The sequence below is a fragment of the Pristis pectinata genome, chromosome 18, assembly GCF_009764475.1.
Source record: "Pristis pectinata isolate sPriPec2 chromosome 18, sPriPec2.1.pri, whole genome shotgun sequence".
Classification (NCBI taxonomy): Eukaryota; Metazoa; Chordata; class Chondrichthyes; order Rhinopristiformes; family Pristidae; genus Pristis; species Pristis pectinata.
Genome location: NC_067422.1, coordinates 27,325,107 through 27,568,899, shown reverse-complemented (window position 1 = coordinate 27,568,899; position 243,793 = coordinate 27,325,107). Strand labels below are relative to the sequence as shown.

At 40.8% G+C, this 243,793-nt stretch overlaps 2 protein-coding genes and 1 long non-coding RNA gene across 4 annotated transcripts; 2 read left to right on the top strand and 1 right to left on the bottom strand.

Annotated features, from left to right (window-relative positions):
* The first annotated feature begins 493 nt into the window (after positions 1-493).
* On the top strand, positions 494-140,224 carry LOC127579884 (tripartite motif-containing protein 16-like protein). Of its 2 annotated transcripts, none has more exons than XM_052032918.1 (8): positions 494-552; positions 123,772-124,703; positions 128,576-128,671; positions 129,774-130,007; positions 131,569-131,740; positions 133,186-133,281; positions 138,548-139,984; positions 140,081-140,224. In XM_052032918.1, the coding sequence occupies exons 2-7, from the start codon at positions 123,936-123,938 to the stop codon at positions 139,108-139,110; spliced, it is 1,929 nt and encodes a 642-aa protein (XP_051888878.1). In that variant the 5' UTR covers positions 494-552; positions 123,772-123,935; the 3' UTR covers positions 139,111-139,984; positions 140,081-140,224. The 2 variants fall into 2 exon arrangements, with proteins under 2 accessions (XP_051888878.1, XP_051888879.1); XM_052032919.1 differs by lacking the exon at positions 494-552 and adding an exon at positions 105,721-105,752.
* A 7,045-nt stretch (positions 140,225-147,269) lies between these two features.
* Positions 147,270-175,970, top strand: LOC127579862 (E3 ubiquitin/ISG15 ligase TRIM25-like). The gene is made up of 12 exons (XM_052032869.1): positions 147,270-148,062; positions 153,989-154,084; positions 154,193-154,423; positions 156,823-156,994; positions 158,004-158,075; positions 160,623-160,727; positions 161,804-161,905; positions 164,766-164,876; positions 167,571-167,662; positions 169,621-169,708; positions 171,133-171,263; positions 173,384-175,970. Exons 1-12 carry the CDS (start codon positions 147,487-147,489, stop codon positions 173,480-173,482), a joined length of 1,875 nt encoding a protein of 624 aa, XP_051888829.1. The 5' UTR covers positions 147,270-147,486; the 3' UTR covers positions 173,483-175,970.
* Positions 175,971-202,443: 26,473 nt separating this feature from the next.
* On the bottom strand, positions 202,444-232,920 carry LOC127579997 (uncharacterized). The gene is made up of 3 exons (XR_007957761.1): positions 232,833-232,920; positions 226,556-226,635; positions 202,444-202,615 (listed from the first exon to the last, which is right to left on the bottom strand). It is a non-coding gene; the product is annotated as an uncharacterized LOC127579997 (long non-coding RNA).
* Positions 232,921-243,793: the final 10,873 nt, after the last annotated feature.

The following is a 243,793-nucleotide window of genomic DNA, read 5'->3' as shown; positions in this document are numbered from 1 at the left end:
AGAAAACAGCAGGCCTTTACCAACTCCCTGCATGTGTTATATTCACACATGTATCTTAGCATTAATCTTTTTAAATGAAGAGCAACATATGGTTATAAACAACAGAAAAATACATAAATAAAATGAATGAAAAACTTACAATTTGGCAGTTTTGATACTCAAACATAATAAGTTGTTTTTGGATGCAAATTACAGACCCTCTTACTACTTCCTAGACTGAACGGAGGCTGACATTCCATTGGAGTGGAGGCGCTGATGTGTTGTCGGTGGTGTTGCCTCTTGAAAAAAGTGTTTGAATGAGTCTCCGAATGCAAAACACCCAGAGGCAATACTTGAATAAATAATAGGAGAATTTTCCCTAGTGTCCTGGCCAATATTTATCACTCATTCAATATTACTAAAAGACTGAATATTTGGTCATTTGCACATTGCTGCTGGCAGGAGATTGTTGCGTGCAAATTGGCTGCCGCATTACTTGTAGCAGGGATTACACTACAGAAATACTTCATGGTGGTAAAGTGTTTTGGGGATATCCTGAAGAGGACATGAAAGGTGCTCCATCAATGCTTTTATTTTCAAGTGTGCCCTGTAATCAGTACCCTGAAGAAACAATACATTCACCAGTTGATATGAGCTAAAGATTCGCAAGTCACAAGACATCTACATTGGTTTCTTCGAGTCTGGGTGTTGGTGGGACCTGAAAGGGGACGGTAGGAAGGCAAGCGGACCGTGTAGGGTGAACCAGGGACGGGCAAAGCGAAGGGGCATCTAACTCAGGAATGGGCAGCAGTCATCGGCCGCAGGGTGACTGGAAGCGGACCGCGAAATGTGGTGTAGGGTGTCGAGCCGGCGCACCAGGTAGGAGGAAGCATGAACAGGCTGAGAAGGCAGAAGGAAGCGAGGGCGACCCGCGTAGGGCGCAGAGACGGCGGGGAGATGCGCAGATGGGGCAGGATGATTTGGTGTGGATCCGGCAGGGTGGAGCTCCAGCGGACCTGGAAGGAATACGGCAGGGTGGGGCGCGGGCGGACGTGAAAGGGTGAAGGTAGGTGGGACCCAAGCGGACCTGAAAGGAATACGGCAGGGTGGGGCGCGGGCGGGCGGACGTGAAAGGAGATGGGTTAGCGGACCGTGCAGGGTGAATCAGGGATGGACAGAGCGAAGGGGCAACGAGCCCAGGGATGTGCAGCAGTCATCGGCCGCAGGGTGACTGGAAGTGGGCGGACACGGTGGGTGAAGCAGAAACGACGCGAATAAATAGGATTAGTGCGGATTGGTACAAGGCGGGCTGAAGGGCCTGGTTCTGTGCTGTATGGCGCTCTGACTGAGTTACCGAGAGAATCCTAGAATCAAAACCATGTTATTAGATGCTTTGCCATTAGATTTCACTGCATTTTTTTCCTCTGCTGTGTTTCCAGAATGTGTGTTTCTGTTGTATGCAACAGGCTGATGCATTCCATCTAGAGAGTCAAGAGGATCAGGTGCATGAGAACACCCCCTTCTCACCTCCAGTCGAGTTGTTGCACAAGTCAGGCACCAACTTGAGTCGGGTAGACTTCACTGCTCCTTCATCACCTCTGGGAGTAACTCCACCTCATGGATTAAGTAGTTTGAGAAGAAGGCTCAGAATTTTTTGTCAAGGGTAGTTAGGGATGAGATATAGTGCTGGCCTTGTTGGTGACACCTACGTATTGAGTGAATTGTGTCATATTTCTGCAATTATATAACTGTTTTGGATAGCTGACACAGTTGTTTGGAACTTAGAAGTTGAGTTACAAAGTTCACTGAAGACCCCTCCTCCACACCCACAAAGAGAAGTTTATGATCATTCAGTTACAGAACCAAGACAAAGCCCTGATTTGCCTGGGCTGTAGACCTGGAAGTTATGGTGGGATTGTGCCCAACATTATCACTAGTGGAGGATGTGAGGTCAATGAGTGAGGCAGACACCATCAGTGAAGCGACTGCCTGTGACAGGGTGATGGGATCTTAGACATACACCGGTTGGAAGATTCAACACTTCCTGCTGGGAGCTATGGAGCAAAGGCCATTTCCCCTTCTTACACTTCCTGTTGCTTTATGTAAGAGGGCTGAAAATAAGATAAGATTTCTTTATTAGTCACATGTACATCGAAACACACAGTGAAATGTATCTTCTGTGTAGAATTGTTCTGGGGGCCACCTGCAAGTGTCGCCACACTTCTGGCGCCAACATAGCATGCCCACAACTTCCTAACCTGTACATCTTTGGAATGTGGAAGGAAACCGGAGCACCCGGAGAGATGACTAAACGAAGAATCAGCTCTTAGATCATTTAGGCTGTCTCTTTGTATGGAATGTCCCATTTCCATTACTCTGGATCCAAGCTTCAACCTCATGCCTGGTCCTACAGAGGAAGAGGTTCTGAAACTTGGGAATCCCACACTTCTGCTCCTTCATAATTGAGAGGAACCATGTTGGAATAGGTGGGAGTTCCAACTCAACGAGGCTCCACAGAATTTCTCAGCAAGGCCAGGGGCTTACTGTTATAAGGATCTCCACTGTACAGCACTGTACTAGAGTGATAGTGGGAGTATGCAGAGACCATTGAAAATTCAGGGACATAACAGATTTTGAAAATCATTGTTTGAGACCTACGATAGCAGAAAATAAAGTTTGGGGTCGTGGGGATAGGTGAGGATGGGGATATGTTTACTTATAGTGGATTGGAACACCTGTCTGTTCTGAAATGCACTCCAAATTCAGTACCAATAATCTCCTCACGCCAATGCTGGATATCTTCCCAATGGTGCTCCCTCTCCATTACCACACCTGTGGCATTTCTCCTGCACTTATAATGACAAGGCAGTGTGGTATTTGGAGACCTTGCTGCAAACTGATTAACTAAGAGTGTCATATGTTTTTGTGAGGATATGTACTGACTTGATTTGTAGAGTGCTTGGTTCTCAGTGACTATTATGATAAAAATTTCTTGTTGATTATTTCTTTCTCTAAAAGCACGTTGATCTGTAAATATTCACCAGAAAAGTTGCAGAATTATACCGAGGTGGTGGTGCCTTTGGGGGGAGATGGTGTGGAACTGGAATGGGGATTTGTCAGAACGATGATTGTGTATCTGCTGATTTTTGCGGGTTAGACCATCTACGTGATGGCGACCTGTCTCGTTATGATCCAGTGGCCCAAATCTTCCAGTGAAATGCTGGCAGTTCTGCAGAGGAGACTGCTGACATTGCCCTTTGCAACTGTGGCTTCAGGGCTCCATCAGAAATGTACAAGTTGCAAACTGCTGATCATCAGGAGATTCTTGAATATGCATGAAATCCAGCCATGGGTCACACACTTCCACAGCTCTTCCAGCTGGTACACTGGGAATTCTATCTGTTTAACCTGAACCGGGTGATGTCAGGCAGAGGAAGAGTGTGGCCGTTCATTGGAATGGAAAACAGTTGTGAAGGAGAAGGCCAAGTCTAAGTTAATTTACATTTGATAAGATAAGATATTTTTCTTAGTCAGATGTACATTGAAACACACAGTGAAAGGCATCTTTTTGCGTAGAGTGTTCTGGGGGCAGCCCGCAAGTGTTGTCACACTTCTGGTGCCAACATAGCATGCTAACAACTTCCTAACCCGTATGTCTTTGGAATGTGGGAGGAAACCGGAGCACCCGGAGGAAACCCATGCAGTAACGGGGAGAATGTACAGACTTCTTACAGACAGTGGCCGGAATTGAACTCGGGTCGCTGGCGCTGTAATAGCATTATGCTAACCGCTACACTACCGTGCCGTCCCCATTTCTTGATTTACTTGAGTTAATTTTAATGTGTCTAATTAAGTAGGACAAGTACAGCAATGAAAGGTGTGTCCTTATCCTTCAAGAAAGGGAGGACTTCTTCACATTCCTTTTCCTTGCAAAAGCAAAATCCGTGGCTGAGGTTGAGAAGGGAAGGTGCCCTTCACGCCTGCTCGGAGATCAGAAATAGCTGCCACGTGCAGTTCTAAACACTCCCAGAAATGTTTGCTGCATTTGCTGATACCAGGCACTCAAATTTCCCTATGTGGGCAGGGTGGACAGTTTGCCTTCGCCTTGCATTTGTGCACAGGAATAGCTTCCCACTGGCTTGGAACAGCTGTGGGAAATCCCTTGTCCAGCCAGGCCAGTGAAAGAAAGGCTTCAGAACTTAATTTAGCAAAGTCTTCCTTCTTGAAAGTAAACAATTCCTAATGACAAACTAAGCAGCATGAAATATGAATGTTGGCTTTTGACAGCTTTTAATAACATAACATAACTTTGTTAATCCTCTGCAGGTTAGAAGTGCGGGTTACATCCAAACTAAATAAAAATGTAAACAGGGCCCCTTTCAACATGTTGCAGACATTTTCCCCAAGCTCCTTCAATGTCAAGTAGTGTAATCATAAAGTGGAGTGATTATGCATCTTCCCTGCTTGTACAGTGGAATAAGATTTACCAAAGAGACTTGGATGCAAACAAAGAATTATGTGCTTATACAAATTTTCAGCTTAAAAGCCTTCACAGAGTTGCAATCTGTCTCTGACAGAGTGAATTTTGTAATATACAAGTTTGCTTTTCTAATCTCTGTTGGTGATTTATGGAGCTTATTGCAATTCTGACTGATTTTTGATTTGCTCCGTTTGCTGTGGTAATATTGTGGTAAAACAGTGCCTGGATTGTTTCATTAAAGGTATTTTGTTAATGAAGGGAATAGTTTAATTTACACACCTGGGAACTTTGACTGATCCTCACACGACTGATAGTGCAGCCTCCAGCGAGACGTATGCATCGCCATAGCACCGGGTGTGCATCCGCTCCTCTGGGAGTTGGTTGAGTTAGCGGAAGGTGGGGCTCGCAGTGACCCAAAGCCCTGATTAATTTTATAGCTTGGCTGAGATGGAGAAATCTGGAGAAATCCCAGGTCGGGCATCGATGCTCCCTGGGTTATCTTGACCTTAAACAGTGATTATTGGCAATGCAGCTGGCAAACTATTTCTGATTGACCAGTTACAGCCTTCAGTGTGGATTTTCTATAAGGAAAAGGTTGAAGGAATGGTCAGGATATTAAACCAAGAGGTTAGAATTTGGATATCGTGTTGATGGGTTTATCTGCTAAAATTTAACAAAGCAGCTGTCATGCAAATGAGTTTATTTATCTGACATGTAACCTGCATTCCCTTAAAGAAAGAGACACTTTGAATGCCACAAGGAATAGCATGTAAATTTTCATCCAAACATTCTTCAGCTGTTTTTGGAACTCACTTCAAGAATGTGCTGGGTAAAGGTTTGCCTGATAATCTAATCTAATTATCGCCCTTCAATGCAGGCCACAGGCAGTGTGGCAGGCTCCAGCTGTTGGTAACATGCTGGCACAAGATGTAGTTCTGTCAATGTGATTCCCGACCGAACAGCAAGGTCTGAGAATCCCAAGAACCCGTGCAATTTGTGCTGGCTGCTTGCTAATAATATGAGTGTAACTTCATGATCTGGAGTCAGTCAGGGCATGATACTGTGGCTGAGTTGTTTTCTCGTTAAGTTGCCGGCGTAAGTGAGGCAACTGAAGTGTTTTTATCAGAACAGAATTTGACAGCGAAATCCCCAACATTAACACACGTTAAGTAAAAAGCCTGATTTATCGGGCGTGACAATTTGACTTGTGAAGTTAGGATTCTATTTAGATTTTGTAGCTTCCTAAAATAAGGACCATTCTGATTCTGCTGTTGACCATGGCCTTCCACGGGCTGAGGAAATCAGCCCAGGCCCCTGTACCAGCCCCTGGATTGTCAGTCGGCCGGGCACTAATAACGACGGACAAGAAAGAAGTTTGTCGCCTAGAGTGACTGAAGAGTCCAGAATGAAAAAAAGTCAGATTACCATCAAGAGAAGAAGATGTTGGTAATGCCTTACACAGCAGCTCACCTGGCTGTACAGTGCGTGTACACTAACGGGATAACTCTTCATCTACGCAGACCTAACAGATCGCTCTTGGAAAAGGCTGGAACAATAGTAATAACTCTAGAGCTGGGGAAGAAATAAACCACAATCACTCTCATTCCTGATTGCTCCCTAGTGCCATTGAAGACGTGTATTCAGATGTCTGGTTAGATCACACACTGCTTTCAGGAAATAAGTATTAAGTGTCAAACTAATCAAGCTTCTCACATACTCATAGTTATGTTTGATCCAGTCTTACTAGGTAACCTAGATTTATGTCAACCTGTTTCTGTTGTGAATAATTTGCAATGCTGTATCATTCTGTATATAATTACTTCAGAACTAAATACAAGGATCTGTGATTTTGAAAACCATTCTATCTTTGTACAATTTAGATCATTTATGTCTAGCTTGCAGTGAGTTGGGCTTTAATTAAAATGAAGTTTCTTTCCTTCACGTTTCCAATTACTCTTCCATGCAATTAGTGAAAGAGGCCATCTTGATTTTTTTTGTTCAATTCTCCATAATAACAATATGCTGCTTAAGTGATGCTCTGTGCCTGTGATGCTGCTGTAAGTTCTTCATTGCACCTGTGCACACATGTGCTTGTGCATATGACAATAAACTCGACTTTGTACATGGCTAGAGTTCTGTTTGTGCTGAAATCTATCAAGTAGCATTCTTAATAAGTAACTCAAATATACATAAGGGTTACAGTTCGCCCTACAAATAGAGGCTGGAGTACAAAAACAAGGAAGTCATGATGAATGTAATATATGATGAATGTAATAGTACAATTTGTTTAATTTATGTTTTTCGTGTGAATGCAGTTTATCTGATGCCATGTGCCTGTGATGCTGCTGCAAGTAAGTTTTTCATTGCACCTGTGCATACGTGGACGTGCATATGACAATAAATTTGACTTTGAACCTTTATAAAAGATTGTCTTGGCCATAACTGGAATATTGTGTCCAGTTCTGGATACCTCGGTTTAACAAAGATGTAGCGGTTTTGGAGAAGGTGAAGAAAAGTCTTACCAAAATGATTCCAGGAAATGTGACTTCAGTTATGTAGAAGCTGGGGTTGTTCTCCCTGGAACAGAGGAGCTTGTAAGGGGAGTCAGATAAAGATAGGGTACAGACGGACTAGAGAGTGGAAAAACTGTTGGCAGAGGAGTCAAGAACTAGGAGACAGAAAATGAAGGAGATTGACAAGGTGGCCAAAAAGCCATGAGGATGAGTCTTACACACAGTGTGTTGAGGAATGCAATGTTAGTGGTGGGTAGTGGAGGTAGATTCAACTGTAGCATTCAAAAGGGAGCTGAAAACTATCTGAATGTTGAGGAGGAGGTGGAAGAGCAGGACGAACGGGATTGCTCTTACAGTACGATTCAAAGGCTGAAAGGCCTCCTTCCTTGCTATAACCATTCTGCGATCTGGTTTTAAATCTTATTTTGGTCATTAAAAACACTTTCTTTTACTGAGAGATACAATTTTGAGTGATTCTGCAAAAACTATGCTGATAAAACATTCTTGTTGGAGGTAGTTACAAATTTATGTTAAATTTGATCCTATTGGGAATGTTACATAATGTGCTTTAATAGTAAATATTGACATAAGAAGCATGACTCAGAATTGTGACAAAGGAAGAGGACAGGACATGTATACCAAGTATTTTAGTAATGTTTACTCACAGGGCCAGAAATTGTCACAAGCCTGAAAACGTACAGGGAAATCCTGCTGTGTATGGAGGCGGGAGGGTGGGGGTGAGGTGAGGGGAAGGGGAAGGTGAGGCACTGTTTTTATGCCCAGCCCTCTGGGAGCAATATTCTCTCATGGCCAAGACCTGGTGCTGTAGAACCAGGAACAGCCCTGTGTCCTCGTACATTCCTGCAGCTTTGGATGGCAATCATTTGGGCAGTGCATTGTGGGAGGGGGTAGAGGACTGACGGGAGAGGATCATGGGATGGAGATGGTTGTGGATTCAGCCGGGGGGGGGTGGTGGTGGGGGTGGGTAGCTGGATGGGGTGTTCAGGAGCATGGTGACGTGGGGGGTTAGGTGTGGTGAAGGTGATGGATCAGTCAGGAGATGATTGGGTAGGGACGAGAAGATCAGAGAGGGGGATTGATCTAGGTGTTGTTCTGTTAGGAGTGGGCAGTCAAGGAGATAGTTTGAGGGGTTAGTTTCCCTTTAAATAACCTTTGCATTAAGGCCTACTGAAATGTTTTTCCATGTATTCATGAGATATGAATGTTGGTATAATTTGTAGTCCATCCTGAGTTACCCCTGAACTGGAAAGCAGCTTAGAGTCGAACACAATGATGTGGATCTGGTGGTGTCCACAGGCCAGACTGAGTAATAATCCTTCCCTGATTAACAGTAGTGAACCAGATATCTGTCTTCATGGAAGAACACACAGAATCTCCAGGAACTACAAGTGAATGAGAAGCTCCAAGAAATCAGTAATAGCGAAAAAGGTGTTGTAGCAATTAATGAGTCTGAAAGGCAATAAATCCCCAGGACCTGCTGACATGCATCCCAGGCATTTGATGGATGCAGCTCTGCAGAAAGTGGATGCACTGGTTGCATTTCTCAAAATTCCATAGATCCCAGAATGGTTCCCAAAGATCAGAAGGTGGCCAACATAACCTCACTGCCTCAACCTCAACTGCCATAACCTCAACATAACCTCAATTAAAATGGGTAGAAGCAAGAAGATGAGAACCTGCAAATTAGTTAAACTGACATCAGAAGGGAAAATGCTGGAAACTAATTTGAAGGAAGAGGTAACAGAGAAAATAACAATAAGATTAGGCTGGAATCAACTTGGATCTATGAAAGGGAAATCATATTTAACAAATGTATTACTTTTTGAGGTTGTTACTAGAAGAAATGATAAAGGCGAACCAGTTGATGTGTATTTGGACTTTCAGAAGACCTTCAATAAGATGACAGACAAGAAATGGTTAAATGGAATTAGAATATCCTTTATTAGGGCTAATGCACTGAAATAGGTTGAAGACCAGTTAGCGGACAGAAAGCAGAAAATAGGGAAAAAAAATGGGTTTTCAAGTTGGGAGATCGTAATTAGTGAGGTGAGTAGGGATTGGTGCTGAGGGCCCTCTGTTCACAATCCATCTTAATGATTTGGATGGAAGGGATCAAGTGACTAAATCCAGTTTGCCGAGGAGGCAATGCGGGTGGCAGTGAGGGATATGGCAAGGGTGCAGAGAAGCTTCAGAGGAATACAAGCGAGCTAAATGAATTGGTGAAGATACGGCAGATGCACCTCATGTACACTAATGGAAGAAAAATGCAAACGTGAGCTATTTGCACCCAATTGAATTTCACAATAAAGTTTTTGATGTACTTCAGTTGCATGGTGCTCCTCTCCAAAAGTGTTGCACAAAGCAACAGAACGTCGGCCCTTCTATCATCACAGAGCATAACCTGAACTGTGCTGCGAAAGATGAAAAAAATAAAACCTTGAAGTGGCTAGCTACACACTACAAAAAGAAGACACAGAGTAGCTGGTTCGAAATCAGAAGTCGAATGAACGACGGGCGCAGTGCACCTTTAGTATCCCAAAACTTCCCGCGCTACAGTTCCCGCGCTGACGTCACACACGGGCCACCTGACCTTCCTGCGCACGGGCTTTCCTAGCCCGACGATGGGGAAGAAGGAGGGCCCCGCGCCATCTTGGATCGGGGCCTCCGACGACTTTCGCGATGTCGGGAGCCGTTCGATGCTGGTGCGGTGAGTCGCTACAACTAAAGTCTAAACAAATAAGATTATTGTAAATTATTCATCATTGCTTCCATTTCTATAATTCCCTGCCATTTTGTTGACTACACGAGCTAGGAGACAATTTCTTCTCATATTTCCAGTGGAAGGTAGTGAGGAGAAGTTCAGCACAGTGTACCCAGTGGATTTCTTTTTCCTTGGCTACAACAACTGGGGGACTTGAAAGGAATATTCCTCTCCCCTTATACACATACACATATACGATGGTCTAAAGTGGTCGACAGCAGATCCTCAGCCTTATTTTGCATCTCCTTTGATTTTATTTCCACTGAAGTCAATGGAAATAAAAATTGAGTGAGATGCAAAACAGGTTGTCAGTTGAAAGTCAAAACAATGCTCCTTTACATTTGAGTGCTGTATGTCACACTATTCCCTTCCACCCTACAAAGCCTGGAAATCTTCCTATGTTCATCTCTGCTCCTAGGGGAGTGCTGTATGTCACACTATTTGAGTGCTGTATGTCACACTATTCCCTTCCACCCTACAAAGCCTGGAAATCTTCCTATGTTCATCTCTGCTCCTAGGGGAGACTGTTGTTTGCAAACTGTCAAAACAGAGTTTATTGTCATATGAACAAGTACATGTATGCACAAGTGCAATGAAAGACTTACTTGCAGCAGCATTGCAGGCACCTAGCATCATATAAGCAACATTCACAAGAAAAACAAATTAAGTGTAAATTATACACAATTTTTACAAGAAGGAACACAATTAGAACCAAAAAAAAGTCCATTTTGGTGCAAAGTGATCAAAGTGGTCATAGTGTTACTGTATCTGTGTCTCTGAGCACCTGTCAGACCGGATGCACCAATGGGCCTTGGGCAACAGCATGAATCCAGCTTCACTGTGCCACTTACTTGAAAAGGTTGGTGAGTTTGTGCTCGGGGAGAGAATACCAGCTCTCTTTGCATTCAGTCCCAGAACTGTTGAAGGGAATAGAAAATGGATCAGTAGAATTATTAAAAAAAACTATTTGATATGAAATGCTGGAGGTGGCACAAAGATTTCTGAAACCCACTCTGCGTTGACTGCTGGCTACTGTTACCCTGGCAACTGCCTGTGTCATGCTGCCTTACACAACCGAGGACTGTTCTGCAGGACAAACCCTGCCTACCCTTTGAAAGAACTGAGGCGTCCCAGTATGCTCATGGGGTCCTCTGTATTCAGCAGAGGATGTGGAGATGGATCGCAGAACTTGGGTTTGTGTAAGTGACTGAAGAATCAATGGAAAACTGCTGGTGACAGGACCAGGCACAGCGGACATCAAGGTTTTATGGATGAACAATAGCCACAGTGATGGGAGCAAGAGAGATCAGAAATCTATAAGGAAGCTAATTTGGGCTGATGAATGGATGGAAGGAAAAAAGGCAGTCAAAAATGTACAAAAGCTAATAGAAAGAAAACGAGCATGTTTGAGTTCTGGCTTTGGGGAATTTCAAAAGACAGGAAACAGATGATGAATGAATGATTTTCCTTGATTATGATTCTTCCATCTTCAGAATGTGGATGTAAGAAGCTCCAATCTTCCTCTGTGAGCCCACTGTTTGAATGGTGTCTGCTTCCATTTACCTTTAGATAAGCAGAATAATGATATTACTCTGCCTTACCAACCAGGTATTGCAGCTCGTAACAAATAGATCTGTTTGATAAGAGGGTAGCCGCCTTTGGCTTCTAATCAAGCAACAGTTTCACAATATCAAACCATCCCTTATTTTAATTGATCTGTCTTCTCTGAGCAGAAGATACTAATCATTAATTAAAGTACCGCTGTTATTTTGCTTTGCAGGCAATGATCTGAACATTTTTGGAGGAGTCATTTTCGAACAGAAGCTGTGTAGGTAGTAATGCAGTGAAAACAAAAAATCCTGGAGAAAAGTAACACAATGATAAATCTGAAAACAGAAGCAATGATTGTGCATCTTCTACATCAGAGGTAACATTAATGCAGTGGTTAAACGTTTCCTAACCTAATACTTGGATTCTCTGATATTGTGAAGATAAAATAACAACACTCCAACGGAGTCACTACTTTCAGGGAAAGGCAAAACTGGGAATAAACAAAGTAGGAATGCAGCTGAAATTAGATTAATTGCAAGCTCTTGGTAAAGCAATCTTGTTCTTTTGAAAGCCAGAACTAAAATAGTTAATGATAGAATTCGAGTTTAATCCTTACTCATGGAGAGAAACATATCTTTGCCACAAAATACTGCTGGGAAACATTTTATAAAGTGCCTTCATTAAATTTCTGCTGCAGATTTGAAGGAGAAGGATACAGCTCTAAAGGTGGATTTCTTTTAGCTGTGGTGAAACATTAATGACAATGTCTTACAGTGGTTAGTTCAACACCTGGAGCTCTGTGGAGAATAATCGTGTCAACCTGTTAACACACAACTCATCGATATTTTCCCTCACCAATGTATCAAAGTTTAAGGACCGTTGAACAGTGGTGCACAAAATTTCATTAGGGAGAACCAGATTTGCAATGAAAACCACTTCTGAGGGCCACTTATAAAATAACATGTTTTATTTTAACGTATAAAACATATTTTGTTACCTTTAAATTCCATAGTTCTTGGTGCTCCTTGTCATCTCCTCATTGGCTTCTCGTTTCCCCCTCACTGCTTCAGTCACTGCTGCCTCACTGCCTTCCTGTCCCCTCACTGCCCACTTATTATTTCCACTCACTGCACCCTCACTACTTCACGCACCACCTTTTACATCGGTCCACTCATCACATCTCCAGTAATCTTTTTCTCCTTACCACCAGTAATCCAGTATTATGCAGTGACAGATCTGTGCCCACCAGTAAGGTAACCCCATTTTATTGAGTGACAGGCCACCAGTGCTTCACCTCGGTGTTCTGCTGTGATAAATCTGTTCCTACCAGTAGAGTACCCATTTTATATTAACAAGCCCTTGCCCATTTGTACAGTACCACTGGGTCGAGAGCTACTTATGGAACTGAACCTGGACTTGGACCCAGTGACTGGAAGGGCTGATGTGGTCCATGTGTCTGTCAGCTCTGGGTTCCTGTCCTGGAGTCCAGCTGTGACCCTGGAATTCCCTCTGTGCCAAGATCCTGGCCCCAGGTCAAAGGCCCACCATTAGGTGGGTTTAGACAACGGTGAGTGTGGGCAGGATGGTCTGATCCCCCTGGCCAGTTACAGCCCCTGGGTCTTGCAAGGGCACCGTGAACATGGAGTCTATTGAAGTGGCCTGTTTTTAAGATCATTATGTGGTAAACAAGCAATGACCACAGAACATGTAATTTAGTCTGTGCTGAATAATGGTACAAACACACTCTGAAACATGCCATCACTCTTTGTAGAGATACTTCACAAGATCACAAGACAAAGGAGCAGAAGTAGGCCATTCGGCCCATCGAGTCTGCTCCATGAGCTACACTAATACTATTCCTATCTAGTCCCAATTTCCGGCCTTATCCCCATATCCCTTGATACCTTGACTAATTAGATACCTATCAATCTCTTTCTTAAACGCCCCCCAATGATTGGGCCTCCACAGCTGTATGTGGCAAAGAATTCCATAATTTCACTACGCTCTGGCTAAAGAAATTTCTCCTCGTTTCTGTTTTAAACCGGTACCCTCTAATTCTAAGATTATGCCCTCCAGTCCTGGACTCGCCCTCCAGTCCTGGACTCACCCACCAAGGGAGCCACATCTACTCTGTCCAGTCCTTTCAACATTCTAAATGTTTCTATGAGGTCCCCTCTCATTCTTCTGTACTCCAATGAATACAGTCCAAGAGCCGACAAACTCTCATCATAAGGTAAGACCTTTCATTCCGGAATCATCCTTGTAAATCTTTTCTGACCCTCTCCAACATCAGCACATCCTTTCCTAAGATAAGAGGCCCAAACTGCACTCGGAGTACTCCAAATGAGGTCTCACCAGTGCCCCATAGAGCCTCATCAACGCTTCCTTACTTTATATTTTATACGTCGTCGAGATGAATGCCAACATAGCATTCGCTTTCTGTACCGTCAATCCGACCTGGTGGTTAAACCTTTAGGGTATTCTGCATGAGCTACCCAAGTCCCTTTGTACTTCTGTACTTTGAATTTCACTCTCCTTCTAGATACTAATCTGCCCGTTTATTTCTTTTCCAAAGTGTACAACTGCACATTTCTCAACGTTGAATCTCATCTGCAATTTCTTTGCCCATTCTCCTAAACTATCTAAGTCTCTCTGCAACCTTCCTATTTCTTCAATGCTCCCTACTCCTCCACCTATCCTGGTGTCGTCTGCAAACTTAGCCACAAAACCATTACTCCATCATCTAAATCATTAATGTACAAAGTAAAAAGAAGTGGCCCCAACACTGACCCCTGTGGAACACCACTAGTAACCGATAGCCAACCAGAAAAGGATCCCTTTATTCCCACCCTTTGCTTTCTGCCAACCAGCCAATGCTCCCCCACCTATTCCAATATCCTACTGTAATCCCATGAGCGTCTCACCTTATTAATCAGCCTCTTGTGCGGCACCTGTTGAAGGCCTTTTGAAAGCCTAAATACACAACATCCACAGCCTCTCCCTTATCCACCCTACCTGAGATTTCCTCAAAAAACTCCAATAGGTTGGTCAGGCAGGATCTTCCCTTCACAAAACCATGCTGATTTGGGCCTATCTTGCCTTGCACCTCTAGGTATTCCATAACCTCATCCTTGAGGATCGATTCCAATAACCTTCCCACCACCGATGTCAGACTAATAGGTCCGTAATTTCCTTTATGCTGCCTCCCACCCTTCTTATACAGCAGAACTACATTTGCGACCTTCCAGTCCTCCGGAACCATGATGGAATCTATTGATTTCTGGAAAATTATCGCCAATGCCTCCACAGTCTCCAAAGCCACCTCCTTCAGAACCCAGGGATGCATCTCATCCGGTTGGGGAGACTTATCTGCCTTTAGTCCATTTAGCTTCCCGAGCACCTTCTCTCTAGTAATCTTAACTGAATTCAGTTCTATCCCCTGAGACCCCTGACTATCCAGTATATTGCTGATGTCCTCCACAGTGAAGACCGATGCAAAATACTCATTTAGTTCCTCTGCCATCTCTTTATCATCCATTATAATCTCTCCCGCACCATTTTCAATTGGTCCTATATCTACCTGTGTCTCTCTTTTACTTTTCATATATTTAAAAAAACACGGTATCTTTTTGAATGTTATCTACTAACTTCCTTTCATAATTCATCTTTCCTAATAACCTTCTTAGTTTCTTTCTGTAAGTTTTTAAAAGTTTCCCAGTCTTCTGTTTTCCCACTAAGTTTTGCTTCCTTGGATGCCCTCCCTTTTGCTTTTATTTTAGCCTTCACCTCTCGTATCCACATTTGTGCCATTTTTCCATTCATAACCTTTTTTCTTGGAATATATCTATCCTGCATTTTCCTTATTTCTCGTAGAAATTCCATCCATTTCTGCTCTGCCGTCCCTCCAACTAGCTTACTTTTCCAATCAATTTGGGCCAGTTCCTCTCTCATGCCACTGTAATTTCCTTTGTTTCACTGAAATATTGACACATCTGATATCAGCTTCTCCTTTTCAAATTTGAGACTGAACTCAATCATATTGTGATCGCTAGTTCCTAATGGTTCCTTTACCCTTAGTTCCCTAATCACCTCCGGTTCGTTACATAGCACCCAATCCAAAACAGCCGATCCCCTGGTGGGCTCATCAACAAGTTGCTCCAAAAAGCCATCCTGTAGACCTTCCTCAAACTTGCTCTTCTGAGATCCACTGCCTTCCTGGCTTTCCCAATCCACCTTCATGTTAAAATCCCCCATAATTATCTTGACATTGTCTCTCTGACACGTTTTTCCTATTTCTAGCTGTAACTTATAGTCCACATCCTGGCTGCTGTTAGGGGGCCTATATATCACTGCTATTATTGTCCTTTTACCCGTGCCATTTCTTAGCTCCACCCATAAGGATTCCACTTCTTCTGACCCTATGTCCCTTCTCTCTGTTGATTTTATATCATTGCTAACCATCAGGGCCACACCACCCCCTCTGCCTACCTGCCTATCTTTCCTATACACTGTGTACCCTTGGACATCTAGTTCCCACTCACAGCCTTCCTTAAGCCATGACTCGGTGATTGCCATAATGTCATATTTTTTAATCTGTAGCTGTGCCACTAGGTCATCCACCTTATTTCTAATGCTACGTGCGTTTAAATATAGTACATTTAGACCAGTATCTGCTGCCGATTTTGCTGTATTTCTATTGTTCAGCAAATTATCCTGTCTTTTCACCTGCCTGTCCTTCTTTCCATCTTCACTGCACACTGTCTTGGACTTGCTCCTATATACCTCTTCCTCTATCCTAACATTCTGGTTTCCTTCCCCCTGCCAAATCAGTTTTAAACCCTCCCCAATGGCTATATTAAACATTCCCGCCAGGATATTGGACCCCTTGGAGTTCAGGTGTTACCCATCCTTTATGAGTAGGTCATACCTCTCCCAAAAAAGGTCCAAATGATCCAAGAATCTGAAGCCCTGCCCCCTGCACCAGTCTCTCAGCTACGCATTCATCTGCCAGATCTTTCTATTCTTACTGTGATTAGCATGTGGCATAGGTAGTAATCCTGAGATTACTACCCTGGAGGTCCTGCTTCTCAACCTTCTTCCTAGCTCCTTGTAATCTTCCTTCAGGACCTCCTCTCTTTTTCTACCTATGTCATTGGTACCTACATGTACCAAGACTTCTGGCTGATCACCCTTTCCCCTCAGAATATTTCTGGACCCAGTCCGAGACATCCCGTACCCAAGGAGGCAACACACCATCCGGGTATTGTTGTCAGGTTCGCAGAATCTCTTATCTGTTCCCCTCACTATAGAATCCCCAATGACCACTGCATTTCTCCTTTCTGCTGGACCACGGCACCAGGTACAGTGCCAAACTCCTGTTTGCCATAGTCTTCCTCTGTCAGGTCATCCTCTCCAATGGAACCTAAAATGAGATACTGATTTTTGAGGGGGACCGCCACAGAGGTACTCTCTACAAATTCTTTATAGCTTCTGTCTGTCTCCTCCTCACTCTCCCTAATCAGCCGAAGGTCATTGAGCTGCTGCTCCAGACTCTCAACACGTTCCTTGAGGAGCTGCATCTCAATGCACTTTACGCAGATGTAGTCCTCGGGGAGGCTGGCAGTCTCCCAGGGTCCCCACATCTGGCATTCTAAACATAACACTAATCCCAGATGCATACTGCTACTGCTATGGCACTGTCTAATGCAACTACAATAAATAAACTAGTAACTTACCCCCACTCTATAAATCTCGCCTCTTACCCTATTCTCGCCTAAGCCTGTTGAGCCAGAGCCAAAGCCCAACCACTCTGCTCCCTCTCACTCAGCTGCCCGCTGGATATGGCAGTCTTCTGTTTAAACTGTTCGCGCGCTACCGAGTGACGTCATGTGCCTGCGCAGTCACTCCCCGCTATCCTCGAACACGAAGGAAAAAGAAACAATTATTGCTTCGTTAGTCTTCGGCTCTCTCTGCTTCCTCGCCTCTCGCTGCCGATCAGCTTCTTACTTCAGCTTGGTTGAATTTTTTTTCTACAAGCTTTTCTTCCCCAAACTCGCAAACCCAAACACAAATCTTATCCAAAGGGTGTTGGCGCCTTCAGGATGAAGGACATACCAGTGGCAAATAGAAGGAAAAAAGCCCTTTGTTGAGAAAGCTGCCACATGAGGAGGACCACCTTGAAGTACATGAAACATTAACTGAGATGAAAATAGCAAACCTCAAATTTTGGTGCATGGAAGATCAAGAAAGTAAGATCAAATGACACAAATGGAAATGATGAGCAGCACATGGAGAACAGACATCAATAACAAGAAAAATTCAAAGACTTTAATGAATGTTTAATTTGGGAAACATTTGGGGTAAAGCAAAGCATTTAAAATGGTAAAAGAAAATAAAGCTCTTTTATATTGGTCTGTTAATTAAGATTCTGTGAACAGGCTCCTGCAATTTATGCTATTCAATCTGATTTTCATATATTCATTGGGATCTTTATTTTTTCATTTCTTTGGGTCCGGATGTCATTGAGAGTCTAGTATTTCTTGCTCATCCCTAATTATCCTTGAGAAGGTGGTGAGGATTTGCCGCCTTGAATTGCTGCAGTCCATCTGATGAAGATATTCCTGTGGTACTGTTGGGGATGGAGTTCTCTGATTTGGACGCGTTGACGATGAAGAATTGGTGATACATTTCAGATTCGTGTGTGACTTGGTTGGGAACATTGTGATAGTGCTGCTCCCATATGCTTGCTGCCCTTGTCCTTTGTGGTGGTAGGCATCACAGGATATGGAGGTAGTGTTGGAGTATCCTGGGTAGGTAACTGCGTTGAAGTTTGGAGATAGTATATGGTGCTAGAAATAAATATTTAGGATGATTATTAGAGTAGCAATCAAGTGGACTGCTTTGTCTTGGATTGTGTCCAGCTTCTTGGGAACTGTTGGAATTGCCTTCATCCAGGAGAGTATTTCAGGATGTTCCTGTTTGTGGATGGTGGAAAGACTTTGCGGTGTCAGGAAGTGAGTCACTCACTGCACATTACCCAGCCACTGACCTACTGTTATTACCATGGTATTTACATAGCTTGTCTAGTTAAGTTTTTGGTCAGAGGTGAATGCCGGGATATTGATGGTGGAGATGCAGCGATGGTAATGCCACTGAATGTCAAGGGTAGGAGGTTAGACTTTCTCTTGTTGGAAGTGGTCATTGCCTGGCACTGTTGTGCTGTGACTGTTGTCTGCCATGTATCAGCCCATGCCTGAATGTTGTCCAGGTCTCGCTGCGTGCAATCGTGGGCTGCTTTATTTACTGAGGAGTTGGGAATGGCAATGAGTATTCTGCAATCGTCAATTGACATTTCCACTGCTGACCTCGTAATGAGAAAAAGGTCATTGCCGACCCTCTGAGGAACTCTGGTGATGGGATGGTTGACTTCCAACAACCACAATCATCTTCATTTATGCAAGGCATGACTCCAGCCACTGGAGTGTTTACCCTTGATGTCCATTGATTTCAGTTTTATCAGCGTGCTTCATGCTGCACTCTGTCAAATGCTGCCTCAGTGCTCAGTGCAGTCACTCTCAGCTCACCTCTCGAATTTACCCTTGGCCCATGCTTAGACCAGGGCTGTAATGAGATGTGGAGTTGAGGGTCCTGGTGGAGCCTAAACTGGGCTTCAGTGAGTGGGTTATTGGTGCCATTTGAATGCACTGATGATGACAGCTTCCATCACTTTGCTGATGGAAAGATTGGACAGTAATTAGCAAGATTGGATTTACTCCACTTTCTGTCAACAGGATATACCTGGGCAACTTTCCGTATTGGGAGGCTGGTGCTGTAACTGTACTGGAATAGACTGGCCAGAGGTGCAGCCTTTCCTGGAGCACATGTGTCCAGTGCTACAGCTGAGATGATAACTGGTCCCTTTTGTGGATCAGCCATTTCTCACTGTCATGTATAGTGAATCAAGTTGCTCCAGAATTGGCTTCAGTGATGGTGGGGATCTCAAGAGGAAGCTGAGGTGGATCAACTATTCAACTTGTATGGCTGCTTCAGCTTTTCCTTTTGCACAAATGTTTAAATCTAAATCAACTTTAAATCCATTAGTGTAGATTCCCCACCTTAACAGAAGCAGTGTCGTGCATAATTCACAGGTAGCTACCCTGCAGTGGAAACATGTTTGCAGTCAGCTTAATTCCAGTTCCACAGCTGGGCTCCGCTGTGGGGGGAAAATAGTGACCAGGAGCTCATCTGTTAGTGAGAAATCACATATGGCTTAAGGGTGTAAAATTCAGAAGAGTGTGGGCTCCTGTGAGCAGAAATGAGGCATGGAAGAGGTGGATTAAGCATCTGAAATAATGGATCAGCTACAATGAAAGAACTGCATTCAGTTCTGGTTACCACACTTTTGGACAAATTGTAGAGAGTACAGAAAAAGTTTACCTGCATAGTTCCATGAGTGAAGGACATATGTTACAGGAAGAGAGTGGAGAAGCAGGGCTTGCTGTTAAGAGGAGGTGTACCAGAAGAGCTGGGAATAATGAGGTGACCAGACAGAGTAACTGCTCCTGTCAGTGAAGGGATTGAGAATGGTAAGACACATATTTAAGATAGAAACAGAGAATTCTGGAAATGCTCAGCAGCAAGTATCTGTGGAGAGAGAAATGGTTACTGTTTCAGGTCAATGACCTTTCATCAGAATGGAGAAAAAAATCCCTTTATTAGGTAACTGGAGTTTTTCACCGACAAAGAATGATTCATAGTGGGAAAAAAAGTTAGCCAGTAGACATCAAAATATATTTCCAGAACTACTGGTTCACTGGCATTGGTCAAGAACAAGCAAACATTATGTGGCTAAGGAAAAGTTTGGGAATTTCCAGAAAAAAATCTGGATTTTGTTAGGCTTTCAACAGAGGAAAAAGAAGTATGAAATTCTCAACTGATTGCAAAGCTGTCCCTAATTTGCCACTAAAATGGACAACCTGGCAGCTCAAAGCCAGTCACTGGGATTGCTTGGAGAGTTGGCATGGCTCCTTTTATGTCATGAGAAAATATGAGACAATAGTGTTCTGTGCTGTAATACAATAATTACAAAATGCCTTTAACAACATCCAGTTAGCTATGAGTAACAGGCATAGAATATGGAGTTAGAGTCATGGAGTCAAGCAGCATGGAAACAGGACCTTCGGCCCACTGAGTCCAAGCTGGTCATCAACCAGCCATTTACACCAATCCTACACTAATCCCATTTTATTCTCCTCACATTCTCACCAATTCCCTACAGATTCTATCACTGACCTATGCACGAGGGGCTATTTACCTAGCGATCTCCGTGTCTTTGGGATGTGGGAGGAAGCCGGAAGCACCCAGAGGAAGCCCACGTAGTCACAGGGAGAATATGCCAGCTCCACACAGACAGCACCTGAGGTCAGGATTGAACCTGGGTCTCTGATGCTGTGAGGCAGCGGCTCTACCAGCTGTGCTGCTGTGCCAGCGATTTGTTTTTATAAATTATTAGTTGTTTTTCTTTCTGCTACAAACTCATGAGTAAAATGAGTAGTAGCAGTACATAAAACAGAATAATTTTACATGAAAAATTTGCCATTACACAGATTGTTAGTAATTTCTTCCATTTGAATGAAAGTCTGAGTAATTTCCTGATAAAATCTCCGTTTTCCATATCTAATTGTTTATTTTGTTCCCTGAATCAAAATTTAGAATTTAATAAATTTATCTGTTTCAAATTTTAAATAAAAACCTAAAATGATGGAAATACTCAACAGATGAGGCACAATCTTTGGAGAGAGAAAAGCAGAATTAACTTTCCATGTTGAAGATCTGTGTTTGACAAAAGGTAATTGAGCTGAAACATTGGTTCAGTTTCTCTATTCACAGATGCTTCCTAACCTGCTGAATATTTTCCACATCTTTTGTTTTTTTCAGATTTCCAGTATCTGCAGTTTTGTTTTGCTGACAGATGCAGGTGATTGGCTAAAGAATCAAAGGGCACATAAGGAACAATGTTTGTGTTTGGTCAGCATCTGGAGTGTTTTGCTGACAATATGGTGAATGACATTTCAGTCATGACTTTCAAAAGGCAAATGGATCAGCACTTGAAAGAAAATAAAATGTACCGTGTGAGGATTTAAGTGTGTGCGTAGTGCTGATATTTATCAGTGTTGTGTTAGCACGGAGAGGCTGTGAGTAATTTCGGGAGTCTCACACATGAAAATAAAAATAATCTCTACTAACTGATACCAGGCCTGTACCTCTTACAGGTGATGTGATCACTGAAACAAGTCAATGCTGGATGTCATTCAGTCATTTGGAACTGCTTGGAAAAATTGCAAGCCAGCCCTGAGGGTAATGCAAATCTCAATGTCGTGGTAAAGAGGTGGAACAAGGAACAACTGTCCCACCATCCCAAGGGCTGGGCAACCTCTGAGAAGAGTCTCCTGCTTGGAATGATGTTCTAGGGGCTTGGCTTAGGTGCAGGAACAATGTCATGACTTCACATGTCTGGTCAAGGTCAGTGAGCACATCAGCGAAGCCTATCTACCAACAACAGCAAAATAAAAAATGCCCTCAGACACTATTTCATCCCCCACACCTCCAATATTCAGTTAACAACAATCATCGGCAAGTGATGATGCAGTCCCAATGCAGGGTTTCAACTCGAAATGTCGACAGTTCCTTTCCTCCCACAGATGCTGCTTGACCCGCTTGGTTCCTCTAGCAGATTTTGTTGCTCCAGATTCTAGCGTCTGCAGTCTCTTGTGTCTCCAATCACAAGCAAGTGTTACTACTACCTAACAGTCGTATTTCTCAATACGTTGTTGCATATCCATTAACACTACAACACTCAAACACACATCTTACACACACATCCAACTATTTGGTCCTACCATGCACATCATACAGATACAATTTATCACAGATACACTTCCTCTCCTTCTCTGCGGTAGGCAGACATGGCACACAACCCGGCAGAGAGAGACGAGATGGAGGAGCAGTGGTGGAGAATCAGAGACCACTAAAGATAATGATTTCCTCATATTTAACCCTCTTCAAATCCAAATTTTGCCTTCCATCCTGCAACCTCTTCAGTTTTTATACAATTAGGTGGTTGAAACACCATCTCTTACCTGGTGCCTCCTGTCACCACAATAATACTCATGATCTTTCCCCAGGCCAAAACCACATGTCTGGCTTTGGTTGATGAGCTGTAAGATTCCATTTAACACCCCTGTCCATCATGGCCAGAGGTTGTAGTACACATTGGTACTGATGATGCAGGTAGAAAGAGGGATGAGATCCTAAAAAGTGAATTTAGGGATTTAGGCAGTAGGTTAAAAAGCAGGACCTCTAGAGTCATAATCTCAGGATTAATCCCTGTGCCATGTGCTAGTGAGGCTAGAAATGGGAGGATAGGACAGATGAACGTATAGCTAAAGAGCTGGTTCAGGAGGGAGGGCTTTATTAGTATTGGTTTACTATTGTCACTTGTACCGAGGTACAGTGAAAAACTTGTCTTACAAACCAATCTTACAGGTCAATTCATTACATAGTGCAGTTACATCAAGTTAGTACAGAGTGCATTAATGTAGTACAGGTAAAAAAAACAATAACAGTACAGAGTAAAGTGTCGCAGCTACAGAGAAAGTGCAGTGCAATAAGATGCAAGGTTACAACAAGATAGGTTGTGAGGTCATAGGTCATAGTCCATCTCATTGTATAAGGAAACTGTTCAATAGTCTTATCACAGTGGGGTAGAAGCTGTCCTTAAGTCTGGTGGTACGTGCCCTCAGGCTCCTGTATCTTCTACCTGATGGAAGAGGAGAGAGAATGTCCCGGGTGGGTGGGGTCTTTGATTATGCTGGCTGCTACGCCAAGACAATGAGAGGTAAAGACAGAGTCTAAGGAGGGGAGACTGGTGTCCGTAATGCGTTAGGCTGTGTCCACAACTCTCTGCAGCTTCTTGCAGTCTTGGGCAGAGCAGTTGCCATACCAAGCCGTGATACATCCTGATAGGATGCTTTCTATGGTGCATCGGTGAAAGTTGGTGAGAGTCAAAGGGGACAAACCAAATTTCTTTAGCCTCCTGAGGAAGTAGAGGTGCTGGTGAGCTTTCTTGGCCATGGCATCCACGTGGTTTGTCCAGGACAGGTTGTTGGTGATGTTCACTCCCAGGAACTTGAAGCTGTCAACCTTCTCGACCTCAGCACCATTGATGTAGACAGGTGCATGTACACCACCCCTTTTCCTGAAGTCAATGACCAGCTCTTTTGTTGACATTGAGGGCAAGGTTGTCATGACACCATTCCACTAAGCTCTCTATCTCCTTCCTGTACTCTGATTCATCACTGTTTGAGATACGGCCTACAAAGGTGGTATCATCTCAAACTTGTAGATGGAGAATCTGGCCACAGATCTGGCCACACAGTCATGAGTGTATAGGGAGTAGAGTAGAGGGCTGAGGACGCAGCCTTGAGGTGCACCAGTGTTGAGAATAATCGTGCTGGAGGAATTGCTGCCTATCCTCACTGATTGCGGTCTGTTTGTTAGAAAGTCAAGGATCCAGTTACAGAGGGAGGTGTTGATTCATAGGCCTCGGAGTTTGGTGACAAGCTTACTTGTATTATTGTATTGAAGGCAGAGCTGTAGTCAATAAACAATAGTCTAATGTAAGTGTCTTTACTGTCCAGATGCTCCAGAGCTGAGTGTAGGGCCAGGGAGATGGCATCCGCTGTAGACCTGTTTCGGTGATAGGCAAATTGCAATGGGTCCAGGTTGTCTGGTAGGCTGGAGTTGATGTGTGCCATGACCAACCTCTCAAAGCACGTCATGATGGTGGATGTCAGAGCCACTGGTCGGTAGTCATTGAGGCATGTTGCCTTGCTTTTCTTTGGTACCGGGACGATAGTGGTCTTCTTAAAACAGGAGGGAACCTGATCTTGAAGCAGGGAGAGGTTGAATATGTCCGCAAATACTTCTGCCAGCTGATCAGCACAAGATCTGAGCACACGGCCCGGGACACCATCTGGGCCAGGTACTTTCCTCGTGTTCACTTTTCGGAAGACTGATCTTACGTCCTCCACTGTGATCACAGGTTCAGCTGCGTTGGTGGTTGTCAGGGTGGATGGTGACAATCCACTTCCTTTTTGTTCAAAATGTGCATAGAATGCATTAAGTTCATCAGGAAGGGATGTGCTGTTGTTAACTATGCAGCCTGACTTCGTCTTGTAGCCTGTAAGCATGTAAGCCCTGCCATAACTGGCGGCTGGTCAGGGACTCTATTTTGAGTCAGTATTGCCTCTTGGCATCCATTATAGCTTTCTGAAGGTCATCCCTCGCTTTCTTGTACAGATCAGGATTACCAGATTTGTGTGCAGCAGTCCTCTCCTTCAGTAGGGAGTGGATCTCCCGGTTCATCCATGGCTTCCTGTTTGGGAACACCTGTATTTTCCTCTTTGGTACACAGTCCTCCACACACTTGCTGATAAAGTCTGTGATAGTGGTGGCATACCCATCAAGGCTGGCAGCTGAGTCTTTGAACATGGTCCAGTCCACTGTCTCAAAGGTACTTGGATCATTGAGATCACTCCTGGGATAAGTGGGACCTGTACAAGGATGGGTTGTACCTAGAGTGGAGGGGGAACAATATCCTTGCAGGAAGGTTTGCTCACCCTGCTCGCTAGGGTTTAAACTAATTTGGCTCAGAGTGTAGGGACCGCACAGGGACTGTGGTGTTGAACAATGTGGCCTACCCGCTGGAGCCGACAGAGAGTGGTTGAGACAAATGTAATTGATGTACAAATGATTAAATGGACCATGATCCATCCATTTACACACTGAAGTTAATTTAGGCTTGATTGAAGCTGATACTTGCTGGATTCACCTTTACAGAAATACTGTAAATAACCAGGTTAGGTTGTATCTATGGACAAAGAAGGAAGAGTTAACCTTTCAGGTCAATGACCTTCCATCACCATCCAGGACAAGATACACAACCTGAGCCATCACTTAAGCTTTTCGTATGTTAAGTGTTGTGTCCTTTCATCACTGGCACATGTGGGTGCAGAGTGTACCATCTGCAAGATGCACCAGAGCAATTTGCCAAAGCTTTTTCAATAACATCTCCCAATCCCACAATCTCTACCACCTAGACTGACAAGGTCATATACTGCATGGACGTGTCATCACCTCCAAGCCACACACTATCTTGACTTGGAAATGTAAACCTCTTTGTTGCTGGATCCAGATCTTGTACCTCCTAACTGACAGCACTGTGGGAGTATCTTTACCATGGGGACTGCAGCAGTTGGGGAATCAACATTTTTCAAGGGCACTTCAAAAATATCCAGCATTTGGGTGAACATGTAGGTCTTGGCAGCGAGTTAAAAGACAATTGTGCTGATACTTTTCTACTCATAACACTGCTCACTGTTTCTCTGTATTTAATGTAGTTAATTTATAAAGCACCATTGATGTAGAAAACATCTCAAGGCACTTCATTCAGGGGCGTGAAAAGGAAATGATGTTCACAAATACAAAGATTATTGTGTGCTGGCTGACGAAGGAAGTAGGCCAGAGATGAGAAGTGGAGATTGTGTGGGTGAAGGAGGCACAAGAACGAAATGTCAGTTTCATCACATTGCCATCCCTGATAACTAACTGGCACTGTGCTCAACTTTCTCTCTTGTTAATGTCACAAGTCACTCCTGAAAGCAGACCCCACATGGTCTACAACCTGGAATGCACCTCTACAGTCCAACATAGTTAAATTATTTTGTAATTTCGGTCAATAATAGCACAGAACTTTTTTATTTTGCATTTAGTCACACTGTAAAATCATAGGCAATGTCCTTTCTTTGCAGAGAATGATCTAAGGAGTCCTCTACAAGATGAGGCATAATTGAACTAACCTACCTTGCTTTACATGAAGCACATGAAAGAATAAGTTTTCACAGTGTGGTGAAGTTCCATTGCTCCTTGATTATGTTGGGTGCTGATGCGTGTGTGTGTGTGTGTGTGTGTGTGTGTGTGTGCATGCAATGAAATCTATTGCCTTAGCCTTTCAGGTAGTATATACCAGATCATAATATTTTGCATTAAAATATTTCTCCTCATCTCTACTCTAGTTCATATCCAGTTATCTGAAATCTGAATCATTTGATCATAAACCTCTTGTCAAGAGAAACAATTTCTCCGTATCCACATAATCAGTATATTATGTGATTCTGAGCAGCCTTATTGAATTTCTTTGCTCTAAGAACAATCCCGGTTTACATGTTATTAAAAAATATATATAGTTCAGGTAATCTAACAAAACAAAGACATTTTCTATTTCATTGTGATGTCCATCATTTACACTGTGGCAGTATTCATTCCCTTGAGTTATCAGAGTTGGAGGACTGTGGATTGCAGGCAATATTTGTATGTATGAATCATAATTTAATGATGATTTTTTTAAAATTTAGTGTTGGAGTCTGGGTGTCACAGGCAAGGCTAGCATTTATTGTCCATCCCCAGCTGCCTTTGAGAAGGTAGTGATGAGTTGCCTTATTAAACTGCTGCAGTCCTTCTGGTGAAGGTAATCCCACAGTGCTGTTGAGGAGGGAGTTCCAGGATTTTGATCCAGTAATAAGGACAGGTGATATATTTTCTAGTCAGGATGCTGTGTGATTCAGAGGGAAGCTGTGCGTGATGGAATTCCCATGCACCTGCTGCCCCTGCCCTGCTTGGTAATAGAGATCTTGGGTTTGAGAAGTGCAAGTAAATGCAGTGCTTTTTATGTATAGTACTCATTGCAGCTACTGTGCATGTGATCATAAAGGATGTGTTCCAGAAGAAATGGAGGAGGATTATGTGTGAAAAAGACTTTTTGCATTTCTTCAGAACAAGCATCCAAATAACTGTCAACTCCTCCCACTCCTTTGTTAAGGGCCAAACCCTGTACATTGTGGATTTCATTGTTCCATCTTTGCGGTTTTATGTGGGTACTGTTAACAACCATAAAGATATGTGGAGTCAGGGACACCTTGTACTAAGGATGGTTCACTTTTCTTTCCAAATTGCACACAAACGTTGCATTCCTTGATCCATATCTGAAGACATTCTCCACTCACTTAGATGGTAGTCACCAAAGCTACCACAAATAAATCTGATCACCTGTGAAATGGGCTGCCTGGAGTGGCTGAGAATGTTTTGAACTCTGAATGAGACAGAAGGAAAACAAGTGGAAGCTGTGCTTTCTAAATTGTTTGTTCTGAAGCACACACCACCCTGAAGGCTTCACTCATACAGATGAGCAAAGAGCTCTCTGTTTACTGAGAAATGTTATGTGCAGTATGTACTTTTAGATAAAAAGGTTGTCACAATGTTCACATTCAGTTTTCTCAAGTTCAGTGTTTTCATACTGAAATAGATATGACCTGCCTTTAAAATGTTAAAACATTGGTAATATATTCCCACAGTCTGGATGGCTGTTGTTTAATGCTATTATCTGATCCTTGAAATTACATTACTACCTTGAACTGATTCTGTTGTGTCTTTCACTTCTGATAATACATATTGGTAGCTTTTACTCAGGTCTGACTCAACCTAGTTGGGCACACTTTTTTTTATATATGCTTTTGTTGCATTGGGATCGAATAAGAGGCTTTGTTTCAGAGTTATTTTAAATCTTTTTATTAAATTTTCTTCATTTCATGATGGATACTTTTTAAGTGGAATCACTATTTATATATCATACTTCCATCACTCATGATCGTAATATATTATTGCTAAACTGACCTATTGCTCATGGTGAATTCTGCTTGGTAGGTGTGGGTGAAGAGTTAGCCTTCATGCAAGGTCAGATTTTAATTTTTTAATAATTGCAATATTAATGGGTGGAATCTCGCTGAGTTTTATTGGCAGTTCCATCCACAACTCCTGGTATTTTGCTGTGCAAGTCCTATTCAGTTTCAGATCTCTCATGCAAATGTGATAATCCGAGCCATTTCCTGGCTTCAGTCTGCCACTGGACTCCGTACAGGGTGAAATGGTTGTGCAGGATCCGGCTGAGCTTCCCCCGCTAGGGAATTTGCATTCAAATCCTGTTCCAGATTAGTGTAGGTTTTCGAGTCTATTCATCTATACAGGGATTATAGGGCAACAGAAAAATTTTCTTTTATTTACTGTTTTAATTCTTTAAGTGTTTGATAATTGCTTTGAGCAATTTTACTTTTTAATTATTGATTTCATTTTTGAATAGCTTTAACGTGCCTTTGAATGTAGCGATGTTCAGAAATATTGGCAAATCTTGACACCTTTGACATTTGGCAAAGCTGGGGTGAGGATTTGCTGGCTGTCAAAAACTCCCAGGAGTTTGATGGACAGACTTTTTCTAGCCCACCCTCATTCCACTATTATCTATTCTGAGGCTCTTATGCCTCTTGGGTCTGGGACTGTCTGAGCAAGTAGGTTCATCTCTGCTATTTGAGCAGGGGCAAGTTCAGTAGAAATGAGAAATGAAGACTCTGAGCCCATGGTTATATAACCTGTGTTTTTTCTTAATACTATCCACACTTCTCCTAAATTCCTTTTAATTTTTCCTATTGAAAATTAGCATGGTGTTATTACCCATTCCAATTTTCTATGCCCATTGTCACTTTGAAACGTGAAGCTCTGAAATAACATGGCATTGTGGAGCATACCTTTAGAGTCACTCCTTCCAAATCCACCGTAGATTTGCATTTAAACATAAATCGTATTCATCATTTGACTGTGTACGACACCTAGTGCAATACACCAGAATGGAGAGACATTGTTCCAGTTCGTATGGCCTGAACTTTTTCTATTACAAGAATAATTTAAACACAGGTTTTAACTATATTTGAAATTAATCTAGTAGCCTATTTAGCTTTAGTATCAGAATTCACACTTATGGCCAAGATGCTCAGTGAAGTGGCTCTTGGATTGGCAACGCCCTAATATTTTTTTTAAAAATCATCTTTGCTTTCAAGATTCATCATGGTTTTATCCCTTCCTATTGGTGTAATCTCCTCCAGTCCTGTAAATATTGGACCATCTATGACGCTCCTTAAAACCTACCTTTGATCGAGCTTTGGGTCATCTGTCATAATGCTTTGGGTCATTTTACAATGTTAAAGGTGCTATACAGATGACAATTGTTTTTGCAAGTCAATAACATGGCTTAGATCTGTAGACAACATTCAATGGGCAAATTTGAGAAGATGGCCTTCTTTCATGTGAGTCTTGGGCCTACTTTTTCAGGCACAGGTTTTGATCGCTGCTAGTTGTCATTGAATAAACTTTTGCTTCTTCCTCCCTAACTTTCCAAAGTAACCCATATCATTAGCCTGCTCAATTCATCAAAATTTTGGATTACCAGGAAAGAGTAAAACCATAGGAAAATATACGTATTTTGCAGGATGTCTGAATATACGTATGTCTGATTGAAATACAAACTATCTTTCCCATCTCATTTGTAGAAAAAAAGTTTTAATTTCTGTAATGAATGAGGGTTAGATTATTTGTCATTTTGAGATCATGACAGTGTTCTGTATATCACTAGATCCACAACACTCAAGTGTACATGGGATGGAACAAGATTTAAATGCATTGAAAGTAAAGGAGGCCAAACTTTCCCAAAATCCCAAGGACAACTGAGTTCACATTGTTGTTTGGACAAGCTTGAGAGCCCCACAATTAGGAGGCCAGATACATTAGTGATAGTGGTGGGAAAGTAGTACAAAGGTATTAACTTCTATATCTAAAGACAATTAAAAGCCTGAGGTGGCTGGTGGTAGAAGGAGATATTGAAAGGAAAAGCCGAGTATCTAATACTTTGCCAGGTTAGCTGCTGTCAAAGGGTAATGTAATGATTGAAGTACCTAGAAAAAGGACTTCATGTGGGCTTTTGAAAAGTAGACCAGCCTCTACCTCAGAGACATCTAGGGAATGCTATTAAATGCTACTGAAGTGAGTAATAGATATTTAAATTGTTTGTAGGAAAGTGAATGTAGTTGTGAATGTGAAATAATAAAACTCTGGTGTCAGAAGACCTTTAATGACCTTACCAGGGCAGCATAGGAAATAAAACATTCTCAGATGAATAGTGGCACTTAAAACTGAAGCAAATGGATATTCTTTAACAAAACAGCCAAATATTGCTTTTTAATGGAAGACTAGGCATTATGCTCCTTTTGAACAATGAATGGCTGCCTCCCACATTAAAATTGAAGAGAGGGGAATTTCATACAAATGGAATTGACACTCTTTTATTAAAATTACCAACAATAATTTTCATGCTCTTCATTTGTCAAACTGATATTGCCTTGATTACAATGGAGGCCACTCTTGATAAATCAAAGTATACTTGTGGACCAGAAAAACTGAACTATCCAATTAGGTGCCTTTGAATCGAAGAACATTAGTAATTCCAATTCTAAGAGTGTTCAGATACCATGCCCTTTAGAAACACAATATTAATTCCATATCATTCATTGCCAAAAGGGAACATTTTAATTGCTATCAATATTTGTTCTGACTGGAAACTCAGAAATGGTGTCACCTGGTAAATGTTTACTCTTTGCTGATTTGCCTATCACGCCTTTTGACATGCACAAATATTTTCTTTTGCAAGTTGCACATCTTATTGATTGTCTTTCTGTGAGCTTTTCCCATGATACGTTGACAACCACACTGGTCTTCCTCCCATGGCTGGGATCCTTGAAGTGATTATTTGCTGTGAATTTGTGCCATCAGCATCTGTGTAGCATTAATTTGATCTTGATATTTACAAAAGGCCCTGGTTAATACCTTTGTTATTTAGGATATTCTTGGGCTTTGCTAGTGACATACCCCTAATTCTGCTGTCATTAAAGTTTTGCTGCCAGCAGATCACATTCTAGATCAATCTATGCCTTGAAACTAGATTGGAGAATTCTTTGCCAAACAAAAGAAGAGGCCTGTGTGAAGGTGCTGCTAAAATAAAATGGAACTGCTAAACAGTTTTGTTTGTGAAGAAAAGTCTTTGTGACCATTTTCTCTTTGAGCTCTAACCCTGGTAAACGATCCAGAATTAATTTATTCTGTGTGGAATTTGTGAGTATAATATCTCCATATGTTTTTATGTGGATGCATCATGAAAGAGGCTTCAAGTTATGCAAGATATTTTACTTCTTGAGTTCTGGCACTCACTTTAGGTTTAGTAGCTTGATGCTGTTTTCACTGGTTATATAATTAATAATAATACATAACTAGTTTTGAGGCTCAACATTTTCAGCAGCATTCCTAAAGCGACATTGTCAAATATTAGAAGTTACATGCAACCTTTTAAAACAGGATTAGGCACTGTTTACACTATTTTTGCCTGGCGTTAACTGGTTTCAAAATATAGTGAGCAGTCTTATCATTCTATTACTGATCAGTAGCTATTAAACCAGGGCCTTTTGTAAGTATCACGATCAAATTAACGCTACACAGACACTAATGACACAAATTCACAGCAAGTGCTCACTTCAAGGATCCCAGCCATGGGAGGAAGGTCAGTGTGGTTGTCAACTTATCATGGGAAAAGCTCACAGAAAGACCATCAATACTACCATGACTAGCTCCATTTGGAGAAGGCCTACCCCTATTCAACATGCTTCATTGCTTTAGATGATAGGATCCTTTAAGTGCTGAAATTGAGGTCCAACAACTTAAGTAAAAGATGCTCATCCATTTTAGTTGGATCTGATCAGGGTATATGTAGTTCAGCCTCTGAGTGGTACCAATGGTGACAAACTAAAGTTGCCTCCCAAAGGTATTTGCCAAATGATCTTTCAAAGGCTTTGAGGAACAGCAGCTCTCTTCCAGAATTTATAAAAAAATATATCGTGGTCACCGGCATCCTAAAATTATAACTCTCTCGACCAATTTCAGAATTGGATTGAATATACACTGAGCGCCAATATAGAAACTAGTTTTATAAACTGTATGAGATGTTTGTTCATCAGCTGGTGTGAGGTTCTTGCAGATGTGCTCCAGATTGTCTGGGAGTTGCCATGATGCAATTCAACATTCCAGAACTATCTTTTCCAGGAAGCAGATGAACTGGCTGGCTTAAAGGAATCTTCTTACTTGACTGATGACACCTCTGAGAAACCCCAACAAAAACGAGGGTCAGGAGGGGACAGTAGTCACCCTCTGCCAAGTGGTATTACAAAGGAAGGTATTAAAGCACTTAAGGTGCATTTTGGACACTGAGATTAGTCTGGAGGGAACTCTCAGCACTCACAATGAGGGTCCCCAGAAAAGTAGTGGTGTGCCATGTGCTGTACACTCTTTCCTCACAGTATGCAGGTGTGCATACTCCCTTGCCCATCCCCCAGCTTGCTTTACAGCTTGGTGGCACACAACCTGGAAGTCAAAATGAATTGGTTCAATATAATTACAATCGTAGATCTTGACATGCCACAATAGTTAGTAGATTTCCCTCACACAATCTGAACCCACCAACTTTGAAGTTGCCTTTGTTTTAAGTCATCATTTCTTAATGGAGGCTTTGACAATTTGTACTCTAAGTATCCACCGTACTGCCATGCCTGTACTTCTTGCAGCCACTCAATTAGTTTGTCAGTTGTTTCATTTGATTTGTCAAAAAAAAGAATTTGTATTTGTATACTGGTCTTCATAGCTGGATCTCCCAAAGGATTTTGCAACCATTAGCACAGTGTTTGAAGTGTAGCCATTGTGTTGTATGCAAAATAAGCAATAGAATAATAATGTAATACACGTTACAATCTGTTATTCTCTTGTGTAAGACATGATGACATCTCCTCCTCGCTGACTACCAACACATGTGCACCTGAAGGCTGCATGCCTTCTCCACTCTCTGTACACACGTGACTGTGGCTTAGCACAGCTCCAATGCCATATATAAGTTCGCTGATGACACCACTGTTGTTGGACGAATCAAGGTGGTGATGAGTCAGCGTACAGGAGTGAGATAGGACACCTGGGTGAGAGGTGCCGCAACAACAACCTCTCGCTCAACGTCAGTAAAGCTAAAGAGTTGATTGTTGACTTCAGGAAGGGAAGGAAGGTGAATATGTACCAGTCTACATTGGGGAATTGGCAGTGGAGAGACTCAGCAGCTTTAAATTCCTGGGTGTTTATATCCTCTGACCTGTCCTGGGATGTGCACGTAGATGCGATCACAAGGAAAGCACACCAGTGCCTTTACTTAGGAGGTTAAGGAGGTTCGGCTTGTCACTGAGCACTCTAACAAACTTCTACAGATGTACTGTTGAAAGTATCCTGACTGGTTGCATCGTGATCTGGTACGGCAATTGGAATGCACAGGAATGTAAGAAGCTGCAGAAAGTAGTGGACTTAGCCCAATACATCAGGGACACTTTCCTCCCCACCATCAGTAGTATCTTCAGGATGCGCTGTTTCAAGAAGGCAACATCCAAGATCAAAGATCCCCACCATCCAGGCCATGCCATCTTCTCACAGCTACCATTGGGCAGGAAGTACAGAAGCCTGAAGTCCCATACCACCAGGTTCAAGAACAGCTACTTCCCTTCAACCATTCGGTTCTTGAACCAACTGGCACAAACCTAATCACTACAGTTTAGCAACGCTGTGACTACTTTGATCACTTTGCAGTAAAATCGACTATTTTTGTTCTGGTTGTGCTCTTGCAAAAATTGAGTATAATTTATGTTTAATTTATGTTTTTCTTGTGAATGTTGCTTATCTGATGCAATGTGCCTGTGATGCTGCTGCAAGTAAGTTTTTCATTGCACCTGTGCATACATGTACTTGTGTGTATGACAATAAACTTGACTTTGAACTAATTACTACTTCTTGTAAAGTACTCTTTTCGTCTTTTTGTTTGGACTAAAAGTTTCATTTCCAGTGCACACTGTGTCTTACTATTTGATTTGAGTTGACAGAATCTCCTCCAATAACTCAGTAAGTTACAGAGCCATACACACCAGAAAGTTCTGGTCTCAGGGTTCATTTGCATTCTGTTTCCTTGGCTAATCTCATCTGTGACATTACTCAGAGTGCTACCAAAATCCTCAGAGCTCCTACTGTTAGGAAGGAAAAAGTAAGCAAGACTTCCCATTCTGCCCATTTCCCAGTGATCACTTCTGGTGGAAGCAAGATCTGCATTGATGGTAATGTCCTTGTACACACTTAACAGCTTGATGACATGCACATCAACTCACTCAAATGAAAAGTGCAAGGTATCATAGATGATTAAAGTTCATGATACACACTGTGGCAATAAGTCATGGTGGTAGAAATTTGTCCTTGGGTGCATAGTCTAAAATTAGCAGCATTGTGTTCTGCACCTCAAATATGTTTGTATTTAAGCTAACAGGGCTTTATTTCAGATGCAGGCTGCAATGTGAAAAGCTACTATATTTCAAATTTCTTCCCCAAGACTGACAAGAATGAAAAGAAGGGGAGAAACTTGACAGAAAGAAAAGTCAGCTCACAAAACAAGAACTTGCGTGGTGCAATGATCAGTTGGAATGTTGTGCTCTGATCTTTTGTCTCAAGTGGTTTTGGGCTTCCGATGTATTGAACTTTTAGTTTGATGAATCATTCCATCTGGTAAAACTTTGGTCTAGGGGCAGATACTGAACACTCATCCATACTTGTCGTGGGGATTGTGAAGGAATTTATCTCCACCTGCCTGTTGGAGGTTGTGTGTGGAGACAAACTGGAGTGAGATTTGCCACCAGCTTCCAGCCCCAATCCCACTGATGATTATTTTAAATTGCAGACACCATGGAGGCCCACTGTGAAAATGTTTTTATGTACAATGCCACTGAGGCAGCAGCTGCTGAATTCCTGACAAACTGAGATGTGAATGAGCAGGAGAAGCCTCAGTAGGTAAGATTTTTCTATTATAAGACAAAGAGTATGAGGTAGGGAAGTATAGGCCTGCGCTGTTAGCAATTCCATTATCTTTCCCAAACTTTAAGCACCCTTGAACCCAAGACCCCTCTTTGCTGGTCAGCAGTCTCCATCTCTGGGTTCTTACTGATGTGTAGCTGCTTCCTGGCCATTTTGATCAAGATGATGGCCAGCAGTCACATAAACAAGGCCTGGCCATTAAATTTGACTTGGCCTCCCACTGAATCTCCAAGGCAATCTGCCTGCTCGCAATTATTTGGAGATTCCCACACCCCAAGATAGAGGTGTGGAAGAATTGGCTGTGGATCAATGGCAGAGAAACAGGGTATGATACATGTGGGAATGTTTGCCAATGGCGGAGATTCCTTAAAATTACAAACTCTGAAATTTCCTACACACAGAATATGGTGCTGGGAAAGTTTGGATTATGTTGACAGGTTAACTTCTAAACAATTGAATGTAGGATCCCATGGTTATTTAATGTTTGATTATATGTGTAGTTGTTCAGTTTGCATTTGAGATCTGGATTAACATTGTTCTTTGGCAGTGTATAATTGTTTTCTCCTGTGGTTCTGGAAACCTGCCTCATGAAAGGCTAATGAATGACTTGTTCTGGCCTGGTTTGTGTCTCATTTGTTTGACCTGGATTAGCACATTTACTGCTATTGACTGAATGAAATGGAGAGGGGATGTGAAGGGACGCAGAGGTGGGGGCTGTGCAGGTGGTGGAATCTCCTTAATCCACTTCATATAAATCAGTCTCGGATGGAAACTCCTGAACTCTTCTAACATTAAAGCACTGAACTTACCATTCATAGAATCTTTAAATGGTAAACAGTAGTAAATCAGATTGAGGGAAAATATCTCCATTATTTATAGATTTCAGCTCTTCTGGTTCCCCTTTCTCTGCCAGCATTTGTTAAAGTTGATCTATCTCTTACATCTGCTCCATGTTGCATAAATGTGATGTTTCGATCCTTTGAATGCAATTTATTACCAGCGTACGTTGAACTATTATTTGAAAACCTAGAGCTGTATATCAATCTGCCCAACTGTACTGATCAGTTAATTTGATAGGAACCAGTGGATTTCTGGTTATAAAGAAAGGTTTTTAGAAATTGGATATATGAAGAGGGTAAGTAAAGGAGAATGGCACAGGCCACAAATAGGCACAGCAAAGCCAGGAAGAACACTGATTTTTTACTTCTGGTGTCTAGGCTTCTAATCAGAAGGAAGGGATTTAGTCAACATTTAGTCATTGTGAGGGAGAATTCGCAGCACAAAACTCCCTCTAGGGCAAGGAATCAGGAGCACCAAGGCTGCCTCAGACAGGTTGCTTGTTATGTTCTCTATTCCTTCTCCGCTCTTGCTCCTTTTTCCTGTTTAATTTTCTTGGTTCCTTTCCTCTTTTTGATTTTTTTTGTTTCTTTTTGTCCACCCTTGTACCTCTCATTGCTTTATCATTTCTATCCCACTTTCTCAAATTTACACCTTTGCTCTTTTTCTCGATACGCACAGAGTTGACTGATTGCAGATTAAATTTGTTTAACCCAATGGTTGCTCCTGGATTCTGATTGGCTGGTTAGAGAAGTTGAAACTTTGCTTGGAAATGACAGGTCAAAATTCTGTGATTTATGGGTGAGAGGACAGTGGTTGCTGTTTCTGAGAACTGGTTAGTTGAAAGGACGTTGCAGCCTGTGACCTTTGCCATCCAGAAGGACAAGGGCAGCAGGTGCAGGGGGACACCACCATCCGCAGGTTCCTCTCCAAGTCACTCGCAATTCTGACTTGGAAGTATATTTGAATTGGAAGTATAGAACCGTTCCTTCATCAGAGCTAGGTTTAAATCCTGGAATCACCTGCCCAAAAGCGCCATGGAACTGTTTTTACCCGAATGACTGCAGTACTTCAGTGGGGCGGTTCACCACCACCTTCTCAAGGGCAAATAGGAATTGGCAATAAGTGCTGGTGTTATTGGCAATGTTCACATACTGAAACATAAATAACTTACAAGAAATGACAGTAAAGTCAGCCCTGGGCTAATGTAACTTTTTTCCAAGTTCATTAAAATCAGGAAGATAATTGAGAAAGTTGTGAAGCCTATAATGGACCAAAGTGTTAACCTATATGTAGATGCAATGGACATGGATACAGTTCTTAATGAATACCATGTAACTGTCTTCACAGTAGAGGTAGAGGATGTTGATGTTGTAGTTGAGGAGAAACATTGGGAATGCTGGATGGGTTAAGAGAGGGAGGAGTATTTTTGGAAGTGTAAATTGCCAAGACACGATGAAATAAATCCCAGATGTAAGGGAACAAATAAGCAAGGGAAGAAATTGCAAAGGCTCGTGATCCCACACTGTAGGAGTGGTGTCAGATAATTAGCGGACTGCTCACACTGTACATTGCTTATGAAAGGAGGAATGGATAAATTGAGTAAATACAGGTTAACTGGTGGTGGGCTAATTATTTGAATCTATTTCAAGGGACAGAATCAACCTTCATTTAGAAATGCACAGATTAATTAGGGACCGTCAGAATGGAATTTCTAAGGGAGAATCATGTCTGCCCAGCTTGAAAAAAAATCTGAGGAGGTAACAAGGAGGGTTGATAAGGGCAGTGATTTTGATGTAGTCCATATGGAATTTAGGCTTTTGAAAAGGTCCCACAGAACAGGTTGATCAAAAGGGTAAATACCTATGGATCCAAGAGAAAGTAACAGTGGGATCTGTAGTTGGCTCAGCAGCAGGAAAGAGTAATAGTTTTACATGTGCGTTTCTCCCAGATGCTCCGGTTTCCTCCTACAATTCAAAGATATGCTGGTTGGCAAGATAATTGCCATAGTATATTACCCCTAAAGTAGGTGTGCAGAGAATTGATAGGTATGTGAAAGTGAATGGATGACAGGGAAACAAGTGGGGCAGTAGGGTTGATGATATTGCTCTGAGAACCAGCATAGTCTCAATGAACAGAATGGCCTTCTGTGGGAAAGTGAGTGAAAGGTGCTTTGTGGGGTTCCAGAGGCTTCAGTATTCTGTCCTTTACTTTTTGTAGGTTATCTTAATGGTTTAGATTTAGGTGTCAAGAAGTTTACAGGTTTTGCATAAAAATTGGTCATGTAGTTCACAATGAGAAGGAGAGCAAGAATATACAGATGGTCTGGTCAGTTGGTCAGAAAAGTAGCAAATGGAACTTAAGGTGTTGCATTTGGGCAAGTGCAAGAAGGCAAGGGAATGGACAAAAATGGGAGGATACTGAGAGGTCTGTAGGAACAATGGCAGCTTGGAGTTTATGTCCACAGATCCTTAAAAGTAGCAAAACAGTCAATAAAATGGCTAAAAATAAATACAGGATGCTTTCCTTTATTAGTTGAGGTTTGGAAAACAAGAACAGTGAGGCTATGCTAGAACTGCAACACTAGTCAGACCACAGCTTTAGTATTGTGCTCAGGTCTGGTCATATTGTTAAAGGAGGCATGTGATCAGACCAGAGAGATTTACAGGGATGTTGCCGGAACTGGGAATTTTTAGATATGAGTTACGATTGACTAGACTGGGCTTGTTTTCTTTACAATAGAGGAAACTGAAGGGAGATTTAATTGAGTTGTTAAAAATTATTAGGGGCCTAGAAAGAATAAAAGGGAGGATCTATTACATAAAGCACAGGAGCCAATAACCAGGGGACAAAGATTTATACATATTAATAGAAGGATTAGAGGAGAATTCCAGATTATTTTACCTGGGAGAAGTAGGCATCTGGAACTCTGGAAGCAGTGGTAAGGGCAGAAAACCTCTTCACCTTTCGATAATACTTGGATGTGTACATGAAGAGCCTGACTCAGTCTGGAAGGAGCAATTAGTCAGGGTAGCTCTCTTTTGACAGGTGTGGACTCGATGGACCAAAGCCCCCTCCTCTGTGCTATAAATCTTCTATTATTCTAGAATGTAATGACCCCTTGGAAAAATATTTTCATTTATGTATTTCTCATAGGAACCACAATTAGCAAGAAAATTACGTGGTGAACCAGACGTATAAAAGTGGAGAATAAAAGGGCCATTCAATTGTTTCATTCTTGTATTTCTGGATTAGAGACTCTAGACATGACTAATATTTGACATTTATTTATGATTAATGATCTAAGTGCTGCCATTGTGATGTACTTTGGCACAACCTACGCCCACTCCATGCAGCTGCAGTAATGTCGTCATCTGGAATCAGTCCAGGACCATTGCAGTGGGAATAATTACTAATATTACCTTCAGAGTAGTGCATGATGTGACACTTAGAAGGATGAAAACCTGGGTTCATTTATTTGTGGACATATGATCCATCAATCCACTCTAAACTCAACTTTTAAATGTCAATACTACAGCTTCCCATGCTTAGTACTATCTCCTCTATTACTTGCCTTGCCACCAATCACTTACTTTGTATTTTTCTAACAGCTGATGATCCTGAAAGTGGACATTTTTTGTAACTCAGTACTAGCATTAGTCACCACCCGAGCTAAAATTTTAAGGCCAGTGGAAATTGTTCTGCTATGATGAGTGCCAAAAGCAGGTAAGTGGGACTAGCTTAGGTGGGCATCTTGGTTGACATGGACAAATTGGGCCAAAGGGCCTGTTTCTGTGCTGTATTACTTTATGATTTTATGATACTACAATTCAGGTGTAATATAATGCAGAGTTCCAGTGGGTACTGTGCATTGCATTGTAACACTTGTCACCTTTATTTCTGCTAGTTTCTCTCTTTTTGTGCTTTCTTTTGTTCTCTCTGTCCACCTATATAGGTAGGTGTTTCTCTCTCTTGTGTGCGCGCGCGCGCGCGCACACACACACACACACACACACACACACACACACACACACACACACACACACACACACACACACACACACACACACACACACACACACACAATGTGACTTCTATCCAAAAGAAAGTCTTAAAGTCTTGCATACTTCCAGTACTTTTCACAATTCAGGGCAGTACAAAATGTTTTACAGCTAGTATAATAAAACCACTTTCGTAATGGAGGAAACACCACTCAGCAGCCAACTTGCACATTGCAAATGTGATTATGACCAGATAATCTTTACCAACTGATGTTGATTGAGGGATAATTCCCCCAGGCTTTTCTTCAAAAAGGTGTCAAGAAATCTTTTACATCCACCTGAGAGAGCAGATGGGGCCTCAGTTTAAAATCTCAGTCTAAGAGACAGCATATCTAATTGTGTTACATTCCCTCAGCACAGGTTCTCCCCAGGGTATGAATGCCCCTCCCCAGGGTATGAATGCCCGACTTCTGTGCAGCCTATACATACAACTGAGTGTTTTGGGACCAGTGGGGTGGATTTGCTGTTTGCTTTGGGGCTGCAGGCATCTTCTGCTGTGTGGGAACTTGGTTCGTGGCAATACTTGAATGGTTGAGTTAAATGCCCTGGTTTAAATACACGTTGTCCTTGGTGGCCTATGTTTTCATTCAAATATATTGCTGGGTGGCAACCATTCCGTCTTGTGAACTGTTTGGGTTTGGAATGGAACCCTATTGTAACCTGAGGAGAAACTGTAGTGCATTGGAACATCAGCTTAGATTTTTGTGCTTAAATCTTTCAAGTGGAACATGAACACATAACCCTCTCACTAAGAAGCAAAACTGTTGCTAACAATTGACTAGGGTGGTGTTTATGGTAAGAATCAAATAGAAGAAATATTTTGAATTAAACTTCTTTTGCCCAGTTTTTCTGCAGTGGCACTTATGATTAGTAAGCACCACTTTCTGATATAATTTCAGGGATGTTTTAATGAGAACTTCAGGTTCTATGAAAAATTTTCCTGTATATTTTGACTCTTTCTTTCCTGCAGTTGGTTCCATTTAAATACAGATAAAATCTTTTACCAGACCAACTTAACCACTGAGAATTTGTTACAAAATAAGCATATAATGCAAAATTTGACTTGCAAATTTGCATTTGTTGCATGAGTTATTTCTATCCAGAAGAACTTGTCTAACAGCAACGATACTATTTCCATTTCCTACTTTTTAGCTTTTTGAGTGATATTGCTAATTTAGTTTTTAAATCATGTTGAAATTTAGTTTTTAGCTGTGAAGTTAGCTTGGGACTGGAACTGTGCCTTGGATTCAGTCCCTGATGCTAAGATTGAAAGATTCACTGTTATGCTCAACCAATTTTTCGTGGAGTAAAGGAAAAAAAATCCATGTTTTCCTGGAAACCAAAGAGACTGCAGGTGCTGGAATCTGAAGCAACAAACTCCAGCAGATTGTTTGTTTCTTCAGAATCAGAATCAGGTTTATTATCACTGACTTATGTGATGTGAAATTTGTTGTTTTGGAGCAGCAGTACAGTGCAAAGACATAAAAATCACAAAAATAAATAAATAATGCAAAAAAAAAGGAATAATGAGGTAGTGTTCATGGACTGTTCAGAAATCTGATGGCGGAGGGGCAGAAGATGTTCCTGAAACGTTGAGTGTGGGTCTTCAGGCTCCTGTACTTCTTCCTCGATGGTAGTAATGAGAAGAGTACATGTCCTGGTTGTGAGGGTCCTTAATGATGGATGCTGCTTTCTTGAGGCACCACATCTTGAAGATGTCCTCGATGTTGGGAAGGGTTATGCTGATGATGGAGCTGGCTGAGTCTACAACCCTCTGCAGCCTCTTGTGATCCTGTGCATTGGAGCCTCCATACCAGGCTGTGATGCAACCAGTCAGAATGCTCTCCGCCGTACATCTATAGAGATTTGTCAGTGTCTTTGGTGACATACCGAATCTCCTCAAACTCCTAACGAAGTAGAGCCACTGGCATGCTGCCTTTGTCATTGCATTGATGTGTTGGGCCCAGGATAGATCTTCCGAGATGTTGACGCCCAGGAACTTGAAGCTGTTTACCCTTTCCACCGCTGACTCCTCAATGAGGATGTGTGTGTGATCTCCAGACTTCCTGTTCCTGAAGTCCACTATCAATTCCTTGGTCTTGTTGACGTTGAGTGCGAGGTTGTTGTTGCGACACCACTCAACCAGCCGATCTATCTCATTCCTGTACACCTAATCGTCGCCATCTGAGATTTTACCAACAACAGTGGTGTCATCAGCAAATTTATAGATGGCGTTTGATCTGTCATTAGCGACACAGTCATGAGTGTAGGGAGAGTAGAGCAGTGGGCTAAACACGCATTCTTGAGATGTGTTTGTGTTGATTGTCAGTGAGGAGATGTTATTACTGATCCACATTGACTGTGGTCCCCTGATAAGGAAGTCAAGGATCCAGTTGCAGAGGGAGGTACAGAGGCCCAGGTTTTGAAGCTTGGTGATTAATACTGAGGGGATGATGGTGTTGAACACTGAGCTGTAATTTATAAATAGCAGCCTGATGTATGTTTTGCTGTTGTCTAGGTGTTCCAAAGCAGAGGGGAGAGCCAGTGAGATTGTGTCTGCTGTAAACCTGTTGTGGTGGTAGGTGAATTGCAGATGTCCAGGTTCTTGCTCAGGCAGGAGTTAATTTTAGCCATGACCAACCTCTGGAAGCACTTCATCACGGTAGCTGTGAGTGCTACTGGGCGATAGTTGTTGAGGCAACTCACCCTGCTTTTACTGGGGACTGCTATGATTGATGGGGACCTCAGACATCAGCTGTGAGAGGTTGATGATGTCCTTGAACACTCCAGCCAGTTGGCTGGCACAGGTTTACAGTACCCGTCGGGGCCTGATGCCTTATGAGGGTTCACCATCTTGAAGAATGTTCTGATGTCAGCCTCTAAGACAGAGGTCACAAGGTCACCAGATGCTGTGGGGATTTGCACAGGTGTAGTGTTATTCTCCCTTTCAAAGTGTTCATAAAAGGCATTGAGCTCATCGGGGACTGAAGCATTACTGGCATTTATGCTGTTAGGTTTCGCCTTATAGGAAGTAATGGCATGCAAACCCTGCCACAGCTGTCATGCATCCGATTGTGTCTCTAACTTCACATGGAATTGCCTTATGTTCCTCCAGGGTTCCTGTGCTCCTCCTGAGTTCGTCATCGGTGGGCATCTCTTCAATGGCTCAAAGTTCTTCAATTCCCTCCTTAAACCTCTTCACCTCTTGGTTTCTCTCTTTAAGATGTCACTTAAAACTACATCCTTTGGTCATCAAAAGAATTGGACATCTGAAATAAAAACAGAAAATGCTGGAAAAGCTCAGCAGCTCGGGCAGCATCTTTCGAGAAAGGATTAAACTGGTCTGGTGAAGTTCTGATGAAGGGTTGCAGAGCTGAAACGTGAACTGTTTCTCTTTCCATAGACGTTGCCTGCCCTGCTGAGTTTTTCCAGCATTTTCTGCTTTTACTTCTTTTAGTCATGTGCCCTAATACCATTTTGTGTGAGCCTTAGTCAGATTTTGTTTGATCAGATTCCTGAGAAATACCTTGGGATGCTTTATGCTGTTAAAGTTACTTAGCATATGCAAGTTGTTGTTATTTTTAGTACAGTGACCTTCTGTTTTCTCACCATCTTCACTCTGGAAACATAGCAAGACATGAAAATTTCTGTTGGGCCAAGTCATTCTGTATAGTCATGACCTTTAAGGAACAATCCAACCTCAATTGAATAGGTCACTGTGATCATTCAATATGCAGTTTAGCTTGGCTGTCATCCTAAGCACATATAATTGCTAGATAAGTGTGAGAATATAGCAATTATACGTACATAGAATGAGATATGTGCCAAAGAACAGAATAATATCAAACATAATGTGACACATTTTGAGATGAAGAATAAGAAGAGGCAATAATAAAGAAAAGTAATTGGTACAATTTTAAAGAGGTTTCAGAAGCAGACAGAAATGGGGATGTAAACCTTTGATTGAGCAAGCAAATTGGGAAAAAACAATAAAAAGTAAGATCTTGTTAAATAAAAGTATAGAAAACAAAAGCCAGGAGTTAATACCTCTATAAGTTGCTAGTTAGATCTCACCCAGCATAGATATCTTTATTAGTCACATGTACATCGAAACACACAGTGAAATGCATCCTTTTTTGCTTAGGGTGTTCTGAGGGCAACCCCAATTGTCGCCACGCTTCCGGCGCCAACATAGCATGCCCACAACTTCCTAACCCGTACGTCTTTGGAATGTGGGAGGAAACTGGAGCACCTGGAGGAAACCCATGCAGTTACAGGGAGAACGTACAAACTTCTTACAGACAACGGCTGAAGTTGAACCTGGGTGACTGGCACTGTAATAGCGTAATGCTAACCGCTACACTACCGTGCCTACCCCTACGCTACCATGCCTGCTCCATTGTGGGATGGATCTGATTTTGGGTGTAAGACGGCACATTATGAAGCTGCATCCATCTCACATTCTCTCTTGGTTTCTATTTTCAGTGGCTTCATTCTGAATAGAAAGTTTAAAAAGCATGTTAAGATAGTGGGGAGGGTGCAGGGCTTGATATCAGCGGTGGGTCCTCTTTAGATTAGTGAAGGTTTGAAGAGACTTAAGAGAGGTATTGGAAAAGATGAGGGATTTTGAGTTAAGAATGAAAATTGTTTCCACTGTAACCACAGGTCCTGGACTGAAGGAACATGGTTGGAAAGGAATAATTTGCAAGGTTATGGGAAAAGAGCTGGGAAGTTGAACAAATAGAGTAGCTCTTTCAAAGAACATGATGTGTTTCTATGCTGTGAAATCCAGTGATTCTGAAACTCTTTCATCTTTAGCATCATTCATTTTCCTTTGAAGTATTTGCTTTACCAATGTAGATAATCCTTATGATATTTAGAGAGTGGCTGGATGCATATGAAGAAGTTGCATTGGAAAATCGGCATCAGGAGACCCCCTATGATTATGGGGCAGTCTTCAGTCAGACTGGGGAGTGTGGGTGGGGTGGGAGGTTGTCAAATATGATAGGGATTTGAGAGTGGCCATGATCAGAACTAGGGCAGCCAGAGCTATGCTTAAGTGTTGGGGAGGATTCCTTGCAACCTGTTGCTGTTTAAAATCATGTCAATTCCCCTTCAATATATAAAATGTTCTCCAGCCTCAGCCTCATCTCCTCCATGTCTTGGGGAAGGGGATTTATCCCAATGCATCCCATTATCTCAAAAATGCACAAGCCAAGACATATGGAAATTGTATTGTACAAGATATGGGGGAACTATTAATTTTCAGCAAGAGGTTATTCTGTGTTGTTGCTTCCAGAAAAAATGCCAAGACAAGAAAGGTCTGTGTTTTATTGGACCTCAGTGAAAGGGGTGTATGTGATTGTAAGGTGATCGACTGATTTACGTCAAGCTTAGGGGAATGGAAAGGGAAACATAAAAATAGGTAAGAACATTCAAACAGCCATTCCTTTGGTTATAGTTTGTTATTCAGATATTCAGAAAATGACACAGAGCACTTTGTTCATTTCAATGCTCCACATTTTTCCCAGTATTTATTGTCTCTGAGCCGAGACATCTGGATTGAATAATAGGCCTGATACAGCCCATAAACTGAGAAATTCGACCCTTTGGAAAGGACAGAACACCGAAATGAGTCATTCTTTTATAATGCGATTGTTTCAGTTGTATGTCATGTGGATGACTGAAGGGAGCACATTGAAGCTTTCAGCCAGTATTACACATTGCACTCTGCCATGATCACACAGAATTGTAATCCACATATGTAACTGGCTTGCTGCATGAGTCTTAGTAATCTTTCAATAGAAGTTCATAAATAATTCTCACCATTTATCTCAGCAAACTTCAGAAAAACTAAAGATCTCATAATTTAATCCATGTTTCATATATGCAATGTCATTTAACTGAAAGAAATCTTTTTGTTATGTTCCATTGGAACTTGCGATTTAAAAGGCAAATGTGTTCATCTACATGGCAGAGAATGAAAGAAACAAGAAGCCAGTGATGAACCATGCAGGGTATTGCTAAGGCCACAGTGGGAGCTGTGTTGCTCTCTCCATAGTTGGGCACTCCATTAGAGAAAAGTCATTAGAACAGTGGAAAGGGATAAATGTAAATTCCTAGTTATTATACCAGGGAGAAGAAGATATGGCCATACATGTCCGGTAGCTTGACAGGGTAAGAGGGAGGAGTTCAGCCAATCATTTTCCTAATTGATTGTCCCTTGGCTGTATTTTTGGTCATGGGGGAGTGATGGAAGATATGTAGTTACCCAAAACAGCTTTATATGAATGGGTGGATGACTCAAGTGGGATACTTAGTGTCTACTTCAAAAGGGATGCAGATTTCCATCTTGGGGTTAGGGCTATGGTTGTGTGATGGAGGATGTGGGTTTTCATACCTAACTTTATGGCAGCAAAGAATACATAGCACTGGGATACTCAAAAAAGAATAAAAATGCAACAAGACTATAGGATGGCAAATGTGTTTCAATTGATTATTTATCTTTTCAACCCAATTACACATTGGCAAGAGAAGTTTAACTTTTTTAGTAAAATAATTCTCAGTCGTATTTTGCAATTCCAAAGATTTGAGTGTACTTTTTAAAGTTCTGTAAGAGGGGGTCCAGTGCAAAAATATTGTAATACAGAAAGTATGACTATGTTTGGTTTTGCCAAATATTTGAACCACACAAACTTTTGACTTTTCAAGTATTCTTCTGGGACCACCATTTAATTTGGTTCATTTCAGCCCTCGTGAAAGACTCTGTGTGTGATCAGCTTTTCAACTCCAATTTAGGCAAAAATATTCATTCTGAAAAAAAAAGCCTATAAATTGTGTGAAATACTAGAACTTGGACTACATCCCAAGTAAAAGTCCTGGATTCCCTCAAGTGAGGACGTAACATTCATTTTAGTATGGTGTCACCTCTCTGTTTAAGTTGCACAAACAGAGAAGTTGTACTGATTGTCACTTTGCTTCATTGCCAAAAACTTAATTTAAGCACAAATTAAATATTCTCTTTGCAGTTGCATTCTCTCACTGTTGGGACTCCCTCGAGTTATTCCTTCCCAAGCATTCCCCTGGAGTCAGCTAGACAAGGAAGGTTTAGTGCATGTGCTGAATACTGAGCATCACCACAAACCTAAGTGTCTGTCTCTTGGCAAGGCACAGGTTTGAGTATAAAGCAAGAAGGATCTTAATGGTCAACTTTTCTTCTTTCTTCCACATAATCCAGCCAGGAGGATGTGGTTTATTAAGAGGCTGAATTTAAGTGAACATAGATTTTGGATTGAATTACTTAATTCAGAGCTCGAGGTTACTTCAACAGCAGCCTAGGAACTTTTTGCCGAGTGGGACAAACCAAGTAACTTCACAGGATCCCATCACTTCCAGAATCATGCACCACCCCAACACAGACAGATATTACTGTTGCTTTATCTTTGCCATATCAACTCGTCGGAATTGCCTACCTAACACATACAGGGAACAGCATCCTCACAAGGAATCCAGTAGTGCAAAAACGGGCAACTTCATGTCATTGTGCTACAGTTTTAGAAGTTACTATTTGAATTTCTCCCTTTTGGTTTTCGATCCATCTACTCTGAAAACAATGTTGAATGAACAACTGCCCACCTTGAGAATTGCCCATCTGTACTCTCTGCTCACTACCTTCCCACGACGATTAGTTAACTTTGTGACTTGCCCTGTGGGAACTGTACATGCCCATTGATATTAGTCAAAGTCATAGGAGATTCATACAGCATGGAAACAGGCCCTTCGGCCCACTGAGTCTACATTAACCATCACCTCTGTTTAATCCTTTTTTTTCTTCCCACATTTTCATCAATTCCCTTAAATTTTCGCCACTCACCCACACACTTGGTTCAATTTACCATTATCTATTAATCTACCAATCTGCATGCTTTTGGGATGCAGGAGGAAACAGGAGTACCCTAGAGGAAATGGAGGTAGTCACAGGGAGAATATGCAAACTCCACATGGATAGGACCTGAGGGCAGGATTGAACCTGGGTCTCTGGCATTGTGAGGTAGCAGCTCTACTAGCTGCACCACTGTGACGTGCTAAATATTGTGCCACTTCATGCCACAGTTTATGATTGTTTCGGCATACTGTGGCAATACCTCAAGAGATATTTTCCATTTGATATTTCCAAATGTACTTTAGTACTCCCCTCAACCGGAGCTACTCACCTACACATAACTGGTCTCCTTCGCAAGTGGTGAGACTGCACTTGGAGTATTGTGTCCAGTTTTGGTCATCCTGTTATAGGAAAGACGTCATTAAACTGGAAAGTGTGCAGAGAAGATTTACGAGGATGCTGTCAGGACTCGCGGGCCTGAATTATAGGAAGAGGTTGGGCAGGCTAGGACTTTATTCCTTGAAATGTAGGAGATTTGGGGTGACCTTATAGAGGTGTATAAAATCGTGAGGGGTATAGATAGGGTGAATGCAGACAGCTTTTACCCCAGGGAAGGGGAACTGCATAGGTTTAAGGTGAGAGGTGAAAGATTTAAAAGGGACCTGAGTGGTAATTTCTTCACACAGAGGGTGGTGTGTATATGGAATGCTCTGTCAGAGGAAGTGGTTGATCAGGTATGATAACAACATTTGGTATGATAACATATAACAACAAAAGACATTTGGACAGGTACATGGATAGGAGGGATTGGAATTGGTTTATTATTGTCACATGTACAAAGGTACAGTGAAAAACTTGTCTTGCATATTGTTCATACAGATCAATTCATTACATAGTGCATTGAGGTAGTCCAAGGTAAAACAATAACAGAATGTAGAATGAAGTATAACAACTCCAGAGAAAGTGCAGTGCAGGTAGACAATAAGGTGCAAGGTCATAACGAGGGAGATTGTGAGGTCAAGAGTCCATTTTATCACACTAGGGAACCATTCAATAGTCTGAAAACAGTGGGATAGAAGCTAGTGGTATGTGCTTTCAGGCTTTTGTATATTCTGCCTGATGAGAGAGGGGAGAAGAGAGAATGTCCAGGGTGAGTGAGGTCTTTGATTATGCTGGCTGCTTTACCGAGTCAGTGAGAAGTATAGACAAGAATCCATGGAGGAGAGGTTGGTTTCCGTGATGTGCTGAGCTGTGTACACAACTATCTGCAGTTTCTTGCGGTCACGGCAGAGCAGTTGCCATACCAAGCTGTGATGTATCTAGATAGGATGCTTTCTATGATGCATCAATAAAAATTGGTGAGGGTTTATGGGGACATGCCAAATTTCTTTAGCCATCTGAGGAAGTAGAGGCGCTGGTGACCTTTCTTGGCTGTGGTGTCAACGTGGTTGGACCAGGACAGGCTGTTGGTGATATTGGTGATGGTGATTGGTGATGATTGGGTTTAGAGGGATATGGGCCAGACGTGGGCAAATGGGACCAGCTTGTGGGCACCTTGGTCAGCATGGATGAGTTGGGCCAAAGGGCCTGTTTCCATGCTGTATTACTCTGTGACTCTAAAAGTACAAATCCCTACAAGCTCTCTCACTGTTGTTCTAGGATCAACCCTGCAAAGTAAATACCTCAATCTTCAACCATACCAAGTAAATGTTTTAACCCTGGGTGTGACTTGGACAGTCACTTGTTGCTGGTTATCTTGTTGTCTGCTTTGCATGTTAACAAAGGTGTGTTCGAGGCAGGCGGGGGATGTGTGCTTGGCTTCTCCTCACATCCCCACGCCCAACCCCGAGATACAATTCAAAGTTCTTTTTGACTCCCTTGCTATAAGTACTAATACAGGAATTTCTTTAATTTTCTCATCTTCAGAGATCTATGCCCCTTTCTTAGCCTGAATGCTTCCTGGGCATCACCTAAATGGTGGCCACTTATGGATGTCACTTAAAACAGTAGGAGGACTCAGTGTAGAAAGTTCCCCTTCCCAGTTATGTTTTCCCTTTGTCATTGCTAAATAAGGAACAAGCTCCACCCCTTACAAGGTCAAACAGAGAATCCTAATTTGGGTTTGGTTGGAATATATTCTGGCTCTGGATACTTTCCAAGTTATTTTATTGTAGTTATTAAAGGAGGCTTCTGGAACAGCCAGTTACATGCGTGCCCACTATGACCTTATCTGAGTTGTTGTTTTCTTCAGTGAATTTAATTTAAACTGATTTGTGTAAAAAAAAGTTGGATGAAATCTATGCAAAAGTCACAAATGCATTATAAAAACATTAGTCATGAGATCTTAAAATACACTAAAATGATACATTTTAATAAATTAGATCAAAGAAAACTCCTTATAAAGGCTGATCACAACTCCAAATGACTTGCAAGATTCATGTCTGATTGTAAAGGATGCAATAGTAAGGATGCAAGCACAGGACTGTGGATTCCCCTGGTATTTGATGAACCCATGCTTTTTTAGTAGAGATTTATTACAGATTTTCTGTTCTGCATTTGATGTTCCTGAATTATCATGGATTTTTTTAGACATTTTTACATGTTCCTGTCATTTTCATACTGTGCACTTAAAGTGCAGAGCTTTTGTGTAAACAGGTAGTTCTTACTGCCAGCACTTTTATGCCTCCAAATTATACAAAATTCCTTCGTACTTACAGTGGCAGAAATCTGGAATAATCATTTTGGAATTAGAAATATTATTTCCTTATGAAAAAGATCACATGCAAACCACCATTCTCTGCTAGCTCTGCAATGAAAATAAATGTTGCATAATATAATGCCAGCCTGCCATTTACTCCATCCACTTAGATATGATAAGCATAATACTGCCATGAAAATATACATTCTCAGCAAATGTAACATTGTCAAAAGACAAGCTTGGACCTTTTACTCTTCACATAAAGTGTACTGTAGTTGTGATCTGAGGTTTCTCAGGCTGGTGTTAAAAAAGTAATGTTTTATCTTACGTTTAATATTTACAGAGAATGAGACTGATTAATTTCTCTGGGAAAAAATGGAACTATTTTCACATATAAAAATCACAGTGTGGAAGCTGACTTCGTGATGGTGAGTGATAGCTTAATACTAGACTGAGACAGAATTTCCAGGACAATGTGACTTAGTAATTTAAGGGAGGCTCAATGTAATTGGTAATATCAAGTAAATAAATCAAACCAGGCGACATTGCTCACGGGTTGGGCTGAGGTCATTCAACTGATTGAAACCATATCTTTGTGTCTTATAAACAGAGGATAGATTCCAGTTTGAATATTCAGCATGGTTGGATAAGTGTGCTGTACTTGCCTTTTCCAGGCAATTCTTAATTCGTTAAGTGATCATTTGACCATCAGACTTTCTCTTTTTAAATGTTGACAGAAACTATTTCTCCTCTATCTCCTGCTCAAACTGCAGCCAAGAGATTTGGAAAAACCAGAACTTGCATCTAATTAAAACCTTGATCACACCAGTCAAGGAACAATGAGAATTAAGAGGACAAGAGTGAGAAAACTGGAATTAAAAAAAGGGAGCCAAATTAAGACAAATTTTCTTTTATAAAATGTCCAAGAAGCTTAATCATGGAATATTTGTTTTATAAGTGCTTTGTGGTTTCTGATGTATAATAGTACAGCCCCAGCTTTATGATGACCTATAAAATCTTAAATTGGTTGTGAAAGGTTATAAGCAGCACTGGTCATGAATGAGCTGGAATCATCTCACCTTTAGCAGCAGTAGTTGGGCTAACTGGCTGAAGGGAAACAGTGAGGACACTGAGAGTGGCAGTGGTGGGAACGACATTCTGAGATAGGACACTAGATTCTTGCTAAATTGGACCAGCAATCTAAGCACTCCGATAAACAGACGGCTGGATTCCTGTCACATCCTTGAAGCCAACAGTGGAATCCAGCAAGCTGGATGGCAGAAAGCTGAGCTTGGGTTGTAAACGTCCAGGCTTCCTTTGCAGTACTCGTACATTGGGTGGCTCCGTATGTGTTACAATGGAAATGTGGCTTCAACCATGAATATTGGTATTGCTTTATTATTGTCACATGTACCAAGATAAAGTGAAAAGCTTTGGTTTTCTGTGCCTAGCAGACAGATCGTGCCATACATAATTACATTGAGGTAGTAAAAAGAAAACAGAATGCAGAATTTTGCAGTTACAGAGAAGGTGCAGTGCAGGTAGACAAATAAAGTGTAAGGGTCACGACGAGATAGGTTGGGAGATCAGGAGTTCAAGACTTCATCTTTTAGTGTTTGAGAGGCCCATTCAAGTGTCTGATAACAGTGGGATAGGAGCTGTCTTTGAGTCTAGTGGTCAGTGCTCTCAGACTTTTGCATCTTTTGCCTGACGGGAGAGGGGAGAAGATAGAATGACCAGAGTGGGCGAGGTCCTTGATTATATTGGCTGCTTTGCCAAGGCAGCGGGAAGTGTAGATGGAGTCATTAAAGGGGAGGCTGGTTTGCGTGATGTACTGGGCTGCGTTCACAACCCTCTGAAATTTTTTGTGGTCTTGGGCAGAGCAGTTGCCATGCCAAGCTGTGATGCATCCAGATAGGATGCTTTCTATGGTGCATCTATAAAAATTGGTAAGAGTCATTGGGGACATGCGGAATTTCCTGAGCTTTCTGAGTAAGTAGAGGCGTTGGTGTGTTTTGTTGGCCGTAGCCTCCAAGTGGCTGGACCAGGATAAATTGTTGGTGATATTTTCAGCTATGAACTTGAAGCTCTCAACCATCTCTACCTCAGCACCATTGATACAGACAGGGGCGTGTACTCTGCCCTGCACCCAGCTCCTTCATTTTGCTGACATTGAGGGAAGGATTGTTGTCACTAGATTCTCTATCTTCTTCCTGTACTCTCGTCATTGTTTGAGATCTGGCACACTATGGTGATGTCGTCTGCAAACTTATAAATGAAGTTAGAGTGAAATTTGGCCACACAGCCGTGAGTGTATAGGGATTATAGTAAGGGGCTGAGGACGCAGCTTTGCGGCGCACCTGTGTTGAGGGTAATCATGGAGGAGGTGTTGTTGTCTACCTTTACTGATTATGGTCTGTTGGTCAGGAAGTCAAAGATCCAGTTGCAGAGGCGGGTGCAGAGTCATAGGTCTAGGAGTTTGGAGATAACTTTGTTTGGAATTATGAGTTGCTGACATTGTAATTCAAATGCAAGGGACAGGCTGTGGTCAGGGTTTATACTCGGAGGTTCAGCTTGAATCTGTGGGTAGGGCTGGTCCTGCAACATTAGCAGTGATTCTGACAGCTCCTGGATATACCTGACATTGAGCCAGCCTGTCTGTGCTGGAAAGGATAAGCTCCAAGTCCATGCAAGTCCTCTGCAAGGTTGGAATTCAATTTCCCCAGACTCTGACATCTTGTGCAAAATTTCATGTAGGCCACATTATTCTGCAAGGACCTCCGTGTTCATGCACATAAGTCTTTAATTTTTGTATTCCTCGTCTGACATCCTTGGAACAGAACTGTGTAGAGTCACTCTCCAGGGAGTGGCACAGGAACTGTCCTAGTTTGGTTGGTGACAACTTGTGTTGTCCCTAAACTACCACCTACCATGTGCAAAATGTAAATATCTGAGCTGGTGGATGGAGCGACCGATGCAGTAATGTGGCATCTTCTGACTACTACATTTCATCATTAACTAGTGAGTTTCCTTTTAATCTGATCCTTACATTTAACATTGGAAGATTTACCAACGCATTTTGCAGAAGTGCAATAAAGCAACAAAAAATTAAATTGAGCCAATAAAGACGATATTAGGAGGTTTCAAGGAGGGATTTGGTGTTGGAAGGGCAAGGAGTGAGGAGCTTAGGGCCTAGACATCTAAAAGCACAGTAACCAATGGCAGAAGAAAAGAAGTTGTACATGAATATTATTTTGGAAGATTTTGGGCTGGGTCACAGACATGGGCATGGACAAGACCATGGAGGAATGTTGGGGTGTTGGGCTAGAAGCCAAAGTAAGTCAGCTGATAGAGGACTAATGAGTAAGCAGGAGAGGTAGCCTATAATCCAGGCACAGGGACACATCATGATTGTGAGCAACACTGTGAAATTTAGGAGCTATAGGATGTTTATGTTTTTCAGAGACAGCTGGTCTTTGAAAATTTAATGATGCATAATTTCAAATGGCAGCTTATTTATGTTCTGCTAAGTTGAAAAAGCTTCAAATTTTAAAAAAAGAATGAAGTGGTTTTGCTGATTATGTCATTTTGTATTAAGGTAGCACTGCTGCCTCACAGCTCTAGTGACCCAGGTTTGATGCTGACCTCGAACTGTCTGTGTGGAGTTTGCACATTCTCACTGATTATGTGGGTTTTCCTTGGCTGCTCTGGTTTCCTCCCACATCCCAAAGGTGTGCTGATTGATAGGTTGATCGGCCACTGTGGGTGGATGGAGAATCTTTGTGGTAGGACAGACAATCGGTTGTAGGAGACAGATTAGGTAATGAGATTGATGGGATTGCTCTGTGAACTGGCATAACTTCTTGGGCTTAATGGCCTCCATCTATATTATGAATAATTATGAGGGAATATGATAATACAGAACTGTCAATTATTTGTAAAAAGAAGTGTCAACCTGAAATTTCTACTTACGTTATGGGGTTCTTTTTCTGGGGAAATACTAGTCAGCTCTCAATCCAGTCCAAATGCAGACTGAGTAGAAAAGTACTGAGTACCGTGAAGAATGATCCAAGTGCTATAGGATATAGATTAGTTTATTTTTGTCACATGTAGCGAGATACAGTGAAAAGCTTTTGTTTTGCATGCCATCCAGACAGATCATGCCATATAATCAAATGGGATTCCTTAACAGTATTCCGAATCAGTGTTGGCTGATTAACCTCATTGTAGAGGAGGATTAAAATTATGTTACGTGATAGTGGTTGCGACACGCACATATTGTCTTGCATTTTGGTGACTTCATTGTCTAACTTGCTGCAATGTAACAATCCATTCATTAAAGGTGACATAACAGTTATCTACCTCCCTCTTCAACACAGTCTGCAACCCCAGACTACAATTTGTGCCAGTATAAATGATGCCTATATAAATAGCTGAGTGAGGTGAGGTATTAAATACCTTTAGCGCAATGCCTTGCAAAAGTTTATCATTGTTGACTGCTGTGTTTCTCTTTTAACTGCAAGCAGTGCACTTATATTTTGCTACTCATCTCTTGTATATTTCTCAGCATAAACTGCAGGAAACATTTGTAATTAGCAGTTGTTTAAGGCCTTCAAAAAATTTCATAACACCTAATCCAGAGAGACTACCAAGTGACTGAATGCATTCAGCCTACCATAGCTTTAGCAGGATGTCCTTGGAGACTAACTATTAATGACCTTCTCAAAACAGAGCCAGTGATAATTAAATCAGCGAGTGTCCCAGATCCGTTTTGAACTAGGCGATAAGTGCCATACCCAGGAAGACAATGATCTTAGACCAGTGGAGCGCAACTTATTTGACCTTGGGGTCAAAGTTAATCTTCTTTGATTGATGGGCTGAGAGATGAACATAACACATGATACCCTCTGTTTAAGGTCATATTTGTTGCTCCAGAGGACAAAAGTTCTGTTTCAATAACATTGCATTAAATGGCTGACATCACCATGGCAACCAACCAAAAAGGCTGATTTGCTGCATTTATGTACAAATCAAGACCCAGTGGCAAAATCAATAATTGCACAGCTTTGTTGCTATCATTTCTGCTGCTACAAATGTACATTTATAAGAAACTGAAATGCAAAAACCTTTACCACATACAAATGGAGAAACAGTTCTGGTTCCACAAGCAATCTCAAACCATTTCTTTTTCAATTTCTTTCATTCCCTCCTCCAGATAAATTCTTTATGACGGTGCAATTGCAAGGCTGATGGGATAAGCATGTTCACAGGACAGTGCTTTGACAGTGAACATCAGTAGGCTAGTTGACCCCCACAATAGATGTCTGACAATGTTGTTAACATGTTTGTTAAATTTGTGGATGACACCCAAATTGGTGATGTAGTGGACAGTGAAGAAGCTAATCTAAGATTACAACAGGATCTAGATGAACTGGGGAAGTGGGTCAAGGAATGGCAGACAGTATTTAACTCAGACAAGTGCCAGGTGTTGCATTTTGGTCAGTTAAACCAGGGCAGGACTTGCACTGAAAATAGTAGGGCCCTGAAGAGTGTTGTAGAACAGAAATCCCTAGGGGTTTATGTACATAATTCCCTGAAAATGGCAACACAGGTAGACAGGGTGGTGAAGAAGGCACTTAGCACACTTGCCTTCATCAGTCAAGGCAATGAGTACAGGAGTTGGGATGTCATGTTGCAACTGTACAAGACTTTGGTGAGACCACACTTGGAGTATTTTTTTGTGCAATTCTGGTTGCCCAACTGGGTCTATTTTTCCCTGGAGGATAGGAGACTGTGAGATGACCTTACAGAGGTATATAAAATAATCAGTCTCAAACTAGAGGGCATAGGTTTAAGGTGAGAGGGGAGAGATTTAAAAGGGACCTGAGGGGCAACTTTTTCACACACGGTGTGGTAGGTAAATGGAATGAGCTGCTGAAGGAAATACCATTACAATGTTTAGAAGACATTTAGACAGGTACGTGGATAGAAAAAGTTTAGAGGGACATGGGCAAAATGCAGGCAAATGGGACTAGCTCAGATAGGCGTCTTGTTTGGCATGGACGAATTGGGCCAAAGGGTCTGTTTCTGTGCTGTATAACTCTATGTCATGTCTGTGTCCAATGTTGAACTCAACAGCTATTAACATGTGCAACAAGGATTAGTTGTTTAGCATAGAACACTAGTGTTATCTCTGGTAATTTCTCTCACCCAGCAACATTGTGACCATCTGGGAAGATTGGAACAACTAAATACAAAAAGCTTCACCTTTATTATCTTCTCCCATCCTGGTGATACAACAATAATGCAGATTTGATTAAACATGCAACCAATGTTAATAAGTCAAAAACAAACCCAGAGATGATAGGAGGAAAATCTCAAGCCTTGGAGGTTTGTGAACTTGGGGTCACTTTTTCCTTCCAAGTAGGGTATGGCCACAAATCTCAAACTACTCAGAAACTCTCTGTTAAAATGTAATTTTCTGAGTCATTGTTAAATGTAAATTGCAGCATCCCAGTCACTGGCCTGACTGAGACTGCTAATTCAGCACTGAATGGAAATAAAAGGTGGAACTTGCTGGGTTGGATGACTCAGGTTTGATGATTTATCTCTGAGCCTTCAGGGTGGTTCATCTCACATTGTTATAGAGCAAGGGTGTTTACTCTTTCAGGAGAGCTGTGTATTTAACCCATGACTATCTAATGGATGCATGAAAGGAATATTGCTGGTAATGACGATATTATCCTGCTTCTGTGTTCATTAAACCCATTTGGTACACATACAGAAACTTATTTAAATATTTTAATAAAAACAGTAGAATGAACATTTAATTGTGTAGACCAACAAACCGACCAGTAGGTTGAAACAACTAGTCTTTTACCATAAACTGCTAATTAATTACTTTTGACTGTTTTAAATTATTTTTTAAATGTAAGACATGCAAAGATATGCATGCAGAAACTTGCATAAATATTGATGCTTGATTGACTACATTCAATTATTCTTTAGTGATACTGATTGATAGATAACATTGCTGGCACATTGGCAATATTTCCTCTACTCTTCTTCAAAATCATGTCAGAAGATACTTCCCAAATACCAAGAAGGGTGGATGTGGCCTCATCTTAGTCATATCTGAAAGACCAAAATCTTGATAGCTCACTTCTTGTTTATAATTGTTTAAACAAAATAGAGCAGATGCTGGAAGTATGAAATAATAAACAGAAAATGCAGGGATTGGGTGGACTGCATCTATTGCACCTGGGCTTTGAGAAACAGAGTAAACATATCAGGTCAATGGTCTTTCACCAGAATTTCAGATGAAGCTTTTTTCTCCTGAAAAGTTAGCTCTATATCTCTCTCCACTGTTTCTGACTGATTTGCTGAACATTTCCAGCATTTTCTGTTTTTATCTTATGAATGGCAAATTGACCTGAGAAATTCTTTGATACCTACTGCTGAATGTGACATGCTTTGTCAGTGACACATTGTATTGACACAATCCAATTTAATCACTTCTTATGTGTTTGCTCCTTTACAACAATTTTTTCACACCTTCAACAATTTATTAATTATTAATAATAATTTTGATGGAGATGATCAGAATACTGCCAGAGATGATAAAATCAGACAGAATTCCTTGTATTTATTCTCATTTTTCATATTGGAAATTCCAAAAATAGAAACTTGCTGTTGGGAGACTCATGAGTATGAGCCGACCTCATGCCCTTCTGTGGAATACCAATATGTTAAGTTACTGGAGTGCCAGAAGTGTGTAAGGGTTCCCATGCTATTGTGAACTGTTGCAGTGCATCATATAAATGCAATGCACTGCCAGGTTTCACATTCAAAGCAGCAACAGACTGTGATTCTGAATATCAGGCAGATTGATCTACTGAGAACAAAATTATCAAAATAATATTTTCTGATTTTATTGGCTCTGGCAGTATTCTGATCATCTCCATCAAAACTATTATTGATAATTAATGAATTGTTGCAAGTGTGAAAAAAATCATTAGCAAAATAATATTGGCAATAAATAAAGTTATACACTACTCTCATGCTGACATCAACTAACACCATACCATTTAAGCAATTACTTGTGGTGGTACTGGTGCACTGTCCTCCAGGATCTGTCCTATGTTGTTAATCCCCAACCAATCCTGAACTTACAATATCCTTTTCGATAATGTATCATAGTTAAACATTTATAATTTTTAGCCTTTCAACACTTTTCTTGGCTGCAAGCTTACTTCTACACTTTCCGACTGAGGCATTGCAACCAATCCAAAAATATCTAATTCGATAAGTTATGGCATTGTGCTTCCCCAAGACTATTGAATTTAGTTTTATGGGATTACTTGAAATTATTGTTAAGAGACTTAGATATCAATTTGATTTTCAGGAATTTACATTTCCAAAAGGAATATTGTTCAGACCACTTGTAAGCTGACACCGGTTCTACACACCAGTGAAAAGCACCATGGACCATATGTTTTAATGGCCAAGCCAAGGGAGTGAGAGAGATCACTGCGCAGAAATGTAACAGATCAGATAATTTACACTTTGAACTGAATCTATCTGCCTTTGGGGAGTTTGGCTTCTTCTGAGAAGGTCAGAAACACTGAAGTGTATCATATTCTGATTTTCAAGCAAACATTATTAAAGTCTTGAACAGTGACATCTGCATTGTGTTCTGACACTAGTGCCGAGAACTTGATACAGCACATCTTTAACGATTGGACCAGAGACTTAATATGTTGTAAATATGTTATTATACTCATGGTATGCAAAGAATGAGTTGACCTTTAATGGGTGGATTTATGTTCATTCAGAACTACTGCTTAGAAACTTGTTTGCACAACATTAGAATAACTGGCATTGCACAGAGAAAAAAAACATTGATGTGGCTTTAATCAGTTTGAGCATATTTTGGAGAGAGCTAATGTCAGCCATTAACAGCATATGAACTTCTTGATTCATAAAATTCATTATCCTAATGCTTTTTTTAAGCATGCAGCCCACCCAAATGATGTAATGCCCATGGTGGGATCTTGCACCAAATTGTTTTCAGTAATGACTAGTGCTACTTAGAAGAAACAGCCTTTAATAATCCTGATGGCTCAGACTGAGCAGAGTTTAAAGGACAGGCATATCTCTTTGGTCATAGGCAGACTGATGCTCAATTCTCTTTGAGACAGTACTCAAATAGACTGAATCAAATTGGGATCTCTGTCACCATAAGATGGGTTTTAGCAAATGTAATGGCTTGATATAGTAGAAGAAATTCTGCAAAAAGAGAAGTAGATTCATGCTCATAATATGAGAAGTAAATAAGAAACAGGATAAAGATGTCTCACAAAATATGTGGTACAACAAACTTTCTCATCTGGGCTTCACCAAAAGTACTCCACTCATCAACACTATCAATGTGGTCTACCCTTTCCGAAGATTGTCCTTACTGACATCTTTGATCCTGGAAAGCCTCAAGTGCTATTACAGCTGTGCATTATTCTGAAAGTCAGAGTCAGCTCAGCCTCACTCTCAGAAACCTTGCTGCAAGATCCTTGCAGGCAATGTCTGTAGATATATGTCCCATATAATAATTTGCTGCTCACTGGTTCATTGCAGAAGTCAAGACAAAGCTCTAACAACAAAGTGGAGACCCTTCCATTTTTGGTCAATGCACTTTAGAAGGGACATTTGGCTGTGGTAGGGCACTCAAAATGACTGCATTCAAGGAGGGCCACTAATGTCTTTAAGACACCTTCCAGGCTATGTCCTTCCAATGAATGCTCTTTGCACAAGGAACCTCCCCTTTGTTCTCCAGAATTCCTCTGCACACACCCCCACCCCTCCCCCTGGGAGAAACCTGCTAACCCTCTCCTATCATTGCACTCATTCCTTGCCAAAGCTACTTGGTAGCATTTAAGCATCAGTTATATGGTGATATGATCTTTTGAGGGCAGCCTCATGAAGTTGTGAGTAAAGGTCGTAATAACAAAAGGACGTAAATCCCTAATGTGCCAGACACCATGTTCAATATATTTTGTTGAATGAGAATTCCAAATCCTGATTTACTTCACTGAAGTTTAACTAACTAGTACTGTGGAACTGATGAGTGCATGATATGGGGTCAGAATGCTGTTAAAAAGAGTTCTCTTTTATTGTTCTAGTAGAGCCACTGCCTTACAGTACCAGAGACCTGGGTTCAATCCTGACCTCTGGTACTGTCTGTGTGGAATTTGTACATTCTCCCTGTTACCACGTGGGTTTCCTTTGAGTGCTTCTGGTTTTCTCCCACATACCAAAGTCATGCAGTCAGTAGGTTAATTGGCCACTGTATATTGCTGCTAGTATACACATGAGTGGTAGAATCTGGAGGAAGTTGATGAGAATGTTAGAAGAATAAAAAATGGGATTAATATAGGATTATTGTAAATGGGTGGTTGATGGCAGGTGTGAACTTGGTGGGCTGAATGTGCTGTATCTCTAAATGGCTCTATGACTCTATTACTCGCTTTTTCTCAAGCTGAGTAGTCTTACTTGACTGAGCCCACTTTTGCTGATTTGGAAGAGGTGCTGATGAATTTTTAGAGCATTTTAAAACAGCGTTATACAATTAGCAACACTGTTTTAATGCCGTAAAAGGGGTACAATGAATTTTTTGGGCCTATAAATTAAAAAAAAATTCCTTTTTAAACATGAACTTCTTCATTTTGATTAGTTAAATATGCCATTTTTTATGTTTTGTTCCACCTACAGTAAATTTTCTAATTTGTTTAGACTTTGTTTATGGAAAGGTTACAGTTTGTGCTATTGCCAAGTCTGAAACCTAAGCTTAATCTTGGTCTGTAAGACTCAGGTGTGCACTTGCCATTGGGATTCAATATATGCTCAGAGAGTATTGAGATATCCATGGGCCCCAAATCATCCCTGATGGTGACAGCCACTAAATGATCAGAGAATCTGTATTTGAAAACTTGTGGGGCTAATAGCTGTAAAATTTCTTGCTTGCAGTGGTGTTACAGTTAAGAGTAAGTTTACAAAGGTAAGAGCTTAAGGGTTTTTTGATATTCTTTCTCAGAATCTACTTATTTCCCACACTACTTAGCAAAAGAATAAATAAGACACTACTTATTTCCCACCTCCAATTGCTAGTGAGAAGGAGGATGAATTATTATTGTTCTTTCTTAATCTTGGGCCATTGCTCATATGTGGTTGCAGTGAGCAATAATAACAGCAGCGCATAGTAGATAAAGCTGGTGGGATCCAGAGTTCTGCTTCCCAATTAACATTTGCATGTGACAGGCTGGGAAAGTGTGGTTAGTCATGTTTCCAGCAGAGGTGAGATGATGAAAATTGAAGTTGGGGAAGGGAGATGCAAAAACTTTTCTAATCCAATAGTGCACTGCAATGAGGACGATTGCAGAAAGAAAATCAGTTGCCGCTGCCCTTCCTGATTTGAAATACAATTCCCTTGTATTTCAATGGAGCAAAAGAATGCAGTGAAGCCAACTCTACATTAGCAACAGAGTGAGGGACAGCAGATAAAATATGATATGGCATTGATAAAGTAAGTTCTCAGTATTACTTGAAGATAAAGGCCTGTTTTGTAAGGCAGACATAAATCTTTAAAAGCAGAAGTCAGTTTGAAATAACATTCATAGGATGTTTTTTGTTCAGGGCTACTGGTTGTGGTACCAATTGATACTCATCTAGAAAAGTCTGATCCTGTCACATCTCTGAAGTTAAGTCTCAGTCTCAGTCAGTCCACAGGGGGAAGACAGACTATGAGTACCAGGTAGACTTTACTGACAAATGTCAGTGCTGAGTAAAATCTCTGGTGTAGACCAGGTACAGCATCTAGGGTGCCTTAATGGTAACAGTGGCCTTGGGTCTCTAAGTTTTGATTGGTTGTGGTTCTGGACAGTAATCCAGAGGTCACCAAAGGAAGTGGAAAATTAAATTCAATAAAGCTGATAAATCCATGGGTAAACGCTGGGGAATCTCAGCAGGCTCATGCATTTACCAGATTTATTGAATCTATGCAGAATCCAACAGCAGTGCACAATCATGAAAGCACAGGCTTCTGTAAGCCTCTTCTTTTAATCTATGCAATCTTTAAGTTCTTCAATCAGCCACTTTTCCAGTGGAGTTTTTATTCCTCATAGAATTTCTGGATTCTAGGATTACTACTGATAACACTCATGGGAATCAATCTAGTATTTGCTTTCCTGATGACCTGGACTTTAGATCTGATCTATGAAATCTCCCCACTGCCAGAGTTCATGTAATTTACTACCTCTTCAAAGATTATGCATATTGTTGAAAGCATGCTTTAATACGCTTTCCTTACCTTCAAAATCAACAAAATATAAAGTTGGCAGGTTTATACCATCTCATGAAAGCGCTGTCACTCTTTGCTTTGTTGATCTGGAACAACATGGTACAACAGACAAGTTGTTGAAATTATTAGTTATAACCTGTTATCAGCTTCTGCAATAAAATGATCAAATTAGTAAAACTGAAATCACAATACTCATAAATCATGTTGCAGCCTTTACTTGTGCCCAATATTCCTTTCATCGCTGGATGTTGAGACCTCTTTTTACGCAAAAAAGGCAATTTTTATTTACAAAATTGGAGCATGACAAAATTGGAGCATGATAAAAAGCTGGCTTCTCCCACCTCTTTGTTTCAGTATCTTCAGCCATTGGATAAATGATGGCCTAGTCTTTTAAATTTATGAACTCAAGCAAATCCTGCAGAACTGATATATAAAACTGCTTCTCACGTAATCATCATGCACTTGGCTTCTTCATCTATTTACTGACTAAAGAAGAGGTATAATTTCTGCCTCTTTCATCATTGCTTTGGATGAATATCATCCTTCTAACCTGCCGCAAGGTGCTGAGCCATGTGGCACTGAATATCATGCCACTTACAGTCTTTAGTGCTAAAAGAGGTTACACTACTTCTGAGCAAAGAATGCATTCCACTCTATGTAGCTCCTTTTGCTCCTCTGAGCACATCTACATTCTCCTTTGATATTCTTTATTATCACCTTGCCTCATGATCGGGTAGAGTTAAGTAGGATTTTTTTTTGCAAAGGCATTTTATATATATCATAAAGGACCTCATTACCAGGAATGGAATGTGTTTTCTCTTTGAGTACTCAATATTGGCATCATTTATTCCCTGGAGGTATATAGTGATTTCAGTTTCAGGTTAAAACTTCCTTTTCAATGGCCCAGCAGCAACTTAAATGGGCTAGGAGGGTAATTATAAGATAAGATATCTTTATTAGTCACATGTACATTGAAACACAATGAAATGCATCTCTTGCATAGAGTGTTCTGGGGTCAAGTATTAAGTGTGTTAGAAGCCACCCTCACTATAGGCCCATCTCTCCATCAGCCCTGGCACAGTTGGATGCCTTAATATGAAGATGTTATTACTGTTACTTGGGGAAGGGTGCTGTGATTTGCACCATTTACTGTTATTATGTTGGCGCAGGAAGTGTGGTGACACTTGTGGGCCCCCCTCAGAACATTTGACGCAAAAGATGCATTTCACTGTGTGTTTCGATGTACATGTGACTAATAAATATATCTTATCTTAATTGCCCAATGATGAAATGGAACTGAATTCAGAAATTAGAATTCAGAAAAACCTCAAATTCTGTGAAAGAGCCGAGATGACCATATGGATATGATCCATACTGCAAAGAATTTATATGTGGTTTACTGACCCCTGAATTAAATGCTCCAAGCTGTTAATGACTCCCCAACAACCTGTGATTGATAGTCCCTGTAAAAGACACAGGTGCAAATTAATTCCCTGATGGTCAGAACTGCTTTCCTGTGCTTGGAACATTCCAAGTATGACGTACATTTTTGTGAATCAGCTTCACAAGAAATCTCCATCTGAGCACTGCAGGGGGATTGGCATCACGCTTCCGCAGTGTATGCGGTCTGTGTCATTACCCATTTGAAGTGACCAAGAGGTGGCCATGAGCACATTAATTATTTGCATTTGTGAATGACTTTTTGCTACAAATCAATTTCATGGGGGGTAAATTGAATTTTGTGACATAAAGTTGAGGACCTCCTTTGCTTTATAGAAAAATCCTCTGCATAGAATATAGAATAGTACAGCACAAGAACAGGCCCTTTGGCCCATGATGTTGTGCTGAACTAATTAAACTATTAATTAAACGCCTAACTAAACTAATCCCTTCTGCCTACACAATGTCCATATCCCTCCATTCTCTGCACATTCATGTGCCTATCTAAGAACCTTTTAAATGCCTCTATTGTATTTGCCTCCACCACCACCCCTGGCAACACATTACAGGCACCCACCACTCTCTGTGTAAAATAACTTGTCCTGCACATCTCCTTTGAACTTATCCTTCTCACCTTAAATGTGTGCCCTCTAGTATTAGATATTTCAACCCTGGGCAGAAGATACCGGCTGTCTGTCTATGCCTCTCATAATCTTATAAACTTCTATCAGGTCTCCTCTCAGCCTCCGTCTCTCCAGAGAAAACAACCCAGCCTCTCCTTATAGCACATGCCCTGTAATCCAGGCAGCAACCTGGTAAACCTTTTCTGCACCCTCTCCAAAGCTTCCACATCCATCTTGCAGCCAGCTTTCTCAGCAGAAAGTGGTGAAGTTGATTTTCCAGCAAACTGTGAATCAGCTACCCACTTGATATGTCTGTGCACAAGAGACTGAATTGTAATAAGAAACAGAATACTGGAAGAACTCAGCGGATCAAGCAGCATCTGTTGGAGGCAAAATGTGTTGGTTGATGTTTCGGGTTGAGACCTTGCAGCAGGACTGAGAAGGAAGAGGAATGATTGCCAGTATATTAGCAGTATAAGAGAGGGCTGAAACAGAGGGTGGTAGGTGATAGGTAGAACCAGATGGGGAGGGGATGATGGGCAGATAGAACCACGAGAAGGAGATGGGAAAGATGAACAAAGGGAGAAGATAACTAGGTGGAGGTGTGTGTGTGTGTGGGTGGGCGAAGAGCACTGCGGGTGTGGGTTGCCTGGAAGATTGCACTATCTTTGTCAAAGGCTGGAATGACCCTGAGGCACAAACTCCACAGACAGAGTGACCTTTACAGTGTTTGCCTCCCTAATGTGAATATTATCAACAGATTAGCTGACACAGTTTTTCACTGCCTCCCTGCTGACAGGCAACCTTCAGATGCAGTTATTATTGGACTCTTAGGCTATGTGGGTAGGAAAAGAGTCTCCCATCTATGTCTGCTAGTAATGAATTTGATTTGCAGCTCTTCTTTCATCCATTAACTTTAGCAAATAACATAAAAGGAGAAGACCCATTAGATTTCCCATATCCCAAACCATGGAAAATTTCAAGATATTACTGCCAAAAATATGAGTGGGATTCACTTTCAAAAACACAGAAAAATTGAGCATTCATAATTCCAGATAAAGTCTATTCTTCACATTTTGGAAATAAAAACTCAGCCAATCTCCTTCAATATGAACTTCTTGTCAACCTAGATCAAACCTCTTTATCAAGAACGTCTACCAGCCTATTGTGACTGTGCAATAACTTTGAATGAGATCTCTCTGCCCTGGATTGTTATGTCCTGTAAAAACTTCCTTTTTAGATATTCATCAATTGTTTGGAAGTTATTATTGAATCTACTGCTACCAATCTTTCAAGCCGAGCATTTCAAATAGTAACAAGTCTCTGCATGTAATATTTCTCCTATTCTTTCAATTCTTTTGTCAATTCCCTCAAATCTGTGTCCTTTAGTCACTGACTGTCCTGGCAGTGGGAAGAGTTTGGGACTAGAATTCATCCTTTCTTGGGCTGACCCAATCTGGCTTTGGCTGATAGTTCTGAAGGAAATCGAGGTTTGATCATGCTGGGATTCCTTAGAACTGTGCTGCATCATCTGCAGCCCCATCCTACCCCTGTTAAACTTAGACCGGTGTTGTGATTCCAGTCTTTTCTCAATACATGCCAGGGTATTCTGGGGCAGAGCTTCAGCAGAAAGTTTCTGGAGGCCTGGTTACCATTGAGACTCCCATCATCTTGCTGGGCAACTCCTGGGTGCAAGGGTTGACTTACCTGGCTCAGGTGAGTCCAGGTGGACAGGGCCCACCAAACTGACTATGATTGTCTGTTTCTCTGCTATTTCTTTATTTCTCTATTAGATTCCTTTATCATTTTGATCTCCTGTATTACATCTCCCCAATAACTTTTCTGTTCTAAGGAGAACAGTCCCAGAGTCCCTCCCACTTCCCTGGTAAAACCGGACTGAAACCTGACCATTGCCTTATCCTTCCTAAAGTAACATGACACAATACTGTAGCTGCTGGCTGAAGCAGTAATTTATGCAGATTTAGCATAAACAAACTGAAATGAAATGGCTGCATGTCTTGTCTGAGAACATTGCAACTCAGCTGGAAGATATCACGTGATCCAAAGTGTGTGAATGTTCCATCTTCCTATTCCCTGGCTGACAATCGGTTGTGGCTCTCTACCATCACTGCTCCTGATCAGGGTGGCCTGGAGACAAACTTGCTCCAAAACACGTTTCTTTAGTTATTTATTGCACACATTTGTTTTACCAATGGTGGTGTTATTCTGATTATTTTACATCCGACTCATCAAATCATTAAAATGACATTGGTTGGATGGCAGTTCTGAGGACAGCTTTGCTATGTGGAACCTGGACATCATTTACTTGTACCCATCAACAAAGGAGCAACAAACTCTTGCCAAAGCACTTGAGTCTTAATCAGCTCTCCAACAAAATAATGAACTTGCAAACATTTCACAGGATATGAATAGAAAAAAGGAAGGAAAGAAAGGATCCAGTTAGGGCTTCCAGGAATTTAAGAAAACTGCAGTTAGCTAAAACAAGGGAGTATAGAAAATGGTTGCCCCTACCATGAATGAGTAATGAAGCTGTGAATAGAAATCTCTAAGGAGTCAGCGGGAACGGGATTAAAGAAGGAGCCATAAATGTTTCAAACAGAAATAACTGCTTTGTTGGAGTAACTCTTGGAGAGGTTTACATTTCCAGTTTAATTGCACCTACAAAGGAAGCAGTTCTGCTATACAAGATTGTGAAAAAAAGTGTCCTTGGTGATGTTATGCAGGGCCAGGTCTGTTTTCTTTTCATGAAAGGAAGATTGTCATCCAATTTTAAAACTGGTTAGGCAAGATAAAGAGAACCATTCAAGGACTAGAAGTTCTACACAATCAGTTAACCTTGTTTCTTAGCCACTTTCAGTTTAGGTGAGTTATATTGGTTGTTCCTTTCTGATGAATGAAAAAACTAAAGCCGTTAGCAAGAAAATGGGAGATAGCTTGTGTTCTATTGCCCTCTCCAATTCTTTTAACTGCATTGCAAATTCATATTGTGATAATTACCATTCCACATAATAAAAAGGGTTCAGAAAATATTCTATGGTTTCATTATAAAAAAAACTAGATAATAAGCCAAAAAAAATTTAATTTTTATTTCTATTTAGTTTTCAATGCAATTAACATCATTCCATACAGCAACATTATTTTGTGAGATATTTGAAACTTCCTAGTTGGATAGTTAAGGTAAAGTATTCAGGTGATAATTGACACACGAGAAGAAGCAACATTGCAGTTGCATCTTATATTACATGTTGTGTACATTGAAGAGCCGTGAGGATATGCAAGATGAGATGCAACTTGTCAAGCTTTGCTGGGATCAGAGATTTCAGAAAGGTCAATAGACACATAAATGTTTTGAGACTAGCAACTCCAGTGCAGCGTCAGACTTCTAAATATTTGAGGCGTTTATGGAAGACATTCTTTTCTGGCAAGTAAAAATAGCACATGAATTCAGCACATCTTCCAAATGACCAGGATAGCAACAACTTAGTGGAACAAAGTCTGTATTTCTGACAATATTATTTGAATTGATGTCTCCATGGCAAATAAAAACTTAAACCGTTCTGAAGCAATGTCCTGGGAATAAGAAGTTTCAGCATTTCAGTTACATACTTCAAGTGAGAGCAGAAGCCCTGTTATAGTTTTACTAAGTGGTTGTGATGCAAACAGTATGATCTCACATCTGGATGGCTCTGTTGGATTGAAGCACTGTTGAAGTAGATCAAAGAAATTAAAAATGATTTTAAAACAATAATCAGCAAAGCAGTACATAAAATTGTACTTCACCAGAAGGTTGTAACAGGTATGACCTAATCTTAAGCGGTGGTTTCAGCGATTGAATACACCACAATACATAAGGATACAAACAAATTGCAGAGAAGGTTGGCATTAATCAACTCTCACATGAACAGAAAGGGAAGTTGTAATATGTTCACAAATGTATTGGGACACAGGATAAACAGACAAATGTCTACATGTTGAATCTTTAAGCTATTGGTGCAGACTGAATACTCCAGATTGTCCGTGACAATATTTACATTGTTACAAAGCAGGCAAAACATCAGACTTTCCTGTCCAATCAGGTTCAAGGTATGACAACAGGCGATGATATAAATAGAATGGCCCCACAAAAGTTATCAATAAATATCTTGAAGTAGGGAAGTTCGGCATACTCCTGAAAAATTTAAAAATATTTCATTATGCTACTTGCAAATACAAAGATTTTCATTAATGTTTTATTTCTCCCAAAAACAAAAATACATTTGTGCACAAAAACATGGTGATAGGAGATCCAATCTTTAGGCCTGCAACTCCTATTTCGGGATATTCTTTCACTGTCCCTATTATAATAATATATTTTGTTGAACAATCATTAATATTCCAATTAGCATTTTATCTCATTGCTGTGTAACTAACTAGTATTGTAGATGTAGTGAGTACACAGTATTGGGTAAGAACATTGTTGAAAACAGTTTAATGAACTAGTAATGCCGCTGTCTCAGAGTCCCAGAAAACTGGGTTCAGCCCTGACCTTGAATGCTGTCCATGTGCAGTTTGCATATTCTCCCTGTGACCTTGTGAATTTTCTCCAACTGCACTGATTTCCTCCCACTGACGTGTGGGTTGGTAGGTTAATTGGCCACTAATCAACCTATTGTTCCAATTGCATAGGTGAGTGATAGAATCTGGGGGTAATGGATGAGAATTTGGGGAGAATAAAAATCGGATTCATATAGGATTAGTGCAAATGGGTGGTCGATGGTCAACATGGACTCAGTGGGTGGAAGGTCTTGGATCTCTCAATGTCTATGTCTAGGTTTTACCATCAGAGAACAACATCAGAATTTTGAGTAATGTTAATGGTTCAATTTTGATTCATCTTGGTTCCACCTTGCAAAATTTCCTAGTTTATCCCTTATTCCTTCCTCTCTTCAGAACAAATTTACATTATTCAATGTAATGGACTTCTTTGTACTCAGTTTCCTTTGTTTAAAATGCCTTCTCTGTTTTCAGGCTCTTTAAGGGAAGGGACGTAAAAGTGAGAGGTGGAACTCTTCCCATTTCACATACCTAATGTCAGCAGCACAAGCAATGCAGAATAAAGAGCCTGTCCCAGCCTTGAGCTCAGAACATGTCCTTTACTGCATTCGTCTGACAGGTTTCCATTTCTGCACTGGGGATCCATTGATATTTGGATAAGATTGGATAGGAATGTCAGAGGATCAGGCACGACTGATGGAGCAGTGGGAGGCCGTGAAAATGAGTGAACTGACAGGATTGGTTAGGAAAAGTGATAAAGGGACCAAAAGTAAACAGGTAAAGAGGTAAGGAGGCCAGAGAGAATGGAAATGAAATAAGATAACAAGAGATGAGAAGTAGAAAGAGAGCAATGGTACACTCAGTACAGCTTGATCTTCCATCAGATTGTGACCTATATGCCATAACTTGAAGTTTCTATGGAGTTCATTTTATTCTTCTGCCATAATGTTGGTGGAACGTCTTTGGAAACCCAAGGAAACTATAATAACAGGAAATGATTTTACACTTTGTCCCTGATGACTCAATCCGTGATGAATAACAGCAGTTTGTATTTTCATAATCTCCTCATAATCAAAAAGATTTTGCAGTGCTTTACATTAATGGGGAAGACACTGGGCTGGAGGGATTACGTGAAAATAAACAGGGTTAAGATAAAGTGAAGTTAAGGCTGTTGAAGGGACATTTGTGAGAGGGAAGGAGGTGGTAGGACAATGGAGGCCAGAGAGTCTTTGAGGAGAGAAGAATAGGAACTGGATAAGCAGCACGGCGGTACATGGAGAAAGGTGCTTCAGAGGGGCAAAGGGTGTGAATGGAGAGAATGAGGTGGAAAAAACAAGTAAAACAGAGTTAGATGTGACCATTAAATAACATGAAAGACTAAGGCCTGGACTTCTGTTAGGTTTCTATATTTTTCCAACACAATTCTTTCAAAATTTCTCGAATAATTGCAAAAGCCAAAGATTTTTAAGCCTAAATTGTGCCCAATGTAAAGCTAATTTTCTCAATATTTTGGATAGATTAAAATCTAGAAATGTGCTCTTTTGAGTTTTGAGTGAGGTCTATATACTGAATAACAGGGCAATAGGAACATTGAGACTCAAGGTTAATAAGGCATGGTTGGTATTTTGATTGTGTGTAGAGAGGCAGGGTGTACAATATAGAAGATTTGTGATAAAGTGCTGTGGACAATAATGGGGGGGTAGCTGACATTAGCACTGAGCAGTGTGACAAAATCAACAGCTCAAGGTTGTCTGAGATGATGCTGGGAAGATGTGTCATGTCTAGAGACACACAAGTTCTGGAAGGAGCTAAAGTGGATGACTTTAGTTTTGCCTATTCAAGCCGAGGTGTAATTTTGGGCTATTCAGCCTATAGAACAAACATTAGACGTGCCACACAAATGTACTATCAATAGGAGTTTAAACTGCAGCTCAGTGGGTAACATCCTCAGATGAGTTAGAAGGTAAATTTACCACAGTCCACACATTTGTCAGCTAAAATTAGGCTGATATTCCAGTCAAATGTAGAGGGAATACTGCATCATCGGAGGCACTATAATTCCGACAAGGTGTTAAATTGAAGGTCTCTCAGGTGGGTGCAAGAAGTTTGAAGAGCAGGGAAGCTCTCTCTGGTATCCTGGCCAAGGTTTCTCCCTCAACCAATATCAAAATTGAGTTTCTGATCATTATCATATTATTGTTTGTGTGAATTTGCTGCAATATCTTCATTGTAACAATTCTTCACTTCAAGACTACAAATGTGAAGTGTTTTAGGAACATATAACATAGAACACAGAACAATACAGCACAGGAGCAGGTTCTTTGGCCCACAATGTTGTGCTGAACTAATTAAGATAATGGCATCTAATCCCTTCAATTTGCACACGTTCCAAATCCCTTCATTCCCTGCATATTCATGTGCCTATCTAAGAGTTTCCTAAATGCCTCCATCATATTTATCTCCACCACCACCCCTTGCAGCACCTTCCAGGCACCCACCACTCTCTGTGTAAAAAAAAACCTGCCCCACAAGTCTTGCGATTATGAAAGGTGCTATATAAATGCAAGTTTTTAATGCACTTGCTTCTGTCTTTTATTAAATTCTATTAAAATTTATTTCCTTGTTTAACTTAAAAAAAACACAGTAATGATTTTCCATTTATTAGCTTACTGGTTAGGCCAACCCATTGAATTGTTCCATAGAAGATTGCAAGTTGTTCTCAAGGTATTAGTTACGCCATGTACTTCATATAATCAGTCACACAGTGTAATTATTTAGTGATGGCAATTGTGCCTCCCACACTTACTGAACTTATCTAAATATAATGCAGCTGTGGCACATATTGTCAACATTTCTTAGCAATCAACTCCTACTCTGGTCGGTAAGAGAGTTGAAGCTGCCTCGGAATTAAAAAGGCACAATAAGAAAGACAACAAAGTGGTTCATTAATCCCTGTGAATAAAAAAAATCAACTGCTTGTATAAAACCAGTCACCTGGATTTGCAAGGATTTAGGCATGATATTGTAGCGACTGACAGGTAGGGTTAGAATGCCTTGGGCTCTGTCAGCAAAGGTCCCAGGGACTGATAAGGTCAATCAGGACTCTGGCACACACTTGCTAAAGTATGAGATTCTGCCTCACTGATGCCAGAATTTGGGCCTTGTGGAACCCATATCCAGGTACTGAAAGGGCATGAAAAGCACCAATTTTATGATGCTATCTCTCATGCCCCAACAAAAATCATTGGTGATAGTTGGTCATCTTGGAAGTGTTGGGTTCCTCAGAGATGTAAATCTTTGAAGTGTTGGGTTCCTCAGAGGGCAGGCACGGTAGTGTAGCGGTTAGTGTAACACTATTACAGCGCCAGCGACCCGAGTTCAATTCCCACCGTTGTCTGTAAGGAGTTTGTACGTTCTCCCTGTGACTGTGTAGGTTTCCTCTGGGTGCTCTGGCTTCCTCCCACATTCCAAAGATGGAAGTTATGGGCATGCTATGTTGGCGCCGGAAGCATGGTGACGCAGGTTGCCTCCAGAACATTCTACGCAAAGATGCATTTCACTGTGTGTTTTAATGCACATGTGACTGATAAAGATATCTTAACTTATCTAAAATAAGGGGCCCCCCCAATTATTTCATGACCTATCTGGGTAATTGATTCCCAGTGAGCATGACCCAGGCCTGCACTGCTTTGTTTCAAGGATGCTTATGTAGCTTCACCTTAAATTCTTAAGGGGACCACTGAAGGAGAATGTTACTTTTTAAAATTAAGTTTACTGTGAGCTGCGATTAGCACATCCCCCCCCCACCCCGATTCACTATTGGCTTGTGTATACCTTCTCCTGCTCTCCTCTAAATCCACTCCAGCACTTACTACTTATTTCTATTTCCAAAATGTCACTTGTTTCTCTAACTGCCTCAGTTCCTCTGTTGCTGAAACCCTCATCCATGCCTTTTGACTTGACTATTCCGATATGTTCATGTTCCTAGCTGGATTTCCACCCTCCACAAATTTCAGCCCATCAAAAATTCTGCTATCAACATCCTAGATGAAATCAAGTTCTGTTCACACAGGTCATTGACCAGGTGATAATCACTTATCCCAACATCTCCTTGTGTAGCTCAGTGTTGGTAACATTCCTGTGAAGTGACTTAGGACCTCTTATTATGTTAAGATGCTTTATAAGTGTTGTTGTTGCGGGATGCCATGATGAGGGTCCTAAGTTGCAGAGTCTGGTCTGATGACTGATGCCTGTCTCTGAATGTGTGACGGACTCTCGCTGTTTGCTACGATTATTGTGATCAGTGAATTTCAAGCTACTTTTGCTTGTCTGAAACATACCAATTCTTCCTTGCCAAAAAAGGATTGAATCAAGTTTCTACAGGTCTCCATTCATTGCATCAATAGTGGCACCTGTTTGCCAGTAGAACCATTGGAAATCTGGCTCAACGTTGATGGAATATTGCTTTAAATGGATATCAACCAACCCATTGAGACGTAGAGTTAAAGCAGCATGAAAACAGGCCCTTTGGCCCAACTTGTCCATGCTGACCAAGTTGTTTAGCTGAGCTGGTCCCACTTGCCCGTGTTTGGCTCCAAACTTTTCCTATCTATGTACCTGTCCAAATGCCTCATAAACATTTTAATTATACACTCCTCTACCACTTCCTCTGGCAACTGGTTCCACATACCCAACATCCTCTCAGTTGCCCCTCAGGTACCCTTTAAGTTTTTCCTTTCTCACCTTAAATTTATGCCCTTTCATTTTCCCCTATCCTGGGAAAAAGACTGTGACCATTCACTTTATCCATCCACCTTATATTGTATCTCTATATGGTCACCCCTCCTGTGCTCCAGGGAAAAAAGCCCCTCCCTATCCAGTCTCTCCTTATGATCCAAGACCGCCAGTCCTGGTAACATCTTTGTGAATCTTTTCTGCACCCTTTCTGGCTTAATGACATCCTTCCTACAGCTAGGTCACCAGAACTCCACACAATACTCCAAGTGCACTATCACCAATGTCTTGTACTCAGTGCCCTGACTGATGAAGGCAGACACCTTTTTCAGTATCTTGTCTACCTGTGTTGCCACTATCAGGGAACTATGAACTCAGTTCCTCTGTTCTACAACACTCCCCAGGCCTCTGCAATTTACTGTATAAGTCCTGCCATGGTTTAACCTACCAAGATGCAAAACTTCAATCTTTGGCCCACTTTCCCAGTTGTAATCTTAGATAACCTTCTTCACTGTCCACTATACCACCAGTTTTGGTGTCATCCACAAACTTATTGATCATGCCAACTACATTCTCATCCAAGTCATTAATATAGATGGTACACTGCTGATCACAAGCTTACAATATGAAAAACAAACCTCCACTACCATCCTCTGACTCCTACCACCCTGAATCCCATGTCATCTAACCTTTTGGACCAGCCTATTATATGGGACTTTGTCAAAGGCCTTGCTAAAGTCCATGTAGATAACATCTACCACCTTGCCCTTGTCAATCCTCTTGGTCACCTCTTCAAAAAATTCAATTACACTTGTGAGACACGATTTCCCACACACAAAGCTGACTATCCGTAATCAACCCTTGCCTTTCCAGATGCAGGTAAATCTTGTGTTCCAAATCCCTTCCAGTAACTTTCCCACCACAGATGTTCATCTCACTGGCCTGTAGTTCCCTGCTTGTCCTTGCAGCCCTTCTTAAATAAAGGCACATTAGCCACCCTCCAGTCTTCTGGTACCTCACCCATGGCTAATGATGATACAAGTATATCTGCCAGGGCCCCAGCAATTTCTTCCCTGGCTTCCCATAATATCATAAGATATACTTGGTATTGGTATTGGTTTATCATTGTCACTTGTACCAAGGTACAGTGAAAAATTTGTCTTGCATACCAATTGTACAGGTCAATTCATTACACAGTGCAGTTACATTGGGTTAGTACAGAGTGCATTGATGTAGTACAAGTAAAAACAATAACAGTACAGAATAAAGTGTCACAGCTACAGAGAAAGTGCAGTGCAATAAAGTGCAAGGTCACAACAAGGTAGATCGTGAGGTCGTAGTCTCAGGCCCTGGAGATTTATCCATCTTTATGTGCTTTTAAGACTGTCAGCACCTCCTCTTTTGTAATTGGATATGTTTCAAGACATCACTATTCTCTTCCCTGAATTCCCTACCTTCCAAGACTTTCTCCACGGTAAATACAGATGAGAAATATTTATTTAAGACCGCACTCATCTCTTGTGGTTCCACACACAGACAACCACATTGATTCTTTAGGGGACCTATTCTCTCCCTAGTTACCCTTTGACTACTACAAACACTGAAAATGACCAAAAGATGCTACATCTGTGCTAGAACTCATGTCTTTTATTATTAATAGTTGCCTATTTACAAGTTTTAAGACTCTATTGTGTGAAACGTTTAACACAATGGTTGAGATTGAAAGCCCAGTGCATCACAGATAATTAGCGCACACAATCTCTGCATGCCTCTGATACTGTGATGAGGTCTCAGGAAAAATGTGACATAATAATGACTTTCTATCAGTAGAGCAGCTAGTAGAGCCACTGCCTCACAGCTCCAGAGACCCAGGTTCAATTCTGACCTCGGGTGCTGTCTGTGTGAAGTTTGCATTTTCTCACTGTGACTGCATGGGTTTCTTCTAGGTGCTCTGGCTTCCTCCCATATCCCAAAAATGTGCAACTTGGTAGGTTAATTAGCCACAATGTTCCTGGTGTGTCGGTGAGTGGTGGAATCTGGGGGGGAGTTGATGAGATTGTGGGGGGAATAAAAAAGGGATTAATATAGGATTAATGTAAATGGGTGATGGTCAGCACAAACAGTGGGCTGAAGGACCTGTTTCCGTGCTCTATCTCTCCACGACTTTATTACTCTATTTTTCACAGTATAATGTTAGAGAAGGAGTTGGCTTGCAAACTTCCTTGTGAATTGTGTACATGTGTACATTGCACTTGCATCAAGCTTTGCCCAAACACTGTGTTGAGTACGAAAGTAAAAAAAGAGAAAATGGGTCAGACAGCATCAGTGGAAAGAGAAACAGTTAACGTTTAAAGTCCAGGATCATTCCAAGAAAGAGAGAGAAAATAAGTTAGTTTTAGGGAGCAGAGAAGGTGGGAGAAGGGATTGTGTGTGGAACAATATGGAATATCGAGTTCATGTCTGCAAAAGGCTCTAGTGGTTTTGGAGAGAGTTTACTGGGGATCTAAGAATAATACAGGAACTGGGAAAGCAAAATTATGAGAAGAAGTTGTATAAATTTAACCTGCCCTCCTTGAGTACAGAGAGTGATCTGATCAAAGCATTAAGGAGATTGGAAGGATTTATTTTTTCTGTGTTGGCATATGTTGGCGCCAGAAGCGTGGCGATACTTACGGGCTACCCCCAGAACACTCTACGCAAAAAAGGTGCATTTCACTGTGTGTTTCGATGTACATGTGACTAATAAAAATATATTTCATAGAGCAGGTACAGAGAAACCATTTCTGCTGGTGATGGAATAAGAAATAGGAAAAAATCTTAGTATTACAACTAAGTAATTAAAGAATGACATGAAGAAGGAAACATTGACACACAAGGTAGTAGAAATTTGGTACTCAAAATTCTTGTGGGTGCAGGATTTAATGGAGCTTTTAAGACTGTAATTGATGCACTCTATTGGCCAAGGATAAGGAGCTAAAACAGAAAAATGGAAACAATGTGCAGGTCGGCTATGATCTGACTGAATGGTGGATCAAGCTCAAGGAACTGAGTAGCTGACTCATGTTGCCATTGTTACTGTATGATGTAGTGTGCTCAAATGAGAGAAGTAACGTTCACTCTGGAGCTCAGTTCATTTTGATCCTTACTCCTTGGCTTTCTGATGTGACTGACAGTTCTAGTCTGGCTGCAGCAGCCAGCAGTTAGAGCGGAAAAGAAAATGGATCTCATGTGGCTGAATGTAACTGGAGTGCAAGTCAAGGCTAGTATATGGAAAGGGTAGCCTACTGCTGAAGGTAAAAGATGATTCACAACGTGTTCACGGGGTTGTGATCACCTATTAACTGCTTGCCCTTTGTCAGATCTGCCTTCAAGTCAGGGTACTCACTTAACCCATGCACCTAAAGCCTCCCAGTAACTGGGTGAAGAGACAAAGTAAGGAGGTGACTCAATGAGAAATACATGTCTGTATTGTATTCTTCTCATTCCTAATGTTGTGCCATGACGCACAAAAAAAGGTTGATAGTACTTTTTTTATAAGGTAAGGATTGATGTGTCTCATATTTATTCAGAAAAAAGAACAGACTGTCTTGTGCTGTGACCAACAATCCCCTTAGCTCAGTAACATCAACACCACGTGGGTCCTGATGAAGGGTCTTGACCTGAAACGTCAACTGTGGATTTCCCTCCATAGATGCTGCCTGAGCCGCTGAGTTCCTCCAGCATTTTGTGTGTATTGCTCCAGATTCCAGCATCTGCAAAATCTTTTGTGTGACCACATGAGTCTGTTGTGTAACTTGGAGTCCACGATACAGCTAAGGTATGTAAACAACAGTTGCCCTTGTTCTTCCAGGTGGTATGGGTTAAAAGTTCTCCTGGTAATGTGGGGAAACTTAGATGAGTTGCTGCCATCTTTTTGGTGTGTGGTGCAAATGTGGACATTGTGCAAATGTTTGCAGCTAAATCTCAAGGGGCAGTAGGGTGGCAGGGAGGGGGAGGGGTGTGTTGGCTGCTTCATGGTGGAAGAGGTGAAGCATTTGTCAGTGATTTTGGGGTTGTGGGAAACTTCCTCTTCAACCCTAAACTGCTTTACCAGATGGTGGAATGGTTTCTCAGTGTAAGGTGTTGGAACCCTCAATGCAGTCTATCTGACTTTCAATGTGCTCTTGTACCCACAGTAATTAATTGCTGGTGCAAGGAATTTTCTGGTCAGTGGTGATCCCCATGTTGCTGTTGGGGAAATGGCAATAGCGATGCCACTAATGTCAAGAGGGAACATGAGACTTGTGTTACTACTGTGGCATGATGGTCGCTTTCCACCATCATCCTGCACCAAGATACCAAGGCCGAATGTATTCCAGCCCTGAGCTTGTTGAGGGTGAACTTCAGGACTACAAGATACATCCTGATATCATATCCTGAGAGGGCTTCTCTCCAAAATCATCTGCTGCTTCCTTCCCCCTCTTCTTGCTCCTTCTCCTCTTCATGCTACTGCAACAGGAAAGGCCCATGACACCTCTGCCCTCACATTAATACAATTGTATGGCATGGAATAAGTAATGACGAAGTTCGATACCTTCTCTGGAGGATTTTGTAGGGAGCCTCTGAATGGTCCATCTTGGGGAACCTGATTGCAGTCGTGCCTTGTAACTGTAGTTATCACTACACAACCTGGAACCTAGACAGGTAAAAGGAGCACTGGAGGTGGGCTCCCCTCTCCTGGAATGGAGAGCATCCATTGTGTGATGTTTCACATAGAGCATTGTGCAACGAACTGGGAGATGTGGTGCAAGTATCATCTTCCACCTCCTGCAATGATCCAGAGATGAAGAAGTTGAGGGCAACATTGAGCTCCAGCTCTACAGGCAGAGCAGTCCAGGTGTCAGTGTGGGGCTGTAGCTCTGTCTGCAATAGGTGTTAGATCTTTGGCAATGTTGCATTCAAAAATCTTAGCTTGAGACTGCATTGCTCCTCACTCAGGTTGAGGTGCAAGCATTGCTCCCAGAAATCTCGAGAAGGTAGATCCACCTGGTCAGAGCCCTCCCCCGCCCCCCCTTCCTGCTCCTGGGTATTATGAGGCACCAACATGGTCACCACTAAAGCTTTCATATCACATGTTACAAAAGTCACCGCTCACCTCAGTGTTCAACAAATGTCACCTTGAGTCTTTCAGGATGGAATCCCCAGCAAACCCACAAATGATGCACGATCCTCTTACATTGCACAGGTGGAGAGCTTGAGGAAGCTGTTCAGACTTGTTTACCTTTGTCATAGAGTCATACAGCACGGAAACAGGCCCCTCAACCCACCCTGCCCATGCCAACCATCAAGTCCCCATGTACCAGCACTGGTCCGTGGCCTTCAATGTCCTGGCAATTCAAGTGCTCGTCCAGATATTCTTAAATGTTGTGAGAGTACCGTCCACTTAAGCAATGCATTCTAAATTCCATCAGTGAAAATTATTTCCTCAGATTCCCTCCAAACCTAACCTTAAACCCCTAAGCCCTCAAACACCTGTGCTATGGGGAAAATACAGTCTACCCTTATCTATGCCCCTCATAATTTTACACATCTCAATTGGGTAATCCCTCAGCCTACACTGCTCCAAGGAAAGCAAAACCAGCCTATTCAGTTTTTCCTCATAACTGAGACATTCTATCCCAGGCAACATTCTGGTGAATCTCCTTTGCACTCTCTCCAGAGCAATCGCAGCTGCATAAAGGTATGAGCATAATCAATGAAGAAATCATAAATGCACTTAATTTTAGAATGCGTTTATGATTTACTTTTGCAAATACACAAATAATAATCAAAAACATTTTATTGCTCTTATTTCTCTTTTACATGAAAAAAAGAGGGGGGGTTACGCTCTTCCTTTGTAAAACAGTGGGAATAATTCATGCTGAAACATTTTATTGTTGCATGAAAGTATAAACATGTGGTTTGTTTCTTAGTGCATACGTTGTGTGTATGCATGAATGCATGTATGTGACCTTGTGTGCCTGTGTCACTGCACTTGTGTAGGAATGTGTTGAAATACTTGTGTTTATGTGTGCATGTGTGTGAGTGCACGTGTGTGAGTGCACATGTGTATGTGTGTGTACGCATGTGTATACATGTATTAATCTGTATCTGCCTCTATGTGGGTGCATATATCTGTGTATGTGTGTGTACTTGCACACCAAATTGTGTGTGTGCGCATGCGTAAATATGTATGTGTGTTTTAATTTTAATCTGTGTGTGCATTAGCCTGTGTCTGTATCTGTGTGTTTGTGTGTGTGTGTGTTGTTGACACTTTTGTCGCAAATCAGCACGCAGTTGTTCTGCTGTACTGTCTCATCAGTTGTAAAGGCAGCAGCTTTTTGATTTTACATTATTAGTTAGCTGTGTGTGGTGTGAGCTTTGTTTGCATTGTTACTTTGGGCCAGTTTAGCAGCTTCAAGGGTGTTAAACCCTGACAGCTCCAGCAGGGATTAGTGCACCCCAGAACACCTTCTGGGTGCAACTGTGGCACACCAGAGATCGCAGACATCAAGTTGACAGGATGAAACTCCTCTTTGAAATGATTGAGTATTGGAGTTGACCGGGTCAAAAGAAGCCACGGTCTTTAATCTCTGAGAGGCAATTCATGCACAAATCATGGTTTTTGCAGACAGAGAGATTCTCAACAGCATGTGAATGTTTAAGAGATAATAGGAAACAAAATCTGACTCAGGCATGCAAGAGATCACATTTTCCGAATCAAAAATCATTTTCTCGTCGACTGATTAATTTACAGAATGTCCTGAAACTGAGAACTGTCTGAAGCAAATTTTTGAAATTCCAACAAGTTTTTCTTCCTTCTTGGCCTTAGTAAGACGGCAACTTCTTGCTTTTTGTCTGGGTACCGTCATTCGACACCCCATGAAACAATATATAAATGATGAGCCCCCATATTCGTGCTGGAGGTTGGAAAGTCCCCACATGTATGTGAATGTACTCTAACTTTGACATATTACAGGTGGGTCATAGATGGATCAAAAAGTAATTGCATCCTATAACAGGTTTGTACCTGGTTTAACCCTGTTCAGATCCATTTGGATCTGGGTCCGACTCAGCCTGTTGCATCTGTGCTGCTTTCACTCAGCTTTTCTGGATGCTCGTACAACAATCCCACTTTTTATTCTCTCCCCTTTCTTATTAACTCCTCTCAGACTCAACCACTCACTAGGGACAATTTACAGTGGACAATTGACTGAACAATACACCCCAGAGGTGTCTGTGAATCAGGGCCAGCTCCAAGCGGCAACTAGACCTCAAGCACCGCATCACTGTGCCCTGCCTCTGGAGCGCACAGATGGGCTTTGTCAGCTCATCACTGTCAAAGGCTATTGGAGCTGCTTTTAAAAAGTCTCTGACAGTCCCAGACATTAAAAAATAACATTCAAATAGATTTAAATAATTTAAAACAAACTAAACATCTAAATCAAAAAATTAAAAAAATTGTAAAATAATTAAAATATCAAAATAAAGCAAAAAATTAAAATGTTCTGAATGTGTACCTACACTTACCCTTTTAGGTTTGAAACTAAACATTGGGTTGGTCTATAGTTCTGTGCTTGGCCATCCATGGCTGAACTGCTCACAGTCACTCAGTCTGATTTTGTCTGGTAAGAGTAACCCATATAAAGTAAACTTCGTCTAAAATGCTGCAGTCTCATATGCTGTCTCATATTCTAATGTGGGTTATCTTTTGGCCACAAGGAATTTCCTGGAGTTGGTTTATTATGATGCTTCAAACCTGCCCCAAGTGAAAATCAATTAACAATGGTGTAGCCTTACAGTGCCAGAGACCCAGGTTCAATCCTGACCTCAGGTACTGCGTGGAGTTTGCATGTTCTATTTGTGACTGTGTGGGTTTCATCTGGGTGCTCTGGTTTCCTCTAACATCCCAAAGACGTGTGGGTTGGTGGGTTAATTGGCTACTGTAAATTGTCCCTAGTGTATGGATGAGTGGTCGAATCTAAGAGGAGTTAATGAGAAAGAGTGGAGAACAAAAAGCGGGATTATTGTCCAATTGGTGTAACTGGGTGGTTGATAGTGGGTGTGGACTCGTTGGGCTGAAGGGCCTGTTTCTGTGCTGTATCTGCCCATGACCCTTTGAACAGCAAATGGAACCTCATCATGACCACCCCTAAGATTGTTCAAATTGGCTTTGAGCAGATGTTGGAGAGCCCTTTGTTGCTATGACCACATGTAATTTGGTCCATCGAGCAGCTGCAGTATCATAACGTGAATCAAATGTAAAACAAGTCTCATTTTGAAATTATAGCTGCTTTATGGACCACAGCAGTAATTCAAAGAATGAACTAGAAGCAATGTTTAACCCCACAAATTCCACAGATCACTTCTCATTGAAATGGCACAACATGTCTGACCCACATACAAATGCACAAATTAGGAGCAGACATAAGCACCCAGCCCATTGAGACTGTGATTTAATAAGATCATGGATGATATGATTGCAACTTCAACTCTGCATTCCTGTCTACCCTTGGTGACCTTTCACCTCCTTGCTTATCAAATGTCTATGTATCTCTGTGTACCTCTGCCTTCAACAATATTCAAAGATCACTTCCATCACCCTTTGAGGAAGAGAATTCCAAAGATTGACAATCATCTGAGAGAAAAAAAATCACTTTATCGCTGTCTTAAATGAGCCACCCGTTATTTTTAAACAGTGGCTCCAAGCAACCTATACAGCCTATGTTTAAGAAAGTTCTTTACTCACTCCCCTTCCAATGTTATTCACTATAACCATGAATGTTTCTCATTTCTGAGTACATATTCAATTCACTTCTGAAAATTATCATTATTTCAGTGTCCATTTTCCTTTAAGGCAGTTCATTCCAGAAAACGTTGAGCAAGGGAATGCCTTCTCACTCCCCTCTTGAACTTCACTGTTGACCATTATTCTAAACCAACCATTGAACCTTTTGTGCTGTTTCCTTGCAGTGACAACGTCCTTTCTATCAGTTTTACCAAACTTTGTTCTAACAGTTTCCCTCTAGTGTCTGGATAAACTTATTGCTGTTGTCAGGGCAACTTTGTGTTGCAGCAGATAGCACAAAGTGACCTTTTGCATTTTTGTCTTTCTCATATGGTATCATTGGTTTTCTCCTTAATTAATCTGTATAAAGCCTGGACACACCAGTGCTGCATTGAAGTCATCAATTGTATTACACATTATAGTTATGAGATTGACAAAGTGGTGCTCACTATATTTCATCAAATGCTAACAGCCTTTTAATGAAGAGTTTGTTATTATTTCAGAGTTCATGATATATCTGCAATTTATCAAAGTAGACTGTTAGCTTAAACCTGACAGATTTCTGTATTATTGTAGTGGTATCTTTAATATAAAACAGCAATATTTAGATATTGTGTGTTGTTTTCCATGGGTGAGATGTCTCCAATGACTGGCTATGTAGAATATCAGGAGCTGCAGATCCTGTCAGTGCTAGACTTTAGGTCCAGGTGGAGGGACCTAGTCAGTTTTCTCCTGCACTCAGAGCATCCCTCATTGCACAGCTTTCCACAAAGGACCCGGAACAAGAACCCATTATAATCGCCTAAGCTTGATTTGAGTGACAGGCAGCACTGAGGCTTGAACCTGTGGCCTTGTGTTCTGGAGGCAAGCCCTTTAACCAAACCCAGCTTGAGGTCACATTGAAAAGATGCTTTTATATTTAGTTAAATTAGTGCGCTGAAGTTCTTTGACCTTAGGCGAAAGGAGTTTTTTTTTGTTGAAGACAACTGGCTGCATGCACCTGTTGAATTGTTTCTTCAGATCTCCAGTCTCAACTGGTGAAGCATGCACCTGTACAAGGGTGACCGCCCAAGCCCTCTGGCTTCTGTGCTCTCTCAATCACAAAACCTATTGTTTCAAACACTGCACTGACTTCATTGTTTTTCTCTGATCCTAGGGTGGGCAAACCAGTGACTGTTCGGATTTAACATTGTCAGGCAAAGGGCAGATAATGGCTGCTGACACATTGCTCATCTTGGCTCACAGGTGTCTCCTCTGACATCATTATCAGCTGCAGGCAAAGAACCAATCATCTGTTACTCAGTACTATTAGAGAGGGGCTGATAAAGCAGAATCCTTTCAAATGGAGTGACATAATCTTGCTGGAGGGCTATGGTCTATTTATCACATGAGGGTGTGTCAGCAGGGACCTTTGACCTGGAAGCAGAGCTTGTTTTGTCTGCTGGCATTATTTGAATTAAAATAGACAAAAATTTTAAATACGAATCATGGTTTTGAAGAAGGAGTACAAATGTTTAGTCTGTGATATTTTTTCATTCTCTGACCTTCAGTAATTTAAAATAAAATTGTTTGGGATATGGTATCATTGGTTAAGGCAGCATCTATTGTCATTGCTAATCATCTCTTGAAATGAGTGGCTTGCTGGGCCATTTCAGAGGGTAGTTAAGAGTTAACCACTCCTGTCAGTCTGGAGTCACATGTCGGCCCAACTTAAAGTCCTATAATTATGCAGCAAATATGACCTCGTTACTCAGATTTAAAAGAAATTGAATGGCTTGATTGTCATAATGTAACAATTTCCCTTGGGCTCCTCTTTGTCTACCTGTAGCAACTTTAACCAGTCCTGTCAGTACATTGAGAAGGAACTCCCACTCTTGCTGGGGAGTTGAAACAGCCCTGGGGAGGTTTCTCCCAAGACTTGAATGTAGGAAACCACCAGCAGTTTATGCAGATGGTGGGCTCCAGGGCTTGTTTCTGTGCTGTATGACTCTATGATTCCCTTAGTGCAAAAGCAAGTGATTGAAGATGCTGGAAATCTGAAATCAGAACAGAAATTGCAGGAAGTTGTATGCAAGTCAGGCAGCATCTGTAGAACAGAAAAGGGTTAAATGAAAGCCTGAATCTCGCTGGTAAATACTGTCAAATTTGGGACTGTACTGCAAGTGCATCCAAATACTGAAGTCTCAAAATGGCAGACAGATCCCAGACAAAGAATCTAGGTTCAGTGGTGAAGCAGGAACTTGCAGAGACCTGTATCCTGCACTGAGGCAGGACACACAAGACCATTGATTTCAATTGAAATTTTATATGAGGAAGGAATGTAAGGATGTAAGTTAGAATCTTTTAATTATTTGAATTTGCTTTACAATATTTAAATTAGATTGAATTATTTTTAATCGTATTCTTTAATTGTTTTCCTTCATCTTTAATAGTTTTGAATGATTGATGGATAGCAGGGGCATTAAGGAACATTTCCAAATTTGTGATAACTTTGACAGATAGCATAGTTGGGGGTGTGGCCTTCCTGTCAATCAGAAATTATCACAGAAAAAGTGGATCTAGAACACTACATGACTTGTGGTCAAAGGGGACATAAATTCATATAGGTAAAAATCAGACTTGGTTCTAGTGACAGGAGTTTCCTTTTCGTCAAAGAGTGGGTCAATAAATAGAAGAGACTTCAGTGATCACAGTCAAGATTGCCCAATCTGCTTTCCTCTACAGATGTTGATTGTTGCCTCTGGATTGGGATGAGATGAGGATGAAGTGTTTCCCTGGATGGATGAGCTGAGATGGTGTGGAATGACCTAATGTGTCTGGGTATATAGTTTTCAAATTGAACTCAATGTGTCACAGCTTTTCCCCTGCTCTCCTCCACAAATTCAACAGGTCATATTTGAAGTATCTGAAGAACTTGTTGGAGAGCTACACCTTTCCTATCCGAATATTTTTAACATAATCGGCATATTTTTCAGACTGCCAATATGGTTTTAGGTAATTTTTGGCTGCTGCTGGTGCTGTTTCATTTTCAAAATGGTATTTGATGTGCAGACACTCGCTTGTGGGGCAAGAGATGCTGAGCACTGTGTTGACTTTGGCTTGTGAGCAGCTAACACCCGCCAGAAGCACGCAGTGTACGCAGAGCATGGCATCAATTAGTGTGCAACACTCCAGCCAACACCCTTTCTCAATCAAGTATTGCTGAGCATGTGTTCGGCTCCAAGAATGACATCAGTGCTTTTTTTTAAAAAGGATTATTAACCACTTTAAGGTTACTAGCTCTTTCAGTAGGTTGTTGCTATGATTGTGCAATAGGTTGGAGTATTCTATAGTTCTTTAAGGTTGCTAAATTCTATAGGGAGGTGCTGAAGGACATTGTCTTGTCTTCAAAATTTCTGCACAAAACCAGTTGCTTTCAGACATGGGAGTTGCCCTCATAGTACATCGTGACTGGGAGAAACAGTAGAGTCCACACTGAACAAGGTATAGTAAGTAGTGAGAGAGGGAGGAAAAAAATGAAGAGAGGTAGAATGTAATACCAGTGTGGGGTGCAGTTCTCCAACCTAAATCTTAGTGGGAATAAGGGAGGAGCTTCAATCAAGATGAGCTCATAGAAATCTGCACTGGCTGCAGCCACATCAGTAACCTCAAAGCAGGACAAGGATTGCATTGCCAATTGCTGTCAAAGTGACAATGGCCATAAGCTTTCAGGTAGCTGGCTCCTTGAGACAATTTCAAAGTTGCATGCAATGTTGTGCAATGGAGATCATGGACATTCACAGACTTTTCAAAGGCAACTGAATACGTTTGGTTCCCATGCCTGAGAAGTACAGCTTCAAAACGGTTGCAGATTTCCCTGTGATATGCAGAACCATTGTCACGTGCATGTTGTTTAGCCAGAAGTGCAGCATATATACTCTGCCATAAATGGAAACTGAAATAGATTTCACATCCGACTGATATATAAGACAAATAAGACCGGCCAATTCCCAATATGACAGCAGTCAAGATACCTTCATTCTGCGGTAGTCCACTATGCTGTCTTTATTTGAGCCATGATGACTAATCAGTGGGTGGCTACTGGCCAACAAGAGTTGTGCACTAACAATGTGGCTCATGAGTCTATGCTCAGTCCATACAAATGGGCAGCAAAGAAATTCATGGGGTTGCTTGAAATGTGATGGAGTGGACCATGCATGTGCTGAAACAGTACTTGGACTGCTCTGTACCCTGGTCCTGCAGTACTTAGAGCAGTGGTCCAGATTTGTCGGAGTCTGCTTTGAAATGCACAACCTCGCCATCATTTAACCCGAGCCTATTAGGACCTGATTATCTATGTTGGCTTCTGGTCATGTTGGGTGTATATTCTGATAAAACATTGGTGTGTCCTGCCGTGTTCCACCAGTCTGGCTTGGTACATTATCCAGGTCAGGATGACTGGCACAGTATTACCACAGATACCGTCTGTTGTTGATCAATAATTGGTGCTTCACCCTCCAATATACCCAATCACATGCTTGAGATTGATATAGGAATAGCAAGATTAGGGCCGGTTTGGATTGGCTGTGGTCGGGTCAGCTTTTAATTTTTTATCCTCCTGAGGCAGCCTTTGCACTAATCTTACAGAGAGCAGCTGAGGAGGAAAAGGAAGGGTAGAGGCAACATAGATGGCCCTTGCTGGGTCACAGACACAAAATAAGGGACAACCTATTTGCCACTCACAGTTTAGGGGTTTACTGGATTATGCTGTCACCCAACAGAACAGTGTCCTTGGCTCTCTCTCTGTGTACTGCAAATGTTCCCATAACCAGACTGTACAAAGCTTCACGTGGCCTGTATGAGGAGTGGCCGAGTGTTAATGCTGCAGTGGAATCCTCATCCCTATTTTTGGAGGCTACTGAATTTGGTGCCCCTTGAAATTCATTTTGCATGTGCTGTAGATCTAGATAAGGTGCTTGCTGCCACCTAGTGGAAACACATAAACTGTGTACGGAATCTCAAGAGACTTTTTAAAATTATAGTAATTATAAGCCATCCTTCTTTGTTTAATTCTTAACACATTAAAATTCTACAAAGTCTACAGTTTATGGCCAATATTCCTCTTAAACTCTTAGTAGAAATTTTGCATGAAGGAGCAATCTAGGGCAAAGCAATAGAAGATCTGCAAACAGCACATTGGGTCTAACCAGACTCTACAGATGTTTATCTTCCACATGAGCAGTAGTTCAAATGTCACCTTCTTCCCCTATTATCTCACCTCTCTTTCCCCCTTTTCTTCAGCCTCTTTTCTAACAGTCTTAAACAGTGATGTCCTCTTCTCCTTTAGTCACAGCATTCCACTGTCTCATAATCATCTGTGTGAAATAAATCTCACAGCTCTCTGCTCCACATATCTTTTATTTACTGTTATATCTATGACATGTCTCTCCAGATTCCTCAACCATTGGAAAGAAGCTGGCTAAAGCACAGCCTGCTGGTCACGTGTGTTCTTAACCATGGTAACCTGATGCGCCAAACACAGGTCATTCACTCCAACTTGTGACTGCATTTCTTATTCACTGATTTGAGTTTTGTTTGCCTATTCCTTAGTGCTGCTGTCCCAGAGGTGAATAAATCCTAAATTAGGATGTTAAGGTTGATTTCTACCATCAACTTTGGATTGAGACAAATAACGCCAAAGAAGCATGCTTGTGAATTTGCAAACAATGATCACCTGGTCTGGCTAAGCTCCATGGTGAGTAGCAAAACAGTTTATGAAGTTGGACTGCCTGAGCATGTGATCAAGGCACAGTTATCATTTACACCAACACTGCAACGTCTACTCAATGTTAGTCCAAGAGACTCCAGGATTTATCAAAAGGTAACTTCTGAAGGACTGAAAGAGAAGAATGGGGTGGAGGAGTTAAGCCGTCTATAAGTACTAATAGTACACACAAATATAACCACTGATGGTACTCGGCTAATCGTATTCAATTCCAGCAAAATCAATGGGATGAAGGGTGGGGGTAAGTGTAATTTGCATTCAACGCTCTTGCACGTCTTTAGCAAGGTGAATTACTCATCATGGTTCAACCTATTTTTTACAGTGCCACTGATTTTGCTTTGGCCGAAGTTGGACTTGAATGGGTGCCCACTGGTGGAATGACGGCACCATATATCTGACTGTGTCAGCCTGGCGTCACAACCCATCAGAGTGCAGCAGGAAAGTCATTGGTACCAAATGGGCACCAGGGTTGTAACTCATCATTCGAGTAGGAAGATTGGTTCTCAAATGGATCTTGCCAGCAGGAGAAAAGGAAACTTGATTGTGTCAGCAACATAGAACATTACAGCACAGTACTGGCCCTTTGGCCCACAATGTTGTGCCGACATTTTATCCTGCTCTAATATCTATCTAACATAGCCCTCCATTTCTCTATCATTCATGTGGCTATCTAAGAGTCTCTTAAATGTTCCTAATGTATCTGGCCCCACAACCTCTGCTGGCAGTGCATACCACGCATCCACCACTCCCTGTGTAACGAAACTTAGCTCTGACGTGCCCCTTATACCTTCCTCCAATCACCTTATAATTATGCCCCCTCGTGTTAGCTATTTTCACCTGGGAAAAAGTCTCTGACAGTCCACTCGATCTATGCCTCTTATCATCTTGTACACCTCTATCAAGTCACCTCTCATGCTCCTCTCCAAAGAGAAAAGCCCTAGCTCACTCGATCTATCCTCATAAGATATACTCTCCAATCCAGGCAGCATCCTGGTATATCTCCTCTGCACCCTCTCTAAAGCTTCCACATCTTTCCTATAATGAGGCGACTGGAACTGAACACAATACTCCAAGTGTGACCTAACCAGAGTTCTATAGAACTGCAACATTACCTCACGGCTCTTGAACTCAATACACTGACTAATGAAGGCCAACACACCATACGCCTTCTTAACAATCCTATTGACCTGTGCGGCAACCTTGAGGTATCTATGGACATGGACCCCAAGATCCCTCTGTTCCTCCACACTGCCAAGAGTCCTGCCATTAACCTTGTATTCTGCCTTCAAATTCAATTCCAAAGTGTATCACTTCACACTTTTCCGGGTTGAACTCCATCTGCTGTCTCTCAGCCCAGGTCTGCATCCTATCAATGTCCTGTTGTAATCTACAGTAACCTTCCACACTATCCACAACTCCACCAACCTTCATGTCATCAGCAAACTTACTAACCCACCCTTGCACATCCTCATCCAAGTCATTTATAAAAATCACAAAGAGCAGGGGTCCCAGGACAGATACCTGTGGAACACCACTGGTCACCGACCTCCAGGCAGAATATGCTTCATCTACCGCCACCCTCTGTTGCAAATACCTTTAGATGACCAAAGAAAAGTATTCCTGTCAGTCCTGGGCTCAAAAATAAAGTTTAAAAATTCCATGGGTCTCCAGCGGCCTTAAGCTTTGAAGAATCATTGGTTAGGTTGCTGAACACCTGGAATAATCAGAAGGAAAGTGCGTGGGACATATTTCAATGTTTGTAGCTGAGTTTCATCGTCAGAGCACCCCAATAGGTGCAGAACTCCATATGGATACTAAAGAAACCTATTCCTGTTTCAGACTGGAGAACTGAGCTAAACAGTTGGACAGTAGCACAGCTAATAGAGTTGCTGCCTCACAGCTCCAGAGATCTGGGTTCAAACTTAATTTGTGGTGCTGTCTGTTTGGAGTTTTCACATTCTCCCTGTGCGAGTTTCCTCCAGGTACTCTAGTTTTCTCCCACATCCCAAAGACGTGGGTCAGTAGAATAATTGACTGGTGTACGGGAGAGTGGGGGGAGTGTGGGGGAGAGAGGATTGAAGGGAATGAGGGGAGAATAAAATGGGATTAGTGTAAATGGGTGCCTGATGGTTGGTGTGGACTCGAAGGGGCTGTTTCCATGCTATATGACTCCATGAATCCAAACATTACCAAACAAATATGATGTCCAGATCATTGTGATGCAATAGATACAATATTAGATTTGGAGGCCTATTTTCAATTATAAATCAAAAAGTTGTGGTTTCCCTTAAGTTTTTGTTTGCTAGTTTACTTCCCTATCCTCCCTCCAAAGCTCCTGTGTTATTTTCTATTCTGCCATTGTGAGGAATGATGATCTCCTTCTGTCCTTCACAGCCTACTCTTCTTGTCATAGTTATTGTCCCATTCTCCCCAGAATCACAGGATCTAGTACATAATCAGATACTGCTTAGCTCTGTACTGGTCCCCTGAATTAGCTAGTCATAATCATGCCTCCCCCATGCATCCTTTTACATTTATCTTCAAATATTTCTTCAATGCTCAAAACATGCCTTTCTCCCTCTCTGAGTTTTATTATGATCCCTTAATATTCTATATAATTAATGATCTTCAACCTCTGGTATTTGATTGAAATCCCTCAGAGCTTTGAACAGTTTGGTTAGTTTTCATCTTAATCTTTGTCCAGAAGTTAGAGCTTCATTTTTTTGTCTATTTCTTTCCCCTTTTTAACTTCCCTCTCCATGATGGAAGCATTTGTGATCTTGTTATCTTCTCTAGACTGAAGGTTAGAATTGGCCAGTGCCCTCTATGGTACTGAGGGGAAAAAAACCTGTGCAGTGCCAGTCCACAAAGGATAGTGTAGGTGTAAGTGACAATACCACACTTACATCTGAGGTACTGTGCGCAACAACTTTTCTGAGCAAATATCATAAAAAGGAAGGCTATTAAGTTTTTCACTGCACCTGTGCATACACATACTTTGCACATGTGCATATGACAATAAACTTGACTTAGACTTATCAAGCACCTTTGTCATAGAAACTCCATGCATAAGTAATAGTGCCAGACAAGTAATAGAGCCTAACAACTCCTTGAGCACTGCTTGGAAAGCTTCTACTGTTCTGGGCCATTCTTTTGCATAGAATAAAAACTTGTCTAACTGCAGCATCAAGGAATTTCAACTGAATTGTTTTCTTAATGATAATTCAATCACATAGAACAGCAAAGATCAGTTACAGTTGACAAAAACAGGGTACATCTCACTTTTACAGCTTTATTTTCAGAAAATTGAAAAGACAAAAGAAAGGAAAAGGGATAAAATAAGCTCAGAGGTGGTGATATTCATCTCTTTAACCTCTGTTTGCATTGAGGATAGAGGGAGGATCTTTTGACTAAGATGATAAACTGAGGCACCACTGATAAAAGATTTAGTGGCACTATTTTGAAGTGGAGCAGGGGAGTTATCCCTGTTAACCCAGCTAATGTTTGTCACCCTACATTACCAAACTAGATTAATTGCTCAACGTCACTATGCTGCTTTAGAGTTTGTGAACTGCAAATTAGCTGCTTCATTATCACAGTGATTACACTTCAAAAGTACTTCATTGGCTGTAAGACATTTTGAACCATTCTGCAAGAGATGTGGAAGATGCTAAATAAATGCATTGTTTTCTTGGTTAGAAAGGAGATCTCCTACACACATTGCTGTTAAACATTCGGTTGGATTTGATGAAGGCCATTAATCTTGATGACCAGAGATTCTATCTAAAATGAGCCGGAGCCTCATGAATAAACTCAAATTAGGGTCAATCAAGATGCAGATGTCATTTTCTGATTTCCCCGCTTGATCAATATCACTTCCTCCCACTGCCTGCCTGAGGCAGCCACTTCCAATCTTATTTAAAGAGACCCTCAACAATGAAGCCTTAGAGAGATTTTGGAGATAATTCCTTGCAGTAGCTTGTGGGGTTTTGACCTTTGAATATTTAAAAGGGGCATGTGGTTGCTGCTGTATGGCTCTGGTCTGTTAAGGACATTCTGTCACTGGCTTTTTCTTTGTGTGAGTCCTTTCAGGAACCCATTGAAAGAGGAGAAGCTGGGGTAAGGTGCCAAAGTGGGGTGGGGATAGATGGGATGGGGGTGTTCAGAGAAATCGAATTCCTGCCAATGGAGATTGAAGGTCAGCACTTGTGTTATAGAAGTGAATACAGGCCTTCTCTGGTTTACAAAAGCCTGACTGACAGGCACCCCTGCATATGAACAAGCTGCCATAACATTAAATTTAAATTTAAAAGTCTGATGTATGTACGTATATTTATTCCTACAAATGGCAGAATTAGATTCCCCTCTCCACTTTTGGTAATTATTTTTTATCAGACGTGTGCTTTTGATGCCGTTCATTACAATATTGTGGAAGTATAGTTACCATATTGAGTGATTTTTGCACATTTTCCGACTAATGTTAAGGTCAAATTAAGGATGTTTGTAAAAATGGAACCTGGATTTAGGTGGTGTGCTGATGATTTGGTTGGTCAGGAGTGGTGTTTTGTGCGGGGAGGGTGTAGGGTTGGTGTAGTGTTGGGGGGAGGGCCAAAAGATGGAGTGATTCACTTACCCAATGTGGGACCTGATTGTTTTGCATGGTGAAGCCATGTTGATCTGGGAATGCCCAAAGGCAGGAAATCAGGGACGGAATGGTCCAAGGCACCCCATAGAGGATCATTGCTTAGAGAATGATGTAATCCCATGTGTCATTGACAGAAATTGCAAGGAAGTACCTTGGGTTTCTGGAGGGTTGTGAAATGATACAGAAATGGTTGTGACCACATTTCACTCCTGGAAAAGTTGATTTCTGATTGCATAATGCTGTAAAAAAAAGTAAATGATTTCCTTTCTCATTCTAATTTGAATTCTTTAATTAGTTTAGTTTTTAAAGCAAGTCAAGTCTGTTTGAAAGAAAATGACCATAAGCAGGGTGGAAAGAATAGGGTTATTGACCATCGGTCTTCTTACCACCTTTATCTTGGAAGAGCAAGTGGGGTGAGGATGAAGGTGGGGTGGAGTGGTTGGAGGGTTAAGTTAATAGGAGCAGATGAAGTGAGATAGAGGCAGGAAAACCAGAAGAGGAAAGGCAGAGAACTGGCAACAAAAAGAATATGCACATGAATTATGTTCTTTGAATAGATATTGATTTAACATAAATGGGTTATGTTTAAAGTACTGTTTGGAAAATCCAGGCTACCTTATGCACTGGGAATTTAGTTCTGTTTTATACTTTTATGTATACAAACAAATTTGAGTTGAGGTGCAAGAGCCATTCAGTATCTAATGGAGTTTATGTGACGATGCCTTTGGATTTATTTATTTATTATTCTTTCAATGTAAGGATCTGGGCATCACTGGCGAGGCCAGCATTTATTGCCCATCCCTATTTACCCCTGAGAAGGTGGCGATGAACTACTTTCTTGAACCACTGCAGTTCTTCTGGTGAAGGTATGCCTGCAGTGCTGTTGGGTGGGAGTTCCAGAATTTAGGCCTAGTTCTGATGAAAAACCAGTCATGAATTTTAAAGATAATATTGTCTTTGACTTGGAGGGAAGCTGGAGATGGTGATGTTCCCATGCATATGATTTGTGTGGATTTATTTCCATAATATTGTTTGTATGTCTCCCAAGTCAACTACAACTCCACAGACCATTGGCACCTCTTGTTTGACCTTCTCCTGATCACACCTCTATGCTGATCCCTCCCTTTCCTCAGGGCCTTCCTGGGGATTCCAAGCAGCAAAGCAATGACCCAAGATTGTAATCGTCTTCACTGGTAAGATGCTTGGGAATGCTCACCACCTGTCTGCAGCTCCTCAGTCCCATGTAAATGAGATTTTGTGACCATCATTTGTTTCTTGCACCTACCCTCCCTTCATCTGGAAATCAGTATCCAAGTTCTCCCTTGTCATTGAACCGGATAAGAAAATAATTATATTATTAGATGGCATCCAGTTCAAATTCAATTGACCTGAGTTTCTGGACTACTTACTTATTCCCTGTCATGGCAACGATTGTGTTAATTTTATAGTTTTTTTGCTTAGCAAGAGTGAAAGAAAGTAAAATACTTATGTGACTTCTTTTCTGGGAGTTATTTCAAGAGTTAGTATTAAACAACTCTTTGTTTCAATAATGATTGTACTCACAGTTAAGACCTTATAAAAGAACAATGAACTCCTTATAGATCCACATTTGCAAGATAAGCCCGTACCAATAAATAGAGAGGAGGACACTATGCTAAACTGAGGCGTACTGAGGAATGGAGTGGTGCATGTAAATTCCCAAGTGAGCACTGGCTTCTGTGTGTGTAAAGTTATTAAATAAGATGAATTGGCAGTACTCATGTCTTTGACACTCAGTCCCACTCAAATGTTAATAACGCTATCAACAATGTTAATAATGTCTGATGTAGCAGTTTAAATTTTGCCCCAGCAATATACATTGATTGAGCTCTGCAAAGTATCTAATTAAAGAATGCTGATACTGCTTTAAAAACTTTTCTTTTGTGTCAGCAGTGCTTTGGTTACAAGTGCTCTATGGATTAGTGCAGCTCTCTTAAAGCCCCTTTCACGAGAGGAATTACAAGAATCTTATTCTGGGCCCTTCTCAACAGCAGGAATCCACACAAGAAGTTCATAAACAATTACTGGAAATTCAGTTACATAACACTATTTTTTTAGTGTATTGGAATTGAAAATCGCCTTTTCCCTCATGATGAAATGTTTTTGAGAGTTGCTTTATGTCACTGTGGAAATTTGACCAGGCACTTTTGGCTTAAGTCACCCTTGAAACCCTCCTTTGGTTTATATGTCAGGGCACACGAGACACTGGGCACTGCTCTTGTTGAAACATTACAGGGGAACTTGGACCACATTGTCCTAGGTTGAACATTGTTGAATAAAACCTGGTCTTCTCAGTGCTCCACCAGACTAGATAAATCCTGTCAGCGAAATAGATTATTCTCTGACTGTCTTCAGGCCCATTCCCTCCCCCAAGCTGCCCAGTTCCATTCCCCCTCCCCCCCCCACCCCTACTCACACCACCCCCAGTCTCCAGCCTCTCCTTCAACCCTATGCTTGCCTCAGTCCCAGGCCACCCACCTCAAATGCAAGCAGCCTCAATGTATCCCCCACCCCAACATCACAAACAGTGGTCCCCGAGAACACTCCCTATTTCACTCAAATATATGGGCTCTCAAGTCCTTATCCCATTTGCAGTGCTGACATAAACCAGTCTGTGCCTGTTGACCACAAAGTTGGAGATAAACAGCATCAGTTCTGTTCTGCCTGAAACCTTGAATTTCAGGTACAACTGAAGTTTTCGGCAGAGAGCCATCTCCGAGGCAGTCATTGTTGTCCCACTGCTGTGCCCACCTAGCACACCCATTAGAGTCATTGAGTTGCAGAGTATAGAAACAGGCCCTTCGGCCCACAATGTCCATGCCAACCATTGTAAGGATCTATACTAGTCCTATTTACCTGCATTTAGTCCATGATCTTTTATGCCTTGGAGATTCAAGTTCTTGTCTAGATACTCCTTAAATGTGAGAAAACCTACTTCCACCACCACCTCAGGCATTTGGGATACAGTAGGACTTCTGGGCAAATATTCATATTCCATACTACAGAAAGGGAATCCTACCTGCTTGGAATCCAGATCCACATTCATGGTCTTAATAATATTCAGCAAGATCCTACAGGCTTTTTAAAAAAATTTCTAATAGTTTTACTTTTTGAAATGCACTTCCTTCTGCATCTCTCAACTATTCTTATCTTGTGAATGAAGTAGTCTGCATTAAATGTCAATAAAATAAAAAAGCTCTGAAAATCAGTTTGCTAGGTTACCATACATGTTAATTGCAAACTTTGTTTGCTAAGCATTATACTTTTGACACAAAAAAAAACAAATTTGATTATTTTTGTTCCGAAGTAGCTCAGAAACATTGGAAGCATTTCAAATGAAATTATGTACATACTGCAGTTATTGTTTTGTATGGGGAAACACAACTTAAAATTCAAACAAATGTCAGTGAAGTCAACGACCAATTAAGCTGCTTTTTGTTGTAGGAGGAATGTTGGTCAATGCATTGATGGACTCCCTGCAATTCCTCAGACAAGCTGTGAAACCTTCTCAATAGCAAGCAGCAGCTCATTGTAATGTGGTGCTTCTGACAAAATGGCATCCTTTCAGAATGGCACTGAAATACCAGCCGAAGTTTCGTCCTTAAAGGCTGAATGAGTGTTCACCATCCATATCCTGCTGACTCAGAGGCAAACAGACTTTTAAAGAGCAAAACTGACAACAGCAGTGGATGGACATAGTCAGAGATTTGCTTCAAATCAAAATGAAAGAAAGCTGCAGCTGGAACTTGAAATTTGAAGCATCTTTTTTCAACCAGCTGTGAGGCAGAAGGGTCTGGGCCATTCATGGCCAGAGGCCAGAAACCAAGTTTGCTTCATTAAAGTTTCTCTCTTTCACTTCCTTGGCTCTTTTGCAAACAGCAAGCAACAAAAAAAACTCTGGCAAAGTCTAATCAGTGCTGTGACCCATAATCTTGGCACAATATATGAACAACATACTGAGGAAAGGGATAATACATCTTTTTCAATCTGTGGGCAATCTCTCTGACTTCCAAAGAATAAACATAGTTCATGCAGCTGTGTGGGGAGCTAATAAATGGAGATTTCATCAGTTTCTGTTGCCTTGTTTCTTGATATTCCTCAGCCTGCCAACTTTGTTTCAGTCTCCCTTGAATGCCAGTATCAAGGTCTGTGACTAATTGGCCCAGCTTGATTTGAGCTATTGTGTTCACTAATGATCCTTGGTTTGGAACTTTCTGAAACTGTTTATGTGATTATGTGTGTCCTGCTGGCATACTTAATGAAAAAGTTTTTCTCCCCATCTTCCTTTGAATGGAGTATTTATGAGTGTCTTACCTATTGGTGAATTCTGACAGGAAATGCAGGGCAACGTATTGCTGACTGCTGTCGTCACCAGCCAAGTTTCTATCAACAGCGGCTACATTCGTATTATAGTCAATTGAGAAATAAGAAGGGTGCACAAAGGTTGCTGTGATTAATAGAGAACAGAAAATACTCTCTAAAGTAAAAGATAAAAGCCAGCTTTGGATCATAAGTATTTAAAGTTCAAAGTGTTGGATCTTTCCATGAAGCCAGTCTGAACCTAAAAGAGGAGAAAACCTGATTATTATGTTAAGGATTTTCATTGGATCTCTCCTCACCTCCTTTTATTCTGTAGTTCTTCACTCCCTCAACTCTTTTGTGCATCCTCAGTGGTCGACCACTGACGGCAATTCTCTAGATTCCCTCGGTCGCTAGTTCTGGATTTTCTTCCCAATATCTCTCTGTCTCTTTAAACTGAAATATTACTATTCTTCATTAACTTATTTCTAATTATTCAATTTTCAGAATGTGGGTGCTGTTGGCAAGACTAACATTTGTCACCCGTCCCTAATTGCCCTTGAGAAACTTGTGGTGAGTTATCTTCTTGAACCACTGTTGTCCTTTTGGTGAAGATACTCCAACAGTGCTTTTGGGAGAGTAGTTCTATGATTTAGGCTCGGTGATAATGAAGGAGCAGCAATATACTTCCAAACAAGGACAGTGTGTGACTTGGGGGTGGGGGGGGGGGGGTCAATCTGCAGGAGGTGGTGTCCCCATGTGCCTGAATTTGTGGGTTTTCTTTGTGGTGGAGTTCACGGGTTGAGAGGTGTTGTTAGACTAGTAAAGGTAGGTAACAGCAATGCTCTTTGTAAATGGTACACACTGCAGCAACTGTGTGCTGATGATGGAGGGAATGGGTCTTAGGGTGCTGGATGAGATATCAGTCAAGCAAGCTGCTGCTTTGTTCTGGGGTGTTGAATTACTTGAGAGTTTTTGGAGCTGCACTCATCCAGGAAAGTAGAGAGTATTTTATCATGCTCAAGACTTACACCCTATGGACGATAGAGCAACCTCCGCTTTAAATATACCCAATGACTGTGGAGGCCAAGTCATTGGGTATATTTAAAGCGGAGGTTGATAGGTCCTTGATTAGTAAGGACGTCAAAGGTTACGGGGAGAAGGCAGGAGAATGGGGTTGAGAGGGAAAAATAAATCAGCCATGATTGAATGGCGGAGCAGACCCAATGGGCCGAATAGCCTAATTCTGCTCCAATGTCTTATGGTCTTATGGAATGACTTTGGGATACCAGAAGGTGAGTTGCTCACCACAGGATGCCCAGCCTCTGACATGCTCTTGTAGTCACATTATTTGTATAGCTGATCCAATTAATCTTCCTGTCAGTGGTGAATGCAAGGATGTTAAGGGTGGGGGACTTTGTGATGGTAATGCCTTTGAATGTCAAGGATAGGCAAATAGACCCTCTCTTGTGGGAGATGGTCATTGCTTGGCAGTTTTGTGGTGTGAATGTTACTTGCCATCTTTTATTTTGTGCACAAGTGTTGTTAGGTCCTGCAGCAGACTGGTTCATTGCTGAGGGATTGTGAATGGAATTGAACTAACTGATTTAAAGAGAATTTCCAGTGTATATATTGCTAATCTTTCATCATTTTTCAACATAACAAGAATAATTGATACAAGCTATGTATACCTTGAAGAACTGAGTGTATCAATGTAGTATGATCTTGCTTGTTTGTTAATACAGTGATGTATAAGCATCTTCCACACAAAAACACACAATTTAACCTCAAGTCTTCAAGTATGCCACTGAGATTCAAATTCCTGGCTCTCGAGTTGGCTTGTGATCTAGTTGTGTTGTGTTTATTGAACTTGTCGCAGCACTGGTGTTGGAACAGACCCAAGGTACAGAAGTGAAGGATCACTCCATGGTTATCCCTGTTGTGGCCAATATATTTAATATGAATGATGCACTAACTTGGCAACATATTAAGATAATTAATACAAACACATATTGGGAGCAGAAGTAGGTCACTTAGCCCCTTGATCCTGCTCTGCCACTCAATAAACTCATCACTGATCTGACTGTAATCTCAATTCCGCTTTCCTGCCTTCCCACAGTAACCTCTCACCCTTTGTTCAACAAGCATCTATCTACCTCTGCCTTAAAAATATTCAAGGACTCTGCTTCCAGTGCCATTTGATGAAGACAGCTCCAAAGTACGAAGACTCTTTGAGAGAAAAAATTGCTTCATCTCTGTCTGAAATGGGGGAGCCTTTTATTTTCAATGGGTGACTCTTAGTTCTAGAATATCCCACAGTCTCACTCTTCTAAACTCCTTTAAATATAAGCCTTGCCTTTCTAATCTTTCCTCATAAGACAGTTGACACATTCCAGGTTTCAGTGTGGTAAACCTTTGCTGAACTGCTTCCAATACAGTAACATCCTTCCTGAAATAAGGAAACCAATACTGTACACAGTATTTCAGTTTTCATATAACTGACGCATAACTGCACAACTTTTTGTATTCATTTCCCCTCACAATAAATTATAACAATCTGTTAGCTTTTCTAATTACTTGTTGTACCTGCATACTAGCCTTTTGTGAATCACACATCAGGGTACATGGACCCCTGGATGTCCAAATTAAATGTGAGCAGCACAGGACAAAGCAGCAAGTCACGATTCCAAGATGTGCCACTAATCTTGAGAGGGAGTAGATCGTGATTGCCATGGTTTCTCGCAGAGATCTGTGCTGGGACCTCTGCTGTTTGTGCTGTACGTAAGTGACCTGGATGAGTATGTTGATGGGTGGGTTAGAAAGTTTGCAGACGATACCAAGTTTGGTGGAGTTGTGAATAGTGTAGAAGACTGGCGACGGATACAGCGTGATATAGATCAGTTGCAGATGTGGGTAGAGAAATGGCAGGTGGAGTTTAACCCGGATAAATGTGAGGTCTTGCACCTTGGTAGGATTAATGTCAAGAGGCAGTATACTCTTAAGGGCAAGACCCTTAACAGTTTTGAAGAGCAGAGAGACCTTGGGATGCAAGTCTATGGCTCATTGAAAGTAGCTACACAGTTAGATAGGGGGGTTAAGAAGGCTTATGGAATGCTTGCTCTCATTAATCGAGGTATTGAGTATAGGAGTCAAGAAGTTTTGACTCTCTATAGAACTCTGGTTAGGCCTCATTTAGAGTATTGCGTGCAATTCTGGTGACCTCACTATAGGAAAGATGTCGAGGCTTTAGAGAGGGTGCAGAGGAGGTTTACTAGGATGCTGCCTGGATTATAGGGCATGTGCTATCAGAAGAGGCTGTACAAACTTGGGCTCTTTTCTCTGGAGTGGTGGAGGCTGAGGGGTGATCTGTTGGAAGTATATGAAATTATGAGGGGCATAGATAAGGTGGACAAGCAATATCTTTTTCCAATTATTGAGCGATCCAATACCATAGGGCATGCATTTAAGGTGAGAAGGGGTAGGTTCAGAACAGATGTGAGGGATACGTTCTTTACTCAGAGAGTTGTGGATGCCTGGAATGCATTGCCCGATAGGATGGTGGAGGCAAATTCATTGGGGGCTTTTAAGAGGAGCTTGGATGGGCACATGAATGAGTGGAAAATAGAGGGATATGGGCATTCTGTAGGTAGGAGGGATTAGCTATGTGGGCACAAGATTGTGGGCCGAAGGGCCTGTTCTGTGCTGTACTGTTCTATGTTCAACTTAGATATGATGATGAAGACACAATGAAAGAAAGCTCAGATGAGAAACTGAACAGTATTACTTGAAAAAAAGAGCAGAGGTCATGGGTCTCACTGATGTAAAACCGACATGGATTCCTTCCGGTTTTGTTCATAACCTGGATGATTGAAGATCAAGACTTAGCCAACCGTATGCTGTGGGTTGTCTTGGTGTGTAAGTGGTGTGTTCAGGTGCAGGTGAGCCCAGAATATATGCCTGTAGTGGGAAGGCAGTGGATGGATTCAAAACAAAGGCTGAAAAAGGAAAAAAAGAAGAAAGTTTAAAGCATGGTTTAGCAATTAGACATGAAGTAATAAAGTCAGGATGTGTGACAGCGTGAAAACAAAGACAAGAAGAGAGTGCTGAAAAGTAACCAAAGTAAAGACTGCCACCATTGAGTTCATGATACTTAGCGGTGTGCCAGGCACATTGTATACTTGTGGTAGTTATTAAGTAAAGTAATAAGATATTTGTGGTAAGGTTTATACTGCAAGCATGGTGTTCAACATAATGGAGATAATTATGTTAATTGAACAATTACAGAGAAGGATGCCAGACTAAATGTTTGAGACTCATATAAACAGGAGGTTTACTGAAACCATTAGTGCCTGAAGTAGATATCTCAGAGAAGTTAGGAACAGCTTGCAGTGAAAAGCTTAGTACTCAGGAAGACTAAAATCCAGTAAATTTATATTTGCTTTAATTTATAACTGAATATGAATGTAATAAAAAGTTGTATGGTTTCATATTGTCAGCACTATGTAGGTAGTATATGGTTTGCGCAGGCCCATTACTGCTTTTTAATTGCAGTGTAAATGACTGTGCCCTTAAGAACTTTGTGTACCTCATGGTATGACATGATACATTGCTGGACCAGACACTCCTGTTTAGTTTTGAAATTGTTGGCCCTCAATAAAACATGTTCTGATGTTAGCTCCATGTAGTCTGAGTGATAACATTTACAGAAATATCAAAAAACCACAAAGACACTCCAAGATGGTAATTTGATATAAAAATTGCTTCTATTCAGTCAAACTGACTTTTTTTGAACCTGGTTTGAATGGATGTGTTTGGGTAATATATTCCTGTTAACATTTTATTTTGGAGTTTTGCAAAGAGAGTTATTAATTTTTTTTATAAGATGAATAGTGCTTGCTAAAGGTGTTCCAAATTTGATCTACATTTGCAAGAACAGAAGCTCTGGCTGCAAGTTTGCCTGCTACCTGTCTGTATGGCAAGAATTTAGTGAACTGTAAGCCTTTTCTGAAATAAAATTTGAACAAAGCTTTAACTCACAAGTTGGATAACAGAGCATCAATTATGAAATAGTCTAAATAAGCAAGTTGCTCTTGGTTTAATGAAGCAAAAAGAAGTGTGAAATTAGCTGCAGTGTGGAATTAAATACTATACTTAAACCATCTAATTGTAGGGAAATTGCAAATAGTTTCCAATTCTTTGATAAATTGTAGCAGGTGACTGGGGGAAAATACTGCAGGGATCTTACACTGACCAGAGTTCTTCCAAAATGTCAAAAAATGAGAATGCAATGCCCTGTTGGTTAGCAACCATGAATGCAATAAGCTGACTGAGTCAACTAGCTCTTTGTTATTCTGGAAGGTCCAATGTGTTGAAGAGGCCACCATTATAAATTGTTAATTCTGATGAAGTCTGACTGGGCTGAAAGGATTTAGTGAAATTATTGATTGCACGCCTTTCAAGTCGACCATATATCTGCACTAATCCGGTTTAAGCCTGTAATGTCTCAAAAGCCTTTGATCAGACATAATCCAAATAATCCTAGCCCATGTGGGCCAATATAACCTTACTCTAGGGAGAATTCAGCTCAGTACTGGTATGCATTGGCTGGTAAATCATTGTGAATTCACAAACCAGACTCTTACAGCCAGAGGAGATTTGATGGTTGTTGTTCTGTCTGGTTCAATGATATGCTGTCGAACTAATGAATAGTAAAAGAGGAGAATTAAAAAGCCAGGCCCGTCAATCAGTGAAGATGAAGCCTGAAATATGTGTTTGATCATTGCTTGACCATTTTGTGCAGGTATTGTAAGCTTTTGTGTTTTTGTGAGGAGAGCCTCAAATGCCAGATTCTTTAGCCCAAGATCATGCTCTCTCTGCACTAATCACAATCTGCCTCATAGGTCCTTGAGGGAAACTTCCATTCATCAAAAAGAAGATTTGGAGGTGGTCATTTGGCATTATGTCTGCCTTGCAGATTTGCACGAGCATTCCCTGCTGTCTGCACATTGGTTACAGCCTACACAATGCCAAATATATTATTCACTGGGAAACTAGGCAGATTGGAAAGATGTAGAGTGGCCGTAAAATTTCTTTGAAGGATTTTTTGAAATGCCACCCATGCGCACTAAAGAAAATAAATTTATGGGTTAGGGCAAAAAGTGCAAAATTGGCAAAACTCATCACTTTATGACAGGTAATCTTTTTGTTCCTTTGGCTTTGAACTATTTCCTACCATCTGGTTATGGCTTCCCTTGAATAGCTTGCACTTCTCTGAGGAATTATTTTCACATGTGCCAGAACACAAGTGCTGTTAGATTCCTTCTCCTTTGCGTTTCCTTACTTTAAAGAGACAGAGTTGCTTTGTTGACCTGCACAGGCTAAAGTACAAAAATTAAACATAAAATTTTGCACAGAATAGTTTATTTAATCATTTTTGCTCAATGGCTTTTTGGACTATTAAAGTCAAATTAGCCAAAAAAGTAAGTTCTATTGTTGAAATGTAGTAATGTTGACATTTCCAGAGCGGAAAGTTTGAAGTGTAATTGGTAATACAGATTGAGGAAGAGATTAATAGAGTCAAAGAGCACTACAGCACAGAAACAGGCCATTCGGCCCATCTAGTTCATGCTGGCCTGATTTTCTGCCGAGTCCCATTTACCTGCACCCGGACCATAGCCCTCCATATCTCTCTCATTCATATTCCTATCCAAACTTCTCTTAAATGTTACAATTGAACCCGCATTCACCACTTCCGCTGGCAGCTCATTCCACACTCGCACCACCCTCTGAGTGAAGTGGTTCCCCCTCAGATTCCCCTTAAATATTTCACCTTTCACCCTAAACCTATCGTTCTAGTCTCACCCAACTTGAGGGGGAAAATGTCTACATGCATTCACCCTATCTATACCCCCCATAATTTTGAAAACTTCCCTCATTATCTTGCACTCCAGGGAATAAAGTCCTAACCTATTCAACCTATCCCTGTAATTCAGGTCGTCAAGTCCCGGCAACATCCGTGTAAATTTTCTCTGCACTAGTCATCATTTTTGAAAATATGGAGTTTCAGAGTGAGCTCCACAGCTAACAATTCTTTTCAAATTAAATGTATTTTTAAAACATGTTTAAAGCCCCAAAGTTAGAAATATTTGTTCATGGTCATGAATGGGTGATTCACTACAGGAGTGCTTTCCATTGTGAACATTGTAAGCGTTCAGTTTATCCAAAGGTAATGATATAAGAAGGAATAAAGCATGCACAATACCTATTTGTATTTATTCAGAGATTTTTTTTTAACATAATAGAAACATCCTAAAGCACTTCAATAGAAACATTATCAAGCTTTGACACTTGAAATCAAAAAAAAATTTGCAGGTGCAAGGAATCTGAAATAAAAACACAAAATGCTGGAAACACTCAATAGATCAGGCAGCGTCTGAAGAGAAACAGCTGGTCAAAGAACTGGGAAGACAAAGGGTTGCTGAGGTTATTCCACTGTTTGTGCAGCAGTGTGTTTCATAAATTAATGAGAATAGTCAGAAAGAGAGAAAGCCAATGGGAAATATAAAAGCTATGAAATGCTGATCAGAGCTGTTCTTCACAGGTGACTTAAAGCTCAGGATTGCTCAGTGGTCTTCTACAAAATGGTCACCCAGTCTGTATTTGCATTTTCCAGTGGAGACGAGACAACATTGTGAGCACTGAATGCAATGTGCCACGTTGGAAGAAGCACAAGTAAATCACTGCTTCATCTGAAAGGACTGTTTGGGCCTCATGATGGGAGAAAGGAACCAGGTAAAAGAGCAGGTTTTGCATCTCCTGCATTTGTACCAAATTATATAGCAGGTACTAGGATAGGAACAAGGTGGGTTTTGTGGCGTGTCTTCAAGGAGGAGAGATGCAAAGATTTAGGGAGAAAGTATCAGAATTCAGGCATTTAGAAGCATGCCCACAAATGGTGGGGTGGTGGAAATCTAGAATATACAGCAGGCCAGAAGTGCAGAAAACTGAGATGGAAGAGTGTTGTAAGAAGACTATAAACGTGAAGAGCTTTAAGGCCATGAAGGGATTTGAGAGCGATGAGGGGAATTTTAAAACAGAAGTGCTATCAGATGCAAACAAGTGAAGCACAGGGGAAATGGGGCAAGGAAATAATAAAATGAGAAGATTCATGTTGTCCCAGTCATGGCCCCAGTTCAATCTGCTCTTCAGCCAAGGAACTACTTTTCAAATGCAGACCATGATATAATAAAGGAGTTGCAGCAGTCAGTCCACAATCAGCAAATGATAATGACCGGATAATATGATGTTTTTATTTATCCAATAACAGGTTGTGACATCACTGATAAGGACAACATTTAATGCCCATCACTAACTATTTTTTAGAAAGAGCTGCCTTCTCAAATGTTTGCAGTGCTGATGTTGAACCTGTACTGACGATGCTATTATGAAAACCGGCTCCAGAATTTTGACCTAACACTAATAAAACATTGTTGTTCAATTTCCAGGTCAGGATGGTGTACGGAGAATCTGAGGGTGGTGGAATCCTTGGGTACCTGCCTCTTGTCCTTCTCGGTGGTAAAGGTCCCACGTTTGTAAGCTGGTGTGAAAGAAGCTTTGGCAAGTTGTTGCAGTGTAATTTGTTGATCTCACACACACACACACACACACACACACACACTGAACTTCTTGAGTGTTGATGAAGTTGCACTGAGGCAAGTGGGGATTATTCCATTGCTGTCCTGACTTGTGCCTCAGGGACGGTTGAAAGGCTTTGGGGTGTCAGGAAGTGAGTTGCTTGCCACAGGATACCCAAACTTTGATCTGTTCTTGTGGTCACAATATTTGAGTTTCTGGTTGATGGTGATTCCCCCAGAATGTTGATCGTTGGGCTTACTGACGTTAGTACCATTGAATGTCAAGGGTAGGCAGTTGAGGACGCTTAGGGTTGCTCCTTGGAGGCAGAAGAAACTGCAGATACTGGAAGCTGCAGCAACACAGAGCACTGGAGGAACTCGGTGGGTAAGGCAGCATCTATGGAGGGAAATGGACAATTGATGTTTCGGTTTGAGATGAAGTGTTGCAACCCGAAACATCGACTGTCCATTTCCACCCGTTGATGCTGCCTGACCCGCTGGGTTCCTCCAGTATTTAGGGATGTGCAGTTGGTATTTTTATTCATCCAAAAATTGGTTTAACGCTTCACCCTCAACACGAAAGCTTCATCAGTGCAGCCCTCTTTCAGAACTGTACTGAAATATCAGGCTGAATTTTGTGCTCACACCACAGTCTTTTGTGTATGTGGCATCACTGATCCACAGCAGAAAATGGGACTGGATTCGAACCGAGGGTGGTGAATCTTTGGAATTCCCTACCTCAGAGGGTTGTGGAAGCTGGATCACTGGAACTATTTAAAGATGAGCTAATTTTTTGCAAGATAGGGAATTGAGGACTATGGGGAACTGGCACAGAAGAGGAGACAAGGCCTGAAGCTGTGATCACATTAAATGGTGAGGTAGGTTTGACAGGCCAAATAGTCTACTCCTGCTCCTATTTTCTTGTGTTCTTCTGGATACAACAAACAGGAATGCAATATATTGTGTTCCAGTTTATTATAAAGACAAACATAAATTAATAAAGACACAATATATACAGGGGTCCAATACAGCAGAGATAGAGGGGCAGCAATAGTTACAGTTACAATGAGTTGCCAGCTTGGTGAATCCATAATGTGGCCTATTTATATGCTAGTGAGTGGAAGCAGAAAGTTTTAGGCAGAGCAAAGAGATCCCATTATCATACACAATTAAACAGCTGGGGCGGAGAGAAAGCTCCAAGAGCATCCTTGTATCCCAACACATAGTGCCACAGACAAGACTGACATGCTTTACATCTTCATCCAGAGGTGCAGAGTAGATGATCTATCTTGGCCTCCTCCAGAGTTCCTGTCCAATGCAAAAGACACTCCTCAGCCACTTTTATTCGTTCATGTGATATCAAGAAACAGTTAGTTACACTGGACAATGGACGCCTACAATGTGTTGAAGATGTGCCCCAGAAGCAACGGCATTTCTAGCTGGTTGGTATTCCATGAGTCTCATCTCAGTCATTTGCAAAGTAATGGAAAGCATTATAGACTGGTAATCACTAATGCCCTGCATCCACGTTTAATTTGTGCCTTGCCAGGACCCCCTCACTGACCACCCCAAACCCCTCCCCCACCTGGCTTTGGATCTCATTAAGGCCTTGATTGAGGCATAGTCGGAGAAGTGAGAGTGACTGCTTTTGACATACTGTACATATTAGGCATCACATACCTCTAATAAAACTGAAGTCAGTGGGAATCAGATGGAAATGTTCCACAGCTGGAATCATACCCCACACAAAGAAAAATGACTATGGATGTCATTTTAGCCTTGGGATGCTGCAGGAATCCTTCAGCACAGTGTCTTTGGCACAGTAGTTTATAACTGCTTGATCTTTCCAGGAGTGGGGATATCTTCTGATAACTTTAAAGAGCTCAATTTTGTCATTTCTATTTTCAACTCCTCAGGTAATGAGGTAATCCTGTATAAATGCAGCAAATCCTGGAAACCTTCAGATATGGACATCAGTGGAAAGTAACAAAGAGTTACTATCAGTAATGGTAACCATGAAACTACTGGATCACTGTAAAAAGCCCACCTACATTCACTAACATCCTTCGGGGAAGGACATTTGCCATCCTTGTTTGGTCTGTCTGTGACTCCAAATCCAAAAGTATGATTGACATCTAAGTGCCCCTTGAAATTGCCTTCTGCACCAGGGGGTAATTAGGAATGGACAATGAATGGTCTTCCAGTGATTCCACATCACACAAGGTCACAAGACAAAGGAGCAGAAGTAGGCCATTCGGCCCATCAGGTCTGCTCCGCTACCTCACCATGAGCTAAACTATTCCCATCTAGCCTCAGTTTCCAGCCTTTTCCCAACATCCCTTGATACCTTGACTAATTAGATACCTATCAATCTCCTCCTTAAACACCCCCAATAATTGGGCCTCCACAGCTGTATGTGGTGAAGAATTCCATAAATCCACGACCCTCTGGCTAAAGAAATTTCTCCTCATTTCTGTTCTAAATGGTTGCCCTCTAATTCTAAGACTGTGCCCTCTAGTCCTGGACTCACCCACCAAGGGAACCAGCTTAGCCACATCTACTCTGTCCAGTCCTTTCAACATTCGAAATGTTCCTTTGAGTAAAAGTAACACACTAGTGCCAGGTATGATCACTTCCAACAAAAGCGTGGCTAATCTCCTTCATGAGACAGTTTTAGCAGCTACTTCAATATCCTGACACATAACTGGACCAACCACATAAATACTGTGGTAACAAGAGAAAGCCAAAGCCTTGATGTCCTGTGGTTAGTGAAACACCTCCTGACACACTAAGGCATTTCCTGCATATTGAAGGCATGTCAGGATCATGCTGGAATACTCTCCACTTGCCTGAATGAGTGTGGGCCCCATTCACACTCAAGAACCTCAAAGGATCTCACACAAAGCAGCCCACTTGATTGGCACCCCATTCATCACACTAAACACCCATTCATTCCACCACTGGCATACTGAATGCTGTGTGCCATCTATAGAATGCAATGCGACAACTTGCCAAAGATTCTTTCACACCACTCTCAAATATGTGACTTTTGCCACCTAACAGGTGGGCAGGTGCCTGGGGATACCACCTTAGAGTTACACAGCATCGAAACAGGCCCTTTGGCCCAACTTGTTCATTCTGACCAAGATGATAAGAGGCATAGATCAAGTGGACAGTCAGAGACTTTTTTCCCAGGGCAACAATGACTAACACGAGGGGCCATAATATTAGGGTGATTGGAGGAAGGTATAAGGGGGATGTCAGAGGTAAGTTTTTTACACAGAGAGTGGTGGTGCATGGAATGCACTGCCTGCAGAGGTTGTGGGGGCGGATACATCAGGGACATTTAAGAAACTCTTAGGTAGACACATGAATGATAGAAAAATGGGGGTCTATGTGGGAGGGAAGGGTTAGATAGATCTTAGAGCAGGATAAAATGTCAGCACAGCATTGTGGGCCGAAGGGCCTGTACTGTGCTGTAGTGTTCTATGTTCTACACCTATCTGAGCTGGTCCTGTATGCCTGCGTTTGGCCCATATCATTCTAGGCCTTTTCTATCCCTATATCTGTCTAAATGTCTTTGAAATATTGTAATTGTACCTTCCTCTACAGCTTCCTCTGGAAGCTCGTTCCATAAACCAACCACACTCTGTGTGGAAAAAGTTGCCCCTCAGGTCCCTTTTAAATCTTTTCCCTTTCACCATTTTCAGATTTGCCACACACCTCCTGAATTGGAAATTTAATGCTAGTCCTTCATTACAGCTCAGCAAGGGCTTACATAACAGCATTGTCAGTATAGCTTCACCATTGAGACTGCAGTCATTCACGAAGGCAGCCACCATCTCTTCCAATGGGCAGTTAGGGATGGACATTAAATGCTGGCTTTGTTATTGATGCCCAGATCCCCAGAGAGAACGGAAAAGGAACATGACCATAATATACACAGGGCACAGGGGATAAAACATTTTCAGATACACAGCATAAACACTGAAGCAATATAAACAGATGAAGGTACCAATAGGGGAAAAAAATCCATAGTAGAGTTTTGATTTGGCGGTAGCTGTTGTGAAAATCATGTAAAATCAGTTTATGGCATTTCAACAACATGTGACAGAAACAAATCCAAAATCAACCCAATCATTAGCAATGAACACTTCTTGTTCCTAGAGTTTAATACGCTGCCTGATGCTTGCCAATGGCTTGTAATAGAGCTTGTATCCCAGCTGTGTACCTGACTTATATAAATGACGATGTTATTGATACATGATATGCAATTTTTTGTTTTTATAACAGGTCCTCACATTGAGGTAAAGAAACTTGTCTTATTATAAGCTGACATTGCTGTATATTAATGCAGCACACTGCCTTTGCTGCATTTTCCTATTGAAGCTATAATACAGACACTTGGTTTTTATACAAGCCATATGAGCATGCTATATGGACCTCTCAACAAATAGATGCCAAGGATCATGTTAAGTGTTAATATTCACAGATGTTAAACACACATGTTTAAATCTGTTTACAAAAAATATTTCATAGCAATTAGACCCAAGGCTATAAACAACACTTCAGCAGGCTGTGGGTCATGTGAAGGTTGAGCCTGAAAATGTCCGTCTGATGTTGCTGGAGTTTGGGATTAACATAGATTTGAACAGATTTTCTGGGTTGGTCCAGATTTGTGTTTCTATGCACTTTGAATTAAAGTCCCAGTCCATTCTGGAATAATAGATACAAGGTAGATTTCTTTATCTTTCCAGCTATACTACCCTGATTGTTAGCTGGCTTCTATTCCTATCTAGTCCCACAGTACACAATTATGCTCAGGGAAACCATTGGAATATGTTTCAATAGTCATGCTTCACTTGGCCTTTGGAAAGGAGTTTGTACGTTCTCCCCGTGTCTGCATGGGTTTCCTCTGGGTGCTCTGGTTTCCTCCCACATTCCAAAGACATATGGGTTAGGAAGTTGTGGGCATGTTATATTGGTGCCAGAAGCGTGGCGACACTTGCGGGCTGCCCCCAGAACACTCTACGCGAAGATGCATTTCACTGTGTGTTTCGATGTACATGTGACTAATAAAGATACCTTAATCTTAATCTAATAAAAGCATTTATGTGGAAAGTAACTCGATTTGAGACCTGAATGGAGATGTTGAACATCCAACTTTCTCACCTCTCCATTGAGAAGATGAGGCACTTGGGGAACATATCATTTTTCTGACCAGTGCTGTAAACACTGATTTAGTTTTTGCTTCTGTTGCTCTCCAGTCTTTGTGAGTGTTCAATCCTCTTGCTGATGGACAAAAATCCAGAGCAATAGCAGCAGACTGCCACAAGATGGTGCCAAGTTCACTTGATTGTGCTGTAGTTCCTGGGGATTTTTCCCTACACCTGCTCATTATGTCCTTGCGCCTTGAAGATAAGCCAGTTTGTCAATAACTTGAAAACTGCTTGGAAAAAGAAATTGGAAAGTTTCTATTCCAATCCAAGGGCAGTCTCAGTGAGACAACCTGATTAGGTTTGTCATACTTCAAGGCAATTGAATCTTCTGGGAAAATCAAATGAAAGAAATGTCAGGTGATTTACTTCAATGATTGAAGAAATAAGTTTAAAACTGATTAAAAGCCTGGTCATTAGAACTTAATGGATTGGCAGCTGCCCTTGTTCAGAACCAAACTGTTTGCACCTGAGAAAACTAGATAGGAATAGAAGGCAGCTAACAATCAGGGCAGTATAGCTGGAAAGATAAAGAAATCTACTTTGTATCTATTATTCCAGAATGGACTGGGACTTTAATTCAAAGTGCATGTAAACTCAAAGATGAAAGCTAAATTAATCTAAAATAATTTCTTGATATTTTCTGTTTCAAATGTTTACCCACTTCTCACTGTCACACATGTTGACTCTTTCTGTGCACTGTCACACTCGAGACATACACAGGCTCACTCCCTCTTCACCTTCCATATGTGAGATTCCTTAAAGGCTAACGTTAAGTAGATTCAAGGCAGTGGTAGATACATATTTTAGACTTTAAGGGAGTCAAGGATAATGGGAATCAGGTAGGACTATGAAGTTAAGACGAAGATCAGATCAGCTATTGTCCTATTGAATGGCAGAGCAGACTCGATGGTCCAAATGGTCTACTTCAGTCAGTTTGTTACATCCTTATGGTCTTATTACTTGGGGATCCAGCTTGTTAACCAATGACCTCAATAATATGAGATCAGGCTCAAGTGGTATATGTAGGGGGAAGGAAATTGTTGACATTTTGGGTCGAGAATTGGTTTATTATTGTCATGTACAGTGAAAAATTTGTCTTGCATACCGTTCATACAGATCAATTCATTACACAGTGCATTGACGTAGTACAAGGTAAAACAATAACATAATACAGAATAAAGTGTCACAGCTGCAGAGAAGGTGCAGTGCAAATAGACAATAAGGTGCAAAGTCATAACAAGGTAGACTGTGAGGTCAAGAGTCCATCTCATCATACTAAGGAACCGTTTAATAGTCTTATAACAGTGGGATAGAATCTGTCCTTGAGATGAACATGTATCAGGACTGAGCGGAGCAGGAACATGGCTGGTATAAAGAGGAGAAAGGGGTGAGATGGGGACCAGTAGGTGATTGGTGGACTGAGAGAGGGTGCTGACAGGTGAGGGAGGGGGAGGGGTGGAGTTAGAAGACAGGCAGGTGGATGATAGGTGGAAGCAGACAAAGCTTTTTTTTCTTTGTCAGCTTCCATCCGTCATCCACCCTCCACACCCCTCCCCTCCCAGATCCATCTGCCCATCATCCTTCACCCCTCCTTGGTCCACCAATCACCTTCTGGTCCCAGTCTCCCTCTCCTCTCTGTACTGGCTACCTTCCCTCTCCGCTCTCAGTCCTGATGCATGGTCTCGAACCAAAACGTCTACAGTTCCCTTCCTCCCACAGATGCTGCTTGGTCCACTGAGTTCCTCCAGCAGATTGTTTATTCTTCCAGATTCCAGCATCTGCAGTGTCTTGTGTCTGCAGTCTGTTTCTTGGTTTACTTTTGGTACAGGTGGTGAAAAGGGCAGATGCAGCTTTAATAACTGCAATGACAAAGGAGATGAGCAGTTTAACACTTGCTCTCCTTGTCAGATAATCTTTTAGTTCTAATATTACAATAAATTCTGGAGTTTATCCAATCATCCCAATTTTTTTCTTTTGTTAGGTATTCAGCTAAAGCGATACGAATTTACATGTATATCCCTGACGTGTTGCTATGTTTCAGGAAAATTCCATTTAGTGAATGATGTTGATTAAATTTCCCCAGCTTTATGTGCAAAACTATTCTTTATTAATAGGTGCTTATCTATTGTACTTATTCAAAGTATAAGAATACTCTGGAGATATTGCATGGCATTATCACAATTACTTGTCAAAGTTGTATCAAAGTACTCCCACTGTTATTTTTTATTGCAGTACAACTCACTTGCAACACATTTATTTACATCTTTATCCATATAGTATTTACACCATACCTGCACCAGATATGGTTGCACTTCCAAGTTAACATAAGACCATTTCCACAGACTGCAACTCAATAAGTGCATTTATTGGCTAATCTCACTAGGTTAAGATAATTGGCAAAAATACTGGGGATGAAATAAGAATGATGCTTTCATTTAACCTTCAAATAATTGTCATCTGGAATGCACTGACTAAATGAGACTGGAAACAGATCAAAAACAACTTTCTGTAGAAAACCAGATATATACCTTTGGATATATACAAACAGTCCAATACCTGGCTTTCTCTTTAGTGGGAGCTGAAGTTGAGGAGGTGCTGCATTGGGTGACCACCAGGTTGGTTTTCCTCTGTGCCATTTGGCAACTCCATCTGAAAGGGAAGATCTGCAGCAGGAAGGTACAGCCTGTCCTGTCAGGTCTCTGTGCCCCTGTTCCTCTGTAGTTCAAAGAATTCCCACTGGCAAACTCTGCACAATCAATAACTTGGCCTGGAGAGGAAATAAATACATTCTGACAGCCAGCACATATCTCCAAATACCAGTTGCAAACCGAAAGAGCCTCCCAAAACCTTTAAAGTGTTCATGCATTTTAAATGAGTTCAGACCTGTCAGTCTGCCTGATCAGGCCTTAAATTGGAGTGGGGCCATTTTTTAGTATCCTTTATGTTCTGCTATCACTTTAATTCAAGACTAGTGAGGCAAGGATGTGAGTCCTGAGGTGAAGTGGGGAAGATAAGAATTTCCAGTTTTCTGAAAATTAGTTCCGTTAAGTGGTTTCACTTAGGGCATCAAGAAGCAAAAACTACCCAGTGGTGCTGCCAGTTTTTCAGACTCTTAATTCTACCCCTCTTGGCGATTCCGTTATTGTCACTTCATCATTTCTTCTTGCACTCCTTCAGTTTGCACTCCTAAACTTTGCACCATTCCATTGTATTGTGGTTATCGCTGTATTTTTTGTTGTATTTATCATTACCATGTGTACTGTTTACTCTGTGAGCTTCATGCGAGCAAGGAATTTCATTGCACCCTGGTGTATATGACAAGAAACTAAATTGATAACCTGTGAGACTATGACTGCTTTTCAATCTTGGACTGATTATCTCAATGATCCAAGGGTGGATCTGCCTAACTTGGAACATAGAACATAGAACATTACAGCACAGTTCAGGCCCTTCGGCCCACAATGTTGTGCTGACATTTTATCCTGCTCTAAGATCTATCTAACCCTTCCCTCCCTCATAGCCCTCCAATTTCCTAACATTCATGTGGCTATCTAAGAGTCTCTTAAATGACCCTAAAGGTGTCTCCACCACCTCTGCCAGCAGTGCATTCCATGCGCCCACCACTCTCTGTGTAAAAAAAACTTGCCTCTTACATCCCCCCTATACCTTCCTCTAATCACCTTAAAATTATGCCCCCTCGTGTAAGCCATTTTCACCCTGGGAAAAAGTGTCTGACTGTCTTTAACAATTGCTGAGTGTTTTCAGTATTTTCTGTTTTTATTTCAAATTTCCAGCATCTGCAATTATTTGATTATCAATATTTTGAACGTTTATTTCAATTGCTTATTTTTTGATTGTAAGATGTAAATCCTGCCCTAAGACAGATGTAGTTCTGTTTCTCCCTGGTACCTGTGCTAAAATGAACATATGGCTCAGCTGATGATTGACAGGATGGCTTCTCCTTTGAAATATTCACCTCTTATTGGAGATGCTGTAGAATCCCAACACCACCACAGCACTGCATGAACCTCACATGTTTCTAATGTGACCTATTTTGTTCCCAGGATTATAAACTAAGAACAAAAAAACAAACTGACGGAGGAACTCGTCAGATCAGGCAGCATCTGTGGAGGAAAATGGATAGTCGGGTTGAAACATTTCGGGTTGAAACCTTTCAACTGGACAGAAAGAGTAGTGGGAAGATAGCCAGTTATAAAGAGGTACATAGAACATAGAACACTACAGCACAATACAGGCCCTTCAGCCCACAGTGTTGTGCTGACATTTTATCCTGCTCTAAGATCTACCTAACCCTTCCCTCCTACATAGCCCCCCATTTCTCTATCATTCATGTGTCCATCTAAGAGTCTCTTAAATGTCCCCAGTGTATCTGCCCCCACAACCTCTGCAAGCAGTGTGTTCCATGCACCCACCACTCTCTGTGTAGAGAACTTACCCCTGACGTCCCCCTTATGCCTTCCTCCAATCACCTTAAAATTATGTCCCCTCGTGTTAGCCATTGTCACCCTGGGAAAAAGTCTCTGACTGTCCACTTGATCTATGCCTCTTATCATCTTGTACACCTCTACCAATTCACCTCTCATCCTCCTTCTCTCCAAAGAGAAAAGCCCTAGCTCACTCAACCTATCCTCATAAGACATGCTCTCCAATCCAGGCAACATCCTGGTAAATCTCCTCTGCACCCTCTCTAAAGCTTCCACATCCTTCCTATAATGAGGCGACCAGAACTGAACACAATACTCCAAGTGTGGTCTGAGCAGAGTTCTATAGAGCTGCAATATCACCTCGCGGCTCTTGAACTCAATACCCTAACTAATGAAGGCCAACACACCATATGCCTTCTTAACAACCCTATTGAGCTGCGCGACAACCTTGAGGGATCTATGGACGTGGACCCAAAATCCCTCTGTTCCTCCACACTGCTAAGAGTCCCACTACTAACCTTGTATTCTGCCTTCGAATTCGATCCCCCTAAGTGTATCACTTCACACTTATCTGGGTTGAACTCCATCTGCCACTTCTTAGCCCAGCTCTGCATTCTACCCTGTTGTATCCTGGTGGGGAAGGGGGGGTGGCGGTGGGAGGGAGTGGGCAAGAGTTGGCAAGCAGTAGGTGGATCCAGATGAGGAGGGGTGATGACGGATGGGGAGTCAGGTGGGGGAGGGACTGGTGGAAATAGTGACAGGGGCTGAGATGTGATCGATGGAAGCAACATGGGGTTGCAGGTGATGGAAGATTAAAGGAAAGGAAGGTGGAGCTTTCTTGATGTGATTTTTGTTTCTCAGAATGGTGTGTTTACAGCATTATTTAAATTCCTTTCCCATTGGTTTCCATCATCTGCAGCCCTTTGTTGCCCTCACCTATCACTTCCTAGCTATCTTCACCCTTCACTCCCCAACCTGACTCCATCTACCAGTCACCCCTCCTACCCTGGATCCATCTATCGCTTGTCAGGTTTTGCTCCACCCCTCCAGCTCACCTCTTTATACTGGCTATCTCCCTTCTACTCTTTCAGTCATCGACCCGATCTCCAGCTGTCCACTTCCCTCCACAGATGCTGCCTGACATGTTGACTTGCTCCAGCAATTTCCAGCTCCAGATTCCAACATCTGCAGTCTCTTGTGTCTCCATTATAAATGAGAAAGTCTTTTCAAAATGGCAGTGTTAGAGATTAAAGATTTGTCTGAAGCTGAAGGAAAAGAAGTTACATTCATCAGGTAATGTATGTTGGTTGAATGCACCATGGTGAGTAGGATGAACCTTTAGGAGTCATGAAATACGTGCAGACACTCCATTCGTAAAACATTTTTCCCACAGCATTACATTGTGATTCCCTTATGCTTTGTGCCTGTGTTTTCTGTTGCTTGTACCCCGATTATTGAGTCACCTAAAACATTCAGCCTCCAGTGAATCTTCTCCTTCCTTGTGGTTGGCTGTTTCATTTCTGTTCAAAAGAAACCAAATATACTAAGAGGTATGTGGGTGTGGACCTCACCACTCCAGCTGATATCATAAATGATGCATAATTATTTTATTATTGTCTAGCCTCCAGTCTGTGTCTCCTTGAAACGTTGCTCCCTCCTGGTACCACACACTGTGCCCATGTTGCACATTCATTTATTAATCCAATATTTTGAATTTCCATTATACTGTGTTTGCAGCTCACATAATCTGTGGGGTGTGTCCAAGTCTTATGGTGGATTATGCAAGCACATCCTTAATGTTATCAGGTGGATGTGTGCACGTAGAGTTATACAGCATGGAGTCACACCATTCAGTCCACCAAGTTCAACCAGCGGGCATTCATCTGCAATGAGCTCATCTTTGAGCACTTGGCCCATTGCTTTCTATGTCTAGATGATTTAAGTGTTCATCTAGTCAATTCTTAAATGCTGTCAGTGACTCTACTTCCACCAGTCTCTGTGGCAGTTCATTCCAGGTACTCACCACCCTCTGGGTGAAAAAGGTTCCCCTACATTCATCAACCCATCAGATTATTGTGGGGGGAGGGAAGGCCACTATGGCCCTGCATAGTAACCACTTTATTCCCTTCATGAGTGTCCCTGCACGTAATACATAATATATGAGTTGTTATTGGTTAAAACCCATTTTTTTTATGACTTGCTAAGAAGTGCTGTAAGATGTCATAATACATCAAATCAATGCCTCGGGCCATCTCAAAATAGTCTTTAAATAACTTCCAGAGGTCTGTTTGGAGTCTCAATTAATGATTCATAAATGTGAATTAGGAGGAAAGGAACATTTCTTACTCTGCAGAACATTTTGAGATTTACAGTAAATCTGTAGGGAGATTTAATTACTGAATCAATGCTTGGAGTTGATGATTCACATACCTGGATTTAGCCACGGCTGGTAAAGTACCAGAGAGCTTCATAAACACTTATGTTTTGCAGAGGGCAGAGCTGGTCTCAGCTCTTTGCTTTGACCCCTTTTCCTGGCGGCCAGTCTATCAGTTAAGGCTGAGGTTTGGCTTTGGGTCCATGTGCAATCATAAGCTTGCATTAGGCATGCAGTTCATGGCTCCACAGCAGAAGATATCTTTAGCCAAATCAGCAGATGTGTAATAACCTTGAAATCTCTGGATCTTACGCTCTTACAGAAATTAAACACTTAAAGTCACACGGTTCTGATATTCTGCCCTCCTTCTATTCCCAGCAGTACCGGGAATAGGGAGAGCATTGGAATGCACTGCATCGATTCTCTCCTAATTTTATCTGGTAGAAAGAAACCATTGGCTATGTTCAGTAAAGAGGCCTTGATGATGTTTGGTTTAATTTGGGTTATTATTATTACTGTCACTTATACCAATACACAGTGAAAAACGTTTGTTTGTGTGCCATCCATGCAGATCCTGCCACATGTAAGTATTTTGTAGTAAAAAGAACACAGAATGCAGGATACAGAATATAGTATACAGAGAACGTGCAGTGCAAGTAAACAAATAAAGTGCAAGGGCTACGATGAGGTAGCTGGGGAGATCACGAATTCATCTTTATCGTATGAGAGGTCCATTCAAGATTCTGATAGCAGTGGGATAGACACTGTCCTTGAGTCTGGTGGTACGTGCTTTCAGGCTTTTGTATCTTCTGCCTGATGGAAGGGGGGAAGAAGAGAGAATGTCCAGGGTGGGTGAGGTCTTTGACTATGTTGTCTGTTTTACTGAGGCAGCAAGAAGTGTAGACAGAGCCTATGGAGGGGAGGCTGGTTTCTGTGCTGAGCTGTGTCCACAACTCTCTGCAGTTTCTTGCAGTCACGGGCAGAGCAGATGCCATACCAAGCTATGATGTATCCAGACAGGATGCTTCCTATGGTGCATCAATAAAAATTGGTGAGGGTCAAAGGTGACATGCCAAATTTCTTTAGCCTCCTGAGGAAGTAGAGGCACCGATGAGCTTTCTTGGCTGTGGCATCTATGTGGTTGGACCAGGACAAGCTATTGGTGATTTTCACTCCTGAGAACTTGAAGCCCTGAACCCGCTCGACCTCAGCACTGTCGATGTAAACATGTGAAAATTATTCCTCAGCACTTTGGGCTGTCTTGAAGGAAATTTACAAAGGCAGTGTATAAATTCAAAACAGACCTCTTTTTAAGGTTAATCTTCCTTGGTGCAATCTATTGTGAAATCCCTTGATCATTAACGATTTCACCACTATTTCCTGTTTCTGTACAGAAAGAGCATTGCTAACAGTGTTAATATGTGGCAGTCTGAATGAGACATCGCATACGGTGGGGGGGGGGGGGGGTGGTGGTGGACTCTAACAGTCTAATAACGTAAAGTGAGTGGTAGCCAGGTAATGGCTGATTGTAGATCTCTTCCCATTGACTTGAAATAAAAAACACCAAAGGTATAAGAGAGGCTGCCAGCATGCTATTAGCTGTGTTACATGATTACACAAATGTCATGGCCTATCCCCAACCAATAGAAATTTCATGTATTTTTGATGTGCCAAACCATTGTTGCTTTTAAAGCTAATAGCCGTTCAAATTGGCCACAAAAATATTGTGAAATTGGCCTAAGAAACAACTTCTTACCCCTCTCCTCTTCTTCCCCCCCACCTTCTCCCTTTTTTTCTCCTTTGTCTTCCCTCATTCCTGTGGCCCTTCCCCCTTGTCATTCCCCTTCCCCCACCCTCACGACCTGCCCATCTATTCCGTACCTCCTTCCCTTTATTCCATGGTCTACTGCTCTCTCCTACCAGATTCCTCCTCCTTCAGCCCTTTGCCTCTTCTACCGATCTCCTCTCAGCTTCTTACTTCTCCCCCCTTCCCCACTTCCACACCCACCCTCCCCCTCTCACCTGGACTCACCTATCACCTGCCTGCATGTACTTCTCCCCCTCCCCCGACCTTCTTATTCCAGCTTCTGCCCTCTTCCTTTCCAGTCCTGATGAAGGGTCTTGACCTGAAACTGTTTATTTCCCTCCATAGATGCTGCCTGACCTGCTGAGTTCCATCAGTATTTTGTGTGTGTTAGCTTCTTGCATCATTCCCACTCTCCTCCCTCCCTCACCTGCCTATCACCCCCTTCACCTGGATCCACCTATCACCTGCCAGCTCTTGCTCCACCCCTTGCCCCCACCTTTTTATACCAGCTATCACCCCCCTTTCTGGTTCTGATGAAGGGTCTTGACCAGAAAAATTGATTGTTCATTTCCCTCCATAGATGCTGCTTGACCCACTGAGTTCCTTCAGCTACTTTGTGTGTTGCTCCGGTTTACCAGCATCTTGTGTCTTATGTCTCTTAGAAACAACTTGGACTGGGTTATTCACAGGAACGTTTTTGAGCAAGGGAGCACAGTGAATTGCTTCCCGCACGCTTGTGGAAGCCAGTAATACCAAAAGGGTGCAGGGTCCTGATCATTTCGGAGTCTTGATCTCAGTCACAGTCCTGGTCTGTTCAAAAGAAGCACGGGGAACAGAACCCCACTGAGTAAATGGAGCAAAGGAAACAGAGTCCAGCAGATCATAAATGGGTTGTAGGAAATATATCTCCTGTGAGAAAAAAGGGTGCAGGAGACAGGAGTGTCAGTCAAGAAAAGGAGATCAGGAAAAAGGAGTCCCAGTCAGGAAAAGGGGTGAAGGAGACAGAGCCCCGGTGAGTAAAAGGAAAATGGGAAACTGAGTCCTGACATGAATAAAAGAAAATAGGATGTAGAGCAAATAAGTAAAAAGGCACAGGAAACAGAATCCCAGTGCAGGAAACGAAGAATAAAACAAACATGGGAAATAGTCCTGTAAATATTAAAGAAGTGCCCGGAATAGGGGCTGGTAAGTAAAAGGTGTGCAGAAAAAGGTGTGCTGTGAGTTTAAAAGGAGCATGAGAACTTGGTGAGTTTAAAGGGGATCAGGGAAACACAGTGAGGAAAGGGGCACTGGAAACATAACCCTGCTGTGTAAAAGCAGCCAGGGAAACCAAATCCTGCAGAGTTTAAATGAAAAGTGGGAAACATAGCCCTGGTGTGTAAAAGGAACATGGGAAATACTGTTGAGAAATGCAAAGTGTTATGTTTTGGTACAGGAACCAAGAAATCTGGGGTATGTGTACATTGTTTACTGAAAACAGCAGGACAGGTTGAGGAAGTGATTAAAAATATTGGGAACCCTGGGGTTTATTAACAGAGCCATAAGACCAAAGAAGTCACAGTGAACCTCTATAAAATACAGTTTAGCTACAGTAGTGGTTAGCGTAACGCTATTACAGCGCCAGCGACCCGAGTTCAATTCCGACCACTGTCTGTAAGGATTTTGTATGTTCTCCCCGTGTCTGTGTGGGTTTCCTTCAGGTGCTCTGGTTTCCACCCACATTCCAAAGACGTATGGGTTAGGAAGTCGTGGGCATGCTATGATGGCGCTGGAAGCGTGGCAACACTTATGGGCTGCCCCAGACACTCTACACAAAAGATGCATTTTACTGTGTGTTTCGACATACTTGTGTCTAATAAAGATATCTTATATTGTGTCCAGTAAAGATAGTAAAAGCTTGGAGACGGTGCAGAAAAGATTTACTAAAATTATTCCAGGGATAAGAGAATAGACAAGCTCTGGAGAAGCTGCAGTTGTTCAGCTTGGAACAAAATAAGTTGTGAGGAAATTTGATCGATGTATTTGAAGTCATGATGAGAAGGACAGAGCAGATGGAGAGAAACTCTTTCCATTGGCAGAGAGATCAAGAAAATAGGAAGGAGGTAATTAGCAAAAGAACCAAAGATGACATGATGGAACACTTTTTTTGACACTGCCTGTGATCAGGGTCTGGGGCCCAATGTGAGGGGTACAAATTGAGGCAGATTCAAATGTAGCATTCAGTAGGGACGTGGACAAGTATCTGAAAGGAAAGAATTTGCAGAGCTATGGGGAAAAGGCATCAGAGTGGAACTAGATGGATCACAGTGCCAGTATCAACTTGACAGGCTGAATGGCTTGCTTTTACACTGTAGTCATTCTTGATTCTGTGTCAAGATTAGTTCCAAAGACGCTACCTGTTCCTCACTGAAGTCAATGTAGATGAAATGATTTCTCTGTGAATACAGAGCTGGGTGATGTTCCTGATGCAACAGTGAGCAACAAATTGGGAGATCTGCTGTAGCCACTTGAAGGATCCTGCGGCAAGAAACCTGAGATTCAATGTGACCTTGACCTCTAGGGAGAGAGGAGTCCAGGCACAAGAGTGTGACCAAAGGTTTCCCTGCAGAAAGTCTCATATTTCAGCACTGACAATCTTGAAAACATGAGCCTTCTATAGAAATTATTGTTGATGATGTTATCATCTGAAGCCTAACCCTTGCATTAATAGAGTGGGAGAAGAAGAAAGGCATTTTTAAAAGCTGCATATTGTTTAATAGTGAAACAATAAACATCACATCAGGTTGAATCTGTAGTCTGCTCTCAATCAAGCACAAGGGTCCTTTGTGAGCGGAGCCTGGAAAATTACCCTCATAAGTCAAAAGAAGTGACTTTAATGTGTTACAACTCCAACAATGCAACTTATTATGAAATGTGGAGAGAATGTGTGGACAGAGAGAGAGGGGTGAACTTGACTTCAGTTCCCCATTTAGATGTCAATAGAAACAAGAAAATCCAAGTGGGGCCAAGCAGAAAAGTGAAAAGAAGAAAGTTGGGTCTGCAGTCTTCTCAGTGCCTTCCCATTTCTTTATCTGTGTAGGGATGCAGTCTAACCTCAGGGAGATTCCACAGCATTTATCATGGCTTTGAATTTGAAACATTGCTTTTATTTACAACCCTGAATGTGAATGTGTTTAGGAGAACTGAACTAAATAATTCATTTATTTCTGTTAATCTGTTAGGGAAACAGAACTCCTATTGGGTGTTGAGTACAAAAGGACAGAGGGCCTCATGGTTTAATTTTCATTTTGTATGTTCCCATTATTTTTACACTCCATCCCTTGTGATTTCAGATATTCAAATGGAACTATTCTCTACATTTATGAAGAAGTCAACAGAATGGAAAGAGTTAACTGCATCCAGACATTCTGTTCCATGCACATTCCAGGTGTGGTTCATTTTGAAAGCTTGATTCAGGTTACGCTCACAGCTGACGGTGCCCAAATCCTGTTTTCCGATGGCTGATTCTGCTTCCTCAACACTTGAAGAGCAGCTCACTTGCTCTATCTGCTTAGATTTGTTCAGATCTCCGGTGACTACATCTTGTGGACATAATTTTTGTAAAGACTGCCTTGAGCATTTCTGGGAAATGATCCATATTCACAGCTGCCCACAATGTAGGGAAACCTTTGACCCGAATCTACCTCTGCAGAAGAACGCGGCTTTGAATGGCTTGGTGGAACAGTGGAAAAGGGACATTGCAGAATCACAAGAGCCTGAGTACAAAGCTGTGGACGAAACTGAGGTGGAACAAAACTGTCGGGCTGGAGGTGAGGAGAAGGAGGCTGAACTGCAACAAAGTGAGGAGTGTGAACAAGAGTTAACCTGTAAGCCGCAGGAGGAAACTGAGGAGAACGCAAGCACCGAGTTGGAGAGTAAGAGCACAACCGAAGACGAGCAAAGCGACAATTCTGTCACTGATCCTGATGAAGTTGTCTGTGATTCCTGCATTGACAAGAAATTAAAAGCTGCAAAGTCTTGTTTGACATGTATGGTTTCATACTGTGAAGCTCACCTGAGGCCTCACCTTGAAAACACGGCCTTTAAGAATCACAAGCTGATCAACCCAATGAAAGACATCGAACAGGGAAAATGCTGTCTGCATGATCAGTACCTGGAGTTCTTCTGTAAAAATGATCAGAGCTGTATCTGTAAGGAATGCACGCTGGAAAAACATGTTTATCACGAGATAATTCCAGTGGCAAGGGCAAAGGCTGAAAAAGAGGTTAGTGTGAGTAATGCGTGAAGGGAAGTGAGTAGGGGACGATGACAAGGAGAATGAGCAAACTAATCAGTTTCAGGTATCTGAAAACTGAATACTCAGCAAATAATGTTTACAAAGCTCCTCCCCAAAAATCTAATCAATTATCAGGAATCCCCTTTACACACACTCTATGTGCAATTTAATATAAACTTTATTATAAACTCAACTAAAGGTTCCTGTTGTTGTTTTGGATAAAAAAGTAATGAATTTCAATTCAATGCTTAACTTGAAATCTGGATCTAAGTTGAATCAAAATTAAATAATAATTTAAAATATTTATACGGTTGCAGTGAAATGTGCTGTTCCCTTTACAAATGATTTCTCGGATGGTAATACAGAACTTGGGAGTGACTCCAGCAGGGTTTCATTTCTTATTCTTTGTTAATATTTCCTTCTTAATGGTATTTGTTTGGGCATGACTTGGAACAGAAGGAATGTACATCTGACAGGTTTGTGCTGAATACTTTTCATTTTAGTGAGGAGATATGAATCAGTCAATTTCATGAGGAGGTTTATGTCCAAAATATTCACTTCTCCATATTTTCAGTTGGGATGCTAAACTAAGTAGAGGTAAAGGATCCCAAGGCACTACTTTGAAGCAGTGCAGAGACAATTCCTCTGGTATCCTGGCCAATATTTATTACAAATTCCCTTAACATAGTTCATAATTTTCTTACTGCTCTTTATGGGGACTTTGTTTTGTGCAAATAATGATTATGACTCCAACATTGCAAAAGTGACCACTCCTTCTCAGTCATAAAACACTTTGGGATATCCTGCAGAAATGAAAGAGGGCTCATTAAAGCAAGTTATTACTTCCTTTTCTGGAGGCTCAGAGATATCTGACCTGATGCAGTGGGAAGGCTTGTTTCGTCTTGTTTTGATGAATGCCTCTGGACTTGAAATATTAACTGTTTCCGTTTCCACAAATGCTGCCTGACCTGCTGAGTGTTTCCAACATTTTTTGTTTTTATTTCAGACCTTCAGCATTTGCAGTTTTTTGGGATCTTTTTTATTGTTTCTTCTAATACCTCACTCATTCCTGTACTAGAGTTCCTGATTTGAGCATCCTGTTGAGTTTGAGTAGGGGTAGATGCTGTGCTAATGAGGATCAAACTTGGCTGTTTTGAAGGCTGGGTGAAGTAAAAGATCAGTATTTGAACTTGGTGGATTCTTGATCCCAACCTCGATTACCATCCACAGAGACACTGGTCTTTCAGCAGGATCAATTGATAGTGATTAGGTAGTGTCTTTTCCCACTTGGCACAAATTTCATGGTCTACCAGGCAGCAGTTTGACTACATTCCAATGTGCTTCTCAGACCTGGACCACCTACAGTAGGCAGCTCAAAGATACCACCAACAATGCATCCACTAAATCCTCCAAATTTACTCGCAGGATAAGTAACCAACATCAGTGTCCTTTCCCAGGCCCACATACCCAGTATTGAGGCCCTGGTCATACTCAGTTGGCTCTGTTGGACAGACTGTATCGTTCACGTGCCTGACTGCAGAGTCCGGAAACAGACAATTTATTCTGGCTCTGTCATGGGAAGAGATTTCCATGCAGGCTGTGGAGCAGATTAAAGGATGAGCTCAAAGCCTTCTTGAAAAAATGCAATATCCCCATTGACACCTGGAAATCTCTGGCCCAAGTGGAGATGGAGCATTTGGGATACCATTCAGAACCTCAAATCCATGCAGTGGGATGCCTGTGCAGACTGTGGAAGGAGCGCTCAACTTGACAAACTGCTCACCCACGTGTTGCCCCATCAGGCGCCTCCTACCCCATCTGTGGAATGATGTACAGTTTCCACATTATCCTCATCAGTTGCCCCAGAACCCACAAAATCAGAGTGGAAGCAGGTCATCTCAATCCTGAGAGATTGCCTGAGGAGAAGACAACATTTCCCTAATGTTGGATGATTTTCAGGAAGGCAATTCAATACTTTGCTCCACATCTTTTTCACAGAAGAAAAGATCGTTCTACTCTTCTTCTGCCTTAGAAGCAATGAGTTTGAAATCTAAATAGGTTTAACCTTCTGAACTGCTATTTCATGAAGTCCCACATTTTGCTGACAGAATTAAAAAATGCTTAAGAAAGATCACCTGCACTGGAATTCTTCTTGACACTTTGAGAAACGAATGGTCTTCAGAAAACACTGAGGGAATTTGGGCTAAATCTTCAAAGTCTTAAACCACCAAAAGCAGATGTTGGTATTGACAAAGAGCAAAGATAAATCATAGGGAGATTTCAAACATACTGCGAGTCCTACTGGGACAGGGAACAGCTTCAACTGATGATGGGAATCTCTGTGAACTGAGGAGTTTGGTATTCAACTGCAATAAGTTAGAAGATGGAAAAAAAAGCCGTAGGTGCTGGAAATCTGAAATTAAAACAGACATTGCAGGCCAGGCAGCATCTGTGGAAATGGAAACAAAGGAAATATACTAAGTGTTTACAGCATTTTCTGTATTTATTTTGCATTTAGTTATAGTAGGCAGAAAAGGAAATATAAAGTTCTTGGGTTTATCCAGTAGCTTATCCAGATGTCTGGTAGCAAGGGCAGAAGCATCTTTATGTAAACTCACATAAACTGTATGGGCTAGTGATGAAATTTAAGTCCATTTTCAACAAACAAATTAAATCTTAGTTTTCTATGAAAAATCTTCATAATAGGCAGCTATGCTTATTCACAATCCCCATTCCAGTAGAAATCAAATAATTCCCTTGGAATATTACAGTATTGGAGTGAGCCTGTTTAGATGATGCAATTTAACTGGGTTTTCATTCATATAATGCTTCTCAAACCAGGTCTGCAGATCTCCCTGAGAAGGTTTTGAAAGTGCCAAAAACGCATTGGTTAGTCTCAATGTGCCTATGTTGTGGTTTGGCCATGTGACTGTGTCTTTACAACGATGCCCCTCCCCACCTGCCCACCTCACCTCTTTTCAATGGGTTCAGATGTCCACCCAATGGCCCTACCTCTTTCCCTTTGACTCTTCCTTTTTCTATTGGTCCAGAACTCCAGGCCTTCTCTCAACCTGTTGGTCTGAATATTCACATTTCAGTCACACTCCACTCTCTCCATTGGTCTAGAGCTTATATCATTCCCCAGTGATGCAAATGATCTGTTCCAAACTATAACAGTATGCTTCATCTGTCTGTCTCCTCCATTTGATGCTCAGACTCTTCAAAGATTATTATTTCCTGCTTATTCTCTCCCACCCTCTGTGACCTTAGCTGGATCTCACTTGCTTGCACTGATTTGGATTCAAAACTCACTCCTCCTAAATCGCAGGCAGGATATAGATACCTAAACCTACATGCCCTGCAATGTAGATGAGGTGTCTATAATTGTTAATCTGTTTGATGAAGCTTAAGAAAAAATGTTTTTGAAGTCAGCCAAAATAGTTCTAAAATCTTTGCCATAACAACATACAATTAGACTGGGATTTGTTGGCTTGCTGCTGTGTAAAACAAGACAGCTTTAACTATCGACACACAGCTGAAGCATTGATTTCCTTGTATTACTAACCACATGATTTCATGATACTTCATGAAGTATTGTACTTAGACAAAATCTACTCTTTGGAGCCAAATGTTCTGAGAGCTTTATGTTTTGAGAACATTACATTTGATATTCCCCAGATATGCAGGCCATGTCTAAAGAGCAGAGTAGGGCAACCTATAGAATATGACAATTCAATCACAGATTGGTCAAAAATTTGATATGATTAGGTGTTTTAAGTTCCCATTAAGATGTCCTTTGTCTTCTGTGTTCTTTGCCTCATGTTTCCAGTTCCTTCTCATTTCTCATATTGTTATTCCAGAATGAACTCCAGGAAACAAAACTTAAAATTGACAAGAAAATTAATGTTGCGAAGAATGCTATCGAGAAACTCCAGAGTAACTCTTCCTCCATCCTAGTAAGTCAAAAATCATTGTTCTATCACACAGCTCACACCATCTGCATTTGACATTATCTATCAACAACCCAGTCTTATATCGAGCCATGTGCACCTAATGGGACACTTACATTTGTAGTGAAATGTTCATTTTCTTTGTTTAGTTCTATGTCATAATGATCAAAAATGCATACTGGGAGAGAGAACAGTCCCAACATTAAATATTGAGAATGATTTAAACATATTACAAAATATTGGAATTATTATTCCATATCTTTCCTTCTGGGCTTTTCCTGAAGTCCTTTCCTGAAGGTGCAGTTGTATGCTGGAGTACAGTGACACTTATGCAAGTTGACCCCTATTCTTTAATGAAGACCATGTATGACCTCAGAAAATGAGTACTGGATAGTGATGAAACCAAGCCTGATTCCATCCATGCTCAACATTCATCCATTTTCACTTCCCAGCAGAAGACTTTAAACAGCAGTTAGGAATGCGAACCCAGTTTGTTTCTCCATCACCTAACATCTCACACCATCCTTTCTGATCTAGGAACATTGCAGCCACTTATAACACTATCATCTTATCAAAGAAAAGAGCCCATGTCCTCTCTTAACCTTTATACTGATGTACTGGTGAATGCTGCTTATGGCATTACTGTGAAGATACTGCTGTTTCACATTATGATAATAACCAATTGCATTCCTGTCTCATGCAAAACCTCCCACTATACACTGAGCTACAGTGAGCAATTTACTGCAATCAATGTCATAAGAACAAGAGCTTGCTAACTGTGACATAAAACCACAAGTCCATGAGTGTCTGTGCAGAGGACAAATAAATCCATGCTTCAGATCCTCTGCTGAGGGTTTCTAGCAATTTTAGATTTTATTTTGGATTGATAGTGTGTGCAGGGGATTTTTCCTCATTATGTAGGGCAGTATGTCACAGGCAGAACTTCTTTTTAAGGGCTATTTTAACCTGTTTGTTTATTCACAATACGCACCCAGGTTTCAAATCACATGTTCTGGTGCAAAATGGGCTTGTTCTATGGGACACGTTAACAATACTTGATTTTAACGCTTTGATCTTTTTATTTGTTTAAGTGAATTATCTATTCTAGGATTCAGTGTCAGAGGTGAAACCCAACATTGAAAAACAGTTCAGTGATCTCATGGAAGCTGTTCAAAATGCACAGAAAGAGGTGCTTAAATTTTTGGAGAACGAACAGTGTGCCTCACTGAAACAGGCTGATGGGATTCGTATTCACCTGGAACAGAAGTGTGCAGAGCTGCAAAAGACCAAGGAACAGGTGGAAGCATTGGTGAAGCAGAGGAACACAGTGCAGTTTTTACAGGTGAGGACGGCTGGAATAGTAGTCAGCATGGATTCACAGTGGGAACCATGTCTGAACATTTATTACATGATAATACTTACAGTTAATTCTTCCTGCTTTGAGACGCCAACAAAAATTTAGCAGATTGTCAATGGTACTTACATCATCAGTGGATAAAGTTGAGTCAGGTATTAATAAAGACAGAATGGATCTGTGAAGTTAATTAGTGTATCTCTAACTCACTTAAAACTAAAGTATATTTGCTTATAAATTTGTGGATCTTAAACACCACCAATGATATTTTGAACCAAGAATCTTGTTACTATACTGTAAATTTTTTGTCATTCATGAGGTAAAAGCTCAAATTATTGTACAACATCAAAAAGCTACTTGTTATTAAATACAACACAATTGTAGTGTTGCCAGAACTGTCAGTATTTGCTGCTATTACACAGTGAAACTTACAGCAACTTCTGGAGCCTGCAAATGATGTTTTTTGGCAAGCAATGCATGCTTGATATTATTGCTGCATTATTCTAGAATAGATATTGCTTAGGGAATGGCATGGGCCTCAGGCTTAGAAGCTGGCTCTAATTAAAACACTAAGGCCTGCTGCAGAGTAATTTCTCTCAACAGAATTGCTGTCAGGGACTCAAGGAGTGAAACACACCATGGAATCTTTATGGATGGTCTTGGTGTCTTCCTTCTCAAAGACAAGCCCTACTCTCTCTGTGGGGTACTCTGACCACAATGGTTCCTACCCTGTGTGCCTGTCTCACCTGGGAGAATGAAACATTGGAGATGCATTGCACCCAGTATTGTCACTCACCTACCAAATCTGTTCCAAAGCAGCTGTTGGCAGCTGTTGGCTTCCACAATGGTGGGAGAATGTGCACAAAGCATCAGACTTCATGCCTGTTGAAATAGCTCCCTCATGCCTTATATGAAACTGGCCTGTGTCCAGTGCAGCATCATCCAAACATGTGTTTCAATGCATTATTGAATTTTCAGACCCATGATTCTAAAAAACTTTAGGAGGAGAATTTTATTTTTTTGTAAGATTGATTCAGCTTGTAACTGACTTTCTTGCATTTGGCCCAAATTTTATGTCACCTTTAGTAAAATAATTAAAAATTAGAGCATTTTATTTCCCAGTTTGCTATCAGAGAGAGTTCTTAAGTTTGATTGGCAGCTCAGTCTGCTTGACGAGATCACGTTTGCCGAATGCTGCATGTCTACTAAGATGACACCAGATTGAAATTATCGTTGACAACGGAGAATCAATAGTGATAGCTAAATCTTTGTGGGAAGCTTTCTTATAAGTCAGCAGGGAGTGTTGTCACTTTGCTTCTGAACATAAAATGCAGGTTACTGTAACACAGAGATAGAGGGATATAGCACCTCTCTTCCTAAATAATGGAATCCATGGAGATACAGAAAAAAAACACAAGGATTCTTCCAGTCCAAGTCCATCAAAATCCCTAAAGAAACCAGCTGAACTTCATGACAAGATTCTATGCATATTCCTTGCATTTAGCATACTTAAGACATTTCAGTGTATTGTGGAAATAATTCATTTTAGGAATTTTGTGAATGGAAGAAAAACATGCCAGATGATAAACTGCCCAGTGTGTACATCGGGCTGATAGATAAACTTGCTGGAATTAGTGCGGCTGTTTCAGAATCAACAGAAAACATCTTAGAGTTGCTACAGACCTCCTACAAAGAGAAACTAAAGGCATTTGCAAGAGAAGGTCAGTCATTATTTCATGTGCTGTTGGCTGCATTTAATATTATGCTTTCTCAGTGCAATGCAGTGTACTAATTATTCCCCCTTTCCCCCCCCCAAGAAGAGCTAAATGATATTTGTGTAATAAGTTGATAAGTAATGACTTTCACTGTCAATGGGCTAGAAATTGCTGGATCTGGGTATCTCAATTTTAGACTTTATCTTGCATAATTGGGCTGGAGCTCCTGTCTCTGGGTTCATTGGCTTCTTATCTTACAGCTATGGCTGCAGCTAACCATTGGCAGTCCATCCCACTACCAAAGTTCTGCATCCCACTGGTCTCTTTAGCGTGTGTGAGAGATTACTTGTCAACCATAAAAGCACTCACTCTTTCCCATCCAAAAACTGGTTCTTCATCTTCAAATAAAAACAAAAATTGCTGGAGACTCTCAGCAGGTCAGGCAGCGTCTGTGGAAAGAGAAACAGAATTGACATTTCAGGCCTGAGACCCTTCATAAGAACTGGGAACAAGAGAAAACAGGTTGGTTTTAAGTTACAGAGAGGAGCAAGGTGTGAAGGCATGGATAGAACAAAGGGAATTTCTCAGATAGGGTGAGGCTGGGGATGCCCTGGGCATAAGTCGTTGATGACAAGCAGGCCTCCCTCCTTTACAAAGGCAGGGAATCAAAACCATTCAGCCAAGCATTGGGACATGTAGAAAAATAACATTGCCACAAGGTATGCCCAATTTTCATGTTAATTTATTTGTGCAATTTGTTGAGTAAGTTTATACAGGATTTTCATGCTAATAAAACTTTCTTTAGTGAAATATTGCTCTCTAGAATCATTACAGACCATTACATTTAATTACCAGTGTAACCCAAAGGGTGTGGTCAATTGATGTTAAAGCAGTGATACAGCCTGAGGCCTTGGATGCAAGTTACTGGGTGCTGCGATTGATCAAAAATAACCCACCTGGTACTCTTCCAACTTAGTCTGTGGTTGGGATGGACATTGGAGCATTGCATGGGGGTTGATCTCAGAACTGACATGGAAATTGCATTGGATAGCAAGGGGGTCTGATACCAACATTTGTTGAATTTCCCATTTGGTATGATTAGATTGGAAAGTGATCACGTATGTCATTTACTTCAAATCGATTTTCATTCACATAGCACGAGGAAAAAATGAATTTCCAAGCCTATATTTATCTAATATGAAGGTACAGATATACGTCAAGCACTCGGTTTCATTTGGGGCCATGCATACAGATAATGGGATGAGAAACATCAAATCAAGTTGCTGGGCAATTTTCATTCCCTTACCACCTGTTTTTTGGTCTGAATGCTTTGGTTATAGATCTCTGCATTGATTGTGCTTTGGCACCAACGGTGCTTTAATGTAACTGGAAGTGAATACTAAATAATTGGGAAAGTTCCATGTAGTTGTTACTATCTTTTGTACTTTTAGATAAACTGGGATTCAAAACAACAGTGGCTGTGATTCGTGGTTCCAAACGCTGCCTTGCAAAAAAACAACCAAAGACAAGAAATGAATTTCTGACATGTAAGAACCTTAAACTTGACTTTGGCTTTGCACTAAATAGTTGGCTCTGTTTGTTTTAAAAGTTACTTATAACACAATGATGATTGGTGGAGGACATCACTGAAGACGAAGATGCTGGAATCTGGAACAAAAAAAAGAATGCTGGAAGAACACAGTGGAGCAAGCAGCATCTGTGGAGGCAAAGAGTGTAAGTCGACATTTCACGTCAAACCTCTGCATCAGGTCTGGGAGGGAAGAGGAAAAATAGTCAGTATATTTCATTATGTGGGGGTGGGGATGATGGGATAGAGGCTGGTTTGTGAAAGGTGGAACCAGATGGGTAGGGGATGATGAACAAATGGAACCAGGTGGGGGAAAAGTGTGGGACACATACTCATAGATTCCTCTGGACCATGACCCCACAAATGAACACCAGGCCATCATCTCCTGGACCATTACAGATCTCATCAAATCAGGACATCTCCCCTTCATGGCCTCCAACCTCTTATTGCCCCAACACTACACTGCCCACTTCTATCTCCAACCTAAGATTGCCCTTGTAGGCTCATTGTGTCTCCCCGTTCTTGCCCTCCTGAACATTTCTTCATACCTGGATTCCACCCTGTCTCCTCTTGTCCAGTCCCTTCCCACATCCAGGACACCTCTCATCCCTCCACCATTTCAATTAACTTGCAATTCCCTGGTCCCAACTGGCTCATTTTTACCATAGACGTCTAGTCTGTGTGCACCTCCATTCCCATTCAAGAGGGTTTTAGGGCCCTCTGCTTCTTTCCTGAACATAAACCCAACCAGTTCCCCTCCACTGACACTCTCATTCACCTGGCAGAACCTGTCCTTAACCACAACTTCTCTTTTGATTCCTCTCACTTTCTGCCATATGCACATGGCTAGCCATCGACACTTGCAATAGGCACTAGCTACACCTGTATTTTTGTTGGCTATGTGGAAAATTCCTTGTTCCAAGCTTATTCCAGCACCCCACTCCCCCCCCCCCAACAACTCTTTCTCTGCTGCCCTGACAACTGCATCAGTGCTGCTTCCTGCACTCGTGTGGAACTCATCAATTTGAACACCTTCGCCTCCAACTTCTACTCTACCCACAAATTCACCTGGACACACTTCTCTTCTTTTTCTGGATCTCTCTGTCTTCATCTCAGGAGATAGACTTACCACTGATACCTTCGATAAACACACTGATTCCCACAGCTACCTCAACTATATCTCCTCCCACCCTGCCTCCTGTAAGGATGCCATACCCTTTCCTCCATCTGTAGCCCATCTGTTCTCAAGGTGAGGCCTTCTATGCTAGGGCTCCTGAAATGTCCTCCTTCTTGTGGAAATCTGGCTTCCCCTGTGCCATAGTTGATGGATCCTTAACACCCATTTCCTCCCATTCCCACAAGCCTGCTTTCATCTCCTCTCCTCAGGCACAACAGCACTAGATTTCCTTGGTCCTCACCTTTCACCTGAACAGCCTTCACACCCAACATCCTTCGCCATTTCTGCCACCTGCAACATGATCCCACAACTGTTCTCCGTCACACTAGTCACATCTTCCCCTCTCCCCCCATTTCTGCTTTTGCAGGCACCACACCCTCATGACTCTCTGGTCCACTCATACCTCCCTACCCATCTCTCCCTGACACTTTCCCCTGCAACCATAGAAGGTGCAACACTTGTCCCTTCACTTCCTCCCTCACTAACATCTAGAGACCTAAACAGCCCTTCTGAGGGAGGCAGAGGTTCACTCGCACCTCTTCCAACTGCATTCAGTGCTCACAATATGGCCTCCTCCACACTGGTGAAACAAAGCGTAGACCCGTTGAACGTTTTGCAGGGTACCTGTATTCAGTCGGCATTGAGCTTCCAGTTGCTTGTCATTTTAACTCTCCTTCACACTCCCATCCCACCTGTCTGCACTCAGCCTTCTCCATTGCCATGGAGAGGCCAAAGGCAAACTGGGAGAACAATATCTCATTTCTGCTTGGGCATGTTACAACGCAAAAGTCCTAACATTGAATTTTCCAATTTCAGGTAATCTATGCCCTCTATGTTCTCCTCTCACATCCACTCACCTGTCCACATAGTTTTCTTCTCCCTTTGTCCACCCCTCCTATCTTCCTCCCCACACCTGGTTCCATCTGTCCATCATACCCTCCTAATCTGGTTCCACTTATCGCTTACCTTTATCCATCCCACCCACCTCTCACACAGATATATACCGGCTAACTTTCCTTTTCCCTCCCATTCCTGATGCAGGGTTCGAAACATCGACTTATTCCTTTTGCCTCCACAGATGCTGTTTGGCCTGCTGAGTTTTTCCAACGTTCTGTTTTTTTGTCACTGAATCTTTCTTTTAGAAAAAATGGATGCAATTTTTTAGTCTTTCGGATGAACCAGAATGCGAAACTTCAGAAGTATCAGTCCATTAGTCATCTTTACCATTAATACATTAATCTCACATTATTTTAGATCTTTTGTGCTTTTCATTCCAACCATAACTTAAGTAAAGAATACGTTTGGCTCAATTGCATTTTAACTGCCTAGATTTACATTAACAATGTTGCACATTGAGTTCCTCAAAACGCAGCAGCTCATTTAAATTAGTGCTTTCTTTTTAAGGTGTGCTAATATTAGCATGATTTATAGTGCTTGTTAACTGGTGAGGTGACATCAAAGAAACAGGTTATATGAATTTGCCAGGAAAAGGAGGAGATTTTCTTTGCTGTATACTTTGGTGGTTAGGTTGGTTAGATCAATGAATCTTAGAAAATGGGACTGTGAGAATGGTTAAGGGTAAAAGTTCATGATTGGTCACCAGGGCTAAATGCCTGTGAGAATTTTGACCACTGGTTGTACCTCATCTGGATATCATGTCCCATTGTCTTCAGTGGTGTGAGAATGAGCAGGAAGCAAATACAATAGACTCACATATGTTTGGTGCGAGCAAGCCAAGATGAATTCTTCTTCCTATATACAGACTTGCTTATTGGAAATGGTTATAGTGCCTACTGAGGACACATGAACATTGCAATAATATGAATATGTTCAGAGTTCAGCTCTTTAATCCATTATTATTTTCCACTGAAGCATTCCAAAGATATATTCATTTACTCTTCTGGATGAGAGTCAGTTTGCATCCCTACATTAAGTGAAATGCTTTTCACTACAGTCTAAATATAAACCAATTAATTCTGATGAGTAAAAATATTTTGCAATTATGAAAAAATAGACAGTGACTGAACTTGAACCTCAAATAAATGTGGTCTGCTAATTGGGAGATTGAAGGATTTGTGTATTATATACCAAGAAAAGCAGAGAGCAATGAATGAGTGACCATTCCCAGTCAGATATTATTCCGTTATCCTTTCCTTCGCATTGATACACCATCTGTTGATTTTCCTCAAAGTCTGTTTCATATTGGCAAATGTAGCTATCATCCCACCTGAGATTTATTATTTTAAATCCATATGCCATATTTCTGTGCTCGGACAAAAATCAAACAGGCTGTGTACATCCACATCATTTATATATTTCTCTTTTGTACTGTAAGCCAAGAATAGAAGAATCAAACAAGTTTGGTTTATGATGCAGGATATTGGGACACTAATTCTTTTGTATACTTAGTGAGTGAGGTCATTAGTTGACCAGAAATATCAGGCAATAAGTTCAGTGTTTTCGAATTCGAGTAACATTTTAAATTTTAAATATTTTAACAATTTTAGGATCTGAGTTTAAATGTATTGCAGCCAAAGGCATTTCTTCATCTCATTTTTTTCTTTCTGGGGGTACCTCTTTTGCAGTGAGTTCTCGGTCTTGTTGCCAATGGCCTTGAGTTAAGAAAAGTCTACATGGACCAGTTGGGCTGAAGGGCTTGTTTTTGTGCTGTATGACTCTCTGAAAGTGACCAGAACTTAAAGCTGTCTTAAAGGGAATATAAGGATGGCAGACATGGGGAAGGACACAATGGGAAATGGTCATAATAAACTGATGCTGAGTGTGGCCCTTGCAGTTAGGGTGAAGGATTTATGAAGAGCAAGGAGTTTGACTTTGAAATTAATCCATGCTTTATGTTCAATTCACAAGATGTGAACATCTTGGGTCAGGTTAGCACTTGTTGCTCATCCCTGTTTTCCTTGCCATTTATTTGGTTAATAGTCCTCCACATTGTTTTGGGTCTGAATTCATAGAAGCCATATTATTTGTGGACATCAGATTAATTTCCCTGAAGAACAGTAGTGATCTAACTTTTTAAAAACAATATTCAGGTAGTTTCATGATCACAATTACTGATAATAGTTTTTTTATTCCATGCATTTAAAAAAAATCCCCAACAAAACTGTCAGCCATGACCATTTCCAACCACCTATCCTTGACATTAAATGGTATTATTATCTCCAAGTCCCCCACCATCAACAGTCTGGGGTGGGTGGAGGGGGGGGGAGGAAGCGGGAGGGGTGTGCACACACTGACCACATAAATGTTATGGTTATAAGTGCAGATCAATGTTGGGTATCCTTACACTCCAAAGTTTTCCCACCATCTATAAGGCACAAGTCAGGAGCTTGATGAAATACCCTCCACTTGGCTGAATGATTGCAGCCTTCAACAATAGCCAAGAAGGTTGACACCATTCAGGACAAACAGCCTGCTTGATTTGTACCCCATCCACTAACCTGGGCATTCATTCTCTCCACCAACAATGGACAGGCAGTATGTACCATCTCCAGCATGTACTGTGGAGACTCACCTAGTCTACTCTGACAGCACCTCCCAAACCTACAACCTCTACCACTAAGAAGGACAAAAGAAGCAGGTGCAAGGGAACTCCACCAGCCACAGATTTGCATACCATTCTGACTTGGAAATCACCAGTCTCCATCATCAGTGGTTCTGAAATTTTGGAGCTCCTAACTCAACACAACTGCAGCAATTCATGAAGGTGGCTCCACACCACTTTCCTATTTAGGGATGAGCAATAAATGCTGGTTTACCAGCAACACCCACATCCCTCAAAGTGAATAACAAAAATCTGGTGTGGTGGGATTTGAACTTAAGGCTCCAGATTTATTACTTAGTGTAGTAACATAACCAAAATGTTACCCCATCAGAGAATGTTTAATGATGAAGATGACAGAAGTGTTTCTTTCCCTTACCTTAAAGTGAGAAGAGGAAAAGATGTTACTTTGTACTGTAGCAATACAGAAATAATCTGAGGTAAAAATGATTTTCCTTCCTCCTTGTGAGAATCTCTTTTAATTTCCAGATGCTGCAACGCTGGTATTTGATCCAAATACAGCTCACAGGTATCTTCGCCTGGTAGACAACAACCATAAAGTCTCTAACACTTCCCCATGGCTACATCCCTACCCCGATCACCCTGAGAGGTTTGAACACTGGCGGCAGGTGCTGTGCACAGAAAGTTTTTACATGGTTCGATGCTACTGGGAAGTGGAAATCCACGGAGAAGGGACTTACATTGGCATGACTTACAAAAGCATTGACAGAAAAGGGGCTGCAAGCAATGGTTGTATCACAGGGAATGATTTTTCCTGGTGCATACAGTGGACGGGCAAGGAATTCTTGGTTTGGCATGGTGATGTGGAAGTGCCAGGGAAGGTTGAGAGGTTTAGCCGGATAGGAGTATATCTGGACTATCAAAACAGGATTCTGTCATTTTATGGTGTGGCAGAAACCATGATCTTGATACATAAGTTTGAGTCTTCGTTTACAGAACCACTATATCCTGCATTTTATCTTCCCAAGAAGGAAGCATCAGTTTCTCTGATTGTACTTGAAGGAGATGCATTGAAAATTGAAACTGAATAAAATCATCTTTGAGACTGTATGTAACACTGTGGTACTGTCTGCCTGAGGTACTACTGGCTGTGTTCAAGTCCATATTGAAAGCTCTCATTCACCTAATCAGTATGAAGAGTGATGATGAAGTGTAAAAGGTCACCAACTCAAGTTAAATGACAGGTGTGAAAACACACTTTTTAAGTGATATTTCTTGACATTCAAGCCCATGATGTTTTGTCCCTTTTTTTTGTTGAATATAAAAGTTTGAATGTAAGAGAAAGTAAATTGGAAGCAGGAGTAGGCCACTCGACCTTCGAGCCTTTTCCACCTGACACGTCATCTTCCCATTCTACTCCAGCTACGGTACCGTCAGTACTTGGTTCTCGGCAAATCAGTGTTTCAGTTCATTTTACTTGGAGATGCATTCTGCTTTGTCTCAGCAGTTGTTGTATAATGATAATCTTGAAACAATTAGACAGTCTAACATCAGCATAATGATTTTGTTTTCCCCTGTTTATTCATCAATATTCCTCTTTTGAATGTGGCTAAATGATAGAAAAGAACTCTCTTATTCTCCTTCTTCACTTGTTAGGGTTTGATTTTATGGCCCAAGAAATAATTATTCATATCATTGGTCTGTTTATCAAATGTAGGAAGCACAAAAGCCACGCTAGCCCTGGTGGTACATAATGTATCAGCTCTTCCAGCAGGGTTCAGTACATAGCACTGAAGTGTTTGAAGCTTGGTTGACCTTCCAGTCCACAGCCCAAGGAAATCAGGACCGTTGCAGCAGCCCCAATATCCAGGCCAAACTACTCACTGGATAAGCACAGTGACTCCTTGGGGACATTGTTACATGCCAATGAATTCTTGCTGAAAGTTTATAACCACTCTGCTGCAGGTAATTGCACTAAAAGCAGTTTATAATAATTTTGTTAAAAAAATAATCCGCCATTGTCTTAACAAACTTGTGCTAATTTGATGCATGATTTTCTAGGGTGGGAAATACGTCAGCTCTGCTTTCGTTTCCTCAACCTCTCAGTGAACTTCTTATCAGTCTTACAAACTTCAAAATCATGGAGCAAGACCTTGAAGACATATACTCATTGACCCTGAACTGAGACCCACATGTGGATTTGCTGAGGCTGAAAAAACTGACATTTTTGATAAATTACCCTTTTTGACAAGCAGATGGAAAAAGGGAATGAATAATGAACTGTGGCGGAATCAAATATTTGAACATAAAGGAATGCTTTGGAACCAGATTTGTACCCTGAATAAAAAGTCTTTCAGTTTTTGCTTTTACAGTACTATCAGCATCGAAACACGGCAGCACTGAAATTAAACCACGGGATACCAATGTGCAACTTCAATGTTTTTCTCCCCAGATTCCTTTCTCTTTTAGCTAAGGTAACAACATAATTAAAATATGTGACCTTAAGATTTGCTTCTTTAAGACAGTTTTTAGACTGTTAGCCTACTTAAAATAGATATAACTTCTGAAGGTTAACTCCATGCACTGCATGCAAAAACTAAACTGCTGGAAGGACTCAGTGTGTCAAGCAGCGTCTGTGGAGGAAGAGGGATGGTTAATGTTTCAAGTCATCACCCTTCATCTGGAATGAGTATGCAGAGGGAAGATAGCCAATATAAAGAGGTGAGATGGAGGGGTCAGACAGGTGAGGTTGGTAGGTAAAAGGTGGAACCAAGTGAGGTGGGAGATGATGGGCAGATGGAGCCGGGTTGGGGGGAAGAGTGAGGAGAGGAAACAGATAGGGAAAAAAAAGTGGGCAGACAGAGCCATGTGGTGGGAGGGGAATGATAGAGACAGAGCTGGAAGATGATGATTAATGGAACCAGATAAGGAAGGGATGATGGCAGATGGAACCAGATGGGGGAGAAGAAACCCAGGTGGATAGGTGTGTGGGTGATGGGCAGATGGAGATGGGAAAGATGAAGAAAGGGAGCAAGAACCTATGTGTACCTTTAGGATTGGGAAAATAACACATGGTGTGTGGGTTACCTAAAATTGGAAATTTCAGTGTTCATACCATTGGGCTGTAGACCAGGTGTTGTTCTCCTGAGATCCTGGGTATATCCATTTTAACTTCGATATTCACATAGCCTCAGACCAAAAGTTTTTTTCTCAAATTAGAGTACAATGTTAAAGCATGGAATTTGAGTTTGAACAGAAGAATGGCTCCGAACTGATGGTAATCTCTGATCAATTTAACAACTACATTCACTGAAGAATTTCCATTAAGAAAAAGCTTTTCAATGGATAACTGAATATTTTGGAATTGTAAAAAAAAAACTCAGAAAAGAAATGGAGCCACATCATTGAGTTTTGCTGGTGTTTGAACATCCAGAAGTCCCTGTATTTTGCTTACATGCTTCCCCGACTGGAATTCTGGGATTCACCGTATGCTAGATGATGTCCTATCTGTACTGCACTCTGTCACCAGACGCCACATGCCATCCAGCAGTGAAGCCAGGTCTTACTGGTGAGGAATCTCCTCTCTGACATGGCACCAGTTCAGACCTGCCCTAGAATCCCTGATCCACAGATTCCAATGGGGTTTCTAGACCTGCAGATTCAGAGGCAAGGTAATATTTAAATTTAATAATTTTGTTTAATTTAATATTTTTAACTTTTTTATTTTATATACTTAATTATCTTTATTTTGTTTTCAATTAATAATTTTGTGATTTATATATTTCAATGTTGATAGTTTTTAAATGAAAGTCAGAGGCATTTAACAGTCATTAAAATCCATGACAGCTTGGCCCAGTTTTACTGGCTGTGAAAGGCTGTCAGGTTTGAGGGTGGAGGGAATGTGCATTCCATCACTTTCAGGTCCACCTGCCACTCCGACCACACTCAAGGGTGCAGAGGGCCAGTGATCAAAACCTACATCCAGCCCAGGTCCCATAGATGGAGGTGTGTGGCAGCTTTAGGCAGTGAGACTGGACCAGCAGGATCCAAACTACTGCAGCATGCTTTCATTAGTTCACGCTGACAGCCTTTATCTTTGAGTTGTTAACTATTTTGAATGAGGCTTGAATATATTCCAGCAGTGCATCAGTATCTATTCCCAAGTGGCTATTCTTCATACAAGACCCTAGACAGTGAGAGCCTGCAGTCTATCTTACTCTGTCAGTCATCACAGCACAGCCTGACTCTCTCCCAACTCCATCCCAATGACATCCCAGCTGATTTCTTTCCCTTAATCCGGGTTGCTGAGATCAATTAATATTTTTTTTAGATTGGTTAATTTGGAGCCTTCTGGTTTGTACAATCGCTGAACATGGTCTTTAAGGTGTGTGATATTCTGAGTTGACTGCTGAAAGAGTGTGTTTGCAAGGGACCGGAAATAACTGAGTGTGAGAAGATGTGCTAAAGCAGCAGCGTGTGGGGAATCCTTGCTGTGTTGGTGTGGCTTCCAGGGAGATTAATTACTTTATGCACGCAATGGACAATGCATCATCGTGTAAATATTCTGGGTATTCTGTATGATCATGCATTGTCATGAAAACATCCTGACTGCAGTCTTCATCTGGCTTTTACGGATGAGTAAATTTTCCCCACTGCCCCATTGTCCTCACACTCCACTCTGGCGAGCACCCATACCAGAATCCCAACACTATGTGCCAGATTAAAGCCCACTAGTGCCTGATGTATCCAATGACACATGTCCCTCTAAACTGTTCTGCTCAACCTTGATGCCAGGGGTGGTGATGTGGGTTGTTGGCTGAATGGTATTCATCATCATTACCATCCTTCTCTCACTCTACTCTTCCCTCTGCTTCTCTATCTCCTCACGCTCTGTGTTGTGACAGAGGGAAGTGGGTGGTTTCTCTTCATGTCCTCCAAGAACAAAATTGAAGAGTGTTGCAAATAGAAGTTGCACTCAGAAACCTTAATAGTGATGTGGCAGCACACATGGTGAAAAAGAGGCATCATTTTGATCTATACAAATGGGACGTCACAATGAAACATTATTAATGAGCACATCTGGCAGATTTTGTGCAGCCCCTGTTTGTGGTATGGCTGTAGAAAATCCTCTGCAGCCCCTCTGTGCCCAAACAAGAGGATCTCTCCTCTAGCCTGGTTGGCTGGTGACTTCCCTTCTATTTCTCAGTTTTTGCTTGAATGGAGTTGAAGGACATTAAATAATCATTATCTCACCTTTACAGGCAAGATCTATGTGGTGATATTGAGGTGAGGGCATGAAGCGGGAGAGATCTCTGGGCTAACACACAAAAAGCTGAAGGAACTCAGCAGATCAGGCAGCATCTATGGAGGGAAATGGATAGTCAATGTTTCGGGTCAAGATGCTCCATCTGGACCTGAAATATTGACTTTCCATTTCCCTTCATAGATGCTGCCTGATCTGCTGAGTTCTTCCAGCTGTTTTTGTGTGTTGCTCCAATTTCCAGCATCTGCAGTCTCTTGTGTCTCCAAGGTTGATAGGTTGGTGAGGGTAGGAGATATGACAGAGGTGGGTTTGTAGGGGAATGGGTGAGTAAGAATGTATGTGTGTGTGTTTGTGTGTGTGCCTGTATTGGGTGTGGGTGGATGCATGTGTGTTTGCGTGTGTGTGCATTTGTCACTATGAACAAGCAGTATTTTTAGTGGTAACTGATGGCTCTAATGTGGCCACAAAGTTTCTTTTCCTTTTGCTCCATGCCCAGGAACTCCATTTGTGGTGAGACAATTCAAGCCATGTCTTGCCAGCCTTTCCTAATGAGGACCCTGGCAGGTCTTCTGGCCCCCTTGGTTTATAGGACCAGATATCTCAGTTATAAGCATTTCTGTGTTATTCTGAGATAATGCAGGGGCTTGTTCTCTCACCCTTGCAGCCTTGCTGTCTCCTAGGGCAACCACCGTATGAACTTTATCTAAAGTTCACGGTGAGTGAACTTTTAGGAGTTGGCACTCCACTATGATTTCTGTGTTGCAATGCCAGCAGCTGTGTTGAATTTAACTTGGTCCCACTTGGTAGCATAGAGATTTCATTTTAACAATTCTTTCTGGGTGGATAACATGTTTACACTGTTACATACTTATCTTTCACCAATTTTTAAATTTTTTGATGCTGACATCAGACACTACAATGTTTTAGCTCATCAAAAATTTCTGAGTTCCAACTTCTAGACTCTTGGAAGAAAAGAGATCTTCATTAGTCACATGTACATCGAAACACACAGTGAAATGCATCTTTTGCATAGAGTGTTCTGGGGGCAGCCTGCAAGTGTTGCTACTCCTCCGGTGCCAACATAGCATGCCCACAACTTCCTAACCAATACGTTTTTGGAATGTGGGAGAAAACCGGAGCACCCAGAGGAAACCCACACAGACATGGGGAGAACGTACAAACTCCTTACAGACAGTGGCTGGAATTGAACCCGGGTCTCTGGTGCTGTAATAGTGTTATGCTAACCGCTACACTACCGTGCCTGCAGTAAATGCTGGGCACTCACTAGTTCACGCATTATCTGTGGAGAGTGAAACAGAATCAACAGTTCAGATCAATGATCCTTCATGAAAGCAGTAAAACTTAGGAAGCAAACGTGTTTTAAATTGTAGAGATGAGTAGGGTTGGAGGTGGGGTTGGGTGGATACCAAAGATGTCCAGGTGAAGTAATTGCTTTTTGGTGCCATCTAAGAGAGGGATCTGTCTGAAGGAGCGAGGCCAGTTAGAAAGGAAAAAAAAACACTGGAATTGTGAAATGTTGAACACAGCAATTGCTGGGAATCTGAAATAAAGGAGAATGCTTGAAATACTCAGTAGGACAGAAAGCATCTGTGGGGAGAGAACGACTGAGTTGTTACTGGTGGACAACCTTAGATCCAAATTGGCCAGTTCTGACACAAACAGGAGGAGCTATTTATATGAAATTGTTAAATTCATTATTAAATCCCAAGGGTTGCAAAGTGCATAGAGAGAAGATGAGGTGCTTTTCCTTAAGCCTACGTCAGGCTTCGTCAGAACAGTGTACGAGGCCAAAGATACATGGATAGGAAAGGTTTCAAGGGATATGGGCCAAATGTGGGCAAATGGGAATACCTTAGGTGGGCATCTTGGTCAGCATAGACAAGTTGGGCTGAAGGGCCTGTTTCCATGCTGTATTATTCTGTCTCTAAGTGGGATGGAGAATTGGAGGATATTGATCATGAAAAAAATAGGAAGTGGAAGTGAGTTATCCTCTCAGAGAATAATGCAAGAAAGGAATTAGAAGGGCAAAGAGGGGCCATGAAATGTCCTTGGCAAGTAAAATCAAGGAGATTCCCAAGGCAATCTATAAATATATCAGGAGCAAGAGGGGAGCCGGAGAAAGGGTGGGTTCCCCTAGGGACCAAAGACTTTGTGATCCAGATGGAATATTGTATGCACTTGGAATATTGTGTGCAGTTCTGATTGCCACACTACAGGAAGGATGTGGTTGCACTGGAGAAAGTGCCATGGAGATTCACCAGAAAGGTGCTAGGATTGGAGGACTTTAGTTATAGGGAGAGATTGGAAAGGCTGGGCTTATTTTCCCTGGAGCAAAGAAGGATGTGGGATGACTTGGCAGAGGCAGAGACAGGGTAAATAGAATCATTTTCCCATGTAGGTGTATCAAAACAAGAGGGCATGGGTTTCAAATGAGGGAAAGCAGTTTAAAAGGAGATTTGAGGTGGTAAGTTTTTTATACAGGGAGCAGTTAATATTTGGAATGGGCCGGCAGAGGAGATGGTGGAGTCAGATAAAATCACTGTGTTTAAGAAGCATTTAGACAAATGAATAGGCAAGGCATAGAAGGATACGGATCTACTGTGGGTAAATGGGATTAGTGTTGATGGACAAAAAAGGTTGACATTGATGTGGTAGGCCCAAGGGCCAATTTCTGTACTGTACAATTCTATGACTCTATAAAGGTGGAATGTCTTGTCATTTGAAGAGATATGATGTGGATAGTGAAGTTAGGAGAATGGAATGGAGTCCTCAAAGGATACCAGGCACAAGGAGATGTAGTCAGGTAGCTGTGGGAGCCTTTGGACTTGTAATGGATTTTGGTTGCTAATCTATATCATTATTTTCAGTCCCTTCCCTTCTCTGCAATTTTAAACACACTCGTTTCCTCATCTTTCCAGTTCAGATGAAAGGTCATTCAACTGAAATGTTAACTCTGTTTCTCTCTCCATAGATGTTGCTTGACCTGCTGAGTACTCCCTGAACTTTTTATTTCAGAATTTCAGCATTTGCAGATTTTTCCTTTTCTAAACACTTACATCCAATTCTCAATATCCCTTCCCTCAATGCCTCCATCTATAAGTATGTCATAAACACAAAGTCCCATATCAAACTCTGAAAGTGCACTGAAAGAAATTCCATCAATTCCACGTTACACTGTGTGATAGTATTTCCAAGTCTGTAACTTTACTATCAATTACCAAGTGTTGCCCTAACCAGTCCGGTTCAACGTTAAATACATATCTGCACAGATTACAAATGTGCCCGAGGGGAAATCACTTCTGGACACTCAGGTCAGATCCATTTTACACTGTACTAACACATGCTCTAAAGGAATATAAAAGATAATTTAAACATTCTAAACTAAACATTAGCTCGGCTATGATGGAATCTGAAAGGCGGCTTGTATCAGTCGCGGAACCACGCAACAGATTGCATTTTGAAATCCGCGCATTGTTTGGTCTTTGCTGGGCGCCGTAGTTGTAGCTTTCAACCTGGCCAGGAAGGGGAAGGACCGGGAAGAGAGTCGGTGCGTCCCGGGGCTGGAGGGGCGGAGGGGCGGAGGGGCGAGGATCCCGGTGTCTGAGGAGCGAGCGGGGGGCGCAAAGCCTGGTGTTTCTCTTCGGGAGTGGGGGACCGATTCCGGTAGATTCTGGTGTTTGAGGGGCGGGGGAGTGGGGTAGATCCCAGTGTTTGAGGGGTGAGGGGGTGGATCCCAGTGTTTGGGGTGAGGGAGGGGGTGGATCCCGGTGTTTGAGGGGTGAGGGAGGGGGTGGATCCCGGTGTTTGAGGGGTGAGGGAGGGGGTGGATCCCAGTGTTTGAGGGGTGATGGGGGTGGATCCCAGTGTTTGAGGGGTGAGGGAGGGGGTGGATCCCAGTGTTTGAGGGGTGAAGGGGGGTAGATCCTGATGTTTGAGGAGTGGGTGGGTAAATCCCAGTGTTCAAGGGGTGAGGAGGGCAGATTCCAGTAACTGAGGGGGTGAGAGGGGGCAAAGTCTGGTGTTTGGGAGGGGAGATCTTGGATTGAGGGGTAAGGGGGCAGATCCCAGTGTGTGAGGGGCAAGAGGGGGCAGCAACTGGTTTTGGGGGGAACAGCTTGCAGCCAAGGATGGGCTGGAAGTCAGGCTAAGGACCCTCTGGCCTCAGCCCCAGTCAGGCCACCCCATGGCTGTGGCAGACCTCTTTTCCCTGGAGCAGCAGCTCTCCTGCTCCATCTGCCTGGAGGTCTTCAGCAACCCTGTCAACCTCCCCTGTGGACACACATTTTGCCTGGACTGCATCCAGAAAAACTGGGATCAGAATCCCCTTGGCTCAGTCAACTTGTGCCCACAATGCCGGGCTGCCTTCGCTACCAGGCCCACGCTGCAGAAGAACATTGTCCTCTGTGGGATCGTGGACGAGTTCCACAGGATGGGCCAGGCGGCAGCCAGGCTGACCTTGGCCGAGGACATCCCATGCGATTCTTGCCTCAGTGGGACTAAGGCGGCAAAGTCCTGTTTAGCCTGCTTGTCTACATTTTGTGAGGTCCACCTCAGGCCACATTTCGAGGATGAGGCCCTTCGGGACCATCAGCTCACCAACCCGGTGAGAGATTTGGACAAGAGGAAGTGCAAAGTACACTCTAAGCTCCTTGAGTTCTTCTGCAAGACTGATCAGATGTGTATCTGTGGTCTGTGCATCCTGCATGCACATCGGGATCACAAAGTTATTACCATAGAAGAAGAGACCAGTGAGAAAAAGGTAAGCTTGTGCCTCATTTATAAAGGGATGCTGCCAAAAGTAAAATAGTGAGAGAGTTAAGGACTAGCATTTTCCTATAATGGTGAAGGATAAGACCAACAAGTCAAACAGGTTTGTGTCAGGGGATATTGAGGATTGAATAGAGAAGTGTCAACAGGCGAGGCCTCTAGGACTATAGAAGGTGTAGTGGGGTACTTAAAAAGGAGAGTGAAGAGGGGGCATGAAAGAGCATTAGTGGGGAAATGCCAAGCAATTTTAAGTATGTTAAGGTCAGGAGGATAACCAGGGAAAGGGTAGGCTCTTCTTGGGGCTGTAGATGAGGTCTTGAATGAAAACATCTTGTCTGTATTCACTATTGAGGATATTGTAGTTGGAGAATACAGATGGGGAGATGGTGGAATTTGAGAACAAATTGAAAAGGAGGAGGTTTTAGATATCTCAGCAGGCTTAAATCCCCAGGCTTTGATGAGGTGTATCCTGGGATGCCACTGGAGGCAAGCGGCTCTGACGGAAAATTTCAAGTCTTCTCTGGCCACAGAAGAGGTTCCAGGTGACTGGAGAGCAGCAAATGACGCATTGAGATAACTACAGGCTGCAGAATCTAACGTCGGTGGTAGTCATCGAATCATAAATTACAGAATCAGGCCTTTTCACTCACTGAATCTGTGCTGACCATCAAGCACCCATTTACACTAATTCCATTATTTTTTTATTTGCCCCATGCTCCCATCAACTCCCCCCTGATTCTGCTATTCACATGTCAGTTCACCTACTAACTTGGTAGGGAAATCATAGGTAAATTCAGAGGGACAGGATTAATCTGCATTTGGAGTGGTAGAGAGAGTCAACGTGGTTTAGTTAAGGGGAGATCCTGTCTGAATAATTTGATTGAATTTTTCGAGGAGGTGACTGTGTGTGTCAATGAGCGTAGTGTGGTTAGTACGGCCTTTGATGTGGCATGGTGGCGGAGGTAGATACTGTCACGACATTTAAGAAGTATTTTGATGAGCAGTTGGAAAGTTATTTCTACAGGTGGCACTGTGGTGCTGCAGATGCCTCACAGCTCCAGGGACGTAGGTTTGATTCCCACCTGTGGTGTTGTCTCTTACACATTCTTCCTGTAATTGTGTGGGGTTCCTTCAGGTGCTCTGGTTTCCTCCCGTACTCCAGGGACATGCTCGTTGTTAGATTAATTGGCGAATGTAAACTGTTTATAGTGTGGCTGGGTGCCAGGGATTGTGGCTGGGTGCCAGGGATTGTGGCTGGGTGCCAGGGAATTAGTGGGGTGTCAATGGGGATATGTGACTGAATAAGTTATAGGGAAATGAATGGTATTGCTCTGAGAGCCAGTGTAGACTTGATAGGCTGAGTGGCGTCCTATGTCAGATGGAAAAATACATGCACAAAGTCCGACATGGGAGATTGATCCCGTGAGCTCTTACCTTTTGGACCAAAGGCAATTTGACTAATTGGATCTGAAACGGGGTCGGTGATAGGAAGCAGAGTGATGGCCGAGAGTTGTTTTTGTGATTGGAAGTGTGTGACCAGTGGTTTATGCTGGAACGGTTGCTTTTTGGTGTATGCACTAAAGATCTGGATATGAACACAGATGGCATGATTAGTAACCTTTCCGATGACATGAAGACTGTATTGTTGCTAGTCAGGAGAGTAGTCTTTAGCTGCAGACAATATTGATCAGCTGGTAAGACGGACAAAGGAATGGCAGGTAGAATTTACTCCTGAAAAAATATGAGGCGTTGCGTTCCAGGCCGACTAATAAGGCTAGGATATGCACAATGAATGGTAAGACTTGAGGAAATTCTGAGGAACGTTCACATCCATGGATCCCTGAAATCAGCAGCACTGATAGATAAGGTGTTTAAGAAGGCATGCACGACATGTGCCTTCATTTGCCAGGGCATAGAATACATAAGCAGATAGATTTTGGTACAATTGTATAACATGTAAGTGAGGAATACTTTGTGCAGTTCTGGTTGCCACACTATAGGAAAAGTGATTGCACAGGAGAGGATGCAGAGGGAATTCACCTGGATATTGCCTGGGATAGAGCCTTCCAGCTGTGAGGAGAAATTGGATAGGCTGGGTTTGTTTCCTTTGATGCGGGGAAGGCTGAGGGGGGACCTGGTTGAAGTCTATAAAATTATAAGGGGTATTGAAAGGGTAGGTAATGATAAGGCTTTTCCACTGAGCAGAGGTGCCTATAATCAGAGGGCATGGGTTCAAGGTAAGGGATAGGAGATTTAGAGGGGATTTGAAGAACTGCAGAGAGTTGTGGACACAGCTCAGCACATCACAGAAACCAGCCTCCCTTCCATGGACTCTGTCTGTACGTCTCACTGCCTCGGTAATGCAGCCAGCATAATCAAAGGCCCCACCTACTCTAGACATTCTCTCTTCTCCCCTCTCCCATCTGGCAGAAGATGCAAAAGCCTGCAAGCACGTACCATCAGGCTCAAGGACAGCTTCTATCCCACTGTAATAAGACTATTGAACAGTTCCCTAGTACAATAAGATGGACTCTTGACCTCACAATCTCCCTCGTTATGACCTTGCACCTTATTGTCTACCTGCACTGTGCTTTCCCTGTAGCTGTGACACTTTATTCAACATTCTGTATTTTACCTTGTACTACCTGAATGCACTGTGTAATGAATTGATCTGTATGAGCGGTGTGCAGGCATGTTTTTCACTGTACCTTGGTACAAGTGACAATAATAAACCAATTCCAATTCCAAGAATTTTTTTCACCCAGAGGGTGGCTGAAATCTGGAGCATACTGCCTTGGGGGCTGGTGGAGGCAGGTACTGAACCTGGATTAGTACATGGAACGACGATGTTGTAGCCGTTACAGAGAATTAGTTGAGTGAAGGCCAGGACTGGTAGCTCAACGTTCCAGGATTCAAATGTTTCAGACACGATAGAGATGGTGGAGCAGTTGCACCACTGATCAGGAATAATGTCACAGCAGCACTTAGAGAGGACATTCTAGGGGGGTTCATCCATTGAGGCAATATAGTTAGAGCTCAGGAATAAGAAAGGTTTGGATAGCTAGTGGGAGATAAGAGGAACAGGTATGTAGGTAGATTATGGAAAGATGTAAAAACAACCAGGATAATTGTAAAATTTCCCATTGTTGATTGAATTTTCTCTATGCTAGGGGCTCAGATGGAGCAGAATTTGTTTGGTGCATCCAGGAGGGTTTCTTGACACGGTTTGTAGATAATCCAACCAGGGATGGGCCATACTAGACCTTGAGTTGGGAAATGGGCCTGGTCAGGCGATCAGAGGTTCAGTGGGAAAACAGTGCTCATAACATCACAAGTTATGGATAAGGATAAGACTGGATCTTGGAGGGTGGGGGTATGCTAGATTGGGGAAAGACTAATTACAACAGTATTAGGCATAAAACTGGGGAGAGTAGATTGGGAGCAGCTTTTATTGCGTAAGTCTACATCTGACGTGTGGGAGCCACTTAAAGGCCAGCTGGTCAGAATTCATGTTCCCATGAGGAAGAAAGACCAGGATGGCAAGGTTTAGAAAGCCTGGATGATGAGAAATGTTGCAAATTTAGTCCAAAAGAGAAAGGAAGCATATGTAAGGTTTAGGAAGTTGAAATTAGACAGGGCGCTTGAGGAATATAAAGGAAGAAGGAAAGAACTTAAACAGGGAATCAGAATGACTAAAAGAGGCCACAAAATGTTCTTGGCAACTCGGATTAAAGAGAATCCAAAGACATTTTACTGTATATACAAACAAGAGGGTAACTAGGGAGAGGGTAGTACCCTCAAGGACAATGGAGGGAACTTATGCCGGGAGCCAGAAGAAGTGGACGAGGTACCACATGAGTACTTTTAATCAGTTTTCACCAAGGAAAAGGATATGGAGGATAGCGAGATCAGGGAGGAGTATGCTGATATTCTAGGATACGTGGATACCAAAAAGGAGGAGGTTTAGGTCTCTTGAAGAACATTAAGTTGGATAAGTCCCCAGGGCTTGATGGGATTTATCCCAGGTTATTGAGAGAGACAAGAAAAGAGATTGCTGGGGCCTTGACACAGATCTTTGTATCCTCTTTAGCCACAGGTGAGGTCCCAGAGGACCTGAGGATAGCCAGTGTCCTTCCTCTGTTTAAGAATAGAAACAAACCAGGAAATTATAGGTCGGTGAACCTTTCATCAGTGGCAAGAAAATTATCGGAGAAGATTTGTAGGGATAGGATCTACTCGCATCTGGAAAAGCATGGACTCATTGGGGATAGCAGGCATGGATTTGTGTCGGGGAGGTCATGTTTAACAAACTTCATTGAATTTTTCTGAGGAGGTGATAAAGATGATCGATGAGGGTAGGACATGGACTTGAGTAAATCTTTCGACAAGATCCCTCATGGTAGGCTGATCCAGAGATTAAGGCACATGTGATCTGTGGAGACTTGGTAGATTGGATTCAGTATTGGCTTGGCTATAGAAGACAGAGGGTAGTGGTGGAGGGGTGTTATTCTGACTCGGAGTCTGGATTCAGTCTCAGTTTTACCTGAACCATTCATGAAACAATTAATTTTTTTTCTGCACTATTTGTTTTTTCAATAAAATCTGAGCCATGTGAAATTGATCTAAATAATTTTTGTAAAATTGAATCTCATGAACTCCTTTGTTGGCCTGCACAGCTATGTGGTTGGAAATTCAATTGCATAACACCTCAGTGTTTTGCCTTTGAAAATTGTTGTTTTATGTGATAAAACAGGCATTTCTTGGAGTGAGTCACTTTTGCAACCTGAATATGATTTCCACATCAGCATGCATGGGATGACATCTTTTCCCTGTAAAATGTTCCACATGGGCCACATCTTGGAAACAATCGTTGGGCAATCCTGCAACAGTGTTATCTCACCTGTATAATACCGGTGGGATGCCTACAGTACTATATTGATTTGACTGCCTAGTCCCAATTGACTGTTCCTCGATGCTGTGGAAATAACAATATTCTATCCCCCTTCTCTCTCAGCGTTTCTCTCATTTCTGCCTTTGAAATGTCAGTCTCCAATCAGTCTCTCCTAATCTCAACCCTACTAACTCTGCCTTCCTAAACTACTTGTTCTGATCCATTTTACCTCCCTACCTTCTGAACTGCTGAGCTCTGAACCCCACCCCTTCCCTCCACAACAGAAGCTCCTTTAGTCCTGCAGCTGTCAGCCTCCTATCACCTCTCCCACCAGCCTCCTCCACCTGGTTCCATCTGTCCATTGTCCCTCCCTTATCACCTCCCGGCCTGTCTCTACCCTTCCCCTTCCCCTCCCTTACCCAGCTCCATTTGCCCAACTTTTTCCCTTATGTTTACATTTATCACCTACCAGTCTCTTTCTCAACGCCACCTCTCACTTCTGTATACTGGCTATCTTACCTCTGCACTAATGCAGGGTTTCGAGCTGAAGCATCAGTCATCTGTTTCCTCCACAGATGCTGCTTGCCCCTCTGATTTCTTGTTGCAGTTTACTTTTTTGCTTCAGATTCCAGCATCTGTAGTTGCTTGTCTCTCCAGCCTCCTAATCCTGTCCCTGAAAAGAAGTTTGGAGCGCTCATTTTCACCAGCAAAAATGTACAGTGCCGGATCATTTAAAGGCCTCCATTGGGTGAAGTTTTCATCAGAGAGCAAGTGGCTGAACCTAGTACAATAAGGAATCTTCCTTCAGATTCCTTCAAATGGGAGTTTCCATGCACTCTGCCTGTGAGATTGATCAGGCAGTTAGATTGGTGAAAGCTGGTTCATTCAAAGGAAAGAAAAAGGTTGATTGCAGCCTTTCTTTAATGAGTTCACTGTGATTTAAGACTAATATATTTAAGTTGACATCATTTGGCATATTCATTGTATTTGAATAAATGCTATAAATGCCATTACATTCCCTATACAGAATCTTCTTCAGGAAGAAAAAATAAGACGGCAAAACCAAATCGAAGATATTAGTGTAGCAATTCTTAAATTAAAGGACAATGTCACTTTTATCAAAGTGAGTATCAATCCTGCCTTTACATGCTTTCTTAAAAAAATTTATAGCTGTTGTTTTGTTCTTTGTTTCAATTCTGAGTGTATCTGCAATCTTCCTTTCATTAATCAGGAAACAACGTGTCAGGTGAGATCTGACATTGATAAGCACTTTGGTGATCTTATCAACTGCATTAAAGAGTCGCAAAGCATTGTAACAAACATCATTGAGAGTGAGGAGGCTGTTGCTTTGGCGCAAGCTGACAGCATCCAGAGCTGGCTGAACCAGAGGTGCACTGGACTAAGGAGGAAGACTGATGAAATAAACCAGCTCTTGAAATCTGATGGTATCCAGCTCTTGAAGGTAGGCAACATCCTGACGGAACAAAGTTTTTATTGATTCTCATCCAGTTTGTAATCAATGTTTGAAGTTATCAGTGGTACAGTGATCAGAAATGAGAATTTGCTTTGAATGCTCAGTGACTGAATAACTGAGGAATCTGAGGGCAGATGACTTTTGAAGAGCATGCATTTGAATGCATGGCTGTATCACCATCACTGGGCTGATAGGGAAGCTTCTTGTGTACCTATCCTTCCAGGCTTCCAGGAATTCTGCCATCATGTTCATTCCTAGATTGCCAAATGGCAAGATGAAAGCTTGGATACCTTCTGACCTCACTAATCACAAAGCTCTTCTAATAGATCGGCAGGAACCTCCTCACACAGGGTTCCTCCCCCCACTCCACAATCGAGAAATCTGCTCAGTTACTCTCATTAGATCTGACAGGGAATTTGACTGGATTTGATCTTGTGTTATCAAATGTTCAAGATGCAGACTTCCCTGGATATATAGCATTAAACCAGGAAATCTAATCCATCCACAGGAATAACTTTGAAATGCCTTTGTGCCAGATAGAGCTTTGTTTTCACAATTTTTTAATTCATTCGAGGGATGTGGTCTTCACAAGTGTGTGGCCAGCATTTAATTCCCCATCCCTATTTGCCTTTGAGAAGGTGGTAGAGAGCTGCCTTCTTGAATCACAGCTGTCCTTGAGGTATGGGTATACCCGCAACGCTGTTAAGGAAGGAGTTCCAGGATTTTGACCCAGTGACGGTGAGGGAATGGTGATGTATTTCCAAGTCAGGATGGTGTGTGGCAAGGAGAGCAACTTCTACATGGTGGTTTTCCTATGGTTTGTTGCCTTTGTTCTTCTAGTTGGTAGAGGTTGCGGTCTTGGAAGGTGGTCAGTGGTGGAGTGAGTGAATGCTTGTGGATGGGGTGTCTGTCAAGCAGGCTGCTATGTCCTGTATGGTGTTGAGCTTCTTGAGTGTTGTTGAAGTTGCACTCATCCAGGCAAGTGGCGAGTATTCCATCACACCTGACTTGAGCCTTGCAAATGGTGGACAGAGTTAGGAGGTGAGTTACTCGCTACAGGATTCCTAGCCTCTGACCTGCTCTTGTAGCCACATTGTGTATATGTACTCCAGTTCAGTTTCTGGTCAATAGTGAACCCCAGGATATTGATGCCATTGAATGTCGATGGGGGAGGGGGGGGAGGGTCGATAGCTGGGTTTTCTCTTATTGGATTTTGTCATTGCCTGACACTTGTTGGTGTGAATGTTGCTTGCCACTTATCAGGCCAGGCCTGAATATTGTCCAGGTCTTGCTGCATTTGGTTGGGGACTGCTTCATTATCTGAGGTGTTGCGGATGGTGCTGAACGTTGTGTAATCATCAGCAAACACCCCTACTTCTGATCTTACAATCGAAGGAAGGTTATTGATGAAGCAGCTGAAGATGGTTGGGCCTAGGACACTACCCTGAGGAACTTCTGCAGAGATGTCCTGTGGCTGACATGATTGACCTCCAACCACCACAACCATCTTTCTTTGTGCTGGGTATGATTCCAACCAGTGGAGGGTTTTCCCTTGATTCCCATTGACTCCAGTTTAGCCAGAACTCCTTGATGCCATACTCGATCACATGTGGCCTTAATGTCAAGAGCATCAGTTATTTATCTTTACTCTTGCTCTTGGGATTAGGACTTACCTTTATTGCCTTTCCTGACAAAAAGTTAGCATATGTCTTGTGCCTTGATCTTCATCAATTCAGTTTATGAATGATCTGAGAGGTTTGGATTGATTTTGCAACCCCTGCTGCAGGCTTGTTGGCTTGCTGCACCCCTACCCCAAACCCTTCATTTCTGAGTGGAGTCATGATTAATGATATCTATGTTGTTCGCTTTGACATTGTTAAAAATTTTGCCTTTCTCAGCTGTCCAAGTCTCATTAATGTCTATGAAAGCTCTTCAGTAGAGCATGGTTTGAGATGCGCCAGCACACACAGCAGCCGAAGCAGTGTGAGAGAAGTGGGCCTTATTCCTGCTTTAGGTGTTTGCTGTGTGCCCATGAATCCTGAATAAAGTTGTTCCAGCCTGTCTGTTAGAAAATGCCCTTTCGTTACCATTTAGAGTTCTTCTATAATAGTAAAGCCTCATGTCTTCAAGAACTCTGTCCAGGCAGCATGTGTAATAGTGTTGCTACTGATTTATTGAGGTGGTGTCCATACTTCTCATCAATGGAAAGTCCACTTTCTAATATTAAGGATGGGGAAGTGAGTGGAGGAACAAGACAAACCAGTAAACCCGTGTCACGAACACCTTTAATTGTCAGTGAACCAGCAAAGCAAAAGAAACATTGTTCAGGGCTGTAGACTATGCACTTTATGTGAGAGGAGTTAATCTTGTGATGTTTTGCCTTGCAGGAATTTCAAACTCTGGAAGAGATGGAGACAGATCAGGTTTTACCCACGTTGGACACTGATATTGATAAACAGCTCTCCAATTTAAAGTGCATAATTGTTGAGCTGACTAAAGATATTACGAAGCAGCTGCAGGAAGCCTGTCGGGAGAAGCTGCCCGCAAGTAAAGAAAATGGTATTGCCTTTTTATCTAATATTTTCCCATTTTCCTTCTCTTCTGAAGGTGTTGTCCTGGATTCCATGAACCTTCTAGTATAGATGGCCAGTTCTGATTGAGCCATGATGTTGAGTGCAGGCATATTATAGTCAAACTTGATTCCGTTCTCAACGCTGCTTTCACTCCTTCACCCCTTGCCCCCTCACTCTCTCTTGCATAATATTTATGAAGGTGTCTGTCTAGAAATTCTGGTGTATCCTAAAGGATGCTTTAAAAGTGTCAGTGTAGTGGGATAATAACTGTTTTGGTCATTTACTCATCCCATCAAATTTCTTTGGGAATTGGTTCGAACATACCAGGCAAAGCACATGTTTAATATGTGCTGTCTGATCCTTTAGTCCCAAGGTTGAGCTTGGGTGTTCATTGGCAATGGGTCAAATGGGGTCCATGGCTAAGAGTGAGGCGTCAAAGGCCAGTATTTGGATGGGTGATGCGGAAAGTATAATATTCATCACCCACTTCCCCCTTCCTAACACCACTATAAAGATTGGGTTCTTCCTGGTCTCTTTCCACATAAGTGAATTTTAAGCTGCCAATTAGAAGTTTTTGACACATTCTGGAAGTGAATAAAAGTAATGCAACAGTTTTATGTTAAGAATTTTTAAATATTTTCTCACTTTGGTCATTAGGTTTAATTTGCACCAGAAGCAAATTCTTATTTTGCATTATGATATGGGTCTCTTCAATCTTTTTTTTATTGATAACAACCTGTCGCAAAAAGCAGTATGCTGATGCAAAACAGATTGTACTTTGTTTTCAGTATTGTATTTCTTTTAAATTCTACATAATTTTCAAAATTAAATGTTGTCCAGTTGTCAGTCTGAGGGTCAGAATATAATTTCTACCTTATTCACAACAATTATAATACCCCATCCCTTACTTTAATGTCTCAATGAGATTTGCACATGATTTGGCTATTCAAGGTAGGTTTTGTTTGAATAAAAGATCTTTTTTTGTTGTATTTCAGGATCTTGGACTAATAACCAGTATCCCAAATTGCATCAGTACTCTTCAACACCTGCAACATCCCAGCAAAAGGGTAAGTTCCTTTCAGTTACAAAGAACATTCGTAGTGCAGCCTGGCTGAGTTGTAAGCATTTTTGTTCCTGAGTCATTAGTAGATTCATGGCTCTTTCTAAGTGTTGAGCACTTAACCTAACCTGACACTCTGATGCTTTGCTGAGTGAGGGCTTTATTTCCAATGAGCCACATTTTCCATGTAACTGTGCTCAAAGCCCATTTGTCTCCTGAGGTGGATGTAAAATATTTATCGTGGAGAAGGGAATTCTCTTGATGTGCTGCCCAATGTTCCTCCATTAATCAATGATATCAAATGTAGATTTTATGCTTGTGGTGTAGAGTTCCTTCATTACCTAGATCAGCAGAGAAGTTACCACACAGGTCTTTCAGCCAAGTGATTTTTTTTATGAATAGTCTACACAGGCTTCCACTTACCCTGCTTCATCTAATGTTACCAGCATAATCTACCATTTCCTTCCTCATGTATTTACTTAGATTTCCCTCATTGCATTTTAAGATTATTTTTTATGTAAATCCCTTTTGGACATATAAAGACGTAATAAGGTGATGTACAAATGCAAGTTTATTTTTCTTTCTGTGCATTTATATTATAGTTGTCCAGAAAATTGAATTTAATGGCAAATGTGTGCATAATTTTCGGCTGGTTTAGATTAGTATCTTGTCTCAAATGTGCACGATGAGATTTCTAATTTCATTTAAATGAAGGGGCCTGAGGCAGGACTAAAGTTGGCACTTGGATACAAAGTAATGAAAAGGACATTGGAAAGTGAATGGAAGAACTTTGAAAGTGTTGGTTTTGTCTCAAACCATTAAAAGATCTAAGAATGTTAAGTGGCGATTATTTGTTTTGTAATTCGTGGCAGGTTTAGAAACCAGTAACTTGTCTGTAATTAGTCCAACCAGTAATTAGTCAAATTCAAAATCTGCTTGGAAAAAGTTCCGTGGGTTTATGGTATCTGGCCAGACCAAAATTATTAATCCAGTAATGTTGTTCTATTTATTGGAGAGATCAAACTCTAGCAGTTAGGTCAGGCTGCACCTTGACTACCAGACCCAATTCTGGTTGCAGAAAAAGGATTGTACCGTTTTGCACAGGAGGAATAATGGAGAAGAGAAAACAGTTTGATCTACAGTGTAGAGAATTATGATAATAACCTTAATTTCTGTAATAGCTTTAAGATGGGAAACTGGTCTTTGACTATATACAAGAAAAATGTACTTTTCAGACAAGGAATTAATTGTTTCGAAGTTCACAGGATATTGAAGGAAATCCAGTGTTTTTCTGAGCTGGAAGTATGAGTTAAAGTAACTAAGGTGAAACGAGGAAGGGTGCATGGACACTGGGAGGGTGTTTGTTCAAGACGAACAAAGTGCCTATAATGACTTTTTGAGTGGTCTACAGAGCATAGACTGCACCAATTAGTGCCCCAAAAAATTAGCACAAATAAAAATTTCTGCAGTAAAGAATTGGGCGTATAAACAGAGAAATGATGGCAATATATCAAAAGCAGGAACGGGGTCACATTTTCAGTCTGCTACATGGCTATTGTCTGGAGGTCGTGAAAGATTTGCATAATACTGAAGTAGTTTTTGCTTTTGAGAAAGTATAAACTGAATATTACGTTAAATAAAAAAGAGGAAGACAGAAGAACATGGATTTAAATGAACAACTGAAATATTGAAAACTGGTGTGTGTAAATAATTAACACTGAGAGATTAAAACATAGATTTTATTTTAGATTCCAGCATTTGCAGTTATTTTGATTTTCAAGATATAGAGTAGGTCAGAATGAAACATAGAAAACACAAAGGCAAAACATTGGTATCATTTAAGAGAAGAAATAATTTAAATGTTGAATTGGTGAAATACAAGATGAAGTGTTTAATTTAAATCTAGTCATTTATTACCTATCTCTAATTGGACTTTGAGAAGGTGGGAATGAGCCACTGCCTTGAACTACTGTTGTCCTTGTGGTTGTTATGTTTGTCATGGTGGTTTGTTATAATCGATTGATTGGCTTGCTAGGTCACTTCAGAGGGCGGTTATGAGTCAGCCAAGTTACTGTTGGCCTAGAGTAATACAGGACAAACCAGGTAAAATGCCAGATTTTTCTAAAAGACAATTGCTGAACCAGATAAGATTTTAAGACACTTTTTATTAGTTTCATAATCACTACGACTGAAAATCATCTTTTATTCCTGATTCTTTAATTAAATGAAATTGGGCAAATTAGTTTCCCTTGTCCATATTGATCTTGCCATCAGTAATATTCAGTGCATATCTGGAGCTGTTTCCTTTCACCACCAACTTATAATGGGTGTATTGTGAGCTTTCAAGCTTGCATGATATCATTCATTTCAAGCATGAAATTCCATTTCATGAGAATTCTTGGGCCTGCCCATTGAGGAGCCAGAGTAAAGAGTTTTCCAACTTAACCTGAAGTATGGCATTCAATAGAAAAATGTTTTATGATTCTTTTTGGAGCATCCTTATGTAAAATAATAATGTGTCAGTTTTCCATTTAAGTCATATTTCCTGTTCCAGTTGATCTTCAGTCCATGCCAACTGCTGCTCCCTGCAGCACTCCTCAGCCTCTAATGTCATCCTGCCCTCAGGGTGTTTGGCCAATTCCAAACTCTTCAATAACTGGTAAGAAGTTTGCCACTTATGGAATATCTGACACTGAATAGCACTATATTATACGTGAAAATGAATATTGTAAGAACATGTGCAGGTCAAGAAAGCCGTTTCTTAAATTGTTTCACTGCTTTGTATTACTGAGCGTAACATTTGTTCTTTACATGGAGTGTATGGAGTTTGCTTTATTTCAACAGTACATCTAAGGTGATCCAAACTCTGTTCTCACCAACTTTAATAATCTCTCTGCCTTATAGTTCTGAATGATTATATTAATTTATTTATCACTTACAAAAGTTCTCTGTTCATAAAATTGTTGTACCTTCTCCTTCATTTTATTTTTTTAAGTTTTCCTCTCTTTTGATTTTTTTATGATGTCATAGCCCATTTATTGTACCCCTTGGCTAACAGATCTAATAATGTAACAAGGAGCTAAAATCAAAAGTGATAGAAATGATTGTAGGTCTGGCAACATCTAAAGAGTATGAAACAACTCAGGTTGTTGACCTTTCATCAGATGAATGCAATCAATTATTATGTTTCATCAAAAATTGTGCCTCCACTTACCTTTCTGCACCAATGTTTTCCATATTATTATTGAAATCACTATCATGCTCTGTTTGTATCCTCCTGTAAGTAGTGGTAGTGTATTATCTCAGTTTCGTATCTTCTATCTTCTTGACTTGCAAGATGGTATGTCAATACTTCAACTCCGTTTCCCATGTCGTATCAGTATTGTCACAGTATGCTAGATATATAAGGCCATAATTTATGGACTTTAAATGCTGCCTTCATTCCATCTGCAGTGAACTGGTTCAATAAATCTTGTTTCTTCACCCCTCATTCTCGACAAGTTCTGGCCCATTATTGAGGTATTTGTTATTTACTACCAAAACTAGTAAATAGCAAACACCTCGATAATGGGCCAGAACTTGTCAAGAAATGACAACAGTTGTAAAGCAACCCGCTGTATTTCTCATCGCTGACTCAAGAATTATGTTATTTAAATTGAATATGAAAAGTTTTTTTTCCAAAGCCTTATAATTGTGTCAAGTAGTAATTGGCAAGGATATCTTTTTCTGTTGCAGCGGATTTCCAATCCCTGTCAAATCCTATTCTGCACGGTGCCCATCAACAATCATTAATGCCATCACCAGCCCTTTGGTCAATGGTCAGTCCCCAGCTAAATGGTAAGGACATCTTCAGTTATTAATGCATGTAAATTAAATGCTTGCATCATGTTGTCAAAGCTACAGTGCAAGTGTTGGAGAGAGATGATCCTGGGTCATGCTAACAGCAAGATGTTAGCCTTTTACCTGTGGGAGTTGGGTTTGAATCCAAATTACCATGATGAATGCAAAGATTGCTTTCAGCCTAACAATCCCATGGAAAGTGAGCTTCAGTAATCTTGGTTCAGTCCCTGACGAGTATGAAATTCATTATACAACAACCACTGTTATTTCGGAATTAAATTGGCTCACTGCTGTGGACTACATGATAGCTGGTATGGGAAATGGAAAATGTCAAATTGGCATTTAACTTTACTTCAAGAGCATTAATGTAGTAGAAGATAAAAGCAGCAAGTTGTATAAAAGCAGCAAGATATATAAACATAAGAAGATAAACACGTGCAGGCAGAAGGTCACTTGGCCCCTTGAGTCTGCTTTGCTGTTCAGAACGATTATGAATTGTTAAGTCGATTCAGACTTAAAGTTGCCACAGCTTTCTGGGGTAGAGAATTCCAAAGATTCATAACCCTTGAAGAAGAAATTCCTCCTCGTCTCTGTCTTCAGTGGGCAACCCTTTATTTTGAAACACTGTCCCCTATTTTCACTTTCCCCCAAGAGGGAAACATCTTCTTCAGCATCTACCGTGTCAAGGCCCATTAGGAAGTTCTTTTAAACTCCGATGAGTATAGGCCCAACCTGCTTAATCTTTCCTCATGACCCCCCGGGAACCAACCTAATGACCTTTCTCTAACCTGCCTCTAATTCAAGCATATTGCTTCTGGAATAAGTACTGTAGACGTGGTCTAACTGATGGTTTATAGAGTTATAGCGAGACCCCCTGACCTTTATACTCCATCCTCTTTCAATAAAAATGTATTTTTATACATAAATCAGCAAACAGCATTTTTGTATATACAGGCCAATAATGTCATAATATCTTCAAATAAAAAATGGTTTCCTTTATATCAAAACCAGAAGATTAATGTTTTATTTGAGTTTTGTAATTTCTTTATTCCCCTCTATACAACAGTACGCACTCACTTTATGCTCTCATCTGTTTTTCTGCTGTCACTAGTGGCTTTCTGCATAATAATACAGTACAGATGTGCTTACTGTTGAAGTATTGATTAGAAATGTTGATGTATGGTTCCAAGGAGCAGGGAAGAAGTGTACTTTCCATCACTTTATGCCATGTTAGTCAATGATGTATTGGACATAACTTACGTCATTGCATCGTGGGTTCATACACAAACAACACCAATGTGACCAATGTTTTTCAAATGGAACCTCGTAAAGAGAATTTGAATGTGACTTTGTAATGAGTATCTCAGATTTCAGAGAGTGATTAATAGCTCCCATGTATCACTGTTTCCTATGGAAGCTGAAGAGAGAATTAGCTTGGAAAGAATGAGGCTTGAGGGGAAGCATGGAATATATAATGAAGAATGAAGGTATAATTGTTCAAGCATTCATGCATTCCATTAGTTTGAAAGGTTTAACCTTCTGTTTGTGTTAAATATTGCATAGTTTCTGAAATGTGCTGTTTCAATTAAATAACTTCCTTTATATTATAAAATAAAAGTAATTATTGGAACAGCACAATGATATGACTTATATAACTTAAGTTTTAAAAGTTGTTAATTCTCCTTGATTCTAACAATAGATCCTGTTTAAAGTTTCACAGTCCAACAGGTTTAGCACAATAGCTTTCTGTCCTTGCTTTTTTGAACCTATGAATTGTTTACAAGTTTAGGTTCTTGCCCTGGATATCGGTGCTGGTTTTTCTATGCATGCCTGAATATTCCCACATTCATATTGAAGTAGCCCTCCAAGCTACACACCATCCTGGCTTGGAAATATATCACTGTTCCTTCATGATTGCTGCCAAAATCCTGGAACTCCCTAAAAGTATTGTGGGTATACACCCACCTCAAGGACTGCAGGGGTTCAAGAAAGCAGCTCACCGCCACCTTCACAAGGGCAACTAGGGATGGGCAATTAAATGCTGGCTCAGCCTGCGAAGCCCACATCCCTTAAGTGAATAATAAAAAATATTACTGCCCATTGTTGAACTAATGAATGTGCGTCATGGAGACATACTTATAGGATGGGCAAGCTTTTGAAACTGGACCTTACTCTGAAAGTGGATATTTGTGTCTTTTTAAAAGGTACTTTTTCAATTTTCAAGTACTTTATGTGTGAGAATTATTTAAAGACATCAAACTATCCATCCATGCATCTCAGAATATTTAATTGTAATTGTTGCACTTTTTGATCTATAATGTCATGTATTCTGATGCAATAAATTCATCAAGGATACAAATACGGTGTAAGTCTCAATTAAGAGAAATAAAAGGATGCAAAGCTTTAAAGTCTCCATACACTGCCAGGAATGTGCTTTGGGTTGAAAATTTTGCATACAAATTTATAGCCTGCCTAGTGCTTGTATGAATGCAAAAAATTATCATTCTCTTGGGAGACATGGTTGTTTTAATGAGAAGTGCAGTGTTTTGGTATAACTTTTGTTGAAGTTGCGTAAACATACACATACCAGCTTAAGTCACTTTGGCAATTTTGAGGATCTTTAATGCAGTAAACAGGTATTACAGCATTGCTTTCAAGGACAGTCTGTCCTACAGTGTATGAGGAAGCAATATTAAAACAATTTTAACCACCTCTTGTATGTCACTTTTCTTAAATTACATATACTTGACTACATTTTGCCAATGTTAAAAGTTATTTTATTTCTCAAAAGTATTTTTTGGTGGGAATTATTTAAAGGAAACATTGATCATAGTGCATGTTTTATTTTGTTTCTCAGCACCTTTCCAGCCCTTGCCAAACGATGCTTATAGGGTCATGTCCTGGCCTCCTCCAGCCTTGGCTGCAAACACTCATGGTCTTAGAGGACTCCCGGCCAATCAGCAAAGGGGTAAGGATGGAAGTGTTCAGTTTGAAGAGTGAAGCACAACAAATACACAACGAAAGACTTGCATTTATATAACACCTTTCACAACATCCTGACATTCCAAACCCAATGAAGTACTTCTAAAGTGTAGTCACTGTTATAAGTCAAGAATCGCAGCAACCCATTTCCACATGGCAAGCTCCCAAATAATGACCAGGGAATGGGTTACATACAAAAAGATATTCAGAACCCCTGGAATGGTGTAGAACCAGACCCAGGAACAACTTCTTTCCAACTTCTGAACCAATCATTTCTTTCACATCCCCTTCCTGGTGGTGCTGCCGTGTCCTCAAATTCTTAATTCTACCTTTTCCATTATTGTCACTTTAGCATTTCTTTTTGCACTGTTGCAGATTGCACTACTATGCTTTGCACCATTCTGTTTTGTGCTTGTCAGTGTATTTATTATTACCATGTATACTATTTACTCTCTGAGCTTCATATGAGCAAGGAATTTCATTGCACCCTTGTGTATATGGCAATAAACTAATTGATCATTGTAGGGTTAGAGGGATGGTGGTTGATGGGTCCTTCTCTGCTATTCTTTGAAATAGTGCCCTGAGATCTTTTATGTGCACACAAGAAGAGAGATGCAGCTTTGATTTAATATTTCATCTAAAATTCATACTTGCTGCAGTGGAGATCCTCTTCAGTATCGCGTTGGGGTTTGAGCTTAGTTTATGTCTTCAAGTTTCTGGAGTGGGATTTAAACCCTAAACCTTCTTGGAGAGGTGAATGCCATCTTGCAATGTTGTCCTTGCTGATAAAAGAAGCAGCAATTCTGATAGGGAAAACTTAAAATGAAAAGCATAAGTAAAACTCTGGAATTCCTCTCCCAGAACAGAGAAGGCTAAGGGGAGATTTAATAGAGGCATTCAAAATCATACAGAGCTTTGAGGGACTTCAAATGGATGAAATTAGTTTAATTGGCAGAAAGATCAAACAAGATAAAACACATTTATTGCACAGAGGCAAGATGAGGAGATACGTTTTGCCTAAGAGGTTGTTTTGATCTGGAGAGCACTGTCCAATATAGTAATATGGTCAATTTTGGTACTAAATTTTAAAATGAATTAGGTAGCCGCTTGAAGAGAAATGGTGCAAGAACCTGGGGGCAGGGTAGGGAGGTGACACTACAGGTGGATGATTGGGTAGTTATAGGACCACCATGTGCTGACTGGCCTTTGCTGTATTGTTCCATGATTTTGTTCACATCTTCTGCAGGGCTCATTTCAATATGAAGTTGTGGTGCAAAGTGCAGCTGACTATCTTGCTAGTGGGAATAGGGCCAAATGATTTTGACCATTAGGTAACACTTCAAAGCTCACAAACTTTCTCCCTATCTGCTGTTACTGCTGTTACTAAAGTATAAAATCTTGTTAACAGTGCATAACAAGCATGCAACAAATCCTTAGAATCCTTCCTAAACTGAGTGTGGTATTTCAAGAAACTCATGGGGCCTGATAACTAGGGAGCAGAGATTTAAGATGATCAGAGTCAAAACGAAGAAACTTTTTTAAAAGACCAGAGTGGTTAAAAGTTGAAATCTATAGTCTGACAAGGTGCTGGATTGATGTTAAATCATAACCTTTAAAGGGGGATTGGATAACTGTCCAATAGAGAAAATATGGCAAGAAGAAAATGGCCCATTTCTATAAAAATAAAAAAAACTACAGATGCTGGACATCTGAAATAAAAGCAAAAACTGCTGGAAAATCTCAGCAGGTCAGACAGCATCTATGGGAAGAGAAACAGTTAATGTTTGGGGTCTGGGACCCTTCATCACAACTGAGAAAGAGGACTGAACCTGAAATGTTAACTGTTCCCCACTCCATAGATGCTATCTGACCTCTGGTTAAATCCAGCTCAAACACAGCAACCCCAAGAGGAGAAATTAATTGCCAGAAAAACAGTAACTTACTTTGTCAATGGTTTCAATGTTTTAAATTGATCCTTAAAATGTGTTTTATTTAATGTTTTATCCATCAAAACATTAATATTTTTGACAGGTCCCTTGTAAATGTCAAGCAATTACAAATATTAAATAACAATGACAGCAAATGAGCCTGAGGTTGAGAACCCGCTGGCTGTCAGATCATACTGGGAGTGAAGCCTTCTGTATGTGCTGAGCAGGCTCCAGTGTAGCTGTGCTCTCAGTGGAAGATTGCACTCAGTTGACACTGGGGCAAACGGCCAACAATTTTGGGGTCACAGAAAATCTGCTCTATTTTACTCACAAGAAACACCTTGGACATGTTCTTATGCTAAAGGTGCTATTTTAATTCATAATACTTCATGGGCTTGGATGAAATTAAGTTCATTGCAAGTAAGTGCATGTATTGTTTAAGGAAATATTTGCCATAACAATAAATACCTAACTTTTCTGAAGATTGGTCACATGTGGGACAGTCTGTTTGTACCTGAGAAATAAAGGGACATTGTATTAGGGTAGCCAGTATTATTATCCAGTGATGTAAATACATTTCTGAAAATGTTGTTTATGCTTGAAGTACATCCTATGCTTAATGACACCGTATATAAAATGAAGCAAGTATTAATAACTTTCAGAAATATTCCCATGAACCATAAAAAGAAAAAAAAAGCAATTTTTTATTTTAGTTGTACTGAACACAATAGTGCAAGCATTTTGTATTTCAGGCATGATAATGGGTGGCCGATATAACAATGCTCCATGCAGGACTCCTCTTGTCCTCCCATCAGTGCCAGCACCAACTCGAGTTAGATGCCAGGTATGAACAGTATCTTTTAAGCATGCTGCTGAAATATAAAGACGATTTTAATTTTATTCTATTATTGCCACAACATTTATCAACTTGGTCATCTGGAACTACTGTCCTTAAGTGCTCTCAATTGTCTTTGCTTTGAAACTTATTTGTTGATCAATGGTGCAGTGTGGATTTACGTCATTAAAAAAATTACTGTACAATATCGGCTTCCTGTGATGGGACAAATAATTTTTCAGTGCACCAGCAATGATTCAGACTCTAAAGGTGTACGTTTTTTACCCTCATGCCTGGTCGATCATCTGTCATACAAAGGAGAATCACGGTCAAGCACGCTATTAAGACCATCATTGATTGGGGTTTACAGGGGTAATTCCAGCACCACTTAAAATTGTAACTCTGACTTTACTACTTTACCTACAAGTGATAAGTACTACAATTAGTTTGGTATGTTTAGTAGTGTTATTTGAAGATGGTCTGAAGTGCTACAAGGTTAAATAAATTGAAGTGCTGCAGCATCTCCCCTGGCATAACCCTATATTGTAAATCTGCACAGGGCTTTGGAGTGGCGCATAGAAACGTGATAACTGGAAGTGCAACTTTGGAGATAAACAGTGTCTGTAAAGATAGAAGAATTTTAATATGGGGATGTTGTGATGTACTTTGACAAGATTTATCACCTGTAGTCAAATATGTTCAAAAAAGCATTATTTAATGTATGGCAAGCTGGTCTGGAAGGTTAAGTCCCATGGAATCCAGGGAGAGCTAGTTAGGTGGATTCAAAATTAGCTTTGAGGTAGGAAGCAGGGGGCGGTGGTTGAAGGTTGTTTCACGGAATGGAAGCTGGTGACGTGGTGTGCCGCAGGGGTCGGTGTTGGGACCCTTGTCATTCATTATTTTATATAAATGATTTGGATGCGAATGCACAAGGCTCGATCAGTAAGTTTGTGGATGACCAAAATTAGGTGGTGTTATTGATAGTGAAAAAGAATATTGTAGATTACAGGGGATCTTGATCAGTTAGGGAAGTGGGTTAAGGAGTGGCAAATGGATTTCAATACAGGTAAGTGTGAGATGATGTATTTTAGAAAGTCAAACCAGCGTAGGACTTGTACTATGAATGGTAGGGCACTAGGGAGTGTAATGGAACAGAGGGATCTAGTGCATAGTTTGTTGAAAGAGGTATTACAGGTAGACAGGGTGGTGAAAACTGAGTATAGCATGCTGGCCTTTATCAGTCAGGGCACTGAGTATAGCAATTGGGACATTATGCTGCAGTTGTATAAGTTGTACAGTTTTGGTCACCCTGTTATAGGAAAGACATGGTTAAACTGGAAAGAATGCAGAGAAGATTTACGAGGATGTTGCCAGGAGTAAAGGGCCTGAGTTATACGGAGAGGTTGGCCAGGCTAGGTATTTATTCCTTGGAATATAGGAGAATGAGAGGTGACTTTATAGAACTGTTTTAAATTATAAGAGGCATAGATAAGATGGATGGTAGCACACTTCTCCCCAGGGTAGGGGGGTCCAAAACTAGGGGGTATAGGTTTAGGGTGAGAGGAGAAAGATTTAAATGAGACCTGAGGGGCAATTTTTTCACGCAGAGGGTGGTGAGTATATGGAGTGAGCTGCCAGAGGAAGTGGTTGAGACAGGTACAATAGTATCATTTATGAAGCACTTGGATAGGTACATGGAGGGGCAGGGCTTAGAGGGATATGGCCCGAACGGAGGCAATTGGGACTAGCTGGGTGGACAACGTGGTCGGCATGGACTGGTTGGGCCAAAGGGCTTGTATCTGTGCTGTTTGCTCTGTGACTCTCAATGAAAAAAAATCAGTTGCTTTTTTAATGAAGATGCAGTCCCATGCAAAGGGCATTTGCTAAAGGAAAGATCCCAGTAGTGGAGTGGGCTCGTAACCTCAGATTAATATTCCTTTTATTTTCTCACTGTACTTTCACTGTAGCCATCTAGTACATCTGTTAAGGAACAGGAACCTCTCACAGCCACAGTGCTTTCAGGATTCCCCATCCAGGAACAGAAGCAACTCCTGGGTATGTGAAATTTAGTTATTTATGGATTAAGCACAGTAAGTGATGGGGTAGAAAAAAAATCAATTAGACAGAAGCTGTACACCACAAACCTCCATGTCAGTGTTACTGTTGTATTTATTCCCTCACCTCACTAAATGTTACAATATATACACCACCTCTTGCTAAACCCTACAATGTACAACCTCATTGCACTAAAGTTGTGTATATCCCTCCTGACTGTACCCTCGAAACTTGCATGAAACTCTGCATAGTAAAATCTAGTCTATTGATTGTAGAGGGCAATGAGAATATCTCCATCTTCAAGATTGACAGAATCCATCATGGGAATGCCACAGTCAAGAATGAAGCATTTGCAACTGCTGTTCAGCCAGAAGTGCGAAGTATATGATCCATCTTGGCTTACTCCTGTGGTCCTCTTTGTCACTGGGGCTAGGTTTTAACCAATGCAATTTACTCCATGTGATACCAGGAAATATCTGTAGGTACCTGGGGGCAAAGACAATGAGACCAGGCAGCATCACAGCTGTGGTGCTGAAGACTTGAGCTCAAAGGTTAACAATGCCTCCAGCCAAGCTGTTCCAGTATAGTTACAGCATTGAAATGTATCCAACATTAAGAAAAATTACTCGGGTGTGTCCAGTCCATGAAAAGTAAAACAGATTCAATCTGCTGGTGGTACTGTAGACAGTGGCATCAAGCAGCACTTACTCATCAAACCTTCTCACTGATGCTTAGTTTGGATTTTACCAGGACACTTGGTTTCAGTTTTCATTTTAGTTTTTGTCCAAACATGGAGCAAAGGGTCAAATTCTTTTGATGAGGCAAGTCTGACTGTTCTTTATCAAGGCAGCATTTGACTAAATGTAGTTTCAAGAAGCCCTGGTAAAACTGATGTTGATGAGCGTCAGGGAAAAAATTTTACACTGGTTGGAGTTGTACCTTTCATGAGTAAAATGTCTGTAGTTCTTGGAGATCAATTGTCTCAGTCTTTGGACATCATTGCAGAAGTTCAGGAGTTCCTTATCCCATTAACCTAGATCCAACTATCTTCAGCTGCTTCCAAATCTGTATCCTGCTACACTTTATTTTAACACCGTATACCCTTATTCTACACTATGCAAGCTCATTGAACAGTATAAGTCCACCTGTCTCCTGCCGTTATATATGAGAGTGTGTAATCATTTGCAAATCATGTTCTGTTCCATTTGCATCTCCTAAGAAATGAAGCAATCCATGCCTTCGTGCTGCAAGACAACATTCATGCAGATGCTAATAACTCTTAAAGCATAAATGTCAGGCAATAATCATCTCCAGTTATTTATGAGCTAATGGTAACCTTATGTGAAGGATAGAGCAAGTTATCTAGCTCTTTGGACGGGCTAATTTATTTAAGCTAACATCCTTCTCTGTGAATCTATGTTCAGGTGAACGACTTTTCACGTTAATCCAAGTTTTGCATCCTTCCCTGGCGGGAAAGATCACTGGGATGCTGTTGGAGCTGGATAACTTGGAACTGCTGCACTACTTGGAGTGCCCGGATTCTCTCCGCTCAAAGGTAACCCTGGAATGGAGTATTTTTTTAGGATTTAAGGGGTGAAATCCTTTGTACTTAAAATCTGGAATCAGGAAAGTGCTAACAAAATGAAGGAATTGTCAGTGATTTTAGATATAATAAATTAGCAATAATATATGAAATAATCAATTTTGTACTTTAAGACATGGAAATTAATGTATTACAAAGCAAAGGAATACTTGATTTAAAGAAATGAAGAACTGGTAGCCAAGTTAAGAGCAGGTTATAAAGTATGTAATTCTTTATCTTATTTCTAGAGTATTGTACTTCCTGGGGATGACAGGAATAATGATCCCAGGATTCAAGACTAAGTTAGTGAGGCATTTGTAGCCCCATTGTACACAAATGGCACAAAAGTTATAAATATTAGAAGCTGGCCTGTGAACCTACAATAAGTAAACTCTGAAATGTCAACAACTTCAGATTATGCATTATCTTTTCTTGAAGTCTGACAATGTCTGACACCAAACTGTGTTCCCTCTTTGAAAGACTGTTTCACGTTCATGCAGCAGTCACAGATATTACAGGTTCGGTCTGTTGACCGTTTTTCTCAAGACACTTGGGCCTTTTTTTGTACTGTGTCCGGGTCTATGTGTTGTTATTTCTTGATCTGAAGGTGATGTCTTGGCTCAATTCTCTGACTTGTTTTTTCCACATCAGTGATTGTTGGTTCAGTATTCATTTCTGGAATAAATTTGTCATTTATTTTTCCAATATATTATGCAATGTTGCACAGTACTTGAATAGGAGATTTGCTCAATAATGATTTGTGATTAGATTTGAATAAAATTGGAAAACTTGTCTCTTCATAACCAAAAGCATTGAAGCATTTTATAAGACCATAGGAGCAAAGTTAGGCCATTCAGCCCAGTGAGTCTGCTCTACCATTCAATCATGGCTGATTTTATTTTCATCTCCATTCTCCTGCTTTCTCCCTGTAACTCTCAATCTCCTTATCAATCAAGAACGTATCAATCTCTGCCTTAAATACACACAATGACTTGGCCTCCACAGCCTTTTATATTCTAGTCCTCTCAGAATGAATGCTAACATTGCATTTGTCTTCCTTACTATCAGCTCAACCTGCAAGCTAGCCTTAAGGAAATCTTGAACTAGCACTCCCAAGTTCCTTTGCACCTCCGATTTCTGAATTCTCTCCCCATTTAGAGGTATGGATGGACAAAGAAATTTCTTAATGGTTCCATCACATATGCCATTAAAAGTATTCTCAAAAAATCAGGAAAGCAGAAAGTAGCAAATGTTGTTGGACTCGCCAATTGGAATTAGTTTCTGGAATATATATATATCTCATCTTTAATACAATGTATGGAACAAGATCATTCATAACACACACACACAAATAAATATACAGTATATATCATATCAAATATATGTAATGGGAAAAAAATCTGAGAAACAAATCATGATGGCATTATTTGGGATATTCAGTCAAGTTGCAGCATTAAAGACACAAACCATTTAACACCTACTTCTGCATTGGTTGCTATGGTAATTTTGCTGTTATCATACAACAGGTATGCTTAGATATACTTAATGGTGCATAATATGACACGTAAAGAAGATTGACTTTGATAGGCTCAATGCACATTATAATGTTACAAATAAAGTAAATTTGAATAATTAGTTAGGGAGCGGTATTTAGGGTTGATGGGAGCTGGCACTGACTTGTGAACCTTGCAGTGAAACATGCTTCAATGCATTGATTCATGGCGTGCTTTTTTTCCTCTTTAGACCCGATGCCTTTCGGTTATTTTAATGATCACTTTGGTCAATGTTTGTAGTTTATTAGGAAATAAATCGTGAACCACTATTGTAGAGCTGGTGCATTCTGCAGTAAATAAACTCTGGGAGACACCAGGAGCATCAGAATGTGTTGATTCTTTTTGAGGATTAGCAACCATTATCATTTGCACTTGCTTCATTTGTTTGGTGACATAATTACTGTATTCAGATTGTTATATTTACATATGTATTGTTATGGTTAATGTCCTTGTGTGGCAGGTTAAGAGTGAAAATTACATGCATTCAATTGTTGTTTGCTCCCCTTGTTTACCTTCTTTCTGGTCTGTGGTTCTAAATAGGTCAATGAAGCTGTGGTGGTTCTACAGAGGCATCAGGCTCAGAAAGACTTCCTTCAGAAAACAAATATGGTTGCAGCTACCTCTAAACAGAAGAAATAAGAAGGAGCAAGCAGACAGGACTTGCATCATCATTTATAGTAGCACAATTTGTATCAAACAGCTGATGTGTGATTAGTTTACAATAACCTGGGCTAAAGGATGGATGGTCACATTGGTGCTTTGTTGCTGGGACTGAATTTTGAAACCAACATGGGCAGAAATCGGGTAGCTCAGAGGGGCTTTTAGTGAAGTCTGAAGCCAGATGATGTTGGCCAGCACTCCACAAAACAAAAGCTGTCCACAGTCTAGAATTGGTTAGTGCAGAAATCTTAATCATACTGAGAAAAGCTGTAAGGGTGACTGAAAATGGAATTTTTGCCCTGATGCACTAGAGAATGTTTTCTGAGTCCAGTATTCAGGGACATTAATGAGGCTCAGAGAAGGATTTTTAACATCTTCATTTACATCTAGAACACTAAAATAGAATAGTGTGGGAACTTATGAAGAAAACTAAAGTCTCTTGCATTTCTCCATATTGGCAATTATCTCTCCAAGGAATGTACCTTTAAGATGGGACTTTTTAATATATGTGTATATTTTTGAAAACTGTAAGAGATACAATTTATTTTATTTTAAACTGTTGGCTGTGATTGCATCACTGTCCAGTACACACAAGCTTAGGAATTGGTTTAGTGTTATTTTTTATGCACAGACCAGACAACAATCAGTTTAAACCAGTGTAGCCCATGGTTATTTCCAGGTGAAATCACACCCATTTTGAAACTGTTCTAGGCACTTTCGTCTCCGATTCATGTTGATGCACCAGTCAATTTTCCATCATCAGAAGCACACCTAATGTTATTGCTCATAAAATGCCCGTTTTCTCCCTCACCAAGTTGGAGCTCCAAGGTGCAACCTGTGAACTTTATGGACCAGTCTCTGTGCAATTAGGAGCACATCATGTTTTTAACACTATTTAAAGGAGCAGGTATTGGGGAAACCTGACTGGGTAGCTTCAAAAGTCACCAATGACTGCTCAGTCACCACCCATAGTCCACGGAGTTTACAGGGAGCGCTCACTCCAGCATTTAGTCACTGAGGCACTCATTCCATGGGTCTTTCTGTCCTGACACCACTGGTAGCACAGCTAGCAACTTTTCCAGAAGAAAAGTTCGTGGTGGTGTCTCAGAGAGGGTGTGAAGGTTTGTATCTGATCTGTCCATGGAGTAGTCTGCTGAGTGTTTCCAACATTTTCCATTTTTTAATAATGCCTTCCTCTTTTTTACTTTTGATCCCACAACTTACTTTTATTTCTCTTGTTGAATGTCGCTGTGTGATAAGTGGAAATGAAGGGTTAGTTCACTGTACCTCAAAATGGAATTTTGAGTAATCTTCAGCTATTATGGGACCCATGGAATAATAATGCTATTCCTTTTCTATTCCTTTTCTATCCCTAGGTGCTGTACTTGTTAAAAAATAACATTACCTGCACAGGTTCTGAACTGCTTTATCAGTTTGGTATTGTCTGTTCATTACTTCATGGTTCTGAATCTGTTAGCTAATGTTAATTAGAAACATAAATGAACATCTTTTAACTTTGCTACCTCAGCCACAACATTATAACGTCATGATATCTTAACTATTAGTTTTGGCTAAGGTAACATTTTGAGGATATCAGCATTTTCTGGATCACTGCCAGTTCAATTCTCAGCAGCACTGATGTGGGGTGAAGGTAGGAGCTGTAAGGATCCTTCATTTTCTGATCTCCATTTTTTTTACACAAACTTGCCCCTAATTCATTTTTTTTACACAAACTTGCCCCTAATTCATTTAGGGATTTTCCTGTGTCAGGCACCTTATCTACCTTATCTTGTTGCACATCTACAAATGCTTTTTGCTTGAATATCTACATGGCCTAAAAACTCCATGGAGCTGTCATGTAGGTGTCAGTTTCATGAGTTCCAGATAAGCTGGCTCAATCATGCCATTGATTATTCTGGGTGACCAGGATGTGCAAATCAATTATTGACTTGACATTTTACAGTTTTGAATAATAAGCCATCTTTTATTGTCTTTACAAAAGCTTTACAAAAATTGAATAGTTCATCTTTAAAATAAAAAGTTTGATACACATGTATACCATTACTATGTCTCTTGTTTTAATGGATGGGTTATTCTCCTAAAACTAATCAGACCAAATCTTTCTGGTAAAGGGAAGCTTCAGTAGCCATAATGAACCATAAAAGTTTGTGGTAGTGGTGTGGACATACAAAGGACCATTACAAAAGACAGGGGAGATAGTACAGCAAACTTTGTTCATTTAAATGTAAGTTATCTATTGTGGGGTGTTTACATGAATTGTCATTTAATTTGAAATTAAATCTGCATTTTAAAATTTCAAGCTGTTTTTTATTACACTTCACTACTCCCTCGCCTATCGCCAGCTATTCTGAGGATTTTGTCATTGTTGTAAAACTGGTTAATATCCTTCTACTTGGAGAAGTTGAAATGAGCCACCTTCTTGCACAAAAATAAAGTGAGCTGCTGGAGTAACTCAGAGGGTCAGGCAGCATCTGTGGAGGGAAATGGACAGCTGATGTTTTGGGTTGGGACCCCTCGTCTGGACTGTAAGAATAAAGAGGAGATAGCCAGTGTAAAGAGGTGGGTGGGTGGCGGGGGGGGGGGGGGGGGTGGGTTTTGGGCAAGAGCTGGCAAGCAATAGGAGGATTCAGGTGAGGAGTGGTTGGTAGGCAGATAGAGTCAGGTGAGGGAGGGAAGGGTGGAGATACCTACAGATGCCCGAGTTGATAAGGAGCTGCAGATTATGGAATCTGATAAGAAAGGAAGGTGAGGAGAAACCAAATGAGCCATCTTGTATCACTGCAAAGCTTTGGGTAGAGAATTCCAGGATTTTGACCCATTGACGATGGGGGAATGGTAATACATGTTCAAGTTGGATTAGTGCAATTATGTACTAGTCCAACTTGAACATATATTACCATTGTGACTTGGTGGAGAATTCGATGGCTTCGCTTCACCTGGTGTTCTTTCCTGTTGGAGGGTTTAGGAGATGCTGCTGAAGAGCCCCTTGCAACTTGTTTTTGTGCATACCAGTGGAAATGTCAAGTCTAATTATGATATGTCAGAGATAGATGTGGATGGGATACTGCCCAAGTGGACTGATTTGCCTCGAATGATTTCATTATTTTGGAATCTAACTTTGTCTGCACCCATCCAAGTAAGTGGTCTGTGTACCTCATTCTGAGGTGCATTTTAAGGCCAAGGAACTGCACTTTACTTGACTTGTGTCTGTGGTACGTGACAACCTTTCAGGAGTCAGGAAGTGACCCAGTCCTCAAAATCTGACCTGCTCTTACAGTGAGAGCTGTTCCAGTTAAGATTCTGGTCATTAGTGAAATTTGGGGGGTAGGTGCCGATGGTCTCTATTAAAGTAATATCATTGAATGTGATCAGGTTCGCAGTGTACTTGCAGAGTGAAAGATTGTGTTGGAGAATTGACTGTCTCAGCCACAAAACACATGGGTGGGATTGGTACTGAATCCTTTCCTCCAAGAAGGGTTGAAGGAGAGGCCCCTTTGTGAACTGGATTCAAGGATTCTTCCTAACTCCATCCAGTGTTGATGCTCTGTGTGTTTGGTAAAACACCAGCCCATTCTGGAAATTTGTCTTGCCAGCCTTGTACCTGTTGTTTTTGAAAAGTACTTCACCATCTTTTATAGGTCTGTACACTTCATTCTGAGATGCATCTTCAAGGCTGAGGAACTGCACTTTATTAAGTCGCTTCTCACAATAGGGGGAATGGAATTTAATAAAAATAATGAACTCTTGTGATCATTAATAAATAAATACAGGCCTTCTTTTGGCACCATCTTGGTGCAGGTTTGTGCCTTAAGGGGCTATGTAAGGTGCTGCTTCTTACAGGATTTATAAGTCTGTTGATTGTAACTAATTAATGTGGGCATGTGTTCTATATCTCAATGTCACTTAGCGCTGTGCATTTCTTCAAAGCTGATTAGTTTCGCAAAAGGCTACTTGTGACACTTCCACAGTGAAAGGAGTTCTAAACTCCAGGGAGGGATGCTTCTGGAAATTGAATGTCAGGATGGACTCCCACCATCACCTTCTCTCATGCTCATGTGTTCCTGATGGCCTCAGCAAAAGGCTTGATGCAACACAAACATGACAGAGGAGAGAGGGCAGCATTGCCTGCCTTCAGATTTGATCAGGAAGTTTTCCATTTCCCACACATTAATTTGGTCTGCACAATTGATGACGGTGTAGAACAGTTGTATCCAAAAGAATTCCTTCCCCAAAACCCATTTTGGAGAGCACATCCATCACGTATGTACAGTATGTGTCACTCTGTCAAAGGCCCTCTCCTAGTTCTAACTAGGAGGGGACACTTGACTAGGTAAGTATCCAACCCCTGTTCTCCAGACTCCAGAAAAAGGAGGTGAAAATGTACCCAGGGTCTCTTACATTCTGATGGCCACCTTTGAGTGTAACTCCGTAGACCTGTACCTGAAGTCTGTGCACACAAACACTAAATGTTACTCTGTACTGAGGCCCATCCCACTATACAATGTTCTATTCAGTTCTACCATGCTATACCTTCAGCCCCTTGTAGAAATGATGCCACAGCCTTTTCCCGCAAGTCAGTCTGGCAGTGGTCTGTACGGAATTTCCTCAAGGCCTTTCGAGAAAAGGAGACAATGGATCCTGCCAGATGGTTCTTTGAGTCGACTATTGAAGTAATTTAGCAGAATGCCACCAGAACTCTCAAACGAGCACTAAGACCTCACTCGTCTGTTGGACAGAAGGACCCTCCATTTCAGAACCTTTATGCACAGCCTTGTTGAGGTTCATCCCGAGCAGGTGTGCAACACGGCTCTGTGGGCTGTTACTACGGACAAAAATTGAGACAAACATTTGACTGCTGCTGCTGGAAGATTATTAGCTCGGCGAAGAATGGACTTTGGCCTGCCTGAAACCTGTTGGTCTTCCAGTGCACGGAATTATCTGCAACTGAATGCCACAGACTGGTACCTTCCAAGGTGTAGGACCACATGCTGAGAGATGCACTGAAGCTCGGTGCAGCCATCACATGGTCTCTTGGGGAAAGGCCACATTGCAGGGTCCTCCTGCTATTCGATCCTGAGGGACCAGGTCCTGTGAAGAAACCTTTGAAACCTAAAGCTGATGGAATGTTTGGGATTGAAACATTAGACATATTGATATATTGTACATGATGTGCTTGGCACAGTGAATGAAGTTAACATCATGTTCTGTACATATAACTGTATATTTTATGAATAACATATTGGAAGAAAGAACTTAAAAATAAGGACTCTGGAAGTTCCTGCCAAGATGAATGAAATCCAGAAACTGATAGCACGAGCAGAGGAATATCAGCTTCAGCTATCATTGCTGGTCTTTGTGTACTCTGCAGTTGAGTATTTTGCACCAACATGTGTCAGATGTAGCCAAACTAGTCTTAATACAACTCAACACTGCTGTGCATCTCTTTGATCCCAATTTCTTGACTGTCTGAGTTGTCACACCTCGCTCCCCTGTTCTATCACTGCTCCTCAGGAAGTTCAGTGAATTGAACAAAACCAAATGGCATCTCATTCACCAGGTCCTCAATGCCATGCTTGGCCACCTGAGCCACGTGAGCTTTTGGATCCACACAGTTAACCTTTGACATTGCAACTTCAACACTGGTGAAGTCTGGAAAGCTGAATGGAATTCACATGAAATCACAAACAAGCACCTTGTTTTCCTTCTTGCTCACACGAAATGTCTGCGTGGTCTCAAAAACAGAAGACAGTTGAAAGACTTAAACCATCAAATTAAAAGAATTCTTGGCAGGTAGTAGGTGAAAAAAAAGTCCCAGTTTTAGGAGGAGGCCAGTAAATACAGATTGCTCCCCGGAATGATTTATTTTGGATAAATACTAACACATGTTGTAACCACCCATGGTATAAATCAGAGTGCAAGTAGACAGACTGAGCAGAAACTGACAGTTTATAGCCTCATTTTGATCTGGCAATACACTTGGACCAGGCTTATTATTTATATTCAATCAGACCTCAATCCTCTTCAAGTTTTAATTGCACATTGTTCAAATATTAAACCAAATATTATGTAACATAGTTTCTTTTTGGCAGGTCTGGTGGTACTAACCTGTGCAATAACATTCAGCTTTCTTGTACATTGACTTCAGAGCTTGGCTTGACTATTTAGAATCGGCAACTCCACCGGAAAAGCTGGATAGAAATCCACAGTCCTTGTTTACTGCCATATCCTTGATTTATAGATTAAGACATTAAACCCTTTAACAAATTAATTAAAAGTAAATACAGAATTTATTAATATTAAATATTGAAAACATATAAAATTTGTTTCAATGAGTACTGAATCTTTCTGTTGATGGCTTCAAACCAATCACTTTGTATCGGCTCCAGTCCAACGACTTCGTAATTGATCAACTCTTCCACCTCTTGTATCCCGACTACTTTCAGTAAATGTTGCTCTAAATAAACAAATGTTTATTTGCCATTTAGAATGTAGTGATCTTATTTTGTATTTTTTAAACTCTATGGGCTGTCAAGTTCAGGTCTGGTCAGTGGCTGAGAGTTTTTTGCTTGTTTATAGAAAACTGAAAGATGATGAGGAAAGAAGGTGGGTGGAGAAGAAAGAAAAGCATGTATTTATTTATTACCATTCATATCCCTTTCACATTACCCTATGGTCAATTTTGTACTTATGGATTGTAGGTACTGTTGTAGTGTAGGTAAAGCAACAGGCAGTTTCTTCAGAGAAAGCTCCCACTGACTATATAATAACCCAATAATTGTTTTGATGCTGTTAGTTGGGTAACAAACATAGGCCAGGACACCAGTGATAACTTTCCAGCTCTTCTTTGAAACTGCGCAATGGAAACTTTTACAATGACATTAGACAACTGCCAGGATTTAGCATCCAAAAGAGGAAGAAAATAAGTTTCTGTGTCTGCAACAGAGGGCTGTTGACTAATTGGAATAAAAGTCCCCTAGCATTGACTCGGAATTTGTTGGAGTGAGTGGGGATTTGATGGGTTGGCTTGATTTCTTTTCCTCCTCATCCTTTCAATTACATTTTTGTGCTAAACGTTGCTGGAAGTGTAATTTAATAATAGAATTAACAGTATGTGTGGGAGCTCCTAGACATAAGATTCATTGATCTATCTCTCAAAGCCACAAACTATATAGAGAAAGAAAAACAGAAAGAATAGCAAGGAAATTACAATCAAATTATTTACTGAAAGAAAGAAGAGCAGGAAAAGTTTGTATTTTTTTAAAGCCTCTAATATAATTTACTTTCTGCAGGAGTGGGATTATATGCCCTCAGTTATTTTCTTCTGGGACTCCAAGGTTAAGTTTCATCTTGAGTTTAGAAATCGAGTCTTTAACAGCCTTCACATTATGTATCACTTATTTTAAGGTTACAAACGTCAATGACTTGTACGTTCTTGCCAGAAGAGCATCACCAACAACTGGGGATGTCAAGCAGCAAGGAAGCAGTAAGCAGGTATGCCAGGCATCTTCCACATGGTCAAATTACTGCAGAAAAATGCCTGCATCCCCATGAAAACACAGGCAGTCAGTACTGTCACCGTGACCACCACAAGGAATTGTACAGACCTTGACAGTGGCGTTAGTGTAGACATGAGCTGTTAAGTATTTCCATCACGTTTGGTTTATATTTCAGATTTCCAGCATCTGCAGGTTTTTGCTTTTCGTTGAGCAGCTTCCTGCAAGGATAGAGGTGAAATGATCGCCTGGAGGATCTAAATCATCATTGCACCCCTGTTGGTTGCTCAGGAACTGACATGATGAAATAGGGCAGCGTTGCAACACCTGAAACCTGCAAGGGCAGTGAGAGCCAGATGACCCCACAGCCTTTGGTCTGTCCACTGCTTGAGGATGAGGGACACATGCACTAGTTTGGAAGTTTTGCATTGCACCTGTCAATGGAAAATTCTCTGACTGACGAATGGATTCAAAAGGAAATAGAGGAAGACCTGCCCTAATAGCTCCTGAGATTCATTTCTGATTATGGCATAAAAGTCAATGGGGAGGTAAAATTGCTGTAAAAATAAATGGAATCCTGGTTTCTGACCCAGGTACAATCTGACAGAAAATCCAAGAGCAGATTCCTCAGTTTAATTGCTGGGAATTTCCAGCAAGTTTGTGCTCTCCTGCTGGACTCCAAGGTAGAGTGCACACACGAAAATAGGAGCAGGAGCAAGTCACCTGACCTCTCAAGCCTGTCCTGTCATTCGAGATACCCCAGGTCCCAATTTCTCTTCTGCGCCAGTCCTACATAGTTCTCAATTCCCACATCTTTCAAAAATATATCTACCTCTCTTTTAATTATCTCCATTGCTTGAGTCTCTGTAACCCTGTAGTGTAGCAAGTTTCAGAGATTCACTACCCTCTGCAAGAAAAAATCCCATGCAGTTTACAGTGACTTCCCCTTGTAACTATGCCCCTTGTTTGAGTAATTTTTCACTAATGGAACCACCATAACTTCCACCCTGTCATGTCCCTTTGGGATTGTTTATGTTTCACAGTCATCCTTCATTTTTCTAAACTCCGTAAAATACAGATCTTACTTTTATTAGTCATTCATGATAGGACAATCCTTTCATCTCACGAATCAGCCTCATGAACCTCTTTCAGACTGCCTCCAATGCTAGGATATCCTTTCTACATAGACTCCAGATGTGACCACACCAACGCACTGTGTAATTCTAACAATGCTTCTCTAATTTTAAAATTCAACCCTCCAGCAATAAAGGCCGATGTGCAATTTGCATTCTTAATTTCCTGCTGTACCCGCCTGCTAATGTTTTGTGTTTCATGCACAAGAACACTTAGATCCCTCTGCACTCCACTTATTTTTGTGTCATCAGCAACTCGGATGCTGCCTCCTCTTCCAAGTTATCAATATGGTTAATTAATAATCGAGCATCAGGAACTGATCCTTGAGGCACTCCACTTAGCTACGTTTTTCCAGTCTGAGAAAGACCTATTTATTCTGAGACATCTATGTGATAATCAGTCTTCAATCATGTTAACAATTGCCCCCTGATACCATGAGCTCTTGTGCACCAGCATTTTATGTGTTACCTTATCAAATGCTTTCTGGAAATCCAAATGCACTACATCTACAGGTTCCCCTCTATCAATCCTGTCATATTCTCAGAGAACTGTGTCAGACATGATTTTCCTATCATATATCCATGTAGACTTGGATTGGATTTCTCCAACAGCAATCTGTCAGAAGTTCAAAACTTCTGCATTCAACCACACATCCACTGAAGTCTCAGACTTGATGGCGTTAATGTGGGTAAATGCTGGCAGCTCATCACAGGATGGCCAGCCTCCGCCAGCAAACTTTAGGTCAGAAACATCATTTCAAGTTGAATTGCTCGGCTTTAGAAAATAAAGGAATATAATACTGATTCCTGGTTGGCTGCTTCCACCATGGAGAGGTACATATAAGAAAACCCACTTTTAGGATATTGTCAGCTCCAAGAACTTAATTTGCCATAGATTAATTCATATGTCTGGAAAAATCATGGGTTGTAAACCTAAGAGTTCCCAACCAATGTTTCCTTTTCCCATGAAAATCTGTCTGGGAAATTAGCCTGTAAATTTAAAGGAAAAAATGGAGGGATTTGGATTAAAATACAGCACAGGACTTGAAGACCCGGGAATGATACAGCCAGGATGAAGTGAATGATCTGCTTTGTGTTAGTTGCTGCAGTTCCATGTGTTATAACTGCAATGTGGCTGTCATAGACTATCATGCTGTTTATAAGCTCCTCTGGGAATTTTAATGTGCCTTTTCCCTTTGAGATTTTGTAGACCTGGTGTTTAGCTCCAGCCATTACTTTTTATGTTACAGATTTGTTTAATATTTTTATCCTTCTCTTTCTCAGAAGCAGAAATAGTATTCATCAGGCTGGAGATCATACAATGCCTAAAACGCATGATAAGGCAGCATTGGGAGGGGGCCCGAGTCACTTTTGTGTGGGGGCCTTGGGCAGACAAATTCAATCACATAGGAGGATGAAGAACTCAGGTAGGAAAGAATGGGTCGTGCAGCCTTTGTGCTTACAGAGGCCTTTCCTCCACCAGCTCTTCCAATCCAAAGCCAAAGGAGGAAAACAACTGAGCTTCATACCAACTGGGGGAGGGGGAGTGGGAGGTATAGGGTCTTTTCAGCAAATTGGAGTGGGGAAGTTGGCAGAGGGATGATCAGGAGGAATAGGAATAATTAGGCCAGAATGGTGGCGGGGCTGTATTGCTTGGAGTTGAACCTGTAATCAGAAGTTGAAGTTGGGCTAAGAGGGATGGGTGGGATGGTGAGGTGGCAGTGCTGAATTAGATTGCCAAATGGGTTCAGGGTCTGGAATAGCGGGAGGGATTGGCTGGGAAGGCCATCATGGTGGGAATGCGGGCTGGAGACTTTGATGCTGAAGGGGCTTTTGGCAGTGAACTGAGAAAACTAAGAAAGGAACTTACTGGATTCCTCAGCAGACCAGGTAAGCTTACAGTTCTTTTATCCACTGTCAAAAACAATCCTCTTCAGTTAAATCCTGCTTCAGTGTGTCTGGCTCACACCAGATGCAAAAAGGTATTGGACATTATACATGTCCAGTAGCTTCTGTCTATATGTATATAAAAAATACAGAGGACGTGGAATACACGTCCTGATTTGCACTAGTTGCATCCAACTACCATGATTGTTTTTTGATAAAGTTTAAATGCATAACTCACAAAATCATTAAAAGTACGTGATAGGATAGTTGGGCTAACAAACGGTCTGCTGGAGGAACTCAGCGGGTTGGGCAGCATCTGTGGGAGGGAAGGACTGATGCATGGTTTCGACCTGAAATATCGACAATTTGTTTCCTCCCATAGATGCTTCCCGACTCATTGAGTTCCTCCGACAGATTATTTGTTGCTCCAGATTCCAGCATCTGCAGTCTCTTGTGTTTCTTATTCTGGGTTTTGATATGCCAATAACTTTTTCCACTTTGAAACGCATCCATTGTCTTCTTGATACAGCCATTGTTTATCCTCCTCTTTACGTTTATTCCCTTTTTTCCCTTCAGCATTATAAATGATGTATTGTTCTTCATGTTCAATTACGTCGTCCTTCATTGCCACTACCTGTAGGTGGCACAATTGCTCCATGTCGCATTCAAGGTTCGAGTGCAGTCAGCACTCAGCCAACACTGCAGGATTAGTTTAGGTTTAAGATGACAGCTGTCCTGTCACACCACCAGATTTTTTTTACTAGCTATCAGAGCTGCTCTGTCATTAAGTTACCTTTCATGATCGTTACAACCGTATTTACAGTTGTTAGTATCAGGGTTAAAACCTGCTTTTCTTTTTAACTTTAGAAGCAAAAAAGAAAAAGAAAATTGTGGAGCTACATCGTTTGAAAACACAAACAATCTGTTTTATTTGAATCTCTTCTTGGCTCCAGGATTATTCACAATGCAAAGAGCTTTGGAGCAAAATTAATTATTTTACAGGCAAGCCCAACTCCCCACACCATCTTCTTGTTATCTGACCCTGTTTGTTGCCCTACCTTGCAGCATGTTGTATTGCAGCTCTGTTATTGCCAGCTACCACACAACTGCACAAAAGGACATAACAGGCATAATGGTAGTGATTAGCAGTGGTAATGAAAGAGCTGAACTCCAAAGATGTAAACCGTATCAAAGTGCATATCAGGTTTGAATTTAATCCAGTCTCAAAGCTTGGCTGACTCAGTAATTGGCTTTACTCTTTGAGTTTATGAAACCATCTGTTTCTTACCCTGTTCTCCAACAGGATCCTGAAGTCTTGAGTACCCTAACATTAATTTGGCTGCATATGTATTTCATTCATGATTGTAAGTTGTTGGAATTTAAACAAAGTTAGGAATGGAGAACCCCTAGATTGGGACAAGAAATAACCCATGGGGAGGGTGATATAACGTTCTAATGGTTCATGTCAAACTCGAGTTAGTGAGGCTGCCTTGATACTAAAAACAGAACACTGGAAGAACTCAATATCTTCCTGACTCTTGAACTCAATTCCTTGACTAATAACATTGATCAATATCTTTGTGTCTTCTCTAGCCATAGGTGAGGTCCTGGAGGACTGGCGAGTAGATAACGTAGGGAAATAGTGATAATCCTGGAAACTGTAGACCAGTGAGTCTCATGTCAGTGGTAGGGAAGTTACTGGAGAGGATTCTTAGGGATAGGATTTATGAGTAGTTGGAAAACCATGGCCTAATTAGGGACAGTCAGCATGAGCTTTTGCGGGGCAAATCGTGTCTTACTAACTTGATTGAGTTTTTTAAGGAGGTGACGAAGATGATTGATGAAGGTAGAGCTGTGGATGTTGTCTACGTGGATTTTAGTAAGGTGTTTGACAAGGTCCCTCATGGGAAGCTCATCCAGAAGATTAAGATGCATGGGGTCCATGGTAAATTGGCCATTTGGATTCAGAATTCGATTGCCTATAGAAGACAGAGCGTAGTGGTCAATGGGACATATTCTGGCTGGAGGTCCATAACCAATGGTGTTCCACAGGGATCTGTACTAGGACCTCTGCTATTTGTGATATATATAAATGACCTGGATGAAACCATAGATGGGCGAATTAGTAAGTTTGCAGATGATACGAAGATTGGTGGTGTTGTGGATAGTGTAGAAGACTGCCAAAGGATACAGTAGGATATAAATCAGTTGCAGAAATGGATAGAGAAATGGCAGATGGAGTTTAACCCAGCCAAATGTGAAGTGTTGCACTTTAGGAGAGCAAATGTAAAGGGACAGTATACTGTTAATGGCAGGACCCTGAACATTGTTGATGTGCAGAGGGACCTTAGGGTCCAAGTCCATAGCTTCCTGAAAGTGGCTTCACAAGTTGATAGGGTGGTAAAGTGTTGATTATTAGTCAAAGAATTGAGTTCAAGAGCCGGGCAGTTATGTTGCAACTTTATAAAACTCTAGTTAGGCTGCATCTGGAGTATTGTATTCAATTCTGGTTGTCCCATTACAGGAAGGATGTGGAGGCTTTGGAGAGGGTGCAGAAGAGGTTCACAAGGATGCTGCCTGGATTAGAGGGCATGTGCTATAAGGAGAGGTTGAACAAACTTGGGTTGTTTTCTCTGGAGCGGCCGAAGCTGAGGGGAAATCTGATAGAGGTTTATAAGATTATGAGAGGCATAGATAGAGTAGATAGCTGGTATCTTTTTCCCAGGGTTAAAATGTCTAATACCAGAAGGCATGCATTTAAGGTGAGTGGAGGTAAGCTCAAAGGAGATGTGCAGGGCAAGTTTTTTACACAGAGAGTGGTGGGTGCCTGGAATATGCTGCTGGGGGTGGGGGTGGAAGCAAATATGATAGAGGCATTCAAGAGGCTCTTAGATAGGCATGTGAATATGCAGGAAATAGAAGGATATGGACATTGTGTAGGTAGAAGGGATTAGTTCAGTTGGGCATTTGATTACTAATTTAATTAGGTCAGCATAACATTGTGGGCCAAAGGGCCTGTTCCTGTGCTGTGCTGTACTGTTCTATGTTCAATGTTCAGTGGGTTAAGCAGCATCTGTGGACGCAAAACCTTTTGCTTCTGCAGTCTCTTTTGCCTTGAGATTGACTGTGTATGCTCATATTATGGTCCGTCTTTGAAATGTCTTTGTTATGTTTAAAAAAATATACAAAGTCAAATTTAAGGCACTGAAGCTTGTTCCTGTTTGTGGAATTGACGCACAGTTACTCAATGCAAAAGAACAATGCACCTTGTTGTAGCTTCCTGGTGCTGCATTAATGCCACCTGTTTAGCAGCCCCACAGTTCGTACATGATAAATAGGGTGGACAGGTGCTGAATGGAGCAGAGGATGTGTGTGTTGGACAGTTGCCCCCACACCAATGTGTTCATAGATCCACCTCTCTTTACATTGTAACTTTTTTTGTCTTGGCTTTGACATGAATTGTCTTTTTTAGAGATCTGAAGCTGTCAGCATCAGATGTAAAAGACAAACAGCTGGAGGAACTCAGCAGATCAGGAAGCATTTGTGGAGGGAAATAGACAGTTGGTGTTTTGAGTCAAGACCCTTCATCTGGACTGAAGGAGAGACTTTGCTCCAGATTCCAGCAGCTGTATTCTCTTGTGTCTCCTGAGCCAGATGTAAGTTTGCTTCCAACTGGATCTGCTTGACTCCAAGCGAATGTAGATGCTGTGACTTACATTGTTGGTTGGAGAACTTGAAGGATCAGAAGCAAATTCCCCTGGACATAGAAGTGGGCAAGTGACCACTGGTGTCAAGTGGACAGGTCAATTCTTTTTAGGGGAAAAGATGACCACAAAATGATTGGAAAAAGCTTCTCCAGGTTTCCAGTAACTTTCACTGTCACAGGAGTCAATTCTACAATTTCTAAGAAAGAAGGATTAGTTGGACTCTCAGTCATTCAGGAGCCAAGCACAGGGCAGCTCCCAGTGTCAACTTGAACTGGATGTTTTCTTGATAGCTGAAATCTCCCTCGTGTGTTGACTCTGTCTTTTTAAATGGAGACACCTTACATGGTGAATAGAACCAACACATTGAACTGATAACTAAAATCACCTCCTACACAGCGGGCGGCACCTGCTTTATTCAAAGGCATTTTTACCGTTAAGTGATGTTAGAGAAGTATCAGGTTTCCACAAGACCCACAGAGTAATGTCAAGAACAAAGGCAGCCAAACCTAATGAGACGATAAATAAAACAGGAGCAACAACACTCCAACAATTCTCTTTTTTTATGATGTGTATTTATTATACAATAAATCGCTGAGGTGTCTTTTATGTCCTGGCTGCAATCTATTGGACTAAATGCTATTTTGTTTAGGAAAATTACTCTGATTTACTGCTTTAGGAATACCAGACAAGTCTAGAGGTGAGGTACCAGGGTGGGCTGTTCAAACTCATAGGGTCCTTTCAAGTACAAACTCTATAATTGGTGTATAAAATGCAAGAGATTGTGGTGTGGATATAGTTCCACTTTAATGATGGAGTTGTTTTATGTGGTTGTTATATTCTAACAGGTGGTTTTACATCTAACAAAAATTGAAATGGTTCGGAACATGTTGATGTTTTCATTGCTGATTTACTGATGTAAACATTCTAAGAACTTGTTGGCATTTGGCATAAAATCAGAAAGTGGCACTGTGAATATTAGGCACTCTGGTGGATATGAAAACCAGTGTCACAGGCAAAGGCTGAGACCTTTGATTGTTATAAAACTTACCACTAGGTGCAAAATCGCTTCAAAATGGAAAGTCCAATGGTGAAGACCTTTTACTTGGATTGCATTAGATGTCCTCAGCCCTTCCATAGCACAGTGTTAGCTTGTTGATTGCACCTTCTTCAAAAGGTTATCGGTTCAAGTCCTGCTCCAGAGACTTAAGCATGTAATCTCGCGAACTAGAGAGGGAACGCTGCTCTGTCAGGGGAGATGGTAAACTGAGCTCCTTTCAGGTAGTGTAAAAATTCTCATCAATCTTACAAGTTGCTTCATCCCTCCCCATCATTATAACCCCGTGAAGACTGATATTCCTTCAAGATCTCTGGATTCATCCAATTCTACATCCTGGTTAAGTTTTTGTACATCCTGGTTAAGTTTGCTCCATCATTGATGACCACACTTCAGTACCGCAGGCCATAATCAATGGAATTCTCACTCTGGACCTCTCTGCCTCTACATCCTGCTCCTTCTTTAAGTTTTATTTTGTTTAAAAAAAACTCTTTAATAAAATCAGAAAATGCTGGAAACGCTCAGTATGTTAGATAGCGTCTGTGGATAGAGAAACACTGTTTCTGGTCAAAGACCTTCCATTAGAATTGGGAAAAAGAGAAAACAAGTTAAATAAAGGAATATAAAAGCTATAAAATCAAGGTATTTAGAGAGCAAGAACAGAAGTGAAGGAATGTAAAAGTTGTGACCCGTCGAGGTGTAAGGTATGTACAGCAGGTCAGACTATGCTAATCTTGCTTTGTCTGTATTTGAACTAATCAATCTGTCTGCATAACACATGTCCAGTAAATTAGGCTGCACTAATCTTGCTTTCACTGCTTCTCTCTGAATTGGCCAGTCCACTTGTGTAATTAACTTAGTTTTTCTCTCTCCATTAACACAGACTGAATTACTGGGCACGTCCTACAGCTCTGCAACTTTTACATTCCTTTGTTTGTGTTCTCTTTCTCCAACTGCCCTTATTAACCCATTGCAACGCACAAAACTCTAGAGGAACTCAGTGGGGCAGGCAGCATCTATGGAGGGAAATGGACAATCGATGTTTCAGGTCTGCATGACCCTTTGAGCTCTTCCAGCATTTTGTGTGTTGCTCCAGATCATCCTCACAGCAACCATGGCCTCACCTTATCTGAGATATTCCCTTTGTCTCATCCATCTCTTCCTCCACACCCCCGCCCACCCCTTCCCCACACCACCCATGACCCTCTCTGCAACTTTAAACTAATTTGTTTTCTCTCTTGCCCAATTCAAAATAAGGGTCTTTGATCAGAAACTTTAACTCAGTTTCTTTTTCCACAGATGCTGTCTTATCTACTGAGTGCTTCCAGTTTTTTTGGAGTTTTTATTTCAGATTTCTAGCATCTGCAGTTTTTTTTGATTTTCTTTAACGCAGCTTTTAATTGGCGATCCCAATATCCATCTGCGTAGTTTTGTATTGAATACAGTTAGTTGCTTCATGTCCTGATTTTACAGGCACTATATAAATGCAAGTTGATGCTGTTTAGAAATATAAAGTGCAGTGTTTTCTTTATAAAATGTGGAATGACTGTGGATCTCTGTTGTAATTTAAGCTTTAGCTTAAATAAAATACTTGAAAGAAGGAGCTCAGCAAATCACATAAACAGATGTTGAACATAAGCAAAGCTGAGAAGCTTGGAGTAAAGTTTACTGTGTGTAAAAAAAAGACTAACTTTAAAGGTTGTTCACTGTAGCATTTTTTTCTGGCAATTAATTGTGTTTTATCAGCATCCAGTGGGTACTAACAGTTTTATGTCATTGAGGTCAAGGCAAAATTTATGTGTATGAAGTTCTTGGCCAAAAGGAAAATCTTTCTTTTCTGAAGAAGTTCAGTGAAAAATGACCTGTTTTCTGCATTGGGAGTGAGCCTTGAATAAAGCCAGAGTGTGTGTAATGGCACAGATCCGAAGCTACGAGTCAAGTCAAAGTTGTGATGCACTTTCCAATGGTTGTATCTGGCCTGTTCCAGTTACTTAAAGCCATTTTAATAAAACTATCCCATCTTCCCAGACCAAGAAACTTTAAAGTCACCAAGTATACAATAATGTGGTTGGACATGATTCCAGCCCAATTGAACTCATAATTTAATCAGAATATCTAGCAATGGAAGTGAGGAGGAAGATTGCATGCCTCAGATTGGTTTAAGAATACTATTTGTAGGACAGGCAAGTGGGACTAATGGGAATAATTCAAAAAGGGATATGGTTTAGTGAATGGTTTAGTTACTGGGCCAATAACCAGAGTTCTGGACCATTGATACAAAAACTCATGTTTGAATCCCACCACAGCGCAGAGGAATTTAAAGTTAAGTAATTAAATATAATTGCAGTTTATTTTTAAGAACTTGTCTCATTAACAATAACCATGAAACTACTGAAATGCTGTAAAAAAAAACAACAGCTGGTTCACAAATGTCCTTCAGGGAAAGAAATCATTATTGATCTGGTCTACTTGTGATTCTAAACCCATCAGTGTGGTTGACTCTAAATTCCCCTCCCAGTTCAGGGCATTGAGAGATAGACAATAGATGTTGTCATTGCCAGTGGTGACAACATTCTGTGAATGAATAAAACAAAAGCTCCAAAAAGCTGGTACAGGCACGTGGCACTGTATGATTCAGATAATCAAACTGGGGTTTGTTGTACTTTCAGACAATCCCTTTGACAGACTGATTTAGTTATCTAGGCTTCATCATTCCTTTGAGGATCTGAAGCTGTACAGGAGATAATAATCAAAACAAGTACTGGTGACAAAGAAGCTGAGTGTTGAAAAACATTTGTAGCTTTTATTATTCAAATCATTTTCATGTTCGTCATAAGATTTCCGTTCCCTGAGGGTATGAAAGGACCTTAGTTGAGACAACTGCATAAGGGAAGTTACTTGAACCAATGAAAAGATGGTTATGCTTCTACTCATTTCAATGAACTTACTAATGACCTGGGATAAATCCAGGATCTTCTCATTTTGATGGGCTCATCAGCACATTAGGTTGACCATTTAAGCCATAGGGCAATATTTAAAACTGAAGGGGATCTTTTGCACCATTTCATTCCCCTCCCCAGGATTTCTGCACACTGCAAGAAAGAAAGAGGTTGCTTTAATGCAAGACAATGGAACATCAAGCAGTTCACAACACATGAAGTAAGGAACTGTTATACCGAAGGAATCCAGCAGAAAAATTTCCCACAGTGAGTCCTCACAAACAGCAATATGTGCATGAACAAATAATCTGTTTTGTGATGTTGACTGAGGGATAATGTTGATGATGACACTGAAGGGAACAGTTTTGCTCTGCCAATTTTGTACCACAGGACCTCTTAGTAGCATGTCCAAGCAGTGGAAAAGAACAAATAACAAATACCTACATTTGTTAATACTGTGAAAAGAAATAGACCCAAGCTGGACTTTTCTCTCGAACAAAATTATTTCTAGCTGGATGCAAATGACTGATGATTAGCTTCTCAAGCGCTGTTAAAGTGTTGCAGAGTACAAATTCCCAGCCCAGCACTGGGAGTTTACATTATTACTTGGACAAGTGATATAGCAGTCTTATATTAATAAACTATGCATTTGTTTGGCATATTCTTAGAACAAAGACATAGAGGGGATAAAATATTTAATGAAAAGGTTTCTTTTTCAAAATAATTTCAATTCATTGATAAATTATTAATCATTGGAGTATTGTAAAGTACAAAATATGAGTAGACTTAAATCAACTATACCTTCATCATAACATAACACATAGCCCCATTTACAAGTAAAATAACACAAACCTCAATAACATTGGGAAACACTTTTCCTCTGTAAATAACAGAGTTTGAGTGGATGTGGATTTGGAGCTGCACACTCCACTGACTGCCTATTCCTCCTGTACTGTTTATTGAATGAAAGGCTATCACTTCACAGCTGTGTAATACTTTTCTACAGAAAATTTAACTTGCTGAGACCGTGAAGGTGTTATTAGAAGTGGGAAATTTGACTGATGAATTTTCTTTTTTTTGATAAATAGAGCAAACAAAAGAAAGATTAGCTTTCTTTATTCATTAACAGAATGTGGACTACATTGGCTGTCCAGCATTTTTTGTACCCACCATTGCCCTGAAATTAAATGGATTGTTAAACCACTTTGAGGGCAGTTAGTTACATTCTTGTGGGTCTGGAGTCATATAGAGAACAGTCTGGGTAAAGTTTGAAACTTTCTTTCTCTGATGGTAACGATTGAACTATTTGGGTTTTCACAACAAAATGCTACTTTCAAGGTCATCGTTACCATTACACGCCTTCTAAATCCAGATTTATCTCATTAATTTTATTTAAATTCTCCAGTTGCCATAGTCGGATTTGGGTTTATGCTTCCAGATATCATCCAAGCTTCTGGATATTAGTCTTGTAGTCTCATCACTATACTGGTATAACCTAAAATGTACCTTGCACAATACAAGATGTTGAATGGGATTTGTGAATTAATTATTTTAGTTTTCCATTGAGAGATGTTTTATGTTCAGGGTTATGGAATTAACAAATGTGATTCCATGGTAAATAGAATTGTCTAAAATCCAAATGGATATTCAACATTGATTAAAAAAAGTGTTTGCCAGCCAAGCCTTAAATTCAAACTCATTTGATGTTGAATCAGATTAAGACATTTCTTACAATGATATTCCCCTCTTGACTTGAAGGTATTCAACTGTACAATCTTACACAGCCTCACCAGGCTCTCTTAGCTTCACTGTTATCATGAAAAAATGAACACAGTGGCCTTTGCACAACAAACTCAATCCAGTTCTGTCTGCACTTAAAATCTGCATGTCCTTTCCTAGCAGTTATTAATGGATTGTTATCAGGGGTGGGTTGAGATTTGCCCTGTTGTCTTCCTCCACACTCATTAACCATTCCAATAGTAACAGTGTTAAATGTAACAGCTCATTACTGCCTCAGCAGAGGTCAGAGAATTTGGCACAGTCTGGATGCTGGATCTGACCTACCAAAGATAATGTCTGAACAATTAAGCAATCGAGACCCAAAATGTCAACTGTCCATTTCCCTCCACAGATGCTGTCTGATCTGCTGAGTTCCTCCAGCATCTCGTTTGTTGCAAGGGATGTTTCCAACTGACATAATTGAAAAGGGTGAAGCATAGCAATAATTCGATGGTTTCATGCCACTGACACAAATGGATCTAATTTCTATGTATTTTTTTTCTTTGGCGGGTACACGGAAAAGAAAAAGATGAGGCAGTCATAATAATCCTCTGATCTACCAAAATAATGAAGCACAGGAACTCTTGGAAATTGAATGCTTACACAATGAATCTTTGCAGACACACATTGTATACCTGGAGGACCATTTACCATCTAAAATACTCATTCTTACTGACACTTGTTTAATGAATCATTATAGATACACTAAGAACTGTAGAAACTTGTCTCCTTCTGAAATTTGACTTCAGATGATCCTTCACAAGACAAAAAACAACTGTTGTCAAAGGTGGATTTAAAGTATTATTTGTCTATGATTTTTTTTCCCTTTTGAAGGGAAGGTTAAAAATAAACACATTGAGCACCCATTCTTCAGCTGGGGCAGTGGGATACACCCTGTCAATGATAATCCTGCCACACACTTTAATGTGCTGTCCCCTCTCCCTCTTCTGTTGCCTGAAATGAGAGTAGTTAATACAAAAGGCATAATCACCAGAAGGTGGGAGTCTAACATCTGCCTTTATCTACAAACAAACAAGCAAAGCAATTACTTTTCCTAGCCAGCTTCCAATCTATCGGTGCTGATTGGAAGAACTGAGGAGAGTGGAAGCTCTTTGATAAATCTGCATGGAATGCACATTTCCCTCGAGCAATTACAGAGATAAATTTTGTGTGTGGAGTGGGTCTGTGCAATGTTTTCTGGTGATGTGTCATTGCATCAACAATGAATGGAATGACCTCAATTTTGGGAATAAGAAGGATAATTATAGCAGGTGGAAGCAATTTCTACTGATGGAACAAAACCTGCTTGGGTATTGTGATTGTAGAAGTCTTCCTAATACATATTACTTCGAAGTAACAAATCACCAGATAGGAGAGAGACTATAGAGGAAAGGTATATTGAGCTTGAACTTGGGGTGGAGGTGGATAGTCGTGGGGAAGAGAGAAAAACAAATCACAAATAACAATATGTGAGGAAATACAGCTCTTTACCATGATCTTATCTTAATGCTTGGGGGTCCTAGAGACGAGGTCGAGAAGGTGTGGTGTGGGAAGGGGGAAGTTAATGTTAGAACACAACAGGGCACTTAACCACTCATTTCCTTTCCCAATCTGGCCAACTGCAATTTTAATTAGTGAGTAGCAAAGCCCTAGGCCACAAACTGGTACAGCTCTCTTTGAAGATGGCATCATCTGTGCACCATCCACCTGACGACTGAGTAGATGCGGAGTCAGGATAAGCAGAGATGAGGTAATTCATTTTTGGTTTTATTTTCCTTCTGGCCCAAAGATGAAAGGAATTTGCTCTTGGCCACACAGGAGACCTCAGGGCCTTGTCCTCATCCTCCCTCAATTATGATTCCCTCCGACAGCACATTCACCCAGTGCCAGAGACTCCCCCCTTGCTTTGTAAGTTGTGGTTCCTGATGCCCAGTTTCAACATCTTGGAGCAACAAACAACCTGCTGGAGGAACCCTGTGGGTTGAGCAGCATCTGTGGGAGGGAAAGGAATTGTCGATGTTTCGGGTCGAAATGCTGCATCAGTATATCTTTAACATCTTGGACTTCTGAAAATGCCACACCAACACAGCAGCCATGGTGGTCCAACTAGTAGAACTTATGCCTCACGGCTCCGGCAGCCCAGGTTCAGTCCTGACGTCTGGTACTGTCTGTGTGGAGTTTGCACATTCTCCCTGTGACTGTATGGATTTCCTCCCACATCCTAACGACAAGTGGATTATTGGGTTAATTGGACACTGAAATTGCCCCTAGTATGAAGGTGTGTATTAGAATTTTGATGAGAATGTAGGAAGAGTAAAATAGAATTAGTGTAGGATTAGTGTAAATAGGTGCTTGATGATTGGTACAGACTCAATGGGCTGAAGGGCCTGTTCTTTAATAAATGACTCTATGATTCTGTGGACTGGCAGATAACATTTAGCACACCCTCTTGTTACGATCCCCTATCTAAGGTCATTGGGTCAAACATACAGAATTTGGTTTGTTCCAGTTTGGGAGTTATGTGCCTTGGTGTACACTTCCCAGCTGGAGAGACCTGATGTTGATGCTGATTTATTGTGGGTCATTAGGTGAGGAGATCAGGGCCCAGAATCTGGCAAGTTGAACAGTCATTTGGCAGCAGCCAGTGAAGACTTTGTTCTGGAGTTTAATGCTTGGAAATCCAGTTGCTCACAACCTGCAAGGCCCTTGTGTGCTGCTGAAGTGGCCTTACATGTGGCTTCTCAGTGCGGAGTATATAAAGGAAATCGGATAAGACTAGGGTGACAAACAATCTGCCGGAAGAACTCAGCGGTCGAGCAGAATCTGTGGGAGGAAAGGAATTGTCAACGTTTCCGGTCAAAACCCTGCATCAGGACCTGATCAGGATAGAAACAATCTGGTCCTGTTGCAGGGTTTTGAACTGAATTGTCAACAATTTCTTTCCTCCCACAGATGCTGTTTGACCCATTGAGTTCTTCCAGCAGATTGTTTGTTGCTCCAGATTCTAGCATCCGCAGTCTCTTGTGTCTCCTAAGACTGGGGTGAGGCAGTAACAGTGGAGAGAGGTTGGGCAGACATGGTGGTGTCGGGGTGTGGGCACTTAGCTATTCAGGTCAGAGTGAGGGCTGGCTGCCAGCAAATGGTGGTGGGCTGCAGCAGCATTGAGTAGGATGTAGAGGCCGGAGTAAGGGGTTGAGATCGCCAGTCATGGTGGTGGTGGGATGGGAATGTTTGGTGGTTACGGGCTCTGGTCATCAATCTGTGCCCAAGGGATATGGTTGCAGGTTATGGGGTAGGGTTTGGTTTTGAGAAGGTATGATCACCATTTGGAGGACTGGGGTGGGGGAGTGTTGGGGGTTGTCAGAGTTGGGATTATGTTGAGTTGCTTCAAGTGGAAGACTATTGGATGTGGGGGTTCTGGGAGAAGTACACTTGCTTGGGTGAGGAATGTGGTTTGCCGAAACGTGGGATGGGGGTGGGGGGGGGGAAGAACCTTAGGAAGATGCAAGTTCCCGACCTCAGCCTCTGACAAGCTTGGAGAGGCTCCATTAATTCACCCTTAACAGGCGCTGTTATAGACCATTTCTGCATGAATGGCCCATAGGTGCTGGCCATTGAAGATTATGGTGGTGGCTTCCCAAGTGAGCGTTTCACATCTCTGGGCATCCTGGAAGATGACCAAACTCTTCCGAGTGCCTGTGTGCTGGACTTGTGCAGACTCAGAACCAAAGTCCTGGAGTTCACAAACCAAGCAGTTAAGTCTTAGACTCTCAATTTTCAATTAACGTTTTATTTTTCCTAAAATCAAGAATGCAGAGAGCACATAAATATGGTGCTACTCAATCCAATTGTCGTAATATTTCAACACTGAGAGAAGCACATGTTGGATTAACTCTCACTATAATTTTACCTGGCAAGCCATTTCAATTCTGTAAGAGACAGAGCTGAGATTGAAACTGATGTAAAACTGAGTAGAGGAGACTGTTGAGGAAGAAGTACTCTGTCAGTGCAGATTGCTCAGCTCATTCCAAATGGAAAAAATGTCATTAGCCACGCTAAAACAAAAAAAATATTGGCTCCATTCATTCATTTGCAGAATGAAAGCTGAAGAGCTGTATACATATTTCATAATTTTTTAAAGATTTATGTGGGGCAGAATCTGAATGCAGCAAATCAGAATTGAAGAGTTTATCCTGATTGTTACCAAGAACATCAGAGGCTCTGGGCATTTGTTATGGGATACCGGAGACAAGAGCAGAGTTTTTGCATGGTCCTAGCACTCATGTCTGGCGCCACATGTAATGCCTAATCCTCCATCTGAATTCCTGTAGAGCAGAGGCAGAGTTCCCATTGAGAGGTCTGGAGGAGAGCTTGTGAAGCTTTGTTGCTGGTATTCCACATGGACTTCTGGATTGATGATATCAGGAAGCATGGAAAAAGAGGAGACTATTTATCCAAAAAAAGCATCACCTTTCACAGAATACGCTGTCTCTACTGTCTCCTGAATATCACCCCATTCATTTCATATACCAAGTGATGACCCTGCACAAATATTCCCCAGTGGCCAAATCTAATCCAACAGAATAACTGAATGTCCATCCATCCCAATGTCTCTGATGCTTAGTTCCCTGCTGTAGCCTTTACTCACAATGCACCCCCTTCCCCTTATCCAACTCCTGGCCCCAGTGACTGTTATGTCTTCTCCATCTAATCAAATGCAATTAATTTATGGAGAGGATAGCCATGGGCTGTAGTTAAGATCCTCTGATTTGCTTTAGTGGTTTCTCAATGCTGAATACTTGAAAAATGGTCTGATCATTTAAAAGTGGACAAAAACCAGAAGAGTAACAACCTAAACCATGCAGTAAATAATAAGATGTAGGATCTGAGCACAGATATATTTAGTTCTGGATGTAACAAAATGAAACATTTATGTTTGTAGAAAACTGTAAAATCAAAGTGAGCCAGTCAAGATTATATATTGTTTAACAATGCTTTGTTATGCAAATGTGCTTATTGAAGGGGGAATGAGAATGTTAGGAAATTGAATATTTTTGTTTCATACAGTTGGATCAGATCTGTGCATTTGAAATGGAACACAGTCCTCCCCTGCCAATATAACCAGAAACTCGACATCGAAGGGAACACATTTTACTACACCAGTGGGATGATTCACACAGTCTGTATCTTTGAATTCAAAGATTGCTAAGAAACAAATTTGTATTACTAAAAACTCTTGCATTGTCGTCTCCTGTCAAGGGGAGCAGGGCTGCCCAAACTCGAAAGGAATTTGTGGAATCAGTAACGTCAATAAAATGGGCTCCAACTTTCCTGCGCTGATCTTTTCCAGGTTACTCAGGCTTTATCCTGAGAAATGGATAAGGGAAACTGCTTTAAATTATATTTTCTGCATTGTTTCTTAGTGTCTCAATCCTTGTCTGCTGTCTACATGAACATGCTAAATCATGCTTACAGCAAGCTTCATGTGGGGCGGCATTTGACAATTCCTTGCCCAGTTGGCCATTTTATGTAATAAACCATGGGGTTTGAGGGAAAGTATCATTTATTGAGAAAGTTATTGGACCATATGGGGACACATAGCAGAGTGGGTCTGTATCTTCACCAACCTGTTCAATTTGCAATAGGTCATTGTGCGTCATCCAGCAGTATCATTCTTATTTCTCCAAAGCACTTTATTGCCTGCAAAATTGAAATCTGTCGAGTATTCCAAAAACAGAGATTCAAGTTTAGATCTTTCTGGAAAATACATCTATCCAAGATGAGTCTGAGACTGTGTGACCCACGGGAAGGGTCACTGTGATTGTTTCATTCCCATGAACCTTTTCAGTATCTAAGTGGTCATGAACAGGGAACATGTGATGTCTTTCTCTGGAGGTCTTCTGTGACCTGTTTACAGGTAACAGAGTGTCCAATAGACATGTACAGTAATGATTTGAATTGTAAATTTTCTTTTGCCATAGTTAAATTAAAATCAATACTTAAATTGATTAATTATTTTTGCTGCCTTTTGAGAAAGCACTAATATTTATTGTATTGACATTGGATTAACCAGCTGTAGTTGATTATTTTTTAATTCTGCAGATTGGGACCTCCCTTCAGTGTAAAGATTGGTGATAGGGTTAAGTATCAAACTTATAGATGAGTTCTCCAGAACAATGGTGAGAATTGCCAAGGTATTCATTTTAGAGGGACCTAATGAGAATGCCCACAATGGAGAAATCAATTGCATTATCCAAAATGAAAATATTTAACTCAGTATGGGCTGCAGTCAAATGTGGCCTAAGTGATGTGTCTAGCCTTCATTTACTCTGGCGATCTATCTTTAACAAGGAAACTATTTAGTTGTAGTTCTGCATTCCAGTAAAGAAGTCAGATTTTTTTACTTACCATATTGGAAATGTTCATGAAGCTGGCTTGTCTGAGCAAAATGTAAGATAATGATGCTGTGAAACTGCTTGTGTTTAAAGGTAGTTAATGTACTTATTGGTAAGACTAGTTACTGCCTGCAGGAGACATGGAAATTGAATTACAAATTGTGCTTTTACTTTGATTGTCCTTTTACTTTTTGAAATGTTTTGCTGGACGGGATTTCAAGATTCCATTGTACTTTTCATTCAACATCAGTCTCTGCTTCACCCCCTCCCCCTTCCAATTCTTCCATCCCACATTCAGTGGTATTTCAGAGTTTGGATTTTAGTACACACTGGGGTGACCTCCCACACTTGCTGGTCAAGAAACTCGGATACCAAGTAAAAGGGAGACAGAGACAGGGGACTGATAGTGGGTGAGAACTAATTGGATGTGACATCATGCACTCTACAGAAGCAACCACACTAATCATTTTGTAAACCCTATCTGTGCAGTCTTTTTCATTTTAAGTAAGATATAAAATTAATCTGAGACATTTAGTACTTCCAGATTTCATAAGAAGGCTTCTATAGCAGGACAATTTTTTTTTCTTTTCAGAGGGCTGTGTTTGGAAAGCGGTATCATTACACTTTTTAGATAGAAATGGTAAAGAAATTACTTTTCTTCTAGCACAAAGTTTTCTGACCAGCATCCAAACTTAAACAGAAACACTTTAAATTGCTTATCTCCCCAACAGAATAAAACAGACAAATCTTTCTGAGTGTAGTGTAGAAGGGAAACCTAATGCCTTAGCCTTATATACAGAAGTATGGGTAACCTAATTCGTACATATCTTCCAACCCAGAGCATTTGGAAATCAAGGGAATAAGGATAATTCATTGCTAGAAAATAAAGAACAATGTTTTCTGGGGACATAATGGGAATTTGTAAAATAATCCCAGTATTTCATTACTTCTGTGTGAGGCAAAAAAATTCCTCAAATGTCAGTTTGCAGAGGGCAGTTTGCAGGAGGAAAAAATCTAAGGTCACTGGATTGTAATGTATTCCATGAATGGGTATACATAAAAATGAAGTGTGTTCATGAGAATATTTTGTGTTTTTGGAAACCTTATTCCAGAAATCAAAAGTCTGGTTAAGCCCGGGAGCAGGAACTTCGAAAACGTGGTATTGTCATGTTAGAAGAGTGGACCATCAATGGATCAGTGATTCTATCCAGTGAGTATTTGCATCAGGCTGATGTAAATAATTTTTGATTTAATCTTTCTTTTACAGTCCAATCAGTTCAATTGCCAATGGCTTAAATAGAAGAAAGCAAGACCATGTTCTTGATCACTATCCTATTAGTCTTGTCTAAATTTCAAAGGAGAATATAATTGGACAATTCTAAATGTGCTGGGAAATAAGTAGTTAACTTATATTCTTTTCCTTACTTGTTCACATGGGGTGGGTACTAAAAGATGACTCAAACATTTTGAGGCTAATGCCTTCAAGAGAAGAGGAGAAGGAAGAAAATTGGTGAGAAGGAAAGCTCCTTCTACAAACTTCTGCCAGTAGAGATGGAAGTGTTTAGTCCAGCAGAGCAGCAAACAACAAAACCATCACAACCTTCTCATATTAATATTAAGTTAATATTGTCAATAATACATTTATCAAAGTTAAGCAAAATTCTTTTGATACTATTACAAATACTGGTGAAGTTGGTCAAAAATAATTTTTTGCAAAGTAGAATGGATATTGTTTTTTTAATATTTATTTTAAATAGCTTATTTCAATAATTACCAGATGCTGCCAAGTATTTGAGTGAATGCAAGCCATATGTTCCAAGGGACATTATTCCTTCAAATCTTTATGGGTTGGTTTGAGATGCCATCTTAAACAGAGTGGAATGCATAAATTCAGAGAATTTTGCAAATATCCAGATAAAATCTGATAGTTTCATACTGAAATAATTCAATATACCATCTGCTGAATCAAGATGCTAATTAGCAGTTTGTGAGTACTTGGCTTCTAGCATTATCAACACAATTCTGCTGGATGTTTCTCAGTGACTTCCCTTTCTGCTACCTGTCTTTTAACCTTCTATCTTTAGGTCCTTTGAGAATGTTATTGGTCCAGAATTTACTGCCAATTATGATCCACCCACATTTGCTGCTAACCGGCATGACCAATGTGTTCTTACTTCGGTGGGACTACTAGTGTCACCCTACTGGTAAGTGCCTTTCTGATCCCAGCGGCAGGGCCTTGTGTGAAATAATACAGTCACCTGGGGAAGTCAAGAATGACCTTGGCAACAGCCAAACCATGGCCCTACATTAGCAAGCTGCCAAACCTGCCAAAATATTTTGGATGTTTCTGAGGGTTCTTGTTTTTCAAGAGCATTGAAAAACTATTAAAGATCAATGCAGCAAGTTGAATACCATTAAAATTTAAAAAAAGGTAAAAACTACAAAATAATTAAAACATGGAAACAAACTAAATTATTTAATAAAATGTAATTCACTTCAAAGTGTAGCAGTTAGCATAATGCTATTACAGCGCCAGCGACCTGGGTTCAATTCCCGCCACTGTCTGTAAGGAGTTTGTACATCCTCCCCGTGACTGCGTGGGTTTCCTCTGGGTGCTCTGGTTTCCTCCCACATTCCAAAGAAGTACGGGTTAGGAGTTGAGGGCATGATATGTTGGCGCCAGAAGCATGGCGACACCTGTGGGCTGCCCCCCAGGACAGTAAAGCAAAAAGACGCATTTCATTGTGTGTTTCGATGTACATGTGACTAATAAGTAAATATCCTTTGTTCTTCATAGTGGTACCCCCTCATTGAAACCTCCCCATATAACAGACATATCTCTGCTGTACAAGTTCAGTATGCCCATTCCCCAATGTACACTGAGCCTACACTCCAACTCTGGACTCCAAGAAATCTGTGGTTGACAGCACTCCAAGGAAGATTGGCCAGCAAGCTGGTGACTACCATGTCCATGTGACACTCATGCAGTGACTGGCATTTTCCCAGTTAGCTGAGACACATTAGCTCTTGGAGTCGCCACACTACGTGAAGCTTTCACTGAACAGTCTCTATCACACCAGTTCAGACATATTTATAGTTCCCATGCCAATAAAGAAACTTACAAACTTCTTTTCCTTAGATAGTGTTTAAAACACTTCATTCCTATATAATCCACAGTGACCCTTCATTTAAAAAATTCTGTAGAGTTTACAGCAGAGGCATGAATAGTTTAATTAGTCTAAATGATCTACACCAATATTTGTGCGCCACACATGCCTTCTGTAACCTTACATCACCTAGCACAATTATAGATTATGCTCATGAATTAATGGTTTTCTTGTTGATGTGAGGACTAATAAATAAGAAATTGTGCTCAAATGCAAAAATAGAAAAACTACTCTTTCACAGCCACAACTGTGTTATTACCAGAGCTGATTAAACTCCCCTGAGGCCAGGAGCTCTGATGTGCGTGTCTCAGAAGTGAGACTGCCATAACAAATGTGGCAGTCTGCAATATAAATGTTGTTTAGCCCTATTCTGACATACCAATAATATTCACACCAATGCCTTATGTGGACTACTCTTAGCTTAAAGAATTGATTTCATTGTTAGTAAGCCTCCTGGAGATTAACATTTAAAATAATTCTCTTCCAAAAAAATAATTTGCCTCAATATTAGTTGCTGATGACATACCGCTGGGGGGACTAATTGGGAAGATGTATGGAGTTGACTGTGCAAGGGAGAAGAATTAGCATATGTATTTGAAGCGACCACAATCCCTGAAGCATTGTCTGTTAACAAGTCAGTTTCCGTTGATGTTAATTTCTCTCCTTTGCTCCATCAACCCTGCCAGCCCCTCCCAGTCAATTTAATATTTAATGTTCTAACTAATTATTCATAACAATTAAAGAAAACCAAGAGCTGTAGAGAGGATAGAAATATAAATGTGCTGATGTTTATCCTACAGTTTGATTTGTTTGAACTGGTAACCCTTTGAAAATGTAAGGAAACTAATCCAAATATAAACCACAGAGCGCAGTGAAAGAGCTTCCTTATGTAGGGATTATTAAACTGCAAGGCCTGTAGACTATGATGATCTTGCGTTTGGATCCAATTTTCATGTCAAAAGTTGGTCTGAGAATCTGACCATGTCAATTTACAGACCTGTCTCTGGCTGGACAATAAAATCACTCTAATTTTTACTTAGAGGTTCCATTGTCCAAAACGATAGAAGAAAGTTATGTAAAACATTGTAAACTTAAAAAGGGATGGCAGGTAAACAGTGATAAGGCATATTAGTAAGTCATGTGAAATTTTTTGTTTTATTTTGCAGTTTGATATGACTATATATTAATTAAATTGATCCCAATGTTTTTAATAATCATTGCTGAAAATCTGTGATTATATAGGAACCTGAAAAGGGAAAAGAAAACATAGATGGATGAAGAAGACAGGATTTTCCCTGTATCTGACTGTAAGTTCAAATTTAACTAAGATATTGGAAAAATTATTACTTTGAAGCCAATAGATATATTGAATTTTTTAAGGCAATTTGCAAAAAAAAAATCTATTTAGAAACTGGCAGGAAATAATTAGGAGGAAATTACAAAATAATAGAAAATGTGTTCGAATTATTCTGTCAACTTCAATTCAAGACATATTTGGGATTTTCTGACTACATAACTCTTATAACATTATAATGCAACCTTTCATTATTTAAAAAACACACAATTTAAAAAACCCCACAAGATTTAATTTAGTGGTTATTGCCTTTTGTCACAGTTGCCATGGTGATTAGGATTATAAGCAGAATTACACATCACAATATTACAACTATAATCCTTATGGCTCTTATATATTAAAAAATAACCACTGAACTGTGTAACCCAACATGAATTTAAAGCTTTCCGAAGCTTATTAAGGTAATAAAATACAGAACCCGAGGTTTACTGGCGTGCCAATACTTTGATTCTTTTATGTTTCCTAAATTAGATGTTGTTCCTCCTAACAGATGAGACAGATTAAAGTCTCTCACTGTATCCACTGTGAACCTTACTTTCTGAAATGAAAAATTACCACTGGTCCAAACCTTCTTAATAGATTTGATTATATGCATTATGAAGTCATGTGGCTTGTATCTCACTCGAAAATAGTTGGCGACCGCATTGTGTTTCCACACATTTATGTTGTTTACCGCTACTCATTCCAGGTGTTACCAATAATTCATTTTCATGCATTCTGCTCTGGTTCATGTCCTTAATCTTTTGTCATGCTGCAAGTTGTAAGAAAACTTGCCTTTAGTCCACCCATATAATACACTGCTTTGCATCCCTTAAAAGGCAAATCTCAATTTAATGTGGATTTCTTTCTTATAGACAGCACAGCCCAATGTGAAAATGAAAAGAGGAAAAAAACTACAAACACTTAAATTAGAAATCAAATTAGAAAAAGGTTTGCATTCTGGATATCAGCCTCTGTATCCAAAACTTTCAGTCTCAAGTTTTTCTTTAGGTAATCTCTTGCACCTGTTGTTATGTGTGCTACTCTTGATGTAATCTGATTTGAAATTCCATATTTGTTGTTTTCCAATTTCCCTTCAATATATCCAGAAAACATGAGAGATTCATGAAAAAAACGATAGCGATAGTGTTCATTTCTGGGATTCACCTTAGTACATTGTTTTATCTTACCTTGTAGGGGTTTACTAACTGTTTCAAGGTTCGTGAAGCCTGTTAAATCAATGCTGCAAGAAAACAATTAAGCTTTGAATAATTTTCATGAGAGCCCACAGCTGCTGTTTCAAAAGCAAAGTGCACAAAGCATGTGGATGAGAGTGTCAAGTTAATTAAACATAAGAGCCTGTTTGAATATGCTCCTCATATTCTGGGTTTTCATTGAAATAAACATGATAAATTAATATTTTTGGCTAGAAGAAAACAGATTTCAAAATGCCAGTGGAGTTATGGACATCAGTGATGCTTGGCTACTCTCATTAATAAAGCAAAGGACTTGCATTTAAAGACACCTTTCATATTTTCCGGATGTTTCAAAGTGCTTCATCGTCTATTAATTACTTCAAAACATAGTCCCTGTTGGTACGCAGGGTAAATATGGCAGGCTTGGATTACAGTACTTGGAAAGCAAAATCAGTTAATCTGTTGGTGATGTCCCAATCTCATTTACCTGTAATGTGCAAAGTGGTATGAAGTGATACTTCACAATCTAAAGTATCCCAGTTGTTTGTTGTTTTAGTAGTGATTACTGAAGCCCACCACTGAAAATCAAAATTGATTAAGTAGAGACATTAATGTTTCTAACATTCTTTTTGGCATTAGGCAATAATTCCCTTTAAAACAACAAAGTCCAATTTAAAATTTGCGATGCTTAAGAAACACAGAGCATAATGTGTGACGTGTTCCTTAAAAGATAAATTTTTCATTTTCCTAACTGTTTAATGCATTGCAACCAATTAACATGCTTTGAAAGGGATTGATGTATATACTGTCTGTATAAACAAATGCTGACCTGGGCCCAAAAGGCAGGAATCAGATCCATTTTTAACAATAGGATTAATGTAACATATGGTCAGCATTAGTTTCCCCAGGTTGAGCACTTCAGGAAAGAGTGATTTAGTTTTTGCTGTGACAGCAAGTACTCTCAGTTCTATATTCTGTACTGAATTGCTCTGTTACCCAATAAGTCAAGACCAAGATAATGCTCACATAGGTAGAATGAAACTCCAGGTGCAAATCACAATATGCCCATCAATCCAGATCGCATTATTTATATAATTCTAAGCCCGTTAGTTAACTTCTTTAGTTTTTCCTAAAACTGTGACAATCAATCAGTATGAATAGCTTTTAAAGGTGTCTGAATGTCAAAGGTTTTTGGCGTTGGGCTTCCTTATTGGTATTGGTTTATTATTGTCACTTGTACCGAGGTACAGTGAAAAACTTGTCTTGCATACCATTTGTACAGATCAATTCATTACATAGTGCATTGAGTTAATACAGGGTAAAAACAATAACAGAATACAGAGTGAAGTATCACAGCTACAGAGGAAGTGCAGAACAGGTAGATAATAAAGTGCAAGGTAATAACAAGGTAGATTGTGAGGTCAAGAGTCCATCTCATCGTATAAGTGTTACGGATTAGGTTACTATTTGGTGAAGGTCCCTTTAAGACATAGTACAGTAGTGTGTGTGTATGTGTGTGTGTGTGTGTGTGTGTGTGTGTGTGTGTGTGGCGTTATTACAATAACAACAGGAGATAAGGACGTGATGACGTTTTTGGAGCAGTCAGAGTCAGGAGAGAGAGGAGAAAGAGAGACACTGCCTGCTGGTCTCTGTTTCAATGGATGAAAAACAGTAACTGTGTCTGTCACTGCAATCCACGTATGAATTTTTGTCATTAACCTGTAGAAGGAAACAGGTATTTGTGTGGACAGCCACATCTCGAATGCCTTTCAGGGTGGCAGATACTGATGTTGTTCCCTGTGACAGCCCTAAACAGGATGCAAGTTATGATGACTTGTCTGAGACTTTTCTGACTTCACTGGAGGATCAAAATCCTTGTGTTGGGCATGAATATAAAGATTTGTCTCTGTCCAGGAAAGAATTTATCATGGAGCAGACTAAAGATTCTGAGCTTACTGAATTGAGAGAAAAAGCACACTCAAGTGATGAGATGGTAGGTAAACCTAATTCAAGTCCCCTTGCGGCTCCTTTACAGCCTATTCCTGTTTTTGGTGAACCCTTTTCAAAGGTGATTGTGGACTGTGTTAGCCCATTGCCAAAGGATGGGGATGAAGGAATTCATTTGCTTTTGTTTGCAGTGAGAGAATTAGTGCAGGAATCCTTAGGATTCAGTCCTTTTGAACTTGTGTGTGGACATCATGAAAGAGGAACTTTAGAATTGCTAGGGGAACAATGGGTTAATGAGGAGGTACATTTGAATTTGTTGGACTATGTTCAGAAATTTCAAAAACAGACTGGGAAAGACTTGCCAAATTGAAAGCCTTTGTTTTGAGAAAATGGCTGTTAATGTTGGCACTGACTGACGAGGGTCAGTTTAGACAAAGCAATGGAACAACAAGGCTGGTAAACAAAACTGAATTGAAAAACATTGAAGCGAAATTGGAACATTTCCAATATCAACAAGGTCAACAAGTGAAACAATTAATTTTGAAATTTCAAAACATGTTTGAGAATGGATAAAATGGAAGTATGAACACGTGATAGGTCACATGGAAGGCAATCAGCAATGATCTTTCCCGATGTTAAATAGGAAAAATGTATCTTTACTAATCTGATATTCTGTAATTGTGTAGCATGATAATTATTAACACATTTCTTTACTAATAATATGCGTGGTTAAAAATTTTTGGTCTTGCAGATCAAGAATTTTTCTTTTAGGTGGGAGGTGTTACAGATTAGGTTACTAATTGGTGAAGGTCCCTTTAAGACATAGTACAGTAGCGTGTGTGTGTGTGTGTGTGTGTGGGGGGGGGGGGTGGGTGGGGTGCATTATTACGACAACAACAGGAGATAATGACGTGCTGACGTTTTGTCGTTAACCTGTAGAAGGAAACAGGTATTTGTGTGGATGGCCACGTCTCGAATGCCTTTCGGGGTGGCAGATACTTTGGAACAAAGCAGTGAAGATCATCAGTGACTGAGGTATCGTATGGGTTCCATCGTGGAACATTTGGATTTCGTAATGTCTCTATTCTCTCTCTACATTTTCTCTTCAGTCAATGGTGGTTTTGCAAAAGCCTTTGCTCATGTTTTACCTTATGGCTTGCTGAACTGAACTTTGAGAACTATTCCCGGACTTGGAGTTTGGGAATTTGCCACACATACACACTTCGGGTTTAGTTTTGGGGTTAATGTTTAATATCTAACATTTTTACTTCTAACATTTTTACTTTTATTTTTTCTTATCATCATAAGTAGTTAGTAATAAAATAGTTTCTAACACATACATGACTCGGTGTGTTTCTTTTGTTGCTGGTACGTAACATAAGGGAACCATTCAATATTCTCATCGCCATGGGATAGAAGCTGTCCTTGAGCCTGGTGGTATGTGCCCTCAGGCTCCTGTATCTTCTGCCTGATGGGAGAGGGGAGAACAGAAAATGACTCGGGTGGGTGGGGTCTTTGATTATGCTGGCTGCTTCACCAAGGCAGCGAGAGGTAAAGACAGAGTCCATGGAGGAGATGCTGGTTTCCGTGATGTGCTGAGCTGCGTCCACAACTCTGTAGTTCTTTGTGTACCCAGGCAGAGCAGTTGCCATACCAAGACATAATGCATCCAGATAGGATGCTTTCTATGGTCCATCAATAAAAGTTGGTGAGTATCAAAGGGGACATGCCAGATTTCTTTAACCTCCTGAGGAAATAGAGGCACTGGTGAGCTTTCTTGGCCATGGCGTATGTGTGGTTGGACCAGGACAGGCTATTGGTGATGTTCACTCCCAGGAACTTGAAGCTCTCAACCTTCTCTACCTCAGCACCATTAATGTAGACAGGTGCATGTACACTGCCCCCTTTCCTGAAGTCAATGACCAGCTCTTTTGTTTTGCTGACACTGTGGGAAAGGTTGTTATTATGGCACCATGTCACTAAGCTCTCTATCTCCTTCCTGTACTCTGACTAATTGTTATTTGAGATATGGCCCACTACAGTGGTATCATCTGCAAACTTGTAGTGGAGTTAGAGCAGAATCTGGCCACGCAGTCATGAGTATACAGGGAATAGAGTAGGGGGCTGGGCTGAGGACACAGCCTTGTGGGGCACCGGTGTTGAGAATAATTGTGCTGGAGGTATTGCTGCCTATCCTCACTGATTGTGGTCTGCTGGTCAGAAATTCAAGGATCCAGTTGCAGAATGGGGCGTTGAGTCCCAGGTCTCGGAGTTTGGTGATGAGTTTGCTTGGAATTATAGTATTGAAGTTGGAGCTGTAGTCAATAAACAATAGTCTAACGTAGGTGTCTTTACTATCCAGATGCTCCAGAGATGAGTGTAGGGCCAGGGAGATGGCGTCCCCAGACCATGTTTCAGTGGTAGGCGACTTGTAGTGGGTCAAGGTTTTACAGGAGGCTGGAGTTAATGTGTGCCATGACCAGCCTCTTGAAGGACTTCATGATAGTGGATGTCAGATCCATGGTCGGTAGTCATTAAGGCATCTTACGTTGTTTTTTTTAGGTACCGAGATGATAGTGGTCTTCTTAAAACAGGTGGGAACCTCATATTGAAGAAGGGAGAGGTTAAATATGTCTGCAAATATCCCTGGCAGCTGGTCAGCAGACACCTGGTTGCCACTTAAACCACACCCCTGGATACCGTGATGCTTCAAGCCAGAGAGGTTGACCCTCCACATCTGGCCCAGGAAAGTATGGGTGTGGCAGACTGCAGGCAGCACTTCTGGCAGGTGGACTAGTCAGCTAGATCAGACTCATTGCACTTGAAATGCTTGGTTTCCCTTGTTACCAAAGGCTCTGTTATTTCAGAAAAAATAGCCTGTGTCCTTGGCAAGGAAAATTTCTTTGCACTCAGGACACACTTTGAAGATGAACATAAGAAATAGAAGCAGGAATAGGACATATAACCCCTTGTGCCTGCTCTACCATTCAATAAGATCACGGCTGATCTTTTGCCACAGCACCATTTGTTTGTTTCCTTTAATATCTAAATATCTTTCTCTTGAATATGCTCAGCTATTGAGCCCTCATGGTCCTGTTGGGTAGAGAATTCAAAAGATTCACTACTCTCTGGATAGATGCATATGTTCTCGTCTCTTTCCTGAACTGCTGACCCATTATTTTGAGTCTGTGATCCCTGGGTCTAGACAGCCCAATCAGGGGAAACATCAACTCCGCATTTTACATGTCAAGCCCTGTAAGAGTGTTGTATGTTTCAATAAGATAAAGTCTCATTTTCCTAAACTCAAGAGAGTATAGAGCCAGTCTGTTTAATCTCTCCTCACATCTCAAAGCCATAATCCTGGGAATCAGCCGAGTGAACCTTCACTGCATTCCCTCTATCACATGTATATCCTTCCCAAGCTAGGGAGACCAGACCTATTCACAATATTTCATACGTGCCTCACCAAGGGGTTCTATATAATTGGAACAAGACTTTCCTAATCTTGTACTCACTTGTTTGCTCCACTCAATCCTTTTACAATGAAGGCCAACATACCCTTTACCTTCCTAATTGCTTGCTGTACCTACATGTTAACTTTTGGTGATTCGCACAGAAGGACAACCAGATCCCTCCAAACATCAACATCTTTCCATCTCTAATCATTTAAAAAGAATATTCTTTTCTATTTTGTATACCAAAGTGACTGAATGGAACTGTCTAATCTCATGTAAGAAGGTATTTTGGAGTTTAGTGTTAACTAAATTATGGTGCCTAATACTTTGCAGACCTTTCAATTCATGCATTTTTGAAACTTGTGAAGAAGTCAGTGAGTGTATTTTTTGAGGTTTGATTGATGGGTAGACTGACCTCTGCTGGGACAGCTGTGGATCTGCCTTCTTTTCTCAGGGAAGAGACAACCAAATTTTGGTGAAGTCTATATGTGTGTAAGTGTTTGTTGAGTCAGGATAGATTACGGGCTGGATTGAATGCTCCCCACTATTGGAGTAATCTGCTAATTTGCTGTCAATGTTCACCCAGGATTTATTGGTAAATTACTGGAGGTTATTCTATATCTTCCAGTTACAGCTTCTGTGTGGCAGAAGCTGTAACTGGGAGATATAGAAGTCTTTATTCACACAGCAGATCTTCTGGAGAGAGAGTCTAAGAGAATCTCACTCTCCTGACACAATGTTTGTATACTGTTTAAACACAAAGATAACAACAAACAATCAACTACAGCTTCAATGGCTATAATCACCTACTTTAACATTTTGAATATAGTCAGGTAACTTTGCAGAATTACATATTTACAATGGGAGCAGAATCCCAACTAACAGAACCCCTTTGAATAATCAATACTGGTGTCTGTTCTGAGAGCCTCTGAGCACAAACACCAGACACCCAAAATATACCCCTTTTGTTACAGTGTTGAGTAATGGCTCCCTGAATATACAACTCTCCAGAATATTAAGTGACAAAACAGAACTGTCCTGAACTGTGCATTAAGTGGCGGGGATATGCCTTTAACAATGTGCTGATACAGGAGATGTCTACTTAATGCCTCCCCTGATCTCATCCTGAAGTTTTTAATGATCACCAATTAACATGAACATTCATCTATTGTCTTCCCCTGTGTAGTTTCAATGGGACAGAATTAGAATGTCCCAGATCTAATGACTGGTTTCAATACCCTTGAAGTATCAGTTTAAATTAAATTGTGAACAGATTTTATTTCCTGAAGACTGGTTCTCATTTTAATTAATCCATTATTATGCTATCCATAATTTCATAACTCCAGAATAATCCCTAACAATGTCCATGGAATCACATGTCACAACCCTTCAAAAAGGGAAGGAAGAAAATTGATGAAAAAATTTATGTTTGGACTACATAATAACAGCTTCTGCATTTCAAATGAAAAAAGAACTAGATGCTGGATGTAACTCAGCAGGTCAGGCAGCATCCGTGGACAAAAGCAGACAGTCAACGTTTCAGGTCAGGAGTCTTCTTCAGGACTGGAGACAGGAAAAGGGGAAGACCAATATATAGGGGGGAGAAACAGAGCAATGATAGGTAGGCAAAAGAAGGGAGGTGGACAAGTATTACTGTTCCTTTGTTTCTCTGCATTTCAAAGTTATTTGCTGTATGCAAGAACATCTTATGGTGTTTCTGAAAAGAAGTATGATATAAATAAACAGTCTTATTTTATCTTCCTTTTATTTAATGCCTTCAGGAGAAAATAGCTGTTGAGAAAATTGTTGATAAAAGAAGCATTCAATGAGGATTGTGATTATGAAGATGACAGATTCTGTGTTTGTTTCCAGTTCAGCCATATAGACTTTCTAATCTTGTAAAGATAATGTACACAAAAAAACCCAGAAGTTAAAAAAAGCTCATGACTTTCTAGTTTTAAAAATGCAGGTCAAATTTATTAGCCATCTTGCACTGCTGCAGATGAAACTCAATACCCATAAAGTTTTAATGTTCAGAACAAGTTACCAAGAAATTGGAGAACAGAACTGCGTGGCAAGCATTGCACTAACATTGAGCAAAAATAATAAATTGTACCACACCCATCCACCAGGACCTGACTGAGATCAAAAACAGGCATGTCTGGCTAATTAAAGAGTTCCATTTCTGTTATGTGATTTGATAGAAAAAAAGACAGGAGTTTTTATTAAACAGATGTTGGAGCAATTGATCTAGAAGCCATCATTATAAGCATCTTGATGCTATTCCTAAATTTGGTCAGGAACTTTAAATGCATGATAGCACCCAATACTGGTATAGAAGTGGGAGATGAAGATCTTTTATGGGCTCGGTTGTAGTCATGAGAGGTATTTATGCTTACCATTTATATCAGTGCTGGTGTGTAAAGCATGGAAGAGGTAAAGGAAATAAAACTAAGGTGAGTAGCTGCAGGACAGTGTGGCAACAGGAGCAGAGGAGGCTGGATAGTATTCTGCACTGCTGTCATTAGAGGGAAGGTTTATGAGTGCAGGGAGCAAAAGTAATGCAAATTTGAGCAGAGGGTGTTGTAAGATAGGTGCCAGCAGTCTAATCTTAAAAATCCTGGTCAGGTCATTAACCTCTCCTAGCACTGCAACCAGGCTGTGGTTTGATGCTTCTGGTGCCAACCATGTCTGAACAACACTTTTCTACCTTGTGAGAAAATATTCTGTCTTCACCAGTTTTGCTAAAGCTATTCAAGAAATGTGGGTCAGACAAATGGTGCTGGGGATGGGAAGAGATGGTGGTACAGTTTCCCTCATCATCCATTCTGGCAGCAGCGTGATGCAGCTGGTAGATCAGTTGTCTCATAGCTCCAGCTACCCAGGTTCAATCCTGGGTATTTCCAGTCCATTGGACCAGGTGCATGAGGATCATTGTCTCAGTGTTGGTGACATTGGTTTCAGTGAGGATGATCCAAGAATCCAAGAATTTCTTGTTGACCTACCCTCTCATCCTTGAAGTAAAACACACCATCCTAACTGGTAACAACAGGATGGCAGGACCAGATGACACGGCAGCTACAAGATTGGGGATGAAGAGTTGGTGCAGAGGCTTGACAAATTATTTCTTCACATCTCTTATCATATGAAGATTTTGGAGGACTTGGGAAAGGCCAACACTGTTGCAATCTTTAGGAAAGGCGATGTCAGAAAGTGTAAATTATTGATTGAAACATTGCTTTGCTCTCCCCAGCTGTGAAATTCTCTGCTTGTATTCTGTGAAGCTAATTATTTCCCCTCACCAAGGATATTGTTCCAGAATTTCACAATAGTAGATCATCCCAGAGGACAACTGGCATGATCTTCAATGTCCATCAAATCAGTGATCAGACCCTGCATGTAGGATTCACTGATTTGACAAGGCTTGTGACATCATCGATTGTGGATTCCTGTGGAAGGAGCTAGCCAGATTTGGCTGCCCCTACAAAATTTATCAAAGTCCTCCAGCTTCCTCACAAGCAGATAACTGCAGCCATTCCCTGTAATGCCTTGGATACAGGCCCATCCATCATCCATATTGGGGTTAAGCAAGGTCCTATTATTGTCCTAATCCTGTTCTCCACCCTATAGGAGTCACTCTCTCTCCTTTCAAAGATTGCCTTCCACTGGAGTTGACATCCAATGCAGAATGGATGAATGGGTCTTTAATCCGTGCTGTCTTCACATGATGAATAGAATCTGTGACTGTGACTGAGCTTCAGTGTGCTGAAGACTGTGCTATCCTTATGCACATTGATAACGGCCTTCAGTTTGCATTAGATCTTCTTGCACAAACCTGGATCTCACTTAACATCAAGAAGACTAAAGCGCTCTATCAGCTAATGCCTTTCACATGACCTATTACGAATCACCATTGAGGTACAGGCCTTGGAGACAGTTGAGCAAAGAGCTAATTCTAGCTGTGAGATTCAGCACAGGATCCAGAACTCAAGCCCCTCTTTTGGTAAACTGCTCTAATGTGTTTTCACTGACTGAGACCCATGGAAGTACACCAAAATACTGTAATGTATTTTTCAATCCTCTGCTCTCTAGTGACCTACTGACAACACGTTAATAGTCTGGAGAGATATCACGAATGACGTCTCCAGAAGATCCTACATTTCATGTGGAAATTTCACCACACTGATTCCAGCATCCTCACTGAAATCAATGTCACCAACATTGAAACAATCTTCCTCTTGCACCTCGTCCACTGGACTGGACGTTGTGTTCACAGCTTTATCTTCCTGAACAAGCACCCTTCACTCTCAGCTCACCCAAGGTCAGATACCACAAGATAGTAAAAAAAAAGATAAGAACAGGCTGAAAATGAATTTCAAGAAAACAGGTATCGCCATCACAGGATGGGAGGTGCAAGTCATTAATTGACCTCAAGGTGCCAAGTCTTCAATCAGGCAGTGGGCCACGTTGAAGGGATACACTCTGCCTTTGAAACTGAAAGACAGGGAAGAAGAAGGAAAGGGAAAGAAAGGCTGCTAGCAGCCAGCTCACCAGCAAAGAAATGTCTGTACCTTGTGTAGGCAAGTATGTGGTTCCAGGATCAGACTCCTCAGAACCCAAAAGTAAATCTGTGGTAGAGATCATCGGAGAGTCAAGGAGCTGACAATATTTGAAACTGGTAGTTTTTTGGGAAGAAAGACAATAAGAAACTGTAGGATAGGGCAGGGAAGCAAAGTTATTGCACAATTTCAGCTATAATCTTACTGAAAGGAGGCATAGACTTGATGGATGGCATGGTTTCCTATACCTTTAATCTTATAGTGTAACTGGCATTAAAACCTCGAGCTATGAAAGCTGAATGTTTCACAGATTTCACTTCAACCCGTTCAGTTTACAGGCCATCTGCAGGTTGCGAACTGTTTCCATTTTTACAGTTGTCCATGAGTTGACTTTGTCCCTAAGTCAGAAAATCACTCGATACAGTAACCACACCTCTACAGTTTATAAGGAATTACATAGAACATAGAACATTAGAGCGCAGTACAGGCCCTTCGACCCACGATGTTGTGCCGACATTTTATCCTGCTCTAATATCTATCTAACCCTTCCTTCCCACATAGCCCTCCACTTCTCTATCATTCATTGTGTTTATGAAGGCTAATTAACATGAACATTTATTTATTGTCTTCCCCTGCCTAGTTACAATGGTATAGAATCGAGATGTTCCATGCTCAATGGCTGGTTTTGATGGGTTTGAAGTATCAGTGGCTGTTTCATTGTTTAAAGGGGTATCATTGCACAAGTATCAATAGAAGCACTTGCTTGTCAATTTCCAAAGCAATTCTCTTAAGTGGCCTCCTGCAATGAAACTGGCAGCCTGTGTTCTTAGGAGACAATGGTGTCTGATTACTGAGGGGTTTACATGTAAACAGGTTTTGTTTTGAAGACTGGTTCTCATTTGGATTTAATATTTATGGCAGCTCACTCGTATGTATGGGATGTCCATAAATCGGGCAGTCGTAACCAGGGGAGGACCTGTATAGCTTTCTGTGAGAGCCACTCCCCATTATTCTTTACTGAACTGACATTTTGTAGAATGTAGCTGATGTAGAAGATTATAAATGAAAAATTCTAAGATCAATAATTGTTTTGCTGTTACAAGTAATAGATCTAAAGCTTCTTTACACAGCGTTCTGAATGTTTATACAACTGAAATAAAGCCAGTAAGTAGAGCATTATTGTTTAGTTTTTCCATCAATTTCTTTCAATTTATCTTCTTGATACTGTTCATTATAAGGATGAAATTAAAACATATATATTGTACACTATATATAATGGCATGTTTGTTTTGACTTAGCTCAGGTAGATATTACAGTTTATCAAGGTTACTGTGGAACAGCGAACTCTCTCTCAGTTCTTCCAAAGGAGGATAACAAGTTTACATCTTATATTTTTGCCAACAACACCTAATCAATGGAAAAATTGTATAATCCGCATTTCTCCAATTCTGACATTCTGAACATTCACGGATTTAATTGCAGCATCTTTGAGTCACATTGAGACCAGAAGCTCTAGAATTCCTTCCTTCTTTATCTCACTTGCCTTCTATAAGACATAATTAAATCATACTCTTTGACTAAGATGGCAACCTAAGATATTCTATTACAGCTCAGTTTCAAAGGTGCTTCAATGATGCAACATAGGACATTTTACAGTATTACTTGTCCCGTATAAAAGTTGTACATTTCAACAAATATGTTGCATGAAGAGTGCAAGTAAAATGCTATGAATATATGACCAAATGTTAGAAATAGATTTAGTCTGAAAATTTTTGAAGGAACTATCTTTCAATTAGGATGAAAGATTAATTTTTATTCTCTAAATTATTTCATAAATAAAGTATTCAAATCAATGGTTGGATCAGATTACATCCAAATCAACATCATTTCAAACAAAATATCCAGATCTCTTTAAGTGACAGCTTTGTACATTCCTATATGCTTCTTATTGTGTGAGCATCATTTGATGGAAGGGGCTAATAATTATCATCTGGTTTGGCATTAACCTGAAATATTAGACAGCTAAGATGTATGAAGCTCATGCTTTATGCATCTATCTAATCTTTTAAATTACCATGAAAGCTAAGGACATTGAGTTGATCCTGGTGTATGATTGGGTAATGGATGGATCGAATTACATAGGAATATGTGTCCCATCTGGCTAGTCCTAATATTTGAGAAAAGCCATGTCCTACATTCAACACTTGCAACCCTGGCATGGAATCAGCAACAGGAGGATGTGCCTTTTAAGTGCAGCTGAATTGTACAGCCTGGACAATACCTTTACATAAAATCTCCTTGTTCCTGCAGTGGGGACTTTCACACTAAAAGCACAATTGTATAGATCTTGCCTGGACCTAAACTTGGAATATTTTCCCAATGTGTCCAAGCTACCTGGTAGCAGAGGTCCCAGTAAGATGGCAACAGTTGTATCTGGCTTTCTTCGGCTGCCCATCAGAATTGCTTCTAAAATATTTCCCTCCCTCTTTATTTTTAGTTAACAATAGAGATGTTCTACTCATGGAAAGAGGAGAGAAAGAGCAAATTTGCCTGATTTTTATGTCAATATGTGAATATGACCAATGATGAACAATACAAGAGAGCTTCAGGTCTATCTTCTGCTTGAACAGATGTGATATGTCATGTCATGTATACATGTAACTGAGTTATTTGTATATAACTTAATGACATTATTGTACATGTAACATAACCACATGTGTAATTGCTAATCTGCATGTTCCCTAATATCCTGGAGTGCTTGATACAGTGCTTACCAGATTCACAACTGTGGCATATGAACCACCTTCCAATACACCACAGCAGTGATATTTCTTCCTTTTGTAGTTGTTTCTGTTGATTGTGTAAATGGCAAAGACTACCTTCCCTAACTTCATGTGAAAATCTTTCTGATATCCTCAACGTTCAAAATGAATGACAATTGGATATTGTAATCTCATCCAGGAAAATCCCATTCCTGACAGATGTCTGTTCTGTTTCTTGGTTAAACCGTTGCTATATCTAACCCTATTTGGTTGTCCAATTCTTTTAAAAAAGGAAAACCATGGATCATCTATCTGCAGTGTATCTCAAAGTACTCCTATGACTATTTAAGATCTTAGCAGCATCTTTAAGATATTGTTCAAAAGGGTTAGGTTAATGGGCTGGGTTATGAAATCCATTTGAGAATGCAAATATTTTTGTTTGGTTTAAGAGCTGATGTGAATCGCATGTATAGTCTCTACTAATATGTGTTTTGCATTTTGTGCTATTTAAATAAGAGATATGAACTGATACTTTTTCAGCAAGTATTGTTCTTGTTTTTTTGTCAAGCTGAACAGGATATCCTGACCAACATGATAACAGCTCTGCCATCAATACATTAAGGGCACTAGAACCCAGCAAACACTCATGCTTGCCACACTTACTTCATGGTGTCATAGATTTGCTCGTACTTTGTTGACTAACTAAAGGTAAGAGCTACTCTGAACAGAAGAGAATGGACAATGGAAAGCTGCCAGTGAGAAAATGCCTAGGACTTCTGAAAACAAAAAAACTTATCAATCAGGACAACCTAACAACAATTGCTCTTTTAAAAATAAGAAAACAACAATCAAAATCTTTGAAATCTCTGATGTCAAATAGCAAGCATAAAACAAAATACAAAAGGTGAACATATTCACAATAAATTAGCCAGTAAATGGTTGTTTTATTACCATTGCTTAATGTTTATACTCTCACCTCTGTGTTAGAAGATTGTGGGTTGAAGTTCCATTAATGACTTTGAGAATATAACATTTGTCAGGATTGAGAGCAGAAATGAGGGAATTTTGCATGATTGGACTTACTGGGATAGATATTCTATTATACAGCGCAACATCTTTATGCTCGAAATAGTAATTTTTCCTTCAATTTTAGACAATCTCATCATTCTACCCATCCATGCTCCACCTTCTCTGCTACTGAATACTAACTTGGTTTCTCTTCCAGTTCTGATAAAATATCCTGAACATGAAATATTAACTGTTTCTCTTTCCACAGATTCTACCTGATCTGCTGAGTCTTTCCAGCACTTTTGACTTCTATTTCAGATTTCCAGCATCCCATTGGCAACAAGACTCCTAAGGGGTTATTGCAGACTGCACTCTCATTGGCTGAGCAATAGTGATGTAAAGCTCTCTCATTGGTCTAGCAAATGTGAACAACATGACAGTGTTCAGTAAACTGTTTGGATGCATTTGGCAAGTTGGTGAGTTGTGAGGTTTTGATTTTGTTTTCTAATTTCTTGTATTTTTAAGTAAAATAATTTTGTTCTAGGCCAAGAGCACTATAATAGATCTGTGGGATAGCACCAAGCAGGGTATCAGTGTATTCTTTGTTTCTTTTACATCTGTAATGTTTTCCATTATTTTAAGGGATGGCCTATTGAGTTTGCTGTTCAGTTTTTCCCTTCTCTCTTGACTTCTTTGGATTTCCAAGAGTATTTTCCCTTTCTAAATTTGCTTATTTTATCATATAACAAAGAGGTAGAGAAAGTAAAAAAAAAGCTAAACATCTCAGGTGATATTTATTTCCACTAGCAACTGCCACTGTAGAAATATATCTTCTATGCACTGCCAACTGGATGATGTCTGCACTGAAGGATTAATGATCACAATTTTGCTACTGCAAAATAATGCATGCTAATCCTCAATTAAGTCCTGGAAAATAACATAGCCAATTTTGATGAGGAATTTTCATAAAACTAATTCCAATGTAATTTGTGATCTTGCTAAATGCTACTCTGTCCAAAGTTGGTGAGGCTAAAAACTAATAAATCCACTGATGACCTACATCTCAGAGTTTTGAAAGAGCCATAAAGAAAGTGAACACTTTGGTTATCTGCTTTCAAAATTCTCTGTGGATTGAAGGGTAGCATATTTGATACCCCAATATTTAAAAAGGGAGAGAGAGTGAAGAAACAGGGAATTGTGGACCTGTTAGCTAAATATCAATAGTGGAACATCTGAAACCTACAGCGAAGGACATAACAACAGAATACCTTGAGATGAACATTAGGATTGAGCAGAATCAGCATGGATCATAGGAAAATCACATTTAGCTAATCTGCTGGAGTTCTTTGAAGATGTGACTAGCAAAATAGATAAGGGGAACCAGTGGAATGTGATGTATTTGGACTTTCAGAAGGCTTTTGATAATGTCCCACACCCGAGGTTAGTCAGGTATGGTACAAGGCATGGTAGTGTAGCGGTTAGCGTAACGCTATTACAGCGCCAGCAACCTGGGTTTAATTCCGGCCGCTGTCTGTAAGTAGTGTGTACATTCTCCCTGTGTCTGCGTGGGTTTCCTCCGGGTGCTCCAGTTTCCTCCCACATTCCAAAGATGTACGGGTTAGGAAGTTGTCCCCAGAACACTCTACACAAAAGATGAATTTCACTGTGTGTTTTGATGTATGTGTGACTAATAAAGATATCTTATCACCAAGGTTAGTGTGCATGGAATTGGGGTAACATACTGACATGCACTTATAACTGGTTAATAGACATAAAAGCCAAAAAGTGGTAATAAATCGATCTTTCACAGGTTGATTGGCTGTGACCAGTGGGGTACCACAGTGATCAGTGCTTGGACCCCAGCTGTTCACAATATATAGCAACTATTTAGCTGAGGGGACCAAATGTCATATTTCTGTGTTTGCTGATGAGACAAAACTAAATGGGACCGTGAATTGAGAAGAGGACACTAAGGGGCTTCAAAAGATGTAGACAAGCTGAGTAAGTGGCCAAGAATATAATGTGGAAAAATGTGAAGTACTGCACTTTGGTGTACAAAACGGAGAAGCAGAGTTGTTTTTAAATGGTAAGAGAATAGGTAAAGTTGATGTTCAAAGTAATTTAAGTGTCCTTGTATGCATGTCACTGGAAGTCAACATGCACATGATTAGGAAGGCAAGTGGTCTATTGGTTTTTATTAAGAGAGGACTTGAGTAAAGGTATAAAGAGGTCTAACTGCAATTATATCCAATGTTGGTGTGACTGCATGTGGAATATTGTGTATAGTTTTGGTCTCTTTACCTGAAAAAAAGCAAATACATCATAAAGGGAGTTCAGCGAAGATTCATGAGACTGGTTCTATGGATGATGGGTGTGGTGTATGAGGAGAAATAGAGTAGACTATTCCTATATACTCTAGAGTTTATAAGAATGAGCAGAGATATTACAAAGACTTACAAAATTCATAGAGGGCTCAACAGGCAGGTGCAGGAAAAATGAGAGGTAGGTCATTCAGGACTGAGATGAAAAAAAAATTTCAAGCAAAGGATGGTGAAGCCTTGGAACTCTCAACTCTGGAAGGCTTTGTTACTGAGTGCGTTCAAAATAGAGAATGATAGATTACTGAGTATTACGGGAATGAATTGAAAAAGGGATAGTGCAGGAAAATGGTGTTGAGCAAGAAGGATGGCCATAAACTCTGAACAATGGCAAGACAGGCTAAAAGGGCCAAATGGCCATTTCCTGTTCCTAAAATGTGATTGTGAAGCATAACCAAGACTTTGGTTTACATGTAATACTCCTCTAAATTCAATTTGGGATCTCTGTGTACATGGCACTGCTGTCAAAGGGCAGAGAGTTGTTTTGTGTATTGAAACTGGTGAATGGTAGGGCCATTCCTGCTGAAATCAACAGTTTGGTGGTCTCCTTTGGAATTATGTAAAGATAAGCTTACTTGTTTTTGCTGCACTGGAGACCAAAGCATCAATCAGCATGTTTAGGTATGTTCCTTGATGTTTGTACCCAATACCTTTCCCCTCCAACCTCTCCACTTGTCTTTCATGACCCTACTCATCTGTCGGTCTGTCCTGGTCACCTCATTGGCCTGCTCTCATCTTCACACTACCCTCCCATCCTTACAACTGCCATTCTTTTCTTTTGATATTTCCCTTTGTCACTGACTATCCAATTCCAGGCCTGATCCTCTAAACCTCCCAGTTCATTCTCAACATTCCACGGCTGGTTCCATAATGGTGAAGGTGGCAGAAAAAAGGTGTTTGTACGCACTTATCTGTACATGGCCAATTCTGTCAGCACAATGCGATGGGCCTCATGAATAGTAGGATTTTTGTTTTGGCTCTTTTTTTCTTTTTTTTTCCTTTTCCAAAGGATGCTTATTACAACATCACGTTATTACAATACTACAGTATTATAACACAGTCATCTCTATCCAGAACGCACTTGAACCCTGTGGTGCCCACTGGTCCCAGAAAGCCCCCATTGTACCCATGGATTCCACATCCTCCTTCTCCAGGGACACACGGGCACAGATATTACCCTGGAAGAGGGGTTGTCTTGAGCCTCAAACAGAAGTGACATTAGACCTCCCACCTTGCACACTTAATGCATTTTTATTTGGTCTGGGGATATTTTTAGACCAATATATTTCATGAGAGGAAGTGTTGGCTAGTAGGTCCCACGAGCCTGCTCCTACCTTCAAAGTGATAGTCCGCTACAAGTAAACTTTCTCAGTAGGTCAACATATCCTTTGCGTCTCTTAATGTCCAAAAATCTATCAATCTTGACCTTGAAAGTACATGCAAGTATGCAGGAGTGGGCCACTCAGTTTACTGTTGATCTGATTGTAACCTCAATTCCACAAAGAGGTTACCTTCAGACCAGCCATGATCTTATTGAATATTCAACCACTGAGCATTCACAACCCTTTGGAGTTGTGGAATCCAAAAGTCCACAATTCATTGAGTAAAGAAATAATTGTCCAAATGATTCTGCTGAGGGATTCACTTAAGGTTATTGTGTGGAGAAAAGTTCATATAATTTACAGTCTCAGAAGAACCTCCTTAAATGTATGCTTAATTCTCCTACATCAGTATGTTTTCCTACAGCACAGATTTCTCTTAACTTATGTTAAGTGAAATTTCAATGTATATCTAAACCACATCTTTATATAGTTAGTTGTGGTCATAAACATATTGTTCTTGGGAAAAGAATAGAAATGTATTCACAGATGACATTGTAGTTGTTCCAGATTATAATTGTGGATTTAGTCATTACTCTGAACAAAGAAGCAATATTACAGAGTGTGAACTTCCAGCAGGCTTTTAACCTGCTAAAGCAGACTAAGCTCTCTTTGTTCAAAACTTTGAGTTGGCTTTCCGCTTTCAATGGCATCAACAATTGCCAGTAAAAAATACAAGTACATCCAAGATTTTTGCTGCACTTACTCAATGAAATTTATTGCAAAGTGGATCCAGATTTCCTTTAGCTATTCTTATAGATTCTCTAAATCTGTTAGCATGTAACCTTCATGCTCAACACTGGGGAAGTTGAGGAGGGGGGAGGGAGGGGTGCAGGGGGGTTATGAAAAATTCCATTGTCGTCACCAAAACAAACCCAAAACAAAGGTCCCATTTGGAACAGCTGTAAGAGATTGCTTAAGAATCTGTCAAAAATAAAACTAAAAATATGTTCCCACTACATTTTTCTTTGCCCTCCTATATTCCCCCAGCTCCTCTAGAAATTCACGTTGGAGCTGATGTGGGAGTTAGGCTGGATTAGTCTGAAGCATCAAACTGGAGTTCCTAACTCAGCATCTCGGCCAGTAACCAATACCTTTGTAAATCTCAAGCAATGATGCTGGTGAACTAAGTTGAGGTGATATTGGATTCCAGTCATACCTATTTGATACACAATTTAACACCAGGATCTTTAAGGCCATGATTGAACTACTGTGCAATTTAAAGGAAAACCATCAAACCTGAAAAGATGCCTGTTTCTGTCATTTCGATGACCACTGTGTCTCTATAAATGTTAGGATTTTTTTTACTGCTCAAGGCTCTTCTTTCTCATTGGGTCACTTTCTGATGTATGAAGATAGAATTAAAAAAAAGCAAATAATGACTAGTTATTTGCTGCTTCTGTTATTCCCACTTAACATTTGAGAAAATCATTTTATGTTTCCATTGAAGTGTTCACTGAAGTGGAAAGAAGAAAACTATCCATAGACATTGGCTTCAACAATTTCTTTCCATTCTATAAATAGCACATACATTTGGAAAATCTTTGAATGGCAATGTCTCCAGTACATCTTTTATCCATGCACTATTGTTCACACCCCATCAACCAATTCCCTTATTGCTGTAAAAGCCTTTTCATGGATACACATTGGTCGGTGGATGCTAAAGTGTATTAACTTATGGACCTTGGCTACAGAATGGGGCAAAGCTGGGAGAAAATCATGTTCAGGCCAGGAACTTGTCTGGGCTAAAAAAAAAGCACTTGGATTTCTTTTTTGAGAGGAACACACCTTTCCAGAACAGCTGCAAGGGTGAATCTATAGATGTTATCATGTGCCCAGTATCCAATAGCTTAACTGCATCCATATACTTCAGCTGATGTTTCTTCATGAATAAGTAGTGAACTTACTTTATGAGAACTCTCTGCCAAAGCTGAAGCAAATATTGTATGAGAATGATTTCAACTTCAGAAATGTACTGAACACCAACTGGGTGTCCCTGAATATTGTTGTTAGACATCTTTTTTAAATTAGCAAAGAAGTTCTGAATAAAGCTGGCTTCATTTTTGTTTGGTTTAATGTTCATTCAGATCTGGAGGGGTGGGGGGAGGAGAAGAGTGGGAGATGGATTAATACTGAACAAGTAACTGCATTTATCGAAAAACCAACTGAGACAGATATCTTGTTTCTGTTGGATATCCTAAACAGAGGACCATTTGTTTTGCTCCACACATGTCCCAATTCAATATATTTCAGGATCTCCACTCCCTCCAGTTCAAAGTACTCCCCTCTACTTAAAAGCAGACTAATCTGACGTATGTTAACTCCACAATGTAGAACGATATCATCTGCAACATATTTATGATAGATCTGATGGGCCAACAAAAATACGGGTTTGTTTCTTAGTGAATAATAGTGAATTGACTCCAGTTCTTCTTGCTAAGAAATTATCAACATGATACCAAGCTAGGGGGGTGAGAAATTTGAGTAGAGATTCTGCTGTGGAACTCTCCACTGAAGCAACAGTTTCAACTGGAAGATCAGGAATATCGTTTAATGCTTGGAATGCTAAAATTAAAGTTGCAATTTTCCAATGTAACTCAGTCTTGGCGTTGCATAAACAAGATTGACTCAAGACTCCGTTGAAATAAAACTGAGTTTTACAGCTGACAAGGATCTGTGTGCTGAAAAAAGACTCCCACATCAGTAGCTGAATGAAGAAGCTTTACTTCCAACCATAACTTCAATGTATTCCAAGGCAACTGCATTGTTACTCTCTTTTACCTTTCATTCATTTTTGATGTAAATGTAATTTTATGGCAATAAGCACACTTATAAAACCACATTATTAAATACCTACCTGATTGCTGAAAGCGTTATATAGTCATGTCAGCATGCATTATCCTGCCTCAAATTTGTTGACTGGAATGGAGTGTTTTTTTTCAGCAGCTGTAATGCACTGGGGTGACTATATAGCCTGTTTAGAATCTTAACTGAACTGAGTTTTTGGGCAATTTTTTTGCACTGAGAATCTATGACGCAGGGTCAAAGAATATTTTGTCTGTGCTGAGCAGCTTACACTTGCTGTGAAGCTCCAAAAAAGATTTGTGAATTTCCTAATGTGCTTCGTCCAGTTTGGAAATAATAGATTGCAGCTGGTTCAAACAATCGGCAGTGAGGCCTTGCCCTATGATAATGTCTTTGGTGACATAAACAGGGATCACTTGCTTGGGGGAGAACAAGATCCCCACAGAAAAGAATTGGCGATTAACTGTTAAAGTTGTCACATCTCTGAATGTTTCTGAATCATAAATGTATTAAAAATAATTAGTTGTTTTAAAATTTATAAAGGACTGGAACAGTTAAAACTGCTTAAAACATAAATATGTTAATTCATCTTTGTTCTTGCTGCCACTCCCCTCCATTGAAATCAGCAGGGAAGCTATCTTATGTCAGTTCTTACCTGGTGCAAGTTGGTCACATCAATCCCTTGTCAGTTGCTCCTTTACTGGACTCCATCTGCAATTCAAGATTAGAATGCATCTGAAAAGCAAAACACCAACAGCTGAAGACAGCATTGGCATTTCTACATTCACACAGAACTCCTAAATTTAGGCTGGGAAGTTCTGAGACAAGTGCCATTATTTCCACACTAAACCGATGCTAATGCTTAAATGAATACTTTTATTATGTAAGCCTGGATCATGCTCACCTCTGAGTCTGAGGTTATGGCTTCATTGTACCATAAGACTTAAAGGTAAAACCTAGGCTGATTCCTGAGTGCAGAACAGAGGGAGTGTTGCAGTGCTGGAGGCTTCATCCCAAAGACAATGGTCAAAATTGCTTTCTTGGTCATTTGCTCTTTGGTGTTAAGGATGTTGACAATAATGGACAAGTGGAGTTAGTTCTCCTTATTTGCTGGTCAAAAAATCTCTCTCAATTTACTTGGTCAACAACAGATTACCTGTATCAGGACTGTTCAGGTAATCTGGATTTATCCAAAATGGTTGCTGTGTTTGTCTTTCCAAAACTCTTCAGCTCAGAACAATTTGTTCCATATGTGGTGCTTTGAGATGTTATTAGGTGGTCTCTTAAGGTGTTTCAAAATACTTCTTTATTTGCTTTGGATATACCAATTTTTAGGAAACACTAGAATGGAATTAAAGCAGTTGGCAAGTGGTGTGCAGGGAACAGTGAGTGGTCTGGAAATACAATAACTTAAATGAACGTAAGCAACTAGAAGAAGACCACTCAAGCCTGCCCCACCATTCATTATGATCTTGGCTGATGCCATCCCTTATTACTTCCTCTGTGTCAGTTCCCCAAAGCTCTCAATTCCCTGATCTTTCAAAAATGTATCTGTTTCGTCTTTAAATACCCCCAGTGATCCAGCCTCCATAACCTACTTGGGCGCAGAATTCCAGAGATTCACCATCCCCTGTAAGAACTTGTTCCTATGACGTGTTTTAATTGACCACCACCTAATCTTGAAACTGTGGCCCTTTGTTCGAGATTCTCTATTTGGTTGAAACATCTCTACATCTTCCCTGCCTTGCCCCCCTCTGGATCTTGTTTCAATAAGATCAACCCTCAGTCTTTTAAACTACAAAGAATGTAGGTCCAGTTTCTTTAGCTACTAATGATAGGAAGACCAGTTCTCAGAGTATGAGGTCATGTTGAACTGATGTGATCAATATTACAGAAGTATAGTTGTTTGCTTGGATAGAGTCACCAGATTAACTTAATGTAAAGGCAGCAAGGGAAATGGCACTGGCTGACTGAAGATGAATGACTTGGGGCATTGAGAATCGACATATTTAAGTAGACCTGCAAAGAAGTCTTAAATCTTCTAAATAACATACACAACTCCTTAAGATAATGCAACTAAAACTTCTCATCTGTTTGATGACATTCCATAGGTAAACCCTGCCTAGAGGGATAATGGTTTGAAACTATTTGTTTTTGGATAAATAAAATAGCATCTTGCCAGTTTCCTTTTTCTTATTTAGCATTTGATATATGTTATAGAAATATATGTGGAAGTTAAGATTCTAAATGAAAGTTTTAATCAAAATGTAAATGAATTTCAGTTGTGGCATGTAATATGCAAAAGTGCACTGTAATTTTCCAACTGCTTTTTAACTGGAATCAACAACAAAGAATAGACGTTCTTTTACCCAGATGTCTGCCAGTTAATTGGAAACAACATAATAGTTTCCTCCTTCATATATTAAAAATCCTTATTTATATGTCTTTATACTGTTTGCATCTGTCTATGATAATTTCTTGCTTCTTGTGTAATGTTTATAGCATCAAGGATAGCTACATTGGGGCCTGAAGCTTTCCCCTTGGTTCATCTTGGTAACTATTGGATGGTCTCAGGTCAGGTTAGGCATAAGCAATTGCAGACAAGGAACAAATGCCCTCTGTCACACATCTTTATAGCCATTCCTACACCAGGCAAAGCACTGACAGGCAAATGCTGCCAGACGTAATGCATTTCATAGATGACTTAATGCTGAACAAGAACTCAACTCATCCACTTATTGTTACAAAATATTTGTGAGAAAATAGCTACCTCCTTTCTGTAAGCTAGGTTTGAAACCAGGCCATCAGAGATGAGCCAGAGTAACAAGGCTGCTGGTTATTATTTTTATCTTGTTAATGCTGGCAGCTTCATGTCTGACTGAAGTCAATGTGGAGTTCAGCTGATGATGGGGAGGAAGGGCAAACCCACATATTGTCATGGTTCTGGTTATGTGCGTCACGTGAATGTTATGGGAACAACGACTCAATTAACTACAGTTAACCTTTGACTATTTCATACGTCTCCAGATCCCCAGGGATTGGTAATTTAGGGAATTTAAGTTCCCATGTTAGTTCTTACACAAGAGTATTTACTATCACTTTCCAATGCCTGTTTGTTGCAACAGGATAAGGAAGTTACACTAGGGGAGGAGGCATTTGATGCAAGATAATACAGAGGTTCTCATAGAAGCCTTGGAGAAAATTGCCAAATATTTAAGTGAAAATCAAAATAATTACAGACAATGAAATTTGAAATTAAAACAGAAAATGATGGCAATACTCAGTAGGAAAAACAGAGTCAATGTTTTAGATGAATCTGTTTCTCTTTTCACAGATGCTGCCTGACCTGCTGAGTGTTTCTAATGTGTTCCATTTGTGAGCAAATATTTAAAAGTCTGAAGGCTGAGAGATGTGTGGATGCTTGAAAGGTAAATGACAAGCATTAGATTTCATAGTAGTATGTTGGTGATTTCCATACCAGGTTTCTTCCTGCTTCTGACTGTAAGGCACAGGGGATGAACACTATTATAGCACCAGTGACCCGGGTTCAATTCCCACCACTATCTGTAAGGAGTTTGTATGCTCTCCCCATGTCTGTGTGGGTTTCCTCCGGGTGCTCCGGTTTCGTCCCACATTCCAAAGACGTACGGGTTAGGAAGTTGTGGGTATGCTATGTAGGCTCCAGAAGAGTGGCAACACTTCGGGCTGCCCCCAGAACACTCTACGCAAAAAAGATGAATTTCACTGTGTGTTTCGATGTACATGTGACTAATAACGATATCTTATCTTATCCCAGTCATACTGGTGTCCAGCAATATGCATGTCACTTGTGAGGTTTTCATTTGTGTTGGAGTGGCTTCTGCAATCTGCAGGGCCACATCTGCAGAAATGGACTTTCATGAAACCAATCATTGGATGATTAAAAGAGCAGGTTCAAAACCAGCACTGGGAAAGTTCCCTTAATTAAACCCCCCCTACATTGTAACAATCCCCTTAACAACCTCAGCCTCATGACCTCCATAGGACACCACTCCGCCCACCAATCAAATCGACAGCCCCCAATACCCAACAACGTGACCATCAAGCTGCACCTCTCCCACCAATAACCACCCCCCCACTCATGTCATTACCAACCTCCAGCCCACTCAAATGATGACCGCACCCACCCAACAAACAACCCAAACCTCCTGCCAATGATTGCAGCCTGATGACTACCCTGACAACTCCCCCTGCCCATCTCTCCCCATTACTGATGTCCAACAGGAAATCCTATTTAACAGCCTGCCCTCTGGTCTCTTCCAGCTACAAACACCCTGCACTCAAGTCAAGTCTATTGCCATGTGCACAATTACAGTGAAGTATAGGTACGATGAAAAATTTGCAGCAGCATCACAGCCACCGAGGTACAGACAACACACAGAATATAATTATATGAGAGAGTGAAGAAAGAGAGGGAAAAAAGACTGGACTGAGGTCTTGTTTTTGCACAAAAAAAACCACACGATCAGTGGACCTACAAACTACATTTGTGAGCCCATCCTGTTCCAGCTGCTCAATGCAGCAAAATGCAAGTACTTTTTGAAGCAGTTCAGACTTCACAGTGCTGCACAGACAGAGCAGAGCAGAGCCACACAGTGTAACCGTGGAATTTCAGTGTATGTCTCCCAGCTAGCTGCTGTTTTTAAGCAAAGAAGCCAAAAGTCCTTGTGAATTCATGCTGCAGCTCTGATCCCCACAAAGTGTATAATAAATTTAATAGTATTCAAGTGTAGCACATTTATAACCATGTGCAGAATGCTAGGGAAAGGCAATGACTAAAACAAAAATTGACTGGTAAACAATTGTTTCCAGCTGCCCCCTAATTAACAGCATCAGTTGTGATTTTTATATCCCCTGCTATAATTAAAGCTGGTATTCATGTTATTTAGGGCACTGAAGTAAAATAGTTCAATTTTACGATCCACTTAAAACATTCTGCCTGGTTAAAATGATCTGTTTAAAGTAACTTAAAACAAGTTTCTCATATAACAATCTTCACCTGTAGTGTGCAGTCTATTAGTTAGAGATAATTTACATGATTGGAAACACCTTTTCAATGGCTTATATCTGCTAAGAACTGTTTCCTGACACAAAGCATGCTGTCCTGCAGTTCATGTTTATCACCTGCTTGCCTTCAATCAGAGGCAAACTTCTGTTAGAATTCACCCAAACCTCTATGATCTGTTTCTAACTTGTGAAGAGGGACTATTTTTGGGCACCTATTGTCAATAAATGGCCATGCCAGCTGATGAATGTTGGCAGGTTTTAGATAAATATTTAAAGGAGTCAAATGAGAAAATTTGAAAGGGACAAAACTGTCCAGTCCCCTGAGGAGGACTGGGCATGTATTGCCAAAGCTGATTGATGACTATGCAATATATAAAAAGTTGGCAGCAGTAATTAAGGTCAATTGGCAGAAATTGGCATTGATCACTGAAGTTTGAACCACGTGAGAAATGTACTTAGAGGTCCTATTTAACCAGATTTTGCCCTGATGCTTAAGTAAAACCAGAGTATTTAAAGAATAAAAATATTCTGCATGATCCAAGAGCAATGTTGACATGTATTTGGTTATTATTGTTATTAGGAAACAGAGTTTCTGAAATGGTTAAATATTTTATTATTTTTAACGTTTCGTAGATTTGTGGCAATGTTTTAAACAGGAAACATTGATGTGGAAAGAGTGAAAAAGTACATTTCTTGGTATTTAAACTAATCTACAAAATAAGGTTAAAATTACCAAAAAAAAAAGTTCAATGTTCTCTGATTGCATTGCTTGCTTTAAACTTTTTCTTATCCATTGTCTTTAATGGTCACTCTCTGAGTTAAACTGACAGTGTAAAAGAGTGGAAGTTGAACAGAAAGCTGGAGTTGGAGGAAGGCAACATCCTCAGAGGTATCCCAGTAGGCTGCACTGGTAGGAAGAGGCAAATACATGGAGAGATCTGTACATGAGCATGAGAAGTTTGATATCAATGTGATACCTGTCCTGGAGACATGGGAATGATTGGTGAATAGTTCACAGGATGAGTTCAAATGGAAATCTCAGAATGTGAATATATTCATGTTTGTAGAGTTCCTGGAATGAAATCAACAGTGTTAATAGCATTCTCACTTAGACCAGTATACTCCTTGTAGATTCAAAATCTTTGCTGCGTGTTCTGTTGCTACTTTAATCATTAAAAGATGAATAAATTGCATTTAAGCCATGATGGCAATATTGCTCTATCACTGCAGAAGTTGCACTGTCCACAATACATGATATGCCTTTGCTCAGCCTGATAAGCAATTTGAAAGGAAATCTCTGTTTAACATGTCCTTCGGAGTCAAGCACTACAGATGATTCCACATCTCAGCAGAAGGAGCTCAAAGCAGATTTTTCCACAAGAAAGCAATGAATTCCAACTGAATACCTGGAGAAATAGGTGTTAGCAACTCTCAGCAAGAAGGCAGAAGAATCCTATGCGAGTACTTAAATGTATTTTCAGCGCAAATTCATTGCAAATTGATGTCTAATTTAGTTAAATCCCTGCTGTTTAAAAATCAATTGATAAAACCATAGGTAGAATGGAACAGTGTTTGAACTGGTTACAGAACACCATTTCCTTCTGTATCCTGGGTCCAGAAATGGGCAGCATTCTCCTCTTGATCCATGATTACATCATCATAGTATGGTTTGTGCTGGTCAACAATCATGTCCTTCCTTGCACATGTTGAAAATGCATAAGAGTACACAATGGTGAAATTAGTTCAGTTGCAATGCTGATTTGACATAAACCTGGGCAACATAATGTGCACTTCAAACAATGTGTGAATCCAGTATATCCAGCAGATGGCAGCACCACCACCTCTGCTCTTTAAAGGGATTGTTAAACCACTGTGTAGCGACTCACCGTCTGAGCAAGCAAACCAGCTCGACGGTCAGGTTGCGCGTTGTCGGAGCAGCGAGGCCCAAGATGGCGTTGGGCCTTCGTCTTCCCCGAGCGACGGGGAGAACCCGCACACAGGAAAAGTTTGATGACGTAGTGCGTACATCATTTCCGTTTCTGGTGGGCGGGAACCGTTCCTCTTAAAAGGCCCGCGCAAGGTGGGAAAATAAATCAGTTTTTGTTCTGCAGCCCACCGACTAGTGTCTTGCTTTCACATCGCGGTAGCAGCCGCTACAACTGTGTATTTTTAGGGGGCTTGAGTTGAAGGAGACACAACTGCATTCAATGAGGCTGGAGAGTGCAGATTTTTTTCTACAAGCTATGGTGGAGGCTGCTTACATTTCACTAAGACATGGTACCTTCATTGCAGTTTTTTAGGGCATTTAGCTAGCAATACTAAGGGTCATTCAGAATAAAGAGGATCCTGAATCCCCATTAGTAAGGCTTTGGTGGTGCTGGAGTAGCACATTTTCTGGACTATTTAATGTTACTCATGTTCAATACCTCAGCGCACTTTTATTTATCTTTTTACACCTTACACAGTAGTTTAATAGATTTTCGAGTTGAAATAGAGTGTGGGAAACAGAACCCCAGTTAGTTTAAAAGGACTGCAGGAAATGGAACCAAGGTGAGCTTAAAAGTAGGGCAGGAAAGGAACCCCAGTGATTTTTCTTTAAAGGCAGCAGGGGAAACAGAACATGGTGAGTCATAGAACATAGAACAATACAGCACAGGAACAGGCCTTTCAGCCCACAGTGTTGTGCTGAACTAATTAAGCTAATGACATCTAATTAAACTAATCCTTTCTGCCTGCACATGGTCCATATCCCTCCTTTCTCTGCACGTTCATGTGCCTAGGAGCCTCTTAAACGCCTCTTTTGTATCTCCCTCTACCACCACTCCTGGCAGCATACCCCAGGCACGCACCACTTCCTGTCTTAAAAAAAACTTGCCCCGTACATCTCCTTTGAACTTTCCCCCTCTCACCTTAAATGCATGCCCTTTAGTATTACACGTAATAGTCAGATGCAGACCCATCAGGGTTTCCTAACGCTCAGATACCAGATAATTGTGGAGTTTTACTGCTGTTTATATTTTACCACCCTGAGAAAACAGTGTCTGTCTGCTGCATACCTTCACTTGTCCAACGACATCTACACAGTGTTCTCCCAGTGGCTGAAGGCAAAATGGTGAAAGATTACTTGCTTGTACCGGGTGAAGCTGCAGGTGGCAATAAAGGAAAGTTCAAGGGGCTCTGGATGGATGAGGTGGGATTGTACCTTTTTGTCCTGAGCAGCAGCAATTTGTGTTATCTGGCTGAGGGACATCAGCAGGAGCACTCTTGGAGTGGGAGTGGTGGGATCAGAATGGTGCCTATTCACAGGAAGTCAGCTGATTTGTACACCATTCAGTAGCTTCCCCATCCATGGGGTGGTGCCTTAGGATTCCAAGTAGTCTACTAGAGGACAGGTTGCTGGAGTGTGGCAATGTTCTCAATGATGTTCTTGGTGATGTTAACAAGGAAAAGTTTACTGGGAAAAGATCATGCAAGTAAGAAGACTACGGTTAAACCATTTGTACTTTGAGAGAATTTGGAAAAATGAGAAGGCAGATTAGGTATGAGCCTCACACAAAGTGCTGGAGGAACCTAGCTGGTCAGGCAGCATCGATGGAGGGAAGTGTACAGTCGACATTTTGGGTCAAGACCCTTCATCTGGACCCGTGTCATCGACTGTCCATTTCCCTCCATAGGTCCTGCCTGACCTGCTGAGTTCTTCCAGTGCTTTGTGTGTTGCTGCAGATGCCAGCATCTGCAGTCTCTTGTGTCTCCATTAGGTATGAGCTTACTGTCAGCTTTGACAAGATGGCTACGGTCTCAATTGTGACTGCCTGTCAATGGTCTGCACCACTCCTCCTGAGAGTCTGAGTTGTGGTTGGTATAAATCTCCAGAAGCTGAGCACAGTTATCGTTGGGTGAGTGATGGAGGTGTGGGCCAGATGGAGCAGAGTGTGAGTCTAGTGGTACAGTTGTTGGGAAATGGGATTTATTGACATCAATCTTAACTACACGTGTCATCTGAATTAAACTTTCCCTAGCACAACGTTCATACCCTAGTAGCATTGTTTCTGGCATTGTTCTCCCTGACCATCTCCTCCCACTGCCACTGCATTAGTGGTCTCTGTTTCAGAGAAACTCTGAAGGATTTCCTTCCTCCTCTTAAAACAGAACTTCCAAAGCATTTATCGAGGAATTGGGCTGCCTCCTGCCAACTTTGCCAGGGCCTCAGTAAATCTTCCCAAAGTGTGCCATGTAATGAGCTCCTACTCATTAACTGATGTCTGTATGAAGATTGCACATTCTCCCTGTAATCACGTGTTTCCTCCCACATCTGTCCTGTGGGTTGGTGGGTTAATTGGCCTCTGTAAATTGCCCCTAATGTGTAGGTGAGTAGTAGAATCTGTGAGGAGATGATGGGAATGTGGGGTGAATAAAATGCAATATATGTAGGATTTGTGTAAAGAGAAAAAACAGGCAGTGCAGTGATGCAGCTTGTAGAGCCACTGTGTCACTGCCACAGTGACCTGGATTCAATCCTGAATTTGGTTTACACATTCTCACTGTGACTGTGTGGGTTTACTCTGGGTGTGCTGGTTTCCTCCCAGATCCCGAAGACATGCAGGTTGGTAGGTTAATTGGCCACAGTAAATTGTCCCTAATGTGTATGTGAGTGGTGGAATTGGAATCTGTGTGTGTGTGTGTGTGTGTGTGTGTGGGGGGGGGGGGGTGGTGTAATGTGGGAAGAATGAAAAAAGGGATTAATGTAGGATTAGTGGTGGCTAATTGATTAATTGTGGTTGATGGTTGGCATGGATTTGGTGGGATGAAAGATCCGTTTCTATTGCTGTGTCCATCACTCTGTGATGCAACCATGACTTCAGTCAACATTGGTTACATTTATCTGGTGCTAGCAACACTTGAAATGATGCCCTGGTAATGTGCACTAAGCCCTATGTTGGCAGTGATTAGATGCTGCAATTAGTACACGGAAGGAATTCAGCTGTGAACTGTACCTGGCTAATCTGGGTGCAAGTCCTTTGCACTGTGATCCTAATCACATTTAACAGGGTGATCAAATGTTTAGGCTGTGTTATTTTTTTCTGGCTTCATTTATTTGAAAGGTGATTTATGTTCTGGAGCTAGATTTCTTTTCCTTGTAATTTTGAGGAGAAAATAAAATATATTAAAAAAATCTTTAAGGTTGTCCAACCTGCAGTGCAAACTGTGGAATGATTTACATGTCTGCTATAGAATGGCTCCAAGTACTGAAATTCCAGCTCAGCAGGTTACAGTAGTACTTTTGTATAGTTAGAACCAGTGTAAGTCAAGGTGTTTGGTTTTAAGCCAGTAAACTTTTCCAGCATGACTGTCTGCTGGCCAAAGAACTCAAATGAATAGTTGAGTTATTTCAGCCTTTGAGAGGGATTTCTATCAACCCATCTGGACAATGAGCTACTCAGATAAAAAAGAAGTTTGCATGTCCTTGGTTAATAAGTCATATGCTTTCATGGTCAAACCCCAGTAATTTTTATTTGAGTCACTCATTTCTGTCTGATAAAACAAAAGGACTTGGTTACACTTATAAGAGGTTAGTTTTAGTTATGATATTAGTCAGTTTGGAAATATTAAATGTGAATGTTGCTCCTTAACTTTATTCTCTAGTACTTGCAAAAGTCTTGTGTTATTTTTCAGTGGAAGGAAGTCTGAATATTACGAGATAAATTTTCAATGGACTTATCACTAAAATGCCCCATAATGACTTTGCAGAAAGCTTTGAGTGTTGTCATATGGCAGGAATGCATTTGCAACTTTGCAGGACCATAGCATGAGAAGAGTGTGGAGACTGAGAGAGAAAGTAGTAATGTCTACAGTAGGTAGTTAAATTTCAAAAATAGTAAGCAAGGTGATATAAAAATTACACAGAGGCAATTTGTGCCTATTTTCTCCATGCCTTTTCTTAAGGTGGCAACTCACATTGGGCAAGGTTCAAAGGTCTTGTTTTCTCCTGGTGTTTTACCCAAAGGGCTATTCTGTTGTGCTAACACTGGTAGTTAGCAAGATATTCGAATTTAGAGACTGTCACAGCTGAGTCCCATCATGTGCACAGTTTTCCTGCAGGGGTGATTAAATATTTATCAGGAGCATGAACTGCAGTTTATTTTTCCCTTCCCTAATCCAGGGGGACAGAGGCTTATTGTGGCACCCACGTGGTTGCACTATTGTTATTAGAAAGCTCAGGAAAAGACTACAGACTGCACCTGGGATCTCTTTGGTTTGAATGATTCAACACCACACATGCAGCATGTTTACTTGTGTATCCATAGCAAGAGCCCACTTGCCTATTGATGTGTGCTTAATATTAAAAGTTTAATGGAATTAGTGATAGGTGAACTTAGAATATGCAATGCATTGCAATAATCAGGTATTAAGCTGTGGTATCATTAGCCCTTGAAATATATCAAGGTATTTTATTTCACTCTGTGTAATAAGGCATTGCATGCGCAAATGTAAAGCTGACAAATGTAGAAACAAAATAAGTTTGCTTTTTATTTTCCTTAATTTAATTGAGACTATTTCAGTGTTGCAGATCAACTATACCTATCTGGCAAAAACAACTGGCCCAATTCCAAGTTTAGCTAAATGGTAATTCCTTCAACCCTTTATCTCCTCTGAGGTAATTACATGCAGACTGTATCTCCTGTGTGGTAATTACAGTTTCACATCATTCCCACAGAGCAGATAATTCAATGCAGATCAATGTCAAACAGTCTAACTCATTTTTAACTTTGTTTACATTGGGCCCATTTTCTTGGAAACAAGCCAATTATTTCATCCCAGTTTGAAACCGATTTCACTAGTTACTAATACCCTGCCTGTGAGACAATCGTGCTAGAGGGCTGCTTTAAGCGGAAAAAAAGCCAATCGCTGATAATACTTTTAAATAAATCATAAAGCTTTGTAATGTGAGCCACAATGTATGGCTTGACATATAACAGTAAAAGTTTTCTTTCTGCCATTTAATATGAAACCAAACTTAAGAGTTAAATATCTACTGATATATTTCCACTTTCCATATGTAGCACACAATATCCTCAACCCCTAATTGCCATCACTCAGTCATTTGGTCTTTTTGTATCATATTTGAAATCAAATGGCTTAAAAGCATATGTGATCTTTCCACCAGCTTTTTCCCCATTACTTACAGAGAAAGAGTAGTGTTCATTAGTTACTTTTAAAAGAAAGACTGCTCAATGATCCTTCAAGAAGCTAATCATAGCACTGACTGTTTTCACAAATCTTCAGTAGAAATCTGGTCACCCTGTAATGGAACAAAATGCAGTGTGACTGGGATTTTTCATCAAGATTCCCATACCTTCACAGTTTTGTCACCGTGAAGATGATGCTAAGATAAATGAAGAAAAGAACATTGGTTTTAAAGTGCAGTCACTGCTGTAATTTAGGAGGAGTGGCAGCCAATTTGTGTATAGCAAGCTCCCACAAGCAGCAAAATAATTAAAACCTGGCAATTAATTTCAGGGATATATATTGAAGGACAAATAGTGGCTAGGAAACCTCACCTACTTTTCTTTTCTGTGGGATAATATACAGCCACACGGGAATGCAGATGGAGCCCTGGTGTAATGATTCATCCAAAAGACAGACCTCCAGCAGTGTAGGTCTCTCACAGACCTACATTGACCTTGCATTCAGGCTTCTGGAACATGTCTTGAACTTATAAACCTTTATTGAGAGGCAAGAATGCAAAGGAAAGCAGATTTCCCTGTGGAGAGTCAAGGATGGAATGGGTAGGAATTTTTCATGAGAAGCAAGAATGTAGCCACTGAGCCACACTTATTTTGTAATGTAAAATTTAATAATGATGTTCTTTTCTTCACAGCCTTCGCACGTAAGGATTTAGGGTGATGATTAGAAGCATTGATACATGGCATCTTTGATGAAAAATTCCTACCTCATCCCATCTTTCATTTTCCACGGAGAAATCTGCTTTGTTCTGAATTTTTCTCAAGCAGTATTTGCAGTAATCCACTTTATAAAACAGTTACCTCTGAAATGGAATCATCCACAAATTTAATCTATTGAAGGATTAATATAAAATGTCAAATGTGAAAAGTATTGTCGAATTGATATAAAAATAAATTGACCAATTGCCAAATAAAAAGGATAACATAAATTTCAATAGATAGGAATACTAAAGCTAAATAGGAATCTTAGAAACATCATTCTTTTCCTAACAAAACCCACACTAATGTGACGAATACGATGTTTAGAGCTATTTAATCCAAACCTAATCTGTGTCAGAAAAGGGAAATCTAACCCCATGTTTGCTTCTCCAATTCCATGTGGAGATGTTTAACTCCACTCAGTGGCACTTGATGGCCCAGTTATGGCCAGGAATTTGCCAAGCATGATTTGAACTTTTGGTATTAGTATAAAATAGCCAATATCAGATTGGTCACCTGATCTCTTCTGATTTTCCTTTCCATAGTCTTCAACTTAAATGGCATGACATTCAATGTTGTAGTAAAAGCATGTGCCACTTGTTATGAGTGCAGTTCGTTGAACACTCCCTCAGGTAGATGGTAAAAGTCTTGTGAATTGTTCAACAGTGAACAAGAGGATCCTGCTGATATTCTGGCCAACAGTTATTTCAATATTAATAGTAGAAGGTGCTTGTTCACTTAACTGATTGTTGTATGTGGGACTTTCCTCTGTGGAAATTTACTGCTGTGCTTCCTACATGAACAAAAGCAACAAGGTGTGTGTGAAACACTTTGGGCATACTGAGGCTACGAAAAGTACTAAGCACATATCTTCTCCTGATCTGCATTCAGTATCAGTGGAAAGATTTACATTTGGATTCTGCTGTTCACAACTTCAAAACCTCCCAAAGCCGATGAAGTATTTCTGAAGTCAGTCACTGATTTAAGGCTAGAAATACAGCTCCCATTTTTCACAAAAAAATCTCCTGCAAAGAGCAGTGAAATAATCCTCCACAGCACCTTTTCTAATGATGTAGTTTGATGGCTATAAATTGTTCTGGATACTGATCATCTTCTTGGGCAGTCCATCTGGTTTTGTGGGTTCTAAGATGGCTAACGAGCCTATGCCAGAACCATAGATTCGTCCACAGATGGGCCGGGTGAGTTTGCGAGTAGTTTGTGAGATGGTTGGTTCCCTCCATTGTTTACGTTGGAAACACTCAGAGCATAGACTTGAGGTTTTCAATCCTATCCTGAATGGTCCTTCTGCACTGTAGGCCAGAGATTCCCAAGAGTCAGTTGAGATGTTGCATTCCTTCGAGGGAGCTTTGAGCACATCCTTTTATCTATTCCACTGTCCACCTCATGGTCAATTTCTATGGCACAGATAGAATAAATGATCTGCTTTGAGAGTCTGGAGTCAGGCATGCGAACAATATACCCACGCCAAAAGCAACTGACTGAGTGTAAATAGGGCCTCGATGTTGGGAACGTTGACCTGGGAGGGGACACTGATGTTGGTTTGTATATTCTGCTTGTGAATTTGGAGAATTTTACAGAGAAAGAGCTCATGGTATTTTTCCAAAGCCTTGAGGTGCGTGTTGTAGGTAGTCCAGGTCTCAGAAGCATATAGGAGGACAGAGATCATTGTTCCCCAGTATACCATGAGTTTTATGTTAGATCTGATGTTGAAATCTTCAAACACCCTTTGAAGGCAGTGAACAATTTCATTAGTCAAAGTTGTCCACATTTTCTAAGGTTTCGGAGGATATTGCAGTGCAGTGGGGCCAGGACCTTTCTCCTGTCGATGATGAGTACATAATACACAAAGTGCAGCCTGCTGTCTACCTCTCTGCACAAGGTTTGGTCATTTGTTCTAATACCTCCTTATGAAAGTTGGCAACAAATCCTGCTTGTTTTTTTCTCCAGTGACATGCCTTGGGATATTGTACCACGTTAATGGTGTTTTAAGTTGTTATTATTGAGGGAACTGAAGCAGTGTGCGGACATCCTCCAAGTAGAGTTGCACCATTGGACTAACATTGACTTGCCTGCAGTACTTTCTATGTAACCAGAAGCAATTCACCAGCTTGGCTATTTTGTTAGCAGTGGAATAAGTTACAACATTCCAACTGTTAATTGCACTAATACTGGAAAAGACAATTCACAGTGCATTATTGTTGATATTCAACAAGCTAAGCAGTAAACTGCTTGTTAATCTTACTGGTTTAGAGAAGCGACCACATAAAGAGAAACTCAGGACAAATAGTTGATAATGAATCTTGTTACTTAGAATTAGAAAAGATACCTTGTAAGAATTTCAAAAAAAAATCAAGTAAGGGAATGGTGTAAGTCCTTCTGTGGAAGACTAATGTGTTATTTGTTATGTTATGTGTAAGATTATTCCTTTTAATATGACCAAAACCAAATAGAATTGAAAAGTTTTGGTTGAGGTTAGTTTTGGAAAACTCAGAAATGTCTTTGGAAAGACATTTACACTATAACAGATTTTAGATTTAGCTGTGGGAGGAACAAGTGTGAGAAAAAGTTTATTTCTTTAAATGTAAAACCATGCCTAATCCACTCTATTCAAATGTTACTGATGGATCCAGATGTGAACAAGGTACCTGACACCTTTTGTTGCTGCTAGGCCCAGAAGGGGATTTAATCTCAAGTGGGTTAATGTGATTAGTTTCTGTAATGGAAGATGATCTCTTAAGAAACTTTAAGAATTCTTCAGGAAACCAAGCCTGATCTTAATCAGTGAAAAGTCCCCGTTTCATGGTTGGTTTAATCTGTTAAAACTGACAGATTCTTTGTGCTGAGAAAAATTGGCGGTGGGGAGGGGAGAGGGGGGAGCTTCATTTTTGCCATTCATTGGAAAGCAACCGTCTTGTTTTCTTTTTTTTGTGAAATTAAGTTTCAAAAAACCCCTGACCTCTGTTCTCTTTGGATCAACTGAGAGAAATTTTGATGCAGCAAAACTGCCAATGAATTTTGACCACCCTCCCTACTGTTTAAAAATTCCTCAATATACAGCTCTGCTTAAATATTTGATCACCATTTCTAATTCTCTCTCTTCCTGGCCTCAAACTTTCCCTACGGCAAGTTGTAAGGTGCCTGCCCAGGGATGCTTGTTGTATCAAGGTGCTGCAACAACACAAGTTGTTGATTCATCTCTTGATTTTTGTAATAAAGATAGGTCAAACAGTGGGATAAAAACAGGACAGAGGTAACATTGCAGTTGGTGATCTCCCATCAGGACAACATTTTTCCAAATCACTTCTAGTGCTTTGAGTTTATCTTCTCTTTTATAGTGTTGGTTTCTTTGTGTAATTGGCTACTACAAACAGTAGCTTCATATTTTTGACCATTATGGAAAACAACATTTAGTATCTGACTTTGAGTTTTCTGTGTCTCACCAGGGTATGTCTTCAGATTCAATGTGCTTCTTGATAAACTTCTAGATGTACATATCTCTGCTCATAACTGAGCAGTCAGCAGCCTTATCAAAGTTCATATCAGTATACTGGTCATAAACTTCCACTTTAACATTAGAATCACTGCATTTACCATTATTATCATTCATGGTATATGTGCTCCTTAACCTTTGTTTGTCTTGGTGATCATCAGCCTCGATCTCGTACAAGCTTCTGTTTTGTGGCTTTTTGTTACGTGTTGTCCTTGAAAACCATTTCCGCTGATATTATTCTTGTTGAGTCGATGCGCCCTTTATTTTTGCAGTTGAAGCAATTCACTGCCCTAAACTGGAATACTTATGATGGATAGTCTCCATTACACTGGTAGAAGCATTTACTGCCAGTCTTGCTTGCATGCCAAATTCACTTACATAACTCAGCCTTAATATTGGCGCTCCTGCCCTCGTTAATGCCATTTTGTTGTACACATTAGCACTGATATTTTTAATATTAACTTTTTAGCATTTTTTGGAAACAATTTTACATGCATTATTAAAATTTAAATCTTGTGTGTTTAATAATTTAGATTCAATTTGCTTATCTGTTAAACCACACAAACTTATTCCACACAGCCAGATCAGGGAAGATACCAAAATTCCAATGTTGTGACAATTTGTTCAAAACTACTCTTAGCCTTTCCTCTCCTTTGGTTTCTGTTTCTGAATTTTAGCTTTCCACAATCTGTGAACGTGCTAGACTAAAGTGATTCAGCAATCATACCTGGACAACATTTTTGGTATAGAGTGATAAATGGCAAATATCCAAGCATCTCTTTATGAGTGAGATTGCCTTCCTATGGTCTATGTGGCTTCATCTTGAGCAATCACACTTTTATCTCCCTCTCAAGTTCAACTATGTTGGTTACCCTGAAGAACTTCAAAATGTAGCAAGATATCCTCGGACTGCCATCTGCATTGTTCCCATTTTAATAGTCACTATATTTGCACTCATATTCATTACTCTTTCTCCTGAAAACTGAGTTTGAACTCAAGTCCCATCACATCAAGACAGCACTTTGAACTCACTGTGACTAATCGTGAGTTTTCAAGCATCCTACCCCAACGAGTATATGAGTGCTTACTGCATTTGACTACTTAATTATTTTGGGAAGCTTCAATTATTTACCACCTTCATCACCAGTGTAATGTGGATTCCAAGTTAATAGTGAAAAAGTAAGCAGAGAGTGCAGGGTACTGCATGAGAAACAGAGAGATTTCTAAAAGCTGTGCCTCATTTATTCAGTGTTCTTGGACTGAACCAGTGCAATGTCAATACTCACATGATCAAGTATACCATGCAGTGACATCACACTGTCTTGAATATCTACAGTCTTAGTATTTACAATGGTAGATTGTTCTGACTGTAATTCATCTTCTGAGGACATTG

Bases quoted from the DNA above. Each gene is read 5' to 3' on its own strand.
- LOC127579862 (XM_052032869.1), top strand. From the start codon at position 147,487: ATGGCTGTGGCAGACCTCTTTTCCCTGGAGCAGCAGCTCTCCTGCTCC. The intron at 160,728-161,803 runs GTAAGAAGTTTG...TTTCTGTTGCAG, and splicing joins TCCAAACTCTTCAATAACTG to CGGATTTCCAATCCCTGTCA. The intron at 164,877-167,570 runs GTAAGGATGGAA...TTTGTATTTCAG, and splicing joins CCCGGCCAATCAGCAAAGGG to GCATGATAATGGGTGGCCGA.
- LOC127579884 (XM_052032918.1), top strand. From the start codon at position 123,936: ATGGCTGATTCTGCTTCCTCAACACTTGAAGAGCAGCTCACTTGCTCT. The intron at 131,741-133,185 runs GTCAGTCATTAT...TTGTACTTTTAG, and splicing joins AAAGGCATTTGCAAGAGAAG to ATAAACTGGGATTCAAAACA. The intron at 133,282-138,547 runs GTAAGAACCTTA...TTTAATTTCCAG, and splicing joins AAGAAATGAATTTCTGACAT to ATGCTGCAACGCTGGTATTT.